Here is a 288,358-nt window from a genome sequence, read left to right as displayed (position 1 = left end):
ATGGCCAAACTCCAGGCCCAGCAATCGATCATCTTAGCTTTAATCGCGCCGTGATACGTAACGAATCTGTGCAACGACGAAATGAGGGAGGACTTAAACATCGTTACGACGTCAGCAGAAATAATTAAAGCAGCTAGCAGCTACAAAAGAAGGATTGAAACACGCATTAACCCGCTAGCCAATAACGTACAGGGTGTTTCATAACACGTGGGACCCATTTCAGAAATGGACAGGGGACACGAAAACGATGAAAGGGATTCATATGTTTAATCTTGTTTCAGAATTACGGCTACTTTTGTGTTGCGATAATTCGCGGTAGCTTATCTTCGTGAAAGCTGTTCGAAATGGCCGCCCTCGGTCTATTTTGCAATCTTTTAAAAATACCAGGTACGTGTCGAATCGTACGAACCAAGCATAGCCATATCGAGCACTTTCTGTAAAGTTGAGCTGTTGCAGAGTATTGAAATACAGAAGTGGCTATAACTTTGAAACAAAGTCACGATGTTTGTACGAGCTTTTCTATTGGCTTCGTGTTCCCTGGCCACGTCAGAAGTGGGCCCCACGTGTTACAAAGGCCTGTATGCGACCAATACGTCGAAAGCTCGACAGAATATATTCTGCGGATCTATCAAAAGAGTAAACAACTGGACATTGCTCAGATCGATAGATCTTATCGACATAGACGTTGTCTATCATCGTCAATGGAGATGATGATGCTATTTTCACGTATAACAGTTTGTTTAATGTCTATGCTTACAGTAGATACCAGGTATGTAAATATGAAACCGGAATTTGTGTATAGATACAAATATACGTTTATTGTATGAAAATGATTAAAAATATTTTATTCGAAGTATTGCCCATCGCTAGCTATACATTTTTCTCACCTGTCTGGCAATTGGTGGATGCCACGCCAAAAAAACTGTCGCTCTTTTGAGGCAAACCAGTCATCGAGCCATTTTCGTACATTTTCATAAGAAGCGAAGTGCTGGTCAAAAATTGCGTGTCCCATCGATGCAAATAAATAGTAATCGGACGGAGCCAAGTCTGGTGAGTAAGTCGCGTGCGAAAATATTTCCCAACTGAACGCTTCGATCGTTTCCTTCACCGGTTTTGCTGTATGCGATGGTGCATTATCACGAAGCAAAATTACTTTGTGTCGCCTTTTTTGATATTCTGGTCGTTTTTCACGCAAAGCTCGATTCAAATCGATCGTTTGTCGTCGGTAGCGCTCAGTGTTAACGGTTTCGCCAGGTTTTAACAGCTCGTAATAGATCACACCCTTCTGATCCCACCAAACACATTGTCTTCCGTCCATAGCGATTTGGTCTTGTACTGTTCCGAGTTTGAAACTTGTATTGTTCCGAGTCGAAAATGTTTGTGAGATGTCAACAAAGACTTTTGGCATCAATGACGCAGTTTAGCGATAACTACATTATCAGCTAGGGCTATTTATAGGCAAATTCCGGTTTAATACTTACAGTCATGATATATATGTGATTGTAGTATATATTTATGGCATTTATTTATGGCATATAGTAGACATGATACTTAACAGCTTACAAACTATACAGAGGATATATTGAAGAAAGAAATCTCTTTTAACGGAAAGAAGTTCAATTCGGATGGGCCAGATGGCTTTAAATATTACTGGCACGATACAAGGAGGAAAAGAAACGTGACAAAGAGTCGTAATCTCGGTGGTGGTGTATTAATGATTTAGGCTGCTTTTAGAGCTGACGCAAGGACACCGATCTGTCGCATGACTCATGAAGCGAATGTTGCGGAATATAGGGAATTGTTGGGAACAATTTTAACGTCATTCGCTGAAGAAGATGGGGACGACAATTTCATTTATGAACGCGATAGCGCTGCCAAACGTACACGATGCGGTGATTATGGTAAAAAAATATCAGGGTTTTGAGATAACCAGTGTGTACCCCAGATTTAAGCCCAATAAAAAATCTTTGAGGAATAATCGCAAGAAAAATTTGTGACAACCGTATACAATAAAATATCATTTGCGAATTATATGCATATTTACGTTTCTTTTTTCAATAAATATTATTTCTATTATTTCAACTAAAACGATATCCTACGCAAACTTGTCACAAGTGTGGAATAATTGTAAGATATTATCAAGAAACATGATGTCTTTATAGACGTTTCGGCCACTGTGGTTATGTGCTTACGCGATAGAGATTATCATTCATATCATCCACAAAATTCAGGTGTTTAAATCATCACAATGAACAAAAGTAACATTTGTATAAAATAATATAATATTTGTAGATTTATAGAAATTCGATAGAAAAGTGGCAATGAAAATTCCTTTAACAAATTTGAGAAACAAATAACTCCATTTTTCTTGTTATTAATTTATTATTTATGACATAATCCAACTTAATGCTGCTAATTTATATACTAATCATTCTATTAAGCTGGTTTGTATTTACATACCATTTTTCATACAACTAATAATGACGTAACTGATGGATGGTAATACGTAATACGTAATACGTTAGCTGCGCTACATTAATTTGCAATGTATGCTAAACGCTAAATACTCGAAATAGAGACAATTAAATATTATACTATTCGTAGATCATACGTACTTGAACGTTATAGGCATTACGTAGGTAATTAAATATTAATACGCTTTCCAATACCGCTTAAATGGAAATCAATATCGAGTTACATTCATAAATGTGATAAATGTTTAATAAATGTACATAATAAAAAATAGTAGAACATAATAAATAAAGATGCGATATAGGGGACAGAGCAGAATCTTAGATAAGTAGGTTACTTCTTCTTTTTGCATTACGAGATATATTTGAGGAGATTCCCTGTAGGGCTCAACTGCACACTGAATCTCTCGTGAAATTACATTATAGGGAAGTCTGCGCGAAATGAGAGCATCGAAGATTCGCAATTACCCAACGAAATTTCATTCGAATTCCATCGACGTTCCGAGAACCCACGAAAAACGCTGAAAATATTGCAATTTAGCCAACCCTCGGCGACTTTAGCCAAACTTTATTAGATTTGCTTCGTTTCACGTTAGATATTTAGCAATCGCCCTTGTGCATAAATAAAATATTATAAATATTACATTATATAAATGCCGAGTAATTTAATACAGTTTAGAGAAAAAACACGAGATTAAAAAAGGACCAGTTTGATTTAATTTGAATTAAATTGAATTTGATTAGATTTGAATTAAATGAAATTACCTCGATAAAAATACATAAATAAATAAACTTGGATCAAAGAGAAAAAGCAAAATGTGTAGGTTTATTAAATATACTTCTTACCTGGAAAAGAAACTGGATCCAATTAAGAAAGACCATCAGGTAAAATTGGATGAACGGTAAACGAGAAAGGTATTACATATTTTATTAACAACAATCTACATTGCAATCTATGTAATAGGAAAGAAATGGAGATACTGAGACGTATCCTAGTCAAGTGTCTTCGATATAGGCAATGCGAATCAATATCCTCCTTTAAAAAGTATAGACATTTTAAGTATCCTTTGACTTCAAGAAGAGAAGCTAATAAAAGATACACGCATAAAATCATGCATGAGATTAAGATCTCTCTACTTGGAGAAACGAATAGAAAGGCAAGTGAGACACTACGATAGAAACAAACGGAGGAAAATCTAATCTGCCGAACTAGTTAACAGCAAGGGGCTACAGCTTTAACAAAACAGTTGACCCATTGTATAAACTTGAAACACGATTTACATTTTCGCATATATGTACATCTATATGTATGTGCAGGTTGTAAGGGAACATGCGGGATCCACTTTGGAAGTTGACTGTACACCTAAAGGCAATGAAAAAAGTTAAAAAGAAGATGCGAGGCTTGTGAGAAATTAGAAGATCAGTTTTAGACGAGGAAAGCTAGTAAAAATTAATTGTGTAATAAATCGAAATTTTGAATAAAGGATAGTAAAGGAGGAAGATACGATTTAGATACGTATGCTTATCAAGTAGATTATATTTATTGTCATCTAAAAGTAGACGCGTTTATTCTCCGTCTTGTTATGTATCGAAGAGGATATTCGGAATTTCACGTAACGGTTTTACTCCTAATAACTTGCATGATTTTTCCATAAAATGGAAGATGATAAAAAAAAATCCGGGTCGACAGCTGGTAATTAAATTCCGGGTAAAACATTAAATCAGACTGCAGACTCAAAAAAGAAAAACGAGAAAAGCTTCGAGCGAAAAGCGTTAAATTCAAATGGACATTTTTAAAAAAGCGATGTTCGAGCTACGCTAAATCAAATTACATCGTGTAAAAAGAGAATTGGGATTTTTTTCTAAACCGTGTAAAATCAAATTGCGCAAAAATATATATATATATATATATATAGAAGCAGAATTGAGCGCACGTTTGAATCATAAAATTCAACTTAAATTTCATTTATTAGTATTAACAGATATTCACATTCTTTTTCGTCGTTAAATGTATTTTTTACGTGTATTTATATTTATAACATTTTATACGAATATTATCTGTTAAAAAATCAAGTCGGATTGCACTGAATCTTATTATATTTTATAATTGTTTCGTATAAAAGATCGTATCGTATAAAAAAATATTTTCTTAAATTCAATTATATACTTACATTAAGTGTCAAAATATAAATTATTAAAAGGGGCAAAATATAATTATTATATATGTAAAATGTAATTATTAGGAAGCGTAGTACTGTTGAAAAAATTGTTTATCGTTGGGAATTTCGTCATTATCACAGACACGATGGATGAATAAATTTCAAATTTCAAAAATTTCAGTCGAGGATCGATAAAAAACTATAAGTATTGTCCCGATCTTACATCATCCTATTACGATTTGTCTAGACTTTTACAAGATTCGTTTACAAGATTGAAAAAGAAATTGAACACCAATTGTGGCAATTAAGTTGTGAAAGCACTGGAAGAATATTTAGATCATAAGAATGAGAAAGTTTACAGAAATGGAACAAATAAATTGCCAAATAGTTGGGAAACAGTTATACGTAATGACGATAAATATTCGAGATACGCATAGTAATAAAAATTTCATTAAAAAAATTACACTGGTGTAAAAGTAAATTTATTTAACGTTCGATAAATAACAAACAAAAATAGCTAAAAATAATAAATATAAAAGAAAATTGTATTTTCAAATGACAATTAATCTAATTATTCTAAATAACTTATTTCTGTTTTCTACTTGAACTCTTAAATAAAAAATGATTCTCCGTTTCAATGACTATATAAATAGAAATTTATTCGATAGCGGTCAAGATTGCTCGATGCACTCTTTCCAGATAAACGCGAACGAACTTGTTACTGAACCTAATATTTCTCGCGAGTGATGAAATATTTAATGAAACTTTTAACTGACGTGCTTTTTCCTCCGGTAGAAGAAGTTTTCGCTGTCGTCGGTACAAGTCATTCGATTCGATTTGGTCTGAAGCTGGCTAGATTCGAAAGGTGGTCTGATTAAATTCCTTCCGGAATAAGAGTACCGCAAGAGAATGAGGGAGGAGCGTGAGAAGATGGCCAACGAACGCTCGAAATCACCGGAACAACGGAGCCTCTTCGATTTCTCCCTAGTTCGATCGATTCGCTGCTGACGAACGAATAAAGATCGCTTCCGGCCTGTGATCGCATTTTATTGACTCAGTCGCTGTTCAACGTGTCAGTTGTCTCAGAGAATATTGGATAATGGCAACTTCGTCACTGAAATTTCTTGTCACGCTCGATATTTTAATCAACCCCATCAAAGCGTGAGAAATGAAATAGATTTCGAACATCGGGCTGTATGTTCAAGGGAAATGTCGCTGTTCACAGCCCAAGCTTCAAGATTTCGAAATCTTACATAGTACGATATACCGTGCTGTGAATAATTATAGACTCGAACATATTTTTCCCGCGCTATTTCGGATTGCGTTGCGAAAAAATGACTTTGGGACGTATTCGTATCTCTGCAACATTTCCAAAGTATTGTCCGACTAAAAAGCTGCATCGACTCGAATAAAGTGATAATCTGTCGCTGACAAACTTGTAGAGTACACCGCGCGTGGAAGAACTTGCCACCCCAAGTGATTCGAGCCATATAGGGCCAGCTCACTGTTGTTTTGTCAAGTTATCGTCACCAGTCGATCGCGAAGCTGGTGTTTTCAGATAAATCAATATCGACCAAACGATCGTACTGAAGATCGGACAATTTTATCGATCAAAGGTAGTTATACACGGCCGCTTGAAAAAAAGACTAAAACTTTTGCATACACTTAATAACTTGATAATTGTTCAAATTCTTTCCCTCTTTTTCTTTTGTTTTATCTCAAATTTTATTCTTATTTATCGTTTTTCGCATATGCCATTAATGTTACGCGCTTGAAATCTTTTGTACAACGATATCTTTGCTATTACGTAATTTTGTCATTCTAACGCAACAGTTAACGGCGTTAACGATATTTGAACAAAAATCAACGATGCTGTTTCGGTAACTCGAACCCTTTGGACCCGCAGCGGCGGATGCAGGAGACTTTCTTGGTGCGAAATGTGTAAAAGTACATGAGCAAGTACGTCTTTGAACTTTCTTTTACAAAATTTAAGATTCGTTTGCAATTTATATTTCAATATTTCTATTTGACACTGCAGCTTAAATAATTAAATTCGCGTTAATTGTATATTTAACAAACTTTTCAGAAGCTGACATAATATGCTTATATTTTATTACTCTTCGCAGGGGAAGGAGGCGATCGTCCCTATCGTAATATCATTCCAAGAATTGCTTGATGTTGAAAACATGTAGCAACAGTAGTTTTGTAGTACGCATTTACGTCGTGTATAATTTACACGTGGGAATGCGAGGATACGTGTGTTCGGAGAATTGATGCGTAAAATTTCATGAAGTAGAAATTGTGAGGGGCACAAACGAACTGCAAGGGACATGAACATTAATACAGTTTAAGGGTTCGGTGTACTTTAACGTTGAAAATAAAGAGGAGAGGTATAGGCGGTGCAAACGTGGCGAGTAGAAATCATTTGAGACCTCTTTTACGCTAAATTGACAGGCGTAAACGATTTAAACGATATTAATCATACGTATATAAATGTAAATCATTTGATGTTATCGTTTAAATAACTTTTGTAAAGAACGAAAGCTACAACTATATTCCGATTATTTCAATACCTCCTTTCTCTTCTCTTTGCTATTACAAACGATTTCGTGTTAACAATCCAAAGGCATTAAAAATGTATCGACGATTATATGCTGAATATTGCAATAATTATAATACGAATTTTGTAATTCGTAAAAAGAAATTTGAAAGCTCAAGATACGCGATATGATACAAGTACAAACGATACGATAAGATACATGAAATATTAGTAAAACAGTTTCCTATCGACCTTCTACTTTCTTCTAAATACGTTTTGAAAAATATAAAATTGCGTAAAAGTGCGCCAAACAGCTAAAATGATACAGTACTTCTTAGTCGTTATTCAAATAACTCTTGTAAGGAATGTATAATTGTGTTCTGATTATTCGGATATTCGTTTCTGTTACTAGAGACGATCTCGTGTTACTAACCAATTAAAATAAAAACGATGTATTAAAAGCCTGGAATCGACGCTATGGAATTATACGACGAATATCGTAGCAGTAAAAGCAAAAGTTAAATAATATGGCCTAGTCGTTCGTCAGTCGCTACCCCATAAATCATTAGAGATTCGCAGGCGGACCGTTTCCCTCGTAATTGTCGACTGGGAACCCCTCGTCACACAGCGTATCAGCAATTACGGGGTACCGCATTAGCACGATGTGTGTTCCTTCGTGCAGGTCCGACCTGACGTAGTATCATGGTGGACCTAGATGTTCGTACACATATATATACAATATGCACGTAGGACAGAATCGACCACAAAGACAACGCAGCATGGTTACACCATTAATCGAGCCGATTCTCGGCCATTGTAACGTAATCGGGCATAGTACGTGGAAAACGAAGAGCAGCTACCCGATCTCTCGTTACAACGCAACGTTCCCTTGCTGAAGCTCCTCCTGCGAGGCAGTCGATTATCACTGGCTGAACAAAGAATCGTTTGTCGCCCACGCACAATTATGTTAAGAAATGGCAGTTTGGTTGCCCGTTGCCCGCTCTCTCGCGTCTAACGATTCGTTAAAAACAGCGAAATTACGTGTCAGCGCGAAAACGCCTGGAATGTAACTCAACAGCATGTTATAGAATGTTCCTGTACACGCGTACGTGTAAGTACGAATAGCTACATATCACGCGCCAGTGCATCTCTTGACGATGATTGCATTCCGTACAGATATTGATTTTCCTTTAGTTAATGCGCGGTAGGTACTACATACGTGAAATATTACTATTTCACATTATGGCTCTCCGATAATTGCTCGGGCGGGTTAAAATACAGGGTGTCCGTCGATAAGTGCCGTTTGATATAACTAGCGAACGGTAGGTGATAGGACAAAAATATAGGCAGAATTTTATCATCGTTTTATACGCAGAATGTCACGATGAAAAAAATCTGATATAGTATCAGGGCTGTACAAGTTTTATCTGAATGTGTCTCTTCCGAGGTATTTTAGGTTACTAAAGGATCGTTTTTCGTGGAAATGAACGGTTCTGAACGTTCGACCTTGCGAACGTTTGATCGACGATGCCTTCTATGATACTCGATAAATTTGGTAAAAGAAGTTTGCATTTCTCCGGTCATATACTTGCAAATGTGAATTCGCATAAAAATCTGTAATTTGGTTGTCAGTATGGAAACGATTTTCCTGCGGAAATAAGCCTGGAAGACGACTCTGGATTTAGGAACTTTGTAACTGTTTTGTTAGAAAAAGTTGGCGCGAAAACGGAAAGAAACGCGAGAATCGTTGCCGGGTCGTTGGCGGAAGTAAAGAAAATCAGAGTGAAAGGAGCCTGTCAGCAAGAAGACGATTAAAGTGGACGAGCTGCGTGTTCCCATTTGCACGTTCTTCCAACAACTGTCCGTAGACGTGGTCACTCGTTTTCCATTCCAATGGGAAACAAAATATTTGTTTCGCAATTGAATTTTCCCTGGGCGACGTATACGGACTGACTGCGGACACACGTTTACGAAGAATGCTTCTAGAAAGCAGGTATATAATGTGCTCCAAGTTCATGGAAAAGGAAAGTGTATCCGCGGAAAAGCCTTATATGTGGCACCCTTTAATTTTAAAGAAAATTCAATGTTCCATTCGTTTAGACAAAAACTGGCGTTTATTGACGCTTATACTTTTTTCTACGTCTTCCGACACTATTAAAAACCATTTAGAAAGGGAAATTGCGCTTAAATTCTATTCCGCAGTGTTCTCACTGCTGCGTGGAACATTTCCCAAAAGACAATCGTCTATCAGCGTGGACGAGGCTTAATCCGCGGAGGAAAGCACATCGCAGCCGAGAAACCGCGGTTGAACGTTGAGGGCGAAAGTTTAACGCTCGCTCATTTCATGGTAACGTCCAGTTTCTTTCGACTGTATATACCGCACTGCGACATCCTGGTATAACCTGATGCAGCTGCCATCGCAAAAAGTACGACCTTCCGCAAGTATAATAAAACTAATACGACTGCCTCGTCTTTCGTTGAAATTCACATGCCGGAGGTATTACGCACCAGTGCTGCTGTGGTTTGTCTTTCTTACGCAAGGATAATTAATCGCACGTTGTTGGTACGTGTTCTTGCAACGAGAAAAAACGAACGTTCTTTTGGAATCTATAGCAATTACGATCGAATAATCAAGCCATCCTACAATTGCTCTTTTAAATAATTGAACGCGATAATAAAGCAATTGATATATTTTAAATGTTTCAAATACGGAGGATCTAGTAGTGTCTAAGTACGTGTTGCGCGATTCATGTGCAGAAAAAGTTGTTTACAGCTTCTAAATGGGCTGCATTGACATGCCATATTTATGTGAATTCGTATTTTCTCGAAGAGAAATAAAAAGTGGAGCTCGATTGGACAATTTTTTATTTGTTACGTGTTATAACAGGTACTATGCTTTGAATATCTTATATATCTTTACATGTTAGATCAACTGTATGCATTTACGCATCTATCAATTTCGCATAAATGGATAGAAATCTGAAGTCTAGTTACGTGGTTGATACTTTAAATAGCGTTCAGAATTTTTTCGTTGTAACTTTTTAAAATCATCGAAAGCATAACGCGGTGAATCATGAGTATATAATTTTCCTTGCATTGCTGCTGCTCCTCATAACGTCATACAAATTAACGTTAAGAATAATTTTTCATTCAGACATAAGTAGATTATTTATACGTGATCTTAATTTGATATTGGTTTTGCTATGCCGATACAACGAATAAAACAGTATACCTTGAAAAACGCCTAATTTTCAGAGAACCGTATCCCGTTCAAAACGAATTACTATATATAACTTTGATAAGTTATTAATTTAATAAATATGTTTCGATTAAAAAGCAAAATTTACAATATACTTCTCGTAGTTAGTAGAAATACCTTTCATTAAAATAGAAAAATAACGAGAAAAATTAAATTTGTTTATCGTACGATGTTGATTATTCTGTGATATCGTAAATTTAGAATTGGTAATGAACGATCTATTTACTCTACGCGTATGCAATTCTTTCGAAACATAAATTAAAAATGCAATTAAAAAGATTCTCAATTTGATAGACGGAAGAATGGCCGCACAGTCTTTAATTTGAGAAACTAACTTGAAAAGCGTTTTGAGGGATGTATATGTACACGTTCATTTGTATACGTCATGAATACACGGATCCACGTACTTATCGTTGTACTGCAGAAAGGACTGCATTTCGTTCGATACCACCTGCATTTCCAATTTTTGCCTTGTGAATGCATCGCCTGGCATAACGAGGGCGAGCATTAGAAAGTAAGATGCGGTGCTTCCCGTTAATATTAATTGCAAAAGCTTTGCGAAGAAATTGGAAACGTAATAATTTGCATCTTATTGCCACGTAATTCTACCGAATAAAATATATTAAACGTTTTATATAGAATAATTTACGCTAGACTTAATATTAATTACAAAGGTTTTGTTAAGAAACGTAGATCGACAACTTAATAATTGCCACTTTATCGCCATGTAATTGCACGCAATAAAATGTATCAAGAATGTTTTATGTAATTGTTTTTAGTAAATTTAATGTTAATTGCAAGTTTTGTAAAGAAACGAGAATTCGAAACGCGATGATTTGCATTTCATCGCCGTATAATTGCACACAATGAAATACAGGATGGACCATTTGAAGGGATGCACGCGATTATTTCCTACATCGTTCTTCGTGCAAAAGAACGTTTCGAGTAAAATTTACGTTGTTTCGAGAGGTACATCTTGCGATGCTCGCGATTCTTGTCTAGATAGACATGGCTTATAATATGTTGTTGTTCCGAGCTCCTTCAAGGTCATTTTTCGCTGTTCAAAACTTCCCTTCGTGGAACATCCCCAGGATTCGACTTACCGGCATACTTCGTCAATTTCGGACGTAAAAGCGAATCATAATCACGCTAACGATGCGACATATTGTTACTCTTGTTTACAAACAGGGGATACTGCTGCTACATTGGATTTCTGGATACTTGAATAGGAAGAGGAAATAGAATGCCAAGGTCCCTGGATTTAACACCTGCGGATTTTCTCTTCCAGGCTTCCATAAAAGATCAAGTCTATTGGAAAGAATCCACTAGGCCTGATAATATGAAAGACTTGCCTGCAAATTACTTCTGCAACATTGGTCGAGACACAAATATCTTTCAGGGGTAGAGTAAGTCGATGCGTCGGCGTCATTTCGGAGGTCTTCATCTCGAATACCAAAGATAAGGATCGATTTCTGGCCCTTTAGCGAATGAAGGTAATTTACGAATAACAATGAACGACCTTCAACGTCCTTGGAACAGCAACGTATCAAAGGTCAATAAATTCGTCATGGAACGAGCTACACGCCTATCCGAATAAAAACACTCTATTTAAAAAAAGCAGAAGTCACTTTGAGATCTCGAAGGCACATCCAAGGCACATCCTGGGCATATCGCAGATAAAATTTCTGATCGCTTCGAGCTGTTCCCCTCGAAATAAAGTAGAATTTATTTCGCATAACGTATAGGAGACAATTGCGTTTGAATAATCTGAATCATTTCGCATGGATCACCCTGTATATCAAGCGTTCTTCATACGGGGTGTCTCGCCTAACTCTTCCAGACTCAGTTGTTCTTATTTGTCGTGATATAAAAAGATGTTTCAGACAAAAGTCGTACGGTATCGAGCAGGATATACCGTGCTTTTATCTATTTCACCCGACGATGACCTTAAAACATCCAACGGTTAGCCAGTTTCGAGCAGTCACTTTCAACCAGTTCCTTGTATCGCTCTCTCGAATTCGAAAGCTCGTACTCGATGGCGAAGTTGCAAGAGGCACGAGTTCCTAATGTTTTGAAAGAATATGCAATGCAATGAAAAATGGAACCATCTAAAAGCTTCAAGTCTGCATTTTATTACATACGATAAAGTATATTAAAAACTTTCGATATAATAATTTTTTAGTGTTATACTTTAGCATGCATATTAAAGTTATTAAAACAATTGAAATTCACATCCGCGTTCTGAAGCAATTTGTGAATTGCAGAAGAGTTTTTCTCCGTTTGAGATGAAAAGGGGATGAACAACAGACTTTGGTCCAATCATACACCTTTTCTGCCTTTGTATTCCTGTAATTGCACATCCGATATAGTTCACGCGTAATGATTTAATTTTAACGAATGGCGTCATCATTTAGGAATGTGATCGTATCACAGCCGCGTAATAATAATAAATGAGATTGCCATATATGATAGCATCGAAAAAGCAAATACAACCTGCAGCGCTTGTTATTCTTTAAATCGACAAATATAACCCCATTTTTTTGTAATTATCACGTATTTCGTAAATATATGTAGAAGATATTTTATGCTAACGAAGGTCGTTGTTTTTTGTTGACAAAATTATACGATCTTTCTTTGTCCGTTGAACCGACATTTATTTCGTGTTGTTTTAGTAAAACGTTTTCGTGTTATTTTCATATTTAGGTTGCTTCTCATAAGTTTAAACTTTGGTGTTTACTTATGCAGAACGATATTTTTAAAGATTACATAATTCCAAATACCATTTAGGATTATCCGATGCAAATATATATCAACATTCAGTTATAATTTTTCTTAAACAACAAAATAAACGTTTCGCAAATTGCACTATCCTACGCTAAAATTGTAGGATAAATTTATGCGTAGTAATCTGTTCTTACATTTATAAAAATGCTATCCTTGCTATCTATTGCTATATACATTCAAAGCTTCTAGGTTAACAATACAATAATAAATCTTTGCAAAACACTGTTAACATTATTGTACAAACTGTCGTTTGTTCGTACGATATCTAGTTGTTGACAATAAAATTGCGATGCGATTCAAATGCAATGAAACAAGGAACAGTGACGTTAATTACAACGAGAAGTTAAAAACATTTTTGTAGATATCAATTTAAACGAAAACAACCGTCTTAATTACGTTCGCTTCGTTCTTTCTTTCTGCTGCTCTTAATTAGTGTGATTATGGTGTAGTGTATGATAATAGTTACGATTAGACTGCGGATTTTTTTGAGAGTATAATTAAACAAGTAGAACCTTGTTGGAAAATTTTTTTACCAACAAAGTGCTGTAACAAGCACTGTATTTTGTATATCTTATATATTTTTTCATATTATGCGCATTCCGTGCAACTCTGCACTTTCAAATTTCCTATAAATGAATAAAATTCCGTAGCCTAGTTACGATGTTTACGCACGCTTGCATTTCGGAGGCAAATATTAAAGAAAGAAAACGTAAACGCGCTTCGAAAATAAGAACTTTCTTCCTTTTCTATCAGGAAATTTCATCGAGTAATAATCAGGAAAATTCGTATATCGAGCTAATAATTAGAAGGTAAAATTAGTACGCGTTGTAATTGTGTACAAGTATCGTTTAATCGATACATCACGTAAAAATAAATATCATAGATGCGTATCGGTGGAACACAATTTACATCGCAATTTATATCGCTCTTTTGGCAAATGTTATGAAATTTCTAATGAATTATCGTTTAATATCGTAATAACCGTATCTGTTAGGTACTCGCAACCGAAAACAACGCTCACTCGTCATGATTACGAGAACGTAATGCAGGGAAATATAATGATTAAAGTATCCGTAATCGGACAAAACGAAATCTTAAAGGGGAGTAACGAAAATTTGTTCAGCCAAGATATAGCCGGAACAAATGCCTGCACATAAAACATCTTTTATAAATACCTTAAATACTCGGAAGCAAAGAGAAAAAGCAAAATATATAGACTTAAATATACCTCTTAGCTACAAAGGAATCCTGGCTAATTAAGACTACCAGGTAAAATTGCATAGACGGTGAACGTTGAGAGTATCGCGTATTTTATTATTTCCTGTATATAATATAAACAAAATTGCACCGGGCGCGAGCCTCGCGCAATAAACAAATGCTACCGCTATCGTTTAGCGTTACAATTTCACAAAATTACGAATACTTTGTTCGTACCGCATCGGAGTATACGTAAAATTTGACATAAAATTCGAGTAAACTGTGAATTGCGGAGATTTTACAAAGAGTTAGGAACAGAGAAACTACCTTTTAAACGAGATAGGGTGAGGAAAAGTCAGGGAAAATATGTTCTTTCCAATCCTTATCAATCTTTCGACTAAAAAACGTACTTTTCTCGTTTGCTTCTGTAGGTAGAATTATGAATCCCATATGTCAGCGCGATCGATTTAATTCGACCGCGTTAAATAGATTCGAAGGGAAATGGCAGTACAGCGTTTGTCATATACGAGTCAGGGGGTTGCAAATCATTCCATTAGGATAATCTCACTACCATTGCATTTGTGTCAGCCTAAGTAATGACTCATTTGTTATGTCTTCTCTGTCTCTGATATTTCATCGACGTTACGTGATACGAGCTTGTAAACTGAATATTTTTAGGCAATTACATAGCCGCGATATTTCATTTTTCAGAGGAATTTATATCGAATCGTTTCACATTAATCCTAAAATTTTACAGTTCAAGATCATTTCTCAGAAGATTTCGAAGATTTTTACGAAAATCCTGGAAACTAGAGCCCAGCAGCGGTTACTCGTGCAAGAAAAGATCATTTCCATATTCCAAGATCATTGAAATCGGCGAGATTGTCTCTATTCCGAATAATTAGCAAAAATTCGTGAAATCATTTCAATTACGTCAGAAACATTTCTCCTTCTTTTTTTTTTTTATCACAAATAGCAAACATATTTAGGTGGCCTGTTACAAGCTGTACAAGCAAAGCTGCTAATGCTAAGCTTAATTGTCCTTTTCGAAGAGCGAATTTTTATCCGGAGCAAGTACATTGTACGATTAAATTGAATCTCGTTTAAAGTTTCCCAACACTGAAATAAAGTTTCGAGTGCTAAAATTAACTCGTTTTACTCTTTTAATGAATCACTTTCGTCTCGGTTTGCATTGGGGTGTACGTTGATCGGTTGATGCTCCAAATGTTAATTTCCCAATCAATCACATCCTGATTGTCGCACCTACGCCCCTTAGCGAGTCTTCTACTAGTAAGCAATATATGTATCAGAAGAACGTATGGTTGAGAGTGCAAGGCAAATAAAAATAGCAATTGTGTAGCGAATCTTTTTCACGGCTAGGAGGCAGACTAGACTAGACTAGACTAGACTAGAATAGACTTAATAGACTATTATAGAAATCCCCGTTTTGTCAGTATTATCTATCGATCAATATCGATCAATTATACAATGTATTCGCATCAACTGGTCTGTTCTAATCGAGAATCTTATTTAATTGAAACTTTATTGGAATTTCTAAACGAAAGAAACAATTGTTCAGTGGCATTGGTGGAACATTTGCATTGAAATAGAGCAGCTAATGCAGTACTGTTTCAGAAATGTGATAAGAAGCGAATGAATATTTTACTCTCAGCTCGTTCCCTCTGTATATTCCAATATTCGTCTATAAGCGTCTGTTTCATATCGCAGACGAATTTGAAAAAAGTTACTTTTTCTGATAGATAACGTTTAGTCGATGATAAAATACGTGTTCCATATGAGAGCAGGGAACTAATAAGTTAATTATCATCGAAATCTTCCAGTATGTATCATTATTGCAACATTTAATATTATATCTAGTTTAATAAATTAGAAAATATAAAAGAATCGCTTTGAATTTACGCAGACTGCCTTTTACATTTCATAAGCGGTAAATGCTGAAAGACTGTGGCCGGCGGAATGTGGATTAGCATAATCACGTGGTTTATTATGATTAGACTGCGTACATTTCTGCATTTATGGGAAATTTAAAAAATATAAATGTTGCGAGAGAATAGGATTTATAGCTAGATGAGTGGTTGCAAAATGAGGCGAAACATTAACTCCAGCAAGATACAGGGTGTTTCATAACATGTGGGATCCACTTCAGGAATAGACAGGAGGAACCAAAACGATTGAACAAATTCATACGAACGTGCGTCCGATCTGATCGTTTCAAAGTTGTAGTCATTTTTGTGTTTCGATATTCCGCAAATGCTCATGTTCGTACAAATTCCTCGAAATAGCTATTCTCCGTCTGTATTCAAGCTTGCATTTTCCGCATCAAAAAATATCGCCATCTTTTGAAAATTCCAGGTATTTGCTGAATCTGCTGGCAATCTGGTTATATACGTGCACGGAGTACATACCGCAACGCCGGCCATGAACGTCGAATGCACAATTGTTTCCAAGTGGCCCGAAAATAAAAATCTAATGGATTTAAATCCGGGGAACGAGCAGAGCAGGAAATAAGTCCTGCACGACCTGTCCATTTACGAGGAAATCGCGAAGGTAGACAGTTACGGACTATCGAAACACAAACATGGTTATAAATTTGAAACGAGATCGGATAGAATACACCTCCGTATGAACATTTTTATCGTTTTTGTGCCTCCTATTCGCTCCTGAAGTGAATTCCACGCGTTATCGTACATCTTGCCGCCAAATAACAAACAATAATAATGTTAAAAAAAAAGAGCAAAATGCTTAATACAACCGGCTTTATGAATATTATAATACTAAAGTAGCTGAGATTTTTAATATTTACTATGTGCGTGTTGTCGCTGTCGAGTGAGTCTCTGCTCGCACCAAAGGTAAGAAGGATTAGAATTTTTGAAGCGTGCATGCAACGAACGTATATAGCGTAAGTATGTTTTATTCGTGTGTACAACAGCAAACTACACAAAATATGTACTATTTTGAGGGAGAAATAGATTTCTATGCAGGCTCCAGATTTCTTTAGTTACGTCGATCAAAATATGAGATTGCGTAAAAATCCACGGTCTAGTTACGACATAAAGATTGGAAAATATGAAAACAAATATGCATAGCATAGATCTTCCAAACTGTTTGCAAAGTCTTGATTACACATGGCAAATATTTGCCAGCACATATTTATTTTGTTAGCTGTTTCTATTGCGATATAAAAATAGTTACGTAGGTGGTGTCGCTAGAACAGACAGTGCGAAGCAATATACACACGTAATGTAATCAACGATAAGAATAAATCGCTTTAATTAATCTTCGAACAAGATTCGATAAAGTTTCTAATCAAATTTACTAAAAGGTTTTTAATCAAATCGCGCAGAAAGGGTATTCATGTTCTATAAAGAGATCCGCTAATGATTCTTGAAGACGTGTTTTAGTTCAAAGATAATGGTTAGCAAGGCGGAAAAAATCGAGCAAACGAATTATTTCAAAGCGAACGAACGATGACAGAATGATCGTAATACTACAAATCTAAGGATCCTTTGCCGAGAAACAGCGAGATCTTTACAAAGATCGTCGTGTAATTTGGGAACCCCGACGAAGTAATAGATCTTCACCTACAAGACAAATACAAGGGGAATCAATGCTCAACCTTTATTAGCTACATACCCGGAAGTAGGATTCTCACGTCTTCGATCTCCTCTGGGTGAGAAAAGGGGAAAGTCTTTTGGGAAATGGACATTCCATCTCAGTTTCGAGCGAATTTCTCTCTTTCTCGCCTGCCCTTTTGGGTTGGCAAGGCAATATAAACGAGGGACGGTAATTCAAAGGAGCTTGAACTCAAGATCGTAATTTATCCGTGTAATGAACTCTGTGACGTCCAGTTCTTTTATATATCAGGTGTACAAATAAATAATCCAAATTTTTAAGTGAAATTGAAAGTTTGTTCGAAAGAAGTAAAGCAAGTTCGATCAAAATATTCGCCGTTGTTTTCTACAGCTTTCAGTCATCTATCAGACAAGTGACGAACTTCGTCATTGAAAAATGCTGCATCATTAGACAAGGTCGAGTCGTCGAATCATTTTTAATAGTATACAAAGTGCTATTAATTCGCTCGCTAACGATTAACTAATTATTTACTATTTACATATACATGCGATTGTAATCACTACTATTTTGCCAGCTGATGCGACAATTAATTACAAAAAAGAAAGAAAAAGTTACAAGATATTTATCGGAAGTATACGCTCCGTCAACGTCGCTAAAGTTTTGTATACGATATTTTTAGTTTATTCGTCTACGATGTATCGTGCAAGGAAATTGATAAAATATTTTTACCGCAGCTTTTTCGCGAAATTAATCGATAACTGCAAGGTACATAAAGTCTGCGTATAGAGAAAAGACTATTCTTCGAAGATTACGCTATCGCAAATTTTCTCCTTCGAAAGTTTTTCTAGATATTAAGAAAGTTATCGAATTAATAGAGTTCGTTGGTTACCCTGTATCGTTTTTTCTTCGTATTTTAGAACTTCCAAAAAAACTGCGTCCGCAATTTCCCTCGACTATTAATAACTTTTATCAGTTTGCGTTCACTGCGCTTTGGAAATATTCTGAAATGTTGGCAAAAATAGTTGTTCAAGTACCTATACGTGTCAAACTTTGCAGACGGCGCGAAAGGTACACGAAACTAATAATTGCCCAGTGTTTTGTAAAGTACTCGTAGATTATACTAAAACTTTCATGAGTTTAGGACGTTGGATATGATTGGCACTGCATCATATTCGCATCACAGATCGAAACTTTGTTCTCTGTGCGTCGTATATCCGTCGCTTGTCGCGTTTCCTTATTAATTTCATTTTCTGCGTTACGATAATAGTTTTAAAAGCAACGCGTTAGATATCATTGGTATATGAAAATCAAGTTAAATAAAATTCCATCAACCGTAGTTACACGAGTCGGAAAAGTAGTTTAAGGTACGTAGAATGCAACGAACATCGAAGGTGTTCGAAATAAATCTCTACTTTTCTTCGATGGCTAATTGAAACTTATTTTCTGAACACACACGGACAAACTGTTTTCGTGCTAGCTGGCAACCGTGATTTAATTCGAGCAATAGTTGTAGATACGCTCTTTCTACTTAACATGGCGGTGTTTCTTATGATGAAAAAATTGTGAAGAATACAGAGACCTCGGAAGAACGATACGTACTGTTCGTTTGTCCCAGGGGACAGACTTAAGCTCGACGAGAGTACTTTAATGGGTTGGCTAAGGCGGATTGTATTTACGGTAATATAACGTTTCCCCTTTGCAAATTTTTCTTTGTAGTCGTATATTTCTCCCCTTTTCTCTTTTAATTTAATCGTTTCTCTTTGTTTCTTTGTGCCATGATGCTAAATTAATAGTTATGGTTTATTGTCAACAATGAAAACAGATTTTTAAATGCCATTGAATCGAGTATATTTTTGAATTAAACGCAAATTGAATAAACGTTATTTTTAATACAGCAATGCCAATGCGAGTGTAAAATTAATACTCCTTTCGCTTGTTGAAATTATTAAAGAAAATACAAGAATATTTGTTATATATATATATTACACTTAAGATATTTATTATATAATTATTTCGTAAATTCTATCTTTTGAACCGTCTGAATATTTATATCAATGGATCAGTACAAATCGTAAATTGTCAGGTATTATTCCGTTATATTTTGTAAAATCATATTTTATACTTTTACTGAAATTATATAAAATATAATTTTACTAAAATTCGAAGTAACCCAATCTGACATTGCAAGGCACAAAATGTTACTGTAACAGCGTAGAGGGCCATGTCGATACGAAACAATGGAAAATATAGTGCTCTCAAACGAACAAAACATCACGGGCACCGCGCTAATTGTAAGCTCGCAAAACAATACCGGCCGCCGAGTGCTGAGTGGTAAACGCGTTACCGGTAGTCAATGCTCCAAAAAGATTCATTTGTCCCTCACGCGACAAAGCGTCGTCCCAGTATGATGTAGTCTAGACATCGTTTTATAATACATTCAAGGTACGTTAACTAATTTAGTTGAAAAGTCACAAAGCCAACTGTAATTACAAAGGTCATGGCTTCTCCGGTATCGACGAACTCTGTTCAACGAGGAATCTTATGCGTCATACGCAGCTACGTTCTAGTCGTTGTACAGGCTGCTTCAAACTTAAACGACCAAACTTTACCGCTACAGTAATGCCCGCTTTAGCGTCCAGATTTTTGTTCGCTTAAGCGCCACTCCCACCAATTCTTACGAATGGGACCTGGAAGTGAACTCCGAGTGTGCCGAATGAGATAAAGTGCCGAACGAAACTCAACACCGATCCTTATCGTTTGTTTCGGGCACATATCGATTCACGCTCGAGTTCGCTTTCGCACGTGCCGGGTATCAACATCTCGCTCCCACTCGTCCCGTCCCCTTCCTTCGGTTAAATTCGCAGAAGTTACGTGCCCAGATAAGCGTCCGGATTCGGTTCATTCCGCGGAGGACGCTACAGTGGCCGCTGTGTATTCTATGAGCAGAAATAACAGAAAAATGTTATATAATCGCAACGCAAGATAAATATATAAAATATTTTATATAACATAAGTAGTTGGCATCGTAGGCAGTTTGAGTTTATCATTCTCCGAATTTCGTGTTTATCTTGCTTTGATTCAGTGGACGCGCCATTAATCCTTCCTATTAATTCTTGTCACGAATCGACTCTTGTACTATATCAGGTCTGTAAGTATGAAACTGGAATTTGCCTATAAATGGCCCTAACTGATAATGTAGTTATCACTAAACTGCGTCATTGATACCAAAAGTCTTTGTTGACATCTCACAAACATTTTCGACTCGGAACAATACAAGTTTCAGACTCGGAACAGTACAAGACCAAATCGCTATGGACGGAAGACAATGCTCTGTGTTTGGTGGGATCAAAAGGGTGTGATCTATTACGAGCTGTTAAAACCTGGCGAAACCGTTAATACCGAGCGCTACCGACAAACGATCGGTTTGAATCGAGCTTTGCGCGAAAAACGACCAGAATATCAAAAAAGGCAAGATAAAGTAATTTTGCTTCGTGATAATGCACCATCGCATACAGCAAAACCGGTGAAGGAAACGATCGAAGCGTTCAGTTGGGAAATATTTTCGCACGCGACTTACTCACCAGACTTGGCTCCGTCCGATTACTATTTATTTGCATCGATAGGACACGCACTTTCTGACCAGCACTTCGCTTCTTACGAAAATGTACGAAAATGGCTCGATGACTGGTTTGCCTCAAAAGAGCGACAGTTTTTTTGGCGTGGCATCCACCAATTTCCAGACAGGTGGGAAAAATGTATAGCTAGCGATGGGCAATACTTCGAATAAAATATTTTTAATCATTTTCGTACAATAAACGTGTATTTTCTATACAAAAATTCCGGTTTCATATGTACATACCTGGTACACAAGCGCTTTCGCTGTCGAAGGGTCTAAAGTATAAAGCGTAAGTTCAACGTAGCGTACACCAGCGTAAGTGTAAGATCTGACGATCTCGCGGACCAATTACGTACCCTTTCTGACCAGTCTGTCTTTCGTAATAACGTCCGTCTGTCGCCATTGGGTTTCATATTTTTGTTGTAACTTTTTTGCCAAGCGTTTGCGGACCTATGTTTATGTAACGTCTTTCTCTTATTTCTACTCATAAAACATACCGGTGATGTTTGATCGTTTAAACTTGGGGTACCTCGTATGCACTCTTTATGTAATCATACGAAGCAGTTTTTAATATCTACACTGCGATTTCATATTTCTATGAACAGAACTAAGGAAATGGAACCTACACGTAGATAAATAACTATTTTCCTGCCTTCCGGTCTTGAAAAAGGGTTGACACGTGGCTACACAGGTTGGCCATGGTTACGTTGCATACCTTAGATATAGATAATATAGATATATACATCAATGCAATACTTTAAAGACCATTGGACCCTTTTATGCGAAACCCTACCAGGAACCAATGATCCGAAAGCGATAAAATTTAGTTTAACATTTCGATCTTTGAAAGAATTCCACCCGATGTACAGTTCTTCTCTGTTTTTACCCAGAATCTACTAATTCTTTTGTCATCATCGCTCGAGCTCTCTATATTCCTTCTTCGGATGCTCTGCTCCATTTTCCTCGTTTAATCCCCTGTATTTTCCGCTATACCTTCCTTTTACTATTCCGTCACAGGAACCTACATATGAAAAAAGCAAACAAAAATGAAATGGAATATGCTGCAATAGGTAGTTTCTCGTTATGAAAATCATGTGAAAATCTTCGCTACCCCGCATAGCCTTTGATCAAGGATTCAAACGGATCAAAGTATCTGGCGACAGCGTTGAAAGACATCGAACAAAGCTCGAGAAGTCTCGTATTACTTTTACATTTTGTATTTCTTTCGACACGAACGATATTCTGAAAAACGTAATCGAATTATTTGGTCCCGGATGATAAGGCTTGTTTCAGAGGATATAACCTTTTCGTGAAAATACTTTGAACTATCTTGTAAACCAAGCATCTTCGGTTAAATAAGACATACGTAGATGAAAATTGCTCCTACAAAGAGAATTTTTAAGCCATTGCGACGTGCGTGTTCAAACGACGATATCTTAAATATCAAGATAATATAAAATTGGATTAGATCCTCAAGAAGTCTGCGAGATGATCGTCGAAACATCGTGGAATTTATTAGGTCGACGATAGCCGGTGTTTCTCGTTCTTTGATGTTACTCAAATATCTTAAAGAAGAGAAAACAGATCAGGGTGCACATCTACGAATCGGAGAAAGACAAATACACCCCAACATCTTTGGCCTAAGCTGGACTCGTCGTCCACTTCTTGTGTTCTTATCTAACAACGCATGCACGTTCACACGAGTAAATAGGACGAGCCAATGATCATGGAAATGACCGAAGGTAAAAATGTATGAAACCACGAGCTTATCGTTTATTTCGCGTTGCGTCTATTTACGTTAGAATAATCTGAAACCATCCTTGTGGAAATTGAAGGCAAAACTTGAAATATCTTGAAGCGAAAAATATATGACTTATGCCACTTTCGTAATCACCGGCGCATATATGAATGTAACAGCGATCAGTAACGCAGTCAGTCCGCATGCCTGATTAGACAATGACCGAAAGGGTTTGTATGCAGCGTTCTCCTTCCACTCCCATATCCTATCCACTTACACGGTGACATATGACTGGCGTATTCTATCTTTGTATCTGAATGTGTGCAGCTGTCCACGAAACAGCAACGAACCGTTTCCGTCGCTATGCGTTTTCGTCGTGACGAGTGTTGTCGACATTGCCAGTAGCGAGGCGTATGTCGCAGCTATAAGCCTAAATGGAGACGAGCGACTGTTGATCCGCGCGATATCGTTGCGATCGTACGTTGCTCTTTGTTCGTCCAGTTAAGAACAACGGCGACAGTCGTACGATCGTAACGATATCGCTGGACGAATGCAACGACACGAGATGAAAGCGTCGCTCGGCATTTTAATAACGAGACAAAATGTATCTTGCCGCGTACGCTTCGTAGGCTAAACACCAGCGTAAACGTATCGTCACGTCTAGTAGACTACGTTTAGACTTCTACGAAACGACGCTTCGTGGACAGTGGGCTACAGTCTCTCGAATGAAAACGGAAGACGAGGCTCGATGCAGACGTCATACGTGTTTCTTTGTCCTGCCGGTTAAAAGCAACGAAGACGAGCGTGTGTGGCAGCTAGAACGCAGCGGGAAAAAGTCGCTCGTCTGTGCCAGGTCTTGGAAAGAAAGCGATCGACGCGAAGAAACAAAGCGAAAAATAGTTGAAAATTGGTGTGTGCGTTTCCTTTGTTCGACCGTGGCCGCCACGCGGCGCGGCGCGGCCGTGCCGAAGTTTCTGGCACGTTGGAGGGGCTCGAATCCGACATGGCGATGGATCGATACAGCACCAAGGGGTAGTGTTATGGGGGTGGCTTGCTGGTAATACACGGGGGTTGCTGCCATTGCCCGATGGTGGAGAGAATGTACGCGTATTCTACTCCACCCCAGCGTTAGATCCAGAGGTAGCACCCTATTCGTCAATCCTCTTCCTTCGTTCTGAAGGCCCTTTCTCTTTATTCGAGTTCGTTAAACTTCCAGTCGGTCGGCAGAACCCTCTAGACTTCTCGGCCGTTTTCTCTTCCCCCCCCCCCCCGATATCATCTTTTTCTGTTTTGTCTCCTCCACTTTGTCTCGCTCGGAATTTTAGATATCTTAAGTGTACACCCTGCTTTTTCATCATTTTCACGCCAAAGATTAAGTTCGTTATATCGATACGAGAGTTCCTTATTTTTCAACCGAATATACATCGACGGCAAAATTTTTCAAGTTAAAGATAAGACTTAATTTCACGTTCTGTAAAATCCAATTTGCATCCTCAAGTACAAGTGGGCTTATCGAAGAAGATGTAATTTATCGTACGTTTTAAATTTGAATGTCGTATCCTGCTCTGATATACTGCGCGGATTTTCTGTCTATTTAAAGCACCGTACGAGTGATGCTATTTAGCCGTATGTTTAGTAGGCTGTCTGACCAGATTAAACAGTTTACTACTTGAATAACTGTTCTAATGCGCTTCACATGTATAATTACTCGCTACTTAGTTTTCATTGTTCAGCATCGCACATTTTAACTACCGTTGTTTTCGTCCTCGGTAAATAAATCTAAAGGAAATTAAACGTACCTATGCATATGTATAAAATGAGTAATTGAAATGCTTTGAAAACTTGTTCCTTCTACCCAGCAAATTGTTTCGTGTTAATTAACATTTCAACGAAGGTATCTAAGTTGAATAGAGAATGACGCACTTTTACTAATTTCCACGTATTTGAATTATAATAACTGAATGGTAACTGTAATCCTTTTTCACAATTTGTTATTTATTATCTCAAAGTTAAATACGATTGCACTTGTAAATTTCAAACTATTTATCATATCAGTTAGCGTATATTCCTACGATCATAAAAATAGCATTTGTTTCCGCGAATTAACGGAAGGATACCTATACAATTTTTTAGATAATACGGCCATAATCCGATGGTATAATTTAGATCTGCAGTTCTGCACGATCTTCCATGCAAATTGGAAAATGAAGCGAAATTGGATCGTGTGAAATACTGCGCGTAAATCGTATGCTCTTTCATTATTAATACATCCGAAAAATGCTACTTCGTCCATTTTGAAAATTATGCATAATTTCAAACATAGTTTCAAAATTAGACTTTCGTATACGCCAATCGACTAGCTTTTTATGCTCTACGAAAATATATTAAGGAGTACAGGTTGATTCAACTCGGACGAACCACCTCAATAACTCTTTCATTTCGAAAGAATAGTCAAATTATTAATTGAAATGTTCAAGTGGCTCGTTAACGATCTTACTTTTCAACCGAGTTGACACTCGATCAAAAATTTAATTATCACTGTAACGCGTAATTAGCGTAGACATTGTTAATTCGTTAATACTAACAGATTGTGTTTTAATAGAAACTTTCTTTAATTGTGACATTTAATAATAATTAATCTGTCATCCTTGTTCGTAAATATTTAGATGCCATTTAATCCATGTTGGTGTAAATATGATACGACTTGTTGCAAATAGATACAAATAAAGCAATGTATTAAGAAACGAATAAACGTTCTTCCATTCTTTTCCTCTCACATAATCTCTGATAAACGAATAGCAAACAGTTGGTAAACTTGATTAGTTCAAGTTAATTAGACTTGAACAGTAGACTTTATCCTTTAAAAGTTCATAAAGAGCAGTAGTGTAAACAGGATGCTACAAGATATTAATATAATATCGAGCCTTCTATTTTTATAATTTCATGTAGACATAACAGGTGTATTCAAATATTTGTAACATCGTGTTTTGCATTTCTTTACTTCTTTTATCTTGATAAAGATGAAAGCGGATAAATCGCCAATATCTGCCAATGCGTGTCTTAACGCGTCAGTGAAATTCTCATAGAGTCGCCGTTTTCGCCGTAATATTTTCTATTTAAAAGGCGCATGTAGACTTTTATGGCCGACTGTATTGTATCCAGAATATATTATTTTGGATCGATGCATCACGAGTATAATTAGAATGCTTATCTGATTTCGTGCAAAAATTAACTGCGTTTAGGGTTCATACGTTCTCACCATTTACGTTCTCACATACGTTCTCGACGTCATTACTTTTACTTCTGTCGTACCGTGAAGTTCTATTGTTCTTTCAGGTGACTAACAAAGAGGAGAGCGAACGTTCTGGTACACTTACCTCAAAGTGCGCTCTAACAATAGAATAAACTCGAAACGATAAAAGAGGAGGCGCAAGTGAGCGAGACTTCGAGGAAGGTGCACAGCACCGTAACGATGATTATTTTTTATAGCCCTACGACCGAGGCCAGAAGATCGTGCCGCGTTCAAGTAGAATAAACTTTGCTTTATCTTTAGCCATCTATGTTGCTTTCGTTATTATGTTTTACTCTTTTAAATGCTTCACTAAGATCTTTGTTTTCGAACTTTATGATCCAGTTAATGCCTTCTAACAGACTTTATTATAACATTAAGACGAAGCACAGAGTTCAGGCGAGAAACACGTTTGCCGGTTATCGCGATAGAACTCATCGCGATAAAAATCATCGCGTTAGAAATCATCGTACAACTCGTACATAATCGTAGATCGGGCAAGTTGGCTCAACTTGGAAACGTTTATGACAAAATTCTTCTAGAATCCTATATCTATTGATGTTGTATTTATAAAAAGTATTACATACGGTGTCAGTATCTGTTTATCGAAATATGTTAAGACAAACTTGCTAAACCTGACATAAAAAGCACAAAAAGATCATTTTTGAAGATCGTAACAATGTCCTGCCTTGCCGACGCCAGATGGAACGCATCTATTTGTACATGTCCTTTGTTGTCAGACCAAATAACAGGTCCCCTATTTCTATTAGATAAAATACCAATTTTTTCTCCTCTTCGAGTGAAAATACAGTATGCAAACGTTTTAAACTAGTCTTCGACATCTGTCGAGGATTTTCCCCGAGAGTCAACTTCCTTGGCAACGCAGTTTTGGGAAAATTAAAAACTCTGCGATAGCCCATTTTTTCCGTACAATTGCTTTGTCGCTCTGTCTTTCTTCCGTGTGACCATTTTATCTAAGAACTATATTTCATGGAAATGGACTTATCTTGCCCTAAATGTCGCATCGAGACTAATTGAACGATAATGTTCGTTCTTCTTACGAATAACATTTATAAGCACGCAATATGAATACCTTAAAAAATTGCCTAACTTATAATGTTCAACGCGTAATATGACTGGGAATAGTTACTTACCGATGCTCGAAAGATTTACTTTAGATATTTTATATACAGTCGCGGGAAAAAATAAATGGATAGGTAGCGTAAGTAGGTGTGAATGAAATTTCGTCGAATTGGTGCTAGTGACATATACTCGAGTTTTATTCATTAAATATCTACGGTACATAGATTATTTAGTAAATAATTGAAATTAGTATTTATATCGTTGTATGACCTTATCCAACTCTATTGATACTTATTATCACTATATTACAACTTATTGTCACTAATAGTCTTCCATTGTATCCAAATTGTCAATTGTTTTCAAATTTCGTTCACATTTTATCTCCTTCCTTCGTTGTTTACTATTTATTTTATGGATTTCAGCCAGCACTATCGCTTTTAGTATTTTTATGATATAAGAAATGAATACATAGCAGGCAAAATATTCTTAGAAATGGTCTGACTCTCTCGATTTATCTTTCAGTCAGATTATTCTCGCCGTTTAACAAAAGAAACTGTTTCCTCTTTATTTTCACTAGTGGAATATAGAGAACATTTTTCCCAGGAAATAATCATTGGGTTTTTGAAGGCACTTTTCTTATTCAAAGTCCCTCCTTTCTCTAGTCTTTCTAGAAAAGTCTTTTTCTCCCCGTCCGTCGTAAATGTAAATGTAAACAGGTTTTCAAAAAAATACCAAACGTAATATCTACCTATGCTTATTGAGGAAAATTAAATATTATTTATTTTCTAACGTGACATTATGTTTATTAAAAATAAACCAAGTATTTGTGAAACCTGCAATTATTAATTTAAAGGAAATGTCGTATTACTATTTAGACGAAGAATAAGATTAACATTTAGACAAAGAAATAGATGTTTAACTTTCCGTGAAACGAGTAATCTCATTTTTACTCGCGCCATCGTTTACATATATGCGGACTTTTTTAGGTTTCTGTATTCTAAAAGATCCAAAAAAGTTCTTGGATATTGTTCCAAGTTTTTAGAATATCATTCAGCAGTCTTTATTGCTAGGTGTTAGCTTAATTTTTTGAGGCGAAGTAAAATTCGAACAAAAATATAGAAAAAATGAAAAATTGCTTAAAATTATAGATCAAAACCGACCCAGCAGGCAGATGAAAGGTTAAATAACAAAGAATAAGATATTTAAATATCGGAATAAGAATAAAAAACAAATTTCACTGCATGCGCTTTTCATTTAGTTACGGTTGAAAAAAGAAGAGGCAACCAGTGCTGGTTGGAAATATTGCTCGGTTGAATTATACTAATAATATTTTGTAGACCGCGGATTTTTACGCATTTATCGAAAATTTAAATACGCAGAAATGCTTACAATATGTAAAAATATATTAAATATCCAGCATATTCATGATAATATTAGTACTCGTTGTAGTATTTACGTAGTGGATGAAATAGTTTTGTACATAAGGTTCTATCTTTAGTTGTATTTTATAAATTCATTGTTGAATAAATAAATAATATGTTTAATTCAAATAGGAAATCTGAATATTCATCGATATAACTGTTTTCGTAAGTAATCGGACAGGCAGAAAAATTATCCGCAAAATTTTCCTGTGACAAATATTTATCTTCTGTCTCATCCATTTTAACAAGGGTTGACGGACAAAAAGGTACAATAATGCGAAATGATAAACAAGAAGAGAGTATTCTAGTAACTTTATGCTTCTACAAATATGTGATCGGAGTGGAAAATAATATTATATATTTATTTCCTCGTCCATATAAATGTTTACTTTCTGGATACAAATCAAAATTATCTCGAGCCTAAGTTAGTTTTAAACATTAAATGTAAAACGTAGGACTTACACTCACCTGCAAATATAAATACCTGACCTAAAAATATGACCTATAGATAGATAGGTAATCTGTAGTAACATTTTTTGGTCTGATCTTATCAATATCATATTTTACATTTGGATCGATATTATTATTAATTTGTTATATACAACGTTTGCTCGAGTTGTATTTTGATTCGTTTTATTATTATCTGACAGTTTGGTCGTACATTTTGTATGCCTAAATTTATGAACTTAAAAAACATGTCTCGATTAAAAATACGATATTCCATGCTTTTTCCTGCGAAAAGCGCATCAATATACACCATGAGCAAAAATAAGGAAAAAGATGTCATAAAAACACGGGCTGAAAACGTTTTATTGAAAAGTTATAACTAGACTGCAGATTTTTATGCATTTATGGAAAATTTAAAGGTGCAAAAATGTTCAAAATGAATACAATAAGCAAAAACATGAAAAATATTCAAAATGAAGTGAAATATTTGTTTTAAAATTATATAGGTAAAATATCTTCTAATTTTAATAACTTTTAATAACTTTTAATAAACTTTGCACTAGTTATATGCATTTCGAAAAATGTAAAAATTATTTACAGAAAAGAAAAATAGACGTATCCAAGCTTTTTGATAAAAGATATACTTTTATGGGGAAATGCTATAAATAAAATTATAGTATTAATGTGCGAAAACATTCTGTGTAATCATAGATTTTAATACGCTTTAATACATCGTATATGTTAGCATCAATTATTGAATTGACTTTTGTAATGATTTTCATTCGTAATTCAAACAAGGGAACAAAGAATAAAATTTTACGATATCAAAAAAATGATATACAGCTACCCACGTCTAGACATATCGACGTCTAGACGTATCGAGTCTGAACGATACATTTGTCAGAAACCGCGAATACGTATTTGTAATCGAGTACGTAGAAGAATATTGGGTGACCATGCCATTTGGCGTGCTTGCTGTGGTTAACCATTAATAGTTTACATACTCCCATTTCTTTACTGATTACTTATTATAAACGAGTGGTTTGTATTTAATAAAAAAAAGTTTCTACATTCGGATCGTTTAAAAAAGTTATAAATCAACAAATATTTATGCCGTATTATGTTACGATACGTATTACGTTTCAAACTTTGCTATCGGTCAGCCAATAAATAACAAGCAATGATTTTTTCGTGACAGTACCTTTCTGCTGTTTTCATAGTAAAAGACTATTCTAATGTAATTTATAAATGTATAGTTAAAAGCTGAGGTTTTAACGTGTAATTAAAAAAAAATCCATTATAATTTATTAAATATTTTTAACGTCTGCTAATACTTATAATTCACGTAAAGATTTGTTTCATTCTCTAAATTTTATTCCTAAACATTCCCGTGTTTTTAAATTTTCCATAAAAGCATAGTTTAGTCGTAACCAACATGATCACCGTGGATTGTGCAAACTACATGGATTTGTCTTGAGATCCAGTAAACAATTAAAATCCATGTTTATGTGATAATATGTTTATAGGAGACTGGTAGAAAATTATGTCAAATATTGTTTGGCAACCTCAAGTTTAACTTTAGTCATCGAAAGTTCATCAGGATCGAATTGGTATTTACGTATGAATAGAACCTGGCCCCTAGGATGCTATATACAATGTATAATGTCACCTATAAAGCAACGCTTAATTGCAAGTTGTCTAACTGCATCTGGCTGATTGTGAGTAAATCGAGGTCACAGAGTTTGATATTTCGACGCGAAGACATCGTCGTAGCGCGTCTCTTGTCAAGAAGATATTCGATTAATCAATCATAAAGATTAAGAAAGTTTAACACTGAGGATATTCAAAGTTATTAAAAATCCGATTATTAAAAGTCCCATATTTCAAAGCACAATAATTATATTCATTAGCAGTATTATGAATTTGCATATGTATCATTGTGATTGATTTCATGACCAATTACGTTCTAATATATGTAATTAATTGAATCGGAAGAGGATTTCTCCTTCAAGATTTTCTGCTTGTAAGATGAATGTTTAATTATCAATTATATAAAATTTTCTCCATTTATTAAAATAAATTTGTTTTGCGAAATTCATCTCCAATCTTCCTAAATTAGTTTTAAATTATGCTTTTGAGGATTTTGAATAATTAATTATAATTATTCCTATATAATATTATCTTTATATAATATATATTCCCTCATATGGTTTAGTTACGATTGAAATCAATAGGTTAAATGTTATATTCTTTATTTTACGTATCTCATATGATCACTAATCTGCGGATATTTGCGTAGCTTAAGATTTTTCGAATATTTTACGCATTCTTTTCGAGGATACTTTTAGTTATTAAATATCGTAACGAGTGCTATACTTTTGATATTTTATGTATCTTTGCATATTGTGCGCATTATACGCATTTTTGCATTTCTAAATTGTCCATTAATGTAAAAGAAATTCGCAGTCTAGAGATCACGTTCAGAAATTTCACGTTAGGTTTTACGTAAAAATTCTATTCGCTCGAAAAGTACGTATACTGCAAAGAATTCTCTGCAATAATAAAGATTTTAAATCGTATTCGGTGCATCAGGTAAATTAAAATTAACTGATACGGTGGAAGCGAAATGATATAGCTTTTGACATGAACTGTACGATACTGTATAATGTAGAGAATAAGCGGGGGAGTTTGCATCATCGAAAGCATTTGAAAGATCTATTAGGTAGTAGGTTAACCGGCAATCCAGGCCACGATAGAAAGTTGATATTACCTGTATTACTTGTAATACCTGCTGGTAGTTAAGGCAACAATACAAGTCATTAGGGACATTAAATTATATAATTACTTACACATGTACAAGAGAATTATCGCAACCACAGTTGTATCGCAATCAGTCGTCGATGTTTCTTTCAACTCAAGACTTTTAAACTTTGTCTATTAATTTCAATAGCATTAATTCGATTTCATAAAAAGTCATATCTTAATCTCTTAACGTTTCTTTCTTATTTCAATTGCCGTAGACCATGGAAGTTCGAACACAATCCTCTCCAGAAGACGATTCGATCTTCGAGTTGTTCGAATTTCCAATTATGTTCTCGCGTGTGAAATAATCTAAATCCAAATTCATTGTAAGACAGCTTAAGTGCCTAATTCGAAGGATCATATTGGTCAATAGTAGAGAAAAGAATTAGTTTGATAATCGAATGGATTTATTTATAATGCTACATGCATTTAGAAATATTGGTGAAGTGGCGAACCTCGAGCGAGGGTTACTAACTCTTCGATTTCGATGCTTTTGAAATATGTTATCAAAGTCATCGTTCTGAACAATCTTTCGTTATACACGTATAGGCCAGTTATATATTCTAATTCATTCTAATTCTAGTTCTATTCTAATTCAGTATCACGAGTATTCTATGCATATTAATCTTCGTTAAACTTCGTTTTCAGATTCTATTCTCTTTTTTTTTCAGCTTTTTTTGTATTTTCTGGCAGTATTCGACGAATAGAGAGGAAATAGAGCATTTTTGCGTTTACGAATTCGTTGTTTCGGAAGTTTCGGTATCTCTGGCTAAAATAAATTTATAATATCGCTTTGGTGGCGATATATTTCAAGCTAGTTAACGTAATATACTTTTTGTTTTCTAGTTGATTGCTTTCTAATGTTGAATTTATATTACGTATTTCAAACCACCATCGAGGGACCAATATACTTCTACAAAATGTATCGCGATGATTAATTAATGGTCGAGTAATTTATTCTATAAATATCGCCATCTCAAAAACTTAAAGTATGATGTATCCATGTTCGTGAAATGTCTTGCTGGGAAAACTAATTCAACTTGGGAACGAATCCAACTGGGACTATTAAATACGCTCTGAAACTCTATTTTGCAATTGAACTTTCTTCTCCTAAACCATTACATCTTGTCACTCCTAGTTTTATATATATTTATATATACTTATTGTATATTTATATAACTTTTATACGGAAAATAAAATGAAATTTCCAACTGTAATTGTAATCCATATTTCGTTGTATCTTTGTGTAACGCTTTGAAGCTTTTTATTTTTATTATACCGTTTATCTGAATCTATCGACTGGACAAATATAATTAATATAGTTCGTGTAACGAGAGCTATCTTCCACGCTACCTGTTATTTTTTTCGTTCACACGATAGAAGCTTATGCCGAGGTAAAGTGAATTTATAGTTCAGTTAATCAGGTATTAACTAAAATTTCGTTCCAGTAAACGAAGCTCGCATAAATGATGTTTTACTGTACATGTTTGGCACCTATATAAATACACGATATCTCTGCAATTGTAGCATAATCAAGCGCTCGCGAGAAGATTGACTGAAAATGTAGAAAAAAGTTCATATAGCGGACTTTCGAGTAAAACACTTTTAACGTGCCCGATACACGTGTTAGTTTCAATTTGCCAGGCTTTGGAGGTGTAGCTCGTAACGTCCACATCGCACATTTAACACCAATCTATGGAGAAAAATCGTTTGACACCCACAGTCCAACGTCTTGTCCACCACGTTCATTTGACCTAAATCCCGTTGACCTTTTCTTGTAGGGTTTCTAAAAAACAGGATGCGTACACAACCTTTTATTTCAGTAGACGACACGAAAGAACGAAACAAAAGGAACTGTTTAATTATGAGTGTTGGATAAACGGACAATGAAAAATTTAAGAAAATACTTAGAATGCAGTAGTGGTAAGTTTGAACGTGTGTCGTGAAAGATAAAGTGTAAAGTAAGGAGGAAAGTAGCGAGTTTTTCCTGATATTACCCTAATAGTTTTCTGTTCCGAATAGCACGAGAAATCAATTAACGCGAAAAAGTAGTGAGATTTCATTTGAAAACAGAGCGTAATCGCAGTTTGCAACTGCATCGAAACAAAAAAATTCGATGAACGATGCAAAATTTTTCTGCACAACATTTTTCTGCCCGCAGTAGAAACAGAATTATAGTCTGGCTCAACTACTAGACTCACCCTTTCTAGGAACAAGTTAATTTTATATAATTTAGTAGAAATATTACCTTAATACATAACCTGTGTAATATATAACGTGGTCTGTATTGATTTTGAAATTAATTTCACCAGTTAACGCAACAAACTAAAAGCTGAACAAATTTACGGAATTTTACCAACTTTGCGAGTACACAGAAATAAACTTTTACGTCCAAAATTAAAATCCACAATTTCATTGAAGGAAAGATTATAGAAAATTGATTTCTTTACTTGGCAGAAGATGATGTACAAATTTCCAAATTTTGAATATGTATTAAAACGAAGACAATGTAAGCACATTATATCGTGATTATAAAATATCTATGCTCTTCCTGTCTCTCTTCGGAGAATTTCTATCGCAAATTTATCATAATTTGTCAGTCGTTAAATTAATCTTTAATCTTTATTGATTGTCCTTGCAACATACATTTTTCCGTCCTGTAAAGAGAAGAACTTTAACAACATCCAATATAACTTTCGTAATACATTTTCCATTCACCGAACATAGTCTAAAAAAAGAATTATTGTTCTATTGTCTTTCTTGTTGCTATTATATTGTACTGCCTTATGCGACCATTTATTCGTGATAGTAAATTGGAAATTCAAAGAGTGTTTGCATGCGCAGTATTGTTTCCCAAATTACAACTATAAAGACGACATTTTTCATTCAGAAGCACCGAGTCTCATTTCGTAATAAACTGAAAGAACAAACATTGACTTTTACTCGCAAGAAAAATAAATATACGAATGTAGTATTTTCTTTGGAAGTATTCCATTAGTCGAAAGTGAAGATTTTATTGACTCGAACAGTCTGTGCGCGCTAAGGCAGGCTGCCACTGAGGACGTCGGCGATGTAGTTAAGGAGAGGAGGAAGAAACGAGGAGAATAATTCTGGTGAACGCCCTCACTGCCTTGACCTCAACGACCTCTGCTTACATTCACGGACCTGAGACCAGATTCCTTCCGAACTATAGGTATCGAAAGAGAGAGAGAGAGAGAGAGAGAGAGAGAGGTGCATCCACTTACTTTGCACAATGTTCATCCGATAGACTAATTAGCTACATTTAATGTAAATAAAATTGTACTCATTTTCATACATCTGGAGTACTAACCATAAGCATGGAGTTTTATTCAGTTCGATCAAAGGAAAGATTATAAGTTTGCCAGCGAGAATTAGATTTCAGTTTTAACGCGGACACGGCTTTCTTATTTCATGTACATATGGACAAGCTTTTCCGTGCTACCTGGTAGCAATGACTTGATTTAAGCGAAAGTTGCAGACACGTCTTTTTGACTTACTACGATGATCTTTGCTTCCAATCGATATCTTGTAATTTCCATACACATTTTCAGACCAGTTGCAAATTTTACAGATACAATCACGATAGCAATGCCACGTTACAGCGTTAATGAAATTTTTTAATGTTTTGTATAACACAGAATGATTTATAGGTGCTGAATGGTTAATATTTTTTTTATCGATAATATTTTTTATTCCTTTTTGTTTTACAATAAAGCAAAAATCTTGGGGATTTACCGACACTATGTGCGAGATACTACATCTTCCAGATGACCATTTTCCACTTCACAAAGGCGAGCTCTTTCTACGACGTCTTCCATTACGCCAGTTAATTTGTAGCTGTACTGCTCTAGTTCCTACACGAATGTTGTCTCGCAGTTGTGGGATTGCCCGAGGCTCGTTCGCACACACCCTTCCCTTCAGGAAACCCCACAAAAAGAAATAGGGGGACCTATCAAATTTGGAGACCATGGCGGCTAATTAATTGCAGCTCTAAATTATTCTTCCTTCAAACGTGTTCCATAAGACATTCAAAATAAAGCTGTACCATTTCGGTCCGTGGTACAACGATGAATTCTTCTATAATAGATTTCCAAACTCTTGCCTATAATTCTTGAGAAAACAACATAAATGGGCCGTTTATTTTGAAAGTGGCTAAAGTCCGTCTCTTTTTGTGTTGAAATATCGAAGTATTTGCGTTTCCATCGATTGAAAAATCCTTAGGTCTACTTAGTTTGTCCGCGTCTCTATGTGTTTAACTATTTGTAACATAGCATTGTACAAATAGCTTTCTTGAGAATTAACTTGATCAATGTCTTTTGTCAGAGTTACGAATGGTCTTCTGTCGCTATCAAAATTAGCGAATTGTACAATTCGATAAAGTTTGCGTTTTGTGATATACGACACCTGCGAATAAATAGAACAAAGTTAAATAAAATTATCATGATATTATTGCGTTAGACTATGCATTGAGAAAGAAAGCAAGACAACGACGATATGCAATACGTTCTTTAATCTTAGTTTTGTAAAGCTACTTTTAATCTAATAATACTTTACGCGTTTAATAATTACGTTGAATTATGACAATTTAATTTCATAACAATAATAATAATTTAATAAATGTAATAATAATTTACGAGTATATTACTGAAGCGCGTTTAAACAATTTATTTACAGCCATACATGGAATATTAGAATTACGTTACGTTACAGAAATTAGAATTACGTTCGATATCGTTCGTATTTGATTATCGATGACTCGATCGTTTGGGCAGGATGCGGATTACACAAAATGGACTTACACAACTTTCGAAGTAAACGATCATGCGATTCTACTTATTTAAGAGATTTCGATTGATCAAAATAAACGAATATTTTAAGGTTTAAGTTATAAATTGTTTATAAATAGGAAGTTAACATTAAAGTACGTATGAGTTTCTCTCGATCTTTTCAAGAGATAGACTTATACCACTTGCAAAATAAACGCTCCAAATTATGCTGCAATTACGTATTTCTAATTATTAAACGAAATATTTATAAGAATTGTAAAACCTTTGCGACTTATGGTTTACCCTGTATATTGGTACGCAAAATGTTTCTTAGAGCGTTCGAATACTTACGCCAGCTACTGTACACGTACTTATTAATAAATAGAACTTTGGTTTGACAAATAGTAACAGTCAAATGGATTCTCGGTATACGTGATATTAATTTGTGCGTATCTGAGGTGGTGCGTGCAGAGTTTAATTAGATCGTCCAATGATGCATGATGGAGTGACCGCGATTGGATCATATCTCACGGGATGTCCTGTAATCCTATGAATTCACCCTATTCTATAACACGATAGTCTATTGCTTCATTATAACAATTGTATCGTTCGCTACTGACATCACTAAATTTAATGGTCCAATTATTTTAACAAATATTAAATTATATCGTTTAATTAATATACAGTGTATTCAATTTGTTTTTATAAATTACGCTATGTGTCGTTATTGTAATAATAACAGGATATATTCATTTCGCTCGAATTATTCGTAATTATCTTTCCGCAGAATATTAGAAAATAATTACCGTTTTTGTAAAAACTAAAATTAAACGAACAGAGAATATTACTCAAGTACGAATGGGAATATTTAAGAATCTTTCCTCGGTTCAAAAGTTAGAGTTGCAAGATGAAACGATCAACTCGATATATTTAAAATTCGTATTCCTGCCATTTAAACAAAAATTGAAATTTCAAACAGTATTGTGAAAACTGTGCTTGCAAATTTGTACGTATATTAGCAATCGCATAGTGAAGCAGATTTACGATATGTAAGTACATTGTATATAGATTAAGCCTCTACTTCAAATGATTCATCGATATAATGACCCGTATAAATATTTCCATTAATTAACTTAACTCGTATCTTTATACGTAGGTATAGAGTTTTGTAAACGGAACGACGATTATTTAAAATACATCGATCAAGTATTCATCACTAAATCTAAACAAGATCCAATAATACGATTTTTACGTGTATTGCTTTAAAAAACTTTTAAAAAGACAATTTTCGATATCGTGTAGTCCATACAATTATTAATGCAGTATTGCACGTTCTCCATTGATCTGTATTCAGCTTCGCGTCAAAAAATATCATAAGCTTCGTTATTCAACGTTTAATTAATTTAATCAGTATTTCTTTGTTCCAACGTATTATTATCGTAACAATATTTTTGCTCGTATTAGTTCTGATTCATATTATATTGGAAACTTCGTTATTAATAAACCATTTCGTCTACGTGAACGCGAGTAAATATCGTTATTATTATTCGCTTCGTATTTTATTCTCTGATTGTTGCAAATCAATAAAAATTACGTAAAGCACGCTATGCTTTAACGAGAAAATGTGGCGTCACATGGTTTCCAGCGATTATTCACATTTTGTACATTTTTAACAGAACTTGCTGGCCTCCTGTGAAATTTACCGCCGAAAGTAGACGATCGTTATAGCGCTAATAAGAGGTCTGGCGTTAGCCTCGTGAAAAAGCGATCAAACGTTTTCTGCAAGCGCGAAATTCTATAAAGCCTCGACGTCTCATCGAGTAGTTCGTGGTAGATCAGAGCGAGAAGAGTCACTCTGATTTTTGCAATGTTTTATGAATGGGGGCCGCGCTTTATTATTCCGCGAGATGGCATTTGAATAAAAAAGAAAGCAGTGGTAGGTTGAGGCATAGAAAAAAGGACGGGGTCAGTAGGAAGAGGGGAGCAGAAGAGCGGGAAAAAAGAGGAAAGCGAGGGGAGAAAGAGCTAGGGTACGTAGACATCTGTCTCAGCGACATGCAAATTAGTTGACGAGGCCAAAGGATTCGCTCCAGGATGACGCGTTTCACCAAGAACTTCTGCTTCCTTTCTTCTCATGCATCATACTGTGCTAAAAAACAGAACTAAAATGAGATAGAAATTAGAATATTGATGGTTTTAGACGCAAAACCATCAGTAATTTTACTTACAAATTTATTTACAGATTACATAGAAGAGACTATTTGGTGAGAATTTTGATAAATAGATTGTCAAGTTTTATGTATTTCTAGAAAATGTAACATTTAAAGATGCACATAACATTGGAAAATGTGAAAAACATTTGAAGCGAAGATGTACAACATATCCGAAATATAGTACTTATTGTGATATAAAAGTTAGTGATAAAAGTCATTGAATTGCACACGGTGTGATACGTTTTAATAGGATTTTCCAACAGCAAAGAATGATCAAAAAATGTGGGGGTTTCCGTTTATGTTTCTTATTATAAGACGTCGATCATGACAAATTTTCAAGTTCAGCAGACAACTAGCTTATAAGACACGGGAGATGAAAGAACTGAAAATTCACATACAAATTTTGATTACTAAGCGACTAGATGATTTGGCTAAAGATCGTTCCCATCTAATTCTTGCTGGCTGTTGACAACGAATTTGAACTTAGATTTTTAGCGGCCATTCGTTAATAAACTAAAAATGTGCCATTGGGTTATGCAACGCAAATTCAAATTCGAATGTATCGCTTATCGAAATCAATACGTGCTTTCTCCAAGTATTTATCCTTTTATGTTCTATAACAAACGCTCTATAACAGCGTTTATTGTTTTATCTCCTTATTTATTGTTTTATGTACTTACGCCATAGTAATTTACTCAATATTTCATGTACAGCATTCAAAGTCAGTGAACCTCGAGGAAAACGCTTTGATAGATCAGCAGTTTAGTTTCAAAGGAAAACCGTGTAGTTTCTAGTAAAAGTGTCATGCTGCAATGTTTCGTGCCTCTGGCGATAATCCCTTCTAAGCCGCTGCTCGCACCCTCGAAGCCCTTGGTAAGCAACTCACAGTGGATGCCGACCCCATCGCGAAACCAATAAATCCATTTGGCGCAGTATCCTGCATGGCCAAAATCGTCGATGCGTCGAAAAATCTGGCGAATATCCTGCGAGAAGTTGTAACGCTGCGTGCAATTATCGAAAGTTATCGTGCGTTCGCAATGTATACGATCATAAGAAGAGCATCTGTCGTATATTTAGTTGATCACGAAGCCTGTATACAGGGTGGGCGATATATAACTGACTGATTTTCATTGTCGATAACATTTAAAGAAAGTAAAAAACATTTGTTAGCTAATTGTTAGCAATTTAAATTCCTTCGCGACTTACGAACAAGGTACTATTTTGCATTGTACATCTTAGGTTCGAATACTTATTAGCTAGGACTTATCGGCTTAAGTTGTGCCACTATCAGTGCCAGGCAACGATATGGTATATCAATGGAAGGATGAGAAATCATCGGTAAAATAAATGTGTACATTTGTTTCGTATTATTTTATGGTATAACGAATAGCCATAAAAATAATTTTACGACCATAACAGCGTTTGTTTAGAACGTGGAAGGTAGAACGTGTTTGGTAACAATTTTAGGATAGATACGGCTTGGGATATTATACGAGTTTCGGTTATAACTGTTTTGCATTACATTTTACGAGGACAGATATTATTCTCTTAAAAGATATATCGTTCAAATCGTCCTTTCATTCTATAAATCACTTTAAACTGAATTTGCAAAGTACGATTTCATTTGTTGTATCGCTTGTAATACGACGCTTCTTTATTTACGACAAACATTTATAAAACATTAAAGTGTTTTTTGTATCGGACATAACTTGTTTTTGTTGTCCACAATAAGTAGACCTTAAAATACCTCTCGTTATAATGTCGAGACAAAAATATAACAGCACGTAACAAATTTATATTTAAAAACATACACTTAATGTTATATCATAAGAGGCATTATTTTAGTATATTTCACGATCAAGATATTTATAAGAGAAAAATCGATGTCATCGCCGGAAGTGGGTACCTGAAATAGTCTATAACGTTTAATATAAATACTTAAAGGTATTTGTAGCGTAGATTGGTTTTCTTACAATTCTTTTGACGTTTCGACGTCACGTTATTTAGTATATTATCTATACATGATTCAATTTTTAGACAGCCTAGCCTTATCGAAATGGAGATATTCATCTTGAAAGTTGGAAGTTTTAACATATAATCTCTATAGTAAGCTTTCTATAACGAAACCGGGATGTGCTATGTTTCTCGAGATAACGTATCAAAATTTAGATTAGCTAACAATATTAGCAATAAATCAATAGAACCAAACAAAAACATCATTCTCGCCAGTAACAAGCATATCACATTCATCAACGATATACACAGTTCTGATGACATCGTGCTTGATATATTGGAAATAAATCACTCTGTAATTAACGATGGTGGAACAATTTACTCTTCAATGAATTATTTCGTCTCGTGTTGACATTCCTGGTAACGAATTGGCGGAAAAGGTAACAAAGGGCGTTGACAAGGAAGCTTGAAAAAATTTCTCCCAGTCATCTTTTTAATCTTCCGAAGAAAAATCTGCAACGAAGCTGGAACAACGTACGAAGAAGTTCTGTAGAAATCAACGAAAAATTTGTTAACAAGGACCTACTTACTAGGAACTTTGACCATCGACTTCAAGTTGTATTAAACAGACTTAAAATTGGTCACACCAGACATATACGTGCATATCCAATCTGAATATTTAACCAATCAATCTGCGATATCTGCAATTGCTAAATTACTCTAAATACAATTCACAACCACTATCGGATAAAAAGAATTTTAAGTGAAAATCACTGTGATAAAAATCAAATTTTGAGGGGTTTTCTCGTCTTCGAAAGACATCGTTATTTAACAAAATTTAATTAATAAAAAAATAACGAGGATCGCGTTGTTTCAAGGTAATTTTCAAGCTACTGCGTTGTAAATGTTCTTTTCAAATCAAAATGATTACTCAAACGAATCAGAGCTTGTCCAAAATATGTATATGCATAATTTATTATTGGAGAATCGCTGTTGCCTGTATTCTTCTGCTTTTTCTACACAGAGAAAATATCGATGTTACTTCAAACGGGCAAACTGTTGTCCGATTCCACTCTTCGTTCTATCGTTTATACACAGCATATTATATACAGCAGTATGACGTGCACGTTGATCGCAATGGAAACAAAAAGAGAATGGCTATAAAAGAGAAGGAAAAATATCGTGACGAAATCGACATTGCAATGAAATGTATGGACATTTGGTTATTTTCATCATCGTAGTATTTGAACGGTAAATTATTTACTATGTTATAGACAAATAACAAATGTGGCGGTTCATTTCGAGACCAAAAGGCCAAAAGGCATAAAACAAACCTAATTACTAGCACCGCTATTTACTATTTTATTATATTAATTAATAAGCAACGATACACGGTGAGAGCATCTTACATCCAAACAATAATCCTCGTTGATTGATCTTCGCCAAAGCGTGGGAGCTCACGCAATTCAGATACCAGGCTATTTTTCAGCCTCTACAAAACGGATTCAATTGAAACGTAATCTGTTTTATTTCCCGGGCTCTAAGCTATGCAACAGAGGAAATTCGATCAAAATGCGTTCAGTAGCTTTTACGCGATACGAGTGCAAACAGACGAACGAACAGACAGAAAAGTTTCAAAAATTCGTTTTTGGACTCCGTAGCTTATGAGTTGTTCTTGGATGACTGTTTTATTCTTTGTTATTCAACGTAGAGCCACGATCTTTCTACCGATTTATTATACACATATGTATAAATTTAAGAGGAAATGTTTCACGGAATCCTCTTTTATGAAACTCCTACTAATAGAACGGAAGATCATAGGTGGTGGGGAGAAATTGGTGAGCTCGTATATTAAGTATATGGACGAATTTGTCCCCCGACAGGTCCACATAAACAAAGTTCTACTGTACATTCGCCAAAACTTTCCCATTATAATTACGATAGTCGTGTCTCGTTACAGAGCTAATGAAATTTCAAACATTATATGCACGTAATATATTCATAAAAATCTTTTGTGGCAAAGGCTGGAATACTTTTGTGAGTCACTGTGGATGAAAAGAACTCGTTTAACGAGCGTATTTCAGGAAATAAATGATGTAACTCAGACACGATGTGCCTGGATTAAGTTACGCGAAACTGGTGAAGGGTGAAAGTTCCGTCCGAACCGGTTAAATACGATGTCGGCGATGGAAGAGGTCGAATGCTACGAACCTCATTTGTTAGAGAACGTCCAGAGAAACGAAGTTTCACGATGAAAAATGTAACTCTGAAATACAACGAACGTATGGCGATTAATAAATTTTCACTATATGTACTATAAATCAACGCTTCTAATTTTACGCAAAACGGTAACAAGAAAAGTTCTCTTCCGACGTCTAAGGATTTTCTCCCAAGTTGAACGTGCAATACAAATTTCCATCATATATTCGTGGTGTTACAATCACTAATAGAATTTGTAATATTAAAGGAGAGCTGTAGATTTAACAATGAAAATTCTACGCTAATACAAGACATAAATTAACTTCGTTTCGATCATTGCAATCATTTTTACAACGAATGTTAATGTTTCTTCCATCCTTTCTTAACCAAGATGTTAGAGATTTGACCGATTAAATGTGAAAATGAATATACAATACAGATTTTCTAATCTGTTTTGCATCTCATCGCTATTTATCTGCACTTGACGAAGAAGATTAAGAAGTGCACATAGGTCGTTTCACATAATATTTATGGATTATGATAAATACCAGCACTTCGTACTGATTAAATTTGTGTTCTTTACCACCATATGGTACGTATAGCGCTCCATGGGATCCGATTACCTGCGAAGAATTTAATGCGTCGAATTTTTTACCAAAAATCTTGCATCGTGTTGTGAATCTCGGATCGATCGGTCGAATTCCATATTCTGTTCCATTCTTCTCTTTCGGTGTTGTTGTTCGCTCCTGTCGTTCGCCTAAGCTCGTGGTAAGCGACTAGGTTATTCGATTCAAAAGGCAGGCCAAAGGTGAAACGTGTAAAAATCTACCTTGTTTAAGAAGAGACCCAAGTATACTTGAATATTAATTTTGAATAAAAGCAAATCTACATTGTATACAAATAGCTTGGAAATTGTAAATAAAATAGTAGGAATATAATCATGTAATATTAAACGGCGAGTTTCACAAAATATGTAGTTGCGAATAAAGAATTCATAATTTCATGGCCGTGCTGGCTATGATAAGAGAAGGAGAAGACAATTAGACGTTGAAAGTGCGTAATTTGCAGCAGTAATATATTTCTCATTAATTTCAAGAAACTTCCTACGTTATTTCTTTTCGTACTATTAGTTGCGCATAAATGAAAGATTGTAATTAGACTGCGGATTTTGATACGTTTATAGGTAATTTGAAAGTGCGAGATTGCACTGAGTAAGGAAGAATACAGAAAATGTCCAAAATATAGTTCTTACTATAGGAAGTATTATAGTAGTATACTTTCCAAGTAATACTTTCTAACAATAAGCATCATAATACTCACAATTTTAGTAGGTAAAACAATTTTCCACAGAGATTCCGTTTTCCTAATTATATTCTCGAAAATATTAATTTCCATAGAAATTGATATTCAAATTCGAATAAAGGCACTGTTGATTGCAACAATCATCGTAAGAAGAACATTGTAAACTTCAAAGTTATATTTGCCATGACGATTAAAAGTTTCCTGTACTACAGTACATAACGAATAAATCTAAAAAAAAGTGGAAATTAAATCTGCAATACAGAGACAGAGACTTCGATCAAATCGTATCTTGTTACGAATTTTCAATGCACTTGTATTTCTCCATCAATCGTGATTTTCATTTGAAATGAAGAAGAACTAGGAAAACAGTGAACGATATGGAATAAATGATATATTTTACTGAAGTAATTATTTAAATGAGCTATTTATCAAAGAACGCCTCGTTTTAGAATACATAATAAAAGATGGAACGAGAAGAAGCAGAATAGGAAGAACCGACAACCCGTATGATAATGTCATTAAAAAGTGCATTTATGCAGCATCTTGCGATCGTCCGGCTGCCGCCTCTTTCTCAAGTGGTCACGACCTTATTCATGAGCACCGCCCCTCTCTTTTCTTTCGTTTCGTTCATACCGAATCAGTTTCCTTCGTTGCTGGCTGCTCTTTTCCGCTGTCCACTATTTCCCAGAATACCACACACGATACAATTTGACCAGCAACAATGCCAGCGATTATCATCATTCGTCATGGCATTAAACGAGAAGCCTCGCCACTTCTTCAACGACACGACGTGGCGCGACGTCTATTTGTCGTTAAGCAATTATTGTTCGCTTCTATTGCGTTCGTTCCTGAATAATTTTCTCATAGATGGTGATAAATGGGTAGAACTAATTTTTAAGTACAGGCTGCTCCAAATACAATCTACTTTTCAAGGTGATGATCCAGACGTAGTCCGAGATATTTAACACAAATTATTTATTGGATTCCCTAATTTAACAACTTAATCTTAGGCGGTGGTTTCTTGTTAAGAGCGAAGGTAACGTGTAAATACCTGTTTCAACTTTTGTCCAGTTTTTTACACTGTGTAAATGATTTTGTAGATTTCTTGTTGCCATTTCGATGTTTCCTCGAGATATTTCAGCGTTTCGGATTAGACAGGACAGATCCATCTCTAGATAGTTAAAGTGCAAATTGCTGGTTTTCATGCATTTATAAGAAACTTGAAAGCGCAAAAGCTGCACAAAATGCTCATAAAAATGACAAAGTATATAAAATATCCAAAATATAGTATTAAATAGTATTACAAAATTTCACCAAGAAATCAACATGAAAATTCGTGTAATGTTCATTTCTACCTAATGCAGTGTCATTCTACCAGAATATCGACCACCTTCGCATCGCAACGTGGTCTCTCAGTTTGCATTTGCGTGGTCAATTGATAGAGATATATGCTCGTCGATATATGGCATGATACTCAACAGCAAATAGGTGTCTCTAGGTATATCTCAACATACCAAAGAGGAATAGTGGAAATTCGTTAGCAGAGCTAACGTTCTTTTCGGCATATTCATTAATACGTAATATTTAAGAATGTCTTGTATCTTTTGTCATATGTATACAAGGTGGCCCGTAACTGGCGGTATAATTGGATACAGGATGACTCTAAGAGAAAATGTAGAATAAAATTTTCCATATGACGTTTCGTTATCAAGAAAATTGAGTTTGAAAATTTAAGAGATATATTTAATGTACTATACTAATGTACATGATTATTATTACTGTTCTTATTGTTTGAAATAGTAAATGTTATTTTAAAAAATATATATAGAAATATATCAATTTTTGTATCGTAATACAAATTTTATAGTAAATCAAAATTATGTGACTAACAATTTGTTCGATGCTTATAAAAAAGACGGACAATAATTATTTTCCACGATGGAAAAAGCTTCGTTCTTCCTGCTAATAAGAGATGCTTATCGCATAATATTATGTAACGATGATAGTTGTCAGATATAATATAAAAGAGAATCTGAACAAATATTAAATTGTTGCCAACATATCTACATTTATTGATTTTCTCTTGCTGTTTGTACTGTCCTGTTATCGCGTCGGATCTCGTGTGTTTATTATAATATTCATTCAAAGAGAACTCCAATTGCATTTGTATTATTAACTTTTCTGTTAAACATAACATATATATATATATATATATATATATATATATATATATATATATGTTATGTTTATATATATATATATATATATATATATATATCTGCTACATATTTTGAAATGTACTGAAAAGCTACTGCAGCAGACCAGCGTGTCATAATGGAAATAATGCAAAATCAAGAAGATTAGATTTTTAATTTTCACAATGAACAAATCACGTACTTGTGATTCTTCGGGTTTCATTCGTGTTGTTATCAACGTTTCGTAAACACTCGAGATCGCTTCTTCTTCCAGGCAGATCTAAAAAGTCTTTTAGATTCTAAACCAAATCCTAACTTGAAAAGAAAATATTTTACGTCTGTTTCGAGGAAGCGAAGTGAAATGTTCACGAAACGTCGGAGAAAGCGCAACATTGTAGATAATAACAGGATTGAAAGGCGAAGAATCACAAATATACCATTTTCACTTCTGGTCTAGATAATATGTACCATGTATAATATTACAATTACGTTGTATTCACGCATGAAAATTACTGTCACGAGCAGTTGACAGAATGAGAGTACCGAAGAATAATTTGTGTCAGTCACACGCCAACGAATATAAACGCCTACTGAACATGGAAATGCTAACTAATAATTAAACGCGAGGAAAGGTATTGATACGAAGATTGCTTAATGAAATATGTACATTTTAATTTCCTAGAAATTTTAATTTTATATCTCATCCTTCTACCATCTCGTTTCTTCTTCTTAGTTTTCTTATTAACAGTATGGTAACATGAAATGCTTTGTAATTAAAATTAACATTTCGATATTTAATACAAAAAATGTGCGATGTGACCTTTCGAGTATCAGTTTCTTTTATATCGTAATAGTTGTTTCCGAATCTTCCTCTCGAGAAATTGCTCGAACTGATCGAGCACGGTTTACATAGAAGAGCGAAGTTCGTCGAACTTGTCGTTACGCGAACTATTCTTTTACTGACTTTCGTCCTCACATTGACGAAGAGTTTCAACGCTGTCATCTAACTTTTCATAAACAAGAGATTCTTAATTCGTCGTTACTAATAATCAGCTGGTCAGGAAATAAGGTCGACTCGTCCATTTATCATTGGAAATCGTTGATCTAAGTATCGTCTAGCATCACAGAGTAAACAGTCGCTCGAAAACAAGGTCATATCGAGAACATGTTTCTATGAATTCTTCTTATTTTAGTATGCTGAATCAGCCTCTCCCCTTGTCACGTGTTCTGACTCACCCTGTATACATAAAAAGTTTCTAGGAGTGTACGAATACTTTCGTAAGTCACTGTGAATGTATGAAACCGTTCGATTAACTAGTTCTATTAACTAATCCGAAAAGCTGTAAAACAGCTAAAAGAAGATGGGGCCAAAATATCGATCAGGTCATTTCCATTCTATTACGAGATATCAATGGGTTCCGTTCACGAAAGATTCTCCTTTCGAAGTTTCTTGTTGCTGGATGTACTTCCCATGGTGGCGATATGCTACTTGCAGAAGCGTAACCGAAAGACGGCTGGGCTTACGTTCCTTACCACAACAGCGACCGCATAAAACATGATTTCCAGATAACACTGAATAATATTCCAAATATTATCTATTAGTATTTGTTCAAATAACGTTTAAACGATATTGTGACAATATTGAAAAACATTTAAACTGTAGGTTTAACAAATGATCTAGCTGCTTGTCCTTTACGCATCGATAAAGCGTATCCTGTCCGATTTCGATGATTTTGAGATATGTCAAAGTTAAATTAATTAAAGTTCAACTTTTTCAGGACAGAATCTTTTCGTTGGTCGAGTCAATACGGATGGTGCATCATGTACAGGAAAGGTAAGTACGCTTTTCATTCGAATGCTATTTGTACGTTTGTTGTAATGCTGCTTAAGCTGTCCAATCTGCTGTAAAGGTTGGTCAGATTTCGATTCTTATAATTATATAATAATCGCGAATAATTTCGCATTACGCCCGATAGGATATAATAGCCGTTAAAGCATCGCGAAGAAGACGTCAGGATGTTCATAGTAATCCAAATATACCATGGAAATTCGTATACTATAGATTATAGGTGATTTCAATCTCGATAAATGTGTCATAAGGTAATAAGAAAATTATAACAAAGATTTGAAATTATTGTTCAGTTTAACAATAATTTAGCAATTATTCAACAGCGGAATGTTCAGAGTAATCGAAATGCATCATGGAAATTGGTACGCCATAGAGGATTTCAACTTCGACTGAAACATCCTCGTAAAGTGACACGTTACTTTTAGTGGTGGACGTAACATTTCTTAAGTATCGGAGAAAAGGGAAAGAATAGAGGACAAGGGCGGTCACTTTTATCTTCTCGTGGTGGAAGACTTTGCCTGCTCGCTTCCTCTGTTCATCCTCTTCTTTGCTCGGCAGTATTGTGCCACTATGCGACGATTCCTGGCGCTTTAGAGGAAATATGCTCTTAAAGATAATGGCGCCATAGTGTCCTTCTGGACATTATTAAGTCTTCCGTCTTTACTTTCTCTCTTCATATAATATAAACTTTCATCTAACGACGTATTACAAGCAAATTCGCAAAATTTCATGACGATCATTCGTATCGTCCATATGCGAATACAAATGTATCGGTAGCACATTGTCAGCTCAATTACCTTATTTTTCGTGACAAATCTGCTAGTTTCATATATTTTTGAAACAAGACAAATTGACAAAGATTACGAAATATTCAAGAATATTATTAACCTTTTTAACGATTAGTATATTAGGCTATATTATAAAATTGTACCTGGTAGGACACATAAAACGTGACAAATGTTTCCTACGATGTATTTGCGACGTAGAGTGAGAAAAAGAACCCAGAGTTGATATTAATGTTAATAAAAGGTAATAAAAGGTACGACAAATTTACAAAGGAAGAAAATGAGAACAAAATGACGTAAACTTTAAACAGTTGTTCCCCAAAAACTTTTTTCCAAGCACTAGGTCCCCTCTCTCATTTCACGTCACATTTATACCAATGTCAAAGATAATAAAAAGTCAAAGTGTTTTAGGGAGGCAAAACCGATTCAATTTCTCGATCGTATATGAATCTTTCAAAGAGATTTCAAGTTAAACGATACTTCGTTTTAACTTCGTTTAAAACAATATTGATTAACAACGTTTACTTTACTGCCATTTTAAAATTTCGAAGATAAGATTTGTAACCATCGCGAGATATCCATCTCGAGCCAAAGTAAGTTTCATTTGAAATATTTCTTCGAACAAAGTATAGTTTAAGAGATATTTGTGTGGATCGATTAAAACGAGACACCCTATGCGTATTGCCAAATGCGATTCCCATTTTACGAAGATAATCACGATAATCGTCGTGTCGTCGTGTCGCGTTACACAGGTAACGAAATTTCAAATATGTGTGTAAAAAGAGTGGTCGTGTACTTTTGTTAGCCACTATATTATACGTTGCGGCATGAAAAGAAATCGGGCACGAAACACGTTCGACCGATTTAATCGAGAACGTTGTATCGGGTTCTGCAAAACATGGGGCAAGGCAACACCTTCTGCGTACGATAATCGTCTCTCACGTTTGGTGAGATATCAGAACGCCAGCTGAAGGAGAAATATTACTCACATATCGCAATGAAATTGATAGTTTGAATTGTGAAATTCTTCAAAGAATGCTTACGAAATAAAGCATTTAACCTGAACCGTAAATTACATGTAAACCGTGATGTATATTTCGATAAATGCGTTTCTATCTAATGTCACTTTCATTCAGATTTCGTGCATCTTCACGAAACTGGTAAATCGTTGTCGTTCGAGCCGTTCGTAGACCAAATTGGTCACAATTTCACTTTCTGAAATTTTTGAAATTTAGCGCCGGTTGAGCGACGTTCATCTTATATAATTTCATTAATCTGCTCTACTTCCTCTTCTGCGACCGACTTGGTAAATGGAGTTAACTGATTTGGCAAATTAGCGTTTCATTTATCAGATTACACGCCGTTAATTCATTGCATAATGAGTTTGTTCGTAATGAATGTATCTCTTGTTCCTTTTAATTTAACAGATGGTATAAGAAAAGTGAAATCATGCAACACTTGAAACTCTGACGTAGTCCATTTTTGTTTCATTAGAAAGTGCTCCGATAATTATTCCAATAAACCGATCATTCAATGGATAATCGAGTAGAAAATTAGATATAAAATATTCAATTAAGGAACTGTTTTCAATCATGGCTGAATATTTAAATATGTTAAATATGTGTTTGCATAAAGAACACTTTGACATACTTTAGCATGTCATCTACAAGAAGCTCTTGAAGGTACCATTTTCAGATACACTGCGTACCAATTTCATTTCATTGATACAGTATACACATAATGTATATCGTGTAGTTAGTTAATTAGTTAATTTTATTTTTTCCAGAACGCTTCGTGATTATTTTGCCATGTATCCATGAGACGATTGCTAAGGCGGAGCAAAAGATAATGCATCGTTGCAGAATGGTGTGACTTTGAAATTAGTCAGTCGTATATTGTCCGCCATATACATTCAATGTGTCGAACGTGTGAAGAGACTCGCTCACATATCGAACAATAAATAAATAACAAACGTGGATTTTGTACCGAAAGCGTTGCTTTTAGATTCTGTGTTGATTAAGCATTTTTTAATCCTCTCGATAAATACCTTTGCCCGACGCTTTTAATATTCTGTATACGTAACTGTTTAAGGTGCGTTTGCAAAATACTCAATTTTTAAATCTCTCGTAGATCAGTACTTAGTATGAAAAATCCTCCAATGTAAAAATTATAATAGCTTCGTATACATATACATATATACGCGCTGTCTCTGTGCTTCTATTAAATACCCCATAAATTTCAGGTTTCCGTTTTTCTTTCTTTCTGCAAGGGAATAAAATACAATGAAATCCAAAACGAGATAATAGCTTTTGTTCGTTTAAATCTCAAATATTCTAATTTTTTGTTAAAAACGAGAAAGGATCGGCGGATGGTAGAAGTTGAATAAAATCTATCAACCCATGAAATTCTCGATTCCGATGAAATTATCGATCGTAAGACTTGAAAAAAGGAAAGAAAGAACAGATCCTTTCTGTTAGTGAGGTCATTTTTAGTAGTTTTATACCGCGTTAACTTTCTAAGGGATGTATTATTCCGTTAATCATGTCGATTTCCATACGGAGAGGCAAGCAAAATTATCTCGTGATGTCGGCTGTTGAAGTGCTACAGATTATGCAATTAATCTGGATTATCGTTAAACGGAATCATTGATCGGAATAATTTTCAAACGATTAGTCACGAACTACGAGACGTTTCTTTCGAATAGCCAAAATTTTCCGCCATTATACGTCTCATTGAATGAATAGAACGGCTCCTGCGTAATCACATTTACTGTTATCATTGACTATTAGCTTCGGCAATTATTGCTTCATTTCATAATAACATAAAATCCGACATAATTGTTAGTGATGTTTTTTTAAAACTAAATGTTCTGTTTCATATCGAGAAATTCGCTTCGTTCAATTTATGGGCACAGCATTTTTTATGACTATCGCATTAACGCTAAATACACAAATGTGGTATGTAATTAATTTTAGATAAAGACGTAATGGATTGTAAACGAAAATGTTATAGGATTTTTGTTGAACAGTAGATCAGAGCTTTATTGCACATTCGTTCAATTTCTTATACCGATTGAATATCACATTCGCGTTAGACACAAGAAAGAGCAAGTTATTCTCGCCAGACTTGGACACACTAAACTAACACATTTTCATCTTATAACTAAAAATGAACCAAACAAGCGCAATCACTGTAACTGAATTCTGTTTGTAGATCATCTTCTTTACTGTAGCAACGTTTCCCAATACGAAAGTAAATATGCTCTTCCAAATGGGATTCAGGCATGTCTAAATCGTACATTGCAAAAATCTTCTCAACTTCCTCAAAAATATTTATTCGTATCACCGGCTGTGATATTGTGAGCTAGCGATTTAGTTCTAAAATACACTGTGTCGTATTGATTTAAATTTAGGTTGATAGTGTCACATGCTCAAGAAGGTCACACGCTCTGAAGCAGTAATAGGATAGACTAAACATCCTGCATGCCACAGCTATCGAAACAATAACCAGATAGTAACGAAATAGCTACCTCTGATATACACCCGACAATAACACCTCCAGAGGGACTAAAACCTCGGTATAGAAACCCTGCCAAATTAGCGCTCCATGCCTTTCTGTTCTAACACTTTGAACCGTCACTCTATTGGATTCTCATAATAAATTCTATTACCATATATAAAGTTCAATTTCTTCACCTTTTTTTGTGAAACGTTCGAACTGCGACGCGAGGAGATCACCGATGATCTGTCATTTTCGTGATTTCTTGTGTCTCCTACGTGACAATAGCACTGTATTACACTGTGTCAATAACGAGAAGCCCTGTACACGTATGTGTAAATTCTATTATAACAATATCATGGCGTAATGTTCTTAAAATTCGTGTAACTAAAAGCTTGTCTCGAACGTTATTGGCTTTAATTAGAGGAATTTTATAGCACGATGAAAGTAACGTGCTTTGTGGATAAAAGTAAGTTGTCTTGCTTCGGCAGGCGCTCATTGTCAGTTACAGAAATATCACTCGGATTGAACGATTAAATGCTCTTTTGCGCAGATGTTTTGCAAGCAGCCCATGGATGCTCGTATTTACGATGCTTCCTTTCCACGGAGAAATGCGAGAGTTATATTTTTTCTCGTTATGCAATAAGCAGCTTCGAACTCGTTTCCACCTGACGTTAATACCCGAACACTGAATATATGTACTATATAAGTACTTTGCTCACGTTGGCTTTGGACATGACTTACGGGCACGTAACACGAGAACTCGTAGAAGATGGCTGTACGTACGTAAGATACACTTAAGTGACGTGCGTTTTTCTCTAGTTGATCGATAAACACAGCGAATTGCTCGCTTCCTGATCAATCGATGAGAAAGTTTATCCTTCTTTCTCAATATGATGATCTCTGTATTGTACATCGGTTCTAGACTCCGATATGAAACGTATAACCACTTGGCAATAATAATTACTAGACTGCGGCTTTTTATGCATTTATGGGAAATTTCAAAGCACCTATTACGCGATAATACGCAGAAGGAAAGCTTTCTGCTTAGATTCTATTCCTTCATTTGTCTTTATAAATTTATGAAAATATCTGCTATTACATAGCGTGTAATTATGTGATACGATATATCTTTTGGATCAATTAGCACACATTGTATAGTTCACATACAGTGACGAAAGTATCTAAAGTAGAAGGTATCTAAAGTAGTAACTTTACAAGTAACTTTATAAGTAAGTAGTAGAAAGTAAATAAAGAAGAACACTCTCCCCAAAGTATTGGAAACTTCTTACGTATGGGTTTCATCTAAGGATGGCCCACATAACTTTATCACCTGGAACATCTCGCTTATTTTTAGTAATATTAGAAAATGTTGCAGGTACAAATTGAATGGTTTTAAAAGGGACGCGATTCGACACACTTGAGTTTTCCGTACAAAACATGGGAGGACACGCTAATATTAATTAATAACGAATATAACGCAATATTTTAAAAAGCGAACCCAGTACCACCGATGTACTCACGTACTGCTATAAATTTTATTTTTTATAAAATAAAATAAAATTAACTGCAGCATAAAATATTTACACGAAGCAATTCAAAGTTAATACTTCAATCGTAGTAAACAAATTTTACCGATATAACATCACATTGGCAAATTTATATGAACGAGAAAACTCCACGTAATTATAGTAAAAGCTTCACGCATTTCTACTGAAAAATATATTAAAAGACCTCTTCAGTTTTTACTTTCTTTTCCTTTTTCAGACAAAATTTTTCTTAGTAATTTAAAAAAACCAAAAGACAAAATATCTATAAAAACATTTCCTTAAAATAATTCTTGGAAACATAATCGCTGATCGGTGTTTATATCATAAATACTGCTCGTATCTCATTTACGATAAGATAGTTCCGTTTAAAAGAGGATGAGATTGCGTTCACACCCATAACGTTAAACGTATTGCAAAGTGTCTCTTCGCAACCGTAAGCGTTCGCGCGATTCAAGAAAATTCTGTGTTTTACGGAAGTTTTGTTACCAAAGTCAAGATGCAAGGCCGTGGTAAGTAACTGTTTGAAATATAATTTTATTTTTTGTAAATATATTTAGATCGAGACCCATTTGTCGTGTATCTTACGAATACTATGCATTTCATGCGCACGATATAACAGGTGATAAAATGGCTATGATAAATACATCACACATAATCAAATAATTACTTTAATTTTGTGAATATGCAGTATGATTCGCAATTCATAACAAAAGTGCATCGGAGACTTCGTTTTCGAGCGTAGAATAAAATCATTTTGTCTAAAGTCACATTTTTGAGAAACCCAAATTTGAAAATTTGCCCAATTCTATTTTCTCCATTGCAGGGCCATACACGTAAACATCTGATCCTTCGTTTTCAACTATCCAGCTCAGATTTGCTTATTTCCTCACAAATTTTCAAATTCGATTTTCTCAAAAACCAAGCGCTTCCATTGCAATTTTGTTATTCTTGATTTTCGTCTTATTTACAACCATAGAATCTCCGTGTTTCAATTTTTACCATGAATTACGGATCGCCTTGTATGTAAAGCCGTTTGTATCTTTCTAATCTCAGCATCTATATAATGTTAACAAATTCGTATCGACTTTCTGGTTAAACGATCGACTCGTCGCTTAACCGATTCGTCATCTATCTCTCGATTAAATTTATCGCTATATATGCCTTTTTTATCGTAATGATAAAGTTTTTAACCTTACAATTGGCATAAAAGTTTGTATTCTGACAAACGTAACTCATACCGAGAAAACGATTTATTTTATTCGATAAGTAGATTCTGCAAAATGCTTCGAAAAACGGATCTCGAATCAAGATTTAACAATCACCCTGTACGTCATTCCCTTTACACGCATACTTACAGTTTCTCGCAAAGATATTTGCACACTTAACATACATTAGAAAACTCCTACGTGTACACTGTTTATGCTATATGAAACACTTTGAACACTATATGAACACACGTTTTTGCCAAGATTATATTGGCAAAGTTTGAACCCAATCTGAAAATATATACGAGTGATTCTACAGAAGTGGGAATTTTTTGCAGTATTCACTTTTTAGCACCCTAGACCCTTTGCGGTCCTATGTCCAGTGTGGCTGGACCTTTTCTCCTGGTAAGTCCAATGTCCAGTCCGATATATATATGTAAATGCGATTTAAACTATATTACGTTTAGTCTCATTTTAATTAAAAACATCTTACAAAGTCAGTCACGTCAGTGGAAGTTTAATTTTAAAGAAATCAGAAATAAAAAAGTTTCATCGTTATCTCATGGAAACGTCAGGATATATCGTTTTATGTACGATCGAATGCAGTTGCACATCTCAGTCATCGAGCGTCACGTATCATTCGAGATATCTCTTTTTTATCCCGACTGATAAGCCCGAGCAATTTCTGAAACGCCTATCTTCCTCGATCCTCCTCGCTATGTTAATACAAACCTAAGGACGTTGGTTTCAATTAGAAATTGATGTCGTTTGTGGGACCTGCCGGTTTAAATAGCTATGTAGTTACAGAGCAACGCTTCTGACTGCAAACGGCTGAAAACGTTAAATTTTATCGTATTTGTATGACAGAGAAAGATAGTAACTTGATAGGAAAATTACGAATTAATCCAGAGATTATCTCTTGCACATGAAATTTTCGGTCCTCTGCTACGTCACAGTTGCAAACTTTACTCTGCAACCCACGATCGGTGAATGAATTTGAGGTTATGTACTAATTTTTCTTCCTTTTTTTTGTATATATTTTATAGTGGTTATATTTATTATTCATATCGTTTACTTTTACTTCGATCGACTTCGTTTTATTGATAAATAAGATTTGCAATATTTGTCGCCACTTTTACACCTCCATGAAGTAATTTCTGAAAGAATGATATTTACTTTAACAGGTTTTAACAGGCATTTTGGGAAATCTAAATTTACGCATCCTTGTAGAACAGTCACACATTCCATTCCACCAACTTTTCAACCTCACGGTTCGTATTATATTCCAGGTTTATTATTTTTACTAAGCTTTATTTGTCGTAACGTAAATGTAATAGTGGCATTTAGCTTTCTTTTTAATATCAGAATTGAATAGTGATAATCCTTGAGAAGACTAATTATCTCCCAACTAATGCTTCGTGATAAAAAGCGAGAGAAAATATCTGCTTCTTCAAGTAAAAGGTTTCAAACGTGTTTGTTTCAAATATGTTACATGAGACTTTTATTGGACTATCAGCTTCCCGGATACCTTCTCAGTCCTTGTAGAGAGTTTCTAAAAATGTACAGATGAAATCACAGACAGCTATTTATTTGTCTGACCACAAATTCTAGCAATATTAGCGTGTCCTGTGTCATATCTGAAGCTTGTCATATGTCATTCGTAAATTAAATGAAAAAGTGTGCGGCCAACATCGCTGCGAAATAATTTCCACTTCTGCAGAATCACGCATATACAAGTTACAAGACATTAGGTTGTCTCAAAAGATTTTTTCCATTTTGATCTATCGTTACAAAATGGATCATACATGATTCGATAAAATAATATAAAACAAGAAATGCCGCGCATCTCTTATTTCCTCATAAAATGAAAGAAGCTTCTGGGACAACCTGGTATTCACTGTAATCTCATACATACTTAAAAAAAACTAGTATACAGTACGAATAGTCACCTCTAGCATATAATGAGCGTAAGAGACGATCCCACTTAACGCTGAGACTTAGCGATATCGTGGATGATTTTCGGTTCGAATGCCTTTGTTCGCAACACCTTCTTAAATAAATAAATCCAGAAGAAACATACACGAAATAAACCTTGCTACGACCTTGGCAAAAAGGAACAGACACGAAGAAGCAGACTCGGCACTGGTCACTATAACATTACACGTTCGAACCCTATCGAAAAGAGAATCCTGAACCCTGTGAATATCGCAGCACCAACAACACCATCGAACATCTACTTTACTACTGCGCTGAATTAACGAATCAATAACCATTGATTACTGGAATTTGTACTCTGGAATTGGCAATAGATAAATTCAACGTGATTCACAAGACTGATCTAACCAACAAAGTTCGCGACCTGTGAGATATTCGATCGAGAATGTCGTTGCTAACAACCTGATTTCTATCTATAGAGATAGTTTCCATGTTCAGGTTCACTGATACCGACTACTTCTGCAGGATATAAATGGGTTAGATTCACGGGTGCTCGCTACTTCGTACCGGGAATGATCTGTGTCGGCAAGGACTTGGATGGCTTGAATCTTGTTGTTGGACGTGCCTTGCATCATGGTGATATGCTTCCTGCGAAGGTGAAGCCAGAACATGGCGTTGCCTATGTCTGTCACAACGGCAGTGAACACATGAAGCATGATTTTGAGGTAAAACGATATTTAAACGATATTATTTCTATTTTGAACGACGGACTTCTATCCGCTTGCATATCCGTTTATTAATTGAGTTTGAGTAGAATATTCATGCCTAATATTAAATACTTATTAAACGCTTACTTGCATGGAACATCGCTCAAGTATGACACACCGATGTTGGTTAAACTTTACAGATAGGTACATAATACGTGACTTATTTGCAAATAAGCAGAGTGCAGATAATATGCAAAAATGTATAAAATATTTAAAGAAGAGCATTTATCGTGATATTTAGTAGATGAAACGGAGAAACGTATAAAATAGCAGAAACATCCGCGGTATATTCATCGCCATTCGGTATCGATTGGTGACATTCGTTTCGCTCTTCGAATATACTTGCTTGCATAAATAAGCAGCCACTTACTTGCAAGTGGTGCTACGTTAGGTGCCCCTTATTTACTACGTGATACGCTGGATCACATTTATCGAAATCAATTTCTGCCGATTCGATTATGCTAGCGTCTCGTTTAAGGCCATTTGTCTGAGTGTGAAGAATTCAGAATTAAAGATTAGAAGGGTGACGATCGTGCCCCTTTATCGATCCCTCTAGACAGCGTACTTCTAAACGATGAAACTATGCAGATGGTTGTAAGATACTTATTCTCGTAATAGATTTTGATGCCTGCCGAATTCCACTGGGTCCACGCGAGTAACGGTCACGTTCCACCACACGCGGTCGAATCTGGAAATACGGTGGAAGGAGAAATGCTTTACGTAGGCCGTGCTTTTCAAAATGGTATACCATGCGTGGGAAAAGTAAGTTCACTTTTTCATATACATTTCAATGCAGCTTGTGGAAACATCGACCAAACAATTACAAGATTCTAGCCGTCACTCGTTATTCCCTAACAATTAATTATTAACTAATGAAGTTGAAAATATTCACGTATGTTGACGTATAGGCAGCAAAGCATCGATACGAGGTTAGGCATATAAAAGTCTTCGGCCAGTGTGAGCCGGCTGGCAACAGTTTCACCGATGCCAGGGGAACCCCAACGCACGGAAAAGCACACGCGATAATAATTTCCAACCACAAGTGGTCGCGTGCACCGTTCGTCGCGTCGCATCGCGTCGCGTCGTGTCGACGCCATCGATGAAGGAGCTGGCAAGAGTTTTATATTCCTAACCCCATACCGATACTTCGTTTCAAAAAGTATGGTACAATTGAAACGAATAAAACAGGAACAACTTAGCGCGGAGCTGTCCACACGGATTTATCATCATCCACAATGCCCATTTCAAACCTGACAAAGTTCTCAAAGAAATAACAATTATCGAGTCTGCTCATTCAGTGGTGGACAATTTCGTTCACATGACAGAGGACCATTTGTGTGCTTTTTGACTATTTCGTTGGACTTTGCCAGTCAGGTATAATCCTGATTGTCCGAGCGAAACGGACTTTGTATACCTTACGGACTGCACTTGTAAGATATATGTTAACATATTTTCAACTTTATTTGTCAATAAGTTTTGGAGGAACAACGAGCGATGGCTAAAAAAGTCGAGATAGAAAATCTAAATCAAATATAAATATTTCCGGTTGGACGCGATAAGAAATCGTAAACTCTCGTAGAAAATTCTTTTTTTCTGATTATACATTAAAACAGAGATTAGTTGGAACACGATAAAGATTTCGGCAGAAGCATTGGAATTTAGTCGCATTTGACTCCAAGCGATTCGAAGATTCCGTCTTTCGTAATTTGTCAAAAACTAAGACACGAAACATACTTTCCTCAAATATTTTATATCTGAAACTTTCACGATAATTAATAGATAACATACCTGTGGTTCTTCGGGTTTCGATCGTGCATGTAACAATAGTTGAATTTATTCGAATACTTTGCACTAGTAGTAAGTTTTACTATCTTCTTACGTAATGAATCACGATGAACTCCAACTAATAACACCGTATCAACTATATGTATGGTAGGTGAGTAACAAGTTCGTTCGTGTTTATCTTAGAAGAGTATGTGCGTCGAGTACTAGATACTATTTCTCTAATTAACTTATTTATCTCATTTCTCTACAAATGTATATAAAAATTATGTACATTTTATATTTTATATTTTACATTTTATACTATACACTATATTACATTATATACTAACGTATATAAAAATGAAATGTTTTATGTTTGTCCTTCGATCACGCCTCAACTACCGAACCGATTCACTTCAAAATTGGCATGATATAATTGAGATGCAGGATTAGAACATACGCTATTTATTTTTCCTTAAGTCACATTAATATCTATTCCCTCCGTCTTATCTATCTTATCTCTATCCCCGCTTCTGCACTAACTCAAAAGCGCATGCGACACTTGGCCATGGTCACATAAATAGTGGGACCATAGCAAGGATATATGTAATAGGTTCCAGGTTCCACGCAGGCGAACATGGATGATCGATGACTTTTAGTTTAATATACAGTGAAGTCTTGGTTATTCGAGTCCCGTTTAACCAAAGTTCCGTATTATCCGAGGTGCTTCGAACTTTGTCGTAACTTCATTTTTTCAAAGGTTTGACGCAGAGTACGAGAGCGGCAATAGTCAGGTATTGTTAAAACGACTAATCAAACTTACACTTGATTAAATAATTAATCAAACTTAAATACACGTACAATATTACATTATCAAAATGTTTTTTTCACAATTTTAATGCACGACTTATCCACAGTCATGGACTTTAACGCATTATTCGAATTTTCGACGGTCCGAGGTAGATTCGATCCACGTCAAGTCGGATAATCGACACTCTGCGGTATTTTGACCTACTGTCACGTTTAGTGGCACCGTTTATTTGTGTTAATTATTTTATTATTTCAATATACAGGGCTGATGATTTGGCATCTTAAATAATATCTATATAAATAAGTAAATAATTATATTCCCCAAGCAACGTCTTACGCTAGAGCTAATGTTTTACAAAACAACTTAAATGCTTGCATCTTTTCTTTCCCATAAAGGTATATTACTGGATAAAATTGAACGAACTTATTACCCAGCATTTTATTACTGTTTTAACTCGTTGCACAGGTATTCTTGCAGTATTTCATTGATTTCAGTTGTCAAAGCTATAGATCGAGTGAATAAAGATCTTGAAGTAATCACTCGATAATAATACTAAGCCGATCGACACTGCGAGTGCACACATACTCAACAAATTTTCTAACTTTGTTTTATCGAGCAATCGGGCGTCCTCGAACAAAATAAAATGTATTCTTTCTTCCTGATTTGTTATTGCTTGTATAATCGGATTATATAATCCGTCCTGAGATAGTTTCCATATATCACACAAGATTTTCTACAATTTCACATTTTCTTCTTCCAAGTTTTACGTATTTCTTTGCTTTTCGCTGCAACTTACTTGTGTCTCTGTTACATTAGATTTTTCTTTCCAGGTACATAGAACCCACGGAGTATTGTACGTACCTTATGAAGGCAGGGAAATCCCATTTAGAGATTACGAAGTGCTGGTACTATCTTAATCTGTCTGTATGTAAGAAACGTTAAACTTCTTGAACGGTAAAAGTACTTAAATCTGCGCTCAACTGTAGATAAATATAACTTTATTATTAAAGTATATGAAGATACAGCTCTTTACTTATATAATGCGCTACGCGATTTCGCTGAAAATTTCATTATTTACATATTTGCTATATACTTTATGATTATAAGAAAAAACTCATTACAAACCGACTATGACAAATTCAAAAATAATTAGTATGTGCTTATTAATGTATTAATGTACTGATAGTAGCTATAAGCACGCTATAAGTAAGCCATAAGTATAAACACTGCAAAAATAACGTAGAAATTATATAGTTTATGTGGAATGCATAAATACATATTAATTTACGACAAAGTGACTTAATAAATGAAATTACGAGTAACCCAGGAAATTACACGTTTGTAGTAACGATAAAAATACAAACATCTGTGATTAAGGATATTCTCGACACATATTCGCGCAACCTCGAAAAATTTAGAGGAATTCTTAATGAACTGGATTACTTTTCAAGTTTGTAGAATTGTTAAAGAATTTGATATTTATTATTTCCTATTGTCTTATCTAATTATTTTCAACATTCATTAAAATACAATTTGTTGAACACAAATAATTTACTTTCCCCTACGATATTATAATTATAAATAAAATATCGTTATAAATGAAAAGTTGAAAATTCTACAGTGCACAAGAGACAACTGACCGATATACATAAAATATCATCGGCACAAATCAATTTAGTTTAATAATTTATTCATTGACATATTTACGTTTATTACGTTTTAACATATCTTATATCTTCAAAGTTTAATATTTAAGCTACTTGTTCGAATAAAATTAATGACTTACAACTTAAAAAGTATTTTTACAACTTCAATCGGTATACGATCCTTGTTAAAATCGAATTGTTAAATTAAATTCATTATAAATCAACAGATACGTGTAGAACAGATTTCTCTTCTGGTTATAAATAATTATATTTAATCTAAGAGAAATTGAATAAAAGTATTGCGTGTTGTTTTAACAGGAACGTGGGAAAATTCACGTGGAAAGAGAAGCAGATGTTATAAAACATAAACTTTAGTAATGCTTTCTCAAAAAAGATTTTAACGGATGCATTAACGTATTATCTACCCTTCGGCAGCTCGATTAATATACCGAGGAAAGTAATTTATCGGCAGTTCGTTAACACAATGAGAAAAAGGGAGCCTGGGTCCTGTTGCCGCCCTATTCAACAGATGACTAGGTAGTGTGCTCTCCCTCTTTTCATTATTCAACCCCTAACTGCAGCACATTTTAACGTAGTTGTTCTAAATCGTTAGCGGTTGTGTCAAATTTTATTTCCCGCGTTAATCAATTTTTCAAAGTCCATTAAAGACCTTTCTCTAACGTAGCGCTCTAATGGAACCTTACTGCTAATCGATCCAACTGATTTATTTAGGATCACTTGAAGCACACTATTTAATTAAATATAATTTTAAGAAACCATTCCTATTAGAATTACCGTTGATTGGATCTTCATTGCCCATATTTTATTCTAACAAGTACAGACATATTACGTACATTTTGAAATTACATTAGCGTTGTAATTATACCCAACTGTCGCATAAATTCTCGACGATTTTGAAAATGTGTACAGAAGTTGCAAGATATTTGGTACAACTATGTATTTTGCAGAAATTGTGGAAGTATTCAAACAGACGATCATTCACGACATTAATTAGTGCTATTTAATTAGTGCTAGTTAATTAGTAGTATATAGTAGGACCACTTTTAACGATTGTTATATGCTTCAGGTAACTGTTCATACTGTATATTAATTTTTGTTTAATTTACCTTGTAATAAATACTTGCAAATTCTATACATACTTGTATTTCCAAATTGAGTTCAAATTTTGTCACTACGACCACGACAGTCGCGTATAAAATCTACTTTTATATTAAATAATATCACGTGTGTTATATAAATTATTCTTAGCGTGTATTTTTGAACGTTCGTGACTTTGAATACGCGTCCTGGCTCCAATAAGGCACACAGTGAACGTGATAAACGGCAAAGAACGTGCGAAATAATTAATAGGAACAGAGTGAACAACGCCGATTATTACGTGGTAAAGAAAATTGTAAAGTATAGTAGCAAAAAACGACAAAGAGAAAAAAATTGCTAGTAAATTATCATTAGGTACTTGTTAAATAAATAAAACGTATGTCGCGTTATTAAAAATACGTGAATATTATACAGTCTATACGTTTAGTAAAACAGTGGAAGAATTGTGCTTGTACATCGAATAAAAAGAAACAAAGCAGTCATCCGGAAACAGCTCATACGCTGTGGAATCCAAAAAACTAATTTTTAGGATCTTTGTCTGTCCGTTTGCGCTCGCATCGCGTAAAAGCCAGCGAATGGATTCTGACGCGTTTTTCTCTGCTGTACAGCTTAATTAATATCCGGGAAAGAAAATAGATTACGCTTCGTAGAAGCTGTGAAATGGCCTGACATCTGAATTCTATGGACTCCCATGTTTGGTAGAGGCGAAGCAACCATGGTTTACGTCGTGTTTATTTCGAAATCCAACATTTGTATAATCCAATATTTTCTGCTACGACTCTTAGTACATAAAAAATACGTAGATATTTAATTCTTAAGAAATCATCTGCTTAAAAATTGTTGCGTGTATCAGTAGTGCATGCGAGCGAAGTTGCGGGCGAAAGCTGGTTGTTCGACGAAAAAGCTTCCGCGGGAGAAGTTGAAACGAAAGAGTCGGGCGCTAGGGATGTATGGCGAAAACGAAAGGGAGCGCTACGCATAGACAACACATCTGTGCGGTTGAAAGCAACCAGTGGTCGTTTTCTCAGTACACACCCGTTATGTGGTGGGCACGTGGCCGTTGCGGCATTATATTCCCATGGCTGGCACGTGGCCGTACGTCGGTACCCCAAATCCCCCTTCATAAGCAAGAACCCCACCACCTCTTATTGCTGGGGAGCCGGTGCCCTCGAGGGTTGGTCGCGCTATTTAATATTTTGATCGGAGAGAGGCGTCTGCGTTTCGTTTGAGTAGCAAGCACTAGGGGTTGTCCACGTGCTCGCGATCGTTCCCTTTTGATTAATTTCGGTACGGATCAACTGGCACGAACGTGGATGATGCTCGACAAAGGAAAGCTCCGAGGAAAGCTTCGTTCAGGGGGAGAAAAGCTAGGACGAGAAAGAGAGAAGGGAAATAAGAACAGCTGGCATCGAGACGAGAATCAGACGACGAGTACAATGCGACTTCGATACAGGGGCTAAATCAACCTTTGTCCCTCCTCTGGCCGTCCAAACGCGTTCCAATCGACACACGATGTGCACGCGTACACGCGTTCTCTTTGCGATCATCCTCCTATATTGTATAATCGTGTACCACTTGCGTGTGAGGGGAAGAATATTGGTGACGACACCTCGTTCTCGATGAAACGTACATACCCTAGCCAGACTGATTCTCATTACGTGCACATAAAGAAGGCGACCTAGATGTCCTATCAAGGCTATTATCTTACATCTGAATTCGGTTTCCATGATTCACCTCTTATCGTAAATAAGCATTTCTGTTAATTGGGATACATATAGCCTGGTGATCGGTGAAAAATAAATTTAATTTATTATAATTCCTTTACGGTTTCGATCGTATCTATAAACTCTAAATCAAATTTTTAGTTGCGACCTTAAATAAACAAGTAAGAAGACGGAGTAACATAATCTAACTGAAACTTGCGTATTCCGTTTGTGTATTTGCAACATCAAAAAGTTATCCGTTTAACGAATTTTTATTGAATTTTTCGTTTGCTCTTACCTTGACGTTGAAAGCGATCGTACGAATGGACTGCGGATGTTTATGCATCTGTAGAAAATTAAAAGCTGCAAATGAAATACAAATATCCGAAGCAGGTATAGTACTCGTTATAATATTTGTCGAGTGAAACGTATCGCCCTTAAGCTTTCCGCTTCTCTCGCTGTTCATGAAAGTGTAAATTTGCATAAGTATCCGCAATCTGCGTATATTGAAATTCATTTTAATCATTTATATACATACATTTACGCTATATACATAATTATAATTCAAGATTTACGAGCATTAAAATTGAACGCTGATTTCGATATATTACACGGTTGTGTACGAATCGAACTTCAACTAACGTTCGACTGATTCATTTATTTTGAGAATTTCTAGAAACCTAGCCGAAACGAGTATACGCGTATGACAGGAAAAGCAGAACCTGAACCAGAACTCGAATCGTGATTCGGGAACGGCAAAAGGGAACAGCTGCTCTCTCGTCGATCGACGAGAGTTCTGCAGCTGTTGTCACTAGTGTTGTTGCTACTGCTGCTGATACTCGTGAATCCAGTTAATAAAGAATTGTTTTATCAGCTGTGCGTCCGTAGATATACCATTACTGATGCTTAATAGCATTACTAAATCACACCTTTCGCTACCTCTGTTGATCATTTTTCACCATGAATAAGTATATTAAATTTCACGTTACTTTCGTCATTTTGGTTTCCAGTACAGAAAGGGAGAAAGCTACAACTTTCGCGTACAATTTATGGCCTACGATAGTCGCTGAAACGTCGAAATAAAACTACTGTAACGTGTTTCGTGCAATCCGAATGATAAACTAAAAAAGAATATACGGACGAGACTTAAAAAATTACTTAACTTTAAAAATAGCAGTAGTAACGTCACAATATCTAATCTTACCAACGATAATAGCTATCTTGATGACAATTAGCGAAATAACAATTGCGAAATAATATTTTACGATACAAAAGTATTTCGTTTCGCCTCGTGTTAGACGCATGGCGTAAATCTTTGGAATCTTCGATTTCTCAAAAATGCACGAACCTAACCCCAATCTACTTATTTCTTTGGACGTAATGGGACGACTCATTTCCGCTTTCCGGTGATCTTTTCAAGGATGAGGTCACCATTAAGGTGGTGACGCGAGTGCTGCTACCGACAGGTTCCTTTCCGTAGGGTTTTCCCGTGAGTAAAAGCTACGTATGGGGGCTTTCTTTCCGCTGGATCATGGGGGTTGGGGTGGTCCTCGCGACACGAGTAGCAAGTATGTATATACGTTCCACGGCCTTTAGCCCCTCTTTTTCCCCTTCTTTTTTCTTCCTCCAGTGTCTGCTCTCTTTCTCAGCTGCAGCTGCTCGACACACAGGCCCCACGCCATCTGCCATTACAGGCTACACATGCACGCGCGTCTCCAACAAGACCCCAAGATCCGTAATGGCTTTTCGACAATACTGGGTGTTCCAAATTTTCGATATAACTGTGTTAACGCGATCTCTGACGATCTGATTGTCGTTTTCCGCACGACACTGTGCTAGCGAATAATTTCTATACGATTTTCATCCTGTTTTTATATTTTGAAACTATACGTATCGATCATTCGCTGCAACACAGCTAGAAATTTGTTGCTTTTGAATCGCTTGTACGGAAAAATTGGTTATCGTTGATACCATTTTAGCAGTCGAGTCGTGTAAACGAGCTCCTAAATTATTACACGAGCAGGCTTAAATTGCTATTGCGTTTCTATGATTGCTCCTATTGGTTTGGCTCATCGGTAACATATCTCGGTTGCGTCATTGCAACAACAGCGTCAGGTTTATCAAAATTTTAAATATCGCATCTTGCGTTATTAGGATATCGTTGTGCTGATATTTTTCCAACGATAATTACATAATGTTAAATAAATCTTGCATTAAGAGTGTCACAGAATGGAGGATACTCGTGAATTTATCGAGTTAAAGAAGAACATTGTAATGTTCCTTTCCTTGGGTTACCTCGATACATTTTTATACCAATTTGGCACTTTAACGCGGCACTTTTACAAAATCATAACGATTCGAACGATACAAACTCGTTTTCCTTAAAATCGTGATTTTTGAGGTATGTCATTGTGGCGTCAACAGTCGACATGTATATTTAATATGAATTATTATGCAATACTTTTTCATAATCGCAGGATTTTTGTTCACGTTGTATATTCAAGTCTAATCTAAAAGTATGCACCGACTCGAGTGCGGAACGCAGTGAACGTGTTAAGCGATTAATCCCAAGTTGCTTTATTATTAAACTGCAAATTTTTATGCATTTGCGAAGGTGCCAAAATGCACAATGCACGTAATAAGCGAAAATATGTAAAATATCCAGAATATTATACTTTTGTATAAAATATCCAAAGTATAATACTTTCTATCTAAAAGAACGTTCTACCTAGATTCTATTTTTTTAATCATCTCGATAAAAATACGAATCTGCATAAATATGCACAGTCTATTTATTATTACGTTCCTTCGATAAAGCATTGCGATACTATAGACAACGCGAACAGATTTTTCTGAATTTTCATCGTCTAATTTCCAATTAACAGGTTCGCAAATTTTCCTCCTACGTAAAATTGCTCGAATATTAAAAATGGATATAAAGTGAAGTATAAGACTATCGTATTGTCGTAGTGTTATAATACTACGGTGATGGGTTTACGTATCTTTTACCGGATTTGTTACGCTTCGAAAACTATGTAAATTGTTACGGGATTTACATGAGATGCTTTTGTATTTGTCGCGATGCTTTTAACGATCCCCTATTTTGTTCATCGTTGATATTCGTTGAATCAAAAAAATCGTGGCTAAGGATAACGAATCAAAACGATCTGCTTACGTTGCCGTACATATTCTATTCGCCATATATTATTCACGCAAACAAAATGCATGAAAGCACGTTAGTGGCTTCCATTTTTTCATCTCTCAGCTTCCACACCCTTAACGCTGCATAGCAGGAATGATATTTCAATTTATACACTTTCTACCTGTATCAAATATTTGCGTTTAAAAACGTGGCGGTACAGAAAAATTATGCACTTATTTAAAGATCACGAAAGGATATTTGGAAATCGGCGCTGTTTGTTTCTTTTTTGCCCAATAAAACAATAATTTCATTTCTCCATCGTGAATGAGATTGACAAATCAGTCAAAAATATTAATAGACATATGTAGATCTTGTTATTTGTATAAAAGTATGTCTTAGAATTGTAATTGCGATATTTATTATGCATCGACATATACAATGAAGCATATGGACACCATTACGGTTCAGAAATGATTTTCATCGTCGAAACGGAGGATGCTCTATGGAACGAAAGCTCGATAAATAAATAGAATAAATGCAGAAGGAATATACGGAAGCATGATAAAATTCGTATCGATGAAAGCATAATTAATTTCTAATTCAATAATCATACTGAAATTGCTTAATTGTATTCAGTATAAAAGTACTTACATTTTCCGCAAAATATTAAATGCAAATTTTACATATTAAATACAAATATTAAATACAAATTAATTAAATACAAATTTATAATTTTATATTAATTGTAACATTTACTTCTACTTTATCTCTGTGTCAAATATTTATCTATGCGAATTAATATCGACAAAAGACATTCAAGAATTAACAAGACTCGAGACATATATAGCTAAAGTGTAAACAGACCAGAGGTATTATATAGGTAAAGTGTAATAAGACGTAAAAACATATAAAATACAACGTTACGGAAATTACATATACCTGATACACGAAGCCATAAGAAAGTAAGCTTAACGTTATATCGATATCTTAATACCTAAATATTTTTAGCAAACATCAATAATGTCCAGCTACTTTCTTACCGCTGAAACCGATTTTTGCGATTTGAATAACCTTCACAGGAAAAGAACAGATACAAATAATCAAACGCAGGATAAGTCACTGCTACACATTCGCATCTCATCAAAAGTAAAATCCTGGATCCTGTGACCATCGCGACATCAACTCCATCGAACGTCCACTTTACTACTGCGCTAAATTCAAAGATGCAAGATGAAACTTAAAAATGCCCAACGGCATGCAATCGCTTCTAACTAATAGAACACGGCATAAAGAGACTCCAAGTTTCCCAAAGGAAATAAATCTTCCGCACTGCCTATAGAAGTACACGAAACTGTTCCAATTTGCTGCGTAACTAACAGCCAACAAATTATCGATTAATTAACCCTTAACGCTCCGAGTCCGCCTCTCTAGCACCACCGATGTGCTGTGCCCCACTCCAAATGTATTTTTCGGTCGTTATCGGTAATTGTTTACAAATAAAAAATAATACACCTCGGTCAGTTACAAGCGATCGGTAATGACAGTCGGATCTGAACCTGTTTTATTGGAAACCCATTCTATTTGAATTATGTCGAGAAGAAAAATGAATTATCTTTGCGAGGAAAATATAGATAGTGACGATGACAATTTTGATTCTCGCGTCTTTAATGATGCAGCTGTTGACTTGGAAAGCAGTTTCTTGGTAAGTCAGATACGTAAAATTCGATAGATGTACGTAGATTTTCATGGCTGATTGTACATTCATGCCGACTGCCACAGTGTTTTCACGGTAGCTCAAGCTGCGATAATAACAGCTAAAAATCGTATTCATCGACATCATTTTTGCACGATGTGCTTCAGTTACAGCCTTGCAACGGGAGTTGCAGCGAAATTACCATAACGGACAATGAACGTAGGGAAATACGAGAAGGGTGTGGAATTTGGGCACACAGCCGGCACGCGACATGGGGTTAGCAACAATAGCTGGATCACCGATCCCCATTCAAAGGTTTCAGGCGTCGCCGCTGGCGTTTTTCAAGCGAGTTATTCTGGATACCCCGTTCGTTTGTCGCACTGCCTGTATGACTGCGCGAAGGTTAAAACTCGAATCTGTCAATTTACGAATCCGCCTTTGAATTTTTCACGAGCATTCGCGCGATTTGGATTCGGTAGTTGCATCGGCAAAACACCTCATCGCTTGAGTCTCGAACGCGGTATTTGTTTATTTGACTAGCACGAAAAGAAGAAAACTTAATGCTTCGTATCGATCGACTGTTTTGTCGTAACTTGTCGACTTTTTTCTATTTTACGTTACGGTAGAACTACGTTTTTCCGGAGTTTGTTTGTTACAACGAAATTTTTATCGATGATCGATTAACTGAACTGTCTCTGGTTCAATTCACTTAGCTGCACGTCAGCCCTTGTTATGCGAACGAAAAGTAAAATAGGCAATAAGCGAAACCGGAAGGCTTCTGTTAAACGATTCTTCCGATTATATAAACCGCTTGTCCTCCGAAAAGTTAGGGTAAATAAAGTTCTATCGTATATAATACTTTATTATTTATACATGTTATATTTTCTCTCCTGTTATATCTTTTGTATCACATTATATAATATTCGGTGATCGATGGATAGATCAATACTATAAATGTAATTTATCAGTAAGGAGGTGAGCGGTTTAATCGTAAAAAAAGATAGTTCAATAATATCGAAATTAAAAAGCTACAAAATTCTAACTTTAAATTAATTTTAGATCCAAAATTATATTAACAAATTGTATCAAGACAAAAATGATTAAAAGATGTAAAACGCAAATAGAAATTCAGCCAAACGTTGAAATTCTAAAGGATTATAACAGGTTGAAATAAATAACATTTGGAATACGTGAATGCACATTGGCGCATATGAAATGTTTTTCTAAAGCTCAAACTTAACGCGACAATATTGTACCACGTCTCCTAATTACATAGAAAATTAAAATTCGGTACTGTCGAGATAATTGAAATTGTTTTTGCTGTAGGAGTTAATATCTCTAATTAAACTGAATGGCTTTAATACACAAAGTACTATTGATATCGTAATTATTATGTGTATGACATGTGATACAGCGTTCTATGGTATATATGGTATGCACATATATATAACATATTGGTGACCTAACGCGTCATCTGTTGGTTCACCTTGAAGACATGATTTCCTTTTGAAACTTTGTTATCGACTGAATTATGAAAGCTATAATTTATATACATGTGGGATAGTGTGACATCAGGGAAGGACGTGGCGTGAGGAGTAATTGTTTATTAGCGTCGTCGAGATATGTTGACGTTGTAAAAGAGTGTTGTGAGCGTTACCAAGATGTGTTTGGGAAAAAAGTGAGCATGGAAAACATTGTAACGAGGGTTAAAAGAGTCAGAGTTGAATTCATCGTTGTCGTGCGAAGATCGTTGTGTCGTTGTGTCGAAGAAGTAGCGAGTAACGAAAACATGAAACGAGGTATTATATTCGATTTCGTATGAGTGCAAACGATATTGTATAAATCATACTGTTACCTACAAACTAATAATTTAACATTTCTACATACATACGTAACTTGTATGCAATTTTAATTATCCGAGTACATACATATATAAATTTACAGAATTATAATTTTAATTGTGTGTATCTGTTATAAATAATTGATATTATCGATGAAACGTAGAACGATTTCGAAGCTGTTGTGCACTTATGTACTCATGAAATCCACTTTCCATCGGAAATACATACATGTGACGATGTGTGTGTATCTTGACACGTTCACTGTGTACATCTGAAGCCCGCGTTGGCCCTTCAGTGCAAACTTTTAAAATATCTATACGACGCGTGGATGATAATTACGATGATGATTTAAGTGCGAGACATAATTTATAAATCTAAAAGAAAATTCTAAAAGCGTCTTCCATGATAATTCATATAAATATAATATGTAAAGCTTGACAATATATTTATACAGAAATAGATTCAGTATAAAGATTATTTGTTATTATAGATAATGTCAATTCGATCAATAATGAACGTTTTAACGTGGATTTTACTTTTTCTTTGTTTAACAGCGAATGAAAGTGGAAACTAATGTTTTGCAAATTGTATTAAAGATACAGATGAGCCTTATTCGATAAAGAACTACGCTTCATATTTGAAAATGAAATACCACTCGCTTAAAACATTACGTACATACGATATTATTGGATTTAATAGAAGCGCACAAGTAAATCGTGTTATAATTTCCACTTTCAATTAACGCCTAAATAATTACGCGTCCGACACCATCAACTCCCGTGTGAGTTACATCCTTTATACGGATTCTATTACGAAAATTTCAGAATCCGGTATATTCAGTTCATTTTCAACACGGTGCGCCGCATGAATTCTGCGTCTGCATACCAATGATACGATTGCAACCAAACCAGCGTTATCTTTTCGCTATTGTTTGGAAATAATTTGACAGTACTTCGGTTATCGCATTAATTCCGCAAAACTATTTATCACGGTAACACGGTGAATGTAATTAGTCATCCACTGCGCTCTCTCACCGAGGTCGAAAGATTCATAAAATAGTCAGTTACGCCACATTCAAGAGAAATGGGGAAAGAGGATAATTATAAGTTTTTATTACAATTTTGTAACAGCTCCAGGCCAAAACGAATTCCGCTAGCGATCACCGACAGAATCGTTCGATCGGCGATCGATGATGCGATAGGACCATAATGATAATCCTATTGCCAGTGTAGGTTCTGTTGTTAAGGCGATTTGTCAAAGGCTCGTTCTTCTTTCTCCATCCACTTCAATTTAGTATGCCTTTTTTTATTTAAAAGATCAACGTCCTACCGACATCTGGGCCATTATCGATCTGCCGATTGGTAGTACTTAGATAAGATCGTAGAACCTATTTATTGCTTTGGATAAATTTGAGAAGGTTCTTAACAATCTTCGTACAAAACGTTCCTTTACCGATTGGAGAAGTTTAGCCTGATTTCGTAAGGTTTCTGTTTTTTTACGAAAGATCGATATGTATTTAAGAGTCGAAAAACATTGACATGTGTTTCAGTGAGGCAAAGGTATTCCCTTTCAGGTGAGGAGGAATTTGTAAGAGCGTCTGGTATGGCCTGTTGAAGTAACTGCTTCAAAAAAAACTCTACGTCTTTGTTTATGTATACCGTGACCTGGAGACTGCTGTTACGCAGAAATATACATTATACCCTTGAATATACATTATGTTTTGGGTTGCAAGGTCTAGGAACAAAGGAACTAGTAAACAGATGTCTATTTATGTTCCTTGTAGCCTCTAGCTAAAGCTATAAGATTAACATTTTTGGTAATGCCCTTTCGCTATAAATATATGAACGTGCTCCCTATCGATTCCATTGTATCGTAACACTAAGAGAGCGAGGATCTGAATCAACATAAACTTATACTTATACCTTTAATTATTTCAATATACTTTTCTATTACAAATTCATCCACTCGTTCTGCAATCAGTCAACCTCAACCTCAACATGGCCAATGTGGATCCTGTTTAGAATTATTCGGTTTCTGCCATTGAAGGATCTTCCTATCACGTCATGAAGAAAATTGTTCGGGCTGTTGCTCGATCTAATCGATTTTTCAACGTTCCACTTGTGCTTCCACGCTTGTTTGACGCGTGCTGTATGCTTCTTTTAAAATCTTGACGTGACGTTGATGTGGTCGAAAGTTGGATATTTACCGCTTCTTTGACTACGTTGTCTGCAGCTTCGTTACTCGATATTTCTTGATGGACTGGAATTCATGCTATAGTAATTTGCTGCTGATAGATCCGTGTATAATTCGAGTATGTCTCTTATAACAAAGTTATTGCTAGTTATTACGAGTATCGTTGCTAGTGAGTTGCTAAATACGACAGCTGTTTTATAGTGCTTTTTAACAGCTTCCAATGCTGTAAGAATGGCATAGTATTATCTGATTACTATACATTATACTATATATTATACGTATACTATATTATACGTATACTATATATATGGGGGTGTTGTTAGGAGTGATCGCTGTAAAACTGGCGTTGGAATTTAGTATTTTTCTTTAGCAATTAAATCATTAGTTTATTATTAAAGAATGTAGAAAACATTTGTACAAGTTTTCCTACATAGCCTTTTTTACTTTTGACTTCCGACGTGTCTCTTTCATCTATCAATGCGGAGAAAGTTATGTTTCGTAATATTTCTAAAACTATACATTTGTTAATAACATTTTGTAATGAGAGCAGATGTTTCGTTTCTTTTGAGCCAAATATTTTACACTATTGTTGATTTCTCAATGTTCAATATGAAATGGAAAAATGTCCGAATAAATAGAAACTTCTGCTGTGCTCAACAACGTTCGTGGAAACTCTCAATTCCGCTTTCTTTACATTGTTCTCCAAAGAACAGGTTGTTGAACCTTCTGCTCCATGTCTTACCTCTTTCAGACTTCTTGCCCATACATTTACTAAATAGGTCATTCTTTTATTGTGCTTCAGCAGCTCACATCCATCTGCTACGAGGATACCGCTGCAAGCTGTACCCCTAGTTTCATATTGGTCATTACGGAATGCCTGCTTTTTAGGAACTTTACTTGTAGCAGGAAACAGCATACTACTACCGCTGTCCCTTTATAAAATACTCGTTATTAATTGATTTAAGATATTATAACGATGTAAACCGATGCAAAAGTATCAAACATATAATATGTCTTACTTGGCTCATTTTCTATAGCAAAGCTTCTTTCAGCTGTACCGGCACGCCATCACTGCCTAAATACATCAAAAGAGCTATTTAAGAAAAGAACAAATAATCGTAAAACTAAAATGACGTAGTCACTGCCTTCGAATTTATCGCTTTAAAGAATACACGAGTGATTGATTTCGCGTGTCATAACTCCAGGATAACAAAATACTTTATATTCTTCAAAAAACGATCATTTCTTAGATTACATTGATACAACAGCGTTAAACAGTTGTCTCACCTGATTCCTTATTTATATCGGAATTTCAAAATTCGACAAAGCTATACAAAATTATTGTCACCTCGCAATCAACAAGCGTTTACCTATGCACTTGCTGTTGATATGCGCGATTCGTTTCGTGCTTTGAAAGCGTGGAGTCACCAACCGACGCTAACGCCAATCGACGCCGACTCCTCGGTAAGAACTAGTCTGTTCTCCCTCTGTTATTGTTTGCTACGTCAAAACCCCTCTCTGCTGTCCGTACTTCTGGCAACCGTGATAAACAGGATGCAGGCGATGGCGCCTGTCTGGCGGTCCAGTTATCCGATCTATGCAGGTGGAGCTTGGTCTCGTTTATCCGATCAAGTGCCCCATAACGTAATCATCCGATATATGCAAAACGGATAAGTTACAACCCTCAGAATTATTTTTCTAGTCTTTTATGTCTTTTATGTATCGTTTGGAACTTCAAGAAAGCCTCCCTACTACAATTCCATGCACATAACGAAGCTTGAATCGGTCGGAGTCCAACCCATTGTCGGGTCTTGACCGTACAACGATGGATTAGCGAATAACGGTGTCTTCATAGTTATGTGTTTTCAAGTGACTTTAAAGTTCGGTGCTCACGCGTTACTTTGTCGCTAAACTGGAATACGGTAGAAACAATTTTTTTTAATTCATAAGTATTTTCTGTGATTTGGTTCAACCATTGGTTGATCATCAATGTGCCAATTTACATGCTTATAAATGTTCTTCCATGGTAACTTTATACAACTTATCGTGTCGTTGAACGTAATTATAATTAATTGTAATAATTCGTTTAGATGCCAATGTCTGTCGGGCCGGAGTCAAGTCGCGCAGGCGTAGTTTTTCGTGAAAATACTCTGATACGTGTATCTTTCCCTTTTATAAATAATTTTTGAAGAATAAACAAACTTATCACTCGATCCAATGGATGGAAATCGATGGGCAGAGCATAAATACAACTACAATTATACTGATTATATCAGAAGCGATAATATCGAGTGATTGTCATCGCTTTATTTACATGTATATAGGTGAGTTTAACATGGACAAAATTACATTAAGTGCAAACAAAATTAACGTGCTGTGCATAGCTATATGGTGTACGTACAATACTAGGATCGATGGGAAACCATTAACGAAGGCTGATCATAATGCACTTTCATGGGCTTTGCACATACGACTCCCTCGAGATGTTGGTTAATGTTTTAAAACTGAAAAGTTAAGCACTCTCAAGAACCTATCATCTCCGGTTCGTTAGAACTGTTTCACCAGGAAATAAACGCAGGAGCGATAGCAACGAAAATAAAACACAGAGAAAGCAAACATTTGTTATTTCTAGCAACGCACCAGTACCGCGTGTTTCGTTTATTAAACGTTGATCGTTCCTCTTTACGATTGAATTGTTCTCTAATATCTCCATTTTCTTTCTTTCTTTTTCATTTTTTTTTTTCTTTTTGTAAAGTTTACTTATGTTCGGGATTTGAAGTGGCCGTCCGTTTATGACTGAAACAGCACATCAGTCTTTTCTGGAAAAGTCCAAATTTCCTACCTTCCAAATTGTAAACTTTACATGTGAAACTCATCAAGAGGCTAATTAATAAGTGCCCTAAGTGCCCAATCGGTCAGGTCTAACGTAAACAACTGGTATCAATCAACAATACCAGAGGATAAGCGCCCACGAGAGTACAGAATTATAAGATTTGAAGTAACAGATTCCCATCCCATAAAACCCATGGTAAGAAGGAAAGCCGGGGACGGAAAAGTAATATATAAGGACCAGACGAAGCTTCTTGAGAAAGCGGTATGAACAAAGTCTTGCAACATTCATCAGAGCGTCATACTCTTCTTGTTATACTAAGCCGTATCGACTAAAACATAACACTATTCTGTATCTTAACGTGCTAGTGATTCTCTTCATGTATACTAAACAGTGCAAATAAATAACCTAAACATACGACTACTCAACATCTTTAATTTACCTTCACCTTGAGCGTTAATCTGGTTCAAGATTCGCGATATTAACCGATCAGTTGCAACCTGACTGATTAGTTGAGAATTCGCAACAACTTATTCCATGTCACTTGTATGTAAAAAGAAAATTAACCATCAATTATTCAGAAAACTGACGTTCTCGGTTTCGGTGATTTTTAAATACGTTTATTACAATAATCGCAGTTCTAACAGCGGCGGAGATCCTCGATATCGATGAAGATTACAACGTCGCATACTCGCACTGTCACTCGCATTATCACACTATTTAGCTGCTGCCAGGAGCAATATTGACCTAGTGGAGCTTAGTGTAATCGAATTCCTTTAAGAGCCGCGACTGGAGACCCAATTCTACTGAATCTGGGCTCGTATGAGGCGTAAAAAGCGTACTACGCGATCGAGAAGGTGCATATGAAGGAGATCTGGTTCCCATCGAAGTTCTATCTTACCTAGCTCGGCATCTGTGTAAACGAAGAGTACTTTGATAACTAGTCGCAGGTCAGAAAGGATACTCGTGGGCTGGTTTCGCAAGGGTGGAACTGCTACCGCCTCGTCTCTTCCAATGCCACTGATTTCTGGAGAATCACATTCAGCAAATAGCACATGACCAGTATACCAGCAGATAGCACCGTGCGATGTTATCCCTACGATACCGCGGACCACACAGCCAGAAGCTATATCGTACCAGGTCGACAGTCCGATGACGCACTGTCCTGGACGGTTACCTCTTCCCATTAGGGAAAGAAGGACCAGGGAAACGAGCACAGCAGAGGTAGCTGACGCGTTGAGCTAGACAGCTGTGGAGGATTTATGCTTCCTCCATGTACACTTATATACAGCCGCTTACGAAAGTATTCGAACGTTTACGCTCTAAACTGCTAACAAACAAACAACACACGTTAATCTTAAGTTCTGAAACCTGGATTGTGATTAAACGAAGAAACAAGTTCTAAAGAATGTATAGTGAATATTAAAAGAAAATCTGTCAACGTATACGGGATTGGTACTTAAGGACTTTGTATCTACATAGCGTCTTATGAGGTTCGCGAAAGTATTTCAACGCTCGCGTTACTTTTCAGTTTAATATTCAGTTGGGCCACTGTATATCCATTATTATAAAGACAAGGGGAAAAATTTATCGCAAAATTGTACAATTATTCGTAACGAAGAAAAGTACCGTAGTAAATGTTATTCGGTACAAGACGATACGAGAAGGTATCATTATAGGAAATACTCGTACAAAGAAAAGGACCTCAACACGATGTTTAAAAATCATTTCTTATACGCGGCAAGACAGATAGTGCCGTGTCCGAATATGTACGCGATTAATTATGTGCTTTTCTACTAATGGAAACTCATCTCCTCCTTCTATCGTTAATTGTTTCTGTCAATTTTAAAGAAGCAATATGGCAACGAAGCTAATAAAACGAGATCTTTTTGTCAATAATTGTCAAATGCGTAAAGAATATTTGCGTAGAGGTAAGAACAGGACGAAAGTGTAGATAGAGAAAGAAAAGGAGCTTGTCAAATGTCATAGAAGCCCTCTTCGGCGTCACTGTTCGATTAAACGCAGGGCCTCGAGCAATCAGACACGCAACGACGCGGCGTCTATAAGGCTGCATCGTGCCAGGCAATCTGCTGGACGACGCGCGCCGCGCCGCTGGCGTCGTCGCTGACGTAGCGTCTCTAACGTCAGAAACTGACGAAAAAGAAGTAAAGAAGAACATGTTAGATACTGTGAAATGAGAAAGAGAATTGCAAAATGCTACATGAAAGAAATAGCTAAAAGAAAGTTGATCTGAAACGCAAAAACATAAATGTTATTGAGTGACAAAAGAAAATAAAAAAGCTGGAAGAATATGCGAATGTTATTGCAGCAAAAGGAAAATATTAAAAGATGATAATAAAAATATAATTAGTAAGAATTCAAAAAAGTATATATACATAAACATTTAATTTTATTGTAATTGTTATTTTATTGTATTCATATATAGCTTCTATTGTTTGATATATAACAATGGAAATGTAACTTAAATATCTAACGTTTACTAGCTATGATCAATATTATGAGAGGTAAAATACAATCGTGCTTATGATATTTTCAACAAAGGAAATTTCTTCTTATTATTTCCTTCCTAAGGACAGCGATTCGATTGAAATCCCTCATTACCAGACACTTTTTATTACGTAAGAAGAGCATTGACGACAAATATTGAAAAATAAATTACATTCGCTACCTATTACATAAATTTTAATACCTTCGTTACTGCTTTACAGGATTGAAATGATTAATTACTACGTAATAATATATAAATCGAATTTCAAATAAATGTAAGTATTCAAGCTCACGGGCGAAAGTGGTAACTCCACTTTTTGAAATCTGTTGGATCTCAGCGCAAAAACGTTTGATCGATTTGATTGATCTCGTATAATTCATCAATTTCCCCCGTTTTTTGTTTCGCGGGGTTGGCAAATAGGCGACTCGTTTCTTACTGGTTTGGTTTGGAACGCGACGAAGGAAAGTGAACGCGGAAAAGTGAAAGGAGGAAGAAAGAGGAGGCGTAAAAAGAACGTAAAATAAAACGAAACGATAGAGAAATAGGATGGTTATGAAGATAAAAAAGAAATCGGGTAGGAAGATTATAGCGGAACAAAGAGACGCGAGAGAAAAATAAAATAAAAGGGAGCAAGATGGTGGAGGCGAAGCAGATAACGGGAGAAAGGGAGAAGGAGAGCTCGGGATGCGGAGAAGGGGGACAATACGGAAGAGTCGAGAGGGGCGAAAAGGGAAGCAAGTTTATGAAGAGAGAGCGGAGTAAGGGGAGTGTTGCAGACGCGCCTCGACAAGGGTAAATGTACGTACGAATGTACCCCGGATTGGCTTTGGGGTGGTTTCCATGGAGACCAATTCGCTCGGCCCGGGGAATTTCCCGCCGCCGCCACCGTCGCTGCCACGGCCGCAACTTTCCTGGAAAATCGCATTGCGTCCGAACTCCAAAAAGTTCGTACCATTCGACACGTGTATTTGCTTTGATTTTACAATCTCTCATCCTACTTTTCCTTTATCCCCGTGTGTCCTTCCTCTATCTAATTTACGTTGAAGTAAATATTTACCACTGTACAGACTAGTAAACAGTATACAGAAGAAAACGATCGCGCAAAAATTGATTATCGAACACTAAGGTCGATTGACGAAAAAGCCACGTAACACATTCACGCTTTCTAACCAGAAGCGATGCAAAAGAGCAACTATCACAATGGTATCTTCTTAATGGACCGTCTATCGAACTGCAAAAATGTCTTGCATAAAAGGACTGAATTTTATCTCTTGCTTCAGTTTCATTTAGTTTTTAACAATCAAAAACTCTGCAAAACTATTCTATGCTTTCTTAAAAACATAGCTACGTGGGATAACATTGGGATATAACATTGTAAACTGAGCTTATCCAACTATGTAGTAACCGCTATGCGTGTATACATATATTCGCTTATAATCAATTAGACCGCCGATTTTTATGCATTTATGGGACATTTAAAAATGCAATATTGCACAGAATGCATATAATATAATAAAATATATGATATATCCAAGGTACAGTACTTTTTGTAATACTTGGTAGATAAAGCAATTTTCTACCGAGGTTCTACTACTTATTTGCTTGATTGTAATTCGCTCAAAAATCTGCAATCTAATATACTGCCGTATTGCTATATCGTTAACTCATTATGCGTTATGTATTATGTATGTTATATATTACGTATTAGATATTATGTATACGGTCGTTGTGGTCGCTAATAATCGCAGGGTTGATGCGATCTTGAACAAATGAACAAGTAAAATAAGTAAATATCATGCAGGATTAACTATTAGTTTATTCCTTCGTACGATTTATATTTTTTATGAACCACTTAGGCAAACTTCTTTAAATATGGAATTCGTTTAATGGAATTCTAAATACCATGAATCATGAGAAATGAGAGCAAAGAAATCAAATTTTCTTTTCTCATGCAACCTTCAAAAGATCTTGAATTATGCATATGGATGAGGAAAAGCGTGAGATTGCTGTTTGTATTCCTACGAAGGATTCACACCTTGTGAAAAAAATGGATAGATTGTTTATAATATCAATTTGCTTATAAATTTACTTTTATGCAAATATTTCTGTTCAACATACTGTTTCCGATGTGGATAATAGCTATTGTAAAATGCATGAAATAACTGTGCAACTGTTTCACTTCTACTGGAAAATAATTTAAGTTACGAAATTCATTATGTTTCATACGACAGTCGTACGGATGATGTATATGTAATCAGAAAATTATATTCCAGAGAAACTGTGTATTTCTCGTGAAAAGTGCAATCTTAAACTACAGTTTTACTATATGTATTATACAATTGCAGATAAAGGAAAATTTAAAATTGATAGACTATGAATTTTAATACCTTCTGTACTACAGATCTTTTGCTGTGTTAGTAATAATCGTCTATTCTGTACTGTATATTATGCATATACTTATTCATTACTCTTATCAAATATAAATCTGTTTTGTAAAATTATAGCGTCTTTTTATATTTATTATTTTATAAACTTTCTATTGTCTGCCATTATATATATATTGTATGTGTATAATACATGGATTTAATAATTATGTTCAATTAAAATATTGAACGAAAATGTATAACTAAGTTCAGAAACAAAAAAATAACTATGTTTATTTATTTAATAATATTTTCATTTCTCTATGAAAACTCGGTTTGATGTATAAACCAATTGTGTATCTAGTCAAATAATAGGGAACCGTATGATAATTACATTTGCATAGTATGTATTGTGTATAATTGATGCAATTTGACATACCATGAATATTTATTAAAAAGCTGGTACGATATTTGAATTGACTGCATCTGTTGTACGTGGTGATTAAAATATCCGAATATATGTTCACTGATCGAAACTGTGTTTAACGATTATATATCGGGTGTGTTGACTTTCCAAAAATTGGCGCACATTACGTATCGAAGGTAAGAGAAAGACAGAGTCATTTCTTACTCCTGATCAAATATTACACATTTCTTCGGTTTAGTTAAAAATTCTTGGACAAATATGTTCATGTTTGGTATCATTTTGATCGCACGAATCTCAATAATCCGATTAAGGCCATCTCGTAACAATATGATGAAGAGTAGAAGAAATTATATTTGCTTAGCGCAATAATTCAATATCGAATTCAATTACATCGATACGGATCACAGACAACGAGGCATGCCTTGAGCGAGCAATTGCAGGAGTTGGTGGAAATAGCTCGTGGCGATATATCCGGACACTACCGTATATCGTGTATTCATTCTATCTGGTTAACGTAGCCAGCTACAAACGTCCAAGCCAAGATTTTAGTCCTGGCATCGCGTAGTCGCTAATTTTCACGATTACTGCATACACACGTTTATAAAAGAAATAAAGTTTTCAACAAAAATAATAAAAATGTAAAGGGATAACTTTAGGCGTAAGTAACTGAGACAATTTGAAACGAAACGACTGAACGATACAACTTAAAATATATCGCCTACCATATTCACCAGAAATAGCCGAAATCCCACAAGGCATACATCGTAGCAAGAAATTACCCGGCCAAGCACGATCGTCATAAATATATTTTCTAACTTTCTGCGATATTCAATGAGTACTCGATGCTGTTGTACACAACTCTTCAACTTTGTATCAGAAATAATTGCATAATACGATAATCTCGTATCTGATTTCTGATCGCCTATTTGATCTTTGATTGCGTTATTGAAGCTTTCGTGAAGATTCACGACGCACAACTAATTGTCGAAACAAATGTAACGAAATAAATGTAAATGACGTGATATACGCATAAATAAAGATTGATTTCGAATTTTGAAAAATTCAGATGTTCATATCTTGCATCGTTCGCGCGGTCAACGTCGAATAATCAAGATAAAGACTATGTACCTAATTTTGGCTCAATGTGGTAGAGCAAGATCTTTACATCGCGACGACACTCTGACGACTTGCGTGAACGCCATTTCAGAGAGTTTGGACGGAACAGGTGACAATAGAAAGAACGAAGAACGATCGTGACTATGCATAAAGTGACTTGCTTTTGTTACTTTCAAGCTACGTAAGAGTGCTTTGCCTTCTTAATGGAACTTTTATTAGCGTTCAACGCAGATGAAGCAGCCGCACATCCGAGAAAATAAAGTTCAAATGTGAATTTATTTTGAAAATTTGTCGCTAATTTTCTGAAGAAATTACGTATCATTCAATAATATTAGGTTTATTCTTGTAGTCATTTGAATACAAATACTGAAGTTTATTTGCTAATATTCAGATATTTTCATTGTGCAAATCCGTGCATTTATAGTCAATTATTGCTCTGCTACTCTCATAGACGATTCCCTCATGAGAGCAAAGTATGACATCGTCGAGCTTATAAGCTGTAACGAAAAAATCTCATAAAATTTATACGTTTATTATAATATGTATTCTATTGTAATTATAGATATGTAAAAATGTATATGCGATAAGCATAAATGCAAAAATACCATATCTATACTGTCTATACTATAAAATTTATGTTACATTATTTCGAAGATAAGACATATTTTGAGGCAAATGCTGCTTACTTACGAACAAAATAATGTTAGATATCGTAACAGAACGCTGAAAGTGATACTTTGAGAGTAGACGTGAGATTAGAGTAAGGAAGTGGTTGCATACCGCGGTAGATGTTTCCAAATTCACAGGAAAGAATCCTCCGGCGGTCAGTTGACACGGTCTCATCGCTTTCATCATCATCATCTTCATATCCTTTCGTATCTTTTTGCCTGTTTTGCTCATTGGCAGACACACCCACCATCCCGAATACGACGCTATGCTAACATTCGTGCTTTCTTCTACCAAACCATGGCAGATATATGTGAAGAAAATTATATGGGCAAAGCTACCGATCATGTGGAAAAAAAATATAAGTCGTTTCTCGGAAGATATGTTTGCCTACGTACAAGTACAACATTCTGATCTGAAGATTTAATATATTCGGCTTTCGTTTCGAAAATTAGAATATTTTGTGAAAAGTAGAAAGAAATGATCGTTTATTCAACCCTTAAAGTTTACCACCAGTAGAATATCTAGTATGGAATAATAACAAAACGTTTAATCGCACTTGATTAACTTCACTAAATTTTTTATTTGAATGATATGGCGCACTCCCATCCGCGGTATTCTTTAAGGGCTAAAACAGACCTATCGTTTATACGTACCAGAACGATTTCGTACGTGTCGAAACACATCAGCACGCTAAAGATAACCATGTGACTGAGAATCGGCAACGTGAAAATTTGCTCGAGTTGAGCGTTCAATTGAATCAACGACTGATGCTTTCGGATGCATTTTTTCAATATTATGTAGTATTTGTTTGAATAATCGGCGATATCGGTTTGTTCGTCGATGTTCGACCACAAGTTCAATAAAGTTTTTTGCAGCATACGAAACTGATAGACCACGTGCAAATTCAGCACACATAAGAACTGTTCGGGGCACAAATAACTTGCGCCAATATGTTGTACGGCCAATAACTGTATAAATAGTAATTCGATGATGAAGTCGTCGATGATAAATTATTGCGATACATGATATTTTATCCAGTTTTTAGGGGTTGTTTAACCGGCGACTGTGCGATAAGAAAATGTGACACGAGTTTCAGATACTTTACTTAAATATCTTTTTAATCAAGCTATGTTACTTTTTCTGCAAACATTGAGAAGCTATTCTGGCAACGAAAGATATAGAGTTTGCTAAAAGTTTAAACTTTTCAATACTTGAGGGCGCACAAGAAAAAACGACCATCAGTTTAAAATCTACATGTATGGAGATTTGCAATACCTCGATGGCGAACATTATTTCATAATAAGGTGTCACGGTTAATGGTAGATTGACCCACATTTTGAATGGAAGTAACCTTTCTGAACCATTGTTTCCAATGTTCGCTGAAATATAGCGAAACATGAGCTTTATAATATCCTCCTGATTAATATAAACGTTTCTTATAAGGTCAGACTTTACTAGAATGAGTTTAGGTTTTTGTCTAACCGAGATAGTTATTTCTTACTTCGAACGTTAATTTAGTCCTTGTATTTCCATAACTTAAAACGCGTAAATTTATTTCCTCAATGTATTATGACTTACAATTGTTTTTACCATATTTGAATGAAAAAACATGTGAATATACGAATATATGAAAAATAAAGTACAATCCTTCTATAACAAAATATAGATAGCTACTCAGTTCACTATTTCGAAAATTATTTTCTTTTGGAAAAAAAAGAAACGTTATTTAATCTTTTAATCGATGAATCAACTTACCGCTGATTGGTACAATTGCATAGAAAGACAAAGAGCTTTCTGTAACTAGCAATATAAATACCGTCCATAACTTGCAAAAATTTCTGCACTCTGCGAAAAGTATCTTCTCATCGTCATTGTAATTGATATGCCAGAAATGCATATACAATTATATCCGAAAATTCCGTTTTATAAAAGTGCAGTACCGAAAGCTTGAACATAGCCAATATTATGTTCAACGTGTTGGAAGCCAGAAAGATACAATGCTGAAAAAACGATTTGTAATATTTAATCGGTGAAACTTGCTTCGAAAAGAACAATTTTACGACTTAGTAATATTTTTGCAACTGGTAAATTTAAGTTAAAAGAACGTTTGAAATGACATAGGGCAAACACTTCTGAAATCCTACAATCTGCAACGAAAAAATGCTCTCAAGCTTTTTGAACGAGATATATCTAAATCCGTATAATGTATCGTACTATTTACTGACACATTGTGCGATCAACTACCCACACATACTTTAATGAAAACTTTAAAGTTCATGTAAAAAGCAAAAGACGCGCCCATGGAGGATTAACGACTTTCTTACTCACGTCCAAATTATGCAAGTTATGATAAATATCCACGACGTTCACGTACACGCCATAAACGAGTGCAGCTATGGTATAGACCACCATGAATTTCCTTCGCTTCTCTCCGGTACTGTTTGTCGCCTTCGAGATACCTGTGATTTTCAAAAGGAAGCCTGACATTTTGATGGACATGTCTGTGTATTGTCCGGTATGCATAGCGACCCTCTTTTCTCAATCTTGATTCTTAAATCACGCGACAACCAGCAAATGATTCGAAGTAACACCACTTTGATCTGTCGAGACACTTTAATCATTTAGTAATGGATATGTGTCTTATGTAAGGCGAATTGTTACAGGAATAAGAGAAATGAAGTCAATTATGAACTTGACAAGTAGGGAACAAACACGAATAGATGTATTACGCATGTGTGTCTCAAAGAGAATGTGTGATTGTCACACCCTCGAATCATTGTACAACTGACACTTTGTCGGACAATCGATGTATCGCCAGAAAAAAGATTGTACCATAACGTATGCTCATAGACAAATGTATAGTTGAAAAGTACATTTGATCGTCTTTTGATGTGGATTCCAACGTGATGTTCGTCTGAAAAAGATTTACATGATGTGTACTTGTGTAATATGTATCGTCAGTAAAGGTCTTAAAAGTATCTTAAGAATACTTATCTTATAGATTATTATTGTTGTTTGCTATACATTTACAAAATATATATCACGGTGTTTATCTGAAATTAATTCTGAAAGATTTATTGAAATACTAAGTGGTTGAAAAAAAATAATTACATATAAGTGCTATTTGTTTTATAATAAGTAAGAATTTAATATAGTATAATAATAAAGAATTTAATAATTCACAAGGTAATATTTTTATTATTCTGATTCATGTTTTTTTATAAATTTAGAAACAATGACACCGTATTAAAACAACGTTATAACTGGAACACTTCCCCACATCAATATAACAATCTCACAACAAACTAACAAATTTGGAAGATCGTCGTCACGCGATTTCAAACGCTTCGTCCAGCATTAAGAACGTAACTTTGGAAGGAGCGTGGAAAGAACTTTTATCGAATGCAATTGAACGAAGAAACGAAGAAGAAACATCGTCGCTATATTGCATAGAATATCAGGATGATTGTGATAATACTAATGTAATGGAATGTCTTCATTGTGACAAATAATAGTGACGATCCTGTACACAGTCGAAACAGCGAACGAAAGTGGCTTTCGATATTTAGCTAACATCGATGCATTTTAAACGATCGGTTACCAAACTGTCGGCTCGCGTTTGTTCGTTCGGTCGTCATTTTCATGAAATACATGTAAAACTGCATACCGTATCATTCCGATATTTCTAACTCAGTAGTTCGTTGCATGACAAAGATTCGTTGATTTCGAATGGATGATAATTTGGAGCTTTTACCTCGTTAGATTAATTATTAATAGATCGCCATGGTCGTATACATTGGTCTGGAAACTTTTGTAACGAAGCTGGTTCCAGAGAAAGGACGTTTCTTGTATTGTCCATCACACAGGGCACAAATGTCGAGTAGCCAAAACAATTTCAACAAAGTAACACGTGGTGAAAATAATTAAGTAATTTTTATAATACTTTATAAGTAGATGTACATAATTTGTTCACAAACAATTCTATTTATGGTTAAACGTATTTAATGTACGTATGGTTAAACGTATGGTTAAAACCTTTTAAATATTAACTTTCAGTTTGATGATAAGCTATGACGCGGAAATTGTCTTGACAATCTTAGATCCGTGCCAACTTGATCTCTTCCGATTCATTTGGTTTAATGCGAGGGATTGCGAACAAACGAGGGTAGAAACTGCGAGCGAAACAGAAACCTTTGCTGCTCTGCTGAACATCTGCGATCTGACGCACACTTTTGTGCTTAGTTTCCATCTATAAATCACATTGATCCCCTGGAAATAAAATGAATTTTCTCGCTTGATAAATGTTAATAATTGATACCTTTAACACTTTCAGCTTGATATAAGTACTTAACTGCGACAGTAGTACGCAATATGCTAGAAAAATATTATTAATTGAAAACGTAGCAGGGGAGTTTCAAACAGAATAATTATATACTTAGTAATACTTAAGAGTTTGTAATTATTCATTGTTACTTATTTAAATGTAATTAGATTCTTACAGAAGATTGTTTACAAAAATTATAAATATTATATTATCTTTTAATGATATTTTTTATTTCCAGCATTTAATCTATAAGTACAAATAACTCCATTAAAAAATATGGAAACAAATGTCTAAAGTCCGTTCATAATCAAAATAATAATCACAGTATCACATAACGTTAATTTTTTCTTGTTTGTTTTAATTGCTTTTATCGAACTTGTTAAATAGAATAGTACATTTATATTGTACGTGCGAGAGTGAGGAAGCGAAGAACTTGCAGACACATGTATACATGCCCTCCCTAGAGTGTATGTGAGCGTCGCAGGACGTCCGGGTCTCAGTCGAGACAAAAGAGCGATTAGAAGAAAACAAACAAGCAAGCGAGTGTGTTGTCGAGTCCTTCAGAGAGTAACCTACATGTAGAGCTAAATTTAGATAATTTGTAAATAAATTTTAACTTTTTGTTCTCTACAAATCCTCTCTATACTTTAACAGAACCTTTATACTTTTATCTTCTTTAACGCAGTTTGATTATTTTTTCACGTGATCCGTGTAGCTATAAAACGAATATAGGATAAGAGGAATACTAAAAAAAAACATATTTCATTCGATCAGATCGTTTAACTTTCATGTACACCGACACAGTAGCTCCAATTCCCGCGAGGAAAAATGTTGATGTATGACCTTGGCATTTTTCAGTATCAATAGCAGATGAGTAACCCATTAATTGAATGTAATACATATCAAAGCCATGGTCGACAAATCTGTCCTTGTATTTCCATCTATTAGCTTTGACAGCCTATTCACAAATGACAAATTCACAAATGTTCGAGCTATCGAGATATAATGATATCAACGATCGAATCTGGATCGAAAAATGTTTCATTATTCACATATACACTTAATATTTTATCTATTCAGACTATTACCATCAGACAAACTATCTGCAATTTGGGTATTTTGTAAAAGTAACTGTAGAACCACGTACTTTACCGTTGATTTAACTTTGAGCAAAATGTGCTTTAGACCCTTATACAAGGTTTTCATTCGTTTCATCTAGGTGGGGAGATGCGGCGACTGCAATAAAGCGAATGTACTTTGCTTCTAAAGGGTTAGAGAATCTGATGAAATTCATGGCACATCTTACACAAGTAAGCGCATGTTCGAGCAGAAGTCATGTTTCAGTCGTGTTGAAAACGGAAAACTTTCAAAGCAATGCTACAAAAGGACGAGAAAAAGGAAGACGAAAGGTAAATCATAAAAGTTTGTTGAAACTACGTGGAAGAACAGCAATGTATTAGAAACTGTGAGAGAGCTAACCGAGACATAGTTTCTCTGTAAAGAGTTTGGTAAAAATAGAATAAAACCTTTGAATCTATGGTTTCAAATAAATTGCGTGAAAATGAAGTTCCTTCCAATTTGTTTCATCGTTTTCTAAGTGTTTACATGATTCTGAAAAATCAATGGAATTTTGAATAGAGCGAAGTAGTCATACACGGAATATCGTTTCGTCCTTCGAATATCATTCTCGCAAAATCAAAAGATTTTTACGAGTATTCGATAGTATTCGCTCAATTTAATCCCATTTTTATATTTCTAACGCTATAAACAGTTTTTAACATTGAATTCACATTGAAAAAACATAAATTGTACGTAACCCGCAATAACTAAGTAGTCAAATATGGAACACTGACACCAGGTACAATATTTTCCCGGAAAACAAACAAAAGATAGTTTTATTCTTTTCACTGATCAAAGAACGTTAGTTATAAACACATTTTTTAAAAATTATTTGCAGTGATCGTATATCCAAGTGCAAAACTCTGCTCCAGCACATTTGTCATACCGGACCAGACACTTGATCTATATATCACCATCAGAATACTGGGAAAAAAGTTCTTGGCAAAATAAACACTTGCAGAGCGAGTGAGTGAAACAGTCTATAGCCGTTTGACAGATATTCATTTGTCAGACTTTTAAAAATTCCCTGTTAGGTATGCTATTCCATATTTAGCCGCTTTCCTCTATAGATGTAAGCAACAACTGTTTAATGGTCATAGGCAATTATGATTATAATTGTATATATAAATTACACAGTTTATTAATTTCTAAAGTATTATGGTTAAGATATTTTTAGCTTTTGAAATTGAGTTCTATCGCGTATATTTTAGATTCAAAATTTATCGTACAAAAAGATCTTTACCGATATAAAATAGAAGTTATTTATTGCAAAAAATAGAACTAGCTGCACGGTATAGCGTATCTGCAATAAATTCCTTCCTAACTGATAGTTCAGGAAACAGAGCGGTATACAAACTAATATTACCTTTTACAACCACAATTTCTCATTCGAGGCGCAACGTGAAATACTACGTATCCACTGATCTTTGACAACAGATCAATTTTAAAAAATATTTACGATCCACGTCGGTGTAGTAAATAAATACATACAAAAAGGGAAAATTGTTAAATTTCGGTTATCTAAAAGACATAAATTTTTCTTACCGCAAAACTTCCGCTGTCAATATTTCTTACAAATATATTAGAAAAAAGATACCTATTCTTGTTTGCAAAATAACGACGATGGTGTTGAAATGTTTTAAGAAAACGGTAAAAAATTTGTTCTTCTTACGGTGTTTATCATTCAAAATCACTGAAATTATGCATGAAACGCTTCTTATGTAGCTAAAAACAAATACAGCGTTTAGACGTTCCTTAAACACTAGGACAACCTGTACATTAATGTGTTAAATATAAAAACTTTAATCAACTATTTTTCTCGTACCATTAACACCTTTAGGAGCAATTATTTAGATATGAAGATTACGGTGGAAGAAAACGATAAGTTGCATTTTCTATTTTTTACAGAGCAATAGTTTTTAAATTCATTATATTGTCAATTAGTCTCGTGTTGTTAAAATTGTTCTCTCACTTGATTCTGTCACTAAACACGTGTTCTTTTTCTATCCTTCTCATAATTTGAAAAAACAGTGTAAAATATTGCTTGTGTTAATATCAAAATATTGAAGGACATTAAAAATAAAGTTGATATTTACACTATGTTATTATATGTTTTTTTTTAATTATTGTTGAAAATTGTGGATCTTTGAAGCCGAAATAATGTTATAGGAACATTAAATTTCTACTGTGGATTAATATTAAAATAATGAGATATTTATTTCATGAACGATTCCTTATATATTCATCGATACACACTTGCACGCGTCTCAGCATTTTCTTCTATACCCGACTGTTAACCGACTCTTAACCGACTGAACAGTTTACATTCCTTTGTTTTCGAGACGCTTCGGGACACACATACTTCCACACACTGATATTCACATACAAGTATCTCTATTACGCATTTAATCTAGTCCAGCACAGAAAATTATACATATCTCAACAATTATATAGTGACATTGAAATAAAAAATCAACGGAAATGTACTTATCGTGTTTCTTTTCCGCGATCTTCATATGAATTTTCCACATTTAGCATTTTCTTTTGTCTTTATTTTTACATACACGACATATTGTGCCTTCCTGTACTATAACAATTTTTTACTAATTAATTTAAGATATGTAAATTACGATAAACTATTCCATAGTATTTACGAATTTCTTTCTCAAGTCATTGCAAGTAGTACCGATATGTACGATCCTGAAGCTTTCATAATCTAAAAGTAGAAAAAATGTTATTTCTTCAGCCGAATTATCGTCAATCTTCTCGTAAGTATTATGAAATGTCAAATGACATATTATATCAAAACACATATTATAAACAGCTTACAGCCGCAAAGGTTGACATGGAAAGATTTGCAAATTTCCCAAGAGTGAAACTAAATCCTCTTTGAGATCTTAATATCACAGGTATTAAAAGTCGGCTTTTGCTTGGATGTGTATCGTACCAAAGAAATTCATATGCAGTGTCCGCAATCAATTTACTCTAAAACGAAATGGAATTTTAGGAATAGGTTATGAAAAAATAGGGTAAAACGGAGATTATATACGGTTATACACCTAGTTAACGTTTTTGTAAAATAGACTATATGAATATATGCGTAGAGAATATTTACATATTACGGTCAACGTATCTTTAGTTCCTTTTTCAACTTGCAATTTTAGATTCGTAACTCAAAATTGCACAGCTTTGTCATTCTAATTAATGAATGCGACGTCTCACGAAAGTATTCTACTTACCACAAAACCTTTTTATGAGTAAAATATTGCATCATGCGTGCATTATACGTAAGTTTTTGAAGTTTTATTCGCAGTGTGATGCAGTTTACGCACGATTAATGTAGTTATAATAGCAAAATTAAAAAGTAATCCGAAAATGTATCTGGAAGTTACAAGAGCGTTCATTGCAGACATACGTTTGGTGAAGAATTAGTATACATAGTATAGCATGAAAAGTATGTAGTAGTCGTAGACGTACGAAGGGTCCACAGGAAAAATGGGGAATGTCGAGCTTTAGTATTTCTCAAAGAACGAAAATTTATTTTTCGATTATAATGTCACAATTTCATATTTCCTCGTAAACATTATATCAAAATAAGACAGCTTATTTTTCATTTTATACCCCGTTTTACCCTATATGAGATACTTGTATTTAAAAAAAATACAAATATTGGAGATATACTAAAACAAAATACGCTGGGGTGGCAATTAACGCTCTTACACGCACCATCACGTTGAAACTTATGTTGGCATACTTATTATTCGAATTAGTAATTCTGCTAATTTAATTGTGCAACTAGTACTTGAGGTTTCGGGTACTTTGATATTGCTTACATTATATGTGACGTGCTATAAGTTAAAAAAGTTGACATACAGAATACCAATCGACTTATTAAAGGTCATAAAAGATGAGGAATATCAAACTTGTTATTAAATATATGATTCACAACACTGCAAGTTCATTTATAGCCAATGTCAGCGATCAGTGTGTGCCAATTTTATTATTATTTGGATGGAAGATAAAATTATTTACTCTACTATTATTTTGCGGCTTGGATAAATGAACTTTTGTTACCTTTTACTCAAATAATAAGCGTCAACCGAAGTTCCAACTCGACTTTAGATGATATTTCATAATTATTAAACCAGGACAAAAACTGGAATTAGTCCTTAGAACATATTAACGGACTTTATTAGCTTATAATTCAATATTAACTAGAAATTGAAAAGGAAAACTAAACACGTGCGTAATAACCAGGCAGGAAATCAATAAACTTCTCCAACTCAGAAAGATGATAAATTAATACATATGGAACAGATAATGCATATATTATGTGTATATAACAACGATGAAACACTATATTTATATTTTCTGTTTATTTGGCTCAACTTAAGCTTATATTTTCAAGAAATTCAAGCTGATTTTCAACCCTCCGATTGAAAAATAAATATTTAAATTTAAGCGTACATCGCTTTGTTGAAAATTTAAAGTAGCTAGCTGTGAGACATCTGTCACTCATATATACTCGTGTATTTTCGAACATGAATTTATACACATACAAGTGTAATAAAATGTAGTAGAAAATAAATAAAATGAAAGTCTTAAAATTCACCAAATTATTGAAAGAATGTACGATAATTACACGAGAAAGATTACATTTCTGAAAGAAACAACATTAGTTCAATCTCATTGAAATATTATAGATTATCGTAGTAGAAATTTATTTAACTGTTGTCAGTCTTAAAATTTACCGACTTACTGTGCTTCTCACACTACCACATTACCACGTCCCGGTAACTATATTAACGTGCTAATTAACATTCGCCAATTGCTTCATTATCATATGCAAATCGTGTTCAACTATGTTTAGAAGGCAATAACCAAGTACGCAAATAAATTAATAACTAATATCGCTATACAGGCTACCCGTAAAATGTACTTTCCAGTTAGTGGTATAATTCTCTATAAAAAAGTAAATAAAGAACAAACAATTTTTTCAACAAACAAACATTATATTTGAAAAAAAAAATTGACTTTAAAATATGCATGCATTTAATATTATCAGATCGATCAGATTGACAGCTTGTGTCAATGGCAAGGCGCTAATATATAGTATAGATTTAAGAACAGATAAAAAACTACAACACCCAAAATGTTTATAAATATAAACACACAAACGAAGAGAAAAATATGTACTGCAACATTTTGCTTTCAAAGTAATTCTGGTCGTGGCATTTTCGAAAGTATATATATATGGTTGTCAAAAACTTATATTTTATGCATTGTTATTTGTGAAGGAAATTGTAGATTTCAACTGAGAATCAAAGAGTTCAAGTAATAAAAATAAAGATATTTAATGTTAATAATCTATGTAATGATAAAAAGAAAGATAACAAAACCTCCTGTACACGATAACAATTATCTTCAACTATATAAGTAAAAGATATTGGAGAAGCTTATTGCATATTGCACTCTTATTGTTACATAATGTTTAACAAATTAATATTTTCTAAATTAATATTTGTATTATAAAAACGAAATTGCATTATGTATTATAAAAGTATCATCTAACGTAGACCATAATATCAATTATCATTTCGTTACGCTATCCGTGGTAATCGCATAACCGGAAATTGATCGATTTGGTATTTCAGTACATTGTTTAATAACCTTGATATTCAGGTACTCTCCAGCGAAGCAATATACAAATGCTTCCGAACAAACGGAGATATAGAATACAACGCATTTCATGAACATAGGGAATCCATTCTCAATATGTATTATCTGTAACACATAATGTCTTAATTCTCTTTTATACATACTGTATATGTAGAATGTTTTCGGCCGGTAGTACAGTTTGAAACGCGATAAATTTACACGAATCAATATGTCGAAAATCCAGAATGACATTTTTTCGTACGAGGAGTTAATTCCGAATAAATAGAAAATTCGTCAAGTATAGGCGTGTTTATGTATGATCTCATCTACGTCTAAACTCATCTAAGTCCGTGTCTAAAATATCTTTATGGTATTCATATTGTAGTTCGGATTTTAGATATTAGTAGATAATAAGGGATGAACAATGAAATAAAGGCTAGCATTTGATATATCAGTACAAGTTAATATAGCGTATACGGGACAAGCAAGAACACGTGGGAAGTGCGGCAGGGGTTGATTCAGCACAGTTTGAGTTACAGCTTATTTTGTTACGCTAGATATTAGTTAGTTCAACTTAGAAGTTGAATGTCTCGAAAAATGGATAAGTCGTGGTAACTTCATTGCCTGACCAGCTCGCTCTGCAGACCTGGACCCATTCTATCATTAGTTGTGGGAACATTTAAGACGTCAGTTGACACTATTGAAACTCTTCGTCAATGTGACGATCAAACTTGCCAAGAAACACGCGTAGGCTGTTCGAACAAATTTGAGAATTTATAATGTGACGCATTAACGCTTCTACTAAAACTGGACTTGGTCATTTCTAGCAATTTCTCTGAGGGTAAGCAACTATTACGACACAAAACAAGCTGTTAATTCAAAACAGGATCATATCGGGCATGCGTTTACATGAACTTTTCTCATTGTTATTGTTATTGTTATTTATATTATATCAGTGCATTACTTACAAGCACTATGAGATAACCCAAGCAACAAATAATTAAGGTATTCGTTATAAGTTGACTAAGCGCTATATAAGTAAAGAACTTTTCAATTTTCTCTGCAAATAAAATAATTTCTTGGTGCCTGCTAATGAAGAACTTTAGTTGCTTTTCATTTTTATAAGGAGTTTCTGACGATGTCTGACACATAACATCGATTTGACAACCTATATGAAGTACCTAAAAATGACGAATAATAATATAAAATTGTTAAATAAAACAACCCAAAGAAGTATACACTTTCAAGGCAAAATCAATTAATTTTTATCATTCGTATACTAATGTACTTGAACTTGATTAATTAGTAATTATCGATTGGATATGAATGTACAATCAGCAGGACGATTATTCTACGCGGAATAAAATTTGTCAGTTCAAGGTTTCTTCAAGAAAATAGGGTTTAAACATGTCTAGTTAAGAATTGTATATGCGCATACTAAATTTTCAAATTGATTTTTCTTGCAAACAAAACGTCTTGCGAAGAAATGTTATTCTACATTTTCGACTTTCTTTTACACGTAGAATAACTTCCTGCCGATTATTTTCTCCTGTCCAGTCCGGAATTAGCCAAAAACGGGGCCTCGAAGAAGAAGATCTTATTCTACATTTTCGACTTATGTTTCTACGTAGAATATTATATAGAATATATAATAGGTTATTTGAAGAAGTATTTCAAATAAAACTTGTTCCGTTTCGAGTAGATCGTCTTATGATGACAATGAGAATGAGACACCCTGTCCACCACATACACAGCTGTCGCACAATCGTTGAAAAAAATGAATTTTACGAAGCGCATTACATCTCTCACACGGGGGCATTACATGTCGTTGCATACGAGATACGAGCAGTCACGCGAGTTACAGTCATCAAATTTGACATCTGTCCACCGTTGACAGCAGGCAGCAAATGGTACAACATCGTCTGTCATGCGTTCGATATGGGCGTTGCTGTACGATGCTATCTATTCCTACGGATCTGATCATAGACCTGTCGACTTGTCATTTGTTTTTTATGAAATAATGGATAGCCTTTACAATTCTCAGTGTTATTTTTTACGTCCCCGTACCAAACTAGAAACGCAATCCTCTCGTGCAGCTACTCCTACAGCAGCAAAACTTCGGAAAATTAAAAAGCCTCTAGCCAATCGACCTCGGATGAAGAAAAAGAGGTCTTTACGCGGAAAGAATCCTCATCACGCCATGCAAAGATCCCGATTATTTGCGACCTACGTTGGCACATTGTTTAAAAGGATTTGTCATAGATGGAATTCATCGAACATTGATCGAAATACATGGAACGAGTTAAAAAGCTTTTCCTCCCCAGTTTGCAGTTTACTTTAAAGCGTATGAAATGCATACGTATTCTATATATAATCTTCTAGTAGTTTTGACTTTGCAGTCTGCATTAAACACTTCCCCGGCTTGTGTGTTTTTTTTTCTCATTTTCAATAATGTATGACTGAAAATCGAAATTTCATCCATCTTGCTCGTGTGAATATTTATTGCTTATTATACTGAAATGTACAAAGAATAAACCCAAGCCGTGTTTCAAATCGATTCTTGCGACAGTGATTGTTTCGACACTCGTGTAACTACGATCCTAAGTAAAATGCCGGAAGATAGTTCACCACAATAAGATAAAAAACTAAAATAAAAACAAAATGTTTTAGTCGAAACATTCGTTTCAAAAACGAATAGTTTAGGAGATAATTGGGTAGTTCACTGTACATACATATACGTATGTACATATGTACATCAGTATATGCAAAAGTTCCAAAATATTAGCTATTTCAATATTTTAAAAAATCTTATCAAATATGTTGTTTATAGCTGATTTATTTAATAGAGAGAGATACTATCTTAAACTAAAAAACTAAACCAATAAATGAACAAAAACAATAAATGACTTATGTTACCTTTTAATATTAGAAAATAATGTTGTTCTTATGTGATTCATTAAATTGTATTAAAAAATCATTTTTAAAGTACATGAAAATTAAATTTTATATTTTATCCCATAAGCAGAATCGAATAATATTGAAAAAGTATTTATATTGATACTTACTATCATCAAAAGGAGACCTGTGAATACAGCAAATATAAACGCTGACGATGCCTGATAAAAATATTGTACAATTACCACAAGCTCGAAAGTGGGCGATTTACTAGTATCAAAGGGCAAATCCATTTTTAATAAAAGTTCTCGAGGTGTCGTTGCATTAACTCCTTCGGAAGTGAAAACACCGATTACGTAAAAAACCGTGGATGCCATAGTGGTACTTATTATAATATTCGTCAAACGATAACACCAATGCGCTGTTTTCGATATTAGGTTATTTGTATCTATAACAGCATACGTTTGGCACTCTTTTTCCATGGTTGATAAAATACTGCGAAGCAGGCTGTAAAATAATATTTTGGATATAAATCCTTGTGTAACGCAATATGTATAATTAAATATTAATAAATTTAGTATTTAAATACTGTTACAAACGAGTATGTTATAAGTGAACTGTATCGACTGTAGTACCACAAATTTTACAAGCTGAATGTCATCATATGTAACGCAGTTATTAACAGTTATTTCGTATAAACAATTTAAAGTACAATATATATTTTGTACATGATGCCACAAGTGCAAGAAATTTTGAAAAGATAACTATTTTCTAAGTCGTTCGTTCTGAATTTTTCGTTATTTTATTACGCTGCTAAAAGTTAAGAAATAGACAGCTCGATGACTAGCCAAAAAACAATTAGTTTAACTTTCACAAAGAAACGGATCCATTAAAAAATTGTGTTTTACTTAAAGAATTAAGATTATAGATTTATTATAGATTATAGATTATAATAAGATTATTTTTACAATGTGAAAAGCAAACATTAAGTTTCTAGATAAATAAGTCGGACCCATGAAATTTGGTGGGACTAAATTGTAAGCACGCTTATAAATTAAGTTAAATTACGAACTTGGCAGCTGTTTTAGCGCGTCAAATTCACGTTTGGCTAACATTTGGCGAATCCCTGTGAATTTCTATCTTTAACCCCTTCTCGTACTTTATCGAGTCAGACTCGCGATGAAGATTTGGACCCAAACATGAATATCGCGAGTCTGACTCGCGACCAGATACTTGGGCCGAACGTAAACATAACAAGCCGAGCTCGCGGACTGTTTTTTTACGATCGTCGCTGAATGTTGTAATAGTTCCTGTTTACGAGCTTCAGTCTGGTCTGTTTAGCGCGCGTCGATGTCTACCGCTTGGGCCCGAGTTTCGTCGAATTAGATGGCACGGGAAGGGGTTAATACTTATTCATAGCGAGATCACAATTTTCTTCGACAACGTACATCTAAATATCTGCCTGAAGAATAATGAAAATAAAAAACTTACCCTTGATGTGTCCAAGCAATAACTAATTTTATACATACTAAACTAAACGGCAGGCAAATACTTATATTATCTATTATTTCTATAAGAGTATGAACTTTGTAATGCCTGATTATATAATTGTATTGGTGAGTCTGCCCGACACCAAGGACGATCATCCAAATGAGTTTACATAAAACTGAGAGTGGGGCTCCTGGCCAAGAAGCAGCATAATGAAGGCCGTACTTCACGGACCGACTGATTGTATTAATTGCAGCCATTTCATACTAATTGATCGTTTCCTTCTGCTTCTACCGTTTGAAACTTTCACCTTTCATTGATAAAATTCCAGCAAACGAGCTACTTTCCCATTCCATTCCACCACTATCACTAGACTGCGGATTTTTAACATTTAAGGGATGTTGAAAAACAGAAAGATGCATAGAATGCACATAATACACTAAAGTACACAGTTGCGGATAAAGGGAAGTTTAGTTTAGAAATTTTAGTAATTTTCGTAAAGCTTTTTTATCATATCGATAACAATCATCTATCCTGTGTTATACAGTGAATTTCGATTATTTGGAACATATCGGGTCTAGAGTTTTTTCACTCGATTAAGCGGCTATTTCTATTATGCGAATTATCGGATACGTAAATACGGTAGTCAAAATTATATAAAACGAACTATAGCTTGAATGAATAATGAAGCGTTTATTTAAATATTCGTAGAATAAATGTCTAACACGTATATACGTATTCTTCGTGCAGAACTATTTTCATTCTTTGTCAATAACCATCGATATCATTAATGTTTTCATCAATGCGAGTCTTCAGAGTCTCCCTAAAAAATCCAATTACAACAAAATGCACAACGTATTAGGAAAGATACGTGAACATCGTTCACTCAACTTATATAAAAACCGTGCTGTCGTATTTACAAACAGAAGAGGAATGCAAAACATAAGCAGTGCGTTTACGAAAAGATGCCAAGGCAGAGAAATACATTTTGCCCAAAAGTGTCACGTTGCAAATAAGATCATATTACGATATAATATAGCGACAGAGAAGAGTAGTCTTTTTGTTCCTGCGCCCTGTGCTGTCCCATTTGCCGTCTTCTGCGTACATCATCTGTCCCAACTAAGCGACACGTTGCCCCAATTAATAGAAGACAACTAGGCCAATTCGTTCCTTTAGGTTCTGTTCTTTCAACATTGTCTCATATAAAGTGTTGCGCCGATTAAGCGATGGCTCAAACAAGCGAAATCCACTGTATATTATATATGTATTTCTTTTATTAAATATAAATCCGCTGCTTAAAATTATGGTGTCCTTTTATTCTTCTTATGTTACAAACTTTCTTTTGTCCGCCACTGTACAAAATATCCAGCACCTGACATAATATTTAACAGGCAAAATAAACTTCTGCTTAGGTCCGACTTTTTAAATTATTTTCACAAAAATACGAATTTGCATAAGAACTCGCAGTCGGACTATCACCATCGACAGATTTATAAAACATGAACGTTCTGCTACACCTCGTCACGCTAGACTGAAAATTTTGTAGCAAAATTACACTGCTAGCGTTCAAACTTGTCGAACTTATTCGCTATTGATAAGCATTTGCTCTTTCCGTACGCGATGATCGCATAAATGTTGCAAATAATATCAAAGTGATTGCAGGTTTGCTGGGAACAGGCGCAACTACAGAAAGTGCTGCTCGAGTTGTAATGCAATCTCAATTTTATTTGCGGCGGAAAGTGATTTTCATAAAAGATACAAGCATAAATGCGCGACAGGCACAGGTGAGCGCACAATAAATTATTTGAGTCACGCGATGAAGAAAATTCACGAGAAACTGAGAAACATTGTGGAATAAGAACTTGCGTACAAAATTTCTTAAACTTCGCTAGTTTACTACTAAACCGGGAATAAATGCATTTTCTTTCATTTGTATGCAATATTATTGAATCATTTGTTTTCTGAACTTTAATTTTTGAGTGAATAATAATAGTGGCAGTTCTGTACGTATTATTTAGTATTTTTAGCATTTTACATTCAAATATTACAAATAAAGGAAGTGCTTCATAGGACCAAAGGGATAAAAAACAAAATGTAACAAGTGTCTCTACTCCTTGTTTGTTAGTGTTTTTTTCTATTATATATATTCCGATATTATAATACAAAGATATAATTTAGTTTAGAATTTCCTGAAATTCAAGCAATAATTTTTACATTATTATCTTTCGTCATATAGGGTGCTTAATTTTTGAACCATCGTTTCTTTACTAATTTGTTACGTTATTGTTTGGCGTTTAACATTATTGTAACAAAGTTATCATATCCAAAATTGTAAATTTTATATGGCAATAAACGCAATAAGAGACAGTGCTTTTATTTCATACGTATATACTGTTAGTAACATATCTTGCTCCACAAGAATCTATTTTTATGAATAAAAAATATTCGAATTTAATGCACTTAAAAATGAACGACAAGTTAAACTTTTTTATCTTATTGGAATTAAATTTAGAAAATATTTGTCTTGTTTCAATTATTATGATTATTTATTTTATGTAAAAGAAAGTATTTTAAAAAAATTAAACGTTTTTCATATAATTAGTGAATGTTATAATATTAATTACATTCTACAGCGTTAGTAATTAGCGTCAGTAATTAAAACTATAATATGTATTAAGCTGCATGTACAGCTCGTTGTAGTCTTCTAACATTTCTGTTCATACTTCTTATGCGAAACGCTGCTGAAGAAGAAAGCACTTTCCCTTTCAAGAAAGAAAGCACTGTTACGAAAAGAGAATTTTATAAAAATCATCATTTTAAAATTTCGAAGCCGTTGTCACTTTTTTAAGTGATATATTATGTTATTACGCGATAACTAACAAAAAGATAAAATCAGAATTCATGGAAAATACATTCGTTGAACAATTTTGCATAATCTATAAAATTATGGAAATTTATATACTAAAGAAAATATTACGAAAGATATTTTTCGTTTCTTTGTATTCGATACAGTATTTTGTCATACAGCTTCTAACTGTACTATAAAATATTTGACGTAATAATATATGCAACGAATAAAACCTACATATAACATAAACATATTTTTCACATATATAGTTTATATTTAGTTTACAAATAACAGAACAGCGTCCGATTTGTTGACCATTTGCTTTTGGTCATCTGCTACTAGAGCGGAGACAGAAATTTTTCTCTCGTAATAGCTTTTGATCGGTTTTGTTCCACTAGCTATATGTTATTTGTACTGCGAAATAAACGAATAATACGCTTAACACGCTTAACACGCTTAACATGCTTAAGTCCGAAAAAGTTTTAACTTGAACTGCAGCATAATGATAATATAAGTTTTGAAAAGAAAAGAAGGAGATGTTCTTCTTGTTTCACGTTCTCAATTTTCATATTAAAATTCTTTTGCATACTTACAATGTCCCATATTCTAATAACTGATCGAAAGAAATAATTAACATTTTACTGTTGCAGGTTACGCTATCAATAAACATTTCTCATAACGTTATATAAATGAAAAACTTGCTCGGGATTTGGAGCGGCCGTCCGTTTATGTCTCGAACAGCAAATGAAATGAAAGAAATGCACATATTAATAAATTAAGAAAGATTTTAAGTGTGGCAAATAATGTCAGTTTTGTACCAGCAGGAACTTCTATCAGGCAGTTTTTTACTAGCTTTAACAGCATGAATTGCTCCTTTAAAGACATATATTCCATATGTTCCAAGAGAACAAAATGGATCATACATAATTTAATAAAGTAATACAAAACAAAAAGTGTTGTGCATTTATTATTTCCTTATAAAACAAAAGAAACTTTTGGGACAACCTAATACATATGTAAATGTATAATGGATTACGTACATTTATGCACATAAATTTTTCGCACCAGTTCACATCTTCTTCTTTCCTGTTTCTCTTTTTTTCTTTATACTGCAAATTTATAAGAGACTTGGGATTTCAGGATAATCCATCAGAAAAGTTTCGGTGCGTCTTTAGACCTTGAAAAAGCTGCAATGCTGGCGAAACATCGGAAAGAAATTCCTTTTGGACAGGACTTCCACACGAATGCCTGGGACAGTATTGTGTACAAAAATGTGAATAAGTATAATTAAGTATATAATGTATAGTACATATCTGATTGAATGCTATACAATGCATCTGAATGCTATACAAAAAAGAGTTATAGTAATACGTCACAGACTCACTTGCAAATTGTTTACATATTTTTCTTAATATTCTATCACTACCATTACAATAGTAAACTTTCTATCGTTATCGATTACCAATCGCAAATGGAAATCAAATAAGAATAAACTTTGCGATGAATCTTTTAGAAAGAATAAGAATGCGAATGAATCGTATTATGGTTCTGCAAGGAAGAAATAAAAGAGACGAAGAAAAAGTGGAAAGGAAGGAAAGGAAAGTTTCGTATAGTCCGGTGCTTGCTGGATTCATCAGTAAGATTTCTTAGTTAGCTCGTGCCTTAGATACGGAAACGGAACGGGAGTATTCCCGGGTCAGAGGATGTATTTGTAGGAATTGGATGGTCAGACGAAGACTTGTGTGAAAATTGTTCTGCCGTGATCCCTCTGCTCGCCACTATGGGAGGGTCACTATAATATAAAATGAATTTCATTCGAATCTTTTGAACAGAAGTGCAATACACGAGAGAGAACTATATTGACAAAAAAATGAGGGTCAATTTCGCCAAAGTTTAGGAAATATTGCTTCCCTTTGTTATCTAAGATGTCAAATATGAGGTACAGTACTCTTGTCAAAGAGTACTGTTATCGTTTGTTATCGTTTAACGTATACGACACACGCAAACGTACAGGGTAAATATTAAGGGTATTTATGTATAAACATATAGATGCTGCTTATAGAGTTGATTCTAAACACCAAACAATGGAACACGTTCGAGGACCTTATGAACCTTCAAGATGAGGAAATACTCTTAGAGAGGATCATTGCGATACTGTAATTACAACTAATTGAATTACTACGAAATTGTAGTATAAATAAATTACAATGTAATTTAAATTAGCACACTTTCCACCAATTAGAAACATCAACATCCACTCCTACGTACAACCTTTCGTCACGAAATCATAACGAAATAAACAAATTGGCGCAAAACAAATGAGTTCCTCCGAATGTAACATAAGTGGTTTAAATCGTTTTTCGATACATCCAACAGGTAACGAGTAAGGTCAAATTATAGTTCTTATTTACCCATAATATATACCTTTCATACATAATATAAATTTTCTTTTCCTTCGTATGAATGTGTACGCTCTGCTATTAAACCCCAATAATTAATAATACTCTAAAATCGTAACACTTTGATGGCCGTTGTCACGTATGCGTGACTCCATTCACCTATGGCAGCTGGCGGTTCTTGTCTGGCGTCACGTAGTCGTGACTTCACTCTGCTATCTGTCGTTGGACCGCATTACTTGTATGTAGCGCTATTTCCATAACTCATTTTAGTTAAATTCAAACAGTTCGCTGCTTTCGCAGCATAATAACTAAGATCAGTTGATTTTCATTTCACGAAACATTTTATAATTGTAAAATATCCTGTCTCGATAATACTGTTTCCGTATACAACATCTCATAATGATGAGGAAATGTACGCAGATCTATTGCCGGACATAGATAATTTTAACTATAGTAACTTTGATATTAAGTATCATTAAGTAACAGTGATAATAAGTCGTCGGACAGTGGAAGTGATATTGTAGAAAGACGATTTCGAAATGTACAGAGATCGATAATTAATGATTGTGACGATAATGGTGTAGTTTCTGATGGTGATGAAAGTGAATGGTCGCAAAATGATTCCGATCCCGCTTTCCATGACTGCATGGAACAATCTGGAATACAAACACTATGTGAACATTGAGATGTAAAATCGAGCGTAGAATTACTTATTGAAGAATAAGTGCTAAACTTACTTGCAAGAGAAACAAATCGATATTATCAACAACAAGGCAATCATAATGAAACGAAAAAGGACGAGGCTACCGATGTCGTAGAAATGAAGAAATTTTTCGGATTAATTATCATAATGGGACTTGGAAAAGAAATCAGAAAAAGATGAATATTGGTTTACAAACCCGGTACTGCGCACAGCCATTTTCGGAAATACGATGACCAAAAATAGATTTCACGAAATATTGAAGTATTGTTATTTTAGCGACAACGAACACATTTATTAATACATTACCAGTATAAATCAATAGGTACAATTTGAAGAGTGACGGCATTTTAGCCGGCTGTGTATCAGCTTTTCCTTCAGTTTTCAACTCGTTTATATTTTTCATTTTTAATTCATTTTTAATTCATCTTGACACGAAAAGTGCCATAAATGATTCGACCAACAATTTCAGTCTTCATATTCCTGCTAGTTTATCTGCCTGTAAAGATAATTTCGCTTAAAATCTGACTGTAAAATCTCACTGTATATATCTGTATATACCTACCGTATTGAGGGATCTTATCGCGCTTCTATTGGAGAATTTTTAGAATCTCTGTATTATGATTGTTTTGTTCGATTGTTGCAATGGTTCAAAAATTCTGCAGCGGAAGTTGTTAGTAAAATATTAAATATAAATAAATATTGTTCAGCAACAACCCTTCAGAGTTCTTAGGTTTAGATTTTATTTTATGCAGCGTCCTGCAACTTCGATTCCTTTCAGTCGTTTTAATGGATTAGTTTTGTAATCTGAGCCGGGTGATTTGGGTGGTTTTGTAGTCCGAGTTTACGTGCTACCGTACGTTTTTTTGCATATTGGAACATCCATTTCGTATTAAGGTGTTTGTGCAGATCGTCATTCCTGATGTACGAACGGGCTGTTGACGATATCCTTACTGCAAACGATCTGTCTTCCGTAAGCCCTAGTGTATACGATGACCTTAATGTTTAGATCTTCAGGCAAACAGACACAAAATTTGACCAGCGGGGAAGTTTCATATGCAACTGTTGATACATAATATGATAAATGATGTAATATATATGGTCAGTTCTTGGGACTGAACAAACAGCGTTAATAAAATTTATTACGCTAGATGAAAGGGAATTTTGATTAATATTAAATATCAGAATGCATCGTGTAAAGCAAATAACACAAATACCTTTTCTGATGGAACAAAGGTTGATTTATTAGAAAATAAGGAAAAATATTTTATCAGAAATATTATCAAAAATTATTTATTCATGAAAAAGTCTAATTTACAATCACTCGTTTGCAATGTATGACATTGTTTAACTTGTTTCGACGTCGCCTTTAATATTAGATAAGAAGATGTATGTGGATCCATGAAACAAAAGTCTATTTAGAATGACACTGATAATTAAATAAATTGAGTAATGGTCATGGACACCTGTAATGATTTGAGGATTTGAGGAAACTATGAAATCAATGTTTCATGAACAGTTGTACGTATACCATCTCCGATAATCCGTATCACCATACGTATCAGAAATTTCAATATTAAACGAAGAATATATCCCATAGTGATTTGCGAATTGCTAACAAATTTTGTTCTTACTTGTGAGTTTCTGATTAATACGCGTGCTTCTTTTATATGTTAGAAATTTGTCGCGATAAGTTTACTCCCTCAAGATTCTGGAACAAGTGCCGTGTGATTTAAGTCCGCTTAACAAAAAGGTTCCATTGCCTTCCCCGCTACGCGGCCAGATCCTTTGGACAAAGTTTCTATTCTTTGGCAATGCAACGTTGGATCGGTTACCATCGGTGAACTATCTCGCGCATCCTTTAAACTCTAAACAGTCATATCATCGACATCGCATAGCTCTGCGACTTCCAGTCGCCAGCTATCAACTTTTCCAACATTCGCTCAAGCATTCTGCCTTACTAGAGGACTAGAGGTACTTACCGGAGAGCTCGGCCTAATTATAAATTGTGAACAAGACTAAATAGCGGTTGACTATCTGTCATTATATCATCACGACGATACATTGCCGCTAGTACGACCAACGTGGCATGTTTCTCGCTCTTGGAAACCACGCTTACCCAAACATTATCATATTTGCGCTTGGACACAGCATTCTTTTACGATACTGAACACATACCTTCTTAATCGTGGCTTCTCAAACCAATACTACATAGTTTCTAGGCATTTCAACGTACTCCGCTAACGTTAACCGATTTCGAACAGAATTTCATGCACAAAAATACTCCGTTGCTGCTACCGTCAAATACCTCCAAGTGCCTCGAGGCGTCGCAACTGCCACAACTTCGCATACTGCTTATGCTCTGCCGCCAGACACCTCCAGGACAGTATCTCTAGGAGTCGTAGCTTTTATTCATACATGCAAATGCATGCGCGCAAGAGGTAAATCTATATATTAATATAAGTAAAAAATATGAACATGCGAAATATGAATATATGGATATACCGTCCTGTATACCTTAGTTTCAAGTTATGGATGACTAAAGAAACTGTTCAAAGTGCTTTCCTCGTGTTCTTTCTGCAAAAGAATTTCTTAACATTACCCTGGCAAACCGATGGATAGAGCGAGACGAATCCATTGGGTTTTTGGTTTTGGGGTCATTTAAAATTTATTGTGTATTTAACGCGAGTAAACAACATATACGATCTGTGAGAAAAAGTGCAAAATAGAGTTGAAGCTGTTCGAAGAATACCTGACACTTTTGAGCCAGTACGGAAGTCAATGTTGAGGCGTGCAGCAGCTTGTTGAACCACGAGGCGAACTCTTCGAACGTTTACGTTAAACGTAATATATAACTCGAGTAAGTATATAATTAAAGTATTTAGAACGTTTTTGTTTTCATTAGCCAAATATGCACGTATGCAAAATCTATATATGTTAAAATCTAAATCTATATATTTAGAAAATCTTCTAATGGGAAAATAAATTTCTATCTAGGTTCCATAACTGTAATGTATGCATTAAAGATGCACCGTCTAATCATAAGCTAATGATGCGCGAATGAACGATACTGAACGTTTCCTACAGGTAGCTTACATAGTATGATATAGAGATATTTCTGACAAAAAAATTGTATTGCTTGTAATTTTAAAAATAAGGTTCAATCGTCAATTTTATATATCTTCCCTATAAATAATAAGATGCATTGAACAACGCATAAAGAAAATTCAACGCAGTGATTGCATTTAAAAAACGTAGCTGACCTTTATATTCTTCACGTGTCCTCCTGCAAAGAAACTATCAACATCAAATAACGTCTTCCTCGACGACATTTAATACTAGTTTAAAAAGTTTTTTAATACAGTATGTAATTTTGCAATAATTCAAAATCATGAAGTTAGATGTTCTTACTTTTAGTATATTGTCTCTCAATATATAATTATGATATATATGATATATATCATACACGATATACTTATTTTATTGCTTACTATGTGTCCCTTTGTAATCAGTATCTCGCATACAATACCGATACATATGATGCAGAAGCTTTTAAAATCTAAAAAATTAAACAATAAAAGTAATAACATACGGTACACGAAATATGCGTATTTTTATGTTTTTTTTAAATCATATAATATGCCAATATTAAATTGCGAGATCAAAAGCTTCCGCCTTCTGTCTTATTGACACATAACTACATATGTAATTTGAAACATAATTGAAACATAATTAATAATTAAAATTAATAACATCATGAAACATAATTGAAAGATAATTCAAACAAAGTTAATCAAAAAGTTTTTAACAAATAGATATAAAAAGCTGTTCTTCACTCTATCAAAAGTTTCGTTAAAAAATATGCAAGAACTACTTCGTGGAATCTTATTATTATTATTATTGTAAATTCTTCTACCACGACATACGTTTATTATTATTCAATAAAAATTTTTTGAAACACCTATTAGAAAAAACATTTTTATTATATTGTAACAAAGATCAAGCTTACACTCGCAAAACCGAACATAGACAAATCCATAAATTTCCCAGCAGTAATTGTCAAACGTCTTTGTGATCTTATCATAAGAAGAATCACGACACGTCTGTTTCTAGGTTCTAGTAAATACCAAGAAGAACCGTAAGCTGAAGTGCTAATTGACAGGCTCTAAAAATAAAATAATAAACATTTATACGTATCTCGATTTTTATAATTAATAATTACTATTTGTACTACATTTTGTAGGACGTCGTGTATGCATATATTTTAATTACATACTAACTTTACTACTGAGATATTCCCCAGCGTAGGAAAAAACAAATGCTTCCAACATTATAGCAATATAAAATAATACAATTTTCACAACTATTCCTACATCCCCGTGTGAATTAATCGCCTACAATACGATATAAAGAATAGTACAAATTATAATTGTAATCGTAACCATAAATCAATATAAAAAAAATTAGATGTGAAATATAAATAAAATTATAATTTAAATAAGAACAATTAATGAAAAATAATATTTGTAAATATTACTTACGACTATTATTAAGAATCCTATACCGCACATCACTACTGTATTACACAATAGCTGGACCAAAGCAATATACGAGAATAAACTTTCGATATATTCCGAATTAAAAATAATCCGATAATGACGATTGATTAAAGATTTAATGACATTTCGCAATGATCCATGTTTTTCATCTTTGATAGAAATATTTTCTAGAGCTTCGTGTAACATTTCTATTTGTCCACCAACATGAAATATCTAAATAATACTTGTTACAATATAATACACATATAATATTTCAGCAACTTTTAGCAACATAATTTTACAAAATAAAGTATCTACTATATTATAAAACTTGAGTATTTCCTTCGTTCATTTGTTACTCTTTCAAGATATTGTTTATTATCTTACATTAGAATACCAAAACAAATTCAAAACGAAGATTTGTTGTCTAAGGTTTAATTTTTTAGAAAATATGTTGTGACAATTTTGAAAATTAGTATAAACTTAATTGCGTATCGATTGCATAGGTCTTACAATTCCTATATGCTTTTAACATCTTTCAGTCGTGACGATCAAAATAATTGTTAAAAGAGTCGATACCTTTCAAGGATATACAATATGTCAACAATAAGTGATTTTACAAAAAAAAAAGACAAATACGTGTACACATGTGTTTACTACAAACCAATATCTTTTTTTTTGTCATCTTCCATTTATCACCACTTTACATTTTTTCTTTCATATTTATTACAGATACGCTCTTCTATAATGCATGCAGTATATCTTAAAAATCATCACAGAGCATATCACTAAATCTTAACTGATTGTACTTGATTCAGCTAATATATGCATAAAAATATTATATGTACATCACGTGTAGAAAATAGAAATTACTTCTTTATTTGGTAATTCAACGTCTAAAGAAAACAATAAAAGTTCGCTTTTCATATGAAAACTGGGAGATCCGAACTCAGAAATATACCAGGAGTTTTAGCAAATTAAACTTACTATTAAACGCCTATGCTATGCAATTTGTTAAAACAAAGCAGCATGTTTACTTCATACACGTAGCTTTGTTTCTAAAAAAGTATTTAAAACATTTCGTAAAGGCTGAGCTTCATTTTCGAGTATTAAACAATTTCTGAAAATCGATAAGTGCAGCGACGTACAAATACTTTTTGTACTCACTGTATGTGTGACAGATTGTTAATAAACTGTGAAATGAATGCGTTTTCCATTACTATATCAAGACACACTTACCAATGTAATTATCAAAGCATTTAATATAGCCATGCCAATTCCAACAGCTAACAGTTGAAGGAATTGTACAAGAAATACATATTGATACACAGGACTTTCATAATATGCAAACGGAAGGTCCATTTTCATTAATAACTGTCGGGACGTTATATTGAAATCGTCTTGATCTTGACGGATAAATTGCAGAAACACACCGGCATACATAAAAACGGAAATAATATATACGCCAAAAATCGAATACGAGCAACGATATGCAAGTTCAGCTTTGTTCGTCATAACATCTACATTAGCTTTATCAGCGGAAGAGTTGATCCAATCGTAATACATTCCCACCAACATGTTTTTAAATATTCTGAAAAATATTATGACATGTAGCACATAGACTGATAAGACAAAATTTTACAGATAATTTCCCAATTAATTTCTCTTGAAGTTCAACTCGACGACCTTTGAACTTTTCATTAGACCTTTCATTTTTATACGTTTACAGGAAATTTAAAAGTGCAAAATTACACAGAGTATGCGTAATATGAGACTATGTAAAATATCCAAGGTACAGTCCTTTCTACAATACAATACTTGGTAGGTAGAGGAATTTCTTACAAAAAAAATATAAATTTCCGTAAAAGTCCACGATCAACTTATGTCTCCTATGTTAAATTGTAAGCGCGTAAGAAAGGAATTGATATTTACCCGCGTTTAATCCAAAAGCTAATTAATTTAAATAGCAGTACAGTATAAGGCAAACTAGTGCTCGCACTTTCTATTACGTCTGCCAAGTTTCCAGAACTAACGTTCTTCATTATATACCGATACTGAAATACTTGTGCAGGCATGATGATAGCTACCCAAATGCATCGGGCGATAATTTCATACGATGTATCTGGCCAAATTCCAGTCAATCGTAAGCCAATTACTACCGGCCGACTGATACTTTTACTGTGTATCATTTTAAGCGAACTGACCGATAAGTTCGGCTTTAGAAATGATTAATTATTCGGTCTTTCTTACTTCTCTATGATACGATGGAAAGTATTTGCGCTAAACTGTTTATGCATAGAAGACTGAACGCTGTATGTTGAAAAAATTTGCTAGACGTCTCTAATGTTACTTCTTGCACATTGGCTATATGTCTATAAAGTATTCATGGGAAACGAAGAATACAGATAAGTATAACCGATGTTGCGACTCGTACGAGTACAGGCCATAAATATATGATTAAAGGAAGAGGAAAAGTTTACCCAATTTTCTTTCAACATCCAACATCTTCTGCTAAACCACGGGACATCGAAAGTTCGTAGTAGCGGGAAAGTTCATTTCACGATTGTCCGAAGAATACGAAGGAAGAGAAGATTTATGAAGAAAGAGATTCGATAAAGAAAGAACAATATCCATATAATATTCATATTAAAATGAGAAAAAAAAGATAGAAAATGTGAATAAAAATATACTCGTTTCAATAGTGGTGGACAGGCATGTCAAACAATTTTATACAAAACTATTGTATCATAAGAAGAAGATAAATTAGTTTTTCAACAGAGGTAAGATATGTTCGATATCCATATAAATACACTTATACGTGCGTGATATATATTTACAACATATTAGATATTTCATTCACGAGCGACTCTACACACGTGCGAATTATTTGGCACTGATTTTGTCCACATAATTTTTCATTTGATTTATGAATTGTAAAAAATCCTTAGGTATGGAAGATGATATTGCTGGTATCGTTATAAAAGCGATCAGAAAAATAAGTAACTGTATGTGATTTTATCGGCGTCTTTTCAACCAACCAACTCCTTTTGTAAAAATTTTTACTTTAAAAACAGACGCTCACTCACACCTTTTATCACAAAGTGTTGAAAAATAATTATTTTTCTCAGAGATTATTTACAAAACTGGTATCAATGGTAATTTCTAATCATTTTAAATTAAAAAAAGCTAATCCTACTAACTCAAACTGCCGATCTTCGTACACTTGAAAAAATAAAGGAAAATACGAAGAAAAAGTTAAAAAACGTTCACGCCCTCTACCCTTGCATCATAAAAAGTACAATGTTAGCTATACGGAAATTCGTTGTTTACGAACTTACATTTATCTCCGCTGGCTCGTCGCAATTTTATAGACATATATTACGCATTCAGCGAAATTAGTAAATACGTGTATTTTATATACTGTTAACGTGTTAAATGATGTTGTGATTCTGTTGGAAAATCTTTCTAGAATCGCTGTATATGTGTTTTATGACAGTTTTTTGCATAAGACTATTCATGTTTCTAGTGTTGCAACGGTTCGCGAATCCTGTGCAGGGAATTGTTAATAAAAAGTTCATTGCCACTGTGGAAAGATGATGTCGTTGTTGCAAATATTTCTCTTCGAAAGGTTCTAATGCATAATATGACCTTAATGTTCAGATTTCTTGGCAAACAGTCGCAAAATTTGATCAGCCGCAAGAGTAATATGTAACTGTAAGTATATAATATGAGAAATGATATAACAAGTAGTTCAGTTCTTGAAACTGAACAATCGGCGTTAACAAAATATAATAAATGAAAAATTGCATCGTGGCGTAATGAGATAAATTTGAAAACGAGATTAAAGATACATATTTTAGGCATATCATAATATAAATAACAATTGAAAATAATAAAATTATTGACGCGAGGAGATAAACTTAATTTACCTTTTTTAATTCAATTTTCATTAATATTTATTCTATATACACTATTTATTTCTCATTATTAACAGACCAATGATATTTTTTTCCTTTCGTAATTTTTTTATAATAATCCAGGTAACAATAGCTCGAGATAAATCGATTGCACACTTGATACGATAATTCCACATCGAAGTTACCATTTATATCTTTCAGTCTAATGCCAAAAGTACAGACATATATGACGCTGAAACCTTCATAATCTATAAATGTAAAAGATAAAATAATTGTCCCTAAAATATAATGATAAGTGTCCCTTGAATAGCAATAATTTAGACAAAACAAAAACATAATTTTCCGCCGAAAATCAAACAGACAGTAACGTGAAAAAGTTTCCGACTAGATAGAATTTTACTTTTGCGCAAAAGCAAAGACTAAAGGAATTTTGACTAATATTAATCATATTAATATTAATCGTATAAAGGAAATGGCACAAGAAACCTATTACATATGTATACGTATTAAAACTAATAAAATCTTTTCTGATGAAACGAAATTTGATCTAATTGAAAATAATGGAAAAATATATTTTATGCTTAATTGGTATCAGTGATATCGTAATTATTTATTTCAAAACATCTCTTTTGCAAGAGACACATGTTCCTATTCTCGCGCCTGTCGGAAATCACTTGTTTTGCCAGAAGAACATTCCATGTACTGTCATGTTTTGAATACACACATAACAAAATTAAATTACAAGGAACTATGAGTTTCGAATTACTCTGATAGCCGAAACGAACGCCACGTATTATGTATTACCAAGGCAAAAGCTGATATACTTATTGCAAAAAATTGCAACATCTTCGAAAATTACGAGAGAAACTCATATTGTACTGGCTTCACATTGAAGATTCCAATGGCTCTCACAATTATATGCGAATATATTACCTATATGCAATAATAAGTAATATTACTCCTTGTATTATTTCCAGTGGCTAGAAGAAGTATTGGCTCACGCCCTTATTTTACAATAAAGCACGTTTTTATCAGGTACTGTAAATTTCATTTTCATAGTATTAAATTTTTGTATTCGCCTGATAGCACTGCTAAATGATACGAAATTTCATTGGATTTTTAATAATGAACTGGTATGTGAATGCTGTAATAAATATAATGGTGTGTCCAATACATTTTATAGCCATTGTACTTTACACGCGCGTGACTTGCCCTAAGATTACTGAAAATTCCTTTAACCATTGCTTTTACAAGTAGTTTTTACATGCCAGTTAAAATATATGATCTAAATGGATAGAGAATAAATAACTTACGCCTGTGAAGCTTTCCAGGGAAAGGTTTGAAAATTTTCCGAAAGTCAATGTGAAACCTTTTTGAGACCTTAATATAACAGGTATCAGAAGTCGGCTCTTGTTTGGACGTAAATCGTACCAGAGCATATTGTACGCAGTGTCGCCGATTAATTGGCTCTAATAACGAAACAGATATTTTAAATGAAAAGTATTAATGACTTTCTTTTAATTATATTTACACATCGAAGCGATATGTTAATACGAAATACATATGCCTTGTAGTACTTTTTAACATAGAGAACTAGTGTATACTTAAAGAACTTTGAACGATTCGATTCAAGGAAACGAAGAAAGAACAATAAACATTTCAAAGTCAAAGAGATATTGGCACACTTGCGAGTGCAATATATTTTTTACGGTTCCTCGCTTTGTGTACCTCAAATACAATTCACTTTCACAATTTGGCACAAATGTAAACAGATTTGTTTGAATGAATCTTCTTTGCTTAAGAACAGAGAAAAACTATTTTAACAAGACGTAATAAGCCTTGAGGGGATTTATCTCTTCTTCATTTCGTTCTTGCTTACGAACGTTCAACTTTATCTTAAACGTATTTCTCTCGTGCACCACTGTCTCCACTTAAACGCCTTGGTCTAAATATGAATTATATTACAATTTTACAAATTTAATAAAATAAAATAAAATTAATAAAAATTGTGGAAGATTTATAAGAAGAAATAATGAAATAATTGGCACCAACTGCACTTACACCTATTTTTTTTCCAAAACAATTATTCGTTTACAAAATATTTTATGTTTTTTCAGTACAATGTGTCTGATATAGTGCAAATAAGAAACAAAACGATATTGTATACAACAACCTTAGTGCGAAGATATTCCCCAGCGAAACAGTATATGAAAACTTCTAAGCAAATAACTATGTAAAATACAATAGATTTGATGAGTATATCAATAGCAAGCCCACTCTCATCGTTTACAGCCTGTAACATCCATTTTGTACATGATGCAGTGAAAAAGTAAAGTGTCGTATGTGCATATCGGATAGTCATTACTTACAAGTACAATGAGGAATCCTTCGCAGCAAGTATTAACTGTATTTGATACAAGTTGGCTAAGAGCCATATACGTAAAAAGTTTCTCAATTTTCTCTGCAAAAGCAATGATTTCTTGATATCTACTAATAAAAAATTTTAGCTTGTTCTCAGTTTTAGAAAAAACATCTGTTAGATTCTGGCACATTATGTCGATTTGACACCCTAAATGCAGTATCTAAAAATAATAATTTCAATGCTATAGCATTATTAACGATAGCTTCACCAGGGTCATAAAATTGTATGCAACAAAAGTTTAATTTAATGTGGTAATCAAATTAAAAATAAATATTCTTCCATAATTTACACTTTGAACAAAAACAGTTTCTTAAATAACCATATTCTAAGGTAAATATATCTAGAACTACTCAACAGAAGCATGAAATTTATACTCACCATCATGAAAAGCAGGGCAGTGAACGTTCCGAACGCAAGAGCTGCAGAGAAATGAATAATAAATTGTGTGGTAACCACAAGTTCGTAATTCGGGGATTCACTCGTCTCGAAAGGTAAATCCATTTTCAAAAGAAGCTCTCGAGACATTGAATCGTTTGTTCCTTGAAATACAATAGTGCCGGCATGATAACTAACCGTAGACATCAGATACGAGGACATGATTATGCTAGTTACATAAAAGGAGAACAATCCGGTTTTTGTTATCAGATTATTTATATCCATATTAGCATATTTCTGACAGTCCTCTTCCATGGTTGATAAAATGTCGCAAAACAAGCTGCGAAGTATTGATATATGGAATAAACATTAAATTGTATCAAATAAACATTATTATATAGGAATTTTCACATTTTCGTCTTTTTTGCTCAATTTAGAGAAGCTAGAAAGACATGTATGGGATATATGCGGTCACGTGCAGACAAAACCTTTCTTTACACCCCAATTTCAAGAACTCCTTCTTTTCACGCATCTCTACTAAATTTACTATCAATTATCGAACTGTATTAACATAACACACATGTAATAAAATAATACAAACGAAGAAACATTATGTTTATTTATAATATGTTCAAAATACTGAAAAATTAAGAATTAATGAGACTAACAAGTAAATTCTGTTGAATTGTTTCAATTCATTATTGTTGTAATTATATTAATGTTGTAGCAACAATTTTTTAATGTAGCTTATAACATTCGATCGACGGAATAAAAATTTTTTCGTCTTTTTATTAATCTATCACTATTATTATCCGCAGCTCGAGAAACAATGTTCATCAGTGACAACTCAATGACAAATCAGTCTGATAAGATTGCGGATTTTTATGTTTATGAAAAATTTAAAGGTGCAAAATGCATGCAATGGATAATATGCGACAATATATATCCAAACTGCAGCAACAACAGTAGTGAAACAAATTTCTAATTAAATTCTACTCTTTTACCTGTATTCATAAAGCGTTAATGTGTGGAAGAAAAATATTATTCTTGTATTGTGTAAAGCTTATGTACGCTTGCAAGGTTGATTGCTGGAAACTATTCGAAGCCGAAAGGCAAGAATTAAATAAATAACATTAAAAAAATACTTGTATTCATAAAAATATAAACTTTCGTGCGAGATCATTGTGTATATCTTTAAAATTTCATCATATTAAAAACCATACTGCTCGAAAAGTAAAAAAATCAATATTTAAAACAGAAGATAGACGAAAACTATGATGCACGTATAGGTAGAATTTCTACTCATGAATCTCCATTGAAATCAGGGTAACTTACCCATAATTCGTCCAAGTAACAAATAATTTGATAAACACTAAACTGAAAGGCACGGCGATGCTCAAATTTTCCGCTATGTTCATAAGAGTATCGGTGTTATAATGTATAACGATATATTTGTATTGATAAGCCTGAAGCGTAATTATCGCTATCACCCAACATAACTTATGTAGGAAGTGAAATGGTGTTCCAGGCCAGACACCACAAAAATGAAGGCCGAATTTAACAGACGGGCTAATCGTGTTTAATACCATTTCACATAAAATTAATTATATCCTCTTGCTTAAACTATTTTAGGGCTTCCTCCTTGTATACAAAGACTTTACACGTAATTTCCACACGCATGCATCACTATCACCGTTAATAAATTTACAGCGGGGGAGAGATTCCAAGAGTCTTACTTACATGCAGTCTCGCGATAAACTGAACGTTCCGTGAAAATCATACAGAAACATACGCAAATTATCCACGAGTGACAACCTTTGTATCGGATTCCCAGGGTCCGCATAAATATTGCAAATAATATCGCAACGATTGCAGGTTTGCTGGAAAAAGAACTAGGGGATAGAAGGAGAGAATGTTGCTCAAAACACAATTCCAACTTTGTTACAATTACTGGTTTCCACGGAAAAGTGCAGAAGCAAATGCGCGACATGCAACTGCATATTAAATTAGATTTCCTATAACATGAAGAAAATGCAGAAGTTTGGTATAGAAAACTTATACTGGAAAGTATGATATCATACTCTATGTTACAAAGGACGACTGAAAAACTGATCTTCAAGAGGGAGATCTGACAGATAAAGTTCGATAAACGTGCATAGGTAGCGAAAAAGGTGGACGAAGGTAACAATAATTCCTTGATAAAGTGAACTGCAATATTCACGAAACTTCAGAATAAAGCACAATGCACCAATGAAGATATTGAAAACCAAAAAATCACAAATATGTCATCTAATTATTGTGATAACTTACATTGTAGCTAATGTTTCAATAATGCGATTTAACCAATTTATATTAATATTAAACTTGTAGAATCCTATCATAATAATCGTGACAATTGTACAATTAATGAATATTGATTTTATAAGGTTTAGTTAAACAATACCTAAATTTTGTTGCCTTACATGATATAGTATTTATTTAAATAATACACTGTTATGTATAAATTTGCAATCATATTCCAATTCATTTATATATTTAATTATATATACCATTATATATGAATATATAACATATATGTAGGTACATATACTATATACTCATTTTATTCCTTATGATGAACTCCTATGTAATCAGTACATCGCATACAATACCGATACATATGATGCAGAAGCTTTTAGAATCTAAAAAGTTAAAAGAATATAAGTGATAACAAGTGATACAGTATACGAAATATGCGTATCTATATGCGTGTATGTATTTTTGAAATCATATAATACGTCAGTATCAAATTGTGACATGGAAAACTTTCGGCCTTTCTTTGTTAATACATAATCTGTAATTACATAAGCAATTTGATATTGACATTATCAAACATATTTCAAACGAAATCAATAAAAATTGTTCACAAGTACGTATAAAAACGCTGCCCTTCGTTTTATCGCGCGATTTGTTAAAAAATACGCAAGAACTATTTCGTGTTATCCTATCAAAGCAGTCTTCTACCACGACATACGTTTATTTTTATTCAATTAAAAGTTTTTGGGTCATTTATTAGAAAAAACATTTTATTTACGGAGAACTATGCAACAAACAGAACTGTAGATATCTTCGAAAATATGCGTCCTAGCAACAAAATGTTTTATTTACAAAAGGTGGTTATTTACGAAATATTGAAATGATCTTGAATTTACTAAACGACTATCTTTGAAAGTATTAAATTTTATCCATTCTGAGTCTCACAATTAATGAACGTTGTTCTTTAAATCTTATTATTAAGCGTGCAGATCAATTCGTGGACCTTACAAATTCATCTGTTACTTCATCTTAAATTCAAATATTTGACCCGCTTTATGAGTTAGCCCAACCTAGCGAAATAACTAATTTCGATAATCATATCGTATAATTAATAGTTACTGTATACAGTCTGTAAGACGTCGTGCACCCATATATTTTAATTACATACTAACTTTACTACTAAGATATTCCCCAGCGTAAGAAAAAATAAATGCCTCCAACGTGATAGCGATATAAAATAACAAAATTTTCATAAATATTTTTATGTCACCGTATGAATTAACCGCCTACAATAACATAAAAAATAGTATAAATTATAGGCATAATCATAATTACAAACTAATGTAAAAAAATTAAACGTGAAATATGTATAAATAAAATTTTAATTTAATTAAGAGTAATGCAAAAATAATATTTTAATGTCATGCAAGAACAACATTTGTAAATATTACTTACAACTATTATTAAGAAACCTGTTACGCCGGGCCTCTTTGCCTGGCCCAGGTCACACACCGCGGGCCAGACGGACACCAGATGTCCGCTTTTCCGTACGGCGTACCCTCAATATCCTTAAGCACCCGTCATAAACCCGAGTCACTTGCCTGCTAAGGTCCTTCAAAACAAACAAACATCTGTGTCCGAAGCATTTCTAAAGACTATTGTCTACCACGGCGGGACAAGGGAAAGTTAGTTTTCTCACGTGCGCTGCATCTTTCCTCCCACTAACCACTTTCTCTCGAGGGCGGTTAAGACCCTTCGGTTAACCAATTAACAGCGAAACCTGTTTCCCTCACTCTCTTAACTAACATCGGCACCAACAAATCCGATGGCCCCGTGCGCTAGACACACCCATCCTTAGCTTTCCTCCGACACAGCATCGTCACTCAACTTCACTTCTTCTACATCGTTGGAAAAGTCAACTACTAAGTATACGCTAATGCCCAGCGGGGCAGTCTAAGCATAACGCGAGAGTCGGTCTCGGTATTGTCGAGCATACATTTCCTCTCCTAAATCTCATAGTGCTACGTCCACTAATACACTAAATCTAATTATAAGAGCCCTGCTCTAACGCATATATCTATCTTAGCTTCGTGCGACAAGTTGTTAATTACTTATTTCTCTACGTCAGTGTAATCTAAGTGCTGGAAACATATAATTTATAATTCTGTGAATCACAGGGTTATACAACCTCAATCACCCCTATTATCTCAACGGAAATCAGGGGATCGATCAACTCGTGGTGTCGATTGTTATAATCGTAACGGGGATTTACGACCCCCGTTGACGTCTCTCCTTGCGATTACGTCTCCCCGCGATTGGTCGAAGAAACAAAACCTATACAACATATGACGATTGTATTACATAATAATTGCATCAAAGCAATATACGAGAATAATTTTTCGATATATTCCGAATTAAGAATAATCCGGTAATGATGATCAGTTAAAGATTTAATGACATTTCGTAATGATCCATGTTTTTCATCTTTGATAGAAATATTTTCTAGAGCTTCGTGTAACATTTCTATTTGTCCGCCAATATGAAGTATCTAAGTAATATTTAGCATAATATAATACGCGTATAGCATTTCACCGAAGTTCGGCAACATAACTTTGTAAAAAAACGTACTACGTCGTAGCACCTAAATATTCCCCATTTGGAGGTGCGTAAATATGTTCAAAAACTTTTTTATACTCGTCTATGTTCAATGATATCTTATTTTTAGAGTCATGTAATTTTTCACTCAATTATTTGTTACTTTTTCAAAATATTACTTACTATCTTATATCGAATTATAAAAGACGAATCGAGAGCGTAGAAAAAAATTCAGGAAAAGATAAGATTTTTGTCTATGGCTTAATTTTCAAGACAGCCTGTTTTGACAATTTCGAATGTTTACCCATATATACACTTAATTGCGTATCGACTTCATAGAAACTTACAGTTACTATACACTTTTCCCGTTTTTGATAGTGACCTCTCGTAATGATCAGAATAATTCTTAAAGGAGTCGAGATTATTTTAGAGATACACACGATATCAACGATAAATGACTTTACAAGAAGAATCTTTAGATTGTTGTCATTTATTTATCATCACTTTACATATCTTCCTTCGTAATAGTTATAAATACGCTGTCCTATTAAACAACATCTCTTTAAACGCATCGTCATAAATATTTACAAACGAAAATTATCAGATACGAGGTATACCATATGTTAAATAAGTACACCTTAACACTATATATACTATTTATTTTTCATTATTAATACAACAATGATATTCTTTTTCTTTTTGTAATTTTTTTATAATAATCCAGATAACAATAACTAGATTTAAATCGATTGCACACTTGATACGATAATTCCACATCGAAGTTACCATTTATATCTTTCAGTCTAATGCCATAAGTACCGACATATATGACGCTGAAACCTTCATAATCTATAGATGTAAAAGATAAAATAATATCATAAAAGTGTGTCCCTTGAATAGCGACAATTTTGACAAAGCAAAAGCATAATTTTCCGTCGAAAATCAAACAGACAGTAACGTGGAAAAGTTTCCGACTAAATAGAATTTTACTTTTGCGCAAAAGCAAAGACTAAAGGAATTTTGACTAATATTAATCATATTAATATTAATCGTATAAAGGAAATGGTACAAGAAACCTATTACATATGTATACGTATTAAAATTAATAATATCTTTTCTGATGAAACGAATTTTAATCTAATTGAAAATAATAAAAAACTATATTTTACACTTAATTGGTATCAGTGATATCGTAATTATTTATTTTAAAATATCCCTTTTGCAAGAGACACATGTTCCTATTCTCGCGCCTGTCGGAAATCACTTGTTTTGCCAGAAGAACATTCCATGTACATCCCATGTTTTGAATATACACATAACAACATTAAATTACAAGGAGCTATGAGTTTCGAATTACTCTGATAGCCCAAACGAACTCCACGTATTATGTATTACGAAGGCAAAAAGCTGATATACTTATTGCAAAAAATTGCAACATCCTCGAAAATTACGAGAGAAACTCATATTGTACTGGCTTCACTTTGAAGATTCCAATGGCTCTCACAATTATATGCGAATATATTACCTATATGCAATAATAAGTAATATTACTCCTTGTATTATTTCCAGTGCCTAGAAAAAGTATTGGCTCACGCCCTTATTTTACAATAAAGCACGTTTTTATCAGGTACTGTAAATTTCATTTTCATAGTATTAAATTTTTGTATTCGCCTGATAGCACTGCTAAATGATACGAAATTTCATTGGATTTTTAATAATGAACTGGTATGTGAATGCTGTAATAAATATAATGGTGTGCCCAATACATTTTACAGCCATTGTACTTTACACGCGCGTGACTTACCCTAAGATTACTGAAAATTCCTTTAACCATTGCTTTTACAAGTAGTTTTTACATGCCAGTTAAAATATATGATCTAAATGGATAGAGAATAAATAACTTACGCCTGTGAAGCTTTCCAGGGAAAGGTTTGAAAATTTTCCGAAAGTCAATGTGAAACCTTTTTGAGACCTTAATATAACAGGTATCAGAAGTCGGCTCTTGTTTGGACGTAAATCATACCAGAGCATATTGTACGCAGTGTCGCCGATTAATTGGCTCTAATAACGAAACAGATATTTTAAATGAAAAGTATTAATAACTTTCTCTTAATTATATTTACACATCGAAGCGATATGTTAATACGAAATACATATGCCTTGTAGTACTTTTTAACATAAAGAACTAGTGTATACTTATAGAACTTTGAACGATTCGATTCAAGGAAACGAAGAAAGAACAATAAACATTTCAAAGTCAAAGAGATATTGGCACACTTGCGAGTGCAATATATTTTTTACGGTTCCTCGCTTTCTGTACCTTAAACGCAATTCACTTTCACAAATTGGCACAAATGTAAACAGATTTGTTTGAATGAATCTTCTTTGCTTAAGAACAGAGAAAAACTATTTTAACAAGACGTAATTAGCCTTGAGGGGATTTATCTCTTCTTCATTTCGTTCTTGCTTACGAACGTTCAACTTTATCTTAAACGTATTTCTCTCGTGCACCACTGTCTCCACTAAAACGCCTTGGTCTAAATATGAATTATATATATTTACAAATTTAATAAAATAAAATAAAATTAATAAAAATTGTGGAAGCTTTATAAGAAGAAATAATGAAATAATTGGTACCAACTGCACTTACAGCTATTTTTTTTCCAAAACAATTATTCGTTTATAAAATATTTTATGTTTTTTCAGTACAATGTGTCTGATATAGTGCAAATAAGAAACAAAACGATATTGTATACAACAACCTTAGTGCGAAGATATTCCCCGGCGAAACAATATATGAAAACTTCTAAGCAAATAACTATGTAAAATAAAATAGATTTGATGAGGATATCAATAGCAAGTCCACTCTCATTGTTTACAGCCTGTAACATCCATTTCGTACATGACGCAGTGAAAAAGTAAAGTGTCGTATGTGTATATCGGATAGTCATTACTTACAACTACAATGAGGAATCCTTCGCAGCAAGTATTAACTGTATTTGATATAAGTTGGCTAAGAGCTATATACGTAAAAAGTTTCTCAATTTTCTCTGCAAAAGTAATGATTTCTTGATATCTAATAATAAAAAATTTTAACTTGTTTTCATTTTTAGGAAAAACATCAGTTAGATTCTGGCACATTATGTCGATTTGGCACCCTAAATGCAGTATCTAAAAATAATAATTTCAATGCTATAAGACTATTAACGATAGCTTCAGTAGGGCCCTAAAATTTCATGCAACAAAAGTTTTGTTTAGTACGGTAATCATATTAAAAATAAATATTTGTCCATGATTTACACTTTTAACAAAAAATATATCTATGACTGCTCAACAGGAGCATAAAATTTATACTCACCATCATGAAAAGCAGGGCAGTGAACGTCCCGAACGCAAGGGCCGCTGAGAAATGAATAATAAATTGTGTAGTAACCACAAGTTCGTAATTCGGGGATTTACTCGTCTCGAATGGTAAATCCATTTTCAAAAGAAGCTCTCGAGACATTGAATCGTTTGTTCCTTGAAATGCAATAGCGCCGGCAAGATAAAAAACCGCAGCCACCAGATACGAGGACATGATCATGCTAGTCATATAAAAGGAGAACAACCCGGTTTTTGTTATCAGATTATTTATATCCATATTAGCATATTTCTGACAGTCCTCTTCCATGGTTGATAAAATGTCGCAAAACAAACTGCGAAGTATTGATATATGGAATAAACATTAAATTGTATCAAATAAACATTATTATATAGGAATTTTATTCATTCCTATTTATATAGGAGTTATCTCTGATTTTGGCAGTAAGGTAGTGTTGTGAGATGGTTTTACACGTAAAAATAAATTCTTATATGTTACATTCTTAAATTCAAAACTCGGAATAATTCATGACAAAACAACGTAAAGACATAAAAATACTCAACACTACAAAATAGCTTTCATTTTAAATTCCACCGAGTGAGTTGCATTGAACGATTCACATTTTCGTTTTTTCTCTCAATCTGAAGCAGCTAGAGAGACGACTCCAAAAATTTAATGGTGCAAAAATGCGTGAAACGGATAATATGCGACAATATATATCCAAACTGCAGCAACAACAGTAGTGAAACAAATTTCTAATTAAATTCTACTCTTTTACCTGTATTCATAAAGTGTTAATGTGAGGAAGAAAAATATTATGCTTGTATTGTGTAAAGCTTATGTACGCTTGCAAGGTTGATTGCTGGAAACTATTCGAAGCCGAAAGGCAAGAATTAAATAAATAACATTAAAAAAATACTTGTATTCATAAAAATATAAACTTTCGTGCGAGATCATTGTGTATATCTTTAAAATTTCATCATATTAAAAACCATACTGCTCGAAAAGTAAAAAAATCAATATTTAAAACAGAAGATAGACGAAAACTATGATGCACGTATAGGTAGAATTTCTACTCATGAATCTCCATTGAAATCAGGGTAACTTACCCATAATTCGTCCAAGTAACAAATAATTTGATAAACATTAAACTGAAAGGCACGGCGATGCTCAAATTTTCCGCTATGTTTATAAGAGTATCGGTGTTATAATGTATAACGATATATTTGTATTGATAAGCCTGAAGCGTAATTATCGCTACCACCCAACATAACTTATGTAGGAAGTGAAATGGTGTTCCAGGCCAGACACCACAAAAATGAAGGCCAAATTTAACAGACGGGCTAATCGTGTTTAATATCATTTCACATAAAATTAATTATATCCTCTTGCTTAAACTATTTTAGAGCTATCTTCTTATATACGAAGACTGTACACGTAATTTCCACACGCATGCATCACTATCACCGTTAATAAATTTACAGCGGGGGAGAGATTCCAAGAGTCTTACTTACATGCAGTCTCGCGATAAACTGAACGTTCCGTAAAAATCATACAGAAACATACGTAAATTATCCACGAGTGACAACCTCTGTTTCGGATTCCCAGGGTCCGCATAAATATTGCAAATAATATCACAACGATTGCAGGTTTGCTGGAAAAAGAACTAGGGGATGGAAGGAGAGAATGTTGCTCAAAATATAATTCCAACTTTGTTACAATTACTGGTTTCCACGGGAAAATGCAGAAGCAAATGCGCGACATGCAACTGCATATTAAATTAGATTTCCTATAACATGAAGAAAATGCAGAAGTTTGGTATAGAAAACTAATACTGGAAAGTATATCATACCCTATGTTACAAAGGACGACTGAAAAACTGATCTTCAAGAGGGAGATCTGACAGATAAAGTTCGATAAACGTGCATAGGTAGCGAAAAAGGTGGACGAAGGTAACAATAATTCCTTGATAAAGTGAACTGCAATATTCACGAAACTTCAGAATAAAGCACAATGCACCAATGAAGATATTGAAAACCAAAAAATCACAAACATGTCATCTAATTATTGTGATAACTTATAATGTAGCTAATGTTTCAATAATGCGATTTAACCAATTTATATCAATATTAAACTTGTAGAATCCTATCATAATAATCGTGACAATTGTACAATTAATGAATATTGATTTTATAAGGTTTAGTTAAACAATACCTAAATTTTGTTGCCTTACATGATATAGTATTTATTTAAATAATACACTGTTATGTATAAATTTGCAATCATATTCCAATTCATTTATATATTTAATTATATATACCATTGTATATGAATATATAACATATATGTAGGTACATATACTATATACTCATTTTATTCCTTATGATGAACTCCTATGTAATCAGTACATCGCATACAATACCGATACATATGATGCAGAAGCTTTTAAAATCTAAAAAGTTAAAGGAATATAAGTGATAATAAGTGATACAGTATACGAAATATGCGTATCTATATGCGTGTATGTATTTTTGAAATCATATAATACGTCAGTATCAAATTGTGACATGGAAAACTTTCGGCCTTTCTTTGTTAATACATAATCTGTAATTACATAAGCAATTTGATATTGACATTATCAAACATATTTCAAACGAAATCAATAAAAATTTTTTACAAGTACGTATAAAAACGCTGCCCTTCGTTTTATCGCGCGATTTGTTAAAAAATACGCAAGCACTATTTCGTGTTATCCTATCAAAGCAGTCTTCTACCACGATATACGTTTATTTTCATTCAATTAAAAGTTTTTGGATCATCTATTGGAAAAAACATTTTATTTAGGAAGAACTATGCAACAAACAGAACTCTAGATATCTTCGAAAATATGTGTCCTAGCAACGAAATTCACCTGTTACTTCATCTTGAATTCAAATATTTGTCCCGCTTTATAAGTTGCTCCAACTCGACGAAATGACTAATTAATTTCGAGCATTATCAATAACAACTGATGCATTCGAATGACGATATCAACAATTGAACTCGACGAGTGATAGTGCTGCACGATAACGCGAGTCACAACGGCCGACTAAAGCAAGCAACTGAGAATATCTATGAAAATTCTCCATAACGCTGCTTATTTGTCAGATTATAATCTGTTTACTACGATATCAACTGGCAGATGCGGGATTTAATATATTTCAAGAGATGAATAATGACATTGCTAACTTTACTCTGTCGAAACCGCCACCTTTTACAAAAAGCGGTTTTTTTCTAAATAAACAAAAAATCTAGGAAAAAAGACCATAAATCAATTTGCACGCTTATCGTTATCGATATGTTAGATTGTTACAGTTCTAATGAAATTTGACAATCTTTTGTATAATATATACATACATAGAAAATTTCTAGACGTATTCGCATACTTTCGTGAGTCACTGTATTCGTCATAACACTATGCTATATGCCTTTAGAAACATTTTTACTATATTGTAACAAAAATCAAGCTTACAGTTGCAAAGCCGATCATAGACAAATCCATAAATTTCCCAGCGGTAATCGTTAAACTTCTTTGTGATCTTATCATAAGAAGAATCACGACACGTCTGTTTCTAGGTTCTAATAAGTACCAAGAAGAGCTGTAAGCTGAACTGCTAACTGACAGGCTCTAGAATAAAATGATAAAAATTTATATGTATCTCTTTTTATAATTAATAATTACTGTATACATTTTGTAAGACGTCGTGTATGCATATATTTGAATTACATACTAACTTTACTACTAAGATATTCCCCAGCGTAGGAAAAAATAAATGCCTCCAACGTGATAGCGATATAAAATAACAAAATTTTCATAAGTATTTTTATGTCACCGTATGAATTAACCGCCTACAATAATATAAAAAATAGTATAAATTACAGGCATAATCATAATTACAAACTAATGTAAAAAAATTAAATGTGAAATATGTATAAATAAAATTTTAATTTAATTAAGAGCAATGCAAAAATAATGTTCTAATGTCATGCAAGAACAACATTTGTAAATATTACTTACAACTATTATTAAGAAACCTATACAACATATGACGATTGTATTACATAATAATTGCATCAAAGCAATATACGAGAATAATTTTTCGATATATTCCGAATTAAGAATAATCCGGTAATGATGATCAGTTAAAGATTTAATGACATTTCGTAATGATCCATGTTTTTCATCTTTGATAGAAATATTTTCTAGAGCTTCGTGTAACATTTCTATTTGTCCGCCAATATGAAGTATCTAAGTAATATTTAGCATAATATAATACGCGTATAGCATTTCACCGAAGTTCGGCAACATAACTTTGTAAAAAAACGTACTACGTCGTAGCACCTAAATATTCCCCATTTGGAGGTGCGTAAATATGTTCAAAAACTTTTTTATACTCGTCTATGTTCAATGATATCTTATTTTTAGAATCATGTAATTTTTCACTCAATTATTTGTTACTTTTTCAAAATATTACTTACTATCTTATATCGAATTATAAAAGACGAATCGAGAGCGTAGAAAAAAATTCAGGAAAAGATAAGATTTTTGTCTATGGCTTAATTTTCAAGACAGCCTGTTTTGACAATTTCGAATGTTTACCCATATATACACTTAATTGCGTATCGACTTCATAGAAACTTACAGTTACTATACACTTTTACCATTTTTCATAGTGATTTCTCGTAATAGAATTAGAATAATTGTTAAAATTATTAAATTATTAGATACGTGGTACACTATATGTTAAATAAGTACACCTTAACAGAAAGTTGTATTTAGGATTAAACGCCAACTGAAAACTCTTGTAAAGCGCATAGTAGGCATTATTTTTTTAACTGGCTATAATATCTTTTATTTTGAACTAATAGCACAGTGTGTACAAAAGTTATTCAAAGGATAGCTTTATTTTTCGACTAGACGATTTTTTATTAGATTCTACATTTCATTTCCATAGTATCAAATTTTTGTAATTATGTGAAAGTATTACCAAATAATATGCAATTTATCATAGTCGGATCTAATTAACTACTATAGTATACAATAATATATAAATATACTATAATATATAAATGCAATAATAATCGCAATGATGCACAAATACTTTTTGTATCCACTGTCTGTGTGCAGTTTGTTGATAAAATGTGAAATAAATGTATTTTTGATTACTACGTTAAAACATACTGACCAATGTAATTATCAAAGCATCTAACATAGCAATGCTAATTCCAGTAGCTAATAGTTGAAGAAATTGTAAAACAAATACATATTCATACATCGGACTTTCATAATATGCAAACGGAAGGTCCATTTTTATTAACAATTGTCGAGATGTTATATTAAATCCGTCATCTTGATCCTGACGACTGAATTCCAGGAACATACCGCCGTATATAAAAACGGCACTAGCGTATACGCTAATAATTAAGTTTGAGCAACGGTATGCAAGTTCAGCTTTGTTTACCATGACATGTACGTCAAGTTTGGCAGTAGAAGTGTCGATCCAATCGCGAGACATTCCTATCAATATGTTTTTAAATATTCTGAAAAATATTGTTATACATGTAGCACATAAATTGGTAAGAACAAATTTTAAAAGCAATTTTCCACTTAATTTCTCTTTAAACTCATCTCCAGCGTGTTCAAACTTATCGTTAACTTGAGAATGCCGATTTTTATGCGTTTATAGGAAATTTGAAAGTGCAAATATACATAGAATGTGCATAATGTGAAAGTATATAAAATATCCACAGTATAGCGCTTTCTATAAAACTTAGTAGGTAAAAGAATTCTTTTTTTCAAGTTTCTACCTTTTTAGATATACTGTCAAAAATATGAGTTGGCATAAAAACCCGCAGCCTGCTTATTATCTTTGACATAGTAAACCGCAAATATGTAAGAAAGGAATTAACATTTACCCGCGTTTAATCCAGAAGCTAATTATTTTAAAGAACAGTAGACTATACGGCAAAGTAGTGCTCACACTGTCTACTATGTCTGCCAAGTTTCCAGAACTAATATGCTTTATTATATACCGATACTGAAATACTTGCGCAGACATCATGTTAGCTACCCAAATGCATCGGACGATAATTTCATAAGATGAACCTGGCCAAATTCCAATCAATCGTAGGCCAATTACTACTGGGCGACTGATACTTCTACTAAGTATCATTTTAAACGAACTGACCGATAAGTTTGCTTTTAGAAATTATTAATGTTTGTTATTCAGTCCTTCTTATTTCTGCATGGTAGGATGAAAAGTATTTGCGTTAAAACCGTTTGTGCATAGACGACTGAACACTGTATGCTGAAAATATTTGTGAGACGTCTCAGATGTTACTTCTTGCGCATTGGCCGTGTGTCCATAAAGTATTCATGGCAAACAAAGAATACAGATAAGTATAACCGAAGTTGCAACTTGTAGAGTTAGAAATCATAAATATATGATTAAAGGAAAAGAAAAAGTTTACCCAATTTTTGTTTCAATGTCCAGCATTTTCTGCTAAAACACAGAATATTGGAAATTTGTAGGAAGAAAATTTATTTCAAGTTTGTCTGAGGAATACGAAGGAACGGAAGATTTATAGAAAAAGGAATTCGATAAAGGAGAAAGAACGATAAAAAGGTAGAATTCTAACATTCAAATAAGAAAAAGAGAAAAATATATTCGTTTCAACAGTGATAGGCATATCAAACAATTTTATACAAAACGATCGTATTATAAGGAAAGGCTAAGTTTATTTTGAAGAATAGGTTCTTACCATAGGTTCTTAAATATGTTCAATTTACATATATATACACTTATACTTTCGTGATATACATATTATTCTGATATATTTATAACATATTAGATATTTCATATATATCTCATACAACTGGGATAAGCTATAGGGTAAGTATACCTAAAATAGTAGAAAAAAGAAAGTGATTTCATTAGACAAAATTGAACGATTTCCAATGACGTATTATATGATCTAGTGTAGATGGCCAGTGCAAAAGTGGTGGCGTTTCTAATATTTGAAAATCCCTGTTATTTTTCTAAATGGAACCATAGATTTTGTCATACGTCAATCGAATAATTTTTGTAATACTATACGTGGTAAAATTACAGCTCTTGTGGTATAAATAAGACTAAATAGACGAAATCTTGCACCAAATAACAATATCATAAAGTTAACGTTTACTTAGTATTCTTTATTCGATGCACAATTATCAACACCTGAGCAATGTTTGTTTATATCTACAAAATACTTTAAATAAAACGACATATTCTATCAGTAGGACACAAGAATGGATAGGGACGCAATATAATCTTTATGTTTTACAAAAAAGTTGAAAATACAAAAACAAGTTACAATCTTCTCCTTAACGACTCTCTATTATTTTACTTCCTAGAATTTCTAACATTTTAACACTACGACTATCGACAACTAATATATAAGACTTGTATTAAAGAAATTTAAGAGCATGCAATAGAAAAAACTAAGGAATATTAGCTTTTTTATTCATATTTTTATAGAAAAAATCTTTCTAAAAATCCACAGTTTTAAATCTACAAAATTTCTATGAAAAATTTTGAATTGGTGATTTTGATACTATTTAATTGACTTATTATTTTATCAAACTATGTGCAATAGCGGTTATTCAGTCGCGGCATATCTGAAAACTTGTTATTGCAGTTATCCGGGGAATTACCAAAAATTACCGAATTTTGTTTTCTTCCTCGCTTATGAATAATGTGCGAACTTAACACAGAAATATTGAATATGAATGACAAACAAATGAAGTTTATTTAGTATACTTTCCATTGAAAAATTTTATAACAAATGACTGTTGAAAATACGGAGCCACAACTGATTAAGCAAAAATCGCTGGAGTTAAAAGTAAAAGTCCTTACGTATTAGTTCTAGTACACCGAGCCCTCACTATCATATTTTAATAATCCATGATTAAAAATGTAACAATTCTAAATTCCAATCAAACACTTCTTAAACACGCAGTACAATAAAACACTGTATAAATTAATTTGTACATACATTACAAAATACATTTTACAATCTGCAAACAAAATAGATCTTCCCACTTAATTGAGCTGTTTCAATTTTGTTTTAGTGTCATTTAACCATTTTGCCATGAAATATGTGGGCTGATATGACTGTTGTATGTTATTTATAAATGTTACGAACCACTCGGCGTTCATTTTACATTTTTTCAGTGTACGCCTGTGAACAATTTTAATTTGCAGATTAAACCTTTTTCATTCATTTTTCGATTCGTTCGATTCAATTCATTTCTTTTTTTTTTTTTTCATAAAGAAACATACCAATTAAAAAAATGGTATTGTTATTTTCTATACATATCTAGCGTATCTGACTTAAATGCATAACGTTACTTTATTTTTTTAGTTATGTTTAGTTTAGTCTTTTAGTTATGACGCGATATGCAGCAAGAATTTATCTTTTATCAGGTAGTATGTGATTCACCTAAAAGTCGGTAGCTTCTGCATGTTAGTGATAACATGTTTTAAGTTTAGAATTGAAAACCGACGACGGAGTACCATTTATTTTTTCGAAGATTTATGGTAGAATTTTTAACTCTTTATAATCTTTAATGATAGCTCTGTTTTTGACGTTCTCCGTGTTCATGTTAATTTAACATGTAAGAACAATAATATATAAACAATATAGAAATAAAGCAAATATAGTATGCAAGTTATAGGAAACTTTAATATTAAGTTATATTGTATCAAGATATTTCATAATAAAATATCAACTAAAAGTTAAATAAAAAGAAATTTACTTTTACAAACCTTGATAAAAATCCTGTAATGAACATTGCCCAACTTTCAATGCTAGCAGGATAAGTAAATAGAAGCTTTTGCATAGATCTAATACTTGCTGGTCCCATATTTAGCATGAAACAGCTATAGGATAAAGCACATGCAACATGTGCATGGTTTTCAGTAATAATATTTCTATTAAGAAACAATACTTTTTGTGCGCATCTACTAAACAGTTGTAAGTCAGTATCTAATAATATCCTGAGTAATATAGTCCAATATTTTACATTACCTGCAGGGAAAAGGAAAATAATATACCATACATTTATATAAAATAATATGTATGAAATACATAATAAGAGTGTTTTAAATATATTTTAAACTCTGAATAAGAGACTAGAAAATATTTGTCAGGCCATATCAATTCTGATATATAGCAAAATTTTGTATTTGATTCATTGCATGGCTGATCCCAACAACTTTAGCCCGATTGCCTTAGATTGATTTTAACGAATTAAACTAGGGATTCAAGTGGCGCCCCGAGCATGTTCATATAAGATAAGCCTGGACAATAAATAAATTAACTTTTGCAGCAAGTTGAAAAAGCGCTTCCTCAAATTGCCACCATATCGATTACTTGGCTTCGCTCTTTCATCTATGATTTCCAAACTTCGGGATCGGGTGGGATCTCGATATATGCACCCGTATTGCTCGGGATCCAGTGACTCGATTCGGGTATAAGCATAAACAGGCGGTCTAACTTCGAGTCGGATTGGCAAAAGTCGTATTACATCAACCCGAAATTTCGCCATTAAGAAGAGATTAAGAAGAAAGGCTGATAATAAGCCTTAAGTTAATTTAAGACCATAAAACACCTAGATTTTCGCATACGGCTTGTAACGGACAGTGTGCTTTTAGTTGTTTATGATCGTAATAGTGAAAATAAGTATAAGACGTCGCTAGTAAGTTGGCAGACAGAAGGAAAGCGGGACCGATTGACTATTCCTGATAAACTCAACACAGTCATAAATCTCCCTTGCACCTGTGCTTTTCCGATTGCTAACTTACCAGCAACGCACAGTACATGTTACGCTGCTTGCTATTCTCATCTAAAGTTGCTATTCTCATCGACTTAAGTGGGTTACTCTTTACTTATTCTTAGCTAATTTCCTCTTTGAACAATACTTTATTATTTATAACAGAAAATATATTAAAATAGTACTTACCAGGATATCTAAAGATTTCTTTAGAAAGAATAGTAATGGCTCGTTGAACATCATTTCCCATCACATAATAATATGCATATAAGCTTAGAATATGATGACCATATTCAGGATTAGGTACAGAGAACTCCAATTCTTTTAGTACCAATGAAACTAAATTGATATCGCCATGTAATATTCCTAACGATGCGGCCGCTAAAAGACCTATTATAACTGGAGGGTGTATTTGTATGCATTGGAAAAGTAAAGTTTTTGCATCATTTACTCTGTGGAAAGAATATGCTATCGCAGCCATCGCACACAATGTAAATGATTTCTGTGCTTCAGTATTCGCGAAAGATTGCAGAGTTTTTTCATATGTATTATACGCCTCTTCATATAGCTTAGCTGAAAATGAAACAAATTTTAACTATAATATATCTCAAACAATGTGAATAAATATTTTCTAGTTGTTTAAATATTTCATTACTATCCAGTTCTATAATTAATTTCGAATCATCACTTAAAAACACAGATTAATATTACTATTGTTCCAGGTTAACCAAAGATTAAAAAGGCCTAAGGTGCAGCATATACGCGTTGGACTTAAATTTATATCCGGTATAAAAACATCACTATTTAGTGACCATTTTAAACACTAGCTGAATCTTAACGTCCTACGTTTACCATGCATTTATTAATCACTACATGACATCCGTAAACGTTTCGACATTAACAGAATACTACAATTTTTGTACTTAAAAAGGTATATATGTAGTATCGTGGACAGATTGCCTAAAAAATATCGGGTGAACTATAAACAATATTGTGAGAAAGCCAAAGTGCCGACAGGCCGAAAGGGTCGGGAAACTTGAATGGATCAAGCGGCCCATCAATGTGTCGTCGGTTCTTCAGTCAAATAGTTACGCGGAAGAAGGCGTACGTGATCATGATCGCGGACGATTACGGAACACACATGGTGAGGGCATGAGAAAAGACAAAGGGATGCTTGAGAGAGAAAGAACTAAGAGTCGAGTTGTAAGGAGTCGAGTTGTGAGGAGCCGAGAATTGAGTTGTGAGTTGTGAATTATCCATTTAGTTGTCTTAGTCATAGCGCATTACTGTATTTAGTTCACGTTAAATAACCATCGTTTCCTGTTTAATCCACTGTAAATAGATCCATCTATCAATAAACTTATCATATAGGATAGAAACCATTGGAAACCCTAATTTCTAATATTTCTGAATAAATAAATCCTATATATATAATATATAATATATAATATATAATATATAATATATAATATATAATATATATTATATATTAATATTGATGTAAAAATGTGATTACCTTTGAATAACGCTAACGCGAGATTGCATTGAGAATTATAATTGATATTTTCAACTCCTTGACATAATTTTATTGCTTCGTTATATCTTTTCAGTCGTATTAGTACACGTGCTAAATTTATAGAAACAAGGTCTTTTTCGTTTTTGGTACTATTACATACAGCTACGGCAAATTGTTCTGCAGCTGACTTATAAAGTCTCTGTCTCTCTAATAATAATCCATATGCATTTCGAGCGTGACAATCATTTGGATGATTCTCTGTAACGGATGATAAATATTACGATACGTATAGTACAATATACAAAATTTAAAATAACATTAATCAGTTACAATAAAATACAATAAAATTATGATTAATATAACTTAATGCATTATTAAAATTATAGGTATTCATTTCACAAATATAAACGATATATAAAAAAATAATTGAAATTTATAGTATGTATAAAGACTTTCATAACTAACTGTAGCTTTTCCTGTGCATAGTTTTATATCGACATTTTATAATATGTATTGTATGAAAAGTGATAAAAACTTACCTACATACCACGTCATAACATCAGCAGCAGAAGATATTGCATGCATACTTTGTGTTGTATCCATATATAAAATGTCATGTTTGGTAGTAGGATTTAAAATCATAACAAGTACCCAATGAGTGTATCCTATGGCAGCTTGACTATGATATCCTAATTGTCTTGCATGTCTAAATAGATCTACTGTTTCTTTTCGATCCATTATTTCTGCAATTAAAGCTTGCCCTATCCAACTATTTATATATGACGGATCTGCACGCTGAGCTCGAGAATAAGCCTCGTTTGCTTTATACAAACTTCCTGTGAATTTAATTACACGACGATAATTTAATATACAGTGAATCGCGACGACGCTCGAACAAAAGTATAATATGCTCTTTATTATTGCGTATTTCATCATTTTTACTTGCCTATATATAGATATAAAGTTCCCAAATTAGACCATACTATAGCATTATTTAATTCCTTATCAATCGCCATTACAAAAGCATGCTGTGCCAATGCATAGTTCCTTACGTACGGTGACATACAAATAATACCCAGAAGATTCCAATGTTTCCATGTTGAAGGACATAGTTTAACAGCATGTTTTGCAGCAGCTAGACACTTACTAGCATGATTTTTATGATTGATTGATGGATCATGCTGTAATTGCATTAAATAGCATAAAGCTAAATCATACCACAGAAAAACTGATTCCGGAGAAAGAGATAATGCACAACAATAACATCTGTAATTAAAATATTCACTCAGTTTCTTGCATACTATAACAAAATTGATATATTTATAATTTCATCATTTATAAACCGAAAATATTTCTTAAAAACGCTTAGAAACGCTTAATTTTGCAGTTATTCGTCGTATCGTATTAAAAACCTATTTGAAGAATATTATAGTAGGAAAAAATGTCTCTCAAATTTCCTTTTAGAAAAGTATCAAAGATATCCGTACTTTTCGATACAGCAAAAATATGTAAGTATCCTATTCCTCATAGCGGCACCTAATTAGGCAAGAATTGCCGCAGTTAAGCACACACTAGCATTTACGTACATATAACAATATAACGTATAATAATAATGATAATAACATAGAATTTATTATAATATAATGTAAGATTAGTGTAGATTATAATATAATATTAATCTAATATATTTACCTTGCAGATAATGAGAACATATCTATTCGTTTAAGCAATACAATATGTTCGTCATTCTCATATTTTATTAGAATAGATGATGCTTTTAAATGACTGTATTTGTCTGGTAACATTGCAACTCTGTAACACACATCGCCAAGTAACTTCCAGAGACAAGATATATCCTTACGCTCTTTAATAGCTACAGTTAAACTATCCATTGCTTGTTGCAAATAGTCATTCACACGACCCAAAAGTTGTTTAGCAGTATAGTCTTTTGCTAAAGCCAAACAGGTTTCAGCCAATCCTTTTAAAGCAGGTATATAACATGATTTATTTATCAATATTTGTTCAAAGTCTTTCTTTGCTTCGTTATATTGTCCAATAATCTATGAAATAACGAAATAGCAAACGATATTTGTACAAGTCTTTAAAACGGCTGTTAGAAGTATCGTAATATTTAAACAAATATATCACTAGTCATGTTACGAAACAGTCCAGAAAAATAATACTAACCAATTTTATATATGCTAATTGTATCATTGGATATAATAATTTTGGGCATAACTCTAATACTCGCTGATAAGATTTTAATGCTGATGTGTGGGCACCTCTTATAAAATACGCATCCGCTAGCGATTCCCAACAGTGGCTGTAAAGAATGTTAAACTTTACAAGAATGTAAAGAAATTCGGTTTACGATTATTCTCCCTGTTGCCTTGCACTCTCCCGTAATCTCCCACACGTCCATTCTCCCATTTACACGCACGATCTTATTTTATATATATATGTTATCTATTATCTATTATAATACATATTATCTATTGCATAAGTCTTTGTCTACTTGCCTAATTTACCTTCTTAGCTAGATCCCCTCCTCCCCCTCTCTTCACTCTTTCCCTTTTCTACTTTTCCAATTTTTTCACCCAGTCTACAATCCCATCTTTTCTTTTCTCATTCACTATCTCTCCTATACTGATCTTCCTTTCTAATTCTCTATATTCGTAAGTTTTATAATATAAATATAACATAATTGACTTTGAATAACGTCTAATTGTACCAGGTTGTTTGAGAACATAGTTTAAAGTTGTATCACAGAACTGACTTTAATTGAACGATATTTACCATTACTCTGGCAATATAAGTCGAAAAGGTTTTAAGCAGAAAGATAATTATTGAGTGGAAGAGAAAGCCAGAAATCGCAGTTTATGCTCTCGAGAGATGAATTAGGTGAAAGATGTAGCGCAAAGCTGTGAGAATTTGATGGAGGAAACCCACCAGGTGGAAGACACAAGAGATTGTGGAGGGTAGGATAAACAACTAGATGGTTAGCTGGTTAGGGGAAATAAAAAAAGGAGGAAGAGGTGCAAATGTGTGTTTCAAGCCAAAGTAGTTTAGTGGAAGATTAAGATTGGACTACGTACCGTGTACATATGTATAGGGATGGGTAGAGGATGAAGAACATGTACAATGAATGCGTGTGGCGAAACCTGAATTCGGCAGCCTAAACTTCTGTCTAACTAAGTCCATTTCTTGGGTGCTGAAGCCGAACATAAAAATTACACAATGAATGTACAAGTTTCGAAACATTTCTCCGCGTCTCCCATAATTTTCGAGATATTTGACTGTTCTCGGTTAAACCAGTCAGGCTTTATGTGCATAATACTTTTATAATATATGTAATATGATATATTTATTTATTGCCTAATTTAAAATAGCTAATAATTAATGCACCTGTGTGCGCATTTACATCAAAGAATTTTATTCAGTATATTTATCCAAAATAAAACAATACGATTTTATATCCTTTTCAAAATTGACAAAACAGTCGAATAATAAAAAATACATACCTTCCCAAACGAGTGTTTTTTATTACACTATTATTTCTTCAAACATTAGCTATAGTATTACTTATGGTTATTAATATATTAAATTACCATATATTATTTGTCTAATACTATCAATATATATTAATATATATTTGCTTTTTAATATTTTCATCGTCCATTTAAAAAGGTTGAAATGTCTTTTTACTAATTTTTCCAACTTCGGTAAATCTTCCCGAAACATTAAAGATAGAAATATTACCAATAATTTCTCACCCAACAATCTCAGTATGTCACGCCAGGATAGATGGTTTAATGTTAGAAGCAATACTTTCGTAAATTCGATTGTATTCTCGTTAAATAATTACTATCTGTAGCATTACCTATCACTGGGGTCAGCTCTAATAACATGTTGAAACGCTTTAATAGCCTGCTCCGCATTTCCTTGATCAAGGTATTGCAAACCGAGTTGTAACCACGCCCATCTAGGACCGCTATCTTGCGCAGTTAACATTTGTAACAATTTTATATTTGCATCCTACAAATAATATCTTATTAACGTAATTAAATCACAAAAAACGGAACATCGATATTTTATTCATTAAAATATTAACGAATAATAAATTTCGGATGCATACAGAAACGGATATGCACTTCATAAAAAAATAGAATTCATCTTACTTGATTTTTAAGAAGTCTATACGCCGTACTTAACCCAATACCAGCTTCTTCAGAATTTGGATTAATTTGTAACGCGGTTTGGTAACACCTCCTAGAACGTTCCATGTCATTACCATAGTCACGATAGTACTGTCCCAAGTAAACTAGACATTTCCAATTAAAACGATCGGCTTTTATTCCATTCAAAAAAGCCATCAAACTGTAATTATACTCTGCCATTTCCCAATAGATTGTACCAAGAAGTAACCACGCTTGGGAAGTTTGAGCCAAGCCTGGCTTTCGGACGGCTGAATCAAGTATATTCACAGCTTCGTCGTATTGTTTATTTTGTTTTAAATATAACGCTCGAAGAATATTGGTATGTGTTCTGGTTTCATCTTTTGATTCCAAATTGTTCAGCAGAATCTCTACATCTGGCTGATGTAACAATATGCTAAGACGTGCACGAATCAAATCCAAACGCGCTGAAGGATGTATCTTTAATTGGAAATCAATGTATCTTTAATTGGATCAAATAAATGAACACATAGGCAGAATAAGCAACAAATAAAAGTTTCAAAAATCGAATATAGTTTCACTCTTTACCAAAACTTAAAGTCTATTTAAAAAAAAAATTCTGCAAGTTATTCAATCAAAGTATTTCTTGCTGCTTTTCATAACTTTAAGCCATCTATTAGGCTTATCACCTGCCTGATAAATGGCTTAAAGTTGTGTGAACAACTATTCTGTTCTCTTTCTTAACTTAAATAAACTTACTTAAACTAGTGTTTAAAGAAAAATAAATCTTACAATTTTTGTAAGCTTATTCAACCTTTTTAGAAAGGATTTACAACATGATCTTCTGCGATGAGTAAATTGAAGCATAGATTTTATTTCAGATATTTTGTTTAGAGAATCTGGCTACGAAATAGACAAACGTGTAATATTTTTTGGTAAGCGGACTACGAGGGATCGCACAGCACTTACACCAGAACCTTGAATGAGTAAACTTATCTTGAGAAATGTCAAACATACTTTTTCATAGGAGAAGAAAAAGAACATGATCTTTAAAACTTTGAAAAGATTGGAAAAAATGCTTTAAGATTTGGAAAGAGATTTAGATAATTCTAAGCAAGAATTTTGTTGTTGTCGTTTCAAACTAAAAAAGTTACATGTGTAAATAAAGAGAATTTTTACTTGTTCACACATTCGTAATGCTGTTTCCCATTTAGATTTGTCATTAGTTAAACTCGTTGATTCAACTAATGTCTCTTTCATTTTATATAATAATTTATTTTTTATTTTAGATTTCTTCATATCTAATACTCGCTTGGCAGCAACTTCTGCATCTTCCCAACAGTAAAGCTTCATACTTATTTGACTCAATGCCATCCAACCATATACTGAGCGCGGCGTCGATACAAGTATATCTTTCAATATATCTCGCGCTATAATCAAATTGCCCGATTTCGCCAAATCAAATGCTTTAGCAATTTTAGCTGCTTCACACTCTTTGTTCAATTTTAAGCTACCTTCATAAAATTGTGTTATATCGAGGTCAGTAAAATTTTCATCCAAGATATTTCGTTCCGAGTAAGCAAGACATATATATTCTGTAAATAAAATAGAAATAATTAGAGCATCAAAACCATATTATTAGAAAGAATGTTAAGTATTCTAAGGAAAGATTAGAAGATATCCATAAGATCTGAAACTTCAGTGTTTGTTTATGAAATAGCTACTATAGTTGCTATTAATCTGGTTTTGTGTGAAAGAATATTTGCTGGTTGAAAACGAACAGATTAGATATCTGTTGGGGTTGTTTGAACTGTCGCGCCCTTTCCCCTCGCCACTCTATTTTCTAAACTTCTTGCTGAACTATTCTCCAAACTTGCGCTCACATTTCTCCGGACGCTTCTCCATTTGTAATCCTAAGGCCGTGTACGTACAGAGAAGTGGCAAGTAGTAAGCGACAAAATTGATATTTAGGACATTGGCATTTGGCATTGTCTGTGAAATCACTTGTTTTGCCACTTGCCACCTATCGCTTACTACGCCATATGTTTACGACCTAACTAACGACCGGTGCAGACGAGCGACTTTCATCGTTGCGATCTCGCGTCTTCCTTTGTTTTCTTAATTAAAAACAACGAAGATAGACATATCATCGCAATGATAAAAGTTCGTCTGCAGCGGGCCTGATCATACAGAGAGCGGTAGGCCAGAACATCGATATTTGGGATGCCAACATTGAGCGCCGTGGGATATGAACATACAGAAGAACGGTAAAATTATGCAGCAGTTGTTATTTTTGAGTGCGTAACACGTCGTTGCTACGTTCGCTACGATATACACTTTTATTTGGGAACTGGTAAGTATAATGTTTATCCAATTAATGAGATGCGTTCGTTCTAAGGTGAATGTCAACATTTTCGCACCATCAATTAGGAAATTTTCCAGCCAAGTTTTTTCAGTATCTGCGATTATGGATAGAAACATAAATTGGAGAAGACCGATTATTTCAGAGAAATAATTGATAAATACATTAAGATACATATATGTATGTGTGTGTATGTAATATAATGAATTAAAATGAACTAAACGGAGCAAATTCTTGTATTACATATTTTGGAAGCAGTATCATTAGACGTAATGAATAATATTCAAATAGTTTGTAAGCTTCGTTTTAAAGATATATGATAAAAACGTTTGCTACATAATACATATAATAATATGTATACAAAATAACATACGACAATACACAAATAAATACAATACTTAATAATAATGCATAAGCTATATAACTAATAATAATACATATCTACATGCATACAGCAAGCGTAGTAACGCTCATGTGTAGAGAGACAAGCGATGAGCAAGTAGAGCGAAGCAGCCCATGTTCCAACCTTGTGTGCGTCCAACCTTGATATCGAGTAGGCAGTATAAGCAAGCGACTAGTAACAATTCTGAATAAAAAGTGATCAGGAATTTAATATTATATGAGATTAAGGTGTTATTATTGCCGTCAGTGGCGCATGTCAGTACTATGGTTATTGGAGATCCTATGCCAAAGTGGAGAACGTGAGCCTACCACCTGAGGATTTACATGTGTTACATGTGACTTGATGACATCAACATCACGTACGTGGCATTCGAACGCACAGTGAGATGAAACTCAATCTAGGTGGTAAAAAGATTACATTCGTCATAGGCAGCTTCCTATCTCAACTTCCATAAAGTCATTCTAAGGATCCCATAAACCAATTTTCAAATTCATCCACAAAAACAATTTTGTAACTTTTATTGCAATTATTTGAATTATTTGTAATTTCTTGGAGAAAATCTATTACCATTATCTCACCGTCCGAAATTCTAGCATTTGGGGAGAAAATGCGCAAAATTTCAAAGTGATTCCTCAACTAGAACCTGTGCCGTGTTTAAGTTAGTTTTCAAATTTTAATGATTTCGCGTCAATTTCGAGCATAATCCGCTATTTGAAAAATATTAGTGAATATTTTTACATAAAAATACAATGTCTTAGACGTGTAATAATAATATTTATATGTTGCAACTACAAATATATATAAAATACTTGAGTTTCTGAAATTAGTATATGAAGCAACGTTTAAGACTTTAAACCACTGTATGTAACTGCAGGAATCATAATAACTTAAATGTGGCACGGATTCCAGGTGTCCAATCAATCTGGAATTTCGCGGAATAAATTTTATTATTTTGTCCTCAAGTATCGCAGTTTGGAACGGTAAGATTGAAACCAAATCGGAGGTCAAAAAATAAGGGCTACCTCGTCGAGCACTTCTTGAACAATGCTGGATGCCTTGTTTGTCCGCAGTTAGTGCCGACTGCACTCGACATTGGTTTTATCACATTTTATGTTTGATTGTGCAATTTCCTGAATGATTATGATTATTAGCACACATCGCATCTGTATTCGAGTGTACAACTACTACAGACATGGCCAATCCTCTGACACTTTTTACAATGAAAAATTTCCTTAGGTTGTTCTACATGATACGTTGGTCCAACAGGTATTTATGACAAACAACTGTTGAGGTGAGTTGATTGATAAAATGATACTATCGTCGATAAATATTCATCGCATTGATGGGTGATCTTCTTTCTGCTGCGTTGGTTACGCTTTTATTTCTGTTGGCTTCTGCCCTTCAATGAACTTCATGTCAGATGAACAACATGTCAGATTCTGACGTCTTGTCTACATTATCGGTTTCTGAGAGCCAGTTATATTGGTTATTATAGGTGTGTGTTGCGTTAACCTTCTGTAAATTAAAAAGTTGGGAAGTTGCAATTGCATGTTTCCCCACTGACGCAAGAAGGATATATGTATTTGTGTATGGCCTGTGTATGTTATGTAACCTAACCCCAACCGAACCTAACCCCAACCTAACCCCCAATCCAATGATAGGCCTGAATTGTAGCGTTGTAGTGTTATGAAATTGACTTGTATCATCGCTCCAAGTTCCTCTCTCTCTCTCTCTCCCTCTCTCACCAGTTGAATCTGATGTAGAGGCGCGCTATTTGCAGATAACAGGCACCCGCACACACTGCTCAAATTATCGGACGCACGTTGTCTGCTAATCTCGCAGTACTTTTTTTTGTCAAACTCGCTAATAATCACCATACAACACGAGCTTGTTGCCCTGGGACACTTATTTTGTCAGGAGCTATGCTTCGGTATTTCTTCGCTGGTCTTTAACGTGCACTCAGCACAACGCTCTCGTCGTAACTTCCATAGTTGCATAATTCAATCGCTTTGCTAGCTATATCGTTGAATGAATAACCGATACTCTAGAAGATATACAGTCGGGGACGAAATAAGTAGATAGGTAATGGAAAAATCATTACAGTTTCGTTAAATACGGCCCGTTTACATAGAAATGTAAATATTAATTTCAATTATCTACTAAATAATCTATCTACTGTAAGCATATATATATATATATATACATAAAAGTATGAAATAAATAAAACTTAAGTACTAAATAACACAATCACTAGGTCGATTAAGATTATGGACCGAGATTATGGTTATTTGGAATAGATATGTTGCAGATGCTAATCTCTCTCGGAGGCAGCAAAAATATTATAGCAACAGCTCCGAGATTAGTGTGTATTTGCAATTTCCTGAAGTCTAAATTACTGTTGATATAAATTGTTACATTCCTACTTTGCTATTGTAGTATTTGCCCAATTTTTGCGAATGACATCAAATTCCTTAGTTCTGATATATTGAATTCTTCTAAAGTTGGTGTTTTGGAGATAGAGAATATGTAATTGGTACGTATTTAAAAGCCATTGAGGAATATTTATTTGTTTATATTATAAATACTTGTCTATAACGTAATTATTAAGCGGTTAACAATTATTAGATGTCGAATAATACGAGAAATTTAGTAGCATATCAATGTTCATTTCGAATGTTTTAAAGTTTAAAAGCGAGTTAGTTTCCTCTGTAATACCTTTTATTGCTTGAGCATGCCTTTGATATTCCTGTGGGAATTTCTCTTCACCAATCTCTGTTTAAGATGTTGAATTGGTCATTTCGAACTGTCATCGCTATCAGAGTAATTGTTAGAGTCCTTAGTCCTTTGAGATCGTGTTCGATTGATAGGTTTTGATTTGTTTTTAGTAATATCTGATTCGAAGAATATATCAGTTATATTTTGGTTTGGTTGAATATGCTGCTGTTGTTGTAAATCGGTTACATGTATCACTTCTCCTGATGCTATCCCATTCGTGTTTGCATTAACATTCTCTGTATTCATACAATTGTTTGCTATGATTAGTGGTACCGCATTTTAGCCAAACGGCAAGATAATTTTTAAATGATAATTTTCCAAATGATTGGATTGGATATGGGCATCCTAGTTGCAAGCTCACCCGATTTAAATTCATTGGATTTTTATTTGCGAACATACTTGAAATTCATTACATGTATACTCATTTCATACCGAAAATGTTGTGATATTTCGTCGTACAATTGAAGAGGGATTTCGATAAATTCAAGGAACATCAGACAGTATTGACAGAGTCATTAGATCGATAACAAAAGATCTTCGTGCATGCATTCAAATGCAAGTCATTTTAAGTATATTCTATGAAATATGAAATCGCAGAACACAAGACGCTGTACCTCCTGAAGAAAGTCAAACAGGACATATGTTGATAAGAACTTCTTTTACTGGTGTTAGGTATCGTATAGTCCCGCAGGGAGGACTTGCTTATGTAAGTTTATGGGGGCTGGCAAACCCACGTTCCCGCAGCCAGGGAGGACCGTCGGGACAAGCGTCCCGCTTACGTGAGTCCTCTATGTACACCGCAGGGAACGTCGCCGGCAGTGTAAAGCGTTTAAGTACGGTTACACTCTCTCTACGTGGCCTAGCACACCCACGATCCTGATGCCAAGGATGGGACCGTCGGGATAAGTTCCCGGGTACTTTGTACCTTGAGGACCCCGCTTACGTGAGTCCCATCTGGAACTGCCGAGCACGGTTAGCAGGTCGCCGGCCGGCAGTGACGTGGCCGTACATCCACACGATAGTCCCACCAATGACTTAGGATGGTACCACGGGGGTCGAGTGTAAGCCCTTCTGCTCGGCCAATTATGGGTTTGGACTCGTGGTGGCAGTGGTTGATGGCCAAGATGCTGGCAAGAGGGCCGATTTAAGGGGTATTGGCTCGCCCCGAGCCAATGGCCTTCGGCGGGTGAGCAGCGTCCCACCTGCTCCGGAACCGTCCTGAAGAGACGGAAGGGCTTAGAATGTGCCCCGTTCGACCTGAGACGAGCGACAGCCCCTGCAGGCTTAGCTAATCGAGGTAGCAAGGCACTGGGTGCCTTGCGCGATGGTTGGGCGTAATCACAAACCCTGTGGCCCTAAGGGTGCCCGGGTACTGTGTGGCGATAAATAGACGCCGAGGAAAGCACCCGTTACCAAAGACTGACAATACTTGTTGATCGTATAGACAGTATCGTGATTCATCAGTGACTAACATGCGACTCCACTCTTCCACATATAATTATGTAATATACAATATAATTTCATATTCGTACGTGATCCAACGCTGTGAGCGATGATTCAATGCTGGCACTCTCGCACGATTTCTTAAATATCAATTGGATTCCCGAAATCTTCGGCAAAAGTTCATCGTAGACTTGACGTGCTAGTACTGTCGGGTTACGCGATACGTTTCGTACTACGGTTCTGTTTTGTCATTTCTGCCGTCACGATGTCTGCTCTTGCTGTGTTCAGAAACTTTGCATATCTTGATATCGAGAGTTTTTATGATCGGCTCACAACAGACTCGCTACAACGTCTACGTACATCATCGTACGTACGTCGCATGTACACACCTTAAAACGTAACACACGTTAATTGTTATTTTCTTTGTGTAAGATAACAATTTGGGGCGACTTGTGCCTCTGTCATTGCACTTCGCGGCATTACAAAATTTTCGTTGGTACTATATTTCAATATTCGATTACGAATACCGAAACTAACGGGGATCCCAAGAATCTAGAATTATAAGATACTTTCAGAGGGCTCGATATCTTCGAATTCTCTCTCTAATAAAAATCTGCAATTTTATGATTTCAAACGGATCTGAATTTACGTCACTCTACAGAGCGCTCCAAGGTCAAAAATCTTGATATAAATGCATGTGTAAAATTGCAGGAAGTTCAGTTTTCCGTATGCTATGCGTGCGTAATCTACTTCTGTGTGATATCTTCGAGAGACTTCGTTTTTGCAGTATTTGAAATAGGAAATTGCATTATACGAAGAATTTTAAGCTAGATTTTCTATAACACCTTACTGTATTCTGTGCAACAAGTTTTCGATTTACATAAATTTCCAAATCATTTTCTACTATTGTCTAAATATGTAATCACATAAAAGCAATAGCAGTAAATTTTATTTTAAATTTTATTTTCATTTATTAACAACTTTTTGGACAATTGCTTCACGGATAGCGACGAGAGTTGAAAAATAAGAGCCAGGTAAGTTCGAATCACGAATATTTCAATGGCTTTCGCTAATTTACTATCTCTTTAAATAATGGTTTTTGATCAGTATCAGTTCGATAATAATTAATAAATAATTTAAGACAAATACTGCGTTATAACGTGTTGTATTATGTTTCTTTCAATGACTTCCACGACATTTAAATCTTTATTACTAATTATTTTTATTATTTTTCGTTTTCAACAAATATCGATCTATTACGACCCTTTAAAATAATTTGCATAACTGAGTGATTAAAACATAAATATGGAAAATCGACAAATAGTGATTAAATGCTATTTTTGCTAAATTTCATCCCTTAACTAACAATATATGAAAACAACTTGAAATATGCTCGGTAGTTTAGAATATATATATATATGTATGCATAACATAAGAAAAATTTCTCAAATAATATATTCATATCTTGATAAATAATATTTTAAATGCTGAAAATAACAATTGAATGATTATAAGTGCACATAGTTACTAATTTTAATTAATATTCAAATTTTAAAAAGCACTTATCACTTGCAATTACTATACAATGCAGTAGTGAGATGTAAACTGTATATATTAATAGTGACAATTTTTTTCGGAAATTAATACTTGTTTAATAGAAGCTGTTTAATACTATTAAAATATACTACTACAAAATATACTTATGGAAACTCTTGAGTTAAGACTGCTATTCTCTAATATTCTTCGGTACAATTCAGGAAAGCTATTTTTTAAACTGCTTTAAACACTCATTGTTAGTGGCGATTTTAATTCAGAAGTGAAATAGTAGATATCATTTATATTATACCTATGGTATAGACTGCAACCAGTAGCAGTGTATATAATGTTAGTTTTAATATTTAATTCCTTTAAATTGTGCAACTTTATTATACAATTTTGCTTCTTTGTACTACTTAGTCATTAATTTCTTTCTTGATTTATTTACCCTGGCACTCCTCTATTCTCTTTGTCATATCATTAAAAATATAAATTACAACTAAAGTTATGTATACTTTATGTGTACTGTTCTTGTATACTTTTATACTTTGTATACTATATATTTTAAATCTTTGACAGACATGTTCGAGATCATGCCATATCTACTAACAAAGAAAATGAAAGTTTCTAAAAAATGCTAGCTACTATCTTAATCCTACTATCATTATGGAATTTTTATATTTCAATCCTGCCCTCATTTTAGTAAACAAATAAAAATTTGTAATGTCTTAAGAAGCTGTTTAATATGCAACTGAAACAAGAAATTATGTATATTAATAAGAATTTCCATATCTTGTTCAATTTATTTTTATTTTTGAAACGTTGAAAAATTGGGTCGATAATGACAAAGAAACATAGCAGAGTTAATGTATCATGCAACTGTACATTTTCCACATAGATCGAATTCATTGAAATATAATCGTATTTGGTATTATTTTCGTTGGCAGACCGTTAGGAATTTGTTTATAATAATTCCAGTGCCAGGAAATGTATCTACTGATAAAACAATACTGATAAAACAATTATGGAGAAACTATACAAAATTGAAGCATTTATTACAACAATTGTTACAATTGTGGGAAAAAGCCTATTATTGTAACTAAAAAATACATACATAGACGAGATATATATATATAATAATATATGTATATCTAAAAAAGTTTAAATTTTGTCATACAGTACTTTTGAATTCTTTTTGTTTCTTTATAGTACGTATATGCTAATATTTACATCTAACCGAACTCTTTTCTATTAATACTATTTACATCATTGCCATTTATTAATTATATTTACCATTTACTAAACTAAATTTACCGTTTACTAAACAATTGCACTCCTCATGTTTCACGATATAGATAGATATAGATTACATTATTATTAAATTCTATTACCTCATAAATATTAGAAATAAATCTTTAAATTCTTCTGTTTGCTTGATAAAAAATCCCATTAAAATTAATAAGTGATATTATAAGATTCCTTTGTTACTTTCATAAACAGAATGTTAAAATAGCTAATAATATATTATTTTTAATACTTACCTAACGGTAATGTATCTTGAGGGAATCGCTGATGCATATTGATAGCTTCTTTTACCAAATCAATTAATTCATCTTTGTCATATAAAATTTTTAAATATTCTGTATAAAATTTTTGTTGGTCAGTTGCATCAAGATCATTAATTGTAGATTTAAAAACACTTTCTAATAAATTTTGATATTTATTTAGATTGTAAAAATTATCTAATAGCAGCCATCCAAGCGTTTTATCGATGACCTTAATTTTGTTATCATCCAAATTCTTCCGTAATTCAATTAAATGTTCAATACATTGAGTTATAGTCGTAACATCCTTAAGTTGCGTAAAAAGTTTTGAGATTCTACTCATAATATTTGTAAACTTAGAGTCACTGAAAATAAATTACTGAATAAGTTTTACAAACCTATAACATTTATGAAGTATATAGCAATTTTATACCTTTCTATTTCCAAAAGCTTGCAGTAAGCTAATAATAGTTGGTTATAACATTCATTATTGTCCAAGTTTTTTTCATAGTAAGATACTAAACCGTACCAAGCTAATGGATTGTCTGCTTGGATTTTTGTACCTTTTTGGAGAATTAATGGTACTTGTGGTTTATACTCATCAATTTCTTTCATTGCAGCCGCCAATAACATAAGTGCGCTATAATTATTTTCATCTCTCATTAATATCTTGTTACATTTCTTAATCACATCTATATACTTCTTTTCTCTAAATGTATCACGAGCCGCTTTAAGAGCTACTTTTATTTCATTTGACATTTTCACATAAAACTTTGACAAAATAAAATACGTCCAGAACTTAAATCGAATATATACAATTCGACTATAATACAGACTTTATATCGATACATTCAATTAAATATTTTCTTAAGTATATCAATATGTATGTCGTTAGGTTTATTCGTGATCAAATACAATACTATAACTTGTAATACACATTATTCAAAAATCCTCTATCTTTAAATCGTAAACTTTTTCTTTTATATCTTCAAAATATTTACTTTACATATCCTCAGATATTATAACTTTGATATATACATATATATACATGCATATATATACATGAGAACGCTCCCGCTTATGGATCTAGTTATTTCCGGACTGGTGCTGCTCCGTGCGGTCAAATACTGAGTTTAATTGAAAATAGCATTTCAAGAACCTACAAAATTAGGGATCTGTCCTGTTTGGTTGGAACTTAGCATATACAAGAACCTATGTATTTAAGCTTAAAGTTAGGAATCTGCCCTGTTTGGTAACACAATAGCATAGGCGAGAACCTATTGAGTTTCAAGCTACAAGAACCTATTTAAGTGTACGGTTCTATGAAAAAGTTCATATCTACTATTCTATCCGAGATAGACAAATATAAGAATGACAGAATCGTGCAACACCGAAACTGATTACAAGTTGCCTAAGAAACAGAAATTAATCGTTTATTATATATTCTTTTTAGGGGAAAAAAGGGAATATTCCCTTTCAAACGATTATGGATTAATGGAATGATGCAATAATTCTAATAAATTTTCCATACATCATTTAGATTTAACATTAACTTTTAGCATTCGGCATGTCATCTGTACCAGCATGAACATTTTTTCATTTCGCATGGAACTACACTTTCTTCTGTAGTACGTACGATGGCGTTTGTTGAGACAAATTTAACAACTTTGCATATGAGGTCATTTAAGTTATTTAAGTTGATCGACATCTGTTGTAAGATGTTATAAATTCGTCAGTTCCTAAAGAATCAATTGAGTCAGGGTCGCTGGCTAGTGGCTAGAGACAAATATTTTGAATTTCTTATTTTCCATGACGCTTCTCAAATTATCAAACATTACCGAATGCTGAAAATTCATTTTAGTCGATATACTCTAGTCTTTCTTAAATTATTGTTCATCTATTATCACTTTATGAAACGAAAGAACCTTTTCGGACAACCTAATATTGCAAATTCGTCCATCCGTTCTTCTATCAGTCAACCTCAACAGTAATGACTGAATGCAATGTATATTACCGAAAATTTTTTTATTAATATCTCGGAAACTAATAAATAGCTGAAATAAGATTTTATATTTGGGGACCCCAAACTTTTTTCTATTTTTTTACATAATCTAACAACTGTTGACAAAAAACGCAACTAAAAAAAGGTTTTTCTTTTGTCCAACTAAAAGAGGTACATTCTAATCTCAGTATAGATTTATCATAAGATAAGTTATCATAACATGAATAATGAATGATAACATATCAGAGATAACTGATCGGCGATAACTGATAGATGAAAGTTTCATCTATCACACCTTTAGCTCACACAAAATCACCAACAACAAAAGCCAAACGGCAAGCAACTTCCTTATTTCTACCTCTATTATATGAATATTTGAAATATAAATTTGGGGTGAATTTAACAATCGCGCATTAACAATATTTTGTTATTTTTTTATCGAAACTGAAATACTTACATAGAAGTAATCCTGATGTGTTATACCCGTTAGGATCCAACGTAGATTCGAGGAGAAAGGTAAGTTCGGGAGCGTTAGAACAGTATTAAATGAGAAGAGAGAGATATCTTATATGACTCGTGCATTCAGATGGTCACACCGATGATTTCGTACTGAAACTTATTATAATGGCGATTTATAAGAATTTTATCGAATCGCTATTAATTAATAAGTAATTAATTAATTCATTTTATAAACAAATAGGGATGACAATGTTTGTTCACTTTTCCAGGCACCTCGCAGTAGCCTCGCCCCACGTGTTACTGACATGGACATTCCTAAATCGTACATTCGAACAGATGTCACTACCTTAATAATTTCTGTAACTATACATAAATAATATGTTCTAAATATTATAGAATGTTCAAGCAAGTCTACGAGTCTTTCTCATTTTTCCTGTCTTTTATAGAACTTAGGTGAAAGAGAATTGACTCTTCATACAGAAGTGAAGAACGCTAGAATACAAAACACTAAAACAATTGTTATGGCAGAAACAACAAATTCGCAGCAACAAAGCAATGCGGAAAAAACTACGGATGAATCATCACAAAACCTTGTACAAAATCAGAGTGCACCGGATATGGATACAGAGATATCTTCGCAGGCTTGTAATTGCGAAACAGGATGCTCTACCCAGCACTGTAGCTGCGTAAAAGCTAAGATTAAGTGTGGACAACGGTGCAAATGCAACAAATACGGATGTAAAAATCAGGTACACGAATCTCCTTCTTCGCCTCCTCTTTCTAATTCACGACACCCCTAACGCTAATTTGGATACTAATCTTTTTAGGAAGAAACAGCAGATTCGCAGAAACAAAGCAGTGAAGCACAAATTGTGGATGAATCGTCAAAAAGCGATTCAGAAAATCAGAGTGCCGCGCATTTAGAAACAGAGAAATATTCGCAGGTTTGTAAATGCAAAGAGGGATGCTCTACCCAGCACTGTCGCTGCGCAAAAGCTAAGATTAAGTGTGGACAACGGTGCAAATGCATCAAATACGCATGTAAAAATCAGGTACACGAATTCCCTTCTTCGTCTCCTCCTTGTAATTCACGACACCCCTAACGCAAATATGGATATTAACCCTTTTAGGTAGAAACAACAAATTCACAGCAACAAAGCAGTGCGGTGAAAACTACGGATGAATCATCACAAAGCCTTGTACAAAATCAGAGTGTACCGGATATGGATACAGAGATATCTTCGCAGGCTTGTAATTGCGAAACAGGATGCTCTACCCAGCACTGTAGCTGCGTAAAAGATAAGATTAAGTGTGGACAACGGTGCAAATGCAAAGAATACGGATGTGAAAATCAGGTACACGAATTCCCTTCTTCGTCTCCTCCTTGTAATTCACGACACCCCTAACGCAAATATGGATTTTAACCTTTTTAGGTAGAAACAACAAATTCACAGCAACGAAGCAGTGCGGTGAAAACTACGGATGAATCATCACAAAGCCTTGTACAAAATCAGAGTGTACCGGAAATGGTTACAGAGATATCTTCGCAGGCTTGTAATTGCGAAACAGCATGCTCTACCCAGAACTGTAGCTGCGTAAAAGACAGGATTAAGTGTGGACAACGGTGCAAATGCAAAGAATACGGATGTGAAAATCAGGTACACGAATTCCCTTCTTCGTCTCCTCTTTCTAATTCACGACACCCCTAACGCTAATATGGATATTAACCTTTTTAGGTAGAAACAACAAATTCACAGCAACAAAGCAGTGCGGTGAAAACTACGGATGAATCATCAAAAAGCCTTGTACAAAATCAGAGTGTACCGGATATGGTTACAGAGATATCTTCGCAGGCTTGTAATTGCGAAACAGGATGCTCTACCCAGAACTGTAGCTGCGTAAAAGACAGGATTAAGTGTGGACAACGGTGCAAATGCAAAGAATACGGATGTGAAAATGAGGTACACGAATTCCCTTCTTCGTCTCCTCTTTCTAATTCACGACACCCCTAACGCTAATATGGATATTAACCTTTTTAGGTAGAAACAACAAATTCACAGCAACGAAGCAGTGCGGTGAAAACTACGGATGAATCATCACAAAGCCTTGTACAAAATCAGAGTGTACCGGAAATGGTTACAGAGATATCTTCGCAGGCTTGTAATTGCGAAACAGCATGCTCTACCCAGAACTGTAGCTGCGTAAAAGACAGGATTAAGTGTGGACAACGGTGCAAATGCAAAGAATACGGATGTGAAAATCAGGTACACGAATTCCCTTCTTCGTCTCCTCTTTCTAATTCACGACACCCCTAACGCTAATATGGATATTAACCTTTTTAGGTAGAAACAACAAATTCACAGCAACAAAGCAGTGCGGTGAAAACTACGGATGAATCATCACAAAGCCTTGTACAAAATCAGAGTGTACCGGATATGGTTACAGAGATATCTTCGCAGGCTTGTAATTGCGAAACAGGATGCTCTACCCAGAACTGTAGCTGCGTAAAAGACAGGATTAAGTGTGGACAACGGTGCAAATGCAAAGAATACGGATGTGAAAATGAGGTACACGAATTCCCTTCTTCGTCTCCACTTTCTAATAAGCGTAACCCCTAATGCTAATTTGGATACTAATCTTTTTAGAGACGAACAGCAGATGCGCAGAAACAAAGCAGTGTAGCACAAATTGTGGATGAATCGTCAGAAAGCGATTCAGAAAATCAGAGTGCCGCGCATTTAGAAGCAGAGAAATCTGGGCATGCTTGTAAATGCAAAACGGGATGTTCTAATAAGGTCTGTGGCTGCGTCAAAGCTAAGATTAAGTGTGGACAACGGTGTACATGCATCAAATACGGATGTAAAAATCAGGTAAACGAATCCCCTTCTTCGTCTCCACTTTCTAATAAGCGTCACCCCTAATGCTAATTTGGATACTAATCTTTTTAGAGAGGAACAGCAGATTCGCAGAAACAAAGCAGTGTAACACAAATTGTGGCTGAATCGTCAGAAAGTGATTCAGAAAATCAGAGTGCCGCGCATTTGGAAGCAGAGAAATCTGGCATTGCTTGTAAATGCAAAACGGGATGTTCTAATAAGGTCTGTGACTGCGTCAAAGCTAAGATTAAGTGTGGACAACGGTGCAAATGCATCAAATACGGATGTAAAAATCAGGTACACGAATCCCGTTCTTGGTCTCCACTTTCTAATAAGCGACACCCCTAATGCTAATTTGGATACTAATCTTTTTAGAGAGAAAGAGCAGATTCGCAGAAACAAAGCAGTGTAGCACAAATTGTGGATGAATCGTCAGAAAGCGATTCAGAAAATGAGAGTACCGCGCATTTGGAAGCAGAGAAATCTGGCATTGCTTGTAAATGCAAAACGGGATGTTCTAATAAGGTCTGTGACTGCGTCAAAGCTAAGATTAAGTGTGGACAACGGTGCAAATGCATCAAATACGGATGTAAAAATCAGGTACACGAATCCCGTTCTTCGTCTCCACTTTCTAATAAGCGACACCCCTAATGCTAATTTGGATACTAATCTTTTTAGAGAGAAACAGCAGGTTCGCAGAAACAAAGCAGTGTAGCACAAATTGTGGATGTATCGTCAGAAAGCGATTCAGAAAAACAGAGTACCGCGCATTTAGAAGAGGAGAAATCTAGGCATGCTTGTAAATGCAAAACGGGATGTTCTAATAAGGTCTGTGTCTGCGTCAAAGCTAAGATTAAGTGTGGACAACGGTGCAAATGCATCAAATACGGATGTAAAAATCAGGTACACGAATCTCCTTCTTCGTCGCCGCTTTCTAATTCACGACACCCCTAATGCTAATTTGGAAACTAATCTTTTTAGAGACGAACAGCAAATTCGCAGAAACAAAGCAGTGTAGCACAAATTGTGGATGAATCGTCAGAAAGCGATTCAGAAAATGAGAGTACCGCGCATTTGGAAGCAGAGAAATCTGGCATTGCTTGTAAATGCAAAACGGGATGTTCTAATAAGGTCTGTGACTGCGTCAAAGCTAAGATTAAGTGTGGACAACGGTGCAAATGCATCAAATACGGATGTAAAAATCAGGTACACGAATCCCGTTCTTCGTCTCCACTTTCTAATAAGCGACACCCCTAATGCTAATTTGGATACTAATCTTTTTAGAGAGAAACAGCAGGTTCGCAGAAACAAAGCAGTGTAGCACAAATTGTGGATGTATCGTCAGAAAGCGATTCAGAAAAACAGAGTACCGCGCATTTAGAAGAGGAGAAATCTAGGCATGCTTGTAAATGCAAAACGGGATGTTCTAATAAGGTCTGTGTCTGCGTCAAAGCTAAGATTAAGTGTGGACAACGGTGCAAATGCATCAAATACGGATGTAAAAATCAGGTACACGAATCTCCTTCTTCGTCGCCGCTTTCTAATTCACGACACCCCTAATGCTAATTTGGAAACTAATCTTTTTAGAGACGAACAGCAAATTCGCAGAAACAAAGCAGTGTAGCACAAATTGTGGATGAATCGTCAGAAAGCGATTCAGAAAATGAGAGTGCCGCGCATTTGGAAGCAGAGAAATCTGGCATTGCTTGTAAATGCAAAACGGGATGTTCTAATAAGGTCTGTGACTGCGTCAAAGCTAAGATTAAGTGTGGACAACGGTGCAAATGCATCAAATACGGATGTAAAAATCAGGTACACGAATCTCCTTCTTCGTCTCCGCTTTCTAATTCACGACACCCCTAATGCTAATTTGGAAACTAATCTTTTTAGAGAGAAAGAGCAGATTCGCAGAAACAAAGCAGTGTAGCACAAATTGTGGATGAATCGTCAGAAAGCGATTCAGAAAATCAGTGTGCCGCGCATTTGGAAGCAGAGAAATCTGGCATTGCTTGTAAATGCAAAACGGGATGTTCTAATAAGGTCTGTGACTGCGTCAAAGCTAAGATTAAGTGTGGACAACGGTGCAAATGCATCAAATACGGATGTAAAAATCAGGTACACGAATCCCGTTCTTCGTCTCCACTTTTTAATAAGCGACACCCCTAATGCTAATTTGGAAACTAATCTTTTTAGAGAGAAAGAGCAGATTCGCAGAAACAAAGCAATGTAGCACAAATTGTGGATGAATCGTCAGAAAGCGATTCAGAAAATGAGAGTGCCGCGCATTTGGAAGCAGAGAAATCTGGCATTGCTTGTAAATGCAAAACGGGATGTTCTAATAAGGTCTGTGACTGCGTCAAAGCTAAGATTAAGTGTGGACAACGGTGCAAATGCATCAAATACGGATGTAAAAATCAGGTACACGAATCTCCTTCTTCGTCTCCGCTTTCTAATTCACGACACCCCTAATGCTAATTTGGAAACTAATCTTTTTAGAGAGAAAGAGCAGATTCGCAGAAACAAAGCAATGTAGCACAAATTGTGGATGAATCGTCAGAAAGCGATTCAGAAAATGAGAGTGCCGCGCATTTGGAAGCAGAGAAATCTGGCATTGCTTGTAAATGCAAAACGGGATGTTCTAATAAGGTCTGTGACTGCGTCAAAGCTAAGATTAAGTGTGGACAACGGTGCAAATGCATCAAATACGGATGTAAAAATCAGGTACACGAATCCCGTTCTTGGTCTCCACTTTCTAATAAGCGACACCCCTAATGCTAATTTGGATACTAATCTTTTTAGAGAGAAAGAGCAGATTCGCAGAAACAAAGCAGTGTAGCACAAATTGTGGATGAATCGTCAGAAAGCGATTCAGAAAATGAGAGTACCGCGCATTTGGAAGCAGAGAAATCTGGCATTGCTTGTAAATGCAAAACGGGATGTTCTAATAAGGTCTGTGACTGCGTCAAAGCTAAGATTAAGTGTGGACAACGGTGCAAATGCATCAAATACGGATGTAAAAATCAGGTACACGAATCCCGTTCTTCGTCTCCACTTTCTAATAAGCGACACCCCTAATGCTAATTTGGATACTAATCTTTTTAGAGAGAAACAGCAGGTTCGCAGAAACAAAGCAGTGTAGCACAAATTGTGGATGTATCGTCAGAAAGCGATTCAGAAAAACAGAGTACCGCGCATTTAGAAGAGGAGAAATCTAGGCATGCTTGTAAATGCAAAACGGGATGTTCTAATAAGGTCTGTGTCTGCGTCAAAGCTAAGATTAAGTGTGGACAACGGTGCAAATGCATCAAATACGGATGTAAAAATCAGGTACACGAATCTCCTTCTTCGTCGCCGCTTTCTAATTCACGACACCCCTAATGCTAATTTGGAAACTAATCTTTTTAGAGACGAACAGCAAATTCGCAGAAACAAAGCAGTGTAGCACAAATTGTGGATGAATCGTCAGAAAGCGATTCAGAAAATGAGAGTGCCGCGCATTTGGAAGCAGAGAAATCTGGCATTGCTTGTAAATGCAAAACGGGATGTTCTAATAAGGTCTGTGACTGCGTCAAAGCTAAGATTAAGTGTGGACAACGGTGCAAATGCATCAAATACGGATGTAAAAATCAGGTACACGAATCCCGTTCTTCGTCTCCACTTTCTAATAAGCGACACCCCTAATGCTAATTTGGATACTAATCTTTTTAGAGAGAAACAGCAGGTTCGCAGAAACAAAGCAGTGTAGCACAAATTGTGGATGTATCGTCAGAAAGCGATTCAGAAAAACAGAGTACCGCGCATTTAGAAGAGGAGAAATCTAGGCATGCTTGTAAATGCAAAACGGGATGTTCTAATAAGGTCTGTGTCTGCGTCAAAGCTAAGATTAAGTGTGGACAACGGTGCAAATGCATCAAATACGGATGTAAAAATCAGGTACACGAATCTCCTTCTTCGTCGCCGCTTTCTAATTCACGACACCCCTAATGCTAATTTGGAAACTAATCTTTTTAGAGACGAACAGCAAATTCGCAGAAACAAAGCAGTGTAGCACAAATTGTGGATGAATCGTCAGAAAGCGATTCAGAAAATGAGAGTGCCGCGCATTTGGAAGCAGAGAAATCTGGCATTGCTTGTAAATGCAAAACGGGATGTTCTAATAAGGTCTGTGACTGCGTCAAAGCTAAGATTAAGTGTGGACAACGGTGCAAATGCATCAAATACGGATGTAAAAATCAGGTACACGAATCTCCTTCTTCGTCTCCGCTTTCTAATTCACGACACCCCTAATGCTAATTTGGAAACTAATCTTTTTAGAGAGTAAGAGCAGATTCGCAGAAACAAAGCAGTGTAGCACAAATTGTGGATGAATCGTCAGAAAGCGATTCAGAAAATCAGTGTGCCGCGCATTTGGAAGCAGAGAAATCTGGCATTGCTTGTAAATGCAAAACGGGATGTTCTAATAAGGTCTGTGACTGCGTCAAAGCTAAGATTAAGTGTGGACAACGGTGCAAATGCATCAAATACGGATGTAAAAATCAGGTACACGAATCTCCTTCTTCGTCTCCGCTTTCTAATTCACGACACCCCTAATGCTAATTTGGAAACTAATCTTTTTAGAGAGAAAGAGCAGATTCGCAGAAACAAAGCAGTGTAGCACAAATTGTGGATGAATCGTCAGAAAGCGATTCAGAAAATCAGTGTGCCGCGCATTTGGAAGCAGAGAAATCTGGCATTGCTTGTAAATGCAAAACGGGATGTTCTAATAAGGTCTGTGACTGCGTCAAAGCTAAGATTAAGTGTGGACAACGGTGCAAATGCATCAAATACGGATGTAAAAATCAGGTACACGAATCTCCTTCTTCGTCTCCGCTTTCTAATTCACGACACCCCTAATGCTAATTTGGAAACTAATCTTTTTAGAGAGAAAGAGCAGATTCGCAGAAACAAAGCAATGTAGCACAAATTGTGGATGAATCGTCAGAAAGCGATTCAGAAAATGAGAGTGCCGCGCATTTGGAAGCAGAGAAATCTGGCATTGCTTGTAAATGCAAAACGGGATGTTCTAATAAGGTCTGTGACTGCGTCAAAGCTAAGATTAAGTGTGGACAACGGTGCAAATGCATCAAATACGGATGTAAAAATCAGGTACACGAATCCCCTTCTTCGTCTCCACTTTCTAATAAGCGTCACCCCTAATGCTAATTTGGATACTAATCTTTTTAGAAGAAACAGCAGATGTAGAGGACAGTTCGCATGTACTTATTACAGTTGTGCTAATTAGGTAAATAATTTTCGTTTCGCATGTTGAAGATTATTTTCTATCGCTATTGCGATTAAATCTGGGTACATTCAATGGTGGATGATCCATAAAAGCCAAATTGGCATCACTTTAAGTACTTATAATTGTAATTGGGCATCATTGTATCAGTCTTAAGATATGAAAAATACTTTTACCTATGGCAAATGTGACGTGAAGTTGTGGTGAATGATATTGAGATGAAATTGGCGGGAGTTAATAAATATTGGCTTCCCTGTCCCTCCTCCTTACGAAATAACGTTTCAAGGATTGTAATTCGTGGACTCATTTGAAAGTTAAGCTCATTTGAAGTGGGAAAAATCCTATTTCGCTTTTCGGGCCACTAGCATTGTTTCTAACTGATTCTAATCCTGGACATTCTGATATTCTCCCACTGTTTTGTATATTTCACTTTATAAAGAACTGTGTAAATAATGCTATCATAATGAATAGCAATAAGAAGTTCTACTAAAAAACATTACCTACACAATAACAATTCTGTCGCTGTTGTTTTCGTATGCTTTATGTTACAAGAGTGGCAATGGAAAGTTAACTTATATAAGTTAATAATTATATTTATTTATACATTATATTCATAATTGCTTGTTATTAATATTATAAAGATGTTACATCCACTTGGATGTCTCAAAAAATACTATTCCTTCAGCTTTCAATCGATTAAGTATTGGTCGATATATATCTGGGGTAAACGGAAAGACTACTCCTCGTTGTTGAATTTCACCTATTAACGAAAAAGAAAAATAATGTACTTTGAAATTATTATTAAATTATATGTTAAAATTTGTTCAGAAGGATGACATGGAATGAAAGTATAAGAAATATACATATGCGTGGATATATAAAATTGTAATGATATGCATTACGTTCTGTGTAAACATAATTTTGAACGCCTTTATGTTAAAAGGAATAACAAATGTCAATCGTAATTCTTATTATTCGATATGTAATACTGAACGAAGAAACATTTTTTAGAATAAACGGGAAAAAGAAGAACTATACCGTCAAGGATCATTTTAACTGCTATTGCCGTCGGATACCCAACACTGCGCGCCATAGCAGAGTATCCTTGTGATTCGCCATACAACACCAAATTAATTCCTCTGTTTTCTCTTCTGTTGTCTGGCCAGAGTATTCCAACGTCGTGTCTCAGAATTACTACATCTCGTTCATTTTGATCATAGCACAGCTTTTTCGACAAATAATGTGTCAAAGTATCAAGAGGCGTATTCAACTTCAAGACTAAATCTTCTTCAAGAAGTCCCAAGTCTTCAATTGCTTTTACGCTCTCTTCCGAGTTTAGCATTTCTGCCAACTTCCTTTTCAAATTTCCATAGAAGATATTATCATTCGCCAAACCAAGCAAATTGCAAATTAATACTCTCTAGAACAATAAAAAGTTAAACTTAGGTAATCTATGTAAGATCGATGGAAAATTAAAATAGAGACAACAAAAGAAACAACACTACCGCGGAACGATATGAGTAATTTAAAAAGTTTTATCTGCCAAATATCATAACTTTACTCTATCGCATCGAGATTTTAAAAAAAGGTTGTAACGCGTATAATACATAGGTGTATATTACTGGTATGTTTCAAATTATTCTTGCAGAAAAAGCAGACCATTTCTCTTTATGTACTGTTTACCTTAATTATATGACCACGTTCTGAATTAAATTCGGATGTGTAGTTTAGTAATTGAAATATTGAAAATGTTAAATACAAAATTTGATACATTTCGTTTAAAGCAGGAAAGATCATGTGGAATCATTTTATGATTCTACTTTATCATTCCGTTGATATACATAGAATATTCGGAAAGGGAGCTATTAAGGTATGAAAAATTCATTACATTATGCATTACTCTATTAAAATAATCAGAGATAAAATGATAGAGTGTTTCCTTCCTGTGCAAGGTTCTCAGCAAGAGATGTCAGAAAATTGAAAGAGTACTTCTACGAGCTAAGACAAAATGAAAATATTGATTAGAAGATATATATATATATATATAGTAATCTAACAAAGCAAGCTTAGACGGTCTAAACAACGAGAGGTCAAGATCATTTTGATGATAAAAGTGATAACTTGATATACGACAACAACGAGTAGCGCGTGTATATACATATACAGGGTATATAATAATACAAATAGCAGAGTTTTCTGACAGCATTCACGTTACGATCATAAAAGCTTTCGTTCGTGTGAAGAGGTTTGCCAGCGTACAAGGATATTTTGACCTTCTTCTTCAGAAAACGCGCAGGAGGCGCAAAAGCAATGAAAAAAATCCACGTGTGTCCTATCGGATCTTATTTCATAGTTACAGCCATTTTTGTGTTTCAATAGTCCGCAACTGTTTGCTTGCAAGTTACGAGTAGAATAATTAAGTCTGTCATTTTGCATGCAAATTCTTTCTTAGTAATTTTTTATTGTTACGTTCTGTTTATTAACTAAACTGTTCCATTTCGTTTATTAATGTTTAGTTCATTATTATTCTAAAATGTGTTAAAATTGCGAATATGTTTCTTGCTTTACCTAAATTATACTTTAAATAGCAAAAGGCAATTTTCTTTCTCTATGACGAGTATACTCATTATTAACCAAAGAGTTGCCATTATTAAATTTACATATAAATGTCACTTTTACATACCCATGTAATATCTGGACCATTTGGATGCAAACTTGGGTGTGGGTTAAGATCCGTTAGTCCAAGAAACTGTAAGGCTCGTATTGTGTTACAGAAACCTTTATATCTTAATGTACCTCGCTGCATTGTTTGTACATTATTGAGTCCATATAAATCCTTGTAAATTGTACTATCACGATTGGGAAAACCTTCCAACGCAAAACCGGGCAAAAAGTCCAAATCTTGAACGGCGGACATAAGGTCTCCTCCTGATTCTATTTCTACAATCTTCAATAGAAAAATAAAATTTATTAATACATAACGTAATACTTAATTGTATATTTTTCCCAATCCTTCGATCAAGATCAAGTTAACATGTATTTTAATTAATATACTTTATATGTATGTACATTTTATTTATTGCAGTAACAAAGAAAACATTGATCCTTGCTGTATCTAGGAAATATATACATTTCCTCTTTTTAGTATGTGTTTAAGGTTACATGTACTTCTTAAAGCCATTATTGGACACAGTGAGAATGATTTATGGAACAAAACGTATCTGTAATAGATCGTATAAACCAATGTCTAAACCAATATATAAATCAATATCTTGCAGAAAATGTAGAGCTCTTTTGCCGAAGTCTTCCTTTTGTAGCATGTTGAGCGAATTAGTTAGCCCATGCTATACCCATTCAATAACGTATTTAAAATAGGTGATTAGGATATGTTCAAAAGAGTTTAGTATGCCACAAGTGTCACAAATATTCGGTTCAGTTTCGGTGATAAAGTAGGAATGTATCCAATTTATATGAGCTATTCTTAATCGAGTTAGTGTTACTTGATCTGACTTTGTGTAGCTTGGTAGATGTTGAATTTCTTCATTCTTCGTTCCATGATTCTATTAACGTTTCAATCAATGCTTTCTGAGATCTTTGTAGAATATAGGTTCATGATTTATCGTAGATACGTTGAAGCTAACATGTTTCTAAGTTTTCTTCTGTCAAAGGAAATGTTCCAATGACATATCAACGAATTAATATCATTTCAGGATAATCGGCATTAATGACAAGTTGTTCCTTTTTTCCACTGTCAAGCTACTATCCCAAATTGTTTGTAGTGTCAGAAAAAAGTAATAAAAAATGGGCTGCGAACACTTGCCTATTTTAGGCAAAATCATCGTTAAGATACAGATGTGACTTTTTGAATTGACTTTATTATTTACCCATAATCTAGTCACGATCAGTCGAATTCGATTCTAGAATGCTTCAAACATTTAATTCCAAGCAGATGGCTTCAAATATGCATTGATCAATCACTAACGCAAATTCGACCAATTTACAAACACTTTGATTTCATTTCTCCAAAAGAATAAAGCATTTTCATGAATGCTTCTTATGCATTGTTCTACTATTCTTTGTTCTATTTGTACAGATGTTTCATTTGACTGTCTACTTATGTATAGTTAGATATATAATAGATGGACTTACTTGCTTATTAGAATAGAATTTAGCCGATGATAATGTATTCAGCAACACTCCACGTGGCGACCAACTAAATTTATATCGTAAAGGATTAGAGGAACATTCTGGAGCGGGTAAACCGCCACACCAAGATACAAAAGATTCGATTTTTCCACCAGCTTGTTTAACATTGTCAAAACATTCTAGAGCCAATAAATGATCAATACCAGGATCAAGCCCTACTTCGTTAAGTATAGTCACTTCTGATGCAACAGCCCTAGTAATTAACACGTTAATGTATATTCATTTTAAATTGTCATAATTTCTAAATATTGCTTTGATATTAATAAATATTGCTGTTTACGATTTATAAATATCATTTTGTTATATTTGTTTGCATATTTGTTAATATCTATTTAATTGCCACTTACTCTGTGTGTAAAGCTTTAACATCTTCATTCGTGTAACTCGCAGTCACTAGATGAGTTTTAGCATGTATGCATACATTCGCAATAACATGATGTAGAGAATACGGTAACAGTGAAACCACTACATCTGCCGATTTTACAATGTCGTTTAAAGTATCAGGACGTTCAATTACATCTAGCAGAACCGGTTCTACCCCGGGGAAATTATTTGCTAATACGTCTGCCTCCTCTTTTAATTGAGATGCAACAGTTAAATGTATGTTATTATCTCTATGTAAATATTCAACCAACGGGGCCGAGACGTGTCCAGCGCCAAGAACGACCACCTATTTACAAAACAATGCTTGTTAATATATTACTTAATATTTAATTACCTTTGACTAACATCTTATTTGAATTATTTATAGTTACTTCGTGATCGTCCTGTTTTGCACAATGAAATTAGATGTGACGTGAAGTAACAAGGAAGTGTCTTATTAATATGATCAAAAATTCATATGTCCATATATGTACAAATATGTAGTCACAGTCAATTGGAAACTTTTATGAAAATGATCTTTTGCCTTATTCTTCAAAATTGTTTTAATCGAGAAAAGATAGTGTCTATAACTTTCAAGTTCGAGTACGTAACAATAATAAATAATATTCAGATATTACATATACATTTGGATGATATAAAAATAGATAATGTATTGGTACTCGATGAATGAAATTAGTATGGTAAAAATTGACTCGAAAAGTATCATTTTTCTGTACCTTTTTGCTTTGTGCTTCTCTATTGTCTGCCTTATGTCTACAACGGTGATTTAGTAACCTTAATTCTTGGATATATTCAAAATTAGGTGTTAACCGTCCGTTGGATGCTATTATTGCATCATGTACTGCTGGACTAAAGTTATGTTCTTCTAATGGTGCTTTCGCATCCGACTGAATAATATCCAACGCGTAAGGATATAAAAGATTTCCAAAGAAATCCGTAGATTCTTTTGGCAGTTGAGTCGGCATATTGTCAATCGAACAGACTAACACTCCGGGTCCTTTAAAAGACTTTGTATCTTTGTTACGATCAGCATCGTATAAACAAAATGGAGTGTCAATCGTTGTACATTCGTTCATGAACCTATGAACATTTTAAAAATAAGTATAAGGAGAACTTAAGAATGTCGAAGCTTAACTGTTACGAATTGTTTATGAATTCGCGAATTGGCTTTTATATATAGTATATAAAAAGATCGGTGTGAATGTCTAAATCTGTTATATTATAAAAAAGTCACTTAAGTAAACGATATACGTGTTATATTAATATTGAATAAATTTAAACTTACTCGATACTGCCACCAGGGTCTGCAGATATATCACAGATAGCTAACATTCGGTGGGGTAAAGAAGGAGCACCAACACTTGATGGTAACCAGGGAGTATAAGCTGGTCTTAGCAAGTATTTTGCATCTGGTATTGTTAACAATTTAGGCGAGTCAACAGCCCAATATATTCCATTAATTATCACCGATGCGTATGGTGCAATCTTTTTGCTGAAAGTGGAAATATATCTCTCAGGATGCTTGTCACATTCATCAGAATCAAAACCACCTCCATCTTTTCTTTCTAGATGATGTCTTCGTCTTACCTCGCATCCGTATATCTTCGTTGTATCTAAAACAATGTTGCCTCTTGTTTAAAGTGCAATGATATTTACAATAAAATACAGCCAGTTACAAAAGTCTACATATACCTGCGGAATTTTCTTTGTATATGATTTACCTGTCGCAATTTGTCACAATATTATTTCTACCTACGATATAATTATTGTCGGTGTATTTCTAAAAAATATAGAAATAAAGGAATCAAAGGAATCAGAGGTAACAGGTGTATGTAATTTTTGTAACACTGTATTTTCTATTTCCTTTTTACTCCTTCCTTCTTGATAGAAACGAAAGTAAATGAATATGTGTCTTAATTCACGACTTTTAACGAACTCATTTGCCTTTCACTCAAACTCAAAAGCCTTTCTACAGGCTTTTACTACATATCTATCTTATCTACAGGCTTTTGTGACTAACTATACACAAGATAAACCACGTATAATGGCCCAGAAAAATTCACTGAATTTTCATCTTTCGATTAAACAATATATACAAAGTTTGTAGTATAAACGAAAAGAGTACGATTCTTCAAGATTGTCATAATTCCTACGTGCTAAGAATTAATAGTTATGTCTAGACTGCGGATTTTTATGCGTTTATAGAAAATTTAAAAGTGAAACGTGCTTTGGATTCGTGATTCAAACGTTTACCACTAATGAAAACAACATGATGAACATAAATGGAACATATTTTTAAATAACTCCCTTTTTCCTTTCTTTTTAAATCTCATATTCAATCAATGGTAATCCAATTAAACTTCAGTATCTAGTACCAAGTACTCCAAATTCAATTTCTTTCTTCAATCGATAATTATGAAATAGATATTAATTTAATTTGACATTCAAATGAGTTGTTCCACTTTTTTATTGAATTATGAACTGGAGGAAAGTACAAATCTCTAATATTTACAGACTTATTATGAAATAAATTATAATAGTAAAATATATAAATATGCAACGCTTACCGCCATGTTCGGCAACCTTTTTCAACATTTCGGGTGGAACGTATTCGTGAGGAAGCTCTTGAAAAACTTCTTGACCGCCTTGACTTACATTGCCACTGCCAGTGAAAATAAAAGTCAATGGTCCAATCGATTTAGGCATAGCACCTAATGCTATTTCGTATCCTGCATCTCGTATAGCTTGCCTTGCCATAGCGGAATCTCTATAATTGTGTGCTGGACCAATATGCTAGTAAACAATAATGACCGTTATTTATAAACAAACAATAAATATATAAAAATAAATACATATTTATTAATTTATTTATTTACTAATTGTAGTATACGCGTCCGATTTAAATGTGTGCGCGCTAGCATTTTTCTAACTACTAAAAATGTGCAAAACTTTTTTCAAAATATCACAGTGATTAATAATTTTGAACGCTACTTCGTACAATATTTTTTTACGTAAAATTTAATGCTTTATCCAAATTCGAGATAAAGTGTTAGACATTCCATCGAAAAACCAATATCCGTGATATTCCGATAAAAAAAGCAAAGTTAATGTCTGAAACCCTTTTTTTTCGTATGGCGAATAATTTACGAGTTATTTGAAGTCGTCGTGTTACGAGACTCGCCCTATACATTAACGTATTTTTAAACCAACAGCTATATATTAAATAAAAGTAGAAGATTCATTGAGAAATTTTATTCCTTTTATTAAATTTTTTACATGTGTTTCAAAAGGGAAACTTTTTTACCATCCTATATGTATCTATGATAAAATAATAGAAAATTTAATTGCATAAAATACTTTCCAACATAATTATCATTGTTACAGTAAATTTCTTAACTTAATGTGATCTTACCATGAATGGTGTATGATGTCCTAACGCAAGTAATCTTAATCCAAGTCCATGTAATATATTCACCATACCAGCTACACCAGCATATTTCCCGAAGGCAACCACTCTTTGTCCATTATCATCTGTTAACTTTTCATAATCTAACAAACGTATATTCTTTTCGAGAATAGCATCCAGAAGAGGCATATTACTTTCTTGCGCCTTAATAGTATGAGAAAAGAAACAGTAAGTTCTATTCGATATAAGTTGATCCACAGGAACTTGTTTAACTCCAAAAATGACGGAAGCAGGACTAATATCCTCTTGTAGTATAGCGCCTGCAGCTTGGTAAGCATGTGCAGGATAAGCTCTTCTATTACTAGGCTGTACAATTACTTTCACTCCTGCCCTAATTAATTGGCGAACATTCGCAGGTGCCAAAGGGGCTCTTCTTTCCCATACTGATTGATCTTCTCTTCTGATTGCTATTATTTTGCCTTTCAAATTCTGCGAAAAATATTTTGCGGTATCGATTCTTAACATATACAAGAAAATATATATTCGTATCTGTTCTTATTTTATAGCGCGCACTACTTACATTCATACAACGTGCTGAAGACATGATGAAGTATACTATTAATAAATTCACATTGAGTTCGCACTTGCGTAATTGAAAAGCCTTTAATGTGACACCATATAATCGCGTAAAAAATACAAAAAGACTTCCTATCAATGTAACGTGTGTTCACTTCATTGAGTCTACAATAATAAAGTGGCAAGAGAAGAATACATACTGCAAAACAGCATAACTACGTCTATTTGGAAATAAAGTTGTATTACTGCCATGATATTACATGGGTCAGTGAGGTCAAACTCAGAATATGTTATTCTTACTACATCACTGATAAACACCAAGCCACGTGTTTATCGAAACGATTTGACTTTCTTCCACTACATGATTTCCATCGCTTCGCAATTACTTCATATTGAAGATGCAATCTTTTTTTTATTTCTTTCAATGTGACGTAATAATAAATGAAATTTTTCGTATTTAAGTATTTCGTAGCTCAAAAATATTGGAATCCCCCAGAATGTTAGCATTCTCAAGAATATTGTAATTCCCGAGTATTCCGAGAACTTGAATCATGGTCTGATACGGGTTTTTTAAATATAGCCAACGATTGAATCCAAATTTTGAATCCCGACATGTTTTTCTTGAAACGAAAAATTACAATGATTTGCAAAAGTGTATAAACAGACCGCTAGTCTTATGAAAAGCGCGATAATACTACCAATTATTCGATTGATCGGTAAGGATTAGCTAATTGTAATTACGAGGTGAATCTGTCAAACAAAATATAATAGTTTAGTTTCATTTGTATTAACAATATACGGAATATTTTATAAGAATAAAGACTTGAAACCACGTTTACAGTTTTGCACATTTCGTCAGAAACGGACTAAACAGTGAATAAACGGTAGGAAACGGAACAGTAAACAAATAGATAAATAATTTCAGTCTGGAAGTCTTGAATAGGAGTTCATTTACGATTTTTATAATAATTTTATAGTTTTCAATATCCCACGTAATTTACCATTACAAATATCTACGGTTATTATCAACAACAGTCTTTCCAATTTCCGCATCAGTCACTACTTCTTGTTTCCTTTTATTGGGTTGGCAACTAAGTGATTGTGGATTTTATCATTAGGTGGTAATGACAAAATCCGCAATCACTTAGTTACCAACTCGATAGTTTCCTGTAATTAGGTACTTCTCTTCTTTGATTTTCCTCCTCTCTTCCCCTTGCTCATTTCTGACTCCATCTGCATCTTCTATCTTCCTTTCCTTCTATCCTTTTATCCTTTTACCCTTTTTACCTTCCCTAACCACTTCACTGTTTTCTCTGCCTCTCTGTTTCCCTGCCGTCTTCACCTCTTCACATTTCTCCAACCAATGTCTTAACGTGTCTTAGCAAAATCTATTCGTGTTTTCCGTGCTACCGCATCTTACTCTAGCTTAGGTTTTTCACTAGATCATATGTACCTATTTAACTTTGGCATAATCCGTGTGCAATCTTTGTATCTTACTACATCACCTTTGCTTCTGCAACTCTTCCTCTCTTACCCTTAATATTTTCTGCCGACTGAAGCAATTCCTTGAAGTGATCTATTCTGTTGTTTCTTTCAACCTCTTCTTGTCAACCGTTCTTACTCTGCTCTCTTTTAAACATTTCTTACAATTCGCTATATTGTCCTCCGTCCTGTTCTTCACTCTCCTCTCATAATTCAGTGGTCTTTTTGTTAATCTTGTTTTCAATTTCTCTCTCTTACCTTCTTCCCACACTATACAGTCTGGGATGCACAAAATGAAACAATATCATTTCTTTATGTGATAATGGCTTATCTCTGCGGCAAATCGCAGAGAAATATGGTACGAGTATGAATGATAATTTCGAAAATAAAAAAAAAACGAAACTATGGTGGTGTGCCAAATTTTACAAGAAATGGTAGGCCGCAGATTATTTCATATATGTCATAAAATACCAAAAACCGCTACTACTATATTTATCTTATAATTGCCTTAACCTTTATCGATCAATCGAACGATTGCTGGTATTATCGTCCCTTTTTTTATCAAACTTGTGGTACGTATTTATATTTTTGCTTCTTATTGTATATCACTTACATGCATATTTGAAAGATTAATTTTTTTCTGCCCCAATAAATTCAAAAACACAAACACTCTAAAATCATATACAGTGCTTGTATTTAAAAAAGCTCATTCCGAAATGTGATTCGATTTCTCAAAATTCCGGGGAATCGCAACATTTTTTACTATTTCTGATTGTTGTCAAATAAAAGAAAATTTTTATTCGATTTACTTTATTATTATATGAAATACATTACATAAATGTCAATTAGATTGTGTTTTAATAGATAAATACATTTTGTTTTTTATTGTTTGCTTAGTTGGATTTATCTTCTTCAGTATTTGAGTCATCACATTAACTAATTGTTCCGAAGTAAGACCAGTTTTCTTCGATTTAAACTTTTGTAAAAGTTCCGTTGTTGTCATTGGTTTACGCATAAGATAACGCCTTACTGCATCTTCTGTGATGCCGGATTCACTGCAACATAACAAAAATACTTTTTACTTAAAAAATTATATTCTAAATATCTTTTCGCATGTTTAATATTTAGATACCATGCTTAATGATTAGATTAGACGAAACCTTAGCTTAAACGAAACATTAGCTTAATTCATAGTATATTAAAAATTATAATCTCATTATTAATTAATTTTAATTATATATAGATGAGAAAGATATATAAAAGATAGATCTATATATATAATACTATTTTCAAAATTGAAGAAATTATGCGGAGAACAATTTTAATTGTTTATAATAGCAAGCGACATACCTGACTCCTGGAATGTAAGAAGTTACTGGTACTAAATTGAAATTATCCAATTTCAATTTTTTTGCTTGTGATAAATCTGGAGATCCAGATTGTTTTCTTTTTAAATTATCTAACATCGCAGCTGGTATAGGAGTTGCAGACCTTGAACTATGAGCACTATTAGATTTTTTATTATCTTTTTCCTTTATTGTATCAGATCCTGAATCTGAATCACTGGAAAAGTCACTAGAAGAATCTTTTCCTGACGCAAGCTTCTTTACATCCTTTTTCTTAGATTGTTTCTTCTTTTTCTTTTTATCTTTCTTCTTATCTGCATCTTTATTGGCCTTATCTTTATCCTTTATAAGAAAGTAAACAAACGGAATAAATATTTCAATTAACATAAACATTATTATAATTTTTAGTATTTTGAATTTACCTTATCATCCTTATCTTTATGTTCATCGTCTTCGTCTTTTTCTTCTTCACCATCCTTTTTATCCGCCTGTTCTTCGTCATCGTCATCTTCATCAGAAGCAAGTAATTTTCTCAATGCATCTTCTTCCGCAACTGACTTAATTTCTTTTTGTTGTTCCAATTCTGATTCAGAATCGGACGAGTCAGAAATGTAATCACATTCTCTACCTTCTTCATCCCCATCGTCACTTTCTTCAAATGCTTCATCATCAGAAGCGTTTTTCTTCTTCTTTTTCTTGACAGCAACTACAATATAAATATTTCAATTTATATTTTAACTGTCTATAATAACAAATACAGAAGTTATTTATTATAATAAAATAAATTCAAAATACAACTATATAACATTAACTATATAAATAAAAATTAAATTATCTTAACACGTTGATTGCATATGACACATTCAATATATATTACAGCATTGTATTTCACAGACTAAGTGTATAACATATCTCATCTAAGTAATAACAAAAATAAAAGAAACATGTAAATAAACCGCTATTAAGTATAATTAGCAGCACATACATTTCTTAACAATATCAGAAATAATATTCACCTTTGCCTTTTCTTTTTTTCTTACTGTCATCTTCTTCATCAGAAATTTTTTTATTTTCTTCGTCATTACTAGCTGAATCATCATCATCACTATTCATCCACTCATCCATTTCAGATATTTTTAAATCTTTCTCCTTTTTACTTGGCTTTTTCCCTTTTCCACCTTCTAACATTTCCTCATCATCTGCACCCTCCTCATCATTCCTAAGTCTTTTACGCAACATCAGTGAAAAATAATTCATTACTTTATTTCTACGACTAAACTCCTGTTCTGCTTCTTCTGCACTCAATGCTTTGTACCTTTGAATTGGTTGAAAATTATACCTGAATATAAAAATTGTATGCGTTAACATTGTAATAAATTCCGGTTTAATACTCAAGCAAATTAATTACCATTCGAGAACGACAGGCAGAAGGGTTAGGGCAAAATAACAAAGTGCAATGTAACATATGTCGTATTACTAGGTAGCATAAGTGTACTGTAAGGTGACTTAAGTAGTAATGTAAGAAAGTATGTAAACCGGAAGTCGTCCAAAGCCGAAAGGCAGGGATTAAGTTTAATAAATAATAAAATAATAATTACCATTCATGCAATGGAAATGCTTCTATAGCTCCATCAGCAGCATGTGTGAAAACATAATATGCAGCATTTTCACTCACACCACCTTCCCTTATACCTTTAAACTTTTTCCCAGTTTTTCCTCCAGATTTTAAAATCCAAGGTTGATCTTCTGGTTTATATTTTCTACTTGTAATACCAAATTTTTTTCTTCTTGCTTCTTCTCTCGCATCTCGTCCAAATTCAGAGCCAGCTCCAAATTTTGGTATTTCCTCTTCTATTCCTTTGTATTCCTTCATATTATTTTCACGTTCCATTTTCACTTGAGTCCATTTTGAAAAGTCAACATTTAATGTGGCATTAAAGCGCATCACATTGTGCTTTTTCTTGTTATTTCTAAAAGACAACATTTTATTTAATATTAATTCTATATGTAATTTGTAGTTATTATAATTATGTAGTAATTATTTTATTACATACTTTGGTACTCTGATACTGAATTCTTGTATCGAAGGCACAAGTGAAACCTAAAAATTATAATTATGTTAATATCTTCAATTACCATTGCAATAAATAAATAAATGAATGAATAAAGTATTTTAGATGTAATTTTCACTTTTATTATCCTTTAATTCGTACAACAATAAACTAGTTTCTATAAAATGTTTCATTTTTCATTCAGTTATAACCTATATACAAATTTTACGCTCCATTTTTAATTGTAATTACTCATACAAAAATTTTACGTTTAGATACCTTTGGAACCGCAGGCGATGTCATCTTGATAATTGAGTTTAGCTTTATAATAATGAAAAGAAGAAAACCGTCACAATATATCACTATGCAAAACTAGATTTTAGGTTAGTAGATTGTAGGTTATTTATAGGAATGGACAATTCTTTGTAAAATTTATGCACATATTATTCATCTTGTTCCAAATTCAATTTTAAATTTAATTCGAATGACTTTAACTCAACAATGTTCCAGAAATGGTACTCGCTGCTGCCAGAAATAACCAAGAGACTATTTCGGTAAGTTCGACTGCTGCTCGTTATTCCCAATCGTCGAATTCCTCAGCTTCACTAGGTGGCACTGCCAGAGGGGATCGATTCTCGATTATCCCAAAATAAGACGTGAGCACTTAGAACGACTGAATGAGATGAATTCAAAATTTGACCCATTTATCTATAGCGTGCCGCTATCTTGAATATCTCAGTCGATCGTGTACTTGATATCGATCCTCGTTAGTATGCAGGAATGAGTAGTGCCATCTAGCGTGTTAATGCTACTGGCAAGTATTTGCACTTTCGGCTTAACTGCTACGGACAGGGGTACTAGCACGGGGAGGATTAAAGTTTCTTAAGGAAGAATGAATGTTTTTAATATTTCTTTAATTTATCAGTTTATTTAATTTCATCAAGTTGCTATATTTATTAACTTATTTTGCCACACATTTATTATTCCGTTTTATTTATCTTCGATCCTTCCACAACAAACTTAGTAGAATATATATAACTATCGCAGTTAACGAGCGAAACGGCCCTTGACGACAGCGGGTGTAGCTCTTCTGTGCGAAGGGCACCCTCGCGTTCAGGAATGGGTGAACTAAAGGGTGAGAACCTTATGTCCCCCATTTTTGTGTCCTTTCCCTCTTATATTCCTCCTCGTTCTTGGCATCTAACGTCAATGAAAAATTAATTTTCCAGTGTTCTCTGTTGGAACCAACGTAGCCTCACAAGTCTTGCCCAAAGACGAGCGGGCAATTGCCTGCTAACAGTGGGAGGAGAAATTGTGAAGACCAGTAGGCGTCTTCAATTATTAAAGATACCGTAACCGGATGCGATTTTACAACCACATTTAACAGTCAAAGGTTGTATCAGCGAACGTAAGGTTTCATTTCCTATTATTTTCGAATTGAGTTATATAAGGGAGTGAGAATGAGTAGACCCAAACGAATTGTTTTATTTAAATAGTAACACTAATTCGAAATAGTCGAGCAATGAGGAGGGTGGTTACAAATCTATGTGTTACAGAGCTCTCACCTTGTTATTATACTCCGTCGATCACACAAGGAGAATTTTCGGTAGTCAATTATACTTGGCTGAACTATCTGAACTTGTTTACCAAATGAACTTCTATTACTGATTTAACTGACCGAAGTAGCTGCTCGTAGTAACTGTTTACTGATTGACGTTAAGTAACTCGCTGAAGCGACTGAACCAAACTGTTTACTGAAAGACCGAACTGAAGCAACTGATTGAAACAACTGTGATTGACTTGATTCGAAGTTCGAAGGATAAGTATCGCGCAATGTTTTGTTCCCACGGGAACTGTTTGTCTTTGTGCGAACGATGGAATGTTAACACGTAGTTATCTTGCGACTGTTGCAATTTCATGTTGGGGTTTGGTATGTGGTCTTCCCAAGAGTATTGCAGTCTTCATTTCTGCTGATGCTCCTCAAGAGCATTACCGTTTCATATTTCTGCTGATTAGAGTTCGATATGCGATCTTCATAAGTACGTTGCAGTTTCCTATCTTTGCTGATAACCTTCTCAGGAGTATTAAGGTTTCCTATTTCCGCTGGTTAGAGTCTGATATACAGTCTCCTTGAGGGCGTTGCATTCTCCTATCTTCCTTCTTCTGCCTACTGGGGTGTCATGGTGAAGTGCACGCGTAAAGCGGGGCGCGTAGGCGAGCGTTCAATTGTTCTGCCAACTCTCCACACTGCAACAGGTATTACTCCACACTCCGTGATATAACAAAGTGTTTTACAGTGTAATCACTTATTCGTGAGATATTTCTTTAAACACTCTGGGGACCGGCTGCTCCGACAAACATATAGTCTAAATTTCCCGGTGTTTTTGGAGCGATTGAAAAATATTCAAAGCGATCAATATTACATCTAATATATTGATAACGGTTTCGTATCATTCAAGCATATAATGTAATGTAAAAACATTTTCATAACATTTCGTTTATAGCATCCATTGCTTTTTTCACTATTTTATTTAACAGTAGTTAAAATTTTTATAGAATACCGCATGAAGTATGAAAGACGCGAATTTGTATCTCTGGTCCCCAGAGTATTAATTCTGTTGTGCTTATTTTTGTGCGAACTAATTGAAGTGACATGGTGTGGCATTAACTGATTGTGACGTGCATATTGTTGCTTTATTATTTCAATTTTGATTGTAGGTTAGCACTTTACGTCGGAGTTGACAGACTTTTGCACTTTTGTTCATTATTACGATTCGTTATTCGCGAAATATTCTATAAGCGATTCGTTGTCATCTCATTTGCGTAGTTCTCTGATCATGAGCGCAGCAGAACCGATGACCTCTGTTTCCAGCCCGGTCGTACAGGTATATAAATTCAATTTCTTGTTTACCCCTTGTTAAAATTTAGTTATTACTTTCTTCTTCGTGTATCATTCCAGTGTAAAAAACCCAAACAGAAAAGGAAAAGGCTGAATAAGAACCGTTCGAGGAAGCGCGGGCGCCGTGCAGGGATGAGGTTCCAGGAACAAAAGAAAAGAAGTTGTATGTTGAAGGAAGTCGTGCCCGCCTTCCTCAGCACAACGAATCCTGCGTCAACGCAGCGGTCCAGCAGTCCTCCTCTCGTTGACTTTACGTTGCCAGAGGAAGATACTGCGGAGCTCTCGCCGTGCCCGTCCCCTGTTGAATTGCTCGTGACGGACCATTGTGCCAAAGTCTGGTTATCTTCGAAGATTCCGGTCGAAATTTTGAATGCGCACGTACGTCATCATATTTCCGGGGCAGGAGGGGTTTCGCCCATCGGTCCTGGTGCATGGATGTCTTTCATCAGATGTATCTCGTCGAAGATTTTCCTGATGTGCCTTCTTATGATTTCAATATTCATCGTTTAAATTCTGATTCTACATTATAGTGTATATATATATACATATATTTGTTATTATATATTGTTATGGCTCGCGTTGATCGCAAGCCATGATATATCCCTATCTGATCTAACGTCACGGCTCATGTTAATCGCTAGACGTGACATCAACCAAAAGATGGACAGTAAGAATAAGAGCCATAAATTTCACCCATGTTCATCGGTGATCTCCCTATTCATCTCTACTTGTAAGTTAAACTATTTTTATATGATGCGTAACAACAAAATTTTAAACGTCTTCAATTTTTTTATTATCGTATTCATTAATTATAAATAAATATAAATTATAATTTGAATAAAAATAAATAAAAAAATTAGAAAAATTTGGTGCAGATTTTGTTTACATATTTTAAAACAATAAATAAAATTATAAAACTAGATTCCAACAACACGTAAAATAGGATTACAACTAGTAATTAAAATAAGATTCCGGAAATTAGCTGGAAAGTGGATTGGTTGCGATTATGCAAGTAAAACCTTATTATCATCGAGTAAGAACAAGTCAGTAACCAATGATTAAAGCGATCCCAAGTACCATGTAGTTGTACTACCCGCTCCCCAGAAGTGGCTTCACACCCATCGCCTTAAGGTTTATGCTCTATCCCTATATTTCTATGTCCATATCATAGATGCATATCACGACTCAATTTTCAGACGATTTTCCCTAGGCTTCGGTATACGAGCGCCAAGACCTGTTTATATGATCGTGGTATACACACCATACACTGTGGCCCAGACTCGTTCGTACATCTAGTAACTAATTCTAGTAATAACATTTAAATGATAAGGAATATAGTAATTTAGTATGAATTTAAATATTTGTATAATTTTGAAATAAAAACCCAATGATTGTGAAAGATTAATTACATGCAATAGATCATATGAAAAATTACAATATTATTAATAAAGATGTATTAAAAATATTATATTGAATGTTTTATTTCTTTCCATAACTGTATTATAATTGATATTTATGTTATTTATGTCATTAATTGATTATTTATTTTATTAATTGATAAAACACATATATTTAGAAATGTACAAGCAAAATATTTACATATACGTAGATTTACGTACATTTATTGGAAACATAAAAGATGAAACACTTAAATGATGGTCGGTCGGCCATCTGCTGATGTTGCAGCCGAAGCCACGTCATATTTTGTATGCTTTGTGACTTAGGTGTGTGAAGTATTTCTCGATTCTCTTATAAAAATTACTTTTCAGCAACCGAAAAGATGAACATATTTCGACTCTTAGGTGACTTATCACATCTCGTTGCAATTATCATTCTCCTTCTCAAAATATGGAAAACACGAAGCTGTGCCGGTATACATCACCAATATGATTTATATACTTATTATACCTAAATTATTATATTTTCATTTAAAATATCCATTTTTAATAATATTTGATGTGTGTTTTACAGGTATAAGTGGCAAGTCGCAAATTTTATTTGCGATTGTATATACAACACGTTATCTAGATTTGTTAACAACATACGTGTCAGCATACAATACGTTTATGAAGATCATTTTTATTGCAACTTCTTATGTTACAGTTTTTTTAATGTATGTGAAATTTAAAGCTACATATGATCATAATCATGATACATTTAGGTACGTCTTTATTTTATAATAGTATAAGTCGGGAACAAAGATAATTGGACAATAACTGCTATCTGTCTCCTTGTCGTTGTCCCCGATTGTCCAGATATATATTAAATGATAGATATATATATATATATAGATATATATATAATGATGTCCAGATATATACTATATCATAATTATAATAATACATTTATTATGTAATATACATACATGTGTATGTTTTTGTAATTTTTAAGTAACATCTGTATGTTGTAATTGTATGTAATAATATCTGTTATTTGTTTTCAGAATTGAATTTTTAATCCTACCTACATCGGTGTTGGCATTATTAATCAACAATGAATTCACAATTGTAGAAGTTCTATGGACATTTAGCATTTATTTGGAGTCTGTAGCAATATTGCCACAATTATTTTTGGTATCAAAAACAGGAGAAGCAGAAAGTATTACCAGTCACTATCTTTTCGCTTTGGGGTCTTATAGAGGCCTGTATTTGTTAAACTGGGTGTATCGTTATTATGCAGAAGATCATTATGATCTAATTGCTATAGTTGCTGGTTTAGTACAAACAATTCTTTATTGCGACTTTTTCTACCTCTATATTACCAAAGTATTGAAAGGCAAGAAGTTACAACTACCTGCTTAGCTGCATAGAAGTATTATCATTTGGAAAATTATATATTGCTCAAACGAGCGGTATTATCATTAATTGAATTTATATAAATTTTGGCAATATTTAAAAATCGAGGAATGTTCATGTACAAAGTATACATTTTATTAATTGTAAAGCATTCCATTTTTCTTTACGTTCAACATCAGAAACATCCATGTATAATTTCTCATTTATATCCCACATGGCAACATTATTTTAGACTGTTATCCTCATTGATTCTCAGCATATTACGTCTTTATATAATACATAATAAGTATGTATTACTATGATAACTATATCATTCATTTAATTAAAATATACATAAAATACAAAATAATTGGAAATGAAGGTAATAATGTTGTGATTTCAAAATTGTTTATATTTTTTAGAAACTAGAAATTAATTATACTGATATTTTATATTTGTAGCTTTTGATATATTAATTTTATTTAAATGAAATTATATCATATTAATTGATTAACAACGCAGAATTATATATTTTACTAAATCGGTTATGTGTATTGCTTCACTAAGAGTTGTGGATCTATCTCTTACATATATAATGCCATTTTCAAGACTAGTCGTATCAACAGAAACTATAAAAGGAATTAAGCATGTATCTATAATTTTTTCTGAAGTGGTTAATATTGTATTTAGGCCCTTTGTTCTTAGCATATTATTTAAGTAAAGTACAAAACGATTTAAATCATCATTTTGGGTATTCTCTTCATTATTTGATCTTTTTATATGAAATGCAACTTTATGTGGTGCTAACTTGGAATGAAGATGCGTTTTGGAAGATTTATTCATATCATATGCGTCACAAAGTAGTGCTAAACAACCCCAATCTAAAGATACCTTATGCTCAACCATTTGTATGTTGGTAAAATCTTTTTTACTATCAACCTGGAAATAAAATAATCCATAAAAATAACTGTTATTTATAAATTTCTATGAATTCAAGTATATGAAAGAAGAAATGCGAGGCACCTGGGAAAATAGTTTTTGAACATCTGTATGGTAAGTTATCTTTTCCACAATAACATTGCCAAATGGAAATTGAGCTTCAATATCTACTACATTACAACCTTTTATTTTTTTTGCTTCTGTAAGCTTAAATCTAGAAGGATATTGTGCTAATCTCCGCCACCAAATTTTACGTTCTTTCTGAATTTTATGGAATACATCTTTTGTTTCTGTATTATTGTTAAAAATATTTGTCGCAGCAATTCTGTGAGAATTTGATTTTTGTATAGACAATAGATTTGAATCCCAATAATCTTTTGAGTTCTTTATTGAAGCTAATCCAAATGGTATATCACTCATTTCAGTTTTTATAACAAAATTTAGAGTCTGATTAAATTCATCTGATAAGAATATATTATAGCGTGACATTGTAATGCAATTTAGAAACCATTGTTCTTCAAGATTTCTTAGTAGCATTTTACCTTGAGGGCCATATTTAAGCCCGCATTCTGTAAGACTAATAAAATGTGAACTTAATTCCTTTAGTATGTTTCCTATATTCATGATGCTTGTACGATAGTCTGCAATGGAGCTACAAAATATTCTTCCTCTGTAATGGCAGCATTCATTAAGATTTCTTTTCTAGATATGTTATGCTCTACATTATCATTTCGCATAAGCATGGATTCTGTCTCAAATGGACTATACATAGGTTCAATTTCTTTGTTAATCTTTGTATTGCGTAAATTTTCTGTAAAAATAATTGCAGCTTTTAGGACAGAAGAACCATAATCGTCATCAACATTAAGTAAAGATAATTGTTCTATTTTTTGTATTGTCTCTTGTTTTATAACTGGCATTGTTGAACTCGAATCTATGGGCTTCATAGAATGATGATAAAGGACTGAATTTGAAAACATCGGTAAAAATATATAATTCAGTCGTTGAGTACATCGAACAAGTGCCATTTGTAGAATGTTACTTATAATAATCAGTATTCTTACTTATCCAACAATTAAATTTTCATCTAACAATTATTTTGTGATTTAATATTCTGTCACTGTAGTCAATACAATTTCACATTTGTTTTATATGTATTCGATGCAACATTTTATAGTTATACGTTATACAGACTGTTATACTTTATATGTACTACATATATAAACTACCACATCTAGCGTGTTATGGGGGGAAAAAATGGCCGTAGAGGGAATTTTGATGACGTAATGTAGCACGGTAACGATAGGAATAACGGTGCATTTGTGTTGGAGATGCGATGACGCTATAATTTGGAATCATTTATTTGTAGACGCTTGTATGTGTTTATATACAGCTTATATATTATGATTGGAGAGGTATAGCGGATTTGTACTTTATAATTTGTATTGTTCTATTAAAGTTGCAGTATGACTATAAGTTCAGGCAAGACTAATTTGATGTAATCTCTGTTTAGGCGACATAAAATTATTGACTTCTTGTTTTATGTATTATGATAGTTTTCGACGCGTAAAATTCAAAAATACAAGTATTTAGAAATTCAGCGGTTCAAGAATTATGCGTATGTAAAATTTAGCATTTTTAGCCTATTTTATAGGTTAGTATGATGCCATATTGCCTCTATTCATTATTTGATTGGGCCGACCACGATCGCGTAAACAGATCTCGATATTCATATACATACATATACAAGTGGTTACGTTACCAGATTGAGGGAATTTAGAGAAAAATCACTCTAAGGTAGAAGTAGAAGGATTTTATTCTGTGATGAACGAGACAGAAACAATCTACTGGTTTCTGATTGTCTTGTAGAATCAGAACTTTGTTTTTTTTTCCATATTGGCTTTTTTATGACTCAATCCTTGCACTATTTTCGCTTTCGGGTGTCGAGACTTTTTTTTATATGAGTTGACTTGTTCATATGACCGTATCCAAACCTAATGCAATATTCACGATTTTAAATCTTACCGCAAAATGATCGCCAATCACGTGCATTTGTGTCATGGATATAAGAATATCGAGACAGAGCAATGACTAAGCGAGGCAAAGCCGTTTCCACGGTACGGAGAACGTGGTTATTTGGGGCCGCATTGGTGAATTGGTGTAGTTTGTAATCTTATTATCGTAATCTTATTATCATGAAGTAAAAGCGAGTCAGGTCAGCAGTAGGGACAAAAAGAGGGTGATTAGTTGTTACGAGGAAGACCAAGATGTATTGTGAGAAATGCCGCACAGTGCATAGTAAACAATTGTAGAAACAGTACGCGAAGTCATCCTGTTTTAGGACAAAAAAAAAGGAAAAAAAAAGAAAAGAATAATGTCTTGTATCATCGGTAAGAAAAATATTCTCCTTGCATATATAATGATTATATATATTGTATTGTCAAATGATACAAAATTATACATTTAACTAATTTTTTAATAGATTTTCAAAGAATGAACAATTAAAATCGTTTTGGTTAAATATACTAGAACTGGAGGCGGAATCAGTTAAAACTGAAATAAGAATTTGTTCAGCACATTTTGCAGAAGATGCCTTCTATTTATTACATGGTACAAAGTGACTTCGACCAAGTGCACTACTGTCTAAAGGTATGAAATTATATTATTATCAGAACTGAGAGTTAATACCTTGTTTGTAATGTCAAGAGCTTATGAATATGTTTGAAAAGAGTTTTGCACAACTGTTTACCATATTGCAAAACAATTTGCAAGTGGTATCAAAGTATTCAAAGAAAGCCTATTCCTATTTTGTTATTTCTATATTCATGATTTGTGCATAGCTAGCTATTCTATTCATTAGATGACTCATGGATAGAGGCCGACATGGCGTCAAAGTAACATGTAAAATACGTTAGAAACGCACAACTATACATATGCATAATTCTTGAACTGTTAGATTTCTAATGTTAAGACTCGCTTTTTTGGATTCTACGCATCGAGAACTATCATAATATATTTAAAAAAGTCAATAACTTTATGTCCCCTAAACCAAAGCCTAAATATCTAATATTTTGCTTCAGTATAATTTAAAAAATAATCATTTATTGAAGAATACAAGTATTTTGATATGGATATATTGAATGTGTGCATTAGTTTCTTCTTTTGATATTAATTCTTTGGAAATTTTTGGAAATATATTGTTATAATATTAAGAAAAATTAAGTCATATTGGAAATTAACTAATAATGAATATTTTACATGTAGGCAGTACTAACAGTATGCTTGCTGTACCTGGTTCTAGTACAGTTACTAAGAAAATTAAAAAGTCTAATGAGAGTGAATCCAGTAAGCAAGACACATGTTTAATACTCCTATATGAGTTTAGATTAAAACAGGAATAATTTTTTTAATATACAAGTACTTCCTAAATTATAGAATTACAAATTGAATATAATTTTCCCTTTTAATATTTATTTATTTTTTTATTGTTTTTAATCTTTGCAAAATGCATTGCTATAATATTTAAAATGAACTAATAATGAATATTTTATGAATAGGCAGTAGTAGTAGTATGCTTTTCCCTCCTGCAAGGAAGTTTAGAAGAAAGAAATTCCCTGATGGTTGGCTGAATAATCCAAAATTTGCAACACGGCTCCAAAGATGCGGTGAACAGCTGAAAAGAGCAAACTGTTGAAACATAAAAACAGTCTGGAGCACATAACACGTGTGGATATAAGAGAAAAAGCTGCAGGTGGTGTAGTACTGTCATTATTGACATCAGATTATATCATCTCTTTATACATATGTCAAATAGAATAATGTTATATTTGCTTATTTTTAATTATAGCGAGTATAGGGGAGACCAATCACGTCAGTATCGACACCCTTTAACAATGACAGGTAATATCATTGATTAATAGACAAATAGGTTAATAATCAAATATCATACAAAAAAGTATACAAATTCTAGAAACGATATATAAATACATATATAATAAAGATTAACTATTTGCATTGCTTTGTTTTTGATATATCTTTTTTAACCCTTTCGCGATGGCGGAACTAGTCACAAGTATGCCACTAACGAACAGGTCATCGTGCTATTAGTGCACACCATTCACATTAAGAATGTCTCACGTTTTCGGAGCTCCCAGTGAGTCCGTAAAATCTTAGAGTATTTTGTTGGAACAGTAGAACTAACAGTAGAGAACTTAAGTATGTTTCGGATATAGGGAATGTTATTGAATCTTTGTTCTGTATTTTAAAATAAATCCAGTAATAAATCTTCACTTTGAGTTGTTTATTGGAAATTATCTAATAATGATAGGTGTAATTCAGTAATATGTTTGCATATCATAAGTTTTAAAGCAGGTATGCACACACAATCCAACGTCACATTCATCGCACTGCTATATTAGTATAGCATACATACATGCTGTATTAGTGACATGTTATGTTGATCGTTCGAATGTTAGTTTTGGTTTTTGAAAATACTTGATAAATAACTGAGATCGAAATATGTAAGTATTTTGTGATATTCCTTGTCCTTTTTCCCTTACTCTTCTTCTTTATTGAAAATGTTGCGCCAATTTCGATAGGAGGTTGAAATCTTTAAATAAACTTGTTGTGTGAGTTAAATGATTTGTAGAATTATAATGACTTCGGTTTCCTAAGTAAATTTATATTCGAGAATATAAGGCTTTTGCAACGGGAGGAATCGTATTATATTCATACCAGTTAAAGAACTTTTAGAACTTCTGATAAGCAAAGACTAAAGAATTGAATTGTATGGCGAATTGTAATAGGCTCTGCTTACAGTGATTCTTTATATATAATCGTTAATCACAGCGCGCAGATAAAATTTTGCGTACGCTTGTGATTAGTTATATTTGTATATTATATATTATGTATAATGTCATATGGAGTATTCTTTTAAGAAATCTTCGGACGAATCAGGCCCGAGCAAATGAAAAAAGAAGCGCGCTCAACAAGAGTTTATCGTTTTCTTTTTATTTTCTTTGGGATAATTTACGGTTTCCTCATGAGAACATCCGGTAAATTGACATAACGAATTAGAATAAGAGCTTGTAGGCATATTCGCCAGTAGTTCATGCCTAAGGCTGTCCCCGAACAATCACTAATATCGTCAATATTTCAGGGTTCTCAACATCACTGTATAACACTAGCAGTATTGTATTGACAATTCGCATTGATTTCTTTAATTCAGAACCTTGAAATATTGACGATATATATATTGATAGTCTGAGGGTCTAAAGTTACGTACAGCGGAGTCTCGGTTTATCAAGTCCTTCCGGTTTAACCGATGTCCTGTATTGTCCAAAGTGCCTTGAACTTTACCATAACTTTAATTTTTTCGGATTCTTAACATGAAGAGTACAAAAGTGTAAATGGTCAGGTATTGCGAAAGCAATTGATCAAACTTTCACCGATTAAACGGTGAATAACACCTAAATACATATACAATATTATATTATGAAAATATTTCCTATGATTTTATTATACGATTTATGAACAATAACAGACTTTTCCGTATTGTCTGAGTAGGCCCGGTCTACATCACGTCGGATAATTGGGACTCCATTGTATATTTGTTCGTAGATTATTGAATGTCCTAGTTAATCAGATCATTGGGATGGATATAAATTGTTTGCTACTAGATTTGTTAGTAGAAGCGCATGTGTTTATCGGATATGTAATAATTCGTGACCTACGGGACCACTGATTTGATGCCTCTTTATTGATCCTTCTAAATTTTAATTAGACGTGGACTTTATTTATATTATTGTACTATTGTAAGATTTGCAAAGTTTTATTAATTGTACAGCACAGGGACACATATTATTCTATCAGCGTTTCAATTACTACAGTTTATTTGATAAAGGAGGTAACATGTGAAATGTTTGTATGATGGCATCTAGTGGTACAGATCGGGCGCTAATCATACTCGTACATAATTTATATAAGCACTTATACTACATTGTTTGTTCTTGCAATTCATGGTAAACAATTAGTTTTGATTTGATTTTCTTTCTGTAATATATCTTTTTCTTTTTTTATAAAACACAATCATTTTATGAAAAACTCCTTTTATTTAAAAAATTATTAGATTGAGTAATTGTAAGTAAGTAAATAGGTAGAACTGTCCAGTCTTAATATAATAGAAACATTTATTAAAGAAATGATTTAGAATCTAATGTAGATTTTAGTCGTTTTGTGAGAAGGCTACAAATTTTATAATTATCATATACATCTATACTTTTATATGTGTGTATCTGTGTGTGTTTTATCATTTCCATATATCTCTAATTTTCAGCTTGAATTGCACATTTTTACTTTGCACATACTCTGCACACGTAGCACCAAATGATATTATTGTTTGTTTAGATCGTTACAACACCATTTTACTGATCAACATTTAAACACACCCGGTGATGCACGAAAATACATACATCGAAGACTTTATTGTATTAAAGCTATTTTTCTACTGCTACACTGCCTGCAAGATGGAAGACAGTCATTGACAATAATAGAGAATATTTAAAGTACTGAGTTTATTCCAATTTTGTGTACTACCAAGCTCGTGTATCATGTTATGTAAATTGCTCACAAAAGTAGAATTGAAACTCATCCTAGAGATTATAGTCTTGACGCTTTCGTGTTTCAGGAATCCTAGAAGTATCTGTCGTACCCTCCAAATTTGTAAGAATATCGATTAATTAGAATTGAAACAGAAGCCTGCGTTGATAATAAGACATAAGGAGTATCGATCAGATTTTGTAAAACGATGTGTACAGTGGAAAGAGAACTGGAATTATTTTTACAGATAAAAAGAGATCTAGATGGAACAGACGGTTTCGATTATTATTAATATCATCACGTACAAGTATAAAAAGGGTAATTGACAAAAGTTCGGGTAAAGTTGTAAGACTGCTTATAAATGTTAAAATAAACTAAATTTACATATTACAATTATGTTAATTTCTAAAACTCGTAATTTATATTTGTTACAAAATAACATTATTGCTCCTGCCAATATTGTTCGATTTTTTAAGCGACGAGAATTAAATAAAGAAAGAAAAATGAACGTTTTAATCCAAAATCTTATAAATTTACGTCCGATATATGAATCTTTAGTTTATATTTAATACACGTATGTAGAATTTTACAACATACCTATATCTAAATATACGTCTCGTTAGAATTACCTTTCTGAAAGACATTCGTGCTTAATCATCGAACGACGAAAGCGTTGATTAGAATTAATTCAGTACTTCTGATTTGCAGCACATTTCGAGCTGGTAATGAGTGGCATCAACAATCTCCAGGAACTGTTCTTTCATTTCTCGAGCTTTCACGTAAACATCCTCTTTCATCAAGTCATAACACATAGCGATCAGTCCCATACCGAGCAACAAGTAAACAAAATTTATTATTAATTTGGTTTGGCTATCAGCGGTTAGATCGCCGTGTGTCCACCCAGGCACGAGATCGCCCATTCCAATTTTGCACAGCGACGTTACGCAAAAATAAGCGCTATCCAAATAATCCCAGCCTTCCCATTCGGCGAACATTATCGAACCACTTAACACGTATCCGAAGATTACCCAGAGGCACGCTGTCGACGGCACCGTGATCCTCTGGCCAGGCTTTCGTTTGCCGGTGCACTCGTGCAGCCACGTGTACAGCGAGCGGAACGTTTGCGCTAATACCTTACCCATGTTAAGGAAATACAGAACGTAAAGAGGAATTCCTAACACGGCGTAAATAACAGTAACCGCCTTTCCCCAGGGAGTTTGAGGCACCAGAGTCCCATAACCGATCATCGTGAACACAGAAAGGCAGAACATCATGGCTGCTGGAAAGGACCACAGATCAGTTGCCGTTAAGCCACTACAGTTCTCTTTCCTGTAGTCGCCGGTGAAGTTGTCTTGGTAACGACGCAAAATTCGGTTAGACACCGTGTGAAATGTCGTTTTATCGAAGATATTTATAGTCCGATTGCTGGCAGTACTGAGCCACAGCTCTTCGGCGAATTGTTTCCTGATTAGTTCTCGAATGCAGACTGTCGATGGGATTTGGCTCTGAGACTCTATCATCATAAAACCGAAAGCACCTATTATGGCGTAACCAACCACCAGTCCACCGACGCCAACCTGAGTGCACATGAAGGCGACAAATTTTCGGCAATAATCCTTTATTCGTTCCCTGAGATCCGGATCGGTCATCGACGAACTGGAATCTCGACTTTTCAAGGAAGATCTTATCGGGACGCGCGTCATTTTATTTGCACACCGAATTAAGATAGAGAAACAATGCCCGAAACTGGAGGGATTAGATACACGCTGGCCACGACTAAATGATTTTCGTGCTGCTTTTCTATTTCTGTCCGACCACGCCGCTTCATCTTTCTTTCTATCCTCTACTTCTGTGACCGTCTCGCTCTCTTCCCACTGGGCTTTATCCCCTTTATTTACAACGCTATGTACATGCGCGCTCGGAGATATTTTCAACTTTCTTCGACAAAACAGTAGTAAGTATTCGGTATTCAGGTATCGAATCGGGCTAGCGCTGACAGTTACATGAAAAGTAGACGAAATAACTGGTGATAGATAAACTGAACTAGATGGATAGAATCCATTACGATAAGCTACTTAAGAATCTAATCCACAATATTCATAAATTAGTAGACTGCGGATTTTTATGTATTTATGATAGAAAAATACGATATAATAATAAATACTAAATAAATAATAAATATAAATACATAAAAATACGATAGAAAAATTCTTTCGTGTTATTGAAATAGTCGAAACATATTTCCCTCTTCATCTATTTGGCCAGAAAGTTCTATCGCATGTGAAATATACGTGTACAGGGTGTATCATAATATGTGAAACGCACTTCGGAAATGGACAATAGGCAGAGAAACGATGAAAAAGGTTTGATCTTGTTTCAAAGTTCAATTCAATGTTTCGATAATCCGCAATTGCTTACTTTCATAGAAAGTGCTCGAAATGGCCATTTTCAATCTACATGCAAACTTGCAGTTGTCGTATCGAAGAATCTTGCAATCTTTCAAAAATTCCAGGCATTTGTTGAGTGTATCGGCAATCTTGTTGTATACGTGCACGAAGTACTTTAACACTGGCAATGGGTCGGATGTACGATTGTTTTCAAGTAACCCTAGAAATAAAAATCTAATGGATTTAAATGAGGAGAGCGAACAGGCCAGACAGTAGATCTGCACGACCTATTCATTTATGAGGAAATCGCGGAGGTAAGCAGTTGGACTATCGAAACACAAAAATGGCTATAACTTTAAAACAAATAGAATACATGTTCATATGAAATTTTTTCATAATTTTGAAACCTCTTGTCCACTCCTGAAGTATGTCTCACATACTATGATGCACCCTGTATTTTGAATTTCGTTATCTTGACCTGAACTATGAATGTAATCTAACAGATTGATAGTGGACGTATATAGTGGACGACAGCGGACGTTATATTTGGTATAATTAATTAATTAATTTTTTTATTTATAATTAATCTCGTTTTGGCGATAGAAATCGTGTTCAGTACTTGTACTTTAGTCCCATACGAGGAGATTGTTCCATTCTTATTCCTAATTTTACTATAAACTATATTATATTCTTGGAATGTGCTCTTAGTTACTATATTACATTGTTATTTTATCGTGTCATATTATACTCTTCTTTAATAATTCAGCTCTTTTTTTAATAATTGGTACGTATTTGTCCCAACGCATATATTAAAGTGACATATGCAGAAGTACATATATTTTTTTTTACAAAAGAATTAATAATTTATTAGAATATTAATTTATGGTTGTACATATACGTATAATGTCAATTATAATAAATGTATTAAAGCATCGTTATCGCAGAATGTAACAAAATCATTGAAATATATGCATACGACCTTTGTATTTATATCTGCACCAACGCATGTACGTATAGTACAAGCATAGTCTACTAATTCAGTAGTTGCTCGTGCAATCTCCGTGGTCGAAAATCTCGACGTAGCTAAGAAATTTTTGAAGAAGGTCAGTAGAGCGGAAATTGTTGTCTAAGTTGTATCGTTCAACAAAAACGACAATTCTGTTGTGTTTATATATATATATATACGTTTAAAATGAATATCAAATATTTGATATTTTTGCTGGCATTTCTCCACCGTTCAGGTAAATTGATACCAGTTTTAACGAAGTACGATTATAACAACAAGGTAACTGCAGTTATATTGTTATTTGAGGATTATTCGTGAAGGGACTCAGTTTTAACAAAAAGTATATTTATTATTAGTGAAATGAAAATCATTCTCTACAAAGGATACGAAATATATATAAAACATTCAGTAATGTTGTCAAAGTTTCTGTTTGCATTTACTCTGAAACACATGTGAACACATAGGAACAAGTTGCTTAATTAAATGCGATTCGTTATACTCAATGTATTCGTAAATTATTGCTATATTTATTAAATCGTTATTATTATAATCAAATTAATTTGTTATAATTAAGTGTAGTTATTATTACATTTAGAGTATTATTGAATAATCAGTAGTTGTGCATTTATATCGGATCGTATCGAAGTGTAAATCTAAGATTGAAGAAAGTATTACATATTGTTGATATCTTGAATCCTCGGTAGATTCAATTCCTCGATAGATAACCTTGCACTAACATTAGAATCAGATAGTGATACACGTACGCTCACTGCGAGCCAATATAATAATATTATAGTAATTTTTATTCATTTAGTTTTATTCTATTTACATTTAAGTAACGTACAGAGATTTACACAATTAAACAAATGTGGATCGATGTATTAAACATAAATTCCAAATAATTAAAATTTAACGAATCGTACAATTCACAGTTTCACAAATTAGTGAATTTTGAAGGCGGTGTACGTCCATTTACGACCCTGAAAAATGATATTGGTCTAATTAATTTTCAAAAAAGCCATTTGTATAATGAACTTACATCTACTTAAACAGAGAGAGAGGCGCGAACAAATTAAGTAGACCTTATCAGGATTCTTCAATCGATGGAAAGCCAAACACTTCGATATTTCAACGGAAGCTGGGCTTACACCACTTTGAAAATAAGCGGCCTCAAGTTGCTCGTGTTCCACCGGACCAAAGCATTCTCTCATTCACAGGAATTTAAATGAAGTTGTTTTGTGATTGCTTCCAGTTGAAAAGTAAAGTATGATTGCAAATAAGAAATAGCAAAGTACAAGAAGCATCGTTACAGTTCATGTGTTCTATTTTTTGAAACCCACGAGTGTTAATGATATTTTAATCCCTACATTTAATTGTCTCCAACTTGAATAATTTTAAACAAGTGCCATGTATTACGTGTATAATTTATGGAAGGACAAAAGTGACAAGCAGCTTGTAGTAAAATTTTTAATTGGTTGCCATTTATTTTTTATACAAATAGAGGTTAATTAGCGTGCGCACACAGGGCAATCACAATGTTTAGTACAATGCAGAAAGTAAATGTCATATAGGTAGTAGGGCCTCGTGTAATCTCGGGGCTATCTAGCTAGATTAACGTCGTGTACATCAGTTGTAGGCTCATCGCTGTCACGTTCGTGTCATCGAGTAATCGCAACTTCTGACAGTTCTAAATATCATTTTTGCGATGAACAACTTGTACATAATTTTTACAACTCTCATAGGTAAGAGAAGAATCGCTTACTAACTAAAACAAAGCCTCATTTCACATTAGAGGAAATTACCTTTTTTCTGCAGCGTATTTGGTTTTGACATCATATTTTTACAATATAAAAATTTAATAAAAAGTGTTATAACATAAAATCTGATTTAATCGTGATTTAAATTGCAAATTTATCGTATATAGGAACAAAAGAAGAAATGTCAAAAATAGTTAAGGTGCACGAGCTTTTTATAAAAGGGAGAAAATCTATTTTATTCATTAAGTCAAGTCTGTGTGAAATCGAATCGAATAAAAGAATAGTTTGTACAATAACGTGAAGATAATATTTGTCAAGTATTGTATAATAATTAAGTAGTCGATGAAGAACGATAATCCAATGAAACTTTTATGTCTGGCAAATAAGTAAAAATGTCATCGTATAAGCTTAAACTGTGATTGTGTCGACGCTATTATGTGTTTGCGATTTATAAAAGAGACTCGACAGCAATTCAGCAAAAATTGATAAAAACAGTGCAACGGAACTTTAATAACCGGAAGCTTACGTTATACTCATTAGAATTCATTTGAATTCTTCATCAGCCGTATGTAAAAGCGCCAATTTAAAAGCAGCGACATTCCTTTGAGGGTCGATTGAGTGTCAATTTAGGACGTACGAAACCATCGTTCAAGTTTTCTCAGAATTTTCGGTGCTGTTTTCCACCCTGATATCTCATTAATGGGAAACCACATTTATTTCTCTGATGTTCTGTTTAGTCAAGGGTCAATGAGGTTAATTTTATTTCCTGCCGCACGCATTACTTATCGAATTTATTGGGTGATGAACTCCCAACGCGGATAGACGAACATATTTCACAGGAGACACATTAGGAGGACTGTGTATATACCTGAAAAACAGAAGTATGTGTTTTTATTCTTGAGAATTTCTATTAAAACTTGCGTACCTTTGGATTATTTATTTGCTAACAAAATGGTAATGTATAATGGTAATGACTATAATGATCCATACACATTAACTTATATGTAGATTGCAGATTTTTCTGCGTTTATAAGAAAAATACCAAAATGCATGAAATGCACGTAATATACAGAAACACATGAAATATACAAAGTACGATATCTGTTATAATATTTAGTGGGGAAAACAGATATTTATAGTATGTAAAAAAATATTATACATAAAAATATAAATTTGCAAAAACATCCGCAGTCTGCTTTATACATTTCGGTTGAATTTATTAACTGTTCTTATTCAGTGTTTTGCATAGTGATTCGTACGTGTGCAGTTTTATCTTCAGTGTGTTGTAACTTGTTGCAAGAGACATTCTTCCTTATAGAACATAAACTACAGCTAGTTACAAAACGTTTGCTATAACTTATTACTACTTCCTTTGTTCTAATTTATAATCTATATTATAATCGGTTTACTGGATTGCAGTATTATCTGGAACTTTGGTATTTCCGTAATCATTTAAAGATACGAATGCAGCTTACTGTCCGATTACTTCAAGTACGTAAACAGTCAGCTGTTCGTTATATTAATAAATCTAATAGATAGTTTAATGAGTCAGTATACATATACATACAACATTGCTTATCAGAAGAAAACTTTTAGTCATCGTGTCAATGAAATGTTAGTGTTACGTTAGTGTAACATGTCTCGTGTGATAGTTGTAATGCGCTGACTACCCTTCTTCGTACAGTTCGATGTACAGTAGGATGTAGTACGTTAATAATTCGCCTCATGTTCTCAATCATTGGTTTCCGGACTTTCATTTACGTATCGATGAAATCCTATAATTGTAATCGTATACGATTCGCACTGCACAGGACATCGCAAAAACAAGTGTTCCATTCAAGATTATTTTCCTATTTTATTGTACAACACATAGGAAGATGTTATGCTTCTGTGATTTAAACAATTTTGATAGAAATATAATAGTGTTTGCAGAATTACAGTATTAGTTATCGAATCTATAATCGATATAAATATCGAATATCGAAATCTATAACCTAAACTGAAGTTAGCAACCAAATTTTTGCATGATTATCTATGTATGTGTTAGCATTTTTTATTCGAAATGTATACAAATTAACACACACGAATGCTATATATTATATGTTAAATGTTATAATATTTTATTTGATTAACTGTCGATTTGTCTACTCGAGTCATAACAAAGACGTTTTTTTAGAATTTCATGTAGAGGAGATCGCACTGGACTCAAATCTTTAACTGAAAAGTTTCTCTTGTTTCAGGTTTATACGAAGTAACTGCGTCTGATGACTGGTCATATTCGGGTGATCATGGTAATTATTTTTAGATAATGTCCGCAGATATGTCCTATACTGTATGTTAATTGAAAAAGTGTTTGGAATAAAACTTACGTTGTTTAGAGGGAACATCTTACGATGGCATTCGAGATCTCAAGACGACCTTTGTTTTTTTCAGTAGAACTATACGTTTTTGTATGCATCGTTTTGTATGCATTGTTTAATTTTCTGCAAAAGAACATGAAGGTTCTTGGGTCGAAAATTGATGAATTTAAAAGATATTTAATCTTGTAAAACTTATCGTATTAAAGATAAGAAAAGATAACACTGTTCTTTTATCTTTATATGATGAAATTAAGGCTGAAATGTCTTTTAAACTGATATCTTAATACCTTTTTTTTTTTATAAAAAATTGACAACTGCTTCGAACGGTGTTACCATACAACTCGATTCAATTCAATTTTCACCACGTGAAAACAAGTATAGTTCCATTTAAAAAACAAAGGTTACCTTGAGATCCTGAAAACACCTTCAGCTCCCTTTGAAACAAAACAAATTTTATTTGAAACCCTTTTTCGTATAATGTATAGTTTATGAAATACTTGTGTTGATCGATTAAAGTGATTAAAGTGATACATCCTGTATATGTATGCAGAATTATTGGATCATTCTGTTCAATACATAAAATTATTTACAGATAAGAAAGCATCAGTAAATCAGAGAATATAACACTTATACTTTTTGCGTCATTGTATCCATCTCGTCAATTGTCCTCTTCTTGCAATCTGTACACTGTACATACAAAAATAATGTAATCAGGACAAGCAATGAATTAATTCGATCGAAGTTTTTCGGTTTTGAAGCAACTCAATGGTCATACTAAATAAATATTGCACCTAGATACATACGTATATACAAATAACATTCTATCAGATTGAAGTAATGTTTATTCCGTCATGTTTATTCCATCGCCTATTTTAGTAAATATAACTGGTATGTTATTGTTTCTGATAAAGGCTTCATGGTATTATGTTTTCATCTGTTTAGGCCCGGAACATTGGCCAGGCCTGTGCACGACTGGAAAGAGACAATCGCCGATAAATATTGCTACCGAAGATATCGTTAAAACTGATCTTGGTCCACTTAAATTCATAAGATACAATACTGGATTCAACGGCAAAATCACGAACAATGGCCATTCCGGTAGGTAAAGAAAAAAAGTAAGCAAACCTTTTTTACGTTACATTTAAATGTTGAATAATTAGCAAGAGAAATTTCGAGGCTTGACTGTATAAGGCAAAATGGGACGAGAGACGATGAAATTGTGTCCAAGAGTTCCTTCCTGAGTTATAAGCAATAAAATAAAAGAATTGGCCAAAGTGCTGCTAGGGAGAGCAGCGAAAGCGAGCGAAGTAATGAGGCGGTATCCCTCCTGTCAGAGTTTCCCCTTTTATAGACAAGTCAGAGTGTCAGTTATTGTTGTGAGTTGTTGCTTGAACTTTTACAATGACAATTGTACACATTATGTCTCGTATTTCCTTCTAGTACGGGTTGTATCGTTGCAGTCAATACGAAGGTTACGTAAGCGAGTAGCAAGAAGGGTTTAAAATGAGTTTCTCTGTCCATTATGTCTAACGGATGATTAGGTTTGAGTCTTTTGTTGGATATGTGCGAGATGGTCTGAATCGTGTCAGGACTTAGGTGGTTTAGAAATCGTATGAAGCGTTCAACTGGCAGATCCAGTATAATATCTTATACCTGTCTGAATAAGTATGTCCGTATTTCGTATGGCTGTACCAGTTATAAGCTATTCGTTAGCTATCGAAGTACGAGGATTTCAGCTGAGGCTATTTGATCAATGTTAGTTTCCGAGACAGAGCCCCAAATGGGGCATGCATAAGTTTAAGTGGGCTTAATGGTGGCTTTACATATAAGAATCTTAAGCGCTTGGTTTAATTTAGAGTGTCGTCCCATTAGCCACCAGAGCTGCCTGTTAACCGTATGCGATCTGTTGCGAAGAAACGTGATATGGGGTTTTCAAGTTAGCCGCGTGTCGATATAAACACCGAGATATTTAATATTGTCTGAAGTGGAAATTGGAGAGTTCTGAAAGGTGATAACTGTGCGATTGAAATGGCGTGCGTTAGTGGAGAATACGGTGTGTTGGAATCTTAGCGAGTTCATATTTATTCGGTTATCGATGGTCCTTCGGAAATGAGATCGAGATGGTTCTACGTTGCGGAAGCGCAGCTGCTGCCAAAACGTTTGTGCAGAGGATAGCGTGAGCGAAGCATGAGTGTCATCGGCATAAGCGAAGAGATATGTGTCGGAATGTGTAGGAATATCATAGGTATTGAGAATAAAATGGAGAGCTCGAAGAATGTTGGGTTGAGGAACATCAGTTGAGATCTTTTTGACCGAGGAGAAGCTGTCACGAGAATCAGTGAATATTTCGTCGTTGATCTCAGTAAGCTTAGTTTATCGATTTTATTATTATAGCGGAGTCTATCCGCCCTTCGTTTATGCGAACCAGGGTTTGTTTAGAGTCAGTTGTACGAGTTCGTAAGCGCGTTTGTATTATCCGAACTACGCTGAAGCGTACTTTCAGTTATACGTGCGCGTGTTCTGAAGTCGTACAGATCCGTGTTTTCTAAACTGGCATATAAATTAACTATATATAACTATATATATAACTCCCAACATTAATAACAGTATTGAAATTGATTAAGAAAAACTTTCTCAATCAACGAAATATTAGGTTTTCCGTATCTGTTATTGGAAATTATATGATCATGTTGTATATACAAGCATTATGTATCGATTGATAGTAATTGCATTTACGATTCATTTTACTAACCTTTGTTATAGTACAAATTCGATTGTACGGTGCACCAATTCATCTCGAAGGAGCAAATCTTCCATCTACATATATTTTGGAGCAATTACACTTTCACTGGCCCGCTGAACACACCATAAATGGCATCCGGGACGCATTAGAATTACATTTTGTTCATTATGACGAACAATATGGCAACGCGAATATGGCATCACAACATAAAAATGGCATTGCCGTAGTTGCTACCTTATTCGAGGTACGTTGATTTAAGCAATTTTAATAATTTTCTACATTGCCACTAATACGTATATTTGCAAAAAAGTTTGTCGCAAAATTAGTCTCGATCGAGAGATCAAGGCCGTTTTTGTTCCATTCCTTGTTCTCTACCCGTCACGAGTATCAGATGTCTCAAAGGAATCATCGTGGGTCTCAATTCAACCAACACCAAAATGCTATAATGCTCGAGACGTTTACTTTTGATCATCCTATAAATACAAAAAAACGAGTCCGACTGTGCAATCTGTTTTTGGTTTCTGTTGCTGAATAATGACAAAAAGTCATACATTAACTTCTAAGGAGTAATTGTAGAAACATTTTCACGATCTGCCTATACTGCTGTTGAGTGTATTGTAGAGTATTTTCAAATTCATCGAGCTTAATTAAAGCACTCTCAAGAAAAGGGGAGTTTAGAATAGAACAAAGGTAAGACACATTAAAAGAATTAGTTATTATCGAATGATCTAATGTCTTCTGTGATGTAATCTACTCGTTTATAGGGGATATATAAGTAGATTTAACGAGTTATACAAATATATCATTTAAATCATGTAATCTTTGAATTTAATTTTGGAGATAATATCTTTTTAAATTGTTTCACGGTATACCAATAAATATTTGTATCTAAGCTCAAACGTTATATCGTATACTTAATCTGATAGGTACTATTGAATTTTATTTGTATATTTCGGAGCTAACTTAAAATAGCGCTCATTATCTTCAATGCATAACTGACACCCTCTGGTCAATGCTTCGTAGAGTATTAATGATGCATATGCGGCAGTAATGTGTTGCGTTCTATCTCAAAACGAGCAATTTTCGCATGTGCAGTTAACGTTTACCAGATGGGTCATCTGGTTCATTGATGCAACCCATTGATCATCTCAACTAAATTCATAGCCTACCGACTGCAAGTGGAGATTAACATTGTACAAGTGCAATTTGCGCTACGTTGATTTAGACGTAGTTCTCTTGAATGTTTCTCACGACTACAAAATTATTAGCAACAGGTTTACAAAAATTGCACGCGTTGACCACTTTGACAATTTTAAATTTCTTATCGTTGATCGAATGTTGATATCTTCTATCATCCATACACCGATTACTCCTTTTATTCTTAGTTAGTAACATCCTCTTATCTTCGTTATACAGTTACGTTTAGCGTTGTAGATGTAAATCGATCTGAGGGGTTCTAAATCGTGTGTTTGGTATTAAAATGTAGGCTCCGTTAAGTATGGTAATCGTGATAATCATAAATTGCATAATTCTTTCGTCGAAAATCTTTTTTAACGTTCTCGTATGTTCAATATTTTTTAATTAGACATCAATATATAGGACGATTATTTTTCTGTGTCAAAACACTAGCAATTGGTTTCATGTTTTTAGTAACGAACAACATAGTATAGATTCGATAAGATTGATATAAAATGAGATTACGAAGAAATATTCAGGAATAACATATCTTATGACGATATAAAATAAACATTTAATGGTAACGCCATTCACGAAATTCTAGTACGTAGTTCACCCTAGATCGTAAAGTGGAGAAACGTGATAATGTTGCAAACACTATTTTCTAAATTTATCTTGCAATTATTTATGCCATTTTCTTGTAATAAATAAATTCATTCAAGTAAGGGATTTGTTTTTCGAGAATCGAACATTGATAGTTCATTTACGTAATGAAATTGAGAAATTGATAAAAAGTGGAATTGATCGGCTAGACTTCTAAGAAGATCGTGCATCATCACAGCTTACGCTCGTCTTGGTCCGTGGCAGGAAAACAAGGAAAGTTTCACACGAGATATTTTATCGTGAATGATACATACATACATCAGTGATGCCATTTTTCAATTGTGCAGCTCTCAGCTTGCTTTGCCGCTGTCTAGAATTGACCACGGGAGATGATTACACGTTCGGTTCCGTTTGAGTCCCGCTTCCTCTCCCGACTTCGCTAGTGGTAGGGTAGCTACAGACGGGTCGATTGGTGAGAAATTTTAGCAAGTCGCCTCGTGTAAATGCAAATTTAGTAGACTGGCTTAATCGACTGACGAACGAGGGTGGAGTGACAGGTGACGCTTTTGTGTACGAACACAGAAATTTAGCAGTATGGGTCAAGCTAAGTCCACACCGATAGACAATCGTTCGCAGACACGCGTTGCAGTCGATCGGCATTGGTCTTTCGTGGAAAATTTGCAGACGACGGAAGACAAAATTAGACAAACCACGTGCACATTAACAGACAATCGTTGACAGATGTGCGAAACAGCCTATAAAATGCACATCCGCGGACAAGTATTTTGTTCTCCATTGGAAAACAGGAGGCAACGTGTGCGGCCAAATGTAAGAAGAATGTGTTTCTTAGCCCGCTGTGCGATGATGAGATTTATGACATGGTATTTGCTATTGAGACGAAAGTCGAAGATGGAGAATTTGAAAATACACGCTGTTTATCGAAATCACTGCAACGCTATATATTTAATGTATCAAGTTAGGCGAGGCATCTTTTATAATAGGTGAACTTGTATAAAATGTCCGTTTATGTATCAGTGGATGGAATTTTCTGTTAGGTTCCACGCCATGAAATTGTGTGAAAGCTCTATTTATCATTTGAGATGTCCATGCTCTTTCTGATATTAAATTAAAATTCGAGTTAATACCTATCAGGAATAAAGATATGTTGGTCATCGTCATTGATCGCCTTGACTGCCTCGATGTTCTGGACATAACAGATGAAGTTCAAAGCATCGGCGCTGATCGCCGTGTCTGTTCTCCATCATGATTCATAACACATCACTGCTGACATCGGTCTCCATGATCAGATCTGATACCTTGAAAGAGTCTTATCTTCTCACACTGCGAATGTAAACCTGAATAATGTGCATTATAACCTGCCCAACTCATTTCCCGAGTAATTTGTAATCGACATCTATTTTTAATTTCCGTTAATACAGTATGTATGCAGTAAGTTTCCGGGTGTAAAACATGTCTGACAAATATTTATATTGCAGTTACGACAGAACTTCGTTTACTCGAGCTCTATTTATTTGAACTCTATTTATTTAGATATTTACATAACATGTATGTATGTGAAATATCATTTCAGTTAAATAGCGATGACAATTTGGATATAATGCCAATTTTGGAAGCAGTGGAATTAGTATCTAACGCAGTCGGAAAAACTACGGCTTTGATGGGAACCAAGACTATTCCTTATCGCTTTTTACCAAAAAATCATACGACGTATTACCATTATGACGGATCGTTAACTACTCCTGGATGCCAGGAAATTGTCATGTGGTATATTCTTGCCGACAAACTTACGTTATCAGAGCAGCAGGTAAATTTATTTCTCGATTTCATGATCTATTTATATATATCTAACAATGAACGTTTAACACGTTGACTGGCACGGTGATGATCGGTGAGCCACGTAGTTAAATTTTTTAAAACGATTAAAATAAGATAAATTTCCTGATCTGACAAAGGTTAAAGAATGTAAACGACACAGATAACATTATAATAGGATATAATACAAATACGATATAATATTTTGCAAGAATTAAATACTATGATGTAGTATATTTCAATTTATCGCGAGACTCAGGACAAAATACGCGTGCGATTTTACATATAGGTATATATTAAAATGCAACATCCTGTAGAATCTTTACTTTATTTTCTTGGTTTTCAGTTAAGCATCTTTAGAAGTGTTGGAACAAACAACGGTACACTGATCTTCAATTACAGACCAACGCAGAGTGTCGGAGAAAGGACAGTTTATCATCATTTGGACGGATATTCTGCCGCGACAACCCATTTGAGCAATTTACTGAACGTGTGCTTTAGTCTCTTACTAACCAAATTGTTATATTTCAAATAATTCCAGTTAACTTCACCTGTGAATTTAGAATTATCTAATCGCATAAAATGTGATCGATATATCGTTGACAGACATTCAGCTATTCGAGAAATTTTGTCGCATCTCACTCATACCGTGCATAATAATGGGATAATATTTTTTATGGTTATGATATAATCAAAGGATTATGATTGTAAGAGAGATAAATGCAGTACAGTAGCTCGTGAAAGCAAACACTTCTAGAGAAACTTTCGATAAATACAGAGCGTAAGAGAACATGTGGGACCCACTTCGGGCGTTGATTGCACTTCATCCTTCGCACATAGCAATAATGAGAGGGGGCAAGATAGGGGAAAGGAGAGTTCGGATGAAGCGAAGGAGGAGGAAGATGAATTAAGAGGTAGAAAAACAAATAAGGAAACTGGTCCGTATAAGTACTATTATGCGTTTCCATAATGATTCGTGACTGTTCACAAGTAACACAAGATTTGGTTCTAAAATGGTCCGTCTGATTTAATCGTAAATGTACGGTAACTTTTATATGGATTTTCGGAATGGTTTCATATTTTACTATATTATAATCACGACTGTTGTGTCACATTATAGTGCTGACAAAATTTCAAAATGTTTCGTATAATGCACGTAGTATATTCGTAACAAAGTTATATCGTAAGCGTTCGACGTGTACACGAGTAAGATTCAGTGACATATAACAATAAATCAAATGTATGCGACAGTGAAGCAAGTCATTATATGTGTAGAGCATATGAGAATGAATAATACAACCGCGTTGTATATAATTAGTGATGTGATAAACGACATGTGTACATAATGTATATCTTTGTAAATGATTTTATGTTTAACAAAAAACCAGCTAGAGTAGCATTTAGACATATTAACAACGTAGGTAACTGGCTAATCTTTCACCATTAATGATAATATTCTGTCACAATCGTTTTATGACGTATACTTCTTTCGGAGAATATAAAGATTATAAAATTAAAATTTTATTTGTTATCCTCTTTATGGTTAATTAAGAGTACGTAGCATAAGCATTTAAGGAACTAATTAAGTTTATTTGTATACTTGAATACGTAATTTCGAAAAATAGTGATCATATATATCTACTTATGGCAAGGAGCTACTTTGCTAAAGATAAGTAGCGTAATGTCGTTTTCTCTTTGACGACTTGGTTTTACATTGGATTATTTTATTATGTAAGAGCTTGCCGTCTTTTTGTTCTTCTGACTCGTTCGAACAACCAGTGGTAACGAATTCTATACTGGCACCATTGTCATCATTATTTATATTATTGAATACATTTCGTACGTTTACGTTGTATGTGCATTCACTTTGAAGATGTTTTATTTCAAGATGCGGTGTCTGAAAGCAATAAAGTGTGAAACAACATAAGTTGCATCCAATTTATATGGTATTTACGATCATCGGTAGTATCTGTATAGCAGATACAGCATTTATGAACATTAAATAACAGAATAAAGAAATAATTTCAAAAAAAAAAGACAGATAAATGAAAAAGTAACGCACAACATTTAAGTATAATTATATGTAAATATATATACTCTTACTCATAAGTATTAGGACACTTGTGAAAAATAAGATGCACCGAAGATATTTTTAAGAACTTATTAAGACTTGTAATTATTTCGCCTGTAACCTTGTTACATAAGCAATTCTTATATTCTATTCGATAATAAAAATTTCATCGATTATAAAAAGTACAATTAAATTTTTTTCTCGGTTATAGGTATTTCTCTGCCTTCGTTGTTAATGAATTTTGGCATTCGTGTCACTGGATTTTTATTCTATTTCATAATTGATTCCGTGAGCCAGATTCAAATTTGTTTTTTTAATTGATTTAAAATTTTCTGAATAAAAATCTATCAAATGACTGTGAACACGAATATGCGTATAATTACTAATTTATTGTGTTCTTATAACTCTTATGAATGACTTACGACATTACAACATTAACTTACATATGTATATGCATGTAATGCATACCTATGTAGATCAGTATATGCAGTAAATATTGAAATAAATTGGTGCTATGCTTTTTAACATGAAAGATTTATATCCTGGTGATCTCATGAGAAAGTATTAAGTATTGCTTGTAATTACCAATTGACCTAAAATACACATACTGTTACTACAAATCGATCAAAGTGTCCAGATACTTATGAGAAGCATACTCATTAATTCGTTACTTTTTCTTACAATTTTTCTAAATAGATTTCACGATATGGATCGTCATCTTGCACGAATACAAAATTCTAGCGGATTAATTATTTTCCAAATAATCTAGCTCACTCATCACGTTCTGTGAAGAGACCTAGCAAGTGTTAATACTAATACTAATACCTATGAACAGAGGTGTATACATATAATACCTGAACAAGTTTCCACCAGGTTTTCTTCCGACGGGATATGAGTTTTTCCTGCGAAGCTGAGCAGGATGCCTCTCTCCAGGAGACGTTGTACGCCTTTACATCGTGGTTCATCGGCCAAACCAAACGTACCTTGACCTCGCCGCAGTGACAAGTCATTCGCCGTAGATGAAGATCGCCGTGGTATCGCTCGCATCTGCGAGATCGCCTCCCCAAATCGGCTTCAATGAAAGGGCACTTCTTCGTTTGTTATGCCAATTATTAGGCTCGACAAAAATACCAGTAGCAGATGGAAGAAGAGCAGGCTGGAATTTCATCTTACCGTATGCCATGTAATCGGTGCTATTGAAAACTTTCGAGGCTTTTCGCGACAACAATCGCCGGCCACCGTACAGTGCAACAGCTTGCACTTGAAGGAAGTACTGACACCTCAGTTCCAAATTTTTCAGTTCGTAACACGTTTTGTCCTAAAAATGTAAGGAAAAGAAAATCACTTTCGTTGCAAGTCATAGTGAAGATATATAGGGTGTATCATAATACGCGGGGCCCATGTTAGGATGTCACGAACATTTGTCATTGTTTTTTGGGCCTTCTGTCTACTCTTCAATTCGGTCCCACATATTATGAAGCACACACCCTGTTATACGCCCTGCACATTGCGCATCAACCATCCTGTAGTTATTTGTAAATCAACGTACATTTATGAAAGAATTGTTTTAGATATAATGATAGGTTTCAGATTGAAAGTAGACAACTAGGAAGAAGAGTGAAAACTAGAATATAATTTGTGATACTTGTAGTTACTTGTAAACCAATGTATATTTATGGAAGAATTAGAAAATTTAGTGTAAAGTGAAGTTTCTTATCGCTTTAATATCTCACATAATTTACACAAAAAAAAAGTGCATATGTTAAAAGAATGGTAAGAATAGAATGTGTAACGATACTTCTGTATTGTAATTACGTAAATCTTACTTTCAGAACTGTTCTATGATAAACGAGAATGGAATCATTAGTCGGTCCGTGAACAAGGCGGCTCCAAAACACTTTGTAAAATGTTATCGGCACATCCGAAGCTGGTTTACTCCATCTTAGAGTAATACGCAGTTTTCCATCTACCAGTCGCGCATCGGATAGAGTCAAGTTTTGTGGTTCTTTTGGATTCCGTGGGTCTAAAAGTAATAAATTACCCTTTAAATTTATAATATGACATCCGCAAAGAAAACTTCCCTCTCTTCTCTACTTTCTGTCGCAAAACTTCGTGAAAGCTAATTCCATGTTTCCGTAATTGTTAATTTATGATATTGTAAGTACCTGTGCGATGTTTCTGATGTCTCGATGATAAATATACACTGCGTTTATGCATTATAAACTATACAAGGCTATCTTCTGTCATACAAAGATAATTAAAGGGAGACCTAGAAAGTTGTAATTACATGACGAACGATCGACGGTTCAACCGAAAGAAGTTTAAATTGCACATGATATATTATGCACGTCAGTGTATGGTGCTACTGGTAAAAATGATAAATGGATAAGCAGATCATCGATGGAATGACAAGGTGCAGTATTATCAAATATTTCAGACCGATAAAACATTCGCGAGCCTCTCTATCGACGAAAAGCATACCGTTGACTATTAACATATCGTTTTAAGCGATAGTAGACTAATAGTAAAGAATTTATTAAAAAATCAGATATTTTATCAACTACATATTTTCGTTGCAGCTGACTCTTAATTCGTTCCACGTGACAAATGGAACATCTGTATTACATTTTACGTAGCTATAACGTATTAATTTATCTAGGACAGTTTCGTATTTGTATTATTGTATATTATACGAATTAGACGTAAAGAAATCTTTCATAAATAAAAGGGAAAGAAAATTTATGGAAACAAATTTATGAAGAAAAATTCGTTCTAATAACTCGTTATTACGTCTGTTAGTCGTTGTTATGACTGTACAGTGATAAGATGAAGTGAGATATAGAGCACAGCTCAGAGAACCCATCTATAATTACAAATTAATTACGTATCATATATTCTTGTTCTTACTATCGAAAAGAATTAGTTAGCCAGCGGAATGGATTTTCGAGATTTGAATCCTTTTAACATTTTTTTAAGCACGCTTTCGGCCAATGTTTTGCCGATGTCGAGTAGAGAAACGAAATTACCCATCTTTTTCAAAATCTACTCGATCATCATTTGGTTAATAGAAGTGACATATTTTATTGCTTGTGTTGTCGGAATTTTGACCGTATCGAGGGAAAAAGCATTGAAGGATGGAACGGTAAACCTTGTGATCGCGATAGAAGTGCTCGTGCTAATGATTTATATGCATAATCGTAAGAATTTACTACGTGGATTAATTGGAAAATTAAACCATCTTATCGAGGACAATAAAATACTTCGGAATATGATAGTTAGCGCACTGGAACCAATGGAAAAGCCGTTGAAAATTTATACGGTTGCTAGCGTTGGTTCGCTCGCTCTTTGGATATCATTGCCGCTTATCGAAGTTTTCCGGAAGAATGAGTTCCGTTATTCGGATTATCGAGTGCCATTCGTTTTATCCAAGGAACCTTTCCCACTCAACGTTTTCGTTGGCGGCGTCATCTTCCAGATCGTCGGCGGTACATACACGCTAATCAGAAAGATTAGTTTAGATATCTACACAATGTACATCATTCTGTTAACGACGGCTCAATACAAGTATCTTCGAATGAAATTTGCGACGATATTCGAACAGAAACCCGAAACTTTAAACGGTTCGTACAACGATATTATCCGGCAGAATGTCTCCTTTAGGAACGAACGGATGATCCAGGAAATGAGACTGTTGACCCGCCATTACGAAACTGTAGTTGAGTAAGTATAAGAACGCGATCAGTATAAATATTCATGATATATAAATGAAAGTATATATTAGCTCGTAGAGGTATAAGCGCAAAAATATTTTTATTACACGATAAGCTTGTTTCATGAATACCTACACGATAGCGTCGCGTTAAAACGTAAAGGAGGCGAAAAAAAGAAATACTTGTACAAGTGACAATTTCTGGTTTGTTGGAGTTTTATCGTGTAAAAAGCGTACTGCTTTGTAACAACTACGTGCACTGCTGTGTATACGACAATTCCTGAGCGACGCCAGTAGTTGGCCGCAAATCGTACGACGTTATTAGCACGTTAGAAGTCGTACAGCGTTTGCACTTTCGTTTTCTTACAGTACCATTTTACGTTACATATACGGTATTAGTTTTTTCTTTACGTTTCGCACTCGAACAAATAAACGCTCTATTCTAATAACTCATCACTGTGAGAATTGATTGTCTCTTCCATGTTGGTCTTTACAATTAGTGGAGCGTTCAGAGCGTTCAATATCTATTGTCAATATTTCGCAGTTCTCAACATCGTGTTACGCAAAAATCTCTGTATATCGTCGATACAATGTTGTCAGTGCTTGATGAAAAATTGCATTTTCCTTGTGCGTTCAACATTATTCAAGATACATTACGTTTCGAGTTAGCGTTTAGCGACGCCTAATTAAAAGAAGCCATTATTTTAACATTATCAGTGGAAAGACTACAGAAATGGCTTTTAAGAAGAGAAATGTGTTTCCACGCGGATTAAAAATATGTTTCAACGAACACTCTCGTCGATGTTCGATAATATTGAGAATATTATATTGCACATACATTGATCGTCCGACTGTACCTATAACGTTGAGAACCGTGATATATTGATAATAATATTGATTATGTGATAATAATGTTGATAATAATAAGATTAAGATGAAAGAAAAAACAAAAGAGTTATCAGAGTTGTACTCTTTGAACATTTTTTAATTAGAGAAAACACAATTTAAATATCCTTTGATTTTATATAGACATAGTATATGTATAATTCGAAATAAAAATACGATCGATTTGAAGTGGTATGATGATACACGATTAAGACTTAAACGATATGCTAACAAGTTTTGATGGCAAATGTTTGCAATCTGGCAATCGCGTTTGCTATACATTTTAATTTTATTTTAGGAATAAATATTCACGAAAATATTGCTCTTTTCACATATATCAAATATCTCAAAAGATTTTTTATGAAAATTTTGAACATACATAATTCTTATATAGCCAAAAATACTAACAGGAAAAATATACATTAATTTGTCTTGAATAATGTATTTTGAAGAAATATTGAAACATTTTTCTTGCCTCAACATGTACGAGATTTACACAATAATATGAAAAATGGATAATTTGAAAAATATACATTATATATACATAATGAATGTAATATACATGAAATTGTGTGAAATTTTCCAATTTTTGACGACTTTGTAGATGTGACATTTTTTTGATGACATTTATCGTCATAATAAAATTTCATAATTATTGTAGGATTGCTGTTATGTTGAAGAAATTGCTTTTTCTAAACGTCGGAGTTCATTACATAAACAACGTTTTCCGGTTCTGCTTTCTAAGTTTTATGTTCGTAATGGTATATTTTAAGTTCCAACTTTTTAATACAGAATTTTGTTTCCTAGTAAATTCTGTTTCTCCTGTAACTGCTTATCTTGTGCAGACGACAACTATTTACTTTTTCAGAGTACTAATATGTTTTCCGAAAGATGTTTAGTTATATTGTATACAATTGGTGCGCTGATACAATTTTATATATTGTGCTATTGTATCCAAGAGCTACTCGACGCGGTAAGATCTTTTAAACAGTATAAATAGTACGATGATATTGTTTTCTGCTAGTTAATCTCTCTTGGTTAATAAGATACATATGTTTTAGTAATAGCAATGCAATAAACAAGAAAGGCTATATACACATATATAAACATTAAATTTATATACATCCATGAATTTTAATAATATCAGGTATACAAATGAATAAGCCAAATTTTGTTTAAACGTAAAAAGATTGACAGTAAAATGAAATGGTTCCTCCGTCCTTTTGTCGCTACGTATTGTTAACATCTTACTATTGAAAACGACATTTCATTTAGCGTAGTTTCGATAACTACGAAACGGTAGTAAAAATATAATCCTAAAAAATTCAATTTATAAGTGACAACGGAAAAAGGTGCATATTCGTCACTGTATTTTTCATGAATTGCCACAAGGAAAAAATGCTGAAAAAACATGTGAATCGATCTGCAACTTTCCCGCTGGAGATATTGTATCGTACGATGAGTGTGCGTTTTGTTTTAAACGGTTTGAGAATCGGCGACTTCTGTTTGATCGACAAGCAGAACGCTCTGAAAGCTCACGAAAGTGCGATCACGACGATTTTAAAAGCAACTACTGACTGAGAGTTCAATGCAAACGTAAAAGCAGTTTGCGCAGCAGCTAAAGGTAATACAGCAGATCATTCGAATCACCTACACGAAGTGGGAAAGATCCGGAAAGAAGAGAGGTGGGTGTCCTATAGGATTGCTGCATGATAGCGCCAGACCTTAAGTTGCTTTTGATGCAAAAGACATCGCAACGAGTCTCAGATGGGAAGTTACGCAATATCTGGTATATTCAGCTGACATTGCTCCATCAAACTAACACCTGTTTCGGTCGATGTAGTCACTTTCAACCATTTGACGAAATATAAAAATAGCTGGACCACTTCATCGTAACAAATACGCCTAAAGTACGATTTAAAGTTATAGAAAACAATGGTGGTTATTTTGAGTGGAAAATTTGTTTCACTCTTTTTAAAAATAAATCTTGGATCTGTGAAAAAATCGAATTATTCATTTGTACACCTAATATAGTTTATGTAATAAGATTAATATATTTACACATAATAATGCGTTATATATACATATATACATATATACAATTGTACAATGTATTAATATCCATTCGAAATTCCTAGAGCAACGCTGTAGCTGACGATGTAATATATGAAAAGTGGTATTTGCACGACGTACCACTGCAACGTGCACTTCTTATGGTAATTTCTGCCAACAAACTAGAGTGCAAATTATCTAACTCTCGACACATTGATTTAACTCTGTCGTCATTCATGTCGGTAAGTGTACTGTCTTAATAATAATAATTACTATTACTTGATAATTATGCTACCTGTTACATACAATACGTCCAGAAGTAAATCGAATCAATTGACCAATTGCCAAATTGTTTTATATAGAATTTCTTTTGTTATTGTATTTTTATCTTTAACGTATAACAGCGCAATTTGATCGATTTGCTTTAGGCAAGGCCGGATCGAAGCTTTTGGTGGTCCTGGGACTATGGACCCAGCGTTGGGCCCTTTCGTAGAAAGACGAGGGGAGGCATTTAAGATGAAATAAATTTACGTAAATGTGAAATAAAATTTAGTTTCCAATAAATTATATTTCAAAATTAGTTAGCCGTTTTTAAATTTCTATTCGTATTTAGGAATATCTTTTCAATGGTTTCGGAAATTTAGGATTCTTGAATGACTAGGCTCATGGCTATAGCTCCCCTCCTCTAGAACTCTTTTAATCCGGGCCTAACTTTTAGACAGGACATCTATATATAATTATAGATAATTTAATTAACTACTCCCTACTTAACTATTTTTTCGCTGTTTTTCTAGATCCTAAATCAAGCATATTCCGTATGCTTATTGTTTCTTAAATCAAGACCTGATTAAAATTGAATATTATAACGTTATGCAACGTAACATATCTTAATCGTTAATTGATCTCTACGATATAATTAAATATAGCATCGTAAATAAAGTATTTATTTAATTACAATGTAATATTAACGTTTGAAGAATATGATTATATTTTATGTGATAAAACAATTAATATGGCCATAAATTAAATATGTATGTAGATCAAAATTAAAAATGTATTATATTTCAGCAATAACTACAATATTCGCTTAATTTCGATTTCAAGATAACTGGTACTCACAAATTGGATTACCGCAAACAGTTTCTCGCTTCTGTTAACCATTAAGTAACACAAATGATCGGCAAAAACCAAGTACACGTAAAATACTCATTCGCGATAATCTTTCATCATATTTCGAGTCGTGACACAGAAGTTGTTGCATCAACTTCAGTAGGAAGAATAACAACGTTCGCTGTGTGCACTTTGATTTTTTCCCTGCGTGATTTCCATGTCTTTTGCAACGTGTAGCAAAAGCAGGATATTTTTCAGAATGAACGACGAAAAAAGGAAGTGACTTAAAGTGGTTACAGGAAACCAAAGACAAATTTTCCGCAACTAAACTCGACTGCTTGTTAAATTGATTCCTTGTCACGATAAGTGTTTATAGATAGCTAGTAATCGAGTTTGGTAATTGAGATAGCAAGTAATAGTTAATTTCACGCACTATTTCCATCTGGAAACAAGTTTGCAGAGACCCGATTTTAAATCAGGACAATGTGCTGCTCGCTTCAAAACTGGAATAAGCATGTTTCGTGCGTACTTGCGTTGTTCTTTGGACGCAATAAGAGTAACGCAGAGAAACCTTGGATGAATTCTTTTTCTTCTCTAACTGTCGCGTATTGCTCGGATTCTCGCGGAAGAATCGTAAGTTCTCTTGAGGAGCGATTGCTGGATGGTTAGAGCTAATTCGTTTGCAAAGACTATGCAATATTAATTAAGTGGTTTTGAGGCCATTCCCTTCTAAAGCTAAGTCTACATTTGACAATAAACGTGAACCAATTGTAACATGACGAGTGGCGCTTTTCGCGCGGAAGTGTCCTGCTCCAGATATTTGGCAATCGTTTATCGCACGCTATTCGGAATAATGTAACGCTTACCTTTTGTTTTAAAAGGTTTGGAAGGCTCCGAGTATCCTCGGGATCCATTTGCATTGATGGCTGCTACACGAAATTGATACCAGTGTCCTGTCTTTAATCGTTCTCGAATCATTGCGTGTGACTTCGATGAAACGTGACGAACAATCCATGGACTTGATCTAGATTCCAGGTACCTTGGTCCAAGTAAATGTCGTTCCTCCACCAAATACCTCACACCTTTGATTCCGGTAGACTCATCGATACGCTGTGCCTTAGAATTATACCAAGTCAAAAAAACTAAGTTGTTCTTTTGTTGCCTGATTTGGACATTCCTGGGTATCACGGGTAAATCTGAAAAAAAAAGAAGAAAAATGCAAAAATGTGAATTTTATCTTGGTTTGTGCGTAAATATGTACAATTCCCGCTGAAAAGTTTGGAGCACCGTCTCCAATTTCAAGTTACGATAAACGGTTGAAATTCTCCCAGGATAAGCAACACGATATTTACATCGTCGCTTCTTACACGAAACAACAAATACAGAGATAGTGCTGTGTCCGAATATTAATGACAGTAACTGTGTTTCAATGCCGCATAACATTTAGTCTTGCAGGAAGGCCTGTATCGAATGACTTACTTGAGTCAACTGCTGTCGAAATACGCTGTAATATACTGTTCTAAACTGTGGTTATTATCAACTGTCATAAGCTCTTATAAACTGTTGTTGCAAAAGCTTGTGTCTTAAAAAAAAAAAAATTCTCGGTCGGATGTGAAATAATTTAAAAAGTTTGAAGCTCAAGAGATTGGAATGCTGGTCTGTTAATGATTTTTCGAGCACAGCGTTCGAAATTTTGCTTGTCGATTGGTTTTCATTGAATGCAGTGAATTTGTAATTAGCGTGCTTCTATGGTATCACGTACGCTTCCCCATGCATCTCTATTGTATGGTACAGCTTTGTGAAGAGAAGGTGGTCCTTTGTACCGGGATGTGTCTGAAGCTTCGGACTATAATTAGGCAAAGTGGTGGTTTTGGCTTTCGATAAAGCGCAGAGTTACGCTCAGCTAATTTCTAGACTGCGGTTTTTCATGCATAAAAGTGTAAAATTGCACAGAATGTGTGCAGATATATGAAATATCCAAAGCATAGTGCTTTCTATTATATAATACTGTGTAAATAAAACAATTTTCTACCCTGATCGTATTTTTTCAATTGTATTATCAAATAAATGAATTTGCATAAAAATCCACGATCTATTAATCGTTTTAACCATTCGGAAACTTCGAATTAATTATATTCGTAGACATCGGCATGCCAATTTCGGTGTACTTTCTTCGAAAACATGTAAACGAAAATCCTCAAGCGTCTTAATCCGGCCAGACGGAGTAAGTTTCGGATATTTCTATAAAGTAAGAATTAAACAAAGATTTGTTCTATATTTGCGTTAGTGACTAAGAAGGTGCGTTAAGTCGAATATTAAGTCTTTTATGCAAAAATTCCTGCATATTATTGTAATGTGGATTGATGTAACATAAAGTAAATTAAAAATTCAACTTTTTCAAGTTTTAGAATTAGACCATTTTTGTAGTCACCAGCGCATTTATTCCCCTCTTTGGTAAACAGTCATAAAAAGACATCCACCTCCGATTTCCAATAATTTTTTGATATGCCGTTGTAGTCACCTTAAGTATCGTTGAGTAAGGTTTCAGTTGGGACTCTCCGTTTATCGAATAGTTATTGTCAAGAAGAGTTTTTACGAACGTGTAAACAGTAGTTTATTTATTGATACAATAGTGGGTACCAGTATCTTTACTGAAAAAAATCTTGTAAATTGTTTGTATCTCGAATAAATATAAATAATTTAATCGCACGTAATTAATTAATTAGTTATTCGTAAAGCATGCAAAATCAGTGTTACAAGCGCATCACCTGCAGATACAATCACACTAATACACGCGTACTGCCTCTCATACAATGAATAGTTTTAGACTGTAAATTGGAGAAATTACGTTCGTGTAAAGAAACCTTAATTATAAATGACAAATAAAATCTAATGCGTACCAGTTACATTGTCTAAACCGACGGGATGCATGCATGTGACACCGCAATCATGTCTGCAACATTTTGCTAAATCTGGGCAACGAGAGTCATCGACGCAAGCTATCAAACAAACAGCTTCAAAGGGTGACATGGATGCTTTATCAGGACAGTGACCAGGTTTTGTGTAATTGGATGCCAAGCAATTTTCCATACACTAAAACAAAACAATACATCGAACAGTTATACTCACATGTATGTACAATATATTATATATTCTGTATAAGAAAATAAATATACAAAAAAGAGAAAGTAATATAAATAAAAAATTGTTAAATATATATCAGGGAAGATTCTATCTCTTTCTGGTTAAATCGTTTCGTTTTCAACATCCAGAAATGCTATTTATATTAAAATTAAAATTGTACCTCCACATTTACCGATATTGGTCTTCGTACAAGTAACATTTTCAAGAAAAACAAATTTTTGTTTTCCAAATGGCACCTACAGCCTTTTTTATTTTCACTCTTCAACTGTTTTGGATATCTGAACGTGTCGAGTTCGTACACTTAAACCAATTTCAATCTCAAACATTTCTCTCTTTTATGTTTCCTCGAACAAGTTTCTTGCTAGCCTACACAATATGGTTTTCATCAAAATACGCCTCTAATCATCGAAAAAATTTATCTTTCACGATATAGGATGCGTCACTCTTGTGCTATCCGACTTCTGTGGACACACCTTCCCGGGAACGTTGCCTTCTTACTTAAACTGTTTACGTTGCCTAGCAAAAGAGGAGGAATTTCCATAATTGCGAAGAAATCGTATTCTTGCCTTTTGCGACGTAACATCTTTATTTCGGTGAATCATTCTACGTATATTTTTAACCCATTGTTGGCGGTATACTGTGAAATAAATTTTGCCGCAGTTGCCGCGTATTTTTCGAAAATATGTCAATGTTTGTGAAGTGAAAATCGTCGATTCTCACGTTTCTCGTCAGCAGTGTATTAATATACAATGCCTTGCTATACAATGTCTATATAAAACGTATCGAACACCATTATACTTATTATACGGAGTGTAATAGAACATATGGAACTCGTTTCCTGAGGTGATTGTATATCTAAGAACAATGAAAAAAGTTCCTGTAAACATATCCTCTATCTGTCTTGCTTTATGAGATGTAACGAATTTTGCAAACAGAGCAAACTTTATTGAAAATGTTGAAATATCAGAGATCAGAATAGAACAAGCTTTTCAACAAATTCGGGAAACACCAGTAATCGTTCAAAGTGCAAAACGTCTATAGATTTGCCTTGAAATGCAAGGTGGTGATTTTCAGCAACTTCTCTAAAGGCGATTAGATAAGACAAAATCGAAAAAGAAAATTCGTCGTGTCTCATACACGAAGACAGATACACGGTATGTTTATATGAATATTTTTTCATTGTTGTTAGATATACAATCAGCTCAGGTGCCACATGTTCTGTCACATCCTGTATATTATATAATTACATATCAATTAATTAAGTCGAAATGTATTAAATTTTGCCTCATTTAATAGTTTCACGGGACTACACTAATTTGATACTATGGAAATTAAATATATAGAATCTGTTTAAAAGATACCTCATTAGAAGCAAAGGTATGTGTGAATATTATTTGTAGCCATTGTACAATATTGATATTTTTAATGCGAACTGAGTCACGAAAATTATCACGAATGTATGAATTTTCAGTTTCGTAATCCACACACGTATTCGGTTGGTAATAATTATCTGGAAAGTGGCCGTCATTATGGTAATTTCCTAGCTCATTCACTTAATGACATAATACATTGCAAACAGTGCTGTAAACAGCACATTGCGCCGGCAGGATAAAATATCCCAGCTTCTCTTCTGTATATCGTCAAGTTAACATTTGCAAATCGTTATCGATTTGCCTGATAAAAATGAAAGTGAATAGATCGTCTAGAACGTTTTAACGCTATGTGTCTTAACGTATCGACAAAATGCATGGAACTTCTTCCATCACGCGGTGCGAGGATCCTTCGATAGAAGGAGCCAAGTCATTTTATACAGGATCCAGATTGGCCACGCGAGACTTTCTCACGAATTCCTTCTATAAAGAATATCCCCCCTCCCCTCCCCCCACTGCAGTATGTGCCAATGTCCTCTTGAATATATATTGACTTTTTGTAAAGAAACCGAAACCTCACGAAATGGGGCCAAACTTCTCAAATCACTGAAGGAATTCTTCCACGATACAAAGAATGTTGAGAATCTTTTCAAATTTACCCAGAGCAATAAACGCCTTTACTATTCCATTTAACTGTCACTAATCATCGGTACACGTCGCTAATGATCCAAACCTTGATGTTAAATAAAGAAAAAAAATCGTCTAAATAGTTTTAGTGGAGCTAAGGTTTTTATTATAACGCTTTACATTTAAGAAATAATGTAATTTCATCGAGAGATTTTTGTGACCGACTGTATGTATCTCATTTGTGGCGTTACGTAAGGAGAACATTTCCTTACTGTTCTTAAAATATCCTTTGATATTGTGGCAGGAGAAAGGGAAGTGTCCTAGAATTCGTTCTTTTTGTCTCTGAAGTAATGCAAGAAGCACGACACCGACTAACTGGATGGCAATCAGAAACAGGATCATGAGACGGCCATAATCGTTAAAGACCTTATATGCAAATTTTCTCTATTCATTTACGAAGGTTTTCGGTTGCATTCACCGAGATCCGGGTTGCGTTATCTTAGAAACTTCTTCCTCGAGCTTAGAATCCACAAGTTTAGCTGAACTTTGGATAAGATATCAGCACTACAAATTTGTTGTTATGATTGTTTCTTTTCGGGGCCTTTTTTGATCGCTAAAGTCGAATATAAGAGCCATTTTCCATGGAAATGAACGGTTTTGAGAATTCAGTCTTATGAACATTTGGCCGACGAACGCCTTGACTGTAGAAATCCGCGTAGAATCGTCATCATGTATGTGAAGTAGACAAGTGATGTCGCATTAACAGTGCTCCAAACGTTAATTTTGCTGCTTATTACTTATCGCTCTCTGTAGGATCATGAACTAACCGATCGATTCACGACAACCGGTAAATATAAAATAACCGCAACCTTACCCCAATATTCACGGTACAAATGTATGCAGAGAGTGGTCCATACAATGGGTTAAGAGCATCAAATTTTAAAAAGATATTGTCAAAATCCATGAACATGTCACGCATCAACAAGTTGGCTGAGATTTTGTACACCACTTCCAGCTTTAGTGATCTCGAGAACCACTAAAAAGTGTCATTCTAGTCGAATATTTTCCAGTGCGAATACTATACTAGAGCCCGAATTTCTACAAGCAACTTTTTCTATCATTCTTAATCCCCACATTGTGTTTATGTGTGTGAATGAACGGACGTGTGTGTAGATGATCAAGTGAGAATACAAGGTAATAGGTAAAACGATTGTAAACGGAGTTCCTTTTATGATCCGGAGGCTAAAAATAAACTATAGTATTAGATAATTGCACCATGCAAAATCATTTCGATAATAAGGATGCTCTTTATGACAATAATGTACATAGATCTGGATGAATAGAAATTTCATAGGAGAAGCATTAATTCAAAGATGTCGAAGAAAAACGAGGAAAAGTCACGTTAAGAAAAAGTATAACAGTTTAATATGAAGTTATTCACAGGAACAGGAACAGTTGTGGATAACTTGCTGTAATGATTTCCGTATTTCGAACGGTAAAATAGTTAATAGTTAGATGTTTATACTAATTACTTAAACTGTCTAATAAGTTCAAGTTAGATCTTTGAAAAAACGACACGAATTCAGCTTGATAATATAAATACAGTGGGTCACAAAAGTACTCGAATACTTGCCACAGAATTCTTTCGTAAGTATATTACACGAATTACACGAAACTTTTTGGAATTTCGTTAACAGTATTAGATATGACCACCGTGATTATATGTAATAGTAAAATTTCCGAAATCGATTTTAAAATTTACATAGAAGATACAAGACAATTATTGGAAACATACACTTATTGTTAGTGAGAAATTAGGACGCAGCATACAAAGTAGTCTCGAACACGCGACAATAGATGCTACTTTTCCTGTAAACGACTGCAAAATTGCGACACATTGCAAAGAAAACAAATTCGAAATTGGAACTTTAACATTTTTGCACAAGAAACTTTTCGTAGACCTTTTGCAGACCTTCACCAAGAGGTGGATAGAATAACGTTACGATACTCGTGATAAATCATTTTCCAACACCTTGTAGAATGAACGAATCGTTTTTATTTTATTAGTAGCATTTGGATCCTAAGAAGTGCACCTTGAATATTGAATTTGGTTCGATTTATAGATACATACTGAACTTAATTAATTGTATGTACACGTACCTTAAACGCCAAGGAAAATGGATTGAGCTCAAACGCTGTATGCACGAGACTATCGTGTGGTGTGTACGAGCGAAGCCTTTCCAGGGATTGCATTAACTTAAACACGACACATTTCGCCTCCACGGAGGACTCTGTGCATACTATGTAACATCTTCATACACTAGAACGATGATTCATAGCATAATGCCGACCACGTGCTTTGGTACTCGGGAGGATTGCTCTTTCGCTTATTCTCATTTTCTATTTCTCTTCTCTTCCGCAACAAGACTGTATAATCTGATCATCAGTTGAACGCGGTAAACGGAAAGAGAGCTTCAACTAGATACAATAACTGCTTGCCACTGAATCTCAGTTACACGCGAGCCGTACTATACTTTAGATATATACTATATATTTTTCGATATTAGGTATTCTATGTACTTTGCGTATATATCGAAGACATCAAAATATCCTTTCTCCAAGGAGTCGTATCCTTAGCTTTCACAAAACTGCGAACAAAGCTTTCTGCGACTATGTCGTTATATTGAAATGTTGCCTGTTGGCGGGGAGGGATAGGCAGGTGCAACTACGAATGCGATATAATTAGATTCAGAGGTGGAGTTATAACGGGAAATATAAATATCGTAGAATGGGTAGATTATCAGATTATTTAGAAAAAGGGGGCAAGGGAGTCAGAAACTAATTGCTAAGATTAGGTGCAAAAGTATAGGAGAGGCAAATAGATATTGTATGGTAAAAGAACGGAGGTGGTGTGTTTTATGCGAAGGAGGATTGGGAACACTGAAACACTGGGTGGGAGAATGTGGAGGAATTGAGGACAGAAGAATAACATTAAAGGAAATTGTTGAGACGAAGAAAAGATGAAAGAATGGTTAACGAAACTAGAAAGAAAGAAGGAGTGTATGAGAGTGGGTGGGGGAGAGAGGAAAAGTGAATAGAGGAGACAGACACATGGCAAAGCCAAAGAAAGTATGTGCAATGGAAATGTCACATTACATTTAAATAATTAAGTATAGAGTAACTAAAGCATAATTAAGAGTAAGTTCAAATATATATGTAACAACCTAGTGTATGTCGAGCCTGTATGACTGTGAGAATGAGAAATCCATGTAGATCAATCTCGTTTTATAGCCGGCAGGCAAAAATGAATAAAAAGCAGATATATATTTAATCATAAAGTGACATTAAGATAAAGAGGCAATAGAACTATACTTACTATGATCCTACTTCATCAATCTTTCTATTTAGAACATAATACTTGAGTCTATCGCTAATTGAGAGCACTTTGGGACTGAAAAAGGGAAAATGACGAATGTGAGAGGGTGAAAGCTGAGAGTAAAAGTGAACGAAGACGGAAGATGGGAATGGAATGGCTTCAGATTTGAGAACTTCGTATCTAACAGAAAATTTTGTATAATATTATTCAAACCAATTGAAATTTACAACAGGCCAGAGTGATATTAGATAAGTCTTTACTTCAATCTCTATTTTCATGTCTAATGTACATATTTTTGTATATGTGGAATTACTTAAAACACAGATGACGACATTAAGTATACCTCTTACATAATTACCATGAATTTTGACGATATTGTGCAATTCTGCATTGTTTTTTATTTCTAATTCTGTCGCATTGTTTGCATAATTATAAAATATTTTCATGGTGCTGCGGAAGTTATGTCGAACGGTAACGAACCCATAAAGAAGAGTAGCGGTTTCTTAAATAAACTTTTCGCCAGTTATGCAAGATTGTAAATTGCAAAAATTGTTAAAATTTTGAGCAACTTTTTCTTATACGTATAGTCGTAGTTCCGCCTTGGATTTCAAATCATCAAGCAATTTACGTTTAATACTACGTGTATTATTTAACGATTTACTTTACAATTTACCTTAAAAATGTTCGTCCCGTAAAGAATTTGTCAATGACGGTAGATACATTTTTTACCAAATGAATTAGAATACAACGTTCCATATACATCAATCTATGCATCGAAAACTACTTTACGCTAGCTTCGCCGGCCGCGGCGGCCTGTCATTATTTAGCCCAACCCACAAACCATGGATCTTTCTTTTTTATTTATACAGTACTGCAGATGATTATCACATCATTGACTCGGGTTTGATATTAAAGCAATTTTGGCAACGTTGTGCAATTTTGTATTATATTGTTTGCATAATTATATGTCTTATAATTATAGGTCTATAAATTCACTGTGACCCCAAAGGACTGCCGTGCATTTTGCTGCCGTAACAGGGATATACATTATTCGAACGATCGAAGGAACTGGTCAGCGTACTTATTGGCCTACTTTTTGCAAGTAATGTAGGAGCGGATGTATCCTTACGCCGCGAGGATAATCTGGGGCCATTGACCAGCTGTGCTGCACTTTATTTCATTCATATATCGCACAACTTTTTAAAATTGTGGCTATAATGCATGACGTTGAATGTTTGATTACAAACCAATACAGAATTTCTATACGTATTTACTAATTAAACTTCAAATTTTACTATTGTAGTCAGGATAATCGTGTCTGATTACAGTGCCATTAAAATTTCAAAAAGTTTCGTGTAACACATAAAATACATTGATAAACTGTGCTAAATGTTTCAACACTTTCATCAGCTACTGTACGTATTTGTGTTACGTTATGCATTAACTCAAACGCTTGATTCTTCAGATTCGGCCGTGATTGGACCTTATAAAAGAGACGCGAAGTATCTCACATGGATATAGGTACCGTCGCCACGTGGTCCTGTTAGTATAGAATAATTCAATTACACTGCCCGTACGCAGGACGGAAGAATCAAACGATCTCAACATACGCAGACAATGCGGCCCGACATCCACGGTACTTTCACATCTTTGATCGATCGTACGATCGACAGCCAGTTGATGTTGATAGACGATTGATAAAAAGAACCGTCGGAGATTTCCACGTGCTGTCAGATTAAAAACTTATTCTATCATCGTCGTCGAATCTACCGAACAAGAAACAAATGTCTGGAAGGCTGAAAAGATTTAAGCCATCAGACTCGATTGGAACAAGCAAATTCTATGAGCAACAAATACAGAGAAATAAATAAAGTATCGACGGATGCTTGAATATCTCTGTAAATATGTCTATACTCTGAATTGTATACCACAGTCCTGTTTCTTCGATACAACTTAAAATTTTAATAGGCTTTAAAATATACAAATATTTCGTTCTGCTTTTGGCAATTCATCGCATAAGCTTTCCAGAACCCGACAAGTTGCTCTTTAAATTATTTGCCATTGCATACAGATACGCGTAGTATTAGTTGTGTTCGTGAAATGTTCAGAGTATTAAATAGTATTAATAGTGGGAATATTAGTATTAGCAGTAGTAAATTAGCAGTAACTTTGATGTGTAGAAAGTATTTACACGTTGCAGTACTTACTTCATCAGGATAATTGCCACCGCAACGAACATCGCATCTAGCAACTCTGATAGTGTCGTACTCTTCGATGTACTTGGTCCAAGATGCGAAACATCCTGGTAAAAGTAACCACCAAAGCCACCATTCTGCGAAAAAATTAACGCTAATATTGAATAACATGGTGGCGAGTGAAATAAATTTCAACTTCGATGAAACAAAACGCGATGAGCTTAAGACGAATCGAATTACATTTACTTCTTTTCGAAAGGTTGATACCGATACGAATACCAGTAAGTCAATACACTTTCCAAACATGACATATTATACACTGGCGATATAGACGAAAGAAATGTGAACAGCTATTATCTTTAGACTGCGAATTTTATTATTTTAATAATAATTATTATAATTATTTTATGTCGCAATTTTTCATAGATACGGTTAAAAGAATCCGATCTTGGCAGGATTTACCTTTCGAAGGACTTGCGAAACCCTCGATGCTGCGGCACATTCCGTTTGAAGAGTAATATATTCCGAATAGTCTGTTAAATTTACCCTTAAGTCTCTTACAATTACGTAAAAATCTATAGTCTGATTATCATATTCTTTTTATAGCCAGACACGCTTCCTGATACTGCAATTTTGATTTTTGTGGACAAGGACGATACAGATCAAATACAGATCATCGTCAAAATAACCATCGAATGAAGTACTGTAAGTTGATTAACAGACTGATACGAACTTATGAATATTTAATATGTTACGCGTGTTGTACAAACAATTGAGTCGGTTCTTTGCTAAATCTGTTAATTCTGCGAAACAAAAAATACAAAAAATTGATGAAATTATATCAGACATTGATACGCATGGACAAATAAAGTAAGTGCTTTGGCACCAAAATTTGAAAAATTTCGAAAGTGAAATTAACCACTTTATCCTGTGAATGGATCAATTAATAATGGGAAAGATATAAATATGTTACTTGTAAATCCGGTTATAACGACCAATCATAGATTACGAAAAAATAACTTACACGAAGCTGAAAACTATGTCACAGAAAAAATCGAAATACACGAGATAAAACGATCGATACTATTAACGCTAAGCTGTTTGGTAACTGATGGTACAAACGACTAGAGGGTGATTCTACATGAAAAGATGAGTAGGAAAGGAAGAATAACATTTTTTCATTTAAGGCTTCGTTTTTGAAAAAATCAATTTTAAAACCCAAATACATATGCATATACACATGTATGTATAACATATGTATACCGTGTGTGTATAAATATACCGTAAGTAGAATTTTGTGAATTTATTAAAGACGACGAAGATGACGAGATATAATTATTTACGACTATATTTACATACTTTATAACTTTCAGTACAATGCTTTAATTATAACTTTAATTAAATAAAAGAAACAATGTTCTATACTTTCTGTTCTACTCCTGTATTAATGAAACAAAACATAAATTGCTAAAGGAAATTTAAATATATCTTACTTGATAATATCTACTTTGAATGTTCCGTAGTTAAAAGCCATATGAATAGCGTACAAGTATGCATGTGTATGCGATATACATACATATTAATTTCGACAGAGTTTTATGCATTTGTAGGAAATTTGAAATTGCAAAGATGCGCATGGCATGTGAAATTACACGAAATATTCAAAGTACAGTACTTATAATATTCAATGGATGAAGTAAATTTCTATTTAAATTCTATCCGCTTGATTAGGTTTACGAAAATACAAATTTGCATAAAAATCTGCAGTCAATAATCGCAAACAGTTCACGAAAGTACACGATTTGTATTTACAAAATTCTAACGTATTCTTAAGTGTACAAATTGCTGACAGTGTAGCGCGACATTTTGTATAAACAGATGGATGTTTCTACTTTAGTAACTCGGCTTTCGCTACTAAATGCGCAAATCGTTCGGATTTGCCGTGCAAATACCAAGTCCATGTAGCGAAGTGTCGGCATATTAATCACGCATATCGTTGGACCTCTGTTACCAAATACGTGATCAGAATTTCATCGATATGTTCCGTGTGTGTAATTGCGTCGTTGAATTATAGAAATCGTTCGTCCAAATTTCATCTGCGTATTCATCCTAAATACTGCAACGCGTCGCAAAATTCATTGAAAATTATTTATTTCTCTTTCAACTCTGCTGTCCTTCTCGCTTCTTCTTCGCGTTTGTATCTCTTCGGATGTCTTCTCTGTTCTTGAACTATTTTATTCGTAGAAAGGGTAGAATACACTCGAAAAAAGAAAAAGAAAAAAAAATTCAATCGAAATTATGTATATTTTAATGATATCTGTTGAAATATAACATGCATTTAGGATCACGTGCAAGCGAAGAGGACAACAGGATTAATGTCAATCTAATATCAAGCTGGTGTATCAGTTGCTCCGATATTTATTTTATTGAATTGTCTATTGGGATTTTTCATCCTCGTCAGTTTTGTGTACAAACAACTAAATCTCCCTTTAACTTCGTTTTTCTTATTCTTTTTTGTGATTATAGTTTATAATCAATCATATATACACAGGCTGTCCCGCGACGCGAGGACAATCGACATGGAGATGATTCTACAATTAAAAATAAGCCAAAAATAAAGAATACAATTTGTTCGTCCGTGGCCTCGTTTTCGAGAAGATCGAGTTTGAAAATCTGTCAAGTAGACAAACTTGGCCAAGTGCCGGCAAAGTTTAATTAAAATTCCGTATTATTTCCGTTTAAGGCCTGGTTTTCAAGAAAATTAAATTTGAACATCTTCGGTTAAAGACTAATTCTAATGCACGATACATTTTCAAATGTATCCTCTTTAAAAACAAACCATCGTATAAACAAAATTTTATTCTACATTTCTGACTTATTTTCACATGTAGTTTAATCTCTTGCCGATCATTTACGCCTGTTCACTCTGCAATTAGCCAAGTTTAACTATATATACTTGCCAAATTTTCAAACCCGATCTTAATAACGGGACGTGATATAAAAAAGTTGTATTCTTTCTCTTTCGATTCACTTCTACGTGTAGAATAAGTCGATTGTCCACGAGTCGCGAGACACTCTGTATATCTATAGATACGGGGTGTCTGTTAACTGGTAGTACAAACTATCGGGGGATGATTCCGCATGAAAAAATAAATGGAAAAGAAAGAATAAAATTTGTTCGTTGAAGGTTTCGTTTTCGAAAAAATAAAGCCTGGAAATCAAGTATGTACATGTATACGTACATGTATGCGAAGTCTCAAACGAAGAAATTTTATTCTTCCTTTTCCATTTTTTCACGTAGAATTACCACTTGGCTGTTTGTATTACCAGTTACCAGATACCCTATGTACATTATGTTCATTTTCACACCTTCAAGTTGCCCACAAATGCATAAAAATCTCCCTTCTACTTATCACATATTTAATATCGTAGCCACGCTGCTTTTCTTAATTAAAATCCAATTTAGTTTCACACGTCTCCATACGATCGCTATTACATTCAATCTCCGAGAAATATTTACTTCCCTTTTATTAATATTACATAAATATCGTAAAATAACTTGTAGGTATTGTGATTTCAGTCGGGAAAAAAGCTGGTAAAAGAATCCTTTGTATCTTAACGAGCTCATTTGTGTAACTTCAATCGTTTAAAATCACTAAAGAAGTAGGTAAGAGGTATTTTAAAAAACCGGTTCAATTATCGTGGTACAGCTACACTGTGGTTCGCGATAGCCAAATAAAGAAAGAAATTAAATGGATTCCTCGTATTTCTGAAATACTTCTATTTTACATAAATGCTTATGATTGTTTCATGTTAATCTGATACCTTATACACACACACGGTATTCATTTTATTTGATCATTTATTTTATTTGATCTTCAAACCATTTGTGTGCTTTATTGAGATTGACTGATAGAGGAACGAGTGGATGAATTTGTAATAGAAAAATATATTGAAATAAGTATAGGTACAAGCACAGGTATAGTGTATGCTGATCCAGATCCTCACTATAACAGCGTTACAATACAATAGGAAGAAGACAGGGAACACGTTCATATATTTATAGCAAAGGACATTACCAAAAAGTTAACCTGTGTGCGTAGCTCTAGCTGAAGGTTACAAGAAACAACAATAGAAATCTACTTATAGCTCTTTTGTTTCTAGATCTTGTAATCCAAAACAAAATTTATATTCAAGGGCACAATAATACGGACAATAATCCTTATTCCGAATTTTCTTTTTGTTTCCCTAAATTCTATTCTCTTCGTAACAACGATTTTCAGGTCACCGATATACAAAAGAAATGTTGTAGAGTTTTTCTTGAAGTAATTACTTCAACATGCCTCTTATATAGAAATTGCAAATAAGTGTGACAATTAAGCAATATATAGGTATATATTATAGGTATATATAGGTATATATTATATAGGTGAACTTCAAACAAATTGCTAGGATTTTTACAACAGTACGATTTAAATATTTTTATTTTGTTTTACTTTGAAGTAACGTTTCATTTGAAATTTTTCTTAGTCAATTTACATCGTCAAATTTGGTTTTTTAAATACTTACATTTTAAGCTGTGATTACGAAAGGAAATTCTAACTATACGCTTAATACCTGTTTCAATCACTATTTCTTTCTACATCTATTTTATAGAATTCTGTTTTTCCGCAATTTCTACGAACTTGTAGAATCTTCTGTTCGTGTCCTTAATTCGCGGAATGAACTCGCGTATTTTTGCCACCTTGATAAAACAATCAATTACTATATACTATATTCTATTTCAACGTGTCTTTCAACAGTGTTGATGAGCCAGACAATGGTGAGAGAGTGAAAAAACCCTATTGTAGTAGCAGAGACCTAACAGTCATTTGACATACGTACGTTTTAAAATAGTCGGTAACGCCAAGTCAAAGCATGATTTTACAGCGTAACTCGAGCCTCCAGCTACGTGCATCAGGGGTGTCAAAGGACTTCCGTGCGTTGGAAGAGGCAGCGGGCAGAAGCGCCGGAAGCGGAGCGGCATATCCACGGAGACGTCGTTGGTCGGTCAACAAAGTACCGGAAGGATCTTCGTGTGCGATCGAGTAGCGCGCAGCGAACCGGTAAAACCAAAGACGGAGTGAACCGATCGCGGTGAACCGTTCGAACTGAGATCGGGCTTACTTTCTTGCGCGGTCTGATCCTCTCCTGCACTTCTCTGGCACTTCTCCTACTACTTCGACCCACGCCATTCGTTTCCACCACCCTGCTACCACCCGTCGCAATGATCGAATCATTAACTTTGGAAAGGGTCCTGCCAGTGGCGAATACAAGCCTCTCTTTCGGTCTCACTCCCTTTTTTTCTCTCTCCTTCTCTTTCTTTCTCTTTCTCTCTCTCTCTCTCTCTTTCTCTCTTTCTCTTCTTCCCCCTCCCTCTTTCTTTCTCTCTTCCTGCTTCGAGTCTTTCGTTCAATATCACTCGCGTTTCGATTACTCACCTTCGTCTTTTTCTTTCGATAAGAATTTCTACAACAGCGCGTTAGATTATTGAGACCTATCGCGTGGTATCTACCGAAGCAGTTGGAGGAAGAATACGCGAGGAATAAAGTGAGCTTAGAAAGATAAGAGTGTGCGCATACGTATGTACGTATGCGTGAGAAAGAATAAAATAAGCGTTATCCTAACATGTTGTTCCATTCGATTCGCTGAATTGGAGGAATAAACGTTTGGTTTCGATACGAGGTCGAACATTTGCACATTTGGTATAAAGAATAGAGTAGTTTCTAGAACGTTTGTAGCTCCTTTCCTTCTGTCGCGATTTTTATGATTAATCCTGAGATGATCAAGGAAACGTTTGTAAATAACCAAATATAACGAGAACTTTAAACAGGTCGTTTTTGTAGTTTGCCTTCCATGTGCATCCGCTTTCTGTCTACGCTTTTTATTTTAGGTACGTGGTTCGATATAAAATATGACGAGAAAAGTATCGGAGATCTTTATCAGAAAATATAAAACGATAAATAATCCTAAAAATTTGAAGAAAGATACGTTTTTTAAAATAATTTTCACGCACTGATCGACTGCATGCCTGATTAAAATTCAGTCGAGAAGATTAATGTGTTACAGTGGATAAAAAATGTATTTACTTAATAATTAATTAGTTTGGTAATACTTCCACACATTTACTACAAGCGTTCTACACTACGAAGATCAAGTGTGGAACCTGATAAAAAAGGACCGCTTTATTGGGAAGTAAGGGTATGTATAAGCACTTTTTGTATTTGCTGTAACTCGAATTTCGTAACTCTTTCGTTCAAAGTTTATTGCACAACATTTCATTCGTAGTAATTTTGCTTCATAAACACCCACAAAAAAATTATTGATTCCTTCAATTATCATGGTAATGCTGGAATATCATCGTTTCTTAGATATTTCTCATTTATAAACTTCATATTTGCCTGCGCAGGTATCGTTTTTCTTTTCTTCTTTTTTTTTTTTTTTTTTTTTTGAAGCCCAAATATAATGCCTGAAAAGTCGCAGTAGGTTGGTAAAACACGAGGCGCAAAGTAGAAAGCTTGAAGATATATGAAAAGATATACAGAAAGCGATAAATATACGTAAGATATACAGAAAGATATAAAGAAATGGAAGATATGGAAAATAACATTTTGCGATAGCTTTATCGGGTTGCTGCGATGCATTTAGCTGGGTATGGAACCTGAAATTTCTATAGCAGGTAATTCAAAGGTCTCGAAAATATTTAATTCGTGCAGGTCGTCGAATAAATTGACCCGGAAATGAGGCGGCGGTTTTGTTTAAAACGTGTTTCGGTTAGATATTGAACAGAGTGGAATATGTCTACGCGCTCGTTGCGAATCTCTCGGTCCAGCCTGCCGCGCAGGTATTACAACCTGTGTGGCATGAGAACGGGGCCTTCTCTTCTCACATAATGAACGACTTCGAAGAACGGTAGTGGCATTGACCTGAATCTATTAGGGCTTTGGTTTGGCGGTATTATAGCTGCCCGTGAATCAATCCCTTACTTAGCAACATTCGTAGACCACACAAAACTTCGTATAGCTCATTATACCGGTCCTTATTCCACGTTTCTTGTCTGGATAAGCGTAAAACATTCTTCTTTTTGCGTCCTTTGTGGATTCTGCCAGTTGAACAAAAGCTCTTCTCCGGTTGTTTCAACTTCGGTATTTTTCAGTTTGCAACATGTTTCAGTTTGCGATACTTCGATCGTGTTCAAAATTCTCACCGGCGCTGTTTATAAAATCCTATTGACGATTATGGGAACGCTATTGCTTTAAAACTTAAAGAAATCGAATCTTTAATTTATTTTACGTTATATGCACGATGACCCTACAGAAGCGTGGATTATTTGGCAGTGATTTTGTCCACACGCTTTCTCATTTAATTTATGGATTCTAACAAACTTCAAGCGTGACAAAGGGCGTGCTGATATTGCTGCAAAAGCGTTCAGACGAATAAATAACTATACGTTAATCTGTATTACAACTACACGTAAGAATTCTCCTATGAAAAATATCTGACTCGATTCGCTTTCATAGACACTGGCACAAGTACAAGAACTATGAAACTGAACTATGAACTGAATGGAAATGCAAATTTTGTTCGTATTGGAAGCCTGTATACAAGTATATATTATACGTATATACAAGACGATATACAAAATAAGTGGCAATAATTTCAGAGTTTTTAACTTTAACAATTGCTAACATATTTTAGTCGCATCTTTGTCTGATTAATTTGAAATATGTTCAAGATAATAATTGTCATCGGATATATCTTACATATGCACATTGTCGCTTACGAATATATGGTCATTAGCTTATTGGAATATAAATTAGTAACAAAATTACAAATAGAAAAATTCAGGACGACTTTACCTTTTATTACAGCTATCTTGGAATATCACAGGACATTGAAATTTATTTTTAAAAGCTAACATGTTATAGAAAGATTGGCATTTACGAGTGTCAAACAGCTGCATTCTGGAGCAGATCTTTTATTCAAGAAGTTCATTATACTTAGCTTGTCTGGTTGGAAAAAGAATCTTCCAAATTGATTGAAAGACTATAGACTGAAGAAAAATAAAAGAAAGAGACTAATTCATCGTGTTAGAGAAGATCGTTTCATACCAATTAAAAATAACAAATAAAATAACATATTAAGCAACAGTTCGACATATTACGCTTGCAACGAACTTTTCTGCACTGTTTCAGTTAGTACAGAAACAGGTAAATCTCTAGAGAAATTAAAAGATGCAAGCGTTACGCTGTTAAACGCGATAAATAAATTCGACTCGATTAAGATCTATACGGATGGAAGTAACGCTATTTCGTAATTCGAAATCAATAGGATGCGTTTGTATTTGCCACGATTTAAATATTTCAGTAATAAAGAGCCTGGAGCGCATTGCGTTAAACGAAGTACTCGACATTGCACTAATTAATCCTAACTAACATAATTTCAAAGTACTTATTCTCTTAGAGTCACTCTCACTTTACTAATATTATACGTATACACAAGACTTTTAACTTTAACGATCGCTAACAAATTTTAGTCACATGTTCGTCTGATCAACTTGAGATATGTTCTATATGTATGTTGTTGAGAAATGATATACCGAGAATCAATCTGTCCGCCCTAAACAATCTTACGAGTACCAAAATAGATATTAAAACGAGTCCATGTTCATTACTTTTGACACACGAACATTTTCGATATAGACAGGAAATTGACCCATAAGGGAATGAAAAAGTAAATGAGTTAGCCAAAAATGCCACGTTATTCAAATCGAATAATAACGCATCAATACCCTTTATTAATTTTTCAGAAATATATATGAATATAGTGTTGACGCTAATACTACACAACACAACCAAGACCAAAGGCCCGAAGAATATTAACGCTTTCTGTATGGATAAAGTTAGCAATAAACCGTGGTTTTGGAGAAAAAGATTTGCGAAGATAAGCTACAGTCGCCATAAACAGATGTGGAGTCGATCGTTATAACTTTACAGTCTCGTTACTACGAGCAGGCATTATAAATAGACCGAAATGTTACCGAATCTTGTGAATTGCAGGGTCCGAACCATGTCTTTTGAAATTGTTCGCTACACCATGAGCAGAGACTTATATCGATTGATAGGTTGCGAAAATGCAAAGATTTCTCTCCATTCAACGCAAAACCTCTTCTCGTTGAGTGCAAAATATAAGAGTCTTAGGACACGTCCAAGTTGTCAGTGGCATTCAAGTATGGCACAAAATGTACTTGTATGAATCTTGCAATCTAATACTACATCCAGTTGATTTTGCATAGTCGTATAAACCTTGTTTTAGTAAACCTAATAAAAGAGAGTGTATAGATATAATGAAAGACAGTGTATAGTATAGGAAGGCGTCTTTTAAAGATTTTGACGATGCTCGTACGCTCTTTCGCGACTATGTCATGTTAAGCTTTCTTTAAAGCCAGTTTATCATAGGTTGTTCTACTGTGTGTAAAGTGTATAAAGAAGAGACGTTGTTTCGATTGAGATATTTGTTCACATCGCCTGCAATTGAAAAGCTCATGCTGCATCATTAAGAGTATTTGTCAAGGAACAAGGAATGTCCATATCATTTTGCCGAAAATAGCAAAGAAGAAAATGGTAAAAAATGAATCGAAATATACGAATATGACAGTGACGCCACTCTCCTAACACGTTCCGTTTTATCTTTTTTCTTTTCGGATATCGCGCCATTTGCAAAATAATTAACGTGAAAGTCACGTAATAAATCGACTAAAGTTTAGAATCGAACAAAACAAAAATTGTAATTGTTCTGATTACTGTGAGACTATAATAATAATATCTCTTTACTTTGATTTTTTCCGCTAATTACATTCCGATAATTACTTGAAATATACATGTATGTACAGGCATGTATTTTATATCATTCCTATTTTTAAACCAAATACCATCAAGTTATCGAATGTACAATCAGTACACATGTCCGCCTCCGAATGCTCAAAGCGGTGATTTTATGGTACCTTGGCTTTGCTCGATTCCAAACTTCAGTCGATTTAACAAATAACTTTTTCATTAGTTTGAGATAGACTCAATACCCGTAAAGAAAGAAGATGAAACGTAACGTGTTAAGTGAGTCGTATCTCACCATCGTACTTGCATGTTTCGATTTATTTTTAACAACTTTTCTATCATTTATCGGCAAAGTAATAAGAGACACTCTTAAAGCCGCATCAGTTTTTCAATTCCAGGCGATGCCAATCAATGGCTATTTTTTAGGACCGTTGTTTTTATCGGAAATTTGTATACAGGAGAACCAGGTCGTTGAAACCAGGAAAGTATCAAGTTCAAACATCAGGATTATCAAAACGACTCTTAGTGGAGTTTCACTTCGTATGCAGACACTCGATCCTGTTGAAAGATCCAATGCCTGTTTCTTTAATCTTCGCATGTGTAGGCTTCCACTATGGCTTTTCAAATATGTCGCTAGTAAATGACTGATTTTAACGCCGCGTTTCACAAAAACTAGCCGGGTCTTACCTGTGGCGGTAGTGCGGATCGAATCCATCACGGAGACCGAGAAATTATAGCGATATTTTAAATGACCCTACGAACAGTTACTTGAACTTTTATTTATTAACTGTAAAGTGGTTGGAGGACGAAAATCTTCTCACTAATGAAGAGTAGCAAACAACGGTGAGTATGAACGAATGGTTGTTAAAATTTTGGGTTTCTTGGGTCGTTATTACGTGTCATTTGTTCTATGATATAATAACCGCTCTTAATGACTTTTCTCGTAAATTAGAGCGAGTTTTCTCGTCGATTAAATAGAATTCCGATAAGTTCCGCATTTTACTCTCTAGAGATTACTTCTTGCGATCTTTCCTTGTTCGTTTACGTCCTTATATAAGTTTCTCTTCGTCGTTGCCAGTTTTCTATAGCATATTATGATCATATTAATATGATACTAATATGTTTATATTTTTGAAAAATTTGAAAGATTCTATTTAAAATTCTATTTAAAAGATGGAAGAAAAGTATTTGACGAGTACACTGGACAACACAAAACACATTCACACACAGTTTATTTTAATGATTTCTAAATTGATAGATGATTTGTTTTGCATCGTACGCAAATAACTTGTGTGAAATATGTACCATCATACCGTATACTACGGATTGATACCTAAATGATTCCATTTAATACGATATACGCAGATAAATTTGTTTTATCACGTATATCTTTTATTATTTATAAATATCAGATAGTTAATACAATTTATCGAAACATTATGCGGATCAAACGTGATCTTTTTATTATTTTTAATAAAAGGTGTAAAGAACAAAATGCGTTTCAGTGCGAATCTCTATGCGCACGTCTGCATATTTATATGCAGATGAATCAAGCAAATAAGAAATTTATGTAACAGCCTTGAAACTTTCCTTGATTTCTGTCAGTAGTAATTTACAACCTAGAGTCATATCCAATATTTAAAAGCTATTACAAAACGACATTGAAAATCGAAAACTGATTTTACATCGAAATTAGAAAACACTGACTTTACGTTGAAAATCGAAGACCGACTTTAAATTGAAAATCAGAAAGTGACTTTTCATTAGAAATCAGAAATTTTGTTAACTGTTACGACTACCTCTGAATGCATATAGGGAACTAAACGTTAAAATGTTTAACACGTTAAAGAGAATAATGAAGGCTATATATATATATATAGTAATATTATGTATAGCGTTATGTATGCTTATATGCTGGACAACTATCAGTTGCCTATTTCGCCAATTACTTTAATGGCAATTTCCGCGAAAAGAAAAGATAAAGATGATAATTAAACATTTCCAGCCTTGCGTTTCGATGTAAATAACGATCAAGTCTTAAAAGATAATTGAACGTCGAAACGTAATGACAGGCGACGTACCATGACCACTTATACTTTTGTCCACGGGATAATCATACGTTTTACGATATTATACTTATTCCTTAACTACAGATAATAACAACATAATGCACAATAATACGGTTGAAGATTTATGCCTTTGACCGTTCTAAACTTGACCGTGAATGGCCGAATTTCTCGACCGAATAAATTAATAATAAAAGTATTTATGACCACTTTTATATCGTCAAAGTTCATAGACAGGAATGCGATTCGATAGAAATGTTACTCAAAGCAAACAAACTGCTAGCTTTTAACATGCCTGCCTTTTATCTCATATATTCTCATAGTACTTCTCGTGCTTGAGGGCGGATTTTTCCTTTTTTTTTTTTTTGCGGGGAACGTAAGTATGGTCTTCAAGTAGGAATGTAATTCTTTTATTTCGGTCCTTCGTATTGCTTAAATTATTTAATCTCTTTATCATTCGTCGATATCAGGAATCGATCATTTCTTGTAAAATAATACAAATTTTGGCTAGAAATAACAAATATGTTGGATTTCTCACTTTGCAAATGAATGCCAACGAAATTTCAAAGTTTCGCCTAATGCGTATCATATATTTGTAAAAAGATTCCGTGGTAAGGATTTGAATACTTTCGTGAGCCATTCAGTCACTCGAATACGTAGGTGTCTATTAAACGCTTAATTCTCTACAACGATATTTCGGTTCCATTGCAACCAGTGCTGCCTAATTTCTAACTTGGTGATATCGTGTGAGTATTCTTCACGGTTAATGAGAAATCCAGGCAATAACTACGGATTTATAACCAACAAAATTTCAACCCACCTCATCCAAAGGTTTTATGAGCAACTTATCGTCGAAGATGAAGTGGCATATGTTATCTATCGTAAGAAGATTTTAACACGATGATGAACATATATTATAAATATATATTTGATGATAAATAAATTAAGGGACAAGTATAATTTTAACGATTACGCGATATTAATATATTTTATCACACGTTATAAATTCGTACGACGATATAACAAATTGATAAAAATTGCTAGATATCATATGATTCTGAGTTGTTTATAAAATATTTATAATTAATAATTTTAAAATATTTACAATAAAGGATTTATTATCATATATTTGCTTCCCACTTGCTAGCTTATATTAATCGATCTGTGAAGGTTTTTTGAAACAAATATTTTCATCATATCACATTGTATGATAAAAGAATTGAAAGAAGAAATTGTGAAATGAAATTTCTCGAGAGTCAAATATACTTATACATGTTATAATACACATATACTTATAATTTTTATACTGTATATAATCCGACAATTAAACATTATTTCTACGTACGTCATTATTTCTATAAATTCGATATAATATTATAATTATCATTGTATCGTAATAAGTTACGCGAAACTAATAATTCAATACACAACGTACAATACAAAAAGTATTGTCACGTATCCTTGTTTTCCAATGAAGCAGCGTTCTTTCTATCGTTCGTTCTATCGCACATTTCGTTTTCATAGTATCAGTATTTCAGTATATATCAGTATTTCGTTACATAGTATAGTATGGCGCGAAATTCGACAATGAAACGACGCCAATTAATTAATTGGTATGTAAACCAATTTTTGTTAGCCACGTATTCCAAATTCGTGTTTTCAAATTATAGCAGCTCGATGATTACTATTCCTATGTCGGTTTCCGCAGACTGCCTGGCACCTGAACATTTAGCAGTTTCTCGAGTTACACGGAACTCCTTTTTCTGTCAAGCGGATGTTAGAAATGTACGAACACAGGCATACGTGACTCGATACAAATAACTTGAAAAAGAAAAGCAAACAGTGGCGATGATTAATGGGATCATCGTAGTCGACCCCTGAAAAGAGAACCTAACACTCTCGAAAATACGTAGAACGAAGATTGCCACCAAATTTCATCGTCGCTATTCTTTCTCTCGTGTTTTCTTAGGTGGATCCTGAATTGACTTATATGCTCACTGACGCAGTAATGTTTGAGGTACTTGCGATGAAATTTTCATAACGAAGAAGTAGACAAAATATCTTTACATTGGTATGTCTTGTTAAAAATGCGAAGAACTTTTGTCATATATGTAATTATTGAAAATATAAAATATGTAATTATCGAAAATAAAAGTTTCCAATATGATGTCACTTCGTTTTCGAGAAAATCGAATTTCAAGATTTATCAAATATATTTTTAACCTGACTAATTACCGACTAAGTACGAATAAGAGAGTATTCGCATAAACATCCGCAGTCTATTTATTATAAATTATAGACATCATTTATACGTCTGTATTAAAAAAAAAAAAAAAAACATTTTGACGATTAGTAACGAAGCAATATTTATTGCAAAGTATTTTATCGCATATTATCTCCTCAAAAGCGCAGCACTTTTATGATCTAAACGCATATTTTCGCAACCAGGTATTCAAAAGTAAAATTACCGTAGAATCTATCCTAGTGGAAATTGAATTTTCCGAATGAAGATCCCTAAGGATCTCCTATTAAGAGATTCTGGGAAGAAGTAGCTTTTACATCCAAACGAGAGATTTTTATTCTACGCTTATACCAATATACAACGTGCAATAATTTTTATGAAAAAAAAGCTGAGGATATTAATCATAAAATATAAAAAAATTTGCGGAAACGATGTTACGAATAATGATTATTGCACTTTGGTTACTCAGAATGGTGTAAAGTATTGTTTTGCAAAACGGTGTTTCCGATGCTCTGAGAAAGAAAGACGATTAAAGGCAATCTCCTTCGTGGAGGGACTTATGTCCGTCAAATTTATTTTTTAATTTATAATCTTAACTATAAATAAAAAAATCAATAAACATAATTTTCTATCGAATGAGAAGTTTTTTAGAAAAACATTATCGTCGAAGTACTGAATAACTTTCATTCAAATTTCATATTAGTTTGTCAGTCATTTGAAGCAAAAGTTGTACTATTCGTAGCGATGAAACATAAACATCAAAGCCAAAGACCTAATCCAAAACGAAATAACATTTTCCCCGCCGAAAAGTACTACGTGCGATCTAAATGCTATTACGAGCGACCGAAATAAGTTTCCCTCGTCTATAAGGTTTATCTGGAATGAGAAAGATTTTCTGGTCACGTATAATTATTATTTGTAACCAAACACATTTTGGTCGAAAACATAATTCTTATTCTATAGCTCCTTTTTATTTTGGTTATAACAGTCATAGTGTCTGATTTCTTCGTATTGTTTGTAGTACTATTATTACCATTAATTACAGAAGATGTTTAAAAGGGAGATCTGTGTCTTGAAGAAGTTACAGTAGTCACCGAGAGGGCTAAAAAATGCGTAATCAACAGAAGTCATAAAAACATAGTTAACGCCCAAAGTAGTCTATATCTTGTAAGTACTGGCCACTTGGTTCTCTCTTGTTGATCAAGATCTGTTCGGATTGGTTGGACTTGACAGAGCTGTACGAGAAGATTTGTCTGTCCTTTCAGCCCTACTCCAGCCCCACATCTCGTATTCTCCAACTGCACATCTATTCTGATTTCCGCTAGCCTGTCGCAGCGTGGCCGTGTGTGCTTGTTTGACATTTACAAGTTAGTGCTAATACAATTCACAAGTAGCGGGTGATCTTACAGCAACTTTGGCAGTAAGATTTGTTTCGAGATTCTTGTCTCTTTCGATCAGTTCCTCGAGTGATTAATTGTTTAATCAGTGCATTTACGTGATTCGTTTGAAAAGATTAAAGCTTTCACACTACCTGTTAGTCATTTATTTTCGACACCTGTGACAGCTGTCCAATTAATAATTACATTTGCCATTTATCAGGTAAGCGTTACAATATTTTTACTCGATACACGTAAATGATAGTTTTATCTTCATTTTATTTTTCCGATTATTTTGTTAATTGTATAACGTGGTAAAAAAAAAAAAAAAGAAAAAGAGGTGAATGGCTCGAAAAACTTGTAGCACTCGCTGAGATGAGTAAATAATGTCTAATTAGCATAATTGGTAGAAACAATCCTGCAACATAAACTTTTATTATTTACGACCAATCGATATCGTAAGTGAGCCTTTCCCTAATTTGAAAAGTTTTTTTTCAAAATGTGATCTATCTATCCAGGGATCTATGATCTCTAGATATGAGTTTTGTATAAAAAATGGGAAAAACCATGCATCTATTATAACAAATATGAACAACTTTGAAACAAAGCAATCTTCATTAATATCGGTAATAATTAGCCTGTGGATTTTATGCATATTTCGCAATCTGATGCAAAACCGCGCAAACTGTATATATAATTTGCAAAAATATTTGATATACCTACAGCAGAATACTGTCATAATTTTGTAATAGGTAAAACTTCTCAAGTCTAATAATAAGTCTGATAATCTTGCGTTGACAATCTCTACATTAACGTATTACGAAGAAATTCACTTACGACGTCGAAAAATTGATTTTATGTCGAAAGGACTACTAGGACCTATATTGATCGGACATATTTTGATTGTATCTTTTTTTTAACGATCTGTATATCTAACAATGAGATCCGTAGGCCCACCGTTCACGCAGCGGCGCTTCATAAAAGCGTAAACGCAGTCTATCAGATGCGACGATACGTCTAACGCCGACGTTCATACGAAGCGTACGGTAAGATACATTTTGTCTGGCAAAATGCGAAGCGATGAGGAAGACGCGCTTATCCTACATCGGCAGATTCGTTTATAACCGCAACCTGTCGCATCGTACGCGTACTGACAATGTTAACGCCAGTCGTCACGATGAAAACGCGTAACGACAAAGACGAGTCGCTACTGTTTCATGGACAGGTGCACATTACTTTACAATTTACAATGACCGCTGCATGCAAGCGTATTGTTAACATTAACGCGTCTAATGCGCTTTCTATGAAGCGACGCTTCGTGGACACAGTGGGTCTTAAGCCGAATTTACACTGTTTCACTTGGAACACGGCGGATGAACGCTGCTTTCATTCTTCTTCCATCCGTGTATAAATGTGTTCGTGTGTTCAGGTGTTCCATACACGGATCAAAGCAGCGTTCATCCGCCGTGTTCCTTCAAAGCGAAACAGTGTAAATTCGGCTTTAGTCTCTCAGATATTACGTTTTAATACCTTTCGTCCCTACGATGAAATCGTCTAATAAGCGAGAATAAAATTTTCCTTATTTTAGATGAGATGTCTTGGTTAGAAAATATAGCTTCGACAGACCAACAATATTCCGAAAATGTTTTCGATATCCCGTCAATGCCCCTGACACCGACTTCTTCTCAGATGAACGTTCAGAGCCCTTGTTTTCCTGGAAACCGGGATCCCCCGTTGAGTCACGGATATCTTTGGAATAACTTTTCCAATCCTTGCAATATTTCAACGTCAGTTAACACGTTGAATGATCGTGGATTGTCACCGTTTCATAGCGCAAATATCCAGCATTCCAATAGTAATCGAAATTATCGAATATACAGGTACAGATAAAAGTAATTAGTACGTAAACTGTGGATTTTCATGCATTTATGAGAAATTTGAAGATGCAGAAGTGTACAATTAAAATACAAATGTACAAAATGCACATTGCAAAGATATTAAAAATATTTCAAGCGAATATCTTTTGTACTATCTTCCGTTTTGTTAGTTACGTTGACACAAACATGAAACTGCATAAAAATCCGCCGCCTAGTAATTAAAATTGTGAATATTCGAAAGCAAAGTTTTCTATGAAAATGTTCATTTTCTTATCGATTTCAAGTCACCATTTCTATCTTTTACAGCAAAAGCAATTTTAAAACCCAACACATTGTCGATTAATCCCGTGTTATTAAAATTATCCCCTTGTTTGATTTTGAAATTAAACATATTATTTCCCATCCTCTTCAACGTTTTAGAAAAAACATCGTCGTAACATTAAACTATCGAGAACATCAAATTATTCCTTGTCTCAATAATTATATCTTCGATTCCTACAAAACGTTGTCAATTTGTCAGCTACTTTTAAGATTTAAATCCAACAATCTGTTTTCATTTTCAACTGTGTCATACTAAAATATTTATCGTAATTTTTCTCCTGTGATATTCGTACACATTTAATAGGTCCATTCTATCCTCTGAATCAAAACATTACTGTTATTTCATTAAATTCAACAGCTAACTTGGGATTTCATTTTACAAATCTTATCCTATGTTCAAGCAAAAAAACTGTAAAATGAAAACTGCGAATAAAACTGCGAGGATACGTTCAATGGAATTAGTATGTTAGCTAATGAAATTATTCAAATGTTTTTATAAATTATAATAAAATTATTCAAATATGCGTAAACTAAATTCGACATGATATTTAAACCTGGTTACTTAATATGTATTTCGAAACACGGGGCTATGTTGCATTTCTAAATAATAATTAAAGTTTATGATAACAGAACAAAAGCGAGTTTACTAAATGCAACGAAATTAAAATATATTATTCGCAATTAAATTTTTTCTATCGCATTGGCAATGTAGCAATGAGAAGACGGATAGAACTATAAGAAATGAAAATTACTGACAATTTCGGAAAAATACTTATTTTCAATTACGTAGGAAAAAATGATTTCTATTAGTTTCGAATTTCTTACGAGAAAATCATTCGATACCAAAAAAAAAAGAATATCCCATTTAATTCATTTCTCCTCTTACTAAAAATCTCGGAAAATCTCGTTCAGTTTTCTTTGCGTCATTAGCTTTTTCAAGCAAAACAAGTATACAAAATTTTCTATTATAATTTGTTTATTATTATATTACGCTGAACAATTTCTTTATTAATTCCTCTTGTTCTCCGTTTTATATGAAGCTGTGTTTTAAAATATGATTAGAATGTAAAATAGTAGTCTTGTAACCCTATAGCGTAGCCAATAAATTACTACTACCACCACTACTAGTAATTTCTTTATTATTGTAACATCGTTAAATAATATCTGCTTTCTTCCGATGAAAAGATGGGAGCAATATTCGCAGCAAAACTCCACTATCGATGAAGAGGATATAGTTGACGAGTCGAGAGAAAGAATAAACATAAATTCCACAGAGCAATCTTTAGATTTTATTTGTGAGAGAGCTCAAGATCGTCAAATCTCCACGACTACAACGGTATTTCGCGCTTGGGAAATTCCGGCGTATCAGAACACTGGGCAAAACACTGAAAATGGGCTGAAATGTCGTTCGTGGCAAGAGTCACGGTATTCGATTGGCTTGAGCAACAATTCCTTTGACAATGAAGCGTGTTCTGTAGAACAAGGTGGTAAGATACTTTCACACGATATTATCAGCATGCAAAATAGATAAAGTAACAATTCTATATCAACTTTTTAACAGTGCAATTTAAAATGTTGAATAACGAAGACGTTAATAGTTACTAAATAATTATGTTCACACGAATTGATACGTTGATACGTAATGAACACTACATTAACTTCATTTATGACTTTACCGTCGCCAATGTGGCTATAATGGGGCCAGCGTAGCCTAAATATTTATCGAACATGTAACTATACTTTTCATTTCATATCATCGCGTGTAACAAACGACAAGGCTATCGTAAAATCATTGTAAAATGTCATATTGGCATGATGTATGTAATACTTTATGCAATAAACGCAACAACATTCAACGCTAACTTCTCCTTCATCTTCGTCTCGAATATTTATTTGAATTACACATTCACTCATCGATAGAAAACGAAATGAAAATATTTGAAAAATATTTTACTCTATATTTTCAGACTTATCTTTAGAGCAATTCCACGTCATTTTTAGCCGAAACATGGTTTTGAAATCACGTAAAATTTATATATGCCTAAAGATATGCTCCATACTAATGAAATCGAAAGAATTGAAAGATCGATCATTCATTTCTGTGCATACCGTTCTCCTCAAATAAAATTGTTGCAAATTTAGTACATCCACTGTTGATAATTATTAATACAGATACTTTTAAAGCAAGAAACGGCGACATGAATACGTTACATTCTTTGGTGTTGCACAATTCGTACAATAGTACATTTAACTTTTAACAATCAAAGATAAAATAAAAGTATTTAACACAAAATAGAGATAGAATAAGAAAATTGCACAAAGATGTATAAATTTTCTTAAAATCTCCTAATAATTCAACAACATTCGAAACATAGTTCTTAGCAGTATATGTAATACAATTCGCTTTTTCATTACAATCGCTACATGTGTTTCTCGTTATTATTATACTAAAAAATATTGAAGAAATTTTAATTTACTATAATATTTCATATTAAGAAAAAAAAAGCAAAAAGAAAGACGTAAAATTGATTTAATTGAAATTGGAATAAAAATAATATTGAGATATTAGCATTTCATTAAAAATTCAATTCTCAACATATATGTGACGTCAGTGAATTCGTTTAATTAATAAAGAATGAAATTATTCGCAAAACTTTGCGGACTGGTTCGATTGACGTCAGTTAACAAATATAGATGAGATAGCGGTACGGAAGCAAGGCTAAGGGCTCTACCACCGATCCGACCACGTTTTATACATCATCGCCCGCAGATGATCCTGATTCCAACAACCCACATTATAGCGGCACGTTTATTAACTGGCACGCGGGAGCAGCTTGGTAATGACGCATCGAATATGCAGCTATTTTCATCTGACTGCCGCTTTGTGAATAAAAAACTGATACCGGTTAAAACCTCGCTACGATTATATCGTCACGTATAACGCTAGAGGATACAGGAAATCGTCACTGAACTGAATTTTCATCCGCCAAATTTCGCGAAAGCCATTTGAAATCACGTTAGCAGATACTAGTTAGCAAATTAATTTTCGGACATGCGACAAAATACATAGATTCATATTCACATTTTTATTCGAGATGGAATTATTTAATAGATTCCCATTTCTTCCGAGACTGAAGCATAAAACTACAATAAATAAATACCCTAATATCATACGATAATGGATTATTATTTTAAAACCCATATTTTTTATTAGTATAAATAAACATATGAGATAAAGTTCTTTATGGAACAAGACAATATAAAATATTTAATCCTATATAAACTTGCAATTTTAGAAAAAAAACAATTTCATGAAGTTATCACGTTATGTTGTATTAATGATGGATTTAACGAATTTTACTATAAATCAAGATTTTGTATATGCATTCATTGATTTATACAACATTTATAAATCTGAATTTATTTCTTCTCTATAAGAAGCTACAGTAGGCAAGTAATAGTTTTCAGCATCAGCTTATTCTAGAATTTGGTTATGTAAATTTTTATAAGAAAGAGCTACTATATCCTTAAAAATTTATAATTTTTTTTTATTGAATTTTGATATACGCGAAATTCTTACGTTTCATATAATGTAAGATGATATTTTAGTTTTCAATTTTTAAAAATACTATTTCTATTGTGTTAAAAGTCGTAACTTCGTTAACTTATTAAATTTATTAAAATCTGAATTCTTTACGTTTCAGAGACAAATAAACGATTGACCAGCGACAGACCTCGCAAAGAAAGGACTGCATTTACAAAACACCAAATCCGCCACCTTGAATATGAATTTGCCCATAGTAATTATCTGACACGTTTACGTCGCTATGAAATAGCAGTTGCTCTCGATCTAACAGAACGTCAGGTAAATTGATATTGCAATGCCGATAATTTTCAACTTCGTCAACCCTTTAATAGTTTGATTTGTTTTTAAGATCTACTAGGACGATCGATTGTAGGGAATGTTTCACACAATTGAAACAAGTTGTAGCTCTAAAACGACAGAGGGCAGGAAAAGATGTTTTGTGTTTTAAAGATTTTAAAATTACCTCTGTCTTTTAAAATTTTAATATATTTTTCATATCGTTTATTATTTTGTTATTCTCTAGAAAATAGCATTGAAAAATACTTAGATCCAGAAGTGATTCCATTGAAAGATATAATCTTAATTTCATAGAACTCATTACATTTTGTCTTTCCCTATCTTTCATACGGTAAGTTCTACGAAAGTGAAAATAAAATATCTTTTAAACTAATTTTTTAAAACACAAGCAAGTCAATATCTTCTCATAGAAAATAAAGAAGCAATTGTATGCATAGAAGAAATGTATGATTCAAATATATGATTGAAAAAAATAATAGTAAGCTTCTAAGTCTTAAAGCACGTCATGCAATATTCAAAACTATTTAATTTTACCTCATGAATTTTTTTCCTATTTTATACTACTTCCGGATTATAGCTTGTCCTATGTTATATAAAAATAATTTATATGTATATTAAGAACAGTAAAATGATATGAAATACGTGAAAGATACATCATTCTCAATTTTTTATAACAAATTATTATTAATTCTAAATATAAAAATATTTGGAGTTGTATTTTACCATTTCGATTAAATGTAAGATTATTAACTTGTTTTCTGAGGCGATTGTATATACGTTATCCCATATGGAAAAAATATTACACATGTAAATTTATATTTGGTTTGAACTATTTGTTCAAATGATGAACTATTGAATCAAATGTATCGATAAGATATAATATTTGACAAATAGAAAGTTTCATTTCATACCAACTAATTATAAGTAAATAAAACAATATTACAGGAACAGTATTTTAATTATAGACATGATTAGTTAACTTTGTTAAGTAAAATTCTATTGTTATATTTTGTCATGTTATAATTAATAATATATCATGGATTATCATTTGAAGAAAATATAGTTGTGTACGTAATAAATAATGTAATATGTTCCTAATTTTTTAGGTAAAGGTATGGTTTCAAAATAGACGTATGAAGTGGAAGAGAACAAAAGCAGGATTAGGAAGCGGATCAGAAAAATTTTGATGATCCCTGATAATTATTTCTTTAATTTTAAACATCGTATACAATGTCCAATGTAAATAGTAAGTTAAGTAAACTCATGTAATCAAAAAAGTGTTCAATATCTCTATAGTACTTAATTATAACATTTGTACATTATTGTGTTTAATAAAAAATTTACTTAACATTATTTAGAAGAATCTATTGGTACAAAATTCATATCAAAACCCTTTTCTTTCAATTTCTTTTCTAAAGCAGATAGTTTATGTCTTGTACTTTGTTCAAAACTTACATGCCTCTGGTTTTGGACACCTCCGTTTCTTATTTTAGTAACTTTATTTCTGTTTATTACTTTAGGATAAATTTTTGTTGTCCATGTTTTACCAGCAAAAAAGCCATTATGTTGTTTCTCAGGTGGAATATACGTAGCTAATTAAAAACATTACATGATATATTACATGATAAAATTGAAGCATTCACTTAATAATTGTTGTACATTTTTGTATAATACCTTTTAATAATCTTCCATACATAAGATAGTTATTCATTGTTTCTGCAGCTACTTTTGCAACTTCAGGGTACATGAATTCCACGTATCCATAGCCACGACTTCTACCAGTCTAGAAATAATATATACTATGATATTATGTACTTAATTTCTAAGCGTACCTTATTTTATATTATATGTTGTTAATTATTATTGCAAATATTAATGGCAACTACTAAAATGACTAACTAAGGGTACATCAATAATACACACTTAATTAGTATAAGTCAGATTAATCATTACAGGAAGAATCTATCTCTTATATTATGTAGGACATATATTGGTATTCTAAGAAAGCATATTCATACTCAAACCAGTACAAATAATATTATAATGGTAATCAAACTTGTAAAATAGGTAGTTGAAATTTTATAACATTTATATACATATTTATATTATGTATAATTCAAATTCATGTATACTTACATTTCTCGATCGAACAACTCGCACTCTAGTTACTTTACCAAATTGTGTAAAATACTCTGTCATTTGTTCTTCGTAAAAACCATGAGGTATATGACCTAAATACACTATACCTCTTCGATATCTCATTTGAGGCCTTATTTTTCTCCTCCTGACTTTAATAACTTTGTGCGATTTTTCAGGTTTTGGAGATGAAACAGTTTTTGGAATATTTGTTGCTTTAACATTTTTCTTCTGGAATAAGACAAATTTTTTCAATTTAAAATCTTATTCAATTTTTCTGCAATTAAATATCACAGCATGCAGATTATGTTTAAATGCGTACTAACCTCCAACACTTTTTTAACATTTTCTATCGCTTTAGATACAGTTGATTCCTCTTCTATATCTGATGATTTACGTTTAACTTTTATAGCTTTTTTGAGAGGTGGAACTCTCACTGAATTAAATTTCTTTTTAATTTTCATTTTATATTTGTATTAATACAATGTAAGAACACACAATAGACATTAACGGAAAGGAAATGAGAGTAGCGCCAATGGCAGTAGGTTACTTATCTCCCGGTACAAGTGCTGACCCAAGCGGACAAAATCTCGCATGCGATGTTATCGACTCAGTATAGTACTAATTCGAATTTTGAATTGAAACTATTAGGAAATAAGTAATAAAGTAATGGAAATAAAGTAATAAAATTCTATATTTGCAATATGTTTCAACCGTATCATGATACAACTGATTGGAACGGTGATTTCGTGCAGGATCTGTTATATTTGTAATGTTTTCCAATTTGAATACGGGCCGACTGCTGACATTTCTAAAACAATTAATCTAATAATTGAAACTTAACGTTCATTGTCTTTCTTTCGCCTAAATATTAAAAAATAGATTCTGTCCATCAACTAACAGTTTTGCACATCTATTCTAGTGTTTGTTTCGGCGTTCAGAATATATACATTTTCCAAAAATCGTCCCATGAATTCTTTAACACCCCATTACAAGCAAAAGGGAACCGGTGGATGTACAATTAGTACAGTGATGATAGAAGGGTCAATTTATCTTGAATAAAATACGGATGGAGATGCAAACGACAAAAGCGATAAGATTCAAATTTCTGTTTAAAAATGAAAAATGTCTACGTCATACTGTGTTACAAGGAAATGAACGAAAAAGTAGATAACGATGTTGAAAAATTCAACGGAAAAGCAATAGCTTGCAACAACTTATATTGCTTACTCTTTGGTTTAATTTTATAATGATTTATAAGTAAAAAATCTGTAAGAATACACTTTGTAATGAAAGGTATATTTATATATAACAATAAAATATTATTATCATATTATAAAAAAATCACTTTAATCTCGCACAGATAAATAATGATTTTCTTAATAAAGGCGTTTTACTGTCGTTTCAGCTGATTCTTCTCGAGTATGACGCGCAAGATCATCGGCAGCGAGTGCACCTGTAACACGACCCACTATTCTACCAATTACAGAGCCAGCCGCTGTGCCAACTGGACCAGCTATGCAGGTACCAACCGCAGCACCAGCTTTTGAACCAACGTGTGAACCAACAGTCTTCCCTACTCTTTTTGCATGTCCCACATCCCTCAAAACTTTCTTAAGATATTTGATCGTGTCCTTAATACGTCGCTTCTCCTCGGGATCGCTTTCAGCCTTACGGCATTCTTTCAGTTTATCGATGGCATCCTTTATCTCATTGACTTTCTCGCTTGCGTGACTTTCAATGCATATACCATCGTCGAAAGAGGAAACTGTACAGAATATAGAGTCTGATACACTAACTAGTCTTAGTGTAGTACCCGAGTGTTCCAAACTGTAGTTGATCCTATCTGTATAGGGGTTCCATGCACCGGGTAAACCTTATGTGTCAATATTAGTACGAGAATTAGCTCGTAAATAGAAAAATCATTTCTACGCTAAAGTTACAAATATTTCCATTCTCGTGTATAATTTTACCTCCTCGTGCCCTTCGCCTATTGTGAATCGGACTCATATTTTGAATTCCCACAACCCCTTTTGCGTCCAAATGCTCGACAATTGTATCAGTGTTGGATATTTTGATATCCTGCACTTAAACTTTATGCCCACGCTATGATCTAAAAGTGGAAAATGAGAATCACATTGAGGTTCGAATATTTGAAAGCCACAAAACATTTTTTTGCTTTAAGTCCTTATGTAAAAAAATTATGAAAAGAAGAAATTGTTTAAAATAGTACTGGCAGTTTTTCGCGAATATCATGGAAATTAAGCGATACCACTTTATATGCATATAAGAAAAAGTTATTTAAAATATCGATTGCTACAACATATTCAAAAATCATTACAATCGGAGAGTAGTTAACTTTTCATCGTATGAACTATTTTGTAAAACGTATATTTCTTACAATTACTTCCACTTCAATTTTTCACACAATAAACTTGAGGAAGCATGTATCATAGTTAATGATATTGGAAATAAAAATTCAGGTGCTTAAAGGAACATGTTGTACTTACGAATAAGATAATGATGCTTTGGAAATTAAGACCACAAATATTATACCTTATATTATAAAATACGATCGAATCGCTACAAAATACTGAACTGTCAACTAGAGAAGAATACATAGTATATGACTTTATTCGACTGTTCTTATCTTATCTGACAATAGACAATCTGAGTATATGTAGAAGCGAATATGTGTGTTTGCGAGATACAGTGATTTGCAGGACGGTTGTAGTGATTGGCGTTATGAATTAAAAATTCGATTAATATCGGAAAAATGTTGTTGAAAGAAAACGAATTCTATTTAAAATTGAAATAACCCTATTATGCTTTTACAAACGCAACAAATAAAAGCTCAGTTTCGTTTTTGAAAAGTGTCTATTAGTTGTTTGATGACATTATTTACTAAATTGGCCAAAAATTCCTTCGAGATTCCATTCCTGATAAAAAATCTTTTTTAAACAAACATACGGGCATTTAGAGGAAATTCTAATGTTGGTATAAAGTTATTTAGTGAAAAAAAGGCAAGATAAGCGCAATACGTAATATTTTCTTCGATCTTAGATCTTGCGATTCGATACAAGCTAACTGATTACAACATAATCTGTAACACGATAGATACATAGCAAAAAAAGAAAAATACTTTTCTCTAAGCGTATTTTTATCTCATCGAAATCAGTGAGGTGTCTCCTATTTTAAATACTGTTTTGCTTTTCGATCACAAATGTCAATAAAAAGACTCTGGCACAAGCATAATCTTTTTTCATAAGGTCTTAAGCCAAAAAGATGTTTTGTAAATTTTTAATATTAGAACTTTAACAGGATTTTTAAAGGTTGAACGTGGCATATCCAAATATCTAACACTGATAGAATCGATGAGCATTTGGAGGCAAAAGCGGTTGCCAGAATTTTAATCGTCAGTCATAGTATCTGTAGGCAAGGGGAACCAGAAGGTAAGATTACTTGTGAGAATGGAAAAAATATTTTTAACATTAGCATAGAAATGAATTCTATATTTACAGGCCACTTCTCGTATTAACATTCATGCACGAAGTCGGTCCTATTAGTGAGATAGGAGTTGCTGGAGGCGTTGGTGCACTTGGTGGTTTACAAACGGGTGTGACAATTGATGCTAGCTGTGGCCCACTTTCTGCAACGGCCTGCGGCGCAGTTGGTTCCGTAGTTGTGGGTTCTATGGCAGATGAATACGTTGCCTGTCAACTCGTGCGTTCTTCTGCCAAGTGATCCATCGAAGTAGGATTAGAACACGTCGGTCCAGAAAATTATTTTTATCCGAGAGAAGTCAAAAACATCTTTCTATAATATAATAGTAACATTCTGTCATTATTTATAAATATATCTTGCATTAAAAGATGCGTTCTTACGAATTTTGTATTTGTAACCCACCATAAAATTAAGCCAGAACAAAAATGTGGGTCAAGGCTTATTTTTTAAATTATAAGCAATCGACTTCAATTTAATACCAAAGTACACAATGTACAGAAAGAAATTGGCTGCGAGAAATATTTATACATATCCTGATCTTCCAATGAAGCGTTTTGTCATCAGGTTTTAGATTTCACTTTCATAGTATTAAATTTGTCTAGTTGTATGAAAATATGTATAAAGGTACGTTAATTTCTTAAACATTGGCAACACTCACAAAAATTTCGTTGTCTGGATATTGGAACAAAGTTTTTACATACTTATTTACAGGTTACTTAAATTAAGGAAAACTCAAAGTAACTGTACCAGTTACTGACATAGGGCTGGTAACTTCGTGAGTTTATGATGCGTCGGCTGTTATTAAAGTGCAGAAAGAAACCTCGAATTCTTCGTTTATCCGAGAAAATTTGATCCAGTGACTGTTAACATATAAGAGATAAATAAGTATATTAAGACAAATTTAACTTTCTAATATCTTGCAAAATTATGATTCATGATATTTTTATACTATAACAATTATTCAGTCAACACATAGTGCACCCATTCAAGAACTGTCAGACTAATATTCATCTATTTATTATTCTTAACTTCCAACTATGAATATGATATTATTCTTAAACTAGGTATCAAAGTCGTTTGAAGAAATATCGGTGTCAATTAGGTTTGTAAAGGAAATTTTTTAAGTGAAAAATTCCACACGTAATGTTTACACTTTGTGAACGAAAATAATGTTCAGATTTTTCATAAGGCTCATATGTTTCGCAATTATTTAACTCAATATGAAAGAAGTAGAAAATGAAAAAGTGTCTTCAACTGGGTCGAGAGAAGTAATTGTTGAAATAAAAACGTAAATAGCATATCCGATTTAGTAGGTGAAACAGTTAGAGAAAAATTTAATTGTGTTTTGGAAAAGATCTAAGTTAGAATATGTATAGCAAAAATAATTACAAAGGGTCTGAATGCTACACTCATGACAAACCTAGAATGAAAAAGTCAAGCTTCTTGATAATATATGTATAACTTTGCGTACTTTTTATCTCTTCAATATAATTTTTATGCATTCTTTTGACTTTCATAAATATACATATACACGTGGAACTCTTTGTGTACTGTATAAGAAACATCGTGAAACAATCGATTTGCAACAAAGTAAAAACTCGTGTTAAACTAACGCAAATAATAGGAGAAACAGTTCAAAATATATATCTGCATTCGATAACAAAACTTTATTCAATAAACACACGCAGCAAAAGGTAATGTGTTAAGAAAAACAAAAAAAAAAAGATATTTATTTCTGAAATCAAAATTTTATTCTCTATGGAAAAATATCATTTCGTCGCTCGAAATATCCTTCGTCTAATCGTTTCGCGACACATGTTCTGTTTTCTGTTTTCATTATTCTTCATAACAAACCATACGAGTTCTCAGTTCCCTGTGAAATCCTGTAAAACCTTCGAGGTTGATATTATTTCCAGTGAAATGTAAAAACGTGTTAAAAAATCGTACAACTATAAGACCAAAACGTGTAAAATAAATCGTTTAAAGTTAATAGCACACGTTAAAAAATATCGCGTAGAAAATGTACCGTGTGAAAAGAATTCCAGAAGTCTAAAAAAATAAAAAAAAAATAAAAATTGCGGTACTAAGAGGAAGTATTGTTAAATTTTAACGAGAAACTGTGTACAAGAAGCTTACGTTTGTTCTTTCGAATAGTGCAAGCAATTTAGAGAAACTTTTAGTTTTCGAATTACTCAACCGTAAACATTTTTCTCATTTTCCTCGACCACCACTTCGCTACTATTATTTCGTTTTAATCGAGATTGTTTTAATTGAATCACTGCCGATACAAATCGTAGATAACATCGAAATGAAGTGAAACCTTTCGTCATTTATGCTAATGAATTACTGAAACAAGGTTTTTATATGAAGTAAATAGAGCAAGATTCTAATCGTTCAGAGTCGCTCGTGTAAATCAAATTTTAATTAAGTGGAAATATTAATCGTTTCATTCGAAGTTTCTCATTTATCTAATACAAGCGTATCTGTGCATTTAATATAACGAATGATTTTAATTGAACGACTTGCTTTAAAAGTCAGTAAACGATAGATTCTGTTGATAAACCTGAAATATGAATAATTTGTTTATTTTCATTCAATAAGGCGCATCATAATGAACGGATGAGATTTTCTTGATTAATTCATTGAGCCAGCGTTGAATCAATGAAATATTTCATTTTATAATCTTTTATTCAATTAATTTAAATTCCTCTTTGTTAACATTGCGATTGTTAGACTGTGGATATTTATGCATCTACAGGAAACATGAAAATGTAAAAATATACAGTCCGTGCACATGACATGCAAACATACATAAAATATTTACAATAAATTGCTCGTTATAATATTTAGTAGATGGGACGAATCTCTATATAAATCTCAGTTTTTAGCTACATCGATAAAAATACAAACTTGTACAAATAATCGCAGTCTAATGACTGCGAAAAAGAATTCCAAGGATTTGTTTAATATTTTTTGTGTCGTTTCTTCTTCCATCTGAATATATTATGTTTTTATCGAGTTTGAAATCATTTTTGTATTTAGAGTAATACGTAAACTATTTTTCTTCTAATTTATAGATATTTTCTTCTTCTGTGGAATGATCTTATATTATTATTCTAATACACTATTTATTATTTTATTACATTTTTAAATAACAACCGTTGGACCACCATTCGATGATAATTGGTCATGTTATGGAGTTTTCGATTTAAATATCTACGCTCCTGATTCCACCTAAGTATCCTCATAACAGAAAATCTAAAGCGATAGGTGATAGCCACATTGCGAGTTTTGAATTAGATTCCTCGTAACGTCGATTAGCACTTGGAAATATTGAGTGATAAAGGATCTTAGGATGTGGTCCCAGATGGGTTAATAATACCAAAAATATACTACATAACATGGGATTGCTTCTGTAAGAAAGTAATAAATCAATAAATATAAAAATATTCTATTATTAGGTATTTTTTTAAGACCAGTCATTTTCACTAGTTTTGGTAGAAATAGCTTCGTGTTAACTATCGGTAGTTCTAGTGTTAAATAGCGAACGGTGTCGAAGACGATACGATATCATTACCTAAGTGAACGCATTACATCTATCATATCTATGATAAGCGATCGCGTTAGTGTTACCACTGAAATATTCCGCAAAACGTAAACATCGAAAAATATTATCTTATCGGTCCATTCCTCGATACCGGAGACGAATGAATCGACCAATTACCATTGACACGAATGATATGTTTTTTTTTCTATTCATCCCTAAGAATAGTCCGGCGATTTGTTGGTTTAATCAAATCTGCGAAATAGTATACATAGAGGATGACTCAACAAAAATTGACACTCGAATATTTTGAACTGTGAATAAAATATGTTTAGAAAAGTCGCGTAACTGTGATTCGTGTAAAAGAAATACTACCATGTAAAAGAAAACTCAGATCTACTTTGGAAAAAAATGGTGCAGCGATGTTCGTTAATGTTCGTTTAAAAGAAGAGGTTTGTTTAATACCTCCGATGTAATTTTTTAAATCGTATAGTGGTAGAAAACATATCGAGAATCTATTTATTAGCTTTTTATACTGTTTAGCTGTTTATATTGTTTATCAGCAATCGTCGTCTCTCACGTGTAATCGTGAGGCGCGAAAATTGATGAACTTCCTGATATTCGATAACAATTTGCTAGTTTATCAACCGACACCAGGGCCTGTAATACAAGTAAATGAACGATGTAGATGAACAGTAACAAAAAAGCTATCGGTAGAAGACGCGAAGGCGCAAGTCATTGCGCACGCATCTTTGAATGAACGCGATTTTGAAGCTTCAGTTGCTCCAATGCAGTTCTTGGGTATGCACGGTTATCGCAGTCTCGCATTGTTAGGCTGATAGACGCGTTTTTTGTGGTGAGAATGTGAATCGGGCCTATGGACAACCATGTCGGGCATTATTAAATAAATTTTCATTTAAATAATTATCTAAACAGAGGGTCAGTTGTTAGTTGGGACTTCAAATAAAAAATAGAAATAAATTATTTGTTATATTAATATATTATTTAAAATAATGAAATTAATTGTCCTTTTCAAATACAATTTTATTTTTCATTTATTATCTTTGTTTATTTTTATTCGTTATTTATCGATCGTCGAACAAATTCGAATTTTTACACAAACATTTCTATCAGGGAGATTCCTGTACATTGGAATTTGTAACTTTTAATAATGTTTGTCAGCTATGTTAAACCCGGCGAAACCTCGAAATATGATGGATATACTTTCGAACAATTTGTTGGAAAAGCGAGTAGTTATAAAAGGAGGTTTGATCTGCGATTTATTTATTGAAAAATAATCTTATTAATCTCACGGTTGTTTCATTCGCAAAATGAAACGGACAAGAGAAAGCGAAAATCTATTTATTTACATAATATCATTTGCTCTCCAATTAAATTCAAATGAAAAATAAAATTTGCAAATAAGAAATAAGAAATAAATTATTTTTGGCATCGTTTAAATGACTTTTATTTAAATAGAAGATTTAATTCTTACTCGCGACTGAAATGTTATTTCAATTCGTTATTTATCGTTTCATGAGTAAATGAAGCTTTGCCCAACATTGATCGACGATAATAATTACAAAATAGAAGCGGGAGATTAAATAGCATCGCCAATAAATGATTTCACGCCTCTGTGTGTAATTTGAAAAAAGATCGCGTTAATTGAACGAATTTCAACTATTCTTGCGCAAATGGAAAAAAACGAGTGGAACCTTGTTGGAATAAATATCGTGTTATCTTTGTATTATAATTAAGTTCGCTTTTAATTGGCGCTTATATTTCTACATTTGCACAGTAATACGATATTTTGTTATTATTATTATTATTTTATTAAACAATATCACAACCCTTCATTATGATGCTCCGATTTTTGCGAAAACTGGTGATCGTGTTGATCGAAAGAATTTTACCATTATTAAAATGAGGCTTTGAAATTAGTGTAGCTGTAATTGTCATGATTATTAACACAACTCTGATGCATAAATGGATCCGAATGAAATATTAAAAGTAGAACAAATATAATAATTTGTAATAGTTTCAAGTTTTCTTCATTTGTTTTTAATTAATTATTGAAGTAAAATTATTTATTTCAAAGTTTATTTGGTTAAAATGTATGTTCATTTCTAAATTGTTAATTATTAACCGTTGGTTACTAATTGATTCGCTAGTTATCGTATTACATTAACAAAAATTGTAATAATATTAGAACGAATCATTTCACAGATAATTTATTATTTATTGTCATTCTATATAAATGAAAGGGCGAAGATTCTCAAGGATAACAAATGCGTGCAATCACTCATATGTACGTGGTGGATAATTTGCTCGATTCGTATCAACGATACATGAATATTAGTAAAATATATGAATTAATAGCAAACCAGTGATGAAAATCGTATGAAGTGTTAATTTATTCTGGTTTATTCTCACTGGTATTTACACTGGTATATTCAACATTTTATTTATACGTAGACAACTTAACGAGCTGAAAGTAATGAACCACAAATGACAAAATGACAAAACTGATATAATGTTTGACATTTACGGATTCCAATTCCTTTCTTGTATATTATTTTTTCAACGTAAATTTTATCGTATCCTCATAGGCCTATATTCGCTGGTCTAATAAATTATAAAATCGCTTTGAGTCTTTTTGCCTCCGTTTGTGTAATTAAATCACATCGTATTAAGAAGAAACCAAGTGTTCATATACTTTTCAACGATAGTGTCTCAACACACTTGTTTCTATTGCGTACATCTTTTTCTGCTTGTTGTCGTCATTTGTCACTCTGAAACCGCAAACTTATTAGCTCGTACATAATCTTTTCAGAAACAGCGGCGCATTATTTTCGAGAAAAAGCCGTATAAAAGTGGAACTGATAAAAGAAGTTCGCCAACAAAGATGAGTTCTTGAACAAACTTTGCAACCATCCTATGCAATACACTAAGAGAAGATGTTCTGAATTGTTACCGGTAACGATTAGTTAATACGTAGATTTAACGATGCAACGGTTTGAAAAGGGAAAAGACAACGTAAATTACGTGCAACGGAAATTCACGTGAAAAGACGAGAGAATTTCACCCAAATTGTTCGCACCTGGATACTGTTGTCGTTTTTAAAAAGTGCTGGTTTTTGTCAGGCTCAAAATATGGACAACTTGTTTTCGTATGGCTTGTACAACTGCAGTACTATAATTCTCAGACGAAACATCACGATCTTGTTGATGTTAAATCGTAGCGAACTTCTTAATATATTGGAAAACGCTTTGGATAGTTCTACGGAACAGGAAGTTCTACGTGATGCTTTTTTAGATTGTTTCCTTAATTATCAAGAGCGGCCGTTTGACTTATCATGGTGGCAAAAGCTGTTCTGGTCCCTGATATTCGCTGCAATGCTGTTGGTGGCAACCGGTGGCAACGTCATCGTCATATGGATCGTACTTGGTAAGTGATCCTCATTTCAGCACAATCGAACATTGGTAATTCGAGCCTTAAGGGAAGAGCTAAGAGTTCCCAGTTATATATAGGTTTCCATTTAACGAAGTTATCAAACAAAAGAGCTTTAACTAACGAGAATTCGACATACAGAAGTTTTGTACAAATCTTCGGTTACATTACTTTTTCCAGAAAATATTGCAACTTTAGGTATTTAAAGCTTCCTCTTAGAATTCATGTTATTCAACGTAAAAGTTAAAGTCGCGTGGGATGATAGCAATTATGCGTTCGACTAACGAAGAACTGTTAGAGCGACTTGATAGATATACATACGGCTTGTGGCGTTTTATGCCTTTTCTTTTATCGAGACAGTTTTTTGAGGAATTTTGTTAGTGGAGGCTTTACGCTACTTATCTTATTGAAACACAGACAAACATGAAGTGTTTCAAAGAACTCGTCGATCATCATTTTGACGACGGAGCACGAGCAAGATTTCCAAGTTAGGCAAGACTCAGAATACTTTATAAAGACTCAAAACCCATCAACATTTCAGACTGAATCAAAGCTTTCAAGAGTTTCAAGCTTCGAATTCTGTTCGAGCTGATTCGAAGCGATTCAAATTGTTTTCTTCTTCTTATTTCTTTCCCATCCTATCGCCACATATAGCTATACGCTCACGAGTTGCTGAGACAGCGACGATGAGAAGTTCGATTTATAGAAGCAAACTTCGACTCGTAAAACTCTGGCTATTCTAAACTCGAGTTACAGAGGTAAAATTACAGAGGTATGTGAACTAAGTGGCAAATAATTCGAGTTGACGTAAATCTCATTTCGACTTATAGAAATCTTCGCGACAGAGCGAATCTTATAGAGGTTCGAATTATCGAGGCTCAACTGGTACATACATATCGCTCATTCTCTACAATAATCCATAAGTTCGTGTCATTTCAAATGTTCAAACTCGATTTTCTCGTAAACTAAGCCTCAAATGAACAAATTTCATTCCATATCTTGTTCTTATTTCTTCATAAGGAATCACTTCGCGCCCGCTTGTACACGTAATTCGCTCGCACCCTGTATACGTACATAGATTAATTATCTGATTAGTTATGACGTGTTAACATTTATCGGATGCGTTTGACGAATGTCGATATATTCTATTAAAGGAAACTACGCGTTTATGTTCATTGTCAGTGTGCACACACACTGTTCGCATGCTGTGAAACGACATGAAAATGAATCTTTTTTTAAAGGATGGAATATGCGTGGATTCGTTAGCTTCGTACAGTTTCGTGCCGTGCAGCACCGGGCTACAATACGTTTGGATTAAATTGGCAATTTCTATTTGGCACTTGAAGCCGATATTCGAGTTATAACAGTGCTAACAAAGACGAGAGTGAAAGTACGACTAACCAATTATGGAAAGCTTTATTTTATATAGGCTGAGTCCAGTAAATAATTGGGCCAAATTGTTCCTATTGCAGATAGAAAGAAATTGTGAGGGGAAATTTTGCATTGTTCATCAAGCTCTATCATCGTGCAGTGCGATTTTTACAGAAGTGCATTAAGACAGTTGTTGAACACAATTGCACTTCCTTTTTCAATGGAACTCTGCAATTTTGTTCGCATTAGTTGATTCCCCGTGCCATTCACAACTCAAAAGTATTACGGTAAAATCATGAAAAATTCAATACTTTTCAAAACATGTAATTGATTTTCGAATTGAAATCTACTACAAATGCTTCCACCATTGCATTCTAAATATTCTCTCACTCGTTTTCTTACATTTATCCAACACACACAATTAAACAGTCCCTTTTGATTCGTTTTTTCATGCCACCAACGGAAATAAACGGTTCCGTATACAGTCTGTTTTAATAAAAAAAACTCCACAAGCCGTCAAGAGGATTTTAGTCACGTGAACGTGGTGGCAAGGCTATCCGGATGCCAAATCATTTTCCTCCATAGATTGATATTAAATATCTCGTTATGGTGCGAGCGTTGCGAGCCGGAGCTCTATGCAGCTGATAATATTTCAAACAGTTTCGCGTCTCTGGTGGAACATCACGTTGCAAATCGGGCAATGTGAATTCAAGGAAATACCGATTTCCTTCAGCATATAAAGTGTTATGGGAAATGGAATACGGATCGATAAGGCACGTGTTAAGAATTTCGTATCACACATTGATGCTGTACCTATTGTTTGTACTTCTTGTATGCTGTAGATTTTCCGTGATCCAGACATTTTCGCTGCATCGATTATGTTTCGCGGAGAGACGCGATCGCGAGATATCACGTCAACGAGAGTTGTAAGTTCCCGTTACGATTAAACAATCGACGCCACGAACTGATCGATTCCCTTATTTCGATTATGATAATAAGGGTAGTTCAATGAAATTTCACAGAATTAACACAAATAAATTAATGTTTATTTCAACAACTTATTAACTAGAAAGATATAAATGGAACAACAAAAAGAAATGTAACTACGTAATGCGCGATATAAGATATCTGTTGACTGTTTGGCTTCTCGAAACGTTCTGCCCGCCTTTCGATTTTTTGGTTTTTCTGGAAGGCAACCCCCACTACTTTCGGATCACGCCACATTCTTTTACGCCAGATAAAATAACGGCCACGAATCGACGTTTCTGGAGGTCGCCCTGCTTAATGAACCATGCGCTTGCCACTACAATGTTTGTTTGCCGGGCAGCCGCGACGATCCGTCTGCGACATTATAGTGCCGCGACCGACAGTTAAGAATATGATCTATGGCAAGCCGCATGGCGTAACAGATTAAAAATACCATTACTCGTTAAAGTATGTTCGTTTATCCGTAAAATTGTTCGCAGAAAATTTCGTTCCCTGCAGTTCTGTCTTAACCCTCACGTGTACCTACGTCATGGCAATTTAACACGTTTCTCACGTAAAGATGATGTTATTCTGCCATTTGTAGAAAGATTAATCTGAAGCTCTGTGACTTTTATTTTCCTCAGATGAAATATATACAGCGACGAATGACAGGAAGTTCAAAATTGACACACTGTAAATCGCAGTTACCTTTATATTCAAAGTAAGAATATGGTAGAAGTACCATATTAGTAACAGTCGCTATATTTATTCATTTATGGTAATAATTTATGGTAAAAATTACGGTTTATTACTAGAGTGCCCACAGACAACCAATAATATTATGAATATTTTAAAATTTTTGTTTTAGATATGGGCTTCCATTATAAATATTTCAAGATTTTCAACGGAATGCATTTTGTCGATAAATGACGACAATATCGCATTCACAATACATATTGATCCTTTTAGTTGAAAACTTTGAAATATCGGCGATATACGTATGGTCTGAGGATATCCTTATACTTATATTTTTTATTTTGCAGATTTTCTTTCGTCCGTCTCTGTAGAGTTAACGATAAAACGAGCGACAAAAGAGTGTGACAATATTTGTTACGGAAAAGGGCCCTGTGCGTCAATTATACCCAATTCTTACGTTTTATCAAGTCCTGTAGCGGTTAGTTTATTGTTTTGTAATTGCTGCACGACGGTCGGGAATAAATAATTTTGCGATAATGTGTGTTTTAAGTGTCTCTGATAATTCAGATAGACGAATGTATAAAGTTCTCCAAACATTAAATTTTTATTTTTAGCAACATTTTTCGCAACGCAATTTCTCTGCTATGCAAAAAGAACAGACCAGACGAATATTCTAATTACTCGTAGTAACGCCTAATTGGTTTCTTTAAATATAGCTAACAATAATTCAGGCTAAACTATAATGTGTCGAGTAGTATTAACTTTTCGATTTCAAACTTCGGAAGAACATCGTTCCAATATCTCAGTTACACGTTACGTATGACATTCAATATGCGTGTCATTTGAAATTCTTTTTATCTCGTTTCCGAGAATGGAAACCTCAATCTCGCTGTTTACGATAGTACGGAGTATAATCCCGACTAAATTAGATAGGAACTGGAAAAGAAGAAACTGATTGGACGGTTGATCCTCAGTATTATCCAGTAGTGTTCGTTAATACCAGATGGTAGGAAATTTAACGAGTGTCTTTAAAAGTCACAATAGGATAAAAATGAAGAATAAAAGTTGTGTTTGAAATTTTGTTTTTTAGTTATTGACATTCAAAGCTATCGAGAGCACGTCAAGCTACGAAGAGTATAGTGGCTTCAAAGTTGACGGCATATGACGACGACATTATGTTGACGACTAATGTCGCAAAAAAGCAAACTATGATGACGTAGAGATGATTCTGTAATACTTTTCAAGAAGAATTAAATGGAAACTTCGAATAAGAGTCTAAATCGCATTTAAAACTTTAGGAAAAGTCGGTTTCCAAGTTATGTTGTTCCGTAACACTTAACGTGCTTCCTGTGTTCGACATTATGTCGCCTTTTGACCAAATGTCCGCAATCTGTGTGTACTAAGACGATCGATAAGAATCGTAGAACCATACTTCACGATAAAGTCCATTTATCCGAATTACTTTTATCGGAACAAAATTCTAATCGACGCCCGATTAATCGAACGTTTACTGGTTGAATTTATATTGCATCGTGAGCTTCTATTATGTGAACGAAGCATAGTACGTAGTGAGGAGAACTGGTAGGCTCTTATCGTATAAACCTCGATTTAAAGTGTTTGACCACCGATACGTTCAGACAAATGGAGTTCTACTGTACTATTAATCCAACTTTCATCAAAATGTGCTATAGTCTTTTATTCGAGATTCTCGTTTAATGGTACGTTAGCTCTTAAACCTGTCGACTCACAGGTAAAGAGTAAAGTGAAAGAATACCATAGCTTACCCTATGTTCTATGCTGTGTGTATGTGTGTGTATGTGTCCGGAGTTTCACACCTTCTTATGGCGCCATTATCCCATTGACCATTTACTGTAATTGATTGATTCGTAGCTCGCGTCAGTATTCGATTGGTAAGCCTATAATCAGCGTAGTATTCAATTAGCATTTCTCGTAACTTGCACATCTTATAGAACAACACTCTATGGAATTTCCGAGTTAATATTGCTTGCAATTTATGACCCTGCTCTAATTAAGTGCAAGCCGAGATTGTTGTGAAGCAAGTGCATCGTGTTAGCTCACTGCGAGCGTTCATAAGCAGAGCTTACACGTATTGCAGTCGTTTTCTACAACTGTCCAACTGCTGGAATACGGTGCGCTGTACGATCTCCGTTTTCTTGCAAATAAAGATTCATTTTTGTTCTTGGTTCTTCTTTTTTCTTTTAATTGTTTGGAAATCCACCATACCATTTCGTATTATCCGCGATGTAAAATAAACACAATTATGCAGTTCTGTCACTGTAATTGCAAATGTTAAATACAACAATTTTTTCAAGCTTCTAAGTTTGGAGATTATGTGCAATTCTCGTAAACGTTTAGGCACCTTCAATTGCACGTGCAACGTATTTTTCTGTATCCGATTGTTTCACAGTAATATAGATGCGTGTTCAAAAATTCGTCAAATGTGTGTTAACAGATACAATACACGAAACATAATCACTGTGCACTGTAATATTCATTAACATCCGGCCCGCTTAAATATGCACAATGTCCGCTTAAAAAGTGCATAAACTCTTTTCATTGCTCCCTTAAATTTCATTGTGTTTAAAAAGTTTATTACGAAAATAAGAAGCTATAATTTAAAAATATTTATTACGAATTGTGACATGCTTAAATTCCGATTTAAAAATAGTTTTCCTTCCTTAAAGGTGCATTACAAAATTGTCAATAAAAATCGCCACATATTTGTTCCTTTGGATGGATCAGTACACTGAACAAGTGCTTGTACGTAATGTCGCCAAGACGATATTGTGAACATCTCTGGTGAATGGTATTATAAATACTGACATAATTGTCAATACACAAGAAAATTGTTTCCGTCAACTAAAATATTGGAATTCATTCAGTTGCGTAACATTTGCATCGTAGGTAAAAAAAAAAAAAAAAATGAAAAATACATCATTTTTATCACTAAAATATTTTTACCATTAAATACCAATTTTTATTATTAAAAATATTGTTGTATCTAAACAAAATAGATATATCTAGATGCAAGTAGAAATGAAAAGAACCTGCATACATATATACAACTATACATATTGATTTTAAGGAAGGCAATGGAGATTACTAGTTTTCTATACAGGATGTACAAAATGCCTGAGGACAAACTTTAAAAATATACAATATTTTTTTAGAGCGATTTAAAAGCGATTAACTTTGAAGTTATCAGGTGTTTAATGTATAAAATTATAAAAGTACAGTATACGTTAAATCAGTTGCTTCGTTAAATGGGTTGATAATAACAAATGGAAAACTGTTAACAAGAGATGAGACAAATGTCAGAGATATGTCAACGCTTATATATGCTTCTATATGTGAAAACGTGTGCGTTGAAATGAACTGGGAACGAATTCGATATATTCTATAGATGTAGTGTCTTATTCGTAAAAACATCTCGTAACTCCAAAACCAAATGGTTTTGAATCCATGTTTATTAAGCTTATTTTCCTAAATACTATATACTCCTAGAGTTCGTCACCAACCTTTCTGCAAACCCTGTATACAATATGAAAGTCTTTAATGTGATTTTAATGGTTTCTAGTTTATGCTTTTATTTATGGAGATGGAAACAAAACGCATAATTAGAAATACGTCATTTTCTTGTACTCCTGTGAAATACTATGCTTTATCAAGGCTGTTCAGTAGGCTTTTGGACATTGTACTATCGATATATTTTGCATCGAAAATTCAAATGTATTCGGTCCAGTGCGGCAGCAGGTGTTTTGCCGCAAAAAGCCGGCAGCCCAGGGCGCACACTTCATATCGCACAGCTCGATGCTGAAAGAATTAATTGTTTAATTTAATTTACTAATTGATCGGAGAAAATCCCCTTTACAAGAAGATAGTGAATATAGCAAAAACAGTGAAGATATATGATATGCAGTAAGAGAAAGGCAAATATCGGAGTGACACTGTCGCTGTAAGGTAATAGGACAAACATATGGTTAAATATATCGTAAAACTATATATTATTACAAAACTATATATATTGTATGTAGGAATGTTATATTATTAGTTTGTAGGTAACAGTATGATTAATACAATATCGTTTGCACTCACACGATAATCGAATATAAAACTCCGTTCCACGTATTCGTTACTCACTACTTCTACGACACAACGACGACGATAAATTCAATTCTGACTCTCTCAACTCTCGTTACAATGTTTTCCATGCTCACTTTTTCCAAAACATACCTTGGTAACGCTCACAACACTCTTTGACAACATCAACATATCTTGACAACGCTAATAAACAATTACACCTCACGCCACGTCCTTGATGTCACACTAACCCACATGTAATATCTAAAAGTACGCTAGTGCTCTACTCTTAGATTGGCTAAGGTTACATAGACTTTTTTCCTGAATAGTAATTATACATATAAGCCGAATTATATTTAGTCATTCGTATTTTGTCGTAAACAAGAATTGTTAATAGATGGAATATGTTCTTCGCGATGATTGAAAATTCCAGAGACTACGAAAGCTGTTTCAATTCACGTAAAAAGATACTGGGAGCAAGTAATTCTTCCTATATCAAAGTGTTTTCGACAGAAAATCGAAAAGAACGAAAATTACAGGTTTTTAGAAAACCGTAGCCAATTGTTGAAATTGCATAATGCCACGATATTTCATGCAACGATACTTCCGAATTCGTTTGGCACGTCGTTCGCCAGTTTTTATTAAACGATTCACATTTACGTAGATTGAGTAGTCATTTTCGAAAATGGGCGTTAGTGGGCGTAATGTGATGCGTATTCCAATAAAACATTGTAGCAACTTCCTGAATTTCGATCGCACGATGCGAAGGTAAATATTATATTGACTTTTCAAAGTTTGAAAACTGCGTCATTCTATACTGATCGTACAATTCAATAAAACCGATTTAGAAGTTTCAATTGGATGTCTGCGACGATGAAATTACTCGCTGTTTACAAATATTATACTGCTACGTTTTAAAGAGTAGAAATAAGAGATTTTTCGCAGGTATGCATACAAGGAAAAACTACTTGTTAACATTCATAACTTGGCTGGTAGAGAATAGCTGCGTTGCTCTTTCGGATTTATGTGGCACTGTGCTGTATTCTACAAATTCGTCTTCCTGTTAGTCGTGTCCTGGCTAGAAGATTGATTTTCCAGTGTTGAGAACTGAAAATGAAAAAGAAAAAAGAACAGTTGAACCTGTTTTATGAGCAGTTATTCTTCTTGTTCATTAATTTGATTTAATTATATCTAAAAAGACAACAATTTTATATACTTTTATAATCGAAGAGTAGGGAACTACAAAAAGCGACATTTCCACATAAAACCCAGTTATAATTAGAAACGAAATGATACAACCAACTTAAAGGTCCATTCGACAAATTCTGATAATGATCGGCAATTTGAGAAACAGCAAATCCTGCTTGTCTGTACAATTAATTTCAAGGGACAAAGCATCGAGTAACATCAAAGTGGCGCTCGAAGTGTCGCCTTTAGTTTTCGAGTTGTGGATGATTAATGAAAATGTTCAAAGCGTCTGCGTCATGCGTCAAGTACCGCGCGTCTTAATATTCACCGTATACTCCACTGAATGTTATACGTGTGTGAACATTATTCAAAGTTTATCCTTAAACTTTACTGTTCTAATCTTTAAAAGGTAATCGTGGTCGGAATTGAAATAATATACAGAACGATAAGAAATATCAATTATGCGTACTAGATATTTTCCATTTCAGATAGTATGATGAATGACGCTGTCAGAAGTCGAAAAATAAAATTGCCTTCTATTCATTCGTTTGGAAGAATAACAGAATCTAGAATAAATACAAATGTTTCTAGTAAATATTCATATATTCGTACAAGATTTTTCAAACTTATTTTTCCTTAATCAAGTTGCGATATCAAATTGTCGCAACTCAATCAATGTGCACTCAATCTGCACCATTAAAATCACAATACGTTTAATATTTTGCATTCTTCTACCAGAATAATAGACGTATTTAAATTAATTAGATACTCTTGGTAAATATATTCGTAACAGTTGTTTAAATTTATCTTCTCCTATTGCGATATTAAATAGTCGGAGTTTAATAAACATTTGCATTACTGGGATTCATTCGCTCGACTGAAAACTGTAAAGTTAAGTAAATCTTCTTACACGTTTCTATTGTATCTATTTACTTCAAGACCATCTTGTCTAAATATTATAACTGCATACAACTATAATATTATATAATATTACTGCATACAACTGGATGTGCTAGATGAACTTATCGTATTGTAGTTTTTTCCTGGTTTCCGCAAAATAATTTTTACAACGAAACGTATCGTCAATTACAATTGCTCATGCTAGTATTCACATACAGTTTTCCCATTGCCTGCTAATATTATTTATTTACAGTATTTGACTGATGAGATGAGTTTTATGACTCCGTTTCTCCAATGAGTTTTTATAACACCAATTCCAGATTTTAATTTGCCACGATGATCGATGGATGTCATGCTGTTGGTTTTTCGAGAAACGATCATGTTACGAATTCCACTTTTGCATCGAATGTAACGGCTTATTTGTCGTCGAAATAATTTGCATTATTGTTAGACATTTAATTTAATTAAAATATTGAATTTGTTCAAATACTGAGTTAAATTGTCTGTAAATTATATTTTTTTTATATTAGACATCGACTTGGTATTTCTATAGTAGAAACAAACCAACTGAGATTGCCACCACCAAATGCGAATTTTTGCAAAAAAACGAACAGTGTTCGTTCGTTCATGTTTTTCACGCTTCAGAAAGAAGTTATCAGTCTTTTTAAATTTTCATTCGGTGATAACTTTCTTTTGAAGAATGGACAAACGAAAATTTTGATTGGACCAATGTGGACAAATCGTGGACAAATACCGTTCGTTTCTTCGTAAGGATTCGCATTTTGCAATGCCAATTTCATCGAGTTCAGAAACAGTCTATCCACGATCTGTAACAAATTCTTTCACTCTTATACGTATAACTGTTTCAACAGGCTTTACGTTTTACAAGATTTAAAAATTTGCAAATAACGTGGGAAGGGAAATCTATGGAATTTAATTTTATTTGGCAGATTTCATCAGATATGATATAATGATATCTATTTAAATGAAATCGTGATGTACATTGTCGATGGAACTTACGTAATTTTATTACGTATAATTCTGTTATGTAAATAACTCCCAGAAAGTTAGGATCGTAAGAGCGTAACATCACGATACTTTTGGGTTAAACCAGCGAAAAAGTTGTACTAACATTTAACCTAATACCTTAAATATCATACATATTTAGTTAAAAAATATGTTTGCAGTCAAGGGGTTTCTATAATGTTTAACACAGCGTATATCTCATTTAATATAACCAATATTGTCGATAGAATTCTACTAAATTATAAATTCTGCTGAATTATAAATGCATATCACTTAATTGCCTTACATAAAGCTTTGATGCTTGATACATATAGAGAGTTGAGAAATTAATTAATGCAAAGGTAATTGTACAGGTTGAACAATGTCGTAATGCATCATGCATCGATGCCTGGGTTTCATGACATGTTACGATGTATATCAGGCATGTAAATATGAAACCGGAATTTTTGTATAGAAAATACACGTTTATTGTATGAAAATGATTAAAAATATTTTATTCGAAGTATTGCCCATCGCTAGCTATACATTTTCCCCACCTGTCTGGCAATTGGTGGATGCCACGCCAAAAAACTGTCGCTCTTTTGAGGCAAATCAGTCATCGAGCCATTTTCGTACATTTTCGTAAGAAGCGAAGTGCTGGTCAGAAAGTGCGTGTCCCATCGATGCAAATAAATAGTAATCGGACGGAGCGTAGATCTGCATCGGCGAATCGGTATCAAAATCAACTTGTATCGATGGAGAAATCGGGATACCAAATATAATTTTGTAGGAAATAAATTTCCCTCGTTCGATTCTTCATAAATATGTGCATGCTTCAGAAATCGCTTTGCTGAATGATCGGTGTGAAATTGCAGTATTAATTTTTAAATCTTCCTAACTCTTTCCGATGGCTAAAAATCTAAGGGATGCAAAAGATCTGTCTTCTTGCACTAACTGCATCTCTCATCATTGTACTTTGTGTTTCAATCCATAGGCGAATTTTATCCAACAGATGTCGAAAAACAGTATCATCCATACGCAAATATTTTCTATAATCAGTCGATTCATTCGTTTTTTGGTCTTTGTAATAACGCAAACGGTTAAACGATTATCTTCTTTCAGTTAACCATCTTTTCGCCCATTTCTTCCTAGCATTTAATCTTTTATTTCTTACGATCAACGTACCTTGACGATAATACTGTACCGTACGATAATAATGGGGTTGAAAAATAATCAGACATTTCGAAATACGTGTTTCAAAGTTAGTATCACGCCACAACTGAGAAGAATCGGTAATGCGGAGGTAAACTGATGCAAATTTCATGAAACCTAAGTGTCGATGCATGCATCGCAATACGTTTCAACGCGAAAAGCGAGATTAAGTCATTAAGAATGGCTTATGTTTGTTCGACCAATTGCGGGGAGACGTAATCGCAAGGAGAGACGTCAACGGGGGTCGTAAATCCCCGTTACGATTATAACAATCGACACCACGAATTGATCGATCCCCCGATTTCCGTTGAGATAATAGGGGTGATTGAGGTTGTATAACACTGTGATTCACAGAGTTATAAATTATATGCTTCCAACACTTAGATTACACTGACGTAGAGAAAGAAATAATTAACAACTTGTCGCACGAAGCTAAGATAGATATGTGCGTTAGAGCAGGGCTCTTATAAGTGGATTCAATGTATTAGTGGACGTAGCACTATGAGATATTTAGGAGAGGAAATGTATGCTCGACAATACCGAGACCGACTCTCGCGTTATGCTTAGACTGCCCCGCTGGGCATTAGCGTATACTTAGTAGTTGACTTTTCCAACGATGTAGAAGAAGTGAAGTTGAGTGACGATGCTGTGTCGGAGGAAAGCTAAGGATGGGTGTGTCTAGCGCACGGGACCATCGGATTTGTTGGTGCCGATGTTAGTTAAGAGAGTGAGGGAAACAGGTTTCGCTGTTAATTGGTTAACCGAAGGGTCTTAACCGCCCTCGAGAGAAAGTGGTTAGTGGGAGGAAAGTTGCAGCGCACGTGAGAAAACTAACTTTCCCTTGTCCCGCCGTGGTAGACAATAGTCTTTAGAAATTCTTCGGACACAGATGTTTGTTTGTTTTGAAGGACCTTAGCAGGCAAGTGACTCGGGTTTGTGACGGGTGCTTAAGGATATTGAGGGTACGCCGTACGGAAAAGCGGACATCTGGTGTCCGTCTGGCCCGCGGTGTGTGACCAGGGCCAGGCAGAGAGGCCCGGCGTAACAGCTTATGTCCTGCAAATATCCTTTAAACCTTTATTCGACGATGCAATCTACTCATTATGTAAATTATAACTATATTACAACGACTGAACTGTCTCGTTAAAGGCTTTGCAAAAAAAAAAAAAAACAAACAAAATGTATACAAAATAATGTTCGTCGTTTTAAATGAAAGATTGTCTTCTCATATGTATTAGCCTATTGCATTTGATACAGGAATTTAATGCTGTACTATACTCGCAACAATAGTATTCGAACACTCTTGGAAGCTTTCTATATATATACATACGTTATACGAAGTATTTTGAAATATCACTAGCACTATAACAAGACACGACTACAGTGATTGTATTGAAAAAATTCGGAACGGATCTGAAAATGCATAGAAAAATTAAAAAATTGCAGTATTCTAGTGTAAATAAAGATACATGGTATTATAAAAAAGAAGAACTTAGTATTATTGCTATTATTAGTATTATTATATTATGTTGACATTATTAATACTATTCTCGTTTTCAATAGCAATTTACTGCATGAAAGCTGGGAGATATTCTGTAATGTTTAGCGTTGTAAGGTAATCGTACGATATTCGATTAAACGTCGGAGATGAATAGCTGCATTCCACTTAACCTGTCTACTTGCTGATTCCACAGGGACAAATCAAAACTGGCTTCATGACATTTTCAATTAGAGAGAGCGAATGTGTTTCTCTGCATATAAGTCTGTACATACCGTGTACATAACGATATTATCAACGAAATAAGAAAAATAAAATTTCCATATTTTTTACCTTCTTCTGAAGATATTTCAATGAAAGTAATATCAACAATTTTGATACTTGAATTAATTTGATTTACACCGGCAGCTATGTAGGCCAGCAGATCAGCTGATGAAGAGTTATCCCTATTTCATTTACACTTTCCATTCTAAAGCTAACGAATAAAAGTCGACGAAGCAACGCATGCGTCCACCGAGAATACACACACGTATTGCAATTTTCCTCTTCCATGAATATCTCAAATGTACGTATGAACCGTTCAGAAGCCACGTTGTTTAACTCCATAAATTGAGAAGCAGGAAAAAGTAATGGTGTAACTCTATTTTCACAAGCACTATTCTCTCAATTTACCTTGGAATTTGCTGTTATTTATGTCATCTTGTAATCAATGAACTCATGGAAGTAACTGATTTGTCGTTTGAGAATTAAATATTAATTCTCAAAATATTTTTTTACATCTATTTTCCTACATATCAGTTTGTTATGCACAATTCATTTAAAAATTGGTATTGGAATAAATTGCTAATCTTATTATGTGTAGGTTTTTGTTTTTGTGAATTAAATGGGTTACGCAATTTCTAAACAAAATGATTATATTTATCAGATTATTTTTCAGATTTTTTAACATAATATCTTATCTACATAACTACGAAATAAAAATGATTAGTATCATATAATACATTTAACTCTATTCAAACACGCGATGATCATTTAACATTTAACATAACATAACGATCATTTGAAATCATTCAACGCTGTTTAAACATGATTGTATTGGAATTTATCTTCGCCTAAACAATGTTAACAATCCACCCGCAATAGCTTAACAATAATTCAGTACTTTAACACGGTAAAGTTGGAAAATATACACGCGGGGAATTTACAAGGTTTAAGCATAGAAGTTTGCATTCTTCCTAGACATATACATATGTACATATATAGTCGATAAGGAAACACTATACATAGCATACGCTCCTTAAATATAAAATATTATGGTAAAAACGTTGATTTAACAAATTTGTTGTTGTTTCGCATTAAGACGCATGTTATTAAAATGTAACACAAACCATTCATTTTCACCTTTAGTAAGAAAAAAAGAAGTAAAAAGGTATAAAATATAATTTTGTAAAATTTACATAAGTACGTTTGTTATATCTATAAAAAATTATAAAAATCAATATCTTTCAATATCTTTAATTCCTTTTAGAAATACATAAATAGCAGTTGTACCGATATGTAACTATAAAGAAATTTTGTGTCGCAACAGGTGTCGCATGCATTAAAAAGAATCAACACTAACAACGTATGAAAATGTCATATCTATCTATGAAGCACCCGTTGTAAGTGTAAGTGCCCGTTGATAATGACACAACTATTTATTACCGAATTATTGCCAAATTAATGAGGACTACCTAGTTCAGGAGTAGAAGGTAGTGCAGTTCCGACTGCTAGATCTTCAACCGACTAATGACGGAAATGTTCCCGAATGATGGGAGGACGCAGGCTGTTTCCTGCTGAAGACAGACAGAATTTACGATCGAATGATCAAACGATTATTCACATTAACTGCCTGTGCAAAGAAAGAAACAGCTGACTTCGAAGAAACGTTAGATTGTGTTGGAGTACAGCTAGCAATGGATTTGAAATACCATAATCGTTTCGAATCTATACATATGGCGACAAATTCGAATCGTTTCAAACTCGATTCACATCTTAATACTCTTGGAAGTCTTGAATCTTAATAGATTTATCTTATTATCTTATTGAAACGTAGGCAAAAACGAGTTGGCCTGAGAAATCTGAGATGTCTGAGAAATCGTCGATCGATATTTTGACGACAGAGCACGATCGATACTTACAGAACCTTTTTAAGATAAGCAACACCCGAAGCACTAGATTTAAGAATATTAATTTCTCTTTGTTTCATCCTAAAAGTCTTGAAAATATTGATCGTGAATCAAGACTTTCAAGAGTTTTAAGCTTCGAATACTGTTCGAAGTGATTCAGACGTGTCACTACATTGTATATCATACAGATTCGAAGCGATTCGGACTGTTTTAGATTCCATCGCTAAGTACAGAAGATTTATGCATTGTGTCACAACGGCTGACTTGACGACTTCTTCCTCGTTTCGACCATCGAGCTAGACTAACTAACCTAACCTTGTACGTGACTCGTGGAAATTTTAAGTAAAATTCCAACATTGATTGTTTTTCACTGAACGAAAGAAAAATCCAATCAGTATGCTCGTTAGATATACCCTTCCACGCGCCCAAAGCGCGCCTATGGCGAGGGAAGGGTGAGCGATATAATAGACTAGAAGCTCGTTTACCGAACAGGTTTGAGAGATAAGACAGTTCGGATTACCGAGCAGTTCCGATAATAGAGGTACACTGAATAGTTAACCCGTGTAGCTCTTCTTACTAGTTTTACGATTTCAATTGTTCTTTCCTCGATACATTATTTCGAACAAAAACAATTGATTGGATACTTTATAGATCCTAGATGACTTTACAGATCCAAATTTTGAGTAGACTTCTTAGAATGCCCTATCTCATTCGTCTTTGAACTTTCTAAGAGAATTTAGATTAAAATTCTGTCAAGATACAATTATTATAATTTACTATGTTACTGTAATTCTTTTAAATAATTGTAAGAAATCTTTGTTGTAACAAAACATATATCGTATACCATTATACTACGTATACTACGTGTATTGTATACTGATACTTATAAGGAATACTTAAACCCGGATGATGAACAAACACCGGTTCTATTTTCACATACAAATTTACTTAACGACTGACTTCGCTCTTACATGCGACTGGAATTAAATTCAAGAGCTACTGTACTCTGAAGAATGTTAAGTAAACTATTACTTAGCAATAATTAGCTATTTAACTTTGAAGAATATTGAATTGTCTAACGTTTGCATTTCACGTGGTCATAAAAGAAACGAAAGTAAAACATCATAGGAGAAAAGCCTGAAGTAAAGCAAAACAAACGTATATCTTTTTCTATCTTGCCTGACAGTTTTTTACCGATATTTTTCGATAGCGAAAGTATTGTAATCAATATCAATATCACGAGAATGCAACTTGTATTTAAAATAGATGTTAAAAATAATTTTATTCGTACAGTTGTGAGGAGTAATCAAAATCTTTAAATCGAAGTAATTTCCTATCTATCTAATGTTTCCTCCGTTATAAGATTTACTTTGAATCAAAATCTTTATTTTCATAGAATACGTTTTTTGAATGAGAACGAATGAGAAATATCGGTTTCCAGCGCCCAGCTATCCTCACAATGCTATTGTATAGCAATGACTGTATTAAAACAATAAAATCAATAAATAATATATCTAATAATGTTATGTAAAGTATTTATTAAATTTCAATCTCACAGTCTAGAAATTGGACTTGGTTTACAAAAATATCTTGAATATCCATATCCTCGTTAATTCACATACTCAAGTGTCATTAAAGAGTCTATTTGTCAACTTACATAATACAATTTCTAATATAAATCTTTTATTTCCCAACTTCTTGCTTCTACATTAATAATATATTTAATAATGTACATACATAGTACAAGCAATTAATAATAACTTAGAAATTAATTAGAAATAACCGTAATGCATGGAGTTAACCCTTTCACTACCGGAAATGTACCTCAGTCCTGTGAAATTCGTGTCCATGCTGAGCCCGTAAATTTACGGATTCCGCATAGCGTATAATCGTTCGATAGCAAAATTTATCGCACACCGTTCGTCTTATCACAGGAATATATATTCAGCAATTAGAGAGTTAAACCTTTGAAGCTTTTAATCGCATTGACATAAATGCTCTCTCATTTGTATTCGATAGTGAATCGAACTAAATCCATCACAAGATTAAGAAAATGAAAAATTGAAAAAATTCTCTAAGAGGAAAAAGGAGAGAGAGAGGGAAGAGTCGTGTTAGCGGTTACGGATTCTAATAATATTAAGAACAAAATTAAACATTATTTCAATTAATTTTGTATTTAGACAATAGTCACTCATTTTTCAGAAATTTGAAATGAGAAACAGAATGACGTACTTAATATGTGACTGAATCTGAATATTATTATTTCTTAATTATTATTTCTTTCTTATTACTTTGGCCATTAAACAATTTTATTTTTCTATTATTCTCGACCATGATATTAATATAACGTGCTTCTGTTAAAAAGCTCCTGATTATTGTTTATATAGGATAAACTAAACTGATTTTTCTAAAACACATAGTTGAGTCGATTCAACCTATTTAGCAAAATCTATAGAATATAGTAGTATAGATATAGCAGTACACAATATAGTAATACACAATTTTGTCTGGAAATTTTTTGTAGAAAAAATGCTGTAGTAGAATTATCATATATTATTATGACGGTGAACCTTTTAAAAATGATTGTACGTGCATCTGCATAATGACCATATTTACTATGCAGAGTGTGTAGTAGCAGATGGTAGATTTAAGGGATGCTCTACGATTTGAAATGAAACGAAAAAGTCATAAAACCAAAGTAACCGTTCTTTTAAACATTTTGTGGAAAAATGTCATTTGGTAAAAATCCATTTTTATCTAAGTGGAAGTCAGTTATCGATAAGTCTGGAAGAAATTTTTCAAAAAATCAGATGATTGGAAAATATTAATTTTTAATTATTATAATTATGAATACTCACTGTAAGCGATTAAATTTTTCTTTAGATACGAACAATATCGACGACAAACGTTTTTTATGATTACATTTGATTATTTTGATTACATATGATTACATTATAATTACGTTTTTTATGCAATAAAATATATAAGTTTTACAATTAATGTTTGTCATATTATCAATGAACATGTACAAAATTATTAATAATGTTAATAGCAATTAACAATAACCGCATGTAACCAAAAATAATGTTTGCCCAACGATAATGGTTATCGGTAACTAAAATAAAATTCGGACCATCGATAATGGTTATACTGGCAACCAAGAAAAATTCCGGTCATTTATATTGGTTGTTGATAATTAAAATTAAATTTCCGTCATTGATAATGGTTATTCATGGCCAAAATAAAATTCCTATCGACAATAATTACGGCTTATCGAAAGAATGTTTATCATTCATAACGCTTATCCGTAACCAAAATTTTGAAATTAAGGATACTAACTCTTATGCCGCGGCTTCTAAAATTTGTCGCATGACAATTACTATATCTGGAAAAAATTGTATTTCAGGCTTCGTTTATTATTTACTGAGGGCAAATAATCAGCGAAACTTCTCTGTACGACAAATATAGAGCATCGTAAAGCAAGGGACCACAGTAATCGTCAAACTGATCAACTCATGTTCGCCAGTATACTCCTACATATCTCAGAGAAGAAAACTATAACATTTGGCACGCAATGGTAGACAACGATCCTTGCAGCTTATATTAGACAAGTAAATTGCGGTAAAAAGTAAACACAATAAATAAAATTGGTCCTTCGTACAACATATCTTCATAAATTATCACGACGTGTTGCGACGCGGTTAAGATTTTGTAGTGTGAAACATTCTATTTCACAATGTCACCGCGATAGTAAAACAACTATGATACAAACTCATCATGTAGAAGTTACTTCGCGTTTAACCCGCGGATTCAATCAACGGCAACGCGCCAACAACAGATTAAACATTAATCCTACCTAGACACAGAAATTCATACGAAAATACTAAAGTTTATGGAATTTCAGAGTAGAGATTTAAAAAAGCAAAGTAATAAACACAACGTATACCATAGGTATATGGACATAGTACGTATAACATATAATGCATACGAATTTATTCGTAATTATTCAAATTTTCCCTGTGAATAACTTTTATTTGAGAATAACCAATAAACAAGAAGATGGAAACTAAAACTCTATGATTCATGCAGGTTGCACGAAATAAATCCACTAGATAGTGCAAAACCCGCATAAGGGAAGACGAGGAAAAGAAAAAGCGCAGTCGTCGGATGAAACGAGTTATTTCACGTCGCGTCCCCTGAGCCGGTTAATATTTAGTGAGATTAGATCGCATGAATTTCCTAGATTGCCAGTGTAACAAAACCGAGTGAGGTTTGTATGTAACGTAATTTACATAAGAGACATATGTTTCCACTCATTTATCGCAATACTTGTGATTGTGCTCGAGTTTAATTATCCTTGAAACCCATTCAAATCAGCAATGTTTGCAATCGTAAATCTTTATGAAAGCTCCCATATAATACAACTTTGTCGATCGAGTTGTCTCAGCGTCAAATAATTATAATTACAAGACCTTATTAATACATTATTAACCAACTATATTATGCAAAAACTAATTGATGCCACCGGCTGTTCCATGTAAAAGTTAACACGTTCACTTTGTGCATGAAAACACGAATTTACCGATCGATAACCCTTGTGCATGAATAACGAATATACGAGTTTATTCGTCGTACAGTTGAACAATGTGTTAACATCTGCTGCGACTCTGATTTTACATCAGTATCGTCCACACGTCTCAAACGTGCCACAATTTCTATAACAAATATAATTTGCACTGGGATGACAATTTCGCAGTCCGATTCGTTCATGAAGTTCCTGTCTCCTGCGAGTTCTTGAGTTCGTATTAGGTTTCTTAAGTAAGGATCCTCTAGGAAGGTGAAACGCGCGTGTTTAGCCCAATGCACCTCTCAAATAGAGTTGGCTCACGTCGCGTACATGTATCCTGCCAGGTCATTAAACCTGATCCTTACCTAATCATCAGAACTATGAAAGTTTTGGAGTATGCAGAAGCTATATAGAGTTCGTTCGACTCATATGCACAAATGGACCTAAAAGCAGACTTCTTCTAAAAGAATAAAAAAGAAAAGTAGAAAATGAGAGGCTTAGTTTTCGAGAAAGTCGAGTTTGCGAGTTTGTCAAGTATACTAGAATGTGGCTAATTACCGACTGGCTGTGAGTAAAGAATCAGGAGGCTATTGTATATGCGAAGGTAAATTAAAAATGTGGGATAGATTTCGCTCAAGATTTTATTTTCAGGAGAATGAGGTTTGAACGGATCTAGTTAAGAATTGGCCTGACACAGCTGTATAATTTTCACATTTATTTCTCTCGTCTCGTAAAAAATGTTATTCCACATTTCCAACTCTCTTTCACACGTAGAATAATCTATCTAGTTCAGAATCATCCATGTTCAAGTATACTTGACATGACACCTAGTTTGTAGATTTTTATGCAATTTCATACTCTTATAAATATAAATAAAAAATGGAATCTAAGCAAAGATTTGTTTCACCTATTGAATATTATATTTGTATACTATATTTTGAATACTTCGCGTAAGTTCTGTGTATGTTTGCGTCTTCAAATTTGTTGCATAAATGCATACATTGAATGTATTAAATTTCCCCTAAAAAACAATCCACTGTTATCTTTTATTCCGGGAATACAAAGATTCCATAGTTAGTTTTGAAGGAAATGACACGAATGCATATACCCTGATAAAAGAGTTGCAACGTAGCTTGAGATAATTCAAGTACAAGCGTTCGAGGAAGTTAGAAATGCTCGATCTGAAGATCTATTTTTCGTTTGACTTCGTATGACGGTAAGTGACGTGAAGAATTTCTTCAGAAACTGACGGATTTTGAATATACGAATGCGACAATTCAACGATATCGTCGAAAAAGACTTGATCCCGATTCTACAATGGCTGATGTATAAAGCATAAACGCTACAAAGGGGACTGGAATCAGATTTCGCAGAGTGTCAACGTAACGTCCTAAGTGGAGTTTGGAACAAGCAATAGAGCTACAATATTTAACTCCATGTACAGGGTCCGGTTGAATAACAGGAATAAGCGGGCTTGAGGTGATTTCTTATGAAAAAAATAAAAAGAAACTATACGATAAAATCTTGTCGTATGACACTTGATATAATAATATCTGATTTCGAACTGATTGAAGATTCAAATATTTGACAGAAGATTAGTCTTCTTCTTAGATAGAAAGTGTTAAAAAAATCTAGATTCAAATTTGTTCACAAGATGCTTTGATCCTGGGAGAAATGCGTGTATTAGACCCATTTCTTCACTAGACATGTTCAAATTTATTTTCTTGAAAGTGAAAGCTTAAACGGCCAAATTTTATTCCATATTTTTTACTTTCTCGATTCTTCGAGTAGCTGGCATTGTGACGATACATGAACTATATCCTGCCCTTTGTAATCACTCTGACATTTAGGGTCACTTATTATACCTGTCCGAGCTAATGAGAAGACTCTGGTCTTGTAATAACCTGACCCGCACATACTAATTGTCGTTATAATTTTCCGTCTTAGATTTCTTTCCCTTCGTATCGTAATTTTGCCTTTCGACGATTGGAAATGTTAGAATAACGATGGAAGGATTGCAATAGGATAGAAAGTATTTCATTCTTTCAGCCAAATTCAAATATACTAGACAAATTTTCAAATTCAATCTTTTCGAAAATTAAGTCTTGGGCGAAAATATGTCATTCTTTATTCTCTTCTTATTTTTTCATAAGAAAGCTTCTTACGTCCGCTTGTACATGTTATTCACTTGGATCCAGTATACGGTATACCTTTGTCATTCGAAGTATGCCACTTTATATAGCAAGTTACGAGGTCCACTGTTCTGTATCTCAGCCCTAGTCTTAGCTATATACCAGTTTGCTTGATCCTGTACAAATTTCTTCCTACCTATGAAAGCCGCATTCGTGTTTCTGACCCTTGTTCCTGATTTTGCAGTCGCAATAGATTTATCCTAGCATTCAATACTAATAGGTTATCTGACGCCGCATCAAGTTTATCCACGTGGTGTACTAATACATCGCAGGGTTGCATTGAGATTGTCGACAGTTCCATCGACATCAATTCACCGATACAAGCTGTGATCAATAAGAACTGTTACCAATAATACTTTCGATCGACAACAGCTTCCACTGACATTGATCGATATTTTTTCGCAAACACTGTGTGGCGGATCGGTATCAACAGGACGCCGACAGGTCGAGGCATCAACGCGGCGCAACACCTCCCGGGCGATCCGCTGGTACCAACCGCCAACACTAGAGGGCTACGACGACAACGAGTCTGTCTAACTCGCTAGCGGTCGAATATACGTGCGATTGATACAAATACCGCACCTAGCGAGACTCCCTCTACGTCTAAGGCAGGGACTACCGGGCATAGCCTTACTGACGAGTCCACCGGCAGTCCCGGGACGAAACGCACAACTCTCTTTTCATCCGCCACAACTGCTTCAGTCTGTATAGATCTAGTATAAGACAGCCAACCATTCATTTTTAATTCATTTTTTTTGTACTAGTAAACGCAATCATTTTTTCGTATCTATAAAAATTTTCTTATAAAAGCTTTCACTTCTTGTCCTATGTATTACACCTTATTGTATTTTAAGAACGTAAGATATAGCACTAGAATTATGGAAAAATGTATTATTATGTGGCCAATAGCCTATTTCGCTAAAAAAAAATTGTGCATTTTTTACTACTTTGATCTAGCTGACCGAAAGTGAACATAGTGTCCAATAATAATTGTTATTATTATAATTGATTATAGTGCATGCGTGGAATAAAAATTCTTGCTTTTGAAATTACCATACATATTCGTATCGATGCTTTATATTATTTCAGAACTGTATGAAAAGTTTAGTGTAAAGGAAACTTTTAATTCCTCTTATTTTCTCCTTCACAAAAGTTTACTTCGTACAAGCTGCAGCGCAACACTCGTTGCCGTAAGGTGACTAGTATGACACTTCATTAAAAATGCATTCAACCTACCTACTTGATAGATCTACAGGGATAGATCAAAATTTACCTGATGAAATTTTTGATCACAAGCTTATTATTAGAAATTTACCTGCACGCAAATTTATTTATTTAGATATTGTCACGCGCATAAACAGAATCGCGCTTATAATAGTAGCTTATAAAAGTATATTTTCAACGAAATACGAAAAGTACTATTTACTTTTTTCGGAGACTTTTCCAACGGATATGAACGATGCTGGCTTTTCTGGATATATAAAGTTCGCATTACGTTTAAAAGAATCATTTATGAAAAATAGATTCGCTTGCCGTATGTAATCTGAATATAACATGATTTTTGCAACATGACATTTTTCTTGAACCTATCTCTCGCATTACGATAGTTGCGCGCTGGTTGAATATTAAATTAATGTCCACCTCGTCCATGGATTTTTTTTGCTAACATGTGCTGACTTTCGCTTTAATACAGCCACCACAGCGCATACTAACCTGCTGCACTAATCCTAATGTTTTATTAAATATTACTCGATGAAAGTTTTCTCTGAAAAAAATTGAATCTTTTTGAGCTTGTGTCCGCGCTCCACCAATTATTGTTCAAATTATTATACTATTATTATAACTACGATCTATATTCATTTTATTTATTCATATTGCTATCTGTTTAATGAAGATACTGTTTAAAATGCTGGCCTTCTGCAGCGATGCAAGCATTAAATCTAAAAGTGCGTTCAGACTATCGATATTTCGAATTTCTCAACATTCTCGTAAGTAAGAGATTCTCAGACGATCGATATAGTGTATATATATTGTCGATACAATATTGTAGGATGTATTATTTATTTAAAATGGATTAAATAGGGAACGGTGATTATTTAACGCGAACTAAATACAGTAATGTGCTATAACTAAGACAATTAAATAGTTAATTTACAACTCTCGTAACCACGGTTCCAACGCTCTCTTTCACGCGGACCACACTTTCTCACAGACTTCTCAACTAACGACGGACTGTTAATTCGTCTTTGTCCCTTAAGCATCCCTTTGTCTTTTCTCATAGCCCTATCACGTAGGCCTTTTTTCCGCGTAACCATTCGACCGAAGGACCCACGATACATTGATGGTCCTGTCAGCACTTAGGTTTTCTCGCGACATTGTTTATGGTTCACCCGATATTTCTTAGGCTATTTGTCCACGATACTACAATATTGTCTCGCTTTATGTGGAATTTCAATTTTGCATTGCTTTCTTCTTCATTGTTTCAATTCAATCATCTAAATAAAATTTGCTCACTTTTGTAACTGTGGTGAATTGGTTTATATCCGAATCCGTATGTATCTGTGAAACAGAAGTATTTTTTATCAAGTTTCCGTGAATATTCGAAATATTGACAATATTTCTCTTGACGTCAACCCGTCCTGTTAATGTTCGATGATATTTACAATATCGTATTGACAATACGTATTGATCCGTTTTACGTACGATAATGTTGAGAACCTTGAATTTTTGACAGAGAACACGTTTACATTGATCAGTTAAATCGTAGCTGTACATTGGTCTGGTAATATTTGTTGTTCTGCACCTACGGCTCGATCTCTCAGAATAAATGAGTGTAAATAAGTACGTGAAAAAAATGAGAACCTTTTTGATTGTTTGTAGGGATTTTCTTCAAAATGAAGCATAAACGTGCAATTATCTAAAGAACATATTTTTTTTTAATTTATCGGTTTCCTTACACGTTCCAGAAGTTTGACATTAAAATTGGGAACACCCTGTATATAGCAATATCAATAAAATTTAATGAAATTAAAGACAAGCCTGTAAATAATTTCAAAGGCACAAATAATGTTAGTATAATATATCTGATGGTTTTAATAAAGGACTAAATAAATCAACGTATTTCTTCTTTATTGTATATTGAAGTACCTTTCTGTGCTCATAATTCGCAGTAATTAAATTTCAACATTCTAAAGTTTTTCTCATGCTTGTTTCTATGCTTCGTCATAATCCGAATGGATGCACAAAATGTCGCCGGTAGCTGGCGTACGAGGATACTAAAAATCAGTATGTATGGCGACGCTGTATCTCACGAGAATCGTCGCCTGACCGCTTCCATCGGCGACAATATACAATCAGTATCCATCATACACGTATTGCGATACATATGTCATGTTTATGTGCGAAATAAAGGATTATCCTGCATACGTAGAAATATACCAGCAATGAGTTTACTTATATGGAAATACTTCATCTGAATTCCGAGTGAGAGTTATTTTCTGCCTTACGTGATCAAAACCTCTTTGTAATCAAGTAGTGTTTGAAACATATACGTCATTTTTATATTTTTACAAAATATCATATTTACGCGTTTTTTTCTGACAATGTTATCCGTATCATTCACATTGTTGAAAATCTGTTACTCTATGATATTTATATTGTTTTAATCATCCAAAGAAATCTAGTAACATGAGTCAGACACATTACAGACAATCAGACAAAGGTTGTACGAAGAATGACATCCTCTAAAAACAGTCAAATCAAAATATCTGTACGTAAAAAAATTACCAAAAGATTGTTAGACAAAATCCGCGTTGAGTATGTACGAAATGATGTGATGACATGTCACTTATATGAAAGTATATCTCAACTATTCACTTGATGCCCGTGTTTTACAGATATGTATATTCAACAATTTCAGTGAATTCTTTGATTAAATTTTATAATAACGATAAAATGTTAGTTTCCATAGGATTTTAATTAATCACAGGTTTATATGTTTTCAGCACATCAACGGATGCGCACGGTCACCAACTATTTTTTAGTTAACCTTTCCGTGGCTGACCTGATGATGTCATTACTTAACTGTGTTTTCAACTTCATTTTTCTACTGAATTCTGACTGGCCATTTGGCGTGGCATACTGCACTATCAACAACTTTGTAGCGCATGTCACGGTCTCTTCAAGTGTCCTCACTCTTGTCACCATTTCCTTCGATAGGTAAGTTTCGATCGACAAAGTTATTCAGTAGTTGAATTTATTATTATTTGTGACATTCTTCCTATGAATGAACTTATGCAGATACGCCATTTGTTTCTTGAGAATTAAATATTAATCGTACGCCTATGTAATGAAATTAAGGAATTAGTAAAAAGTGGAATTGGCCAGTTTGGCTTCTGAGAGATTCGTATGTCATTACATTAAAATATCGACTATTATTAACAATTTCTCGATAATTATGTGGTCGATCGATTCCAGATTTTACATAAGGATTACTTGTACCCCAAGTTAGTTTTGCTCGAAATTTGAGAGTAGTCTTGAATTTCCAGCTGTACCCCGTGAAGTTGAACAAATTTAAAGAAGTCATAATTCCTTTTGAAATCCTAACGTCGTCCAAACTTTTCAACTTGCATATAAATGCATATGTATGTATATTTGATCACAATGATTAATCTGCATATAATTTAAATAGTATTACGAAGACAATGATTTTATGTGTGAATTATAAACGTGTCCAGAAATAAATTATGAGAGCAATTTACGTAAATCGAACAATAGTCTCTCTGTCAGATGCAAAGATTTGATTACGTGCCATTTGCATTCTCCTCTCAAATTTTAATTATTTTCTTAGCGTAGCGGTTCCACCTCTGCAGAATGATTAAAATTGAAATATGTTAGAAATTGTTTTAGAAGCTGTTAATGTACCAGAAAGATTTTATAACCCTGTCAACGAAAATAATAGGAAATGAAAGGAGGGGGCAGATGCAATTTCATTTCCAAAGAGGAGAAAACGTGCCTACCCTCTCTTCCTCTTCCGTTATGGGATATACTTACATGTCCTGGATCAAGATGAGAAAAACAATGTATTTGACAAGTTTCAATATTTAACTGAAACAAGTACTTTTGTAATGTTAATTATTATTCAAGATTATAAATTACCCGTTATTCATTGCTTTTTATGTTCTCCTTTCTGAGAAAAAGCCACACCGTGTTAACATTCGTTTCGAAATCAAACGTATAATTCTTATTTTTTTCTATTTGGTCAATACATTGCTATGCTACAAATACTGCATACTTAGCTATGGAACAAAATTTAGGGCGATAATTAAAATTATATTTTGAAGCAATTAGGGTGTACAGGGATTAGAAAGGGACATCCTGTACAATACTAACAATTGTCTTACAATCTCTAACTATTTTAGCTCGGACAAGTTTTAAATTTATCTCTACGGATGCCGGCTGAATCGAAGAAACAATTATTACCCGTGCTGGCACGTAGCTATCGACATTTCAGAATCTGGAATTATTGATTGCACGCGTCTTTCTATCTCAGATTGTTTGTGTGTGTTGGCGATTCTTCGTGAAAAAGTTTCAAGCGCGCACTTATATTTATAACGATACAAATTAATATCTTTCAGAAAATAAGGAAGATTTTTTCAATGTTTTTTATGATTTAGACATATTGCTACAATTAAGATGATCTACAAACAGAATGCAGTTACAGTGATTGCACTTGGTTGACTCGTTTTTAGCTGTAAGATGAAAGTATAATTAATATATTCAATTGTAAGTTTGGCGAGAATAACTTACTCTTCGCTACTGAAAAGAAGTGGCCGACTTTTATCAACGTATATTTATACGTATCTTATATATGTTGGATGAAGGTACAACAGATCTTTTTACCAAAATATCACGTATATTATACAGATCTGCTGAAATTTCATTATGCTAATGAGACATAGCTATGATGTAAATTCTGGAAATTAATATATAGAGTAAAACCTGGAATCGATCCGATAATGTATATGGAAGTTGCAAGATACATATTCCGGCAAGGACCACATGGCACTTCGGATGAAAGAAGGAGGCATTGGAAAATGATATACTATGTAACTTATGCAAAGAAACAGAGGGGTGTTTGAGACATTTATTATATACCTATGGAAAAATCGATAGAGAATAGGCAAAGCAAGCGCATTAGCAAGTACATTAGAGAGTTGAGGGGACGGGATGGAAATAAAATGGATTAGAGAAATAGAAAGACTGAGAAAATAAGTGAGCAATAGATAGATAAAATTCGGATCGAAAAGAAACACAAAGCAATATACGGCAATAGGTATGCACTACGATGCAATATAGTTTAAAGGGGGACGATGCAATCGTCAAATTCGTTAGTGTTCACAAGTAAGTGAGATGATTGAATTTAATTATAGGTATTCTGATAGCCAAGCCATCCAACCACATCCTCGTCATTCTTCGATTTCCTAACCGGCCTTTCTACTTTTCTTCTCCAATCTCTCGATATTTTTCACATGGCTTTACGCGACCCTTAACCGATACTACCCTATCTTCTTGTAGCTTCTTTCACCTTCTACGTTTCCTGTTCTTCCTTCCTTTCACTTCCACTTGGCCACTTAACTGACAACTGCTAACTTGATTTTAGTTAGGCCTTATTAACCAGGCTTTTAAGAATCAGTTTGCTTTCACTTTTTGCTTTCTCTGAATTTTCTGTGTTCTAGCTCTCCTCTGTTACGTCAGCTAGTTCTTTTCGTTTTACTTCGGTCTCCATTTTCTGTCTTTTAAAGGATTTGTCTCTTCGCCCGCGCAGACAGTATGTAATTGATTTCCACTAACTAACTTTGTTTCGTCGTCCCATTGTTTACGCGTACTTGTATACGACTTTAGTTATGCAGCTTAAGATGAAAAGATAGATTTTGACCTACTTTCTCTATCAGTGTCACCTCAATGTAAAAGTAGTATCTGGCACTATTCACGAAGCAGTAAGTGGTAAGTAGCTCGCGATCAAATTTTTTTATGAATATATTACGTGCATTGTACGAAACATTTTGAAATTTCGTTAGCACCGTAATGAGACACGCCGCGATTATGATAGTATAATTTGAAACCAATCCGAATATGTATATAAAAGTTACAAGCAGTTAATGAAAAATTAGTATACAGCATGAATAGTAGTCTTAAACGTACAATTAGAACTAAAGATGATCTTATTAAATATTGTGGCTTTTTAATGTGGCGAATAATTGATTATTCAAATATTTTGATGACGTTCGCGAAGCATATGCTTCCAATAAATATCTTCTAATTTCTATGTACATTTTCAAATTCAAAATGTAATCACGATAGTCGTGTCTCGCTACAAAGTTAATGAAATTTCAAAATATTTCGTATAATGCTGAATAAAAAGCTTTCCGGAAGTGTTCCATTCAAATACGTTTCTTAGCCATGATGTATTATGTTGTTATACTTGAAAGAGCAAGCTGAAGCATTTTCATATTCGCGGGCATTTCATATTCGCGGACGAGATATCCTGTGACAAAACGTTCACACGATACTATACGCGAGACATATCGTGTCGATTTTTCATTATCTATAATTAAATGTCGGTAAAAAGTAGGACAGACTGTTTTTGTACATCTACAAATGATAATGATGCATCATATGAATATCTTGTTTGTAAATACAGAAAGGGTAAGGTTAGCTAACAAATAAATTTATAGCTTGGATGTGAAGATAATGGAAATCAGGTTTGAAAAAGTATTTAAGTCGCTGATAAATATAAAAGGACCACCACAATAGAATTACAAATTTATAGGAAACATATCATAGATATTTGCGAGAAAATGGAAACAATTTTTTAATTTCGAAATATCAATAATTGTATGAGTTATTGAAGCGTTTCAGATTGTTTGCCAATAAAAAGGATATTTCTTTGTCTGATGAAGATGTTTTTTTTTCTGTGTTTCTGTGAATAAAATCGTTTATATCTACATTTAATTTTTTCACTGTTCTAGTCTTTCAAAAAATTTGAAAAAATTCTGGGATATTCGTCGAAGTATTCGCTATATTATACTGTCAGTTTTTAAGTCGACCGTTTAAAAGGTTTCTTAGCAAAAATTAAGATTTGCTTAAAAATAATAATCAATAAACAAATTAATTCCGTGGTGTAATTATCTTTGGATAAAATTATTTTCTGTATTTTCTTTCCAGCACGTTCGAAAGCTATCAAACACAAATTTTTTTATAATCAATCCGAATAATATAACAACCAGGCTAGCCATTATATGTACATATGTATAATTACTACTAGCGACTACTAGTACAACATAAAACTGACACATAAAAGTGACACATGAAAACGACAGATCTCCGTTAATGATAAGCGATGGTTATGAATAATAGCAAAGTTTATAAATCCTGTGATTGTCTGTTGCAGATATATGGCCATTATGAGACCTCTGAAACATCATATGTCTCGGAAAAAGACGATAATGATTGTTTTTCTAATATGGGTCATCTCTTCAACTTTGGCTGTACCATGTTTGTTATATTCAACAACAGAGTCTAGAAGGTAGTATTTTTAAATTATTTATATATGTTCATTTAGATAATTAATTACGCAATTAGTAAAATAGAAATGATTAAAAAATAAATCAACGAACTTGTCGTTGTAAGATCTTTGAAATGATGCATCAATATATTTTATTTATTATATATATATGCTGAAATATTCGCAGCAAGACCGTTATTAATGAATTCATGTATTTAACTCTACGGCTTGGGCTACTGGCAATATGCCCCACTCGTTATTCCAACCATTATTCCAACCCGTTATATCAATATATCAAATGTTTTCATAAACAAATTGTAAATTATCTTAAGGGAGATAAAAAACAAATGAATTTGTGGCAATACTTGATTACTGAAATAAATACAGCAAATAAATAAATGAAAGAGAGATAGAGAGAACAGTTGCTGACAAAACATTTGAAGTTTTTTTTTTACTTTATTTTCTCTCAGTAAAAAGATTGTAGCAAATTGTAAAGATTTTCTTAATTGACACTATACCATCAATTTAAATTCCTACTCTTTTTCACATTCAATTTAACACTTTACACCTAATACAATGTTTTGCTTTCATATTTGTTCTTTTATGTCGATGTCATTTACTTTCACACATCTGTGAATGCATTTCACTATATAACATAATACGAACATAACACATTTTGTTTCTCATCGTCTGTGTATAAAAAGCTCTTTAGAGTAAAGTACGTTGTTACGTACGTAACCGACCAGCCTAATTAAAACCTTTCTTGTTCTCCCTTGTGTTTTTAAAATATTTCGTAAACATTGCAACAAAGGCCACCCAGGCCTAATGAAGCCAATCGGGTATAAATCGAACGCTGCATTCGAAAATACAGAAAATCTCGAGAGCCTGAAGCCACAGATCCACCGAGGCTAAGCCGATCCAATTTAAACCACGCTAAAATCTCCAAAGTTCCTAACAAAGACCCCTTGTAT

At 33.9% G+C, this 288,358-nt stretch overlaps 22 protein-coding genes and 1 long non-coding RNA gene across 40 annotated transcripts; 8 read left to right on the top strand and 15 right to left on the bottom strand.

The window, feature by feature from the left end:
• Window positions 1-55,118: 55,118 nt before the first annotated feature.
• LOC117214575 lies at window positions 55,119-62,230 on the top strand. The gene is made up of 4 exons (XM_033460764.1): window positions 55,119-55,239; window positions 58,396-58,595; window positions 59,256-59,399; window positions 62,043-62,230. Exons 1-4 carry the CDS (start codon window positions 55,227-55,229, stop codon window positions 62,127-62,129), a joined length of 444 nt encoding a protein of 147 aa, XP_033316655.1. The 5' UTR covers window positions 55,119-55,226; the 3' UTR covers window positions 62,130-62,230.
• A 21,888-nt stretch (window positions 62,231-84,118) lies between these two features.
• LOC117214587 (odorant receptor 30a-like) lies at window positions 84,119-85,535 on the bottom strand. Its single transcript, XM_033460798.1, has 2 exons — window positions 84,575-85,535; window positions 84,119-84,291 (listed from the first exon to the last, which is right to left on the bottom strand). The coding sequence occupies exons 1-2, from the start codon at window positions 84,806-84,808 to the stop codon at window positions 84,223-84,225; spliced, it is 303 nt and encodes a 100-aa protein (XP_033316689.1). The 5' UTR covers window positions 84,809-85,535; the 3' UTR covers window positions 84,119-84,222.
• A 6,901-nt stretch (window positions 85,536-92,436) lies between these two features.
• LOC117214585 (odorant receptor 13a-like) lies at window positions 92,437-101,989 on the bottom strand. Of its 2 annotated transcripts, XM_033460795.1 has the most exons (7): window positions 101,320-101,989; window positions 99,951-100,321; window positions 98,630-98,966; window positions 96,533-96,745; window positions 95,577-95,690; window positions 92,736-92,891; window positions 92,437-92,622 (listed from the first exon to the last, which is right to left on the bottom strand). In XM_033460795.1, the coding sequence occupies exons 2-7, from the start codon at window positions 100,205-100,207 to the stop codon at window positions 92,572-92,574; spliced, it is 1,128 nt and encodes a 375-aa protein (XP_033316686.1). In that variant the 5' UTR covers window positions 100,208-100,321; window positions 101,320-101,989; the 3' UTR covers window positions 92,437-92,571. The 2 variants fall into 2 exon arrangements, with proteins under 2 accessions (XP_033316686.1, XP_033316687.1); XM_033460796.1 differs by lacking the exon at window positions 101,320-101,989 and having other exon boundaries at window positions 99,951-100,619.
• A 7,413-nt stretch (window positions 101,990-109,402) lies between these two features.
• LOC117214589 (odorant receptor 4-like) lies at window positions 109,403-112,621 on the bottom strand. The gene is made up of 6 exons (XM_033460801.1): window positions 112,365-112,621; window positions 111,672-112,023; window positions 110,436-110,666; window positions 110,175-110,288; window positions 109,904-110,059; window positions 109,403-109,453 (listed from the first exon to the last, which is right to left on the bottom strand). Exons 1-6 carry the CDS (start codon window positions 112,619-112,621, stop codon window positions 109,403-109,405), a joined length of 1,161 nt encoding a protein of 386 aa, XP_033316692.1.
• Window positions 112,622-114,440: 1,819 nt separating this feature from the next.
• LOC117214588 (odorant receptor 4-like) lies at window positions 114,441-118,841 on the bottom strand. Its single transcript, XM_033460799.1, has 6 exons — window positions 118,482-118,841; window positions 117,150-117,486; window positions 116,719-116,931; window positions 116,523-116,642; window positions 115,663-115,818; window positions 114,441-114,597 (listed from the first exon to the last, which is right to left on the bottom strand). Exons 1-6 carry the CDS (start codon window positions 118,733-118,735, stop codon window positions 114,547-114,549), a joined length of 1,131 nt encoding a protein of 376 aa, XP_033316690.1. The 5' UTR covers window positions 118,736-118,841; the 3' UTR covers window positions 114,441-114,546.
• Window positions 118,842-120,700: 1,859 nt separating this feature from the next.
• Window positions 120,701-122,138, bottom strand: LOC117214590. The gene is made up of 3 exons (XR_004488899.1): window positions 121,776-122,138; window positions 120,897-120,913; window positions 120,701-120,727 (listed from the first exon to the last, which is right to left on the bottom strand). It is a non-coding gene; the product is annotated as an uncharacterized LOC117214590 (long non-coding RNA).
• Window positions 122,139-122,798: 660 nt separating this feature from the next.
• Window positions 122,799-133,090, bottom strand: LOC117214571. Its single transcript, XM_033460759.1, has 11 exons — window positions 131,353-133,090; window positions 130,623-130,977; window positions 129,455-129,685; window positions 129,172-129,285; window positions 128,909-129,064; window positions 127,806-127,849; window positions 125,395-125,731; window positions 124,995-125,207; window positions 124,799-124,918; window positions 123,942-124,097; window positions 122,799-122,885 (listed from the first exon to the last, which is right to left on the bottom strand). Exons 1-11 carry the CDS (start codon window positions 131,607-131,609, stop codon window positions 122,835-122,837), a joined length of 2,034 nt encoding a protein of 677 aa, XP_033316650.1. The 5' UTR covers window positions 131,610-133,090; the 3' UTR covers window positions 122,799-122,834.
• A 118-nt stretch (window positions 133,091-133,208) lies between these two features.
• LOC117214582 (tetratricopeptide repeat protein 37) lies at window positions 133,209-152,041 on the bottom strand. Its single transcript, XM_033460791.1, has 13 exons — window positions 151,441-152,041; window positions 151,005-151,372; window positions 142,124-142,539; window positions 140,948-141,424; window positions 140,650-140,804; window positions 138,957-139,092; window positions 138,462-138,829; window positions 137,716-138,035; window positions 137,309-137,605; window positions 136,770-137,027; window positions 135,443-135,826; window positions 134,247-134,508; window positions 133,209-133,659 (listed from the first exon to the last, which is right to left on the bottom strand). The coding sequence occupies exons 1-13, from the start codon at window positions 151,764-151,766 to the stop codon at window positions 133,521-133,523; spliced, it is 3,906 nt and encodes a 1,301-aa protein (XP_033316682.1). The 5' UTR covers window positions 151,767-152,041; the 3' UTR covers window positions 133,209-133,520.
• A 1,664-nt stretch (window positions 152,042-153,705) lies between these two features.
• Window positions 153,706-162,098, top strand: LOC117214580 (balbiani ring protein 3-like). 14 transcript variants are annotated; one of them, XM_033460781.1, is made up of 27 exons: window positions 153,707-153,827; window positions 153,915-154,217; window positions 154,296-154,520; window positions 154,599-154,823; window positions 154,902-155,126; window positions 155,205-155,429; window positions 155,508-155,732; window positions 155,811-156,035; window positions 156,114-156,338; window positions 156,417-156,641; window positions 156,720-156,944; window positions 157,023-157,172; window positions 157,326-157,550; window positions 157,629-157,853; window positions 157,932-158,156; window positions 158,235-158,459; window positions 158,538-158,762; window positions 158,841-159,065; window positions 159,144-159,368; window positions 159,447-159,671; window positions 159,750-159,974; window positions 160,053-160,277; window positions 160,356-160,580; window positions 160,659-160,883; window positions 160,962-161,186; window positions 161,265-161,489; window positions 161,568-162,098. In XM_033460781.1, exons 1-27 carry the CDS (start codon window positions 153,774-153,776, stop codon window positions 161,583-161,585), a joined length of 5,700 nt encoding a protein of 1,899 aa, XP_033316672.1. In that variant the 5' UTR covers window positions 153,707-153,773; the 3' UTR covers window positions 161,586-162,098. The 14 variants fall into 14 exon arrangements, with proteins under 14 accessions (XP_033316679.1, XP_033316680.1, XP_033316672.1 ...); XM_033460780.1 differs by having other exon boundaries at window positions 157,023-157,247; window positions 157,629-157,778; XM_033460779.1 differs by having other exon boundaries at window positions 157,023-157,247; window positions 159,447-159,596.
• A 99-nt stretch (window positions 162,099-162,197) lies between these two features.
• On the bottom strand, window positions 162,198-170,538 carry LOC117214583 (alpha-aminoadipic semialdehyde synthase, mitochondrial). The gene is made up of 10 exons (XM_033460793.1): window positions 170,199-170,538; window positions 169,625-170,107; window positions 168,780-169,005; window positions 167,498-167,825; window positions 166,929-167,292; window positions 166,176-166,498; window positions 165,772-166,021; window positions 164,306-164,569; window positions 162,661-163,042; window positions 162,198-162,382 (listed from the first exon to the last, which is right to left on the bottom strand). The coding sequence occupies exons 1-10, from the start codon at window positions 170,220-170,222 to the stop codon at window positions 162,267-162,269; spliced, it is 2,760 nt and encodes a 919-aa protein (XP_033316684.1). The 5' UTR covers window positions 170,223-170,538; the 3' UTR covers window positions 162,198-162,266.
• A 1,954-nt stretch (window positions 170,539-172,492) lies between these two features.
• On the bottom strand, window positions 172,493-175,472 carry LOC117214584 (general transcription factor IIF subunit 1). The gene is made up of 7 exons (XM_033460794.1): window positions 175,353-175,472; window positions 175,077-175,123; window positions 174,621-174,992; window positions 174,039-174,361; window positions 173,445-173,728; window positions 173,027-173,364; window positions 172,493-172,731 (listed from the first exon to the last, which is right to left on the bottom strand). The coding sequence occupies exons 1-7, from the start codon at window positions 175,374-175,376 to the stop codon at window positions 172,518-172,520; spliced, it is 1,602 nt and encodes a 533-aa protein (XP_033316685.1). The 5' UTR covers window positions 175,377-175,472; the 3' UTR covers window positions 172,493-172,517.
• Window positions 175,473-177,200: 1,728 nt separating this feature from the next.
• Window positions 177,201-178,769, top strand: LOC117214586. Its single transcript, XM_033460797.1, has 3 exons — window positions 177,201-177,329; window positions 177,901-177,958; window positions 178,033-178,769. Exons 2-3 carry the CDS (start codon window positions 177,911-177,913, stop codon window positions 178,480-178,482), a joined length of 498 nt encoding a protein of 165 aa, XP_033316688.1. The 5' UTR covers window positions 177,201-177,329; window positions 177,901-177,910; the 3' UTR covers window positions 178,483-178,769.
• Window positions 178,770-179,610: 841 nt separating this feature from the next.
• LOC117214532 (ER lumen protein-retaining receptor) lies at window positions 179,611-181,124 on the top strand. The gene is made up of 3 exons (XM_033460704.1): window positions 179,611-179,843; window positions 179,944-180,133; window positions 180,416-181,124. The coding sequence occupies exons 1-3, from the start codon at window positions 179,753-179,755 to the stop codon at window positions 180,771-180,773; spliced, it is 639 nt and encodes a 212-aa protein (XP_033316595.1). The 5' UTR covers window positions 179,611-179,752; the 3' UTR covers window positions 180,774-181,124.
• LOC117214530 (DNA polymerase subunit gamma-2, mitochondrial) lies at window positions 180,881-182,380 on the bottom strand. Its single transcript, XM_033460703.1, has 2 exons — window positions 181,770-182,380; window positions 180,881-181,685 (listed from the first exon to the last, which is right to left on the bottom strand). The coding sequence occupies exons 1-2, from the start codon at window positions 182,307-182,309 to the stop codon at window positions 181,257-181,259; spliced, it is 969 nt and encodes a 322-aa protein (XP_033316594.1). The 5' UTR covers window positions 182,310-182,380; the 3' UTR covers window positions 180,881-181,256.
• On the bottom strand, window positions 181,893-182,743 carry LOC117214533 (glutamyl-tRNA(Gln) amidotransferase subunit C, mitochondrial). Its single transcript, XM_033460705.1, has one exon. It carries the CDS (start codon window positions 182,711-182,713, stop codon window positions 182,306-182,308), a length of 408 nt encoding a protein of 135 aa, XP_033316596.1. The 5' UTR covers window positions 182,714-182,743; the 3' UTR covers window positions 181,893-182,305.
• Window positions 182,744-187,670: 4,927 nt separating this feature from the next.
• LOC117214529 (TWiK family of potassium channels protein 18) lies at window positions 187,671-190,095 on the bottom strand. Its single transcript, XM_033460702.1, has one exon. The coding sequence runs from the start codon at window positions 189,983-189,985 to the stop codon at window positions 188,966-188,968; it is 1,020 nt and encodes a 339-aa protein (XP_033316593.1). The 5' UTR covers window positions 189,986-190,095; the 3' UTR covers window positions 187,671-188,965.
• Window positions 190,096-193,261: 3,166 nt separating this feature from the next.
• Window positions 193,262-203,058, top strand: LOC117214542 (carbonic anhydrase 6-like). Its single transcript, XM_033460724.1, has 6 exons — window positions 193,262-193,417; window positions 195,673-195,723; window positions 196,735-196,890; window positions 198,556-198,779; window positions 201,906-202,139; window positions 202,494-203,058. The coding sequence occupies exons 1-6, from the start codon at window positions 193,381-193,383 to the stop codon at window positions 202,680-202,682; spliced, it is 891 nt and encodes a 296-aa protein (XP_033316615.1). The 5' UTR covers window positions 193,262-193,380; the 3' UTR covers window positions 202,683-203,058.
• Window positions 193,555-227,910, bottom strand: LOC117214540 (anosmin-1). Of its 3 annotated transcripts, none has more exons than XM_033460723.1 (8): window positions 227,571-227,910; window positions 222,699-222,823; window positions 214,875-215,067; window positions 212,841-213,170; window positions 206,045-206,241; window positions 205,392-205,536; window positions 205,073-205,290; window positions 193,555-194,300 (listed from the first exon to the last, which is right to left on the bottom strand). In XM_033460723.1, the coding sequence occupies exons 1-8, from the start codon at window positions 227,710-227,712 to the stop codon at window positions 194,280-194,282; spliced, it is 1,371 nt and encodes a 456-aa protein (XP_033316614.1). In that variant the 5' UTR covers window positions 227,713-227,910; the 3' UTR covers window positions 193,555-194,279. The 3 variants fall into 3 exon arrangements, with proteins under 3 accessions (XP_033316614.1, XP_033316612.1, XP_033316613.1); XM_033460721.1 differs by lacking the exon at window positions 193,555-194,300 and adding an exon at window positions 203,717-204,044 and having other exon boundaries at window positions 227,571-227,892; XM_033460722.1 differs by lacking the exons at window positions 193,555-194,300; window positions 227,571-227,910 and adding exons at window positions 203,717-204,044; window positions 223,149-223,203.
• On the top strand, window positions 207,071-211,750 carry LOC117214543. Its single transcript, XM_033460725.1, has 5 exons — window positions 207,071-207,938; window positions 209,474-209,573; window positions 209,681-209,785; window positions 210,951-211,106; window positions 211,659-211,750. Exons 1-5 carry the CDS (start codon window positions 207,154-207,156, stop codon window positions 211,713-211,715), a joined length of 1,203 nt encoding a protein of 400 aa, XP_033316616.1. The 5' UTR covers window positions 207,071-207,153; the 3' UTR covers window positions 211,716-211,750.
• An 11,521-nt stretch (window positions 227,911-239,431) lies between the features above and the next one.
• Window positions 239,432-245,703, top strand: LOC117214570 (homeobox protein Hox-A5a). Its single transcript, XM_033460758.1, is given in 4 exon segments — window positions 239,432-240,134; window positions 241,626-241,954; window positions 244,139-244,305; window positions 245,430-245,703. Coding segments are annotated over 4 exon segments (876 nt in total). The 5' UTR covers window positions 239,432-239,835; the 3' UTR covers window positions 245,511-245,703.
• LOC117214562 (MKI67 FHA domain-interacting nucleolar phosphoprotein) lies at window positions 245,514-247,012 on the bottom strand. Its single transcript, XM_033460752.1, has 4 exons — window positions 246,786-247,012; window positions 246,460-246,690; window positions 245,998-246,106; window positions 245,514-245,915 (listed from the first exon to the last, which is right to left on the bottom strand). The coding sequence occupies exons 1-4, from the start codon at window positions 246,921-246,923 to the stop codon at window positions 245,674-245,676; spliced, it is 720 nt and encodes a 239-aa protein (XP_033316643.1). The 5' UTR covers window positions 246,924-247,012; the 3' UTR covers window positions 245,514-245,673.
• A 725-nt stretch (window positions 247,013-247,737) lies between these two features.
• LOC117214536 lies at window positions 247,738-249,058 on the bottom strand. The gene is made up of 3 exons (XM_033460717.1): window positions 248,970-249,058; window positions 248,433-248,572; window positions 247,738-248,335 (listed from the first exon to the last, which is right to left on the bottom strand). The coding sequence occupies exons 2-3, from the start codon at window positions 248,467-248,469 to the stop codon at window positions 247,839-247,841; spliced, it is 534 nt and encodes a 177-aa protein (XP_033316608.1). The 5' UTR covers window positions 248,470-248,572; window positions 248,970-249,058; the 3' UTR covers window positions 247,738-247,838.
• Window positions 249,059-256,349: 7,291 nt separating this feature from the next.
• On the top strand, window positions 256,350-287,450 carry LOC117214573 (tachykinin-like peptides receptor 86C). 2 transcript variants are annotated; one of them, XM_033460763.1, is made up of 4 exons: window positions 256,350-256,483; window positions 256,823-256,954; window positions 282,826-283,039; window positions 287,274-287,450. In XM_033460763.1, the coding sequence occupies exons 2-4, from the start codon at window positions 256,903-256,905 to the stop codon at window positions 287,410-287,412; spliced, it is 405 nt and encodes a 134-aa protein (XP_033316654.1). In that variant the 5' UTR covers window positions 256,350-256,483; window positions 256,823-256,902; the 3' UTR covers window positions 287,413-287,450. The 2 variants fall into 2 exon arrangements, with proteins under 2 accessions (XP_033316654.1, XP_033316653.1); XM_033460762.1 differs by having other exon boundaries at window positions 256,350-256,954.
• The last annotated feature ends 908 nt before the right edge of the window (window positions 287,451-288,358 follow it).

This window comes from Bombus bifarius, unplaced genomic scaffold, assembly GCF_011952205.1.
Source record: "Bombus bifarius isolate JDL3187 unplaced genomic scaffold, Bbif_JDL3187 scf7180000009201, whole genome shotgun sequence".
NCBI classification, from domain to species: domain Eukaryota; kingdom Metazoa; phylum Arthropoda; class Insecta; order Hymenoptera; family Apidae; genus Bombus; species Bombus bifarius.
The sequence above is the reverse complement of the archived record's forward strand: the minus strand, read 5'-3'. Positions and strand labels throughout refer to the sequence as shown.

Coding starts and splice junctions, on each gene's coding strand:
- LOC117214575 (XM_033460764.1), top strand. Junction 58,596..59,255: donor ACATGAAGCATGATTTTGAG/GTAAAACGATAT, acceptor TTCTCGTAATAG/ATTTTGATGCCTGCCGAATT. Junction 59,400..62,042: donor GTATACCATGCGTGGGAAAA/GTAAGTTCACTT, acceptor TTTTCTTTCCAG/GTACATAGAACCCACGGAGT.
- LOC117214587 (XM_033460798.1), bottom strand. CDS start 84,808: ATGATCGGTAGCTTTGCCCATATAATTTTCTTCACATATATCTGCCAT. Junction 84,292..84,574: donor ATTTGGAAACATCTACCGCG/GTATGCAACCAC, acceptor TTTTCGTTACAG/CTTATAAGCTCGACGATGTC.
- LOC117214585 (XM_033460795.1), bottom strand. CDS start 100,207: ATGGCTGCAATTAATACAATCAGTCGGTCCGTGAAGTACGGCCTTCAT. Junction 98,967..99,950: donor ATTGCTTGGACACATCAAGG/GTAAGTTTTTTA, acceptor ATTATTTTACAG/CCTGCTTCGCAGTATTTTAT. Junction 92,623..92,735: donor CCATGTCAACCTTTGCGGCT/GTAAGCTGTTTA, acceptor TTCTACTTTTAG/ATTATGAAAGCTTCAGGATC.
- LOC117214589 (XM_033460801.1), bottom strand. CDS start 112,621: ATGATACACAGTAAAAGTATCAGTCGGCCGGTAGTAATTGGCTTACGA. Junction 110,060..110,174: donor GGGAATATCTCAGTAGTAAA/GTTAGTATGTAA, acceptor TTTTATTTTTAG/AGCCTGTCAATTAGCACTTC. Junction 109,454..109,903: donor CTATGTTCGGTTTTGCGAGT/GTAAGCTTGATC, acceptor TTAATTTTTTAG/ATTTTAAAAGCTTCTGCATC.
- LOC117214588 (XM_033460799.1), bottom strand. CDS start 118,735: ATGGTATTAAACACGATTAGCCCGTCTGTTAAATTCGGCCTTCATTTT. Junction 117,487..118,481: donor GTTACTTGGACGAATTATGG/GTAAGTTACCCT, acceptor AATACTTCGCAG/CTTGTTTTGCGACATTTTAT. Junction 114,598..115,662: donor CCCTGGAAAGCTTCACAGGC/GTAAGTTATTTA, acceptor TTACATTTATAG/ATTATGAAGGTTTCAGCGTC.
- LOC117214571 (XM_033460759.1), bottom strand. CDS start 131,609: ATGATACTTAGTAGAAGTATCAGTCGCCCAGTAGTAATTGGCCTACGA. Junction 127,850..128,908: donor CTATGATCGGCTTTGCAACT/GTAAGCTTGATT, acceptor TTAACTTTTTAG/ATTTTAAAAGCTTCTGCATC. Junction 125,208..125,394: donor CTGCCCTGCTTTTCATGATG/GTGAGTATAAAT, acceptor TATTATTTTTAG/ATACTGCATTTAGGGTGCCA.
- LOC117214582 (XM_033460791.1), bottom strand. CDS start 151,766: ATGTCAAATGAAATAAAAGTAGCTCTTAAAGCGGCTCGTGATACATTT. Junction 151,373..151,440: donor AAGCTTTTGGAAATAGAAAG/GTATAAAATTGC, acceptor ATTTATTTTCAG/TGACTCTAAGTTTACAAATA. Junction 133,660..134,246: donor ATTACAGGATTTTTATCAAG/GTTTGTAAAAGT, acceptor AATTGTTCACAG/GCGTACACTGAAAAAATGTA.
- LOC117214580 (XM_033460776.1), top strand. CDS start 153,774: ATGGACATTCCTAAATCGTACATTCGAACAGATGTCACTACCTTAATA. Junction 155,430..155,507: donor AATACGGATGTGAAAATGAG/GTACACGAATTC, acceptor TAACCTTTTTAG/GTAGAAACAACAAATTCACA. Junction 158,157..158,234: donor AATACGGATGTAAAAATCAG/GTACACGAATCT, acceptor TAATCTTTTTAG/AGAGAAAGAGCAGATTCGCA.
- LOC117214583 (XM_033460793.1), bottom strand. CDS start 170,222: ATGTCTTCAGCACGTTGTATGAAT. Junction 170,108..170,198: donor CTTCAGCACGTTGTATGAAT/GTAAGTAGTGCG, acceptor TATTTTTCGCAG/AATTTGAAAGGCAAAATAAT. Junction 167,826..168,779: donor AAAGGTTGCCGAACATGGCG/GTAAGCGTTGCA, acceptor ACATTGTTTTAG/ATACAACGAAGATATACGGA.
- LOC117214584 (XM_033460794.1), bottom strand. CDS start 175,376: ATGACATCGCCTGCGGTTCCAAAG. Junction 173,729..174,038: donor GAAAAAAAGAAAAGGCAAAG/GTGAATATTATT, acceptor TTTATATTGTAG/TTGCTGTCAAGAAAAAGAAG. Junction 173,365..173,444: donor ATAAAGATAAGGATGATAAG/GTAAATTCAAAA, acceptor TTTCTTATAAAG/GATAAAGATAAGGCCAATAA.
- LOC117214586 (XM_033460797.1), top strand. CDS start 177,911: ATGAGCGCAGCAGAACCGATGACCTCTGTTTCCAGCCCGGTCGTACAG. Junction 177,959..178,032: donor TTTCCAGCCCGGTCGTACAG/GTATATAAATTC, acceptor GTATCATTCCAG/TGTAAAAAACCCAAACAGAA.
- LOC117214532 (XM_033460704.1), top strand. CDS start 179,753: ATGAACATATTTCGACTCTTAGGTGACTTATCACATCTCGTTGCAATT. Junction 179,844..179,943: donor GAAAACACGAAGCTGTGCCG/GTATACATCACC, acceptor TGTGTTTTACAG/GTATAAGTGGCAAGTCGCAA. Junction 180,134..180,415: donor CATAATCATGATACATTTAG/GTACGTCTTTAT, acceptor ATTTGTTTTCAG/AATTGAATTTTTAATCCTAC.
- LOC117214530 (XM_033460703.1), bottom strand. CDS start 182,309: ATGAATATAGGAAACATACTAAAGGAATTAAGTTCACATTTTATTAGT. Junction 181,686..181,769: donor TTCAAAAACTATTTTCCCAG/GTGCCTCGCATT, acceptor TTTTATTTCCAG/GTTGATAGTAAAAAAGATTT.
- LOC117214533 (XM_033460705.1), bottom strand. CDS start 182,713: ATGGCACTTGTTCGATGTACTCAACGACTGAATTATATATTTTTACCG.
- LOC117214529 (XM_033460702.1), bottom strand. CDS start 189,985: ATGACGCGCGTCCCGATAAGATCTTCCTTGAAAAGTCGAGATTCCAGT.
- LOC117214542 (XM_033460724.1), top strand. CDS start 193,381: ATGAACAACTTGTACATAATTTTTACAACTCTCATAG. Junction 193,418..195,672: donor AATTTTTACAACTCTCATAG/GTAAGAGAAGAA, acceptor CTCTTGTTTCAG/GTTTATACGAAGTAACTGCG. Junction 195,724..196,734: donor GTCATATTCGGGTGATCATG/GTAATTATTTTT, acceptor TCATCTGTTTAG/GCCCGGAACATTGGCCAGGC.
- LOC117214543 (XM_033460725.1), top strand. CDS start 207,154: ATGGATTTTCGAGATTTGAATCCTTTTAACATTTTTTTAAGCACGCTT. Junction 209,574..209,680: donor TAAGTTTTATGTTCGTAATG/GTATATTTTAAG, acceptor TTACTTTTTCAG/AGTACTAATATGTTTTCCGA. Junction 211,107..211,658: donor CTCTGTCGTCATTCATGTCG/GTAAGTGTACTG, acceptor CTGTTTTTCTAG/ATCCTAAATCAAGCATATTC.
- LOC117214540 (XM_033460721.1), bottom strand. CDS start 227,712: ATGCCGCTCCGCTTCCGGCGCTTCTGCCCGCTGCCTCTTCCAACGCAC. Junction 213,171..214,874: donor CGGTTTAGACAATGTAACTG/GTACGCATTAGA, acceptor TTTTTTTTTCAG/ATTTACCCGTGATACCCAGG. Junction 206,242..212,840: donor CAAACCTTTTAAAACAAAAG/GTAAGCGTTACA, acceptor TATTACTTTTAG/ACCCACGGAATCCAAAAGAA.
- LOC117214562 (XM_033460752.1), bottom strand. CDS start 246,923: ATGAAAATTAAAAAGAAATTTAATTCAGTGAGAGTTCCACCTCTCAAA. Junction 246,107..246,459: donor GAGTTGTTCGATCGAGAAAT/GTAAGTATACAT, acceptor TATTATTTCTAG/ACTGGTAGAAGTCGTGGCTA. Junction 245,916..245,997: donor GTATGGAAGATTATTAAAAG/GTATTATACAAA, acceptor GTTTTTAATTAG/CTACGTATATTCCACCTGAG.
- LOC117214536 (XM_033460717.1), bottom strand. CDS start 248,469: ATGAGTCCGATTCACAATAGGCGAAGGGCACGAGGAG. Junction 248,336..248,432: donor TAGGCGAAGGGCACGAGGAG/GTAAAATTATAC, acceptor TTGACACATAAG/GTTTACCCGGTGCATGGAAC.
- LOC117214573 (XM_033460762.1), top strand. CDS start 256,660: ATGGACAACTTGTTTTCGTATGGCTTGTACAACTGCAGTACTATAATT. Junction 256,955..282,825: donor CGTCATATGGATCGTACTTG/GTAAGTGATCCT, acceptor ATATGTTTTCAG/CACATCAACGGATGCGCACG. Junction 283,040..287,273: donor GTCACCATTTCCTTCGATAG/GTAAGTTTCGAT, acceptor TGTCTGTTGCAG/ATATATGGCCATTATGAGAC.